The 244,480-nt window shown below is 33.2% G+C and overlaps 11 protein-coding genes and 6 long non-coding RNA genes across 24 annotated transcripts in view; 5 read left to right on the forward strand and 12 right to left on the reverse strand.

Annotated features, from left to right (window-relative positions):
- Window positions 1-39,075, reverse strand: part of snu (ABC-type transporter snustorr) — a 112,423-nt gene extending 73,348 nt beyond the window's left edge. For 2 of the 5 annotated variants that reach the window (XM_075294683.1, XM_075294667.1), the window contains exon 1: window positions 38,055-38,257. The gene's annotated coding sequence lies outside the window, so the exon portion shown is untranslated. Of the gene's footprint in view, window positions 1-37,922; window positions 38,258-38,976 lie in introns of those variants that run through there. The other 3 variants (XM_075294672.1, XM_075294677.1, XM_075294688.1) reach the window with 3 other exon arrangements.
- Window positions 39,076-58,489: 19,414 nt separating this feature from the next.
- Window positions 58,490-58,816, forward strand: LOC142219766 (uncharacterized). Its single transcript, XR_012717754.1, has 2 exons — window positions 58,490-58,577; window positions 58,640-58,816. It is a non-coding gene; the product is annotated as an uncharacterized LOC142219766 (long non-coding RNA).
- Window positions 58,817-85,591: 26,775 nt separating this feature from the next.
- LOC142236612 (cilia- and flagella-associated protein 58) lies at window positions 85,592-92,786 on the forward strand. The gene is made up of 10 exons (XM_075307838.1): window positions 85,592-85,690; window positions 85,753-85,972; window positions 86,033-86,171; window positions 86,231-86,384; window positions 86,445-86,759; window positions 86,826-86,959; window positions 87,017-87,333; window positions 87,404-88,226; window positions 91,563-91,701; window positions 91,767-92,786. Exons 1-10 carry the CDS (start codon window positions 85,592-85,594, stop codon window positions 92,037-92,039), a joined length of 2,613 nt encoding a protein of 870 aa, XP_075163953.1. The 3' UTR covers window positions 92,040-92,786.
- A 49-nt stretch (window positions 92,787-92,835) lies between these two features.
- On the reverse strand, window positions 92,836-113,762 carry ORY (Occludin-Related Y). Its single transcript, XM_075294720.1, has 11 exons — window positions 113,446-113,762; window positions 113,162-113,381; window positions 107,562-107,691; window positions 107,201-107,495; window positions 101,897-102,225; window positions 101,520-101,836; window positions 101,280-101,458; window positions 100,661-101,021; window positions 97,977-98,259; window positions 93,333-93,471; window positions 92,836-93,266 (listed from the first exon to the last, which is right to left on the reverse strand). The coding sequence occupies exons 1-11, from the start codon at window positions 113,635-113,637 to the stop codon at window positions 92,988-92,990; spliced, it is 2,724 nt and encodes a 907-aa protein (XP_075150835.1). The 5' UTR covers window positions 113,638-113,762; the 3' UTR covers window positions 92,836-92,987.
- A 1,223-nt stretch (window positions 113,763-114,985) lies between these two features.
- LOC142224929 (lateral signaling target protein 2 homolog) lies at window positions 114,986-135,699 on the reverse strand. Its single transcript, XM_075294710.1, has 5 exons — window positions 135,016-135,699; window positions 120,990-121,130; window positions 120,118-120,858; window positions 117,573-118,873; window positions 114,986-116,959 (listed from the first exon to the last, which is right to left on the reverse strand). The coding sequence occupies exons 1-5, from the start codon at window positions 135,049-135,051 to the stop codon at window positions 115,915-115,917; spliced, it is 3,264 nt and encodes a 1,087-aa protein (XP_075150825.1). The 5' UTR covers window positions 135,052-135,699; the 3' UTR covers window positions 114,986-115,914.
- A 1,566-nt stretch (window positions 135,700-137,265) lies between these two features.
- On the reverse strand, window positions 137,266-137,754 carry LOC142219767 (uncharacterized). Its single transcript, XR_012717755.1, has 2 exons — window positions 137,517-137,754; window positions 137,266-137,459 (listed from the first exon to the last, which is right to left on the reverse strand). It is a non-coding gene; the product is annotated as an uncharacterized LOC142219767 (long non-coding RNA).
- Window positions 137,755-138,286: 532 nt separating this feature from the next.
- LOC142219768 (uncharacterized) lies at window positions 138,287-139,604 on the reverse strand. Its single transcript, XR_012717756.1, has 3 exons — window positions 139,275-139,604; window positions 138,846-139,209; window positions 138,287-138,781 (listed from the first exon to the last, which is right to left on the reverse strand). It is a non-coding gene; the product is annotated as an uncharacterized LOC142219768 (long non-coding RNA).
- Window positions 139,605-142,636: 3,032 nt separating this feature from the next.
- Window positions 142,637-146,450, reverse strand: wdn (wings down). Its single transcript, XM_075294727.1, has 4 exons — window positions 145,122-146,450; window positions 144,581-144,960; window positions 143,419-144,525; window positions 142,637-143,357 (listed from the first exon to the last, which is right to left on the reverse strand). Exons 1-4 carry the CDS (start codon window positions 146,213-146,215, stop codon window positions 142,831-142,833), a joined length of 3,108 nt encoding a protein of 1,035 aa, XP_075150842.1. The 5' UTR covers window positions 146,216-146,450; the 3' UTR covers window positions 142,637-142,830.
- Window positions 146,451-147,312: 862 nt separating this feature from the next.
- LOC142219769 (uncharacterized) lies at window positions 147,313-148,416 on the reverse strand. Its single transcript, XR_012717757.1, has 3 exons — window positions 148,089-148,416; window positions 147,919-148,024; window positions 147,313-147,853 (listed from the first exon to the last, which is right to left on the reverse strand). It is a non-coding gene; the product is annotated as an uncharacterized LOC142219769 (long non-coding RNA).
- Window positions 148,417-149,753: 1,337 nt separating this feature from the next.
- Window positions 149,754-150,255, reverse strand: LOC142219770 (uncharacterized). Its single transcript, XR_012717758.1, has 2 exons — window positions 150,025-150,255; window positions 149,754-149,967 (listed from the first exon to the last, which is right to left on the reverse strand). It is a non-coding gene; the product is annotated as an uncharacterized LOC142219770 (long non-coding RNA).
- A 137-nt stretch (window positions 150,256-150,392) lies between these two features.
- Window positions 150,393-150,976, forward strand: LOC142219771 (uncharacterized). The gene is made up of 2 exons (XR_012717759.1): window positions 150,393-150,705; window positions 150,763-150,976. It is a non-coding gene; the product is annotated as an uncharacterized LOC142219771 (long non-coding RNA).
- A 1,161-nt stretch (window positions 150,977-152,137) lies between these two features.
- Window positions 152,138-158,127, forward strand: Droj2 (DnaJ heat shock protein family (Hsp40) member A4-like). Of its 2 annotated transcripts, none has more exons than XM_075294735.1 (3): window positions 152,138-152,258; window positions 154,629-155,880; window positions 156,572-158,127. In XM_075294735.1, exons 2-3 carry the CDS (start codon window positions 154,789-154,791, stop codon window positions 156,686-156,688), a joined length of 1,209 nt encoding a protein of 402 aa, XP_075150850.1. In that variant the 5' UTR covers window positions 152,138-152,258; window positions 154,629-154,788; the 3' UTR covers window positions 156,689-158,127. The 2 variants fall into 2 exon arrangements, with proteins under 2 accessions (XP_075150850.1, XP_075150855.1); XM_075294740.1 differs by having other exon boundaries at window positions 152,254-152,474.
- A 2,861-nt stretch (window positions 158,128-160,988) lies between these two features.
- LOC142224968 (protein AAR2 homolog) lies at window positions 160,989-162,519 on the forward strand. Its single transcript, XM_075294746.1, has 2 exons — window positions 160,989-161,257; window positions 161,526-162,519. Exons 1-2 carry the CDS (start codon window positions 161,035-161,037, stop codon window positions 162,431-162,433), a joined length of 1,131 nt encoding a protein of 376 aa, XP_075150861.1. The 5' UTR covers window positions 160,989-161,034; the 3' UTR covers window positions 162,434-162,519.
- Window positions 162,469-163,037, reverse strand: LOC142224974 (uncharacterized). Its single transcript, XM_075294754.1, has 2 exons — window positions 162,820-163,037; window positions 162,469-162,758 (listed from the first exon to the last, which is right to left on the reverse strand). The coding sequence occupies exons 1-2, from the start codon at window positions 162,912-162,914 to the stop codon at window positions 162,566-162,568; spliced, it is 288 nt and encodes a 95-aa protein (XP_075150869.1). The 5' UTR covers window positions 162,915-163,037; the 3' UTR covers window positions 162,469-162,565.
- Window positions 163,038-163,505: 468 nt separating this feature from the next.
- On the reverse strand, window positions 163,506-166,689 carry LOC142224953 (WD repeat-containing protein 36). Its single transcript, XM_075294730.1, has 5 exons — window positions 165,750-166,689; window positions 165,374-165,695; window positions 165,058-165,312; window positions 164,823-164,999; window positions 163,506-164,760 (listed from the first exon to the last, which is right to left on the reverse strand). Exons 1-5 carry the CDS (start codon window positions 166,578-166,580, stop codon window positions 163,565-163,567), a joined length of 2,781 nt encoding a protein of 926 aa, XP_075150845.1. The 5' UTR covers window positions 166,581-166,689; the 3' UTR covers window positions 163,506-163,564.
- Window positions 166,690-172,701: 6,012 nt separating this feature from the next.
- On the reverse strand, window positions 172,702-218,968 carry CCHa2 (neuropeptide CCHamide-2). 3 transcript variants are annotated; one of them, XM_075294779.1, is made up of 4 exons: window positions 218,853-218,968; window positions 190,576-190,663; window positions 178,746-178,993; window positions 172,702-173,121 (listed from the first exon to the last, which is right to left on the reverse strand). In XM_075294779.1, the coding sequence occupies exons 1-4, from the start codon at window positions 218,856-218,858 to the stop codon at window positions 172,999-173,001; spliced, it is 465 nt and encodes a 154-aa protein (XP_075150894.1). In that variant the 5' UTR covers window positions 218,859-218,968; the 3' UTR covers window positions 172,702-172,998. The 3 variants fall into 3 exon arrangements, with proteins under 3 accessions (XP_075150894.1, XP_075150900.1, XP_075150898.1); XM_075294785.1 differs by lacking the exon at window positions 218,853-218,968 and adding an exon at window positions 215,472-215,688; XM_075294783.1 differs by lacking the exon at window positions 218,853-218,968 and adding an exon at window positions 195,960-196,436.
- A 4,596-nt stretch (window positions 218,969-223,564) lies between these two features.
- GILT1 (Gamma-interferon-inducible lysosomal thiol reductase 1) lies at window positions 223,565-238,233 on the reverse strand. Its single transcript, XM_075294814.1, has 5 exons — window positions 238,122-238,233; window positions 237,944-238,033; window positions 224,524-224,658; window positions 224,073-224,432; window positions 223,565-224,002 (listed from the first exon to the last, which is right to left on the reverse strand). The coding sequence occupies exons 2-5, from the start codon at window positions 238,001-238,003 to the stop codon at window positions 223,823-223,825; spliced, it is 735 nt and encodes a 244-aa protein (XP_075150929.1). The 5' UTR covers window positions 238,004-238,033; window positions 238,122-238,233; the 3' UTR covers window positions 223,565-223,822.
- Window positions 238,234-244,480: the final 6,247 nt, after the last annotated feature.

Genomic DNA, 244,480 nt, shown 5'->3' on the forward strand with positions numbered 1-244,480 from the left:
CGATGTTCGTTGGTCTACAATTTGAAAAGATTTTTTTCGTGTATGTTTGTTTAAAGAATTAGTCAATTACAAATGCAAAACTAAGGTAAGGTTTTTGCAAGATTTCTTTGCAATAAATTTTCTTAAAATTAGATCACACTCTCGATGTATCTCTTACCCCTTCAATTTCTTATTCTGTAAACATTTCAATAAATCGTATACCCAAAAAAGTAAAATCACCATGAAAAAATATAGGTTTATTTTAGAAAATTTTAACTAAAATTATAAAACATTGCAACATGAAAATTTAATTTTCTGTTGTTCAAAAAAATTTCATATGTTCAAGGAAAAACAAGTGAGGAAAGTCTAAAGTCGGGCGGGGTCGACTATATTATACCCTGCACCACTTTGTAGATCTCAATTTTCGATACCATATCACATCCGTCAAATGTTTTGGGGGCTATATATAAAGGTTTGTCCCAGATACATACATTTACATATCACTCGATCTGGAGAGAATTTGATAGACTTGTACAAAATCTATAGACTCAAAATTTAAGTCGGCTAATGCACTAGGGTGGAACACAATGTTAGTAAAAAAATATGGGAAACATTTAAATCTGAAGCAATTTTAAGGAAACTTCGCAAAAGTTTATTTATGATTTATCGCTCGATATATATGTATTAGAAGTTTAGGAAAATCAGAGTCATTTTTACAATTTTTCGACTAAACAGTGGCGATTTTACAAGGAAAATGTTGGTATTTTGACCATTTTTGTCGAAATCAGAAAAACATATATATGGGAGCTATATCTAAATCTGAACCGATTTCAACCAAATTTGGCACGCATTGCAACAATGCATTCTACTCCCTGTGCAAAATTTCAACTAAATCGGAGCAAAAAATTGGCCTCTGTGGTCATATGAGTGTAAATCGGGTGAAAGCTATATATGGGAGATATATCTAAATCTGAACCGATTTCAACCAAATTTGGCACGCATAGCTACAATGCTAATTCTACTCCCTGTGCAAAATTTCAACTAAATCGGAGTTAAAAATTGGCCTCTGTGGTCATATGAGTGTAAATCGGGCAAAAGCTATATATGGGAGCTATATCTAACTCTGAACCGATTTCAATAAAATTTTGTATACTTGACTACACTACAAATTGTACTCCTAGTGCAAAATTTCAACCAAATTCGGGTAAAACTCTGGCTTCTGGGACCGTATTAGTCCATATCGGGCGAAAGATATATATGGGAGCTATATCTAAGTCTGAACCGATTTCAATAAAATTTGGCACACTTGACTATAGTACTAAGTATTCTTCTTGTGCAAATTTTTAAGCAAATTAGGGTAAAACTCTGGCTTCTGGGGCCAAATAAGTCCATATCGGGCGAAATATATATATGGGAGCTATATGTAAATCTGAACCGATTTCTTCCAAAATCAATAGGTATCTATTCTGAGCCAAAACACATACTTGTGCCAAATTTGAAGTCGATTGGACTAAAACTGCGACCTAGACTTTGATTACAAAAATGTGTTCACGGACAGACGGACATGGCTATATCGACTCAGGAGCCCACCCTGAGCATTTTTGCCAAAGACACCATGTGTCTATTTCGTCTCCTTCTGGGTGTTGCAAACATATGCACTAACTTATAATACCCTGTTCCACAGTGTGGCGCTGGGTATAAATAGGTTTACAAATTGTTATAATGTCTTTAATGATGTACAAAATTCAAGACAAGTACAATTTTATTAAAATTTATTCATTTGAAATACTTATGAACTCAAATTTAAGTAAACTTCTCCCATTTTAGAAAAATATGAACTATTTTATTTTTAGCAAGAGTGTTCACTATATTTGAGTACATTTTTGTTTTTTCTTATTTTTAGTTTTATAATTGCAGCATGTTACAAATACTTTTTGCAATTGATAATTTTTGTCAAACTGAAGAAAATTTATTAAAAATAATAATTGTTTTTATGTTGTTTTAGGAAATTTTCTTATGTTCAAGGAAAACAATGGATTTAAAAATTGTTAAAATATCTTTAGCGATGTACGAAGTTCAGGACAGGAACAAATTTGGTACAATTTATTCATTTGAGATACTTATGAATTCAATTTAAGCAAACTTCTACCATTTTAGGAAAGTATGAACTATTTTGGTTTTTAATAATATTTTAATTGTATAAAACTTTTTTTCTTATTTTTAGTCATTAAATCATTAAAGTAAAAATTATTCAAATAAGGAACATTTGCTCACAAAGGGCAAAATTTATCTAAAACCAACTAATCTTCATGAGCTAAAATAAAACTTAGTTGGTATTTGCGTCCCCTTTTTTGATGGTACAAGTCCAGCAAAATGTAAAGCTTTTCGGCTTTTACATTGCAATGGTAAACATCATTGTAGATAAGGTGAACTATGACTATTTACAATATTGTGAAAACATTTCGTTTCGATTATTGATTGTAGTGCACGGACAATTTTATTAGTATTGAAACATAGACCAGAAATATTAAAAACTGTGAACATTCAATATGGAGGTTTGGATGAATAGCTGCAGTGAAGATGATTTCTAATAATTTAATTTTTAAGTCACCCTATAGCTGAATATTCATTTATTGAGACATTTGTATCTATTATTTTTTGTTTTGCAGTAACGCCAAAAGAAAGTTTCACATATCTACATCTTCGTTCCTCAGAAAAGAAAACTCTTCTTTTGCGATACCCGATTGCCACAAATAAAGTACTTCAATTCTCCACTTCTTTTGCTCAGAATCATTACCAAAATAATTAGTGTAAAGTCAAAATCTTTGAAACCGGTTATGCTGTATTTTCAGTGTACATTTTTCAGATAGTTTTTGTTCATATTTCTACTGCGAATGCATACTCTGGGTTCAATATTATTGATAAGTACAATGATAATGCAAATATATTGGAAGACACAAAAAAACAGCAATAAACAATAGCAAAAACAACATTACTTGCAAATTTCTATTGAACAATAATTTTCTGATTTAGTTAATGTTAAAACGAGAAACAATACCCCACAAATCCAGACAAAAAAAATGAAATTAAAAAAATACCCTGAATAACATGTAAGATCTAAAAAAATTCCTAAGTAAAACCAAAATTGAAAACTAACGAAAAACAAATTCAGTAGATGCAAATACAAAACCAACCGCAATGATATTACAACTAAAAATAATAATACTAATAATAATAATAACAATAATGGTTCTTGTAACATTGTTTAAAATAGCCAAACAAGCAATATATCGCCGATGTTGTAATCATCCTCATAGTTCATGCACACGAAATACTCGCCATCTCCAGCACGAACAATCAGACACACATACATAAGCCCCAACAGGTTGATTTAGCTTCGTTTGTAGTGGCAAGCAGCTGATGCAGTTAAATTGCATCAATCCCATCATTAGCCGCTGCAACATGCAACTTCAGCGATTTAACTCTCTTAGATACTCACTCACACATTTAAAACGAAAATGAGATGGTTTGCCAATCTCCGTTCGCTCTTCTTGAAAGAAGTTGTAATACCGGTTACACTTTTGTTTGGGCCTTGCAAATAAAAAGAAACCACAAAACAAATCTCCAAGTCTCTATGCCATAAACACTTCATGGCAAAGAAAACAAAAACATCATCAGAAATACTCAGACAGGTCTAGTCTAGGTGCAGTGAGGTTCGACGAGGCTATTGGATAAACATTACAGCATACAACAAAGAGTTGCATGATGAGCGAGCAACTGGTTTGATAGTTAATGCCGGTCTTAAAAATTGCACATTGGGTAGAATTGATCTAAATGAGGCAATTATATATCATTGAGTGAATTCTAATTAAAAACATGATAATAAACAACAAATGTTACCATTCGAACCTATCATTTTAAAGAACATATTTGACAAAAAAAATTATTTAGAAATCAAGGCATAAGTACTTTATACCTCATTCATATAACACTTCCAAAAATCATTAGCATTTGCCTTATAAAAAATTGACTTCAAATCCACTTCTAGTAGATTTCGAGCCTAATGTGAATAAGCTTTATTTTTAAAACTGCAATTCATGTACAAAAAATTAATTTAAGATTTTTTCCATTCTTTCTTTAATTTTCTTGGGGGGTGCGAAGAGACGGGTTTGTCAACTGCGATAGCTTATAGTGTCAGCCTGGTACAATAGATATCCAGCCCATCGTAATATCACATATGGTGAACTTATCTACATTATTATCAATGAGAGTTGTGCAATTTAATGTTACACTCATTTATAATGGCCGATTACCACTAGAAGGGAAGGTTAGCTTAGGCATAGTGACAGCCAGTTATTTGAGGCTCACACACCAAAAAAATTCCGAAAAATTTAATTTATTTTTATTGCAACAAAAAATATTTATTTTTAGTTAAATGTTAGTTATTACGTACGATTCCCAAATATAGTAGGTATGGTTAAAATGGTCATGATTTGGCACCAATGATATTGTTCTTTTAGTTCATTTATTCTCCTACGCCAGGGCATAAAATTTTTCTTTAGAATTAATCAATCAATTTTCTAAATGGTTTATTTGGAATAAATCAATGTTTGTTCTTTTAGATAAATATACTCGTATATAAAAGAAATGGTATGTTTACATTCAATGTATACATTAGAGGTGTGCACGTGAGTAATAATACTCACGCACGATATTTTTTGGTAGGACTCACGCACACTCACGAAAAGAAAATTTGTTCTCACGCACGAAAACGTCGCGACTCACGAAAATTACCGTGACTCACGAAAATATCGTGACTCACGAATAATTTTATGATTAATTTACCTTACCGAAGTGTCTGAAAACATGAGCATTATTAAAATCGAGAGTGTTATTAAACTCTTAACACCTTAGGTGTCACTAAAATTGTAATTGAATTTAACTCTTAAGCGTTTTATGTTGGTGAGCAGGAATATTTTCGTGAGTGTAATTCATTACTCACGTACACTCACGAAGATATTATTTTCGTGACTCACGCTCACGCACGATATTTTGGTTTGTTAATCACGCTCATTCACACTCACGCTGTTGTCAGGAGCGTGACTCACGACTCACGCACGAATCACGAAAATTTTCGTGAGTCACGACAATTTCGTGTCTCGTGCACACCTTTAGTATACATACCATTCAAATCAATTTTATGCGAAAAATAAAAAAACCTAACCAACCAAGTCAACTTTAGCTTGTCATATACATCTGTATACAATACAAACTTTTAGTCCAAATGTTTCCACCCCCAATATGGTCTTACCTTAAAAACTCAAAAAAAGAAAAACTTTTTTCAACATAAAAACATACAATTGAATTTGCTTTGTTGCAATTCCTCAGTATATCATTTTCCCCACACTAACCTATTCATTCATGGATTTGTATTTGGTCAGTAAGTCAGACTATGACATACAGTCCCAGAAACAATGATGGAAATTCAATATTGTTGACGATGTTCGTTACTTTTGTTTTCCCATGCTTCAAGACATGGTAAAATGGCATGTATTCTCATACATAATCCAACAACAACATATATTTTGTATAAAATGTATACAAATACTCAGACACACTAATACAACTCGAATTATATGGAAGTCCAAACAAAATGTAATTGCAAAGCCAGCAAACATCTACAGCAGCGTAAATGGAGCCCATATGGCAGGCGCTGCTGCAACATATGCAATTTGGGGAATTATGTCATCGGAAAGGAAAATCCATCCATTCACACAACACACCAATACATACACATGCACCCCACATAAAAAGTATAAACATAAATATGCACTCACTACAGATTCACTGATGGACTCTCATAGAGAGAGCGAGTCTCACCTCATTTCGTCTTAACACCCATGAGTCTCCACAAAGTTGAACATTGAGGTAGGAAATGGGCACAAACACGCGAGTCATAAGACTTAAAGAAAAATAAAAGCGAAAAGAATGGAAAAACCAGAATTCACAAGAAAATGAGAAAACAAAATAAAAGAAAAAGTGGTATAAAGCCATGTAGTATGTGACCAAGTGTAGGTGAATGTTTACAAACAAAACTAATTTACAGGGATTCGAAAAATATTTATCTACCAGAAACAAATGTATACTGGTGTGTAAACTTTTGTATTATTTTTTTACAACGTTTTTTTTCGGCCATGAGAAACCTCGAGGGAAATTCTTGTGATAAATAAATTAAAAGGCAAGTATTATGTATTCGAAGGGCAGTAAATGAAGGACATTCACCGAATAAAGCGTTTAAATTATGGAATGGAATCAGGGTGTGTATTTATCCTAATCAAATTACACACAAGAAATATAATCCTCATATTATAAAGGGGATTGGTAACGGACTGACGAGGTCATTGACCGGTATTACAAAGGACATTTTAACAACGATATTTGGTAGGGTATAGATAATTAAGTAATTTAATTATCTAAGTAAGTAATTTAATTATCTATCATATTCAAATTTTTAAAAATTTTATAATCCATTCTGTGTGTATGTGAATTCATTGTTTCTCATGGCAGAAATAATTAACCAATATGGGCTTGAAGCACGGTTGCTACAGTTGGTAGAATTCTACCAAAATTTGTAGATTTTTTTCTGTTTGGTAGATTGGTAGAATTCTTGATGGTTTGGTAGATTTTGCAAAATATTCCTCTTCAACTAAGATGTATTTTTACAAAATTTTCTTTAGAAATAACAAAATGTTGTATAGAAATAAAATTTTGACAAAATTTTACATAAAAATAAAATTTTTAAAATTTTTTCTATAGAAATAAGATTTTAACAAAATTTGTAACAGAAATAAAATTTTGAGAAAAATTTCTATAGAAATAAAATTTAAAAAAAAAATAAAATTTTGAGAAAATTTTCTATAGAAATAAAATTTTGTCAAAATAGTCTATAGAAATAAAATTTTGACAAAATTTTCAATAGAAATAAAATTTTGACAAAATTTTCTATAGAAATAAAATTTTGGCGAGACAAAATTTTGACCAAATTTTCAAAAAAAAATTGACTAAAAAAATTTAACTAAATAGTCTATAGAAATAAAATCTTGACCAAATTTTTTATAGAAAAAAAATTTTGACAAAATTGTCTATAGAAAGAAAATATTGGCAAAATTTTCTATAGAAGTACAATTTTGAAAAAAAAAAAATCGATTAGTTTTGGCAGGAGTGGTAACCATGGCTGCAATTCAAAATACAAAATTATACAGCCTATAACACACTGCGGTCAATGCGGATCCGATAAGTCTTTAGTTTTACCACCAAAGAAGGAAGAATACTCGATTTAAAAAGAGAAAACTCCTCAGAAATTCCTTATTTTATAGAATCTTTGGCTTTGAAGTAAAACCAAAGCCAAAGTGGAAAAAGATAAGGCACAGGTTTTCAGGAAATCACAAATTATGATCCACATCGACAACCTAAAGATGGGTAAAATGGTCTCAGGGTTGCAAAATTCCGAGAGTAGATGTTGAATTGGAGGATAATTGTCCCCTAAGAAAAGAAAACTTTTCTCTAACCTCACTCCACGCTCAAAATAATGGAAGTGGACTTCTCCAACCAGACTTCCTGGTGTTCCACAGTATTTTTTAATCGAATTACCCTTATATTATTTTCCATACAGTCTACCTTCGATATCCATTCCTTACCTATATATTCTCAATAAAATTAATCATACGCCATGGTCATCATGGTCCACCCTACAATGGATTTTTATTCCCGATGTTCCACAGTATTTTTGGACTTAATAGGCTATGAACTGCTTCGCTTTTTTGGCGATATTTTTTAATCGAATCACACTTTTATTCTTTTCCATACAGTCTACCTTCGATATCCATTCCTTACTCATATATTTTCAATGAAATTATTCATACGCCATATGGTCCACCCTACAATGGATTCTCATACAAATCTTTCCCACAAAAACATTTACCATAAAAATTTAATTACACATCATTCATATTTCATTCACCCATTTCAGCCAACATTTAAAGACCACACTTCAATGTAATTCAACTTAACTTCCGATTAAATAATTTTCCAAACTCGTGAACAAAAAATAAACATCACATTGAAGAGTAAAACCAAAAAAAAAAAAAAAAAAAAAAAAAATAAACAAACTTTCAGCCGGTTTTGGGAGAAGTGGTAAATTTTTGGTGGTGATGCATTTTATACCACATAAAATGAATAGGCTTCTCCAACCAAACAAAAAATAACAACAAATGCAAACGCTTCAAAACTATAAATTGGAGCATGCCTGCTGTTGTCATGTATACTTGATATGTCCAAAAACCAAAATCAGTTCATGTAGCCTGTGCAAAAAATTTGCTTTTTAAAGCATTGCGGTTAAGTCGCCATACAGCGTAAACTCGACAGATATTTATCTCAGGCGAACTGATACCCAACGAACGAGCATCAAATAAACTACTAACACATATATCGCGGAACAGTAAGAAATTTTGATCGTCAGTCACATCTTAACACAGCGGTAACAGTCGCTGCAACGACAGTAGACACTAGCAAATAATGCGTTTTGCAATCGTTTAATATACCAGTTTACGAAATTTGTAGACATTTTTATAGCACAGAGATGGACAGACGGACAAATAGTTAGACGAAGTGACGGCCAAATAGCGTCTAAGCATTTGAAAACAGCTAGCTGGTCAAGCGTCTTAGCGCTAGCAGCTATGACTACTTTAGTATATGCACATTTAAAATCAGCAAAGAGACTTTATTCATATACTTTAAATCTATTTCTATTACTCTGAGTAGGTTTACTTATACTATTGTGATGACAAAGGGTGGACCAAGCGCAATGCTCAACACTATTTGTGAATAGAATATTCGCGTCTATTTAATTTTCAATTTTTAGGAAAAATACACAGATTTTGGAAAAGTGCGATGCAAATGGTTCAGTTATGCTCCAACTTTGTTCACCCATTTGTAAAATACGCTTCAGAAAATTAAAAACACGGTTCAGCAAAATAAAATTACTAAAGTCAAGAAAACTTTCTCAATTCCATAAACTAACACTCAAAAAAAGTTTACTTGGGTCCAAAGATTTTGACCTTCCCTTAAGGATTTTGGTATTGATTCCGAGCCGAGATCCGACTTCTTTAAAATAAAGATATTTTTTGCGACCTATTTAGCTTTAAATCTAGAATCAATATAATAAAAATTAGGACACAGTTCTCATTTATCAAATGTTCATTAACCTCTCTCGGTATATTAACAAAGCCATTCACGTATAAACAAATGCCATTTGAAAAACCCAAATTATAACTGATAATTCAAAATAAAAAAACGTTTTCTTAATTTCCAAAAGAAAACTTTAAACCATAGATGCTACATCCTCAAAATAAGTTTTAGACTATATTCGAAGCGTTTTTATCTTAAATCTAAAGATTCAATATTTCAGTTTACTTTAAGGACGATTTTTTTTTAAATCAAAAATGTGTTTATTTACTCTAAGGAAAATTTGCCTTAGTTCAAAGACATACGACTTTAGCGGAGGGACGCAAATTTCCAAAATTAGTGTCCTAAATTTAAAACAAAAAAAATGTTGAAGCAAAGATTATAAACCTTATTTTTATTATAAATATATACAACTAAAATGTCCTTATTTTAAAGACATTTGTTCTTGATATTTTGTAAATTACGCATCCTAAAATTTAGGTTGCGTAATATTTAATATCACGTAAATATTTTGTTCAGTGTAGGATTCACTTTTTTTGAGTGTGTGTCCTAGGTATCATTTAAGGAATTTTCATTCTCCTTTTGCGATATGCTCATGTACAAATAAGTGTCAAATAAAAAATCCAAATTAAAACAGCTACTTCAAAGTCAAAAAATAATTTCTTAATTTCGAAGAAAAAACTTTTAAACCAAAGATGCAAAATCCTCAAATCAATCCAAAGATTCTATATTTCAGTCAATTTAAAGATTATTTCTTTAAATCAAAAAAGTTATTCTCTACTTAAAGGACAATATTCCTTACTTCAAAGCAAAGATTATGAACATTCTTTTAAATAAAATTTGATTATTTTAAATAAATTTGTCCTTAATATTGTGTAAATTTGCTGTCTTAGAATATAGGTTACATAATCTTCCATATTAGGATAGTCACCGTGGTGCAATGGTTAGCATACTTGCCTTGCATACACAAGGTCGTGGGTTCGATTCCCGCTTCGACCGAACACCAAAAAGTTTTTCAGCGGTGGATTATCCCACCTCAGTAATGCTAGTGACATTTCTGAGGGTTTCAAAACTTCTCTAAGTGGTTTCACTGCAATTTGGAACACCGTTCGGACTCGGCTATAAAAAGGAGGTCCCTTGTCATTGAGCTTAACATGGAATCGGGCAGCACTCAGTGATAAGAGAGAAGCTCACCAAAAAGTTTTTCAGCGGTGGATTCTCCCACCTCAGTAATGCTGGTGATATTTCTGAGGGTTTCAAAACTTCTCTAAGTGGTTTCACTGCAATATGGAACGCCGTTCGGACTCGGCTATAAAAAGGAGGTCCCTTGTCATTGAGCTTAACATGGAATCGGGCAGCACTCAGTGATAAGAGATACACCAATGTGGTATCACAATGGACTGAATAGTCTAAGTGAGCCTGATACATCGGGCTGTCACCTAACCTAACCTAACCGGGGAATTTTTTTTTTCGGTGTAGGCATTCCTGACTGTCATTGTTGTACAGTGGTTTATGGTAAAAACAAAATGATTTCCATAAAAATGAAATACAATAATCAACTGTTAAGAAAAACACATTTCAAGAAATATCGCCAATTTATTATAATTATTGAAGCGTACAAAGTTCGTTTTTTCAATATCGCACGGCAATATTTCCTACAATTTACAAGTAAATATCACATTTACGTTAAAATGTGAAATTATATATACGCTCTAGGTAATTAGAAGGTAAACTTGTATATTTATTTAGCCATTTAAAACATTTTACTAGGCTAGGAAATGTCACCATTGATTTTTATGAGGAAATATGTTTTTGTTATGGAAAACTACGGTAAAGTAAAATTCTCAAGGATTAATTAAATGTATGTTAGTATGTATTAAGCTGGAGCTAGGGACATTGAAATCATTTGTTATACACACAGGTAAATCACCTATTAATTACATACAGGAATTGTTTGCTATAGTTTGTAATTACAACATCCATACTAGGTGATTGAAATGTTTGTGGAATTTCAAGTATGCCGGAAAAAAACAAAAAACAAGAAAACAAAAATGAAACAGCAACAATAACAATTTGATGCTTTATGAAAGAGTTTAGTCCTTTATATTACGAACTGTGAAAAAACTCGTTTCAATCCCAAGGTTTTGTTCTTAGTTTAAAGATGTTGAAATTTAAAACAGAATTGTGTCTTAGAAGTAATCTCTTCAATTCTCCGCTGCTTTGGCTCGGAATCTATACTAAACTCATTAGTGTAAAGACAAAATCTTTGGAATTGGGTATGCTTTTTTTAAGTGCTTTTTATCGGTGAAAATTTGAAACTACGAAAGGTCTCAGAAACAAAAAGTCACCAAAGTTTGCTTCAAGCATCTCAACCACTGTAAAACCTTAACATGGTTGCAATGGAAACCATTAGAAAATAAAAGTTAATGCATAAACGATCTTACTTGCAGAACAAGTGTGGCAAGTAAGCAAGAAGGCATCAAGTAAGTGTACGCCATAAGAAAATGTTAGATAATACTATGTGCGCATATAAATATAATTAAAACATAGCAAAATACAATATATTTATACTGAAACCTGTCTATGATTCTTTAACAGAAGGAAAGTAAGAGAACCTGTTTAGTTTGAAAGCCAAATTTCAAGATTAAATTATTGACTATATTTCAAACACGATGAAAAGGTGTATATGCGAAGGCGATTTGAAGATAATTTGAAAATGTTTCTCTTTAGTAATATGTTAAAAATTTTCGAATTGAATATAAAAAGCTTCAAATATAAGCCAACACCCAAAAAAACTGAACCCTCTATTTCACTAAAGCCAATTTAACTGTAGTTTACACGCAAAGAAAAAAAAAGTTTGAAAAACGTGTACCGAAAACGATTTTCTTTTGTTAGAGTTTTTTGAATGGCTTCGAAAATTTTAAACTTTTATCACAAAAAAAAAAATAATTTGTTACAAAATTGTTATTATTTTTTTTCAATAAAAAAAAATATTTTTGAACCAACAACACAGTCCATTTCGTTTATATCAAGTACTGTTCTTTTCTGACTTTAAGTCAGAAAGAATTATCATGTTTGGAGAAACATTCCTTCTAACTTTAAGTCAGAAAAGAACAGTTAACAGTTCATAGTAAAAATTTAATATAGTAGTACGTAATGTTGAACATCTTTTTGGAATCTTCCGAACATATCTGGAATATATGGAAAAAAACAAAAAACACTTTTTGGTGTTCGGTCGCAGCAGGGATCGAACCCACGACCCTTGGCATGCAAGGCGGACGTGTTTAATTTATGTTTCTGTTTGTTTAATCGGCTCGTGGGCGCCGCAAGCTATGCTATATAAATTTAATTATATGGATAATTGTCTATTGATGACAATACCAGCTACGTAGCTCAGTGGATAGTGTGTTGGCTTACAAATTGCATGGTCCGCGGTTCGATTCTCCGTCCAGGCGAAAGGTAAAATGTAAAAAATTTATAAAATCGAATAATTTCTTCTACATTGTTTGTATTATAGAAAAAGGTGCTAAGAACTAAAAAAAAACCTCGCGGAAGTGAGAAAGACGTGAGGGAAAATGCAATTAGCTAGAAGAGATTGTTTTTTGTTTTTTGAGTTAGTCTTTATGAAATTGTTTTTACCTCCTGGAAAAGAATAAACGTTTATCACAAAAAGTATATACTTTTCTTCAAAATAAACTTCTTACAGCGAAAAGCAAATGAGAAACGAACTTTGTTTGTCTAAAATTTCGTTTATTTTTTTGCGTTATTATAGTTGGAGAAAGTTTCCTTTACTAAAATTTTTTTGCATACGTTAGATAAATGAACTAAATAACGGGAAAAAATTATACACAAATGAAGCATAAAGATTTACTAAATTCGTACTTCTCACAAAATAGTTCATTATATCTTTAAATTTGTAAATTTTATTACAAATGTGCCCATCATGAACTTTGTATGTCACTACAGACATTCTTGCAATTTTGAACTCCATTTTTTTCCTTCACACTACAAAATTTTCTTTAACAATTGAAAGAAATTAATTATGTCTAATAAATTTTGTTAAATTTGTCGAAAAATATTTACTTATATTTGTGATATCGGCGTGATGCCAGCGTTTGTAATACTGTTTAGCTAAGATTTTCTAAAAATAATCTAAATTTACTAAAATTAACCAAAATATTTCTTCCTGGTGGGTTCACTGTTTTTTTTTTTCAGTGAGGGCTTATGTTAGGTTAGGTTAAAGTGGCAGCCCGATTAAATTTCAGGCTCACTTAGACTATTCAGTCCATTGTGATACCACATTTAACTAAAAGTACCTATTACATATGGGAACTTCTAGTCTTAACCACTGAACCTTCTCTATTATTTACTTTTGTGGAACCAACCAGATTGCTCCAAAAACTTTAACAAACTGCTTAAGTTAACGTTTTCCAGGTCCGCCAGTAATCTAAAGCTATATGCTCCTAAAATTCGCTTACGCCTTACACAAAAAGCAGGACACTCACACAAGAGGTGTTTAATTGATTCCTTTTCCTCCACATCATGGCAGCTTATACAATAGTCATTAAACTTCGCACCTATAGTTTTTGCAAATTCCCCTATCAGGCAGCGACCCGTTATAGCAGATATCAGGAGTGCTATCTGACGCCTTGAGAACACTAGCATATCTAGTGTGCGGTTTAAGTTTAAATGGGGCCATATTTGCTTGGTGTCGTTACAACCCTTGCAATTCTCCCATCGAATATTGGCCATCATAACAGCCTTCTCACGCAGTAAGAGCTTGCAGGTGGCTAGAGGCATACCAACAGATTCTAGTTCCCCTGGAATATGTAAGGTAGTTCCTAGCCTTGCTAATACATCTGCTTCGCAGTTCCCCGGTATGTTCCTATGGCCAGGCACCCATATTAGGTGAATATTGTACTGCTCAGCCATCTCGTTGAGAGATTTGCGGCAGTCTATGGCCGTTTTCGAGTTAGGGAACACAGAGTCCAAGGATTTTATTGCAGGTTGACAGTCTGAGTATATATTAATGCCAATATTTGTTGGAACATTACTTCTCAGCCAATTCACGACCTCTCTTATTGCCAATATTTCAGCCTGAAAAACACTACAGTGATTAGGTAATCTTTTCGCTATTCGAATTTCCAGTTCTTTAGAATATACTCCGAACCCCACTTGTCCATTCAATTTGGAGCCATCAGTATAGAAATCTATATATCTTTTATTCCCCGGGATCTGTGTACACCACGCCTCACTGTTGGGAATTAGAGTTTTAAACTTTTTGTCGAAAAGTGGTTTTGCCAGGGTGTAATCCAATACGTTAGGCACATCTGGCGTTACTTAAAGGATATTACACTTAAACTGACACTAAATTTAACTTAGTTTTATTAAAAAAATATATAAACATTTTCCACAGTCCAATGAAATTTTTCTTTATGTCTCAAACACTTTTTTACTAACGTGGGTTAAAGTTCAATGACCGTACACATAAGTTCAATATGAACTAAAGCAAAAGAAAATGTTCGTACGATTCCCAAATATATATAGTAAGATTGAAATACAATATGGTTAAGTACACCAGGTAAGAGAGAAGTTCACCAATGTGGTATCACAATGGACTGAATAGTCTACGTGAGCCTGAAATATCAGGCTGCCACTATACCTATACCTAAGCTAAGTACACCAGATCATTAAACTTTCCTTGTTTTAACGAGGCCTAGTGGACATCTCATAATGGGGAATATAATTTAGTTCAATTGTAAACTATTTGCTATAAAACAGTTTATATTTTTTTCTGTGTAGATCTTTGATTTACATTTTTTAATTGAGAAATATATTTTTAAATTTGCATTTATGTGTACGAAAATTGTTTGTTAATATGTCAGAAAAAGAATGAAAATTCGATAACGAGATTTGCATAGATTTAAGGCTAGATTTCTTCCTAAAAAAACTTTGCTTAAAAGAAGCCTTACACGCAAAAAAATAATTCTTTCCTCCCAAACGAAGTTTTAGACAAACAAAAATCGTTTCTCATTTCATTCATTTGGAAGAAAAGTATATACTTTTTGTGATAAACGTTTATTCTTTTCCATGATGTAAAAACAATTTCATAAAGACTAACTCAAAAAACAATCTTTTCTGCCTAAATGCATTTTCCCTCACATCTTTCTCACTTCCACGAGGATTTTTAGTTCTTAGCACCTTTTTCTGTAATACAAACAATGTGGAAGAAATTATTCGATTTTATATATATTTTTTTAATTTCATCTTTCGCCTGGATGGAGAATCGAACCGTGGACCATGCAGTTTGTAAGCCAGCACACTATCCACAGGGCTACGTAGCTGTTATTGGCATCAATCGTTATAAGTTATATTTATATAGCATAGTTTGCGGCGCCCACGAGCCGATAAAACAAATTTTATTTAACAGAAACATACATTTAGTTGGGCACCATGGAGCAGTAATTGGTACATCCGCCTTGCATACCAAGGGTCGTGGGTTCGATCCGTGCTTCGACCGAACACCAAAAAGTTTTTTTTTTGTTTTTTTTTAGGTATATTCCACCGAAAAGGTGTTCAACATTACATACTACTATATTAAATTTTTACTATGAAACTGTAAAATGTGTCTTATAAAAGACTTAAGTAAGAAAAGAACAGTGTTTGATACAAATGAAATGGACTGTGTTGTTGGTTCAAAAATATTTTTTTTATTGAAAAACTAAAATTTTTGCAACAAACGATTTTTTTGGTGATAAAACCTTAAAATTTTCGAAGAAATTCAAAAAGCTCTAACAAAAGAAAAATGTTTGCGTCTATCGTTGCCTCGGAAACAATACCAAAATCCTTAGAGGACGATCAAAATTTTTTAACTTGTATTTGAGTGGGTCGAATACAGAATGATAAGGGTGTTCCATTTAACATTTTCAACCATAGATTTCTCTAAAAATTTACTGACATGCTTTCATGGAAAACAAAACATATATAAATATTTTTTTTATTTATTAATAAATAAAATGATGAGTCATTTCCTTTGCCGCAAAAACTCAAAATGTTGTATAATGTCGCATATCGCTTACTAAGATTGGTTGGCCAAAGCGAAAAGCATTAATGATAGGTAGAAAAACGATCCAGCCATCACATCATAAAGCTCAAATGTACTTAACTCTTCATTAGATCCTCCCGATCTAGGGAAGAGAAAACGAAATCAAATGTTAAGTCATATGGTATCTTATAAAGCTCTCGTCTGGGCAATTATTATTAAAGTACTTGCAAACAAATATGGAAAAATTGAATATTTCATATTCCAAGCAAACACATTTTTCATTCATTATTCAATTCAATTTTGATTAATTTCAATTTCGATTCCATTCGAAAGGCATTGTAATAACACAAACAATGAATGAAATACAGTAGCAAAAAATTAATTCGAATTGTAATTCAAATTGTCAAGCATAAATAATGTAAATCTTGGATAAGAAATAAAAAATGGAATTATTTATTCCAATTGATTGTAATCAATGTCTGAAATGGAAATATTAAATTTTACTCATAAAAAGCAATCATTAATTGAGTTCAAAGTTGGTTCTATGTTAATCGTGGACTAAGTCGGATATGGATATCCGTGAAATATATGATAAATGTTAATTACCTCGTAATTGATTATCGGAAAATTACTAAAATCACGACTATAACAGGTTTTCGCAAGAAATATGAAAATGTATTAATGTCGGCAAAAAATATTCTTAGATTAATCATTTCATGATAAAATAAAATAAATAGACGCTCAACTCTAATTTTTCGAAATATTAAATTCCACACAATTTCAAAAAATAGTGGCGAATATTTATTTATGCTCATTGAAATTCCTCTCTGCTTTCGGTGATGCTATAAAACTTGTTCTAATCGTTATTGAGATAGCGGTTTTAAAACAAAATGCAGTTTTAATATTCTTTTGCGTAAACAAATATAACTAAACTCCTAACCTACTAATACAAAAATGCGGCCTTAACATTCAGCATTTCAATTTATAAGCTATAAAAAAAATAAATAACATATGAATACTTTTGAAGAACAATATTTTAAAGCTAAAGGTTATCACTGCGTGCTTTTAAAATTAGTTTCAAATTAGTTAAGAAAATTCTGAAATTATTTTCATATTATAGTTTTAATTAAACAAAACAGGAACTTATACATAAACTGAAAGAATAGCTTTATTTTCTAAGGAACGAAATTTCAGACAAGTGCGCTGAAAAAAATAGTCAAAGATTTCATGTCTTTAAAATACGAATGCAAATTTTGCTTAGCATAGAAGACGCATTTCTCTAATATAAAGTTTTTTCCTTGTCCAAAAGTCGATAAACTTTTCAATGAAGTCGTATTGTCCTTATAATTAAGTGATTTGACTTAAAACTGGGTATCATAACATGAGGTAAGTTCAACTTGACTTTAATAATTCAGAAAAATACTTTAAAATTAATGAAATTGTCCTTAAATTTGTTGCCTTTTTGCATCTTGACTACAAAGCAAAAAAATCGTTCAAAAATAGGACATTTTTTTCAACACTTTATTTTAAAGACGTTTTTTACTTGAAACATAGCATAAATTCTACTGGAAGTCGAGTCTGGATTTGGAAAATAAAGTTGTACTACATACGATTGTATCATAACAGCAATTTAACGATTCACTAAAAACACAACTCAGAGCTTAAGGTTGAAACTACAAATAAATAAAATGTTATTATTATTACATATTTTGTTTTTAAAATAAGACATGTACTCATCGCCCTACAAAAATAATTTTATTTTCAAAATTTTATCTCAGACAAAGGGTCCATTTGTAGTACATCACTTCAGAGGTCTTAAAAAAGACGAAATTTCAGGTAAGTCTATTAACCATTTCAGCCATTAAGAAGCAGAAGAAATTAAATGGGATGAGACCATTCGGTCTTTACCTCTATACTTATTATATTGTCATGCTATGATAAAAAATATTGTTAAATTTTTATTTATCATTTAATTTTAATAAAGATCGAGTTCATTAAACGATATACGAAACAAAAACTGGATATACAAGAAGATTCATTGGATTTATTTTTTGAATAATACGTAAAATGTCTTTAATTTCAGAAAATACCAGAAAAAGCATATAAGCAAGAAATGTTAAAAATTATAAAAATGCAAATTATAAAAATTAAAACAAAAGACAATTCGATCAAGTTACATTATACATTTTTTAAATCCTTCATCATACAATGAGTATATAATAACACCTCAATCGTTAAATATGGCCCATGTGACTTTAATTACTTTGGTGTTTCCCAGCCAAAAATGCGAGGAACATGCAAATCTTCTTTCGGGAAAAAATCTCTATTTTTACGATTTGTGAATTTTTGTATCAAATAATATCATAGCGCTTACATCGCTACACTGAAAAAAATATTGTCGTGAGGTCAAAATTTCATGTCTTTAAAATACGAATGCAAATTTAGCTTAGCATAGAAGACGCACTTCTCTAATATAAAGTTTTTTTCCTTGTCCAAAAGTAGATAAACTTTTCAATGAAGTCGTATTATCCTTATAATTAAGTGATGTCACTTAAAAATGGGTATCATAACATGAAAGAAAAAATGTTTGGGCTAAGGTCAACTTGAATTTAATAATTCAGAAAAATTCTTTAAATTTAATGAAATTGTCTTTAAATAGTCTTTAAATTTGTTGTCTTTTTGTTACAAACCACAAGATTGTTCAAATATAGGACATGTTTTTCAAAACTTTATTTGAATGAAGTTTTTACCTTGAAACATAGAATAATTTCTACTGGAAGTCGAGTCTTAATTTGGAAAATAAAGTTGTCGTTAACTCGTTTTTAAAGAGCTTTGATAGCATATGAAGAAAAAAAGCTGAGAAAGCGAAAAATTAAAATTTGCTTCCTAGAAGCAAGTACACGAAACCCAAAATTAAAAGAGAATTGTGTCTTAAAAGTATCCTTATTTGTATTCTCGGCTTATTTGGCTCGGAATCAATACCAACATTTTTAAAGTAAAAACAAAATCTTGTTTTTTCAGTGTAGGAGGAGAGATAGACTTTTGAAACAGTCAAATCACAGAAATATTTCTTCTATGTAGCAAACCTATCTAATTTTTTTGTTGATCAAAACCATGGTCAACAATTTTGGCTTGCCCCATAATAAAAACATCTTAAGATTTTTGTCAAGTGTGCCAAAATATTTATTTTTGTCCCAGCACATGCAAAGCAAAACACGATTGGAAAATGTGTAGCGCACACGTTGTTCTTTTGTTACAGTTTTTTGAATTCCTTCCAAAAAAAAATTTGCAAAATATTTATTTTTGTAAAATAAAAAAATACTTTTTATCCGAAAGTCACAGTCCATTTTTATACCCTGCGCCACACTGTGGAACAGGGTATTATAAGTTAGCGCATATGTTTGTAGCACCCAGAAGGAGACGAGATAGGCACATGGTGTCTTTGGCAATAATGCTCAGGGTGGGTCCCTGAGTCGATATAACCATGTCCGTCTGTCCGTCTGTCCGTCCGTCCGTCTGTCTGTGAACACATTTTTGTGATCAAAGTCTAGGTCGCAATTTAAGTCCAATCGCCTTCAAATTTGGCACATGTTCGTAATTTGGGTCAGAATAGAACCCTATTGATTTTGGAAGAAATCGGTTCAGATTTAGATATAGCTCCAGTATATATCTTTCGCCCGATATGCACTAATATGGACCCAGAAGCCAGAGTTTTATACCGATTTGCTTGAAATTTTGTACAAACATAACACTTTGTCGTATAGTCAAGTGTGCAAAATTTGATTGAAATCGGTTCAGATTTAGATATAGCTCCAATATATATCTTTCGCCCGATATGGACTTATATGGCCCCAGAAGCCAGATTTTTGGCCGAATTTGGTTGAAATTTTGCACTAGGAGTACAATTAGTAGTATAGTCAAGTGTGCAAAATTTGATTGAAATCGGTTCAGATTTAGATATAGCTCCCATATATATCTATCGCCCGATATGGACTAATATGGTCCTAAAAGCCAGAGTTTTTGCACAGGGAGTAGATTTAGCATTGCAGCTATGCGTGCCAAATTTGGTTGAAATCGATTCAGATTTAGATATAGCTCTCATATATCTTTCGCCCGATATGCACTTATATGGACCCAGAAGCCAGAGTTTTATCCCGATTAGCTTGAAATTTTGCACAAGGAGTACAAATTGGTAGTATAGTCATGTGTGCCAAATTTGATTGAAATCGGTTCAAATTTAGATATAGCTTCCATGTATATTTTTCGCCCGATATGAACTTATATGCCCCAGAAGCCAGAGTTTTGGCCCAATTTGGTTGAAATTTTGCACTAGGAGTACAATTAGTAATATAGTCGTGTGTGCCAAATTTGATTGAAATCGGTTCAGATTTAGATATTGCTCCCATATATATGTTTTTCTGATTTCGACAAAAATGGTAAAAATACCAACATTTTCCTTGTTAAATCGCCACTGCTTAGTCGAAATGTTGTAAAAATGACTCTAATTTTCCTAAACTTCTAATACATATATATCGAGCAATAAATCATAAATAAACTTTTGCGAAGTTTCCTTAAAATTGCTTCAGATTTAAATGTTTCCCATATTTTTTTACTAAAATTGTGTTCCGCCCTAGTGCATTAGCCAACTTAAATTTTGAGTCTATAGATTTTGTAAAAGTCTATCAAATTCTGTCCAAATCGAGTGATATTTAAATGTATGTATTTGGGACAAACCTTTATATATAGCACCCAACACATTTGACAGATGTGATATGGTATCGAAAATTTAGATCTACAAAGTGGTGCAGGGTATAATATAGTTGGCCCGCCCGACTTTAGACTTTCCTTACTTGTTTTATATTAATCCCAGTTATTTTCTGATCTTTGTCTTAAATAAGACACATTTAGAGGTTTAGTTAGTTTACATTTTTTTTTTTTTTTTGTAAAATTACATTATTTCCACTCCCAAAAGTTGTATTTGGAATATAGAAAAATTTGTGGTTTGTTTTATTTAAATAAAGTTTCTTTGCATCGGCTTGTGTGGGCCCAACAATATCTAAATGTCCCAGTATTGCAGTGTGTTTGCGGTTCGGTTCTCCGTTTAAACGAAAGGAAAAATTTTAAACATTTTTAAAATCGAATAATTTCTTCTATTTGTATTGGAGAAAGGGCTAAGAACTAAATATACCACGTGGAAGTGAGAAAGATGTGAATGAAGATGCAAGATGCAGAAAAGTCTTTATAAAATTGTTTCCCCATCCTTTAAGAAAAGTCTATACATTTGTTCCAAACATACATACAAATGGTAAACGATGGTTGCTCATCTCAAATTTCTTTTGAGAGGAAAGAATTATATGTTTGCGTGATTTTTTTATGTACTATTGGCAAAATATCTAATAATAAAATAAATAATTCCGAATTCGCATATGTTAAAATGAAATTAAAATTTACAACATTACAGATAATAATAAAACTCTATATACATTTTCCTAGAATTCGAAAAGTTTCCACTTTGATTTTGCCTAAAACCACAACAATCTTATAACGACGATAAATCACAGGCGGAGCGAAATCTACAACATAAGCAAAGTATCTTTTCTGGTATTGGACATAAAAAATTTCTGTTAATTAAAAAAACTGTGTCTATAATAAAAACGACAACCTCTTAGTTTAATACAATGTTGTAAATTCTATAGATGATAAATACACTGGAAATAACTTCACAAAATTAATCATATGAAAATATAGTTTGATGGTAGTCATAATATTTTAAATTGTATAAAGAACTTAAAGGAATTTAATGGTCGTATACAATATCTGTTATTGAGTAACCTTAAAATGTGAAATCTGGGTTAGCTTTATCTAAAATATCATTGTAATGATTATTTAGAAGGGAGTTTTTTTATCAATCCAGCACAAAAAAAATTTTCTAATTTCATCTTATCCCATAAAGTCTTCCTATGAATATAGTTCACTTTATCTTTCTGTGTAGACCAGTGCGAGTAGTCTACAATGAATTTCAATAATTGCCTTTAACGAAATGATTTAGATTGAAATGGTCGACCAATAGATTGAACTATAATTATACTGGTTTTGTAAGGTGAACAAAGGAAATGCTTATGAATCTGAAGTGTACATGGTTATCCATTCTAATAATGGAAAATTTGCAATGGTTCAATAAGACTAAAACTATGTATAGATATTTCTTGAAATTTTCAAAACAAAAAATAGATATTGAAATTTCAAGAAATTGTATGCATACAATATAAAATAAGTACATTGAAAAAATATTGACTTAAAATTAAGGATTATACAAACTATATTTTAGAACCCGGAAATGCTAATGAATCTGAAGTGTACATGGTTATCCATTCTAATAATGGAAAATTTGCAATGGTTCAATAAGACTAAAACTATGTATAGATATTTCTTGAAATTTTCAACAAAAAAAATAGATATTGAAATTTGAAGAAATTGTATGCATACAATATAAAATAAGTACATTGAAAAAATATTGATTTAAAACTAACCATTATACAAACTATATTTTAGAACCCGCAATTTACATAATGTTAACGCCAAATTTCTTTAAAATAATGCAATTTCAATTAGTGGAAATTTTCTAATCTTTGTTTCGAAAATATTTTTCTTTAAACTTAGGACACGCATCTATTAAATTTGTGTCCCTCTGTTAAACTTGTATGCCTTTCAAGTAAGACACATTTTACATAAAGTAAAGAACAACATTTTTGATATAAGGAAATAATTTTTGAATTAAATGGGATATTAACTTATTGAATTAAGGACAAAAATGCTTCTCCAAAAGAAAATTACATTCCATAAATGAGATATTTATCCTAATTTTAATTTTTAGAGATTACAAAGCAATACAGCTCCCTCAAATGGTTTTTATTTTAAAGAAACCACACTCAAAAAACAAACAGTGAACCCACCAGGTAGGAGAATTATTGTTAATTTTAGAAAATTTTAACTAAATTGTATTACAAACGCGGATGTCACACGGATTTCACAAAAATAAGTAAATACTTTTCGACAAATTCAAGAAAATTGATTAGATATAATTACTACTTTTTACTTACTTAAGGAAATTTAGAAGTTTGAAGGAAAAAGTTGGAGTTCAAAATTGCAAAAATTTCTTTAGTACCATACAAACAAGGCCGTATTCAGGGGGGGATGAGGGGTATCAAACCCCCCCGAAATGAATGAATATTTTTATATAAATAAATATATATTTTTAGCTGCATAGAAAAATCTTATCGAAGATGTTGAAGAAAAGCTGGAGGTTTTATTTTGAAAAAACGCTTACCTATAATACTAGTTGAAAAGCCCGTCAAACGACGGTCGTAAAAACAAATTGTTTTTGTTCTGGCACCACAAATTTCATTTTTGGAAAATGCATTTCTGCTTTTTATGTGTGTTTGTTGTTCTTTTTGTGAACATGACTTGCTATGTTTGGCCATAGATAGCAACAACAACGAAACAGCCAAACACACATGTGTAAATGAAATGGCGCAAAACCTGCGAAAAGAACCTGCATAATTCAGCGATGGAAGCAATAAAGAGATATTTCCAAACGTGCATATTCTTTTAAAAATGTTGGTCACTTTGCCAGTTACTCAGGGATGGAAAATACAATTTTTAAGAAAGTACAAAAAAGGTATTTTTTGAGCGGAAAGGTACTTTTTACTAAATTTCAACAAAAATTTCACTGGAAGATTATTGTCAAGAGACAGAATTTTAAAGAAAATAAAAGTTTGACAAAATTTTCTATATAAATAAAATTTTGCAAAAATTTTGTATAGAAATAAAATTTTGGAAAAAAATTCTATAGAAAAAAAATTTGCAAAATTGTTTCTATAGAAATTAAATTTTTCAAAAATTTCCTATAGAAATAAAATTTTTACAAAATTTTCAATTGAAATAAAATTTTGACAAAATTTTCTATAAAAATAAAATTTCTTCAGCGATTGGCTACAAAATTGATAATCGCTTTTGTTAAAGTATACAAACATTGGTTTGTATATAGGTATTGTCCCTCCCATATCGTCCGATACTCTCGATCTTATATCAATCGATTTTAGGAAATGTATCAATATTATGCCCATTAAGTAACAAATATTTTAAATATTTGAATAAATCATTCCGAAAACTATGGGATCGTATACAAATTCAAAAGTGTTCTTTATGGCTCCATCCAAAATCTCTCCTTTCTCAGTGTATTAAACTCTTGATTTTAATTGTAATCCATTAAACAAACAATTAAGAAGAAAACATTAAACAAAAGTACTGTATAATTACTATTACATTTCTTAAACAACAACAAGGGAAATACCTCCATGTGTGGTTTCATATTCCAGAAACCATAAGAAGCCCTTTTGAAATCAACATTAGCAAATTGAAAGCATTATTAAGTCGTTATAACCTTTTTTCAACGAAAACCCAAAACTCTGTTGCCTTAGAATGTTACTAGCATTACATTATTCAATATAATTATTAATGTAACTCTATGTTTGTATGTGTGCGTATATTTTTGTAAACATGCCAATTATAGCAATTGTCAAGGGAAATTATAGTTAAAATATGGCAATCAAGTAACTAACCTTTAACCTTGATATCCATAGATATTTAAGTAAAACTACGACAACGAGAATTTTGTTTACAATTTCCTCAAAATGCAAAACTATTAAATTACTTTACACAAACAATTCTTCTCTCAAAGAACCACGAAAACAAAACTCTGATTTCAGTATAAACTTAAACTCACATAGAATTGTTTACTTTTCGACTTTGAAGCTTTCTTCATTCAGAACTTGGAGACAAAATCACGTTTCTTAACGAAAAACAAAAATAATGAAAAATGCCGGCAAACAAAAAATAAAGACGGTATACAAAAATTTTGAAAACAAATTGCAGACTTGTCAAAAAAATTGCAGACTGCTCATAGACCGTTGATATACATACATTGACTTCACAAAACTACTCAACTTGTTGATGATAGTAAGTAGTTACTTAAATTTTATATGATAAGAGTTTTATTTCTGTCATCGTATGCGATGACAAATCTATGAGATGGAAAAAGATAATACAAACAAAAGCATAAGAGAAGTATCTAATATCAGGATTATTCCACTACTCGTACGTCAACTCATCTACACCAAATTCTTACTGTTTTAAACGGGGCTCAGAATTTATCAGAATCTCGCTTAATAATAAAAAAAATATACCTAATAATAAACTAATGTCGTCACGTATGTATAACAACTTGACTTAACAGTTTATTGATTTCCTAAACAGGAAGATATCTGAAAGAACAATCAATAAAGATAGTAAAACTTCTAAAGCCAAAGGTTATTGACCAAAATGCTAAGATTATTTTTCTAAACTGGTTGGACATAATTAAAAACCAAAATATATGTTTTTTTTTTTAAACTTTGCATTAAATATTTCACATAAATTGACCAAGAGCTTAGGTAGGAAACTTTTTAAAAATTTAAATGGAACATAAACACGACGATAATATTTCATAATAGTTTCGACCAGTTTTGTTTTCTTAGACTGGCATACATTCACGAATCTATAATAAAATCACGTGTATGAAATCGATTAAAATTTTCAAACACAATGATTTAGAAGACAAACTGTTTTCACTGTAGCACAAAACGATACAAAGATTTGGTTTGGTTTATTATATATATAAAACATTTTCCTCAATCACGAAATGAATTTAAACAAATACTTTTTAATTGAAAAAGCTTTAATAATGAAGATGATAACATACGTTAATTTATATTTATTATTTTTTTTTGATCAATTTTCTTATTAGGAATATATTATACCTTTATGATACTTTCTTAACTATACGGACGAATCGTATAACATCTAAATCAAATCCGTTGTTCAAAAATTAAGGGATATAACTTACATGAGGTGGAAATGCTTAAAAACATCTATTTTGAGGGATGAATTCCTCATAATCAGGAGTATTACGAATTCCATGATTGATAAGTCAAAAATTCGCTATTCATTTAAGCTCTATTGTATAGTCAAGCGCAAAGTGTAAACTGATAAAAAGATATAGGTAATGGTAGATTCACCAATATTCCGGACTGTACAATCAATGTTTATGAATTCATTGAATTCTTCATTAAAACACCAACGACAGACATTAATGTTGCTTTTTACAATGACAGTCCAAAGACTTACATGGATTTGCGTTTAATTTGTGGGAGTATCTGCTGTTTTACAAACTTTTGCGAATGTAAAGTCTGACGAGATAGATCCAAGACTTCTGAAAATACTGCTGCCGTACATAATAACTTTAACACTATTGAAACTTCCAGGTCTTTCTCTAAGGGTTGGAAGCATGTTAAAGTGATTCCTTTTGTGAAGTTGTCCAATAACAATTCTGTTGTATAATCTCCAAGATTTTTGAGGAGTTTTTGCATAAACAGATGACGGATGGCACATTTAACGCAATTTTCTTAGATATCGGCAAGAGAGTCATGTTTTCGCCCTGGACATGGCTGCCTCACTGGCCTAACAGACGTGCGTGAGGATTTCAGGACTGAAGTAGACAGTGATAAGATTGGGTTTTTGTTTCATTCGATACCGTCAATCACTCCTTATAATGTCTGGGTTACACCGATAGCCTTTGTATCTAGTTATTTAATGTATATGTAAATATATACAAATAAAACAAATAATTAATGCTGCTGACATTTCTGTGTATTATCATCGTAATATGAAACACCGTTTGGACTCGGAATATGCCAAAATTCAGTCATAAGAGTTCACCACTGTGGTATCACAATGGACTGAGTAGTCTAAGTGAACCTCAAATTGAACCCGGCTAAACTCGGAATAAGCCAAGAGAAAAGTTCACCACTGTGGTATCACAATGGACTGGTATTCTAAGTGAGCCTCAAATAACGGGCTGTCACTATACCTAACCTAATCTAAATTAATGTGAGTGGTTTTTATCCTTAAATCATATTTCAACTGCTAGCATAGTGTTATAAATTTTGCGTCGGTTCGGTTCTCATAGTGAGCAATATGGACTATACGAGTGAAATATCACGAGTGGTTTTTATTTTTATTAGAAAAAAATATGATCAAAAGTTTTTTAATTAAAGTGAGAACTACATTTAAAAAATATAATTAAATTAAATTTTTAATTAAAACAAAAATCAATCAGAAAAATTAATTGAATCAATTAACATTTCTCTTGGACTAATTAATTTTTTAATCGTTACTTGACATTTCATTAATTAAGGCATCGGGTACAAAGTAACTCAGTAAATAATTAAGCTCATATCCTCGAACTCGATTATTTACTGATTTAAACTGGACAATAAAAAAATAATTTCAACAAGTCGGCGTTATATTACTCTTTTAGGGAAATAGTTTCGGAACCATGTTATACCTCGAAGAGGTGATCACATTTAGCCTCCAAAAAGCTTGTAATTTAAGTAGCAACGATTAAAGGCCTCGAAAATATAATTAGTTCTGCTATTGATGACATAGGACTTGAATTTCTCGATTTGACTGTCAATATTAGTCAAATTCGATAAACAGCTTCTCATTAATATTAAATTAAATATTATAGATTTTATATTACTCTTACTAACAAAAACTCCTATTGCAAAGAATTGGAGGAAAATATTTCGGTGCAAGCTTACTAGAAATAGATACTTCGTCGTAAGCATGCAAACTCTTCAAAAATAATAGCTTTATCATAAATACGCCCAAAAAGTCTTGCTCTTATTTCAATTTATAGATCTCTTATAAATTAAAAAAAAAAAAAATAATTTAAATTTTTGAAGAAAACTCCATTTATATGACCCTGAGGAATTCATATGACCCTGAGGAATTCAAAAATATTTAATAAGAAAAAAAATTATTTTAAAAATATGGGTCTCGGCAGGATTCGAACGGGGTCGGAAATGTGATGTGTTTCGTAGTTGGCGACTGGTAACATTGGTAATGCTGAGAGTAGTACGATTTAAATTACTGGTAATGAGAAAAAGAATGACTTTTTGTCTATTATTTTTCGATTCCCGGTAATGCTGCAAGTAGTAAGTTTTTTACTACCGGTAATGCTGGAGTTATCACTAGTGGTTAACCAGTTTTTACAGGGAATTATTAAGTGTTGACAGATTCTATTAATGGCTTAATTACATGAGCCATATTACATGGTGATGATCACTTATACAACCTTTAAAATACTCAGAAATATCACCCCACCATTACAAAGAGGAAATGAATCACCATTAGGGCAGATAAAACAATTGCGTTATTGTCTATCTACCGCACAGCTACTTATATATCTTGTACCTATATTATTTTCAAAATTACTATTATTCTAAAAACAAATCACTCTTACTCTTAAATAAAATTGAATATTCCATAACCCAGCAAAGAAAGCGTCGCCAAAAAAGTAATGAAAATGTTCTTTTTGGATCCGGAAGTGGTGCAAAATTGACGCAGAAGCAATGATCCGTCATTTCATTTCAACAGCCGTTTCAACAGCCGTTGCACTGAATTTGTATCACTTCTTTAGGTGTGATCCGAATTCAATGTTTTGGATGTAAATTAAAAATGTCTGTGAATGTCAAATAAATCATTTTTATAATTTTTTATAATTTTTAATGGATTCTAACGCTTGTCTGAAACGTTTGACTTCAAATATTTTCAAAAATTCACAATTTTTTCATTTTTTCGAAAAAAAAATTAATTAATTTGTACCATTTTAAGAATTCTTACTCTGATTTGAACCTATTTGAAACAAAAAAGTTAACATTACCCATTAAAAATATGAAAAAAGCAAATTATAAAAAATTGAATTAAAAGAACTTCCTGTGTAGTTTAAATAAAGAACATCATTGGGAGTACATCTTCTGGAAGTGCTTTTAAAGTTGTTCCTGTGGAAGAACTTCCAAATTTTTTTGCTGGGAATAATTAATGCATCTTCATGAGTAGTTCTAATCATAAAAATCATTATCATTTTGTTGACTTCAATAACATTACATTTTTCTTATATCTATAATAGGCTAACTCGACTTCATATTGTTTTGAAGAACCTTTCCGTTTTTGTTAATTCCATAGGCTCTAAGGAATCATGCAGATAAAAATAACATAATGTAATGACTAGAAAACAAATCCAAGTTTCTAAGTCGAATTACAAGCAAATTTTATACAAATAAAAACTTAGGTAGTATTCCAAAAACAACTTTGAATTTCGACTTAGACTACTATAATTTGAAGGTAATCACTTGTTTGACTCAAACCAGCACATTAACTTGATTTCTAGAAATCATAAACACTTATTCCAAACTGGTAATTGACATTTGGCCCACCTTCATCATTATTTTATTGTAAGATTGTTTTAGACGCTAAAATTGTCTGTTGCTATTTACTGTCTTAATTAACCATTGGCCATTGGACTTTGTATTCATCAGCAGATCACACAGAAAAATACAATTTTTTTTTTCTCTGAAAGCGTCAGAACTCGGAAAGGAAATATTTTCTGCCAAGTTAAAGGCTACCAATAATTAAATGGATTAGAAAATAGTTAAATACATACGGAATTAATTAATATAGATAGATAATTAAGATGTGAATCGAATGGGAAGGTAGAGTTAAGAAAAGAATTACGAGCTGGATCAAAAGACTCTGAACTTGCCGTTATTAATTGCCGGTACGATTAATATTGATTGAAGAACATTTCTGTTTTAATCATAAGTCAATATTAGAATTATGGCTAAAGGTTAACAAATACTTATATCTCTGTGTATTGTTTAAGTTAAGTGTAATTACGCTTAATAGTACTTTCGCCTGAGTTACATAAGTAATTAGTCATTGATATTTTTTTGCACTCATTAGAAATCCATAAAAATTAAAATTCATTATAAAATTGTAATAATTGTTGGTGATTACAAAATTTTTACAGATGTTTTTATTATTGGTATTTGAAATGTGTAAAAGTTCCAAGTTTAATAAAATTAAAATCTTTATTTTTGAAATTTATTACCGGAACCGAACTTCAAAACAAGATTACTTGTAACTCAGGCTATTATTCTTCATTATTTATTGATTCGGAATAAATTTTTGTAATTAAAATTGGATTTTTTGAATTTTTTACATACAATTTAATAAAATATTCATATTTTATAAATAAAAATAATGCTTGTATTACGGTTGTTCATTTTATGAAGATATAAAATGCATATTTGCGTATAATCTATCAAATATATATGTTCTAATATTGGGCCAATAATCTACATACAGATCGACTCAAAATCCTCCTTTTAAATCCCTTTACCAGGTATGAAGTGTTCGTCAAGATACAAATGTCTCGATAGGGAACATTTGTAGTGAACGAGTCATTATTTTTTTTTTTGTGTTTGTTTGCTATGATATCTGTGAAAAATATTTAGTATACATAAATTCATTGAACAGACACCATCATATTTTTTCATCGTGTTAAAAATGTCGAATTTTGTACCAGAAAGTGATGATTTGCGGAAAGTGATGAAGCGTTTTTTTTTCATTTGAATCAAAGTGCTGCAAAGTCGCATCGGATGCTTTTCGAGGCATATGGTGATCATGCTCTATCAGAAGCAACATGCAAAAGATGGTTTCAATTGTTCAAAAATAATGATTTTGATGTGAGAAATGAGGAACGTGGAACTTGGAACTTGGAAGACTACCAAAAAAGTTTGAAGATGCCGAATTGCACACGATTTAGACGAAGAGTCAAAATCAAATGAGATCAATATTAAATGTTGCACAACAAACAATTTCTGATCGTTTAAAAGCTGTGGGAAAAATCCAAAAGTGTGGAAAATGGGTGCCACGTGAAAAAAAAACGCTCATTTCATACCGGTATACTTGGTATTAACTCTACCTTCCCATTCGATTCACATCTTAATTATCTTCGTACACTTTTCCACATTATTTGTATATTCTAATTCAGAAAATTTTTAAGGTACACTTAATCTGCCCGCCATATATCAGCGGCTCAGATCACTTGTTATCCGTTCGTCTGTCTGTTATCTACAATCTACAAGTTGTTACTGGGTATTTTTACGGTGCAATAGCGATTGCCAATCTGAATAAAATCGGATCAACTTTGGATATAGTGTTACATATTTACTTATCCAACGAATTCCACAAATATGGTCATATTATTCTCATTTCACAATCGATCTAATTTGAATTTAGCACAAGGTAATCCTACACGGATGAAAAAGACTGTTTTTCATATGTTTGGCTATAAACATTATATGTTTGGAACACAAATTTTTAAACACAATATTTTTGAGTGCAAGCATATAATGTTCATAAACAAGCATAATATGTTTGGGACATATATGTTAATATGTTAGAACATATTATGTTTGGGACATAAAATGTTTGTAAATATAATATGCTTGGATGCAAACATATATTAATTTAGAAATAGCCTATAAACATATATGTGTTTAGTAGCTTGGAGCGCTATTTAACAGGGAGCGATATTGAATTAAGTTGGTGGTTGTTGCTTGTTATTACAAAATTAACATTTTATTTTCCCTTGGGCAATTGATCAGCTACTTCTTTGATCCTTACAAACTGTGTGGTCCGCTGTTCGAATCCCCGTCCGGCAAAAGGTAAAATTAAAATAAAAAAAATCATAAAATTGAATAATTTCTTCTACAATGTTTGTATTACAGAAAAAGTTGCTAAGAACTAAAAAATCTCGTGGAAGTGAGAAAGATGTGGGGGAATATACAATTAGGCAGAAACAAAATTTTGAGCATTCAGGTCGAAAACCTATGTTGTTAGCACCTAAATTACCTGTTTATTTTCATAATTCGTTATGATTGTAAATATATAAATAAATAAATAAAATTTTGAGCACAATATTGTTTGGGAGAATTTTTTTTAAGAATATAATATTTTTGGGTGCAAAATGCTTCCAAACATATTATATGTTCACATAATAACATATTATTTTTTGGAAGACAACATTATTGAATTTGGATGCAAAAATACAAAATGTTTGGAACTTAGACCACCCAAACATATATTGTTTAGACCAATATGCTTTCAAACATATTATATATTGGAAGAGATCAAACATATAAATGTTTGGGCAATACCCAAAAATGTATATGCTTAAAGCAAAATATGTTTGGGAGTATATGTTACAGAAGCGATTTTTTGTGTGGGTGTATATATGACCCGATTTTCCCAAACATAATTATATTACTCTAATATAATTGCCGAGTTTTATCAAATTTTGTACAAAATAATCATCTGCACTGAAAAATCAGTGAACCCACCAGAAAGAAAACATTTGGTTAATTTTAGAAAATTTTGAATATTTATAGAAAATTTTTACCAAACAGTATTACAAATGCTGGCATCACGCCGATATCACAAAATTAATTAAATATTTTTCGACAAATTCAAGAAAATTTATTAGATATAATTAATTTTTTTCACTTTTTAAGGAAAATTTTGTAGTTTGAAGAAAAAAATTGGAGTTCAAAATTGCAAGAACGTCTTTAGTTCATGATGGACGCATTTGTAGTAAAAGTAACAAAATTAAAGAAATAATGAACTATTATTTTTTTTTAGTTAATTTAACTAATGTACGCAAAAAATTAGAGTAAAGGAAACTTTCTCCGAACATAATAACTCAATTAACTAAAATAAAGTTAAATTGGCTTTAGTGAAATGGAGAGTTCACTTTTTTTGAGTGTGCGTTATCCCTTTGTTGGTTTGATTTCTTGACCCTCCTGGGGGCAATTATCGACTTGAAAATTGGTATATTTGTTAGAAGTATTTCCACATTTTTGCCAGGGTATATTCGTAACAAGAAGTTTTCCCTGGGGAATACCGAGACAGCTAGTTTCTTGGTGGCAAATGGAATAGTGTTGTCATTGCTTATCAAAATTTTTTTTTTTCATTACTTGTCATGTAATATTGACATCAAAAAGCACTCGGAAACAAGAAAAGAGGAAAAGTTTGGCGACAAGGTCGTCACGGAAAAATGTTTCGCCTACCGTTAAGGTTATGTTTACACACTAAGAGAGGTTTTATCTCGCTACCTCTTAAAAAACATCCTCGAGTACTATATCTTGCTGTTGGTTCAACAAATTTCATTACACTATAGAAATTTTCAAACTAATCACGAAAAGTCAATATTGCTCCTGTTACAATAAGAAAGTATGGCTTCACATTCTTATTTCCGTAAAGGGTGGTTAAATTGTAAGGGCCGATGTTGAATGTGAACCACACCTAAACGTCAAGTTTTTTTTCCGAATTTTATTTGACATTTCTCTATTTCAGACTTACTCAATTTGAACCATGGACGTCGTGAATGGGCAGAATGGTTCCAAGAAATGGCAACAGTGGATGATCAATTTTCGAAGAAAATCATCTTCAGTGATGAGACACATTTTCACTTCAGTGGATTCGTCAATAAACAGAATTGCCGCATTTGGGCGAATGAGAATCCAAGAGTGATTGTCGAAAAACCAATGCACCCACAAAGAGTGACTGTTTGGTGCGGTTTATGGGCTGGCGGCATCATCGGGCCGTATTTTTTCCAAAATGAGGCCGGTCAGGCAGTTACTGTGAATGGTGTTCGCTATCGTGAGATGGTAACGAACTTTTTATGGCCCGAATTGGAAGATATGGATGTGGACGATATGTGGTTTCAGCAGGACGGTGCCACTTGCCACACAGCTAACGAAACAATTGCTCTTTTGCGCAACAAATTCAATGGCGGTATTATCTCACGTAACGGCGATATCAATTGGCCGCCAAGATCATGTGATTTGACACCGTTGGACTTTTTTCTTTGGGGTTATTTGAAAGAAAAGGTGTACGTCGATAAGCCATCAACAATTCAAGAGCTAAAGGATGAGATAATTCGGCACATTAACGACATAGGACCTCCATTATGCCTCAGCGTCATCGAAAATTTGGACCATCGGATGAAGGTGTGCCACCGAGGTCGCGGCGCCCATTTGGCCGATATTTTGTTTCATACATAATTGAGTAATACCAATATATCATAATAAAATAAAATTACAATAATTTCCTAAATCGGCCCTTGAAATTTTAACCATGGCATATATACAAATTAGAAAAATTTCACTAATGTAAGTTGCAAAAGAAGAGCGAAACAATTCTTGACAAAATGTGTGATGTAAGGAATTTTTTTTGGAATTATTATGTTTTTTTTTTTTTGCCAAATTATTAATATCAAATTTGATTTTGTAAAACTGGTATGATAACCTATTTGCTCTAAAGAAGATAATTTTCACTGAAATAATGCAACAATTTCTCAGGCCTTACAAATGCCATGAAAAACTATAATTATTTGAAATTTAAAACGATTTTAAATGATTACATTAAATATTTAGACAAAAAAAATAATCACTTCCGAGTTTTACTGTCGCAAGAGGCATAGCAGTCACGCTATCCGCATGAGCAAGGCAAGCTACATACATCAGTTAAATACGATTAATAATTGTAGTCATCGTTATTTAGTACGATAAAAATTGTTTGAAAATATTGTTTGTTGTATTACATTTTAAAATTCTTGAACATTATCAAGATGATTTAAATAAATCCATGATAAACATTAAGCTTTTTGTTAAGAATAGTTTTACAAGGTGAGGATACGTGTAATATTTTCTATGATTGATCTTTAACTACAGTGGCGATAAGTACACAGTATCAATGGAATTTTTTGAGAATACGTTTATAAGAATTTGAAAACTTTCAAACACTTAAGGTCATTTTCATGTAGCTCTGTTAGGCTTTAACTGTCTGTTAACAGAAAGAAAAATGGAAATATATTTTCTCTGGTTAACTTTAACTGAAAAAATTTCAGCAGTTACGTTTCTAACTGGCATATGAAATATATATGCAAGATTACAGATATGTACATAGCACGGTTTAGAAGTTAATAGGGGTTAATAATTTACTCAGATTTTTTTACATTTAGCTATGGAGAAAATCATTCAGTTTAAAATATATTAATTTACTTCATTTTTATTTAACAAGAGTTAAACTTATAGTTTTGTATCGTATTCATATAGGTTTCAGCCAACATCAAACTCTACCATAATTATTATTTTCTTAATGCAGAAGGCGATATCGTTTTCTCGCATATTTAACTATACTTAAAAGCACATAACCTCTTTGAATAAATCAACTTAATTTGAAGTGAGAAGTGGGTAGGTGAGACATGTCCACCTTTTTAGGCATAATAAAGCTTTATAAAGCGGTCCATATTAATTTTTTATGGACACAACTGAACAGAGTTATGTGGGATAGAAAATAAATCAAAAGGGCAATATTTCCCATCTACCAGAACTCACTTCTTAATTTAGATGAACCAAATGACTTGAAATTTTCAATGAAGGTATTAGAAACTTCTGAACTGAAAATTGGATATCTCATCTTGAAACATTTTTCGGTTGAGCGATGTATCACCCTTTTCATACCCTTCAGCTTATAGTTCATTGACCCTGGACCCCATAATATATATAGTGAGCAACTTAGAATTGCTTCTCTTGGGGAGTGTCTGTCTGTCTCAACCCTCTATTTTTATTCGTAAGATACAAGTCATAGTTCTAAGCTGATTTTAAATGAATTTTGAAATGCAGTTTTTTACAACAAGGGTAAAATCTATTGAATGTAGTAAAATCGTATTATTGTTAAATATGACTTACATACAAATTTTTGCATGAATTTATTAAAATTTCTTGTTAAAATTTGGGACCGTAATTCTTTGTATTTACTACAATATGTAATTTTTGTCGATTCAGATTTACATAGTTGGGGCAGAGAGAGATATCCCAAAAAAATATATACTTCCTTCTTCAATTTGACCAAATGTATTCCCCATTCATTAAGCGATTTTATCAAAGCTTTGCTCTGGATAACTCGAAAAAGTACCCTTTAAATCTCGAAATTCCAAACACCGGGCCACATTTAAATCTTGTTCCACACAAATGTAGGGCTCGATTTTTATTAGCTTTCTCCTGGAAAGACTCCACAGTCAAACGTGTTGCCAATTTCCCGTTAAAAAGGTTACATTATGCTCTTGAAACATGTTTGGAATAATCATATTTCTTCTTCGCATGCAACTAGAAAGGTTATGAAGCCTGTGTTTTGGATAGTTTTCATTGGTGAAAGGAAAGGAAGGAGTAGCATTTCTTCTCAAGATCTATTTTTCTGCTCTTAGTTCTCAAAAGAAAACTGGCTTCCCGTAACCTATTTTCAAGCAAGGGACTAGGTTAGGTCAGGTTAAAGTGGCAGCCCGATTAAGATTCAGGCTCACTTAGACTATTCAGTCCATAGCAAGGGACTATCAAACTGTTACCGAAAAGATTAAGGGTCGCTATAATCAGTGTATCACCCTTGAAGCGTGTTATGAAAAACTATTAAATTTGGCCAGAGAAAATATTGTGGATATTAGGCCATTACCTTTTCAATTGACCTTAAATATCGGTCTAGCAAATTTAAACGGTACCTAAATTTAAACTTTGTTTACTAACTTTTGCAAATATCTCTAGATTAAAACGAAATATCTTCAAATACCACGTAACTATTGAACACACATTGCTGAGAGGGCAGGAAAGATTGTCAAAGTTTGATTAATACTGATTCACAATTAACCAAAATTCTAATCTAAAGAGGCTAAAACAATGTCCCAAAGTTCACAACCAAAGTATACACTTGTAATACAGATATTTTCAAATATTTTTTTTTTACTTTTTTTAATTTACTAATATTACTTTTTTTCTATTGTATATTTTTTAAAACATATATTTCTTTGTTTTTTTTTCAATAATTAGCAAATTAATATGCCGATCGGAAAACAATAGAATGACATTTCGCTAAAAAAAATATATATATAAACAAATGAATTATATTTTCCTACCTGTCTATATATTTTATTTTCAAACAATAGCCTATAAAAATTATATAATTATAATTTGATATATTGCAAAACCTTGTGTGGTATAATCAGTTGTGGTTTGGTAATTTGAAAAATATCGGTAAAGAAAAAACAAACATAATTTAAGGGAGATTACTTACATTTTTCTCAAGTTTTTGAAATATTTTAAAAAAAAAGTTTTTAATTTCGCCAAATATTTTAAGATTACTGTAATTAACACAAATTTATTCGGTCAAACTCCGCTTGTAGAAAAAAAAAATAAATCCCCAAAGATGGATTTTTTCTACACTCGAAGAGTTTGTTGATTGTTTGGATTTTTTCGGCTTCAACTTTTCATCGATAGAGTATTTTGTATGGCTTATTTTTATATTGCCTTTATTTCTATGGTGGTTTAATTTTTTTCTTCAATTAAATTTTTGCTTTGCGTTTTTGTTTTCGTTTCTTTAATTTTCGATTTTTATGTAATAAAATTTTTGGAACAATGTTTATTTTTTAGAGATTTATTTTGATGTGTTTTTGGTTTTCTTTGGCAAACATTAAATTGAATTATCCCATTAATGAGTTGTTCATTGATTTTGATGATTTTTCTTTGCTTCTTAAAACAAAAGACTTAAGACACAAGCACTTGCTATTACGTTTGCGTCAATGATTGATTTTGTCACCCACCACCAAAAGTAGGCACACAAACGCACGAGCGTATTCACCAATGCACACACATTCACTTGGGTTAGTTTAAATGATTTTGCTATCTCATATGCGTTTCGTTTTAAAGTTTCTGCACTACTCATTTAAACTTACTTTGAAATCTCAAGAATTTTTATTTTTTCACACTTTGATTTTTGTTGGATGTTCTGAACGCTTGCTTTACGCTAAAATCAAGTGTTTCAGTACAACGACGAATTGGTACTAAATCTTAACGTTTTTTGTTAAGCCAAACAAAACGTTGGCGGCGACACTTTTCGACGTTAACGTCGTCATCGACAACTTAAGCTTATTTCAGCTAACAAACTGTCATCAGACCAATGTCTCAGATTCGCTCTGACGATCAAACTCTTCAAGAGATGATGCTCTCACAGTCCGCTTAACGCTCAAGCACACACACACGCGCATATACGAGCTTCGATACACTCTGAAATAACACTCGCGCACACTCCAAGACCAGCTAGATATTGTCGGTCTGTTTGTTTTCTGGTATTAAAAGTTGATTTCTTAATGTTTTGGGTCGGTAGTACTCACAAAAAAAATATAGTTTGTCTGTTGGATTTATATACACATATAGTTTTGTGAAGTTTCTTTTGACGTTGCTAAATTCGCACTTTACACTCACTGATTTGCTATGGAGGGGGAGAGCAAGAAGTATCACAGTCTACTTCGACGAAGAGCGTACGAAGGGAAAAGGGGTTGATCTATGAACAAATAGCCAAGCCAACAAGTATTGCAATCCCATATGTGAAATACCAAAAACAAAGTCAGTCAGTCAGTCAGTGTTTGTCCAAGAGTGTTTCTGAACGTGTTTGCTCAATTATTTAATAGAAGTATTAGAGGTGAAGAGTCCAATGGTGGGCGCTGCGCAAGGGGAGCGAATTTTGCGGTAATAGTTTAACTAAAAGATTGTCATTGTTGACGTTTTTCCTGTATTTTAGACACCTTACTACCGCTTTCTTCGAGTCTCTGTAGGCCGTTCAAAAAAAGCACAACAAAATTAAAATAAAGCACTCACAAAACCGAATCAAAGCGATACGTCGTAGCTTTATTTTGTTTGGGGGGGTTTTTACTGCGACGGCTATAATAAGGCACAACGTTAACGCTATGTGGCTTAAACTCAACTGAATAAGTCAAAGCAAACCAGCCAAAGCTTTGGGCAACAGACATCACTTATTCTTCTTCATCGTCGACGTCAACGTCGTAGACGTAGCATAGTAACAATTGACAAAAACAAAACAGCTAACATTGGCCACCATCACTCTACTCGAGACATCGATGTTCTCAGCTCGAACCATTCACCTCATCACCTCTGACGTTCAACCATTCTCTTACCAACAAAATGCATTCGGTCATCTAAATAACCAACCCAACGCAAAAAACAAGAACCATCAAAGAAAAAACTGAACGGCCTCCAAAATGCATTGGTTATTTTGCAAATGCATTCACAAAACACATCCACACACATGTATACACAATTTTCGTAAAATCCTTAACTTACAACGAAACCAAGACACAGGTTATTACGATGCTCTTTTGATTTCCTTGGAAATATTTTTCTTGACATTCCCATAAAACCGCAATTAAGAATAAGGTAAACAGTCCGATAGACAATTTGACCAGACAACCAAGCAGCCACTCACTCTCGTTTTCCTTTGAGCTCAAAAATGCCTTTACATGCAACCACCACCACCATTACAACCAGGGTTGGAATGTAAAAGTCAAAACAGAATGTAATCACAAATGGGCTCTCTCGTATGGCTTATTCGTTTTAACCATATTTTCCTAGAGCAAAAGCTTTTTTGGCTCTCTCATCTCTGCCGAGTGCTGTAATAGTGTCTTCCTTGTGTTAGACTTACGAAAGCTTTTTTTGGCAACACAAAAAAGATGACAACAAAAGAAACTCACCACTGCTAACCCTCAATAACTGTGATGGAACATTTGGTACATTTAGGTACGCTCAATAGTTGTAGCAGTGCTCTGTTTTTTATGATTTTATATAATTCAAGAATTTCTTAGACGATCTTCGATAAAACGGGAAGCTTTTAGTAAAACACACCAAAAGACAGCAAAAATTGGTAAAATAAAAACAAAAATTAGTCAAAACTCTACAGACACTTTGTACTGTATACTGGATTTTATCGTATTGAGTTTTTACTTGTTTTGTTTTCTTGCTTTTGTATCGTAAACCTGGACTATTTTATCAGCTGGCAGAAAAAGTGTAGCACTGGAAGGTTAAATGTATCCATCCACCATCCACACAGATAAAAATAAGTTTGAGAACCAATAACTTTTGTTGGAAAACCAATAATAAAATTTGTTAATTTTCCTGCAACAAACTAATTTGTAATTTTAATAACCATTATTACAAAAAAGTTGTTACCAATCGTTACCATCAGAAGGCAACAAATAATTTGTGTTCTCAATAACATAATTTGTAAGTAATTTGTTGAGCATCCAACAGTGCAAAATATTTGTTGTTGAACGTTACGTTACAATGGACTGAATAGTCTAAGTGAGCCTGAATCTTAATCGGGCTGCCACTTTAACCTTACGTTTAATCCTCAACAAATATTTTTGAATTTGAACGAAAAAATTTGTATGTGGTTTGTTGGAGTCTATCAATGACCTGCAACAAATTTATTGGTGTATTGACAAAAAATTAAATTGAAATTAAAATTGACAGAATTATGCTATGAATTGCACCAAAATTGCAAATATGCCGGAAACATTTTGGAGATATTTTGTTAAGTACACACAGAGAAGGAATATGATCAAAATGTTATTTTTGGACCGGGAAGATGTAACATTTTTGTGTCCTATACTCAGTTTTGTAAATGTATGACGATTTTAAATTTAAGTAGTCCAGGGTCTAGCAAATATTTTGACAACTATTTGCCCAGTGCTATATATTCTAGTTAATTAGAATTGTAATAACTGTAATCCCGATATTAATATGGTTTTATTAATTATCTCATACAACAAACACATTTAAGAAACTACCAAATTGAAAAATGTAAATTTTTTACAGACATTTATACATGCTTTTCTGTATTCTCTGATGAGTGTGCTCTTTGCTTGCTATCATACACATGCATGTGCTCATACTTATTTTATTCTAACGGTATTCTTCGCATACTTCTTTTAGCTTTCGTACATATTCTCAGCGATGTGCGCGTAACCAGTCTTGTATTTTTGTTTCTGTATTCATATCGATAGCATTCAACTATTTTCGCAACAAAACTATTTGTTGAAAATTCATAATATTTCTATTATTTCCTCTGTCAAGCATCTACAAACACATTTCAACAACAAATGCCTCATATTCAATAGACAAATTTGTTGAGCATCAGCAGATTTTACATACAAATAAAGTTGTTAATATTTATTTGCAGTTATTTTTTTGTGTGCACGTATATACAGAATCAAGGAAGATTAGAAGAATATTTTGAAATATTAAATACGAACAATAGAATAGAATTGTTCGTAATTTTCGGAATACTAAAATGGTACGAAATTTAATAATTTTAATCAAAGAAGGTACTTCTAATAGAACTTTTCAAATACCATTCAGAAAAAATTTTAATTTGGAATAAATATTTTTGAGAATGTTCTTGAGATGTACAAAGAGACAAAAGATAGGAAATTTGGATTTTCGCACATTTTCGCATTTATTCCATTGCACAGGAAACAAATGACACATTTGGGGAATTTTGGCTTAGAATCGAATATAAAATTTACCAAATTATAAAATGTAGTCGAATCTTTCAGGAAACACCGGTCATTTTATTTTTTTTTTTTTTTTTAACATAGAACTAAAATCGCACTCACTTTAAAGGTGAGTACTAAGTTCGAGTTTAGCCGCTAAAATCAAAAATAAATCAGTAAAAAAGTATAAAATTAAAAGTCTTTGATGCCAATTTTAATATAACTTGATGGGGAATAGCCCAAAGTAACCTTTTATTAAGTTTTTTTCCTTCAAAATGGATTAGTAAAGAAAAGTAATCGTGAAAAAAATGACGGTTTTAGCGGCTAAAGGTGGGTACAATGTTCGGTTTTCTAGTTGAAAATCACTTTATTTTCGCGATTATTTTTCCTTAAATAATCGAAATTATAAATGAAAACAAAGTTATTCCTGTAAAGTCTTGTCGAAATCTAGAGAAACAAGAAACATCGTATCAACTGAGTTAATTTATCTGCTTTATATTGAACTTTTTTAATGAAGTAACCACGAAAATTTCAACGCGAAAAGCGAACATAGTACATACATTAATCTCGAACTTAATACCCACCTTTACTGAAAACTCTTTATGCCCTGAACCACTCTGTTGAGAAGATGTAGACATGTCCGTCTGTCTGTGAGCACATATTTGTAATCAAATTCTAGGTCGCAGTTTATTGGTACAGGTATGTATTTTGGCTCAGAATTTAGATATACATGCAAAGAAAAAAAAAAACGTTTGGAAAACGTTTTTCTTTTGTTAGAGTTTTTTGATTTTTTTCGAAAATTTTAAACTTTTATCACCAAAAAAATTCGTGTGTCACAAAATTTTTGTTTTTTCAGTAAAAAAAAATTAACCAACAACACAGTCTATTTCGTTTATATCAAGCAATGTTCTTTTCTGACTTTAAGTCGTTAATAAAACACATTTTACAGTTTCGTAGCAAAAGTTTAATATGGTTGTATGTAATGTTGATTTTGAATAAAACACAAACTATTTAGGAAATTATTGTAATTTTATTTTATTATGATATATTGGTAGTACTCAATTATGTATGGAACAAAATATCGGCCAAATGGGCGCCGCGACCTCGGTGGCACAACTTCATCCGATGGTCCAAATTTTCGATGACGCTGAGGCATAATGGAGGTTCTATGCCGTTAATGTGCCGAATTATCTCATCCTTTAGCTCTTGAATTGTTGCTGTCTTATCGACGTACACCTTTTCTTTCAAATAAACCCAAAGAAAAAAGTCCAACGGTGTCAAATCACATGATCTTGGCGGCCAATTGACATCGCCATTACGTGAGATAACACGGCCATTGAATTTGTTGCGCAAAAGAGCCATTGTTTCGTTAGCTGTGTGGAAAGTGGCACCGTCCTCCTGAAACCACATATCGTCCACATCCATTTCTTCCAATTCAGGCCATAATTTGATAAATCGATAGCGAACACCATGCATAGTAACGGCCTGACCGGCCTCATTTTGGAAAAAATACGGTCCGATGATGCCGCCACCCCATAAACCGCACCAAACAGTCACTCTTTGTGGGTGCATTGGTTTTTCGACAATCACTCTTGGATTCCCATTCGCCCAAATGCGGCAATTCTGTTTATTGACGAATCCACTGAGGTGAAAATGTGCCTCATCACTGAAGATGATTTTCTTCGAAAATTGATCATCCACTGTTGCCATTTCTTGGAACCATTTAATACGATGTTGGATTGTGTATATCTCCATGGTTCAAATTGAGTAAGTCTGAAATAGAGAAATGTCAAATAAAATTCGGTAAAAAAAAAACTTGGCGTTTATATGTGGTTCACATTCAACATTGTTTGTATTACAGAAAAAGGGACTAAGAACTAAAAAACCTCGTGGAAGTGTGAGGGAAAATGCAATTAGCTAGAAAAGATTGCTTTTTTGAGATAGTCTTTATGAAATTGTTTTTACATCCTGGAAAAGAATAAACGGTTATCACAAAAAGTATATACTTTTCTTCCAAATAAACTTCCTTACAGCGAAAAGCAAATGGGAAACGAACTTTGTTTGTCTAAAATTTTGTTTGTGAGGAAAGAATTATTTTTTGCGTGTAGACATAGATTAATAAGCTTCCAGTTTCTATAAATATCGCCTGATTTGGCCATATATTGTCTAAAACCCCATAGGGCCGACTATATCATAAGAGTTACATGTAAGTCTAAATATGATCGGATAGTACATACAAATTTGAATAAGAGTAGTATGGCCAAATTTTGGAAAATCGAGCGATGTATATATATGGGAGCTATATCTAAATCTGTACCGATTTCGATGATATTTTCCAGGTTTAATTGAAACCACAGAAGGTGACCTTGTGCTAAATGTGAGTAAGATCAGTTAAGAAATCTGGTCTCTATGGTCAAACATAAGGTTATTAATTTTTATTATTCAAAACCGGCCGATACATATATATGGGAGCTATATCTACATCTGAACCGATTTCGATGAAATTTTGCACACACAGCTTGTACTATACAGGACTGGATCTAGCCAACTTTGAGTAAGGTCAGTTAATAAATAATGGTTCTATGTCCAAATTTGGGAAAATTGGTCTATACATTTATATGGGAGCTATATCTAAACCTGAACCGATTTCGATGAAATTTAGCACATATGGTTATTGCTATAGAAGATTACATTTAACCAACTTTGAGTACTATCGGTTGCTAAATAAGGGTTTTATAGCCAAATTTAGAAAAACCGGGCGGTACATATATACGGTAGCTATAGCTAAATCTGAACCAATTTCGATGACTTTTTGCACATATTGTTTGTACTATAAAAGATTATAGTAAGCCAACTTTGAGTAAGTTCGGTTGATAAATAAGGGTTTTATGGCCAAATTTGGGAACATCGGGCGATACATATATATGAGAGCTATATCTAAATCTGAACCAATTTGGATGAAATTTTGCAGACTAGAAGGGTGATGGAAAAGATTACTTTTTGCCAAATTTGGTGACGATCTGTTTGTAAAACAGCGCAACGTGACCCCATTTGTCGAAATCGGGCGATACATATATATGGTAGGTATATCTAAATTTGATCCGTTGTTTTTTTTTTTTTTTTAAATTCAATAACGTTCGTCCTTGTGCCCAAAAAACACCCTGTACCAAATTTCATCAAAATCGGTTAATAATTGCGACCAGAATCCTGTGAACAACAAATACATGGACAGATGGACGGACGGACGTACAGATGGGCGGATGGACGTGCAGACGGACGGACACCAAGCGCTAGATCGACTAAGGAGGTGATTCTAAGTCGATCGGTATATATTTTATGTCTAAAATCAATATTTCTGGTAGGCACATTTTTTGGCAGATCGAAGTTATTATACCCTGACCACTATGTGGTTTAGGGTATAAAAAGTTTAAAGATAATCCTTGAATCTCTTATCATAAATTTGCGTTTATTTGCTCTAAAAGAAAGGAGATTTTCGTTTGTCTAAAACTTCGTTTTTTGTTTTCTTTGGGTAACTTATACCTCTAATGTATACACTGAAAAAATAGTAAACACACCAGGAAAGAAAATGTTAGTTAATTTTAGAAAAATTTAATTAACCGTATTAGCAACGCAGATGTCACGCAGATTTCACAAAAATAAGGAAGTAATTTTCGACGAATTCTAAAAAAAATCTAAAAAAGTTATACAAATTTATTGTTATTCGTTTTGTTGTTTATTGTTGGTTTACTTTTCAATCATTATTGTTGTTTTTGATTTCAGCTTTAAACCACAAGTTTATTATTTTTTTTATTAAAGAACATTCCGTAGATTGAAAGAAAAATTGGAGTTCAAAATTGCAAAAATATCTTTAGTGCGATACGAAGTTCAAGATGGGCACATTATTGGTAGAATTTACAAATTTTAAGGAATTCTGAACTAGTTTATCTTTGTACTTCATTTGTGTATAATTTTTTATATTTTTTTTTTTTTGCACTTTAGACTTTTGTTATTTTTTTTTTGTATTGGAAAATAATTGAAATCTATAGTTTAGTTTAAATTCATATAATGCAAAAAAATATAAACTAAAATTGGAATAGTTTAGATATAACTAAAATTGTTTATTAGCACAAAGACAATTTTCATTAAATATTTCCTTATTTAACAAATAATTTATAATAACATAGAATTATATTAAATTTATTAAAATGTCTGTTTTTACCTTTAATGACATATTTCCTTGATGTTACAAAGTTTTTCAACTGCAGTAATTACAGCAATATCGATACAATAGCAGATATTATTACACTCAATAGTTCACGAATATTCGCTCAGTTGTTTTATGCAGAGTACGGAAATATATGACCTTGAATAGGCTTTTTAAGCCAATAAAACAAACCTCCATATCAATCAAATACACAAAATAATAAGAAAATAATTTTTATTATTAAATGTAAAAACAATAAATTATTAATATATACTTAGTTTTTAATTTAAACCACATTTCAATTGGCCATGTCTGTTATGCCCAAAATTATAGAGAATGGAATGGAATCGTCGAAAACAAACAAACAAACAAAAAAGTATTCAAAAATTCCAGAGCAATACAAATACAATCACCAATTAATACACTAAAACACTAAACTCCATAACAATTAATCGATTACTGGACGTTGTCATCCCCCTACATTAGCACCTGCTCAGCCCTACTGCCATCACATCCACCGAACTAATGATGAAGAGGCATAAAAGCAATTGTTAATGACATCAAAAAATCAATAACCTCCGATGCCACCATAATAACTACAATGATTGCACAAATATTCGCCAGAGAATTATTAAAAATTGACCCTCGGCCATCGGCCGTCACAAACGCACCATCGAGTCCGAAGATAACAATGGACATTAAGACCGCAAAAATCGACATCACTGTCGACATTTGATTGACCATCATTCGATACAAAAACATACTTCTTTAATTGAATTCTGGCCAAAATATATACAAGCGTAAATTTGTCCGTGCACATGCGCCTATTGAAAACATTTATAATTTCAGCACACTGGAAGCAATTACAAGAAAGACTAACCTTTTGGCAAAATATTTATTTGTTGTGCTTCAAATTCAGTAGGGAGCTATTTAGGAATTCAAAAAACGCATGCCTTTCATTTAGGAAGATTCGTATTCTTTTCATACGAGCAATATGGGATGTGCAACCGAAAAATGTGAACCCAAAATGAAAGAAAATGACAAATTTTAACTAAATAATTTTCTAATTGCAACATGTTACAAATAATTTAATACTTTTTGTCAAATTGAAGAAAATTTATTACAAATAAAAAGTATATACGGCCGTAAGTTCGGCCAGGCCGAATCTTATGTACCCTCCACCATGGATTGCTTAGAAACTTCTACGAAAGACTGTCATCCACAATGTAATTACTTGGATTGGATTACTTACGATGACAAGGTATCTTAAAACTTCTTAACATCGTTTTCTAAATTGTGAGTTAGTCCATACGTGATATATATTAGACAAAAAAGGTATATATAGGGAAGTCCACAAATAATTACGAATCGATATGGACTTTTGCACGGTACTTAGAGATCCAGAATTGAAATATGGGGGTCGCTTATATGGGTCCTATATACAATCATGAACTTGATATGGACCAATTTTGTGTGATTGGTGATCGATTTATCTGAGGGCTATATATAACTATAGACCGATATGGACCTAGTTAGGCATGGTTGTTAACGCACAATGTACCAAATTTCAACTTACTCGTATGAAATTTGTTCCTCCAAGGGGCTCCAAAACCAAATCTCGGGATCGGTTTATATTGGGGAAGTATATAATTATGGACTGATATGAATAGCCCGATGTATCAGGCGTTCGGTCGAAGCAGGAATCGAACCCACGACCTTGTGTATGCAAGGCGGGCATGCCAACCATTGCACTACGGTGGCTCCCTACAATTTTAGTACAATTTACTCATTTGAGAGACTTCCCAGCAAAAAATTGAGCACTATTTCAGCAGAATTGCTTACAAAACAACCGAATCAGCGCTGATTTCTGTGGGCGATGTCCCGATTTAGAGCAGCTTCTACATAGCGCTGATATAATTGCTCATTTTAATAGAAATATTGCTCAGAAGTGATATATAATCTTGAGTATAGCATTGTTGGCGTGAAGGGAAACAGCACTACCTTTCATGCATCTATACTGCATGAATTGGTTGCAATAACGTAAACGAATGATCATAAACTAGTTTGATTACTTGTTTACGTTATTGCTACCGATTCATGGAGTGTAGATGCACTGCCTACTTTATTGTATATCAAAAAGCACAATTAAACTCTTACTGCTGAAGTATTTTTTGCTGGGTTTAAACTCCATTTAAGCTAACTTCTCCCATTTTATAAAAATATGAACTTTTAATTTTTTTCATCGCAAAAGCAATTTTCTATATTTACACTGAAAATAAAACAGTGAACCTATCAGGGAGAAAAAATTTGGTTAATTTTCGAAAATTTTGATTTTTAGAAAAATTTAACTAAATAGTATTACAAACGCTGGCATCACGCCGATATCACAAAAATAAGTAAATATTTTTTCACAAATTTAAGAAAAATTTTTGGGTTTAATTAATTTTTTTCATTTGTTTAATAAATTATTTTAGTTTAAAGGAAAATAAATTGGAATTCAAAATTGCAAGATTATATTTACGGCCTTACGAAGTTCAGGATGAAATCATTTCTAGTAAAATTTACAAATTTAAAGAAGTAATGAACTATTTTGTGAGAAGTACGAATTTAGTAAATCTTTATGCTTCATTTGTATAACATTTTTTCCAGTTTTTTAGTTTATTTAAATAACGTGCGCAAAAAATTATTAGAGTAAAGGAAACTTTCTCCAAAAATAATAATTCCATGAACTAAAATAAAGTTAAATTGATTTTAGTGATATATAGGGTACATTTTTTTTTTCGAGTGTATTTGGTTTATCCGGAGGAGGAAGGAAGTACTCTCAGGTTTAATATAGAAGTATTTATTGCCTATTTATTGACTTTTCGACTTTTTTACAAAAAAATCTAATTTCGAATTTTTTATCCCTTGTTGGCTGCGATTAATGAAAATTTTTAGTTAACATTTAATGATATTTTTGGATTTTTAACTACGATTTACGAAATTCTTTCTCCAGCAATAAACTAAAAGTAAAGAAAAATCAAAGGCCGCCAAATCATATTAACTACATTGTTTCCTCTCAGCTTTCATTTTTTTTTCATCTTACACTCAAAAAAAAGTTTACTTGGATCCAAAGATTTTGACCTTCCCTTAAGGATTTTGGTATTGATTCCGAGCCAAAGATGCGGCTTCTTTAAAATAAAAACATCTTTGACGGACCTCCCTGGCCTTAAATCTAGGATAAATAAAGTTAAAATTATATACAGATTTCATTCATCGAATTTTTATCCTCTTTTTACGATATATTAATAGTGGTATTTATGTACAAACAAATTCCAATTTAAAATCCAAATTATGACAGGTACTTCAATATATATATGCGATATATTAATAATGGTATTTATGTACAAATTCCAATTTAAAATCCAAATTATGACAGGTACTTCAAAGTAAAAACAGTTTTCTTAATGTTAAAAAAACTTTAAACCAAAGATGCAAATCCTTACAATAAGTCTTAGCCTATATCTGAAGCGATTTTATCTTAAATTTAAAAAATGCAATATGTCTGTTGAGTTAAAGACGATATCTTTAAATTAAAAATGTTTTTCTTTATATTAAGGAAAATTAGCCTTACTTCAAAGATCTACAACTTCAGCAGAGAGACGGAAAATTTCAAGACTTGTGTCCTAAATGAAATGAACAAAATTTTAAAGCAAGGATTATAAACTTTCATTTAATTAAAATGTTTTTATTATTTTAAATAATTTTGTCCTTAACTTAAGTTTCATAATCTTCCATATTAGGTCAATATTTTTTTCAGAGTACTATTTTGCGAATTGCGACCATCTATGCACAACGGGAGCTCAACAAACGTTTAAAGATTTCGACCTTCCCTTAAAGATTTGGCTTTGATTCCGAACCAAAGATGCTGCTTCCTTAAAATAAAAAATCTAAGGCGCTATTTAGATTTAAATCTAGACTCTATAAAATAAAAATGAGTATAAAGATATCATTACTCAAAATTTCATTCTCTTTTTGCAAATTTTCAATAAACTACCCACATAAAAATTATTGTCCAAATCCAAATTACAACATATTCTTTCAGGTAAAAATGTTTTCTTAAATTCGGAAGAAAACTTTAAACCAACTATGCAAAATTTGCAAACTCCTCAAAACAGTATTAAAGGGAGATACGGTCAAAATTTGGTCAATATAAACTTGACGTATTTCTTTCAATTTTGCATTTAAAAAACCTGAACACCCCTCATTTTGAAGGTGTGTGTGTGTAGAATGTTGCTCCTATTTTGATTTTGGAATTCACTCTTCAGTTGTCAAAATGCCGTCCAAGCAAGAAGAGCAGCGCATCAAAATTTTGCTCGCGCATCGCGAAAATCCGAGCTACTCGCACGTAAAAGTGGCAAAATCGCTAAAAGTTGCTAAATCAACCGTTACAAATGTAATTAAAGTGTTTGGGGAACGTTTGTTGACAGCCAGGAAGTCTGGATCGGTGGGAAATCGAAAACCGGAAGCCGCTGAGACGACAAAGAGAGTTGCCGGTAGTTTCAAGCGAAACCCCAACCTCTCTCTCCGAGATGCCGCAAATAAGCTGGGTGTATCGTCTACAACCGTGCATCGAGCCAAAAAACGAGCCGGACTATCGACTTACAAGAAGGTAGTGACTCCAAATCGCGATGATAAACAAAATACGAAAGCGCGATCCCGTCGCGCACGACGATGCTGACGAAGTTTGACTGCGTGGTAATGGACGACGAAACCTACGTCAAAGCCGACTACAAGCAGCTTCCGGGACAGGAGTTTTATACGGCAAAAGGAAGGGGAAAGGTAGCAGATATTTTCAAGCACATAAAACTGTCAAAGTTCGCAAAGAAATATCTGGTTTGGCAAGCCATCTGTACCTGTGGCTTGAAAAGCAGGATTCTCATAGCTTCCGGGACTGTCAACCAAGAAATTTACGTGAAAGAGTGTTTGAATAAACGTCTGCTGCCTTTCCTGAAGAAACACGGTTGTTCCGTACTGTTTTGGCCGGATTTGGCATCTTGCCATTACGGTAAAAAGGTCATGGAGTGGTACGCCGCCAACAACGTGCAGGTGGTTCCCAAGGACAAGAACCCTCCCAACACGCCAGAGCTCCGCCCAATTGAGAAATACTGGGCTATTGTCAAGCGGAACCTAAAGAAGACCAAAAAAACTGCTAAGAACGAGCAGCAGTTCAAGGCAAACTGGCTTTCTGCGGCGAAGAAGGTGGACAAGGTGGCTGTACAAAATCTGATGGCAGGTGTCAAGCGTGAGCCCCGGCAATTCGGATTTGGAAAAACGTAACCTAACTGAATATTTTTCCTGAATTTTATACTAATTGAACTTGAAAAAGAAATTTAATTTGATTTTTTAAATAAACGATTTCACCGATTTACACGCGTTTTCCCTTGACCAAATTTTGACCGTATCACCCTTTAGGGTATAGTTGAAGGTTTTATATCATTAATTCAAAGATTAAATACTCCAGTTAATTTTTTAAGATTATTTATTTAAATCAAAAATGTTCTTCATTACTTTAGGAAACATTTTCCTTAATTAACGTTAACGGAGGGACCCAAATTTTATAGATTCGTGTCCTAAATTTAAAGAAAAACATTTTTAAAACAAAGATTATGATTTTTTTTAATGAAATTTGTCCCTAGGTTAGGTTAGGTGGCAGCCCGATGTATCAGGCTCAATTAGACTATTCAGTCCATTGTGATACCACATTGGTGAACTTCTCTCTTATCACTCAGTGCTGCGCGATTCCATGTTAAGCTCTATGACAAGGGACCACCTTTTTATAGCCGAATCCGAACGGCGTTCCACATTGCAGTGAAACCACTTAGAGAAGCTTTGAAACCCTCAGAAATGTCACCAGCATTACTGAGGTGGGATAATCCACCGCTGAAAAACTTTTTGGTGTTCGGTCGAAGCAGGAATCGAACCCACGACCTTGTGTATGCAAGGCGTGCATGCTAACCACTGCATCACGGTGGCTCCCTAAAAATTGAATCAATGTTTTTTCAGTGTACTCAGCAGGCTTCAGCTACATCTTAACCCAATGTGCAGCTTTAATATTTATTTGGAAAAAATCGAAATCAAAACAAAAGTGTAAATACCGTAAAAAAATCAGCACACCAGAAACATGTATAAAACTTGTATTTGAGGTTTGGTACGATATCGATGCACTGCACAGTGGTCATGAGTAATGTCGATATATGTTTGTGTGTGTGTGTGCGTATGCATTAATAAGAGTGACTTACAAGTCAATTTACGCACCTTGCGCGCATTCTTCGAAACTTTATCCAAACTCTACTTACAGCCATCATGGTCAAAAGGTGTTTTCGGTGCTATTTTCAGAGTCTCATAAATATTTTTGTTTGTTGTGTTGTCTTGTATTTCTTTGGTTCTCTTTCTGTTTGCATGGCTATCATGTAAAGATTTCGTCAGAGTCAAGACATTGAAAATTATTTTCAAGTTCACTCACTCACCAGCGATTTAGGCAAATAGGCCGCATATGAACTTGTGCGCATTGGCAAAAGAAGCACAGTTGGCCGAATAATCAGCAACAGATCGATTCATTGGTGCAATGTCTATTTTTTGGTCAATGAATTTCGTTTTTTTTTTTTAATTTTCTATGAAATCAATGAGTGATGGAATAATGGGATACACAAGAAAACAAAACTTGCATGTTTTACAAAGACCCTTTCTTGTATGAAATCTATGTCATTAGATCGAACAAAGACCAGAAGGCAGTTTTGAGGGTTCCCACCACCTCTGCAGTTTTGTTTTTTTTTTTATTACCAAGACTTTTATTTCAAAAGGTGTGAATTTGCTTAAGAGAAATGCTATGCAACAACCCAAAACCATGTAAACCAATTCATTCGCTCATTAAGGCCAATAAATAAATCGGTATAATATTTGTTCAAATTACGAGTACCCGCTTCAGTGTGTTGTTAATTTATTAACTGCTTTCAGGGTTATGGGAAAGGTGTCAAATAGCCATATGAGATTAACCTACTTGGGACCCATTCATTCAATACCCAATGGAATTTTGGAATGGGTAACCCCTTTCACCCTTGTGGAGGCTTGGTTTGAAGTGAGAAGACTTTTTTAATATTAAAAAATATAATTTAATTTTACTCCGTATATATATCTTGAGTAGGTTAAAATTCGAAAATAAAATAAATAAATTTTTAGGTTCACAAAGCGAAACAAAAAATAGGTACGATTTGCACACGAGTTGAAACCAATCTACCAAATTGTACCAAATTTAAAATTTCTAATTTGCAATTTTTTATCAAATTTTGGAGGTTGGTATGGGGAAAGATGTTTTTCTTAAAAAAATTATAATATTTTGCCAAATAACAGCTGCAAACACCGCTCAGAATCATCAACACATTGTTGTTTTTGGTCAAATGTGAGCTCACGCGGCACCCATTTTGCACAGAGCCTCCACATATCCAAAAATTAAGTAATAATCTTTAAAGCCTCTGCTATCTCGATAAACTTCATTTTACGGTCATTCAAAATCATTTTGTAGATTTTTTTGAAGTTTTCGTCGGTAACCACCTCTTTCGGGCGTCCACTGCGTTCACCAACCTCCGTGCTCATTTCACCACGCTTGAATTTTGCATACCAATCAATTAGTGTTGATTTCCCTGGGGCAGAGTCCGGAAACTCATTATCAATCCAAGTTTTTGCTTCCACCGTATTTTTCCCTTCAGAAAACAGAATTTTATCAAAACACGAAATTCCTTTTTTTTCATTTTTTTCACAATAACAAAAGTTGCTTCACAAAAGACGCTCTATCTCACAAACTAATTGACTTACAGACGTCAAATTTTGACACGAATCATTTGAAGGTTGGTACTATATAAAAATAATATGTATTTAATAGCAGCGACGCCATCTATGTGTCAGACAGGGGACTTATCAGCCAACCTGTTATATGATTTAGTTTTATCGGTCCATTTGGTAAGGCCTCCATATACACCGATTTCACTTATTGAAACTGAATGCAAAATTTTCAGATTTTACTTCTCGTAATCATATAAATAATTGGGATGAAAATCTACAGATTTTAGATTTCAAATCAAGGCGTTATTTCATAATTTTCTTGTACACTTACAAAAGATGTTTATGATTCCTCTAAAACTCAAACAAAAAATGGTTCTTATAAATTCAGAATCTGATTTAGTCTTCATAGGTAAAATCTTAACATTTATCTGTGGGAAGCGTACTGGTTGAACTGATCTGCTTGGGAAAATATTTGTCGTCAAACCCCCCTGAAATTTTTAAAGGAAACTATTATATTTGATTCATGGTGGCGGGTATTTAAGATTCGGCCCGGCCGAACTTACTACTGTGTATACTTGTTTTGTAAATTTTGATACATTAATTTTTCTCCAAAGGACATTTAAACAGTATAAAAGTATGCACAAAAATGTTTTGTAGTATGTAAACTATTTAATCTACAGTCCCGAAGTGTGAATTTCAAGAAATGATTTTCGATGAAATGGATATAAATTTATTGTTAATATAAGTTCATTTAATTCGTATATATTTTTTTCTTGTGAAAAATTGGGCCATTTTTTTTTAATTTCACACTCTATTGCGAGTGACACATTTTATGTCACTTTCTTATTTCTTCTATGATATTTATTTCTATACCATTTCAATTAAAAATTAATTGCATCCATTCATTTTGTGATTGAATCAATGACAAGAGATCATATTTTTATTGCCAAGTCCAAAAGACTTTTCATATTATGGTAAAACCATTTCAACACGCTTTGAAACACTCAGAAATGTCACCTCCATTACTGAGAGGGGATAGGTTGGCACTGTATTAATTGAGCGATAATTAATCATGAATTGATCCAGTATTCATTTGATTCGATTGAATTAAATACTTATTGTTAAGAAATAGTTTTCATAAAACTACTTACAATGATATTTAGCTTTTACTTCCCTGACGTTATAATCTTAGATGCCACATGTACGTGGGTTGAACGAATTGTCATAATACCAATAATAATCCAAAGATCAAGTCCAAAACGTTTCACCAATCTGTTTGGAATTTAATCAAACACAAATTCGCAAATTATCATTTAATTATGCCCAACAACGTTCAGTCATAGGTACTTAGGAAATACACACAACACCGGCCACGAAAGCCAGCACCAGATACTAATTATCCCATTTCAATGGACCGCAACATATCGTTATAACAACAATTTTCTAATATCATAGGGACCAAGGTCCAATAACATTTAACTTTTTAGTTACTAAGAACTAAATTTTAGAAAGAAAAAAAAATTCCCTCAAATAGTTTGTTTTTATCGAATTATCTACGTAGGAATCTGAACTTTGGCACGATTCTAAAATTAATTCCAGACATCAAATAAATCCAAATGTAATTTGCTCCATCAAATATGAGTGGGGCCATTGCTGTTTGATCTTTCTTTCCACCTTTTTTAGTTGTGACGGAATTGGAATTGACTTGAACTTGTTGCCATATCAAATGGATCAAGGCTTATCAGTGGTATTTTGCTGTGTGTACCTTGTGAATCAAGGTACGTGTCACACACGTACACTCACACTTGGTAAATTAAATTATACTTCTGCCAATTAAGGTAAATGTTTGGAATGATAGAAAATTATACTTTAGTGTAGTTTATTTGTTTACTTATTAAATTTTTAGTAAATATAAACATTAGCTACTTAGGCATTCAGTTAACCCTTTCACTACCGAAATAAACCTAATGTTAAAAACTTTTATTTTTCTTCTGTTTTTACTTGTACTAACAGCAAGTAGAATAAAAATTGTCATTTTGAAAACCTACCTCAATTACTTTAAAGCTATTTGAGTTTGTTCTGAAAACTTGATTCTCGAATTGTGACTAAATGGCCTCACGAAAACAAGCGCTATTTGGCCTATAATATCTTTCGAAGTGTGGGGAAAAAATACAAAAAAGAACCCGAAAAAGTATCAGCTATAGTTTTTGTATAAATGTTCATTTTCTAGAAACATATAGTAGACTAATTGTCTCAAATTTTCGTATTTTTCGTTTATTGTTAAAGAAGTTTATAAAAATGTATTTTAGACCTCACCAATATGGACAATATTTATAGCTTATTTAGATTAAAGCCTCTACTATAAAAAAAGAGAAATAAATCGAAACTAAGTGGAAAACTAGAATTTGGTGTCTTTTCCGAATGTCCTTCTAAGTGGACATCGGTAGTGAAAGGGTTAAGTTTAATTCAAATTAATTCAATGATATAAAAAATACAACTTTTAAGTTGGAAATAATAAAAATGCATATAAAATAATAGTTGTTTTATTTTATCATCATTATTTTCTCATTTATGCATATACACACAAATAAATGGAAAATATGTATCACAAACGTTGTTCTCTTGCAATAAAAAATTATTTTTATTCCAAAATTCGTTATGTCATAAATAAGACACATTTTGAGGTTTCTTAGTAACAATTTATGATATGTCAAACATCCTTTCGAAAAAATTTCTAAAATTATTAAATAAAAATTATTTCCGTTTCCAAAAAGTTGTATTTGTGTACATCGTTTGCAAAAAAGGTTTTCATTAAATAAAGTTTCTTTTCATTAGCATGTGTGTGCCCAACAATGTATATAACTAGAACTGCTTGACTGTGTGGGTTGCTTGAGTGTTGATATGATAACGACAATGGAGATGACAATAACAGCTACGAGTATATGACCCATTTGATAGCGGATAGTTATAAACTGGATGGTCTGCTGGTCGATCCTCCGTGCGAATGAAAGGTATTTATTTTTATTATTATTTTTATAACATACATCTGAGAAATTTTTCTTGTTTGAATTGTTTTCGGAAATTCACCACGTTCATTCAAGTACAGAAATTCAATCGCTCTCTCAAGACAACAATGTTTTACTTTGATGTGTGTCCCTTTTTCCTTTCACTTCCACGAGAAGTTTACAGACCTTTATCTAATTTTTTTAAACAACGGCTTTATTTTCAAATAAACTCTGACAGAAATGTTTTTGGTGCATTGTGATTAATTTAATGAGCTATGTAATGCATTTTAAAACACTTACGACACAAATAATGTGTAAATTTTCGAAGGTTTCACTTATTTGATTTTAGCAAATATTAACTCCAATCAAATATAACGCAATTGCTCAGAACATCTGAACTCCATCATGAATAATTTTATTTATAAACTCGACGCAAGTGCTTTGTAAACAATACAGTAAGCTGCCAATAAAATTAATAATACATAATTAAGTTTATAACACATCGTCTCAACTACCCTGTAACCTTTTTAAATATCAATTAATTCAATATACAACACCCTCTATCCACTCAGAGACTCTGGTCGTAAAAATATTTACATGTTTCTGTGCACTCGCAGTCGTCGTATAACTACAAAATCTTATGGTTGAATAGTATAAAGAATTATTACATAATATTTATGTTTGTATATTTACCTTCACCTAAAATATTTAGCAATATCACTGTTGAATCATCTCCAATTACGAATTACAAAGAATAAAGAAATGCTATTGAAATTATTTTGTTGTTGAAGTTAAAACAGCATTTGGACTTCGATCATCAATCTATACACATAGATGAAGTGTTCGCTCTGTTATCCAAAAAATGTGATAAATAAAATAGTGGTAATGAATAACAAAATTACAATTTTAATTTCATTATTTAATTTGGAACTCTTCTCGTGTGTAGCATCTATTCTGGCTACTCCCATTAACCCTTTGACTACTGATGTCCACTGAGGATCATATTCGAAAACGACGCCAAACTCTACTTTTGCACTTAGTTTCGATTAATTTCTGGATGTTATTTCAAAGTAACATCTACACCCAGAAAAAAGTGCCTTCGAAACTAAAGGAAAAATTTTTCATCAATATAGTTTATCCATTTTATTTCCATTAAGGTAAATTTTTGTGAGAAATAATAAAATTTACTCGTTTCAGTAAAAAAATCCTAAACTGTAAGCAGATAGGAATAGTTCATTAACTAGAATAAGGCATGGAATTTTACTCATACTATTTTCTTCGCTGGGTATAAGAATTTACTACTGAACAAGAAAATTTTATTCACCGATAACAAAGCATTCGTAAAAATAAACAAAAACCGAACTAAAACCAAGTTTCCTCAAAATTAGTAAAATTTCTTATAAAATGATAATTGCGACTTCCTTTACAATAGAAAGTTGTTCATACATACGAACAACACTTGGCATAGAAAAATATTTTAGTTCATTCGTACTAAGAAGTATGCAATCCTTTCAAAACTTAAGGAAACACACTTGTTAGAATATAGGAAATTTCCTATATTTCTATGTCTACCTGTAATCGATACCTGTCATCGTAATCGATGTGTTTGCGCGTGGGTGCAATCGATATGTTTGCACGTGGGTTGTTTTTTTAGTTGGAATCGCGTTGTTGTGGTATACGGAGAGATTGTTAAAAAATAATATCGTAAAATAATATAATAAATAACAAATAAAATATATAAAATATTTATTATTTTAAATTAGTGAGAAAAATTTTCGTTTTTTGAAAATAAATCTATCAATCGTGATGGTGTATAAAGAAAGAAAACACCAGCAGAGTAACAACCCTTTCATTTGTCTTCATTTTGGAATCTTCAATTATCAGGTAATATTCAGTGACGCTAACCTTTTGTAACAAAAATGGTTTATGATTTTTTATATTTATAGGTATTGAAATTGTAAGGCAGCAACTTATTAAAAGTGAAAAGTACAAGAAGAAGAAAAAGTGCGTTTTACAGTTGATAATATCACATGGAAATTGGAAATAGTGGAATAATAAACTAATATTTTAAGGAGATTCGATGCTGTTGATTCTTAATAAATATATTCAATATATTAATAAAACATGTCTTTTATTGAAGATAAAATTGCTTATATAAATAAATAAAATTGTATTTAAAAACGAAGGTAAGCAGTTCTAATTATAAAGTAAAAGTTTTATCACAAATGTGTAAGATTTGTCCAAATGAATGAAAAAATTTTAATAAAATCATTCCATATATGAATTCAAATCAGTTAAATTTTTCATTCTGTAGTATAGTGTTAACTAATATAGGGAATGCATTATACTTAATTTCTACGAAAATCACATCGTTCAAACAAATAAAAATGTCTTTGGCGCTATACGAAGTTCAACTTTCTTCACAATGAGTTCATTTTAACTTAAAGAAGGGGTCACTTTTTTCTGGGTGTAAATAAGCTATAAATATTTTCCATATTGGTGAACACTAAAATGCATTTTTATAAACTTCTTTAACAATAAACGAAAAATACTACATTTTGAGTCCATTTTTCTACTGTACTATGTCTTTAGTAAATGGTTATTCATTGAATTTCATTAGAAATGATGGTACGTTTCAAGTAAAAAACGTCTTTAAAATAAAGTTTTGGAAAACATGTCCTATTTTTGAACGATTGTTTGTTTTGTAGTCAAGATGCAAAAAACAACAAAATTTAAGGAAAATTTAATTAATTTTAAAGAATTTTTAAGAATTATTAAAGTCAAATTAACCTTAGCCCAAACATTTTTGCTTTCATGTTATGATACCCATTTTTAAGTAAAATCACTTAACTATAAGGAAAATACGACTTCATTAAAAAGTTCATCGCCTTTTGGACAAGGAAAAAAACTTTATACTAGAGAAATGCGTCTTCTATGCTAAGCAAAATTTGCATTCGTATTTTAAAGACATGAAATCTTTGACCTCACAAAAATATTTTTTTCAGTGTACAGAAACTATTGCTGATATTTTTCCGGATTCTTTATTGTATTTTTTCTCACACTTCGGAAGATATTATAGACCAAATAGCGCTTAAATTCGTAAGGCTATTTGATGACAATTCAAGAATCAAGTTTACAGAACAAGCTCATATAGCTCTTGAAGTAATTGTGGTAGGTCCTCAAAATTACAATTTTGTTCTACATGATGTTAGTACAAGTAAAAACAGAAGAAAACCAAGTGAGTAAAGTAGAAAGTCGGGCGGGGCCGACTATATCATACCCTAAACCAACCCTATTGAATTAGTAAACATAAGCATTTGTGGGGTATCATTGGTATAGGTTTTGGAGATTTCCATATTTAGGAACATAGAGGGGGGTACATGTTTATGGGAGTCTTGTCACAATCTGAGCAGAAATGTCTGATATTAGGAGTTATAGTTTATTTTTCAGCTAAAGGGTTAGTATGCCACTAATATTGAGTCCATTATTAACAATGAGGAAATCGGCCAATTAGTTGGTGGTAATAAATCCAAATTTGTAAAAATCGGGCAATATTATTATGTAAGAGCTACATGCAAGTCTAAATACGATCAGCTAGTACATCAAAATTTGAAATTTGAATAACATTGGTTAATAAATAAGAGTATTAAGGCCAAATATAGCAAAATCGAGCGATGCATATATATGGGACCTACACGCAAAGAAAACAAAACGTTTGGAAAACGTGTACCGAAAACGTTTTTCTTTTGTTAGAGGGTTTTGAATTGCTTCGAAAATTTTAAACTTTTTTCACCAAAAAAATTCGTGTGTGACAAAATTTGTATATTTTCAATAAAAAAAAATATTTTTGATTCAACAACACAGTCCATTTCGTTTATATCAAACACTGTTCTTTTCTGACTTTAAGTCTTTAATAAGACACATTTTACAGTTCATATTAAAAATTTTATATTGTAGTATGTAATGTTGAACATCTTTTCGGAATCTCCCGACCATATCTGGTATATATGTAAAAACAACAAAAAAACGTTTTGGTGTTCGGTCGAAGCAGGGATCGAAGAACTAAAAAACCTCGTGGAAGTGAGAAAGATGTGAGAGAAAATGCAATTAGCCAGAAAATTTTTTTTTTGAGTTAGGCTTTATGAAATTATTTTTACATCCTGGAAAAGAATAAACGTTTATCAAAAAAGTATATACTTTTCTTCCAAATACACTTCCTTTCAACGAAAAGCAAATGAGAAACGAACTTTGTTTGTCTAAAATTTCGTTTGGGAGGAAAGAATTATTTTTTGCGTGTATTTGGGACCTATATCTAAATCTGAACCAATTTGTATAATATTTTGCAGGTATGATTGATACCACAGAAGGTCACTTTGTGTAAAATTTGAGTACGATCAGTTAATAAATGAGGCCCCTATGGTCAAAAATAAGGTTATTAGGGGCAAATTTTTCAAAATCGCGCGAAACATATATATGGGAGCTATATCCAAATTTGAACCGATTTCGATGAAATTTTGCACATACAGTTAGTGCTATAGAAGATTACATTTAGCCAACCTTGGTTACGATCGGTTGATAAATAAGGGTTTTACGGCCAAATTATGCAAAATCGGGCGATACATATATATGGGAGCTATATCTAAATCTGAACCGATTTCGATGAAATTTCGCACATACAGTTAGAGCTATAGAAGATTACATTTAGCTAACTTTGAGTACGATCGGTTGGTAAATAAGGGTTTTACGGCCAAATTTGACCAAATCGGACGATACATATATATGGGAGCTATATCTAAATCTGAACCGATTTCAATGAAATTGCGCACATACAGTTAGAGGTATAGAAGATTATATTTAGCCAACTTTGAGTACTATCGGTTGATAAATAAGGGTTTTACGGCCAAATTTTTCAAAATCGGGCGATACATATATATGGGAGCTATATCTAAATCTGAACCGATTTCGATGATTTTTAGCACATATTGTCAGTACCATAAAATATTAGAATAAGCCAAGTTTGAGTAAGATCGCTTAATAAATAAGGTTTTTTATGGCCACATTTGGTAAAATCGGGCTATATATATGGGAGCTATATATAAATCTGAACCGATTTCGATGAAATTTTGCAGACTTAAAGGGTGATGAAAAAGTTTAGTTTGTGCAATATTATTATGTAAGAGCTACATGCAAGTCTAAATACGATCAGCTAGTACATCAAAATTTGAAATTTGAATAACATTGGTTAATAAATAAGAGTATTAAGGCCAAATATAGCAAAATCGAGCGATGTATATATATGGGACCTACACGCAAAGAAAACAAAACGTTTTGAAAACATGTACCGAAAACGTTTTTCTTCTGTTAGAGGTTTTTGAATTGCTTCGAAAATTTTAAACTTTTATCACCAAAAAAATTTGTGTGTGATAAAATTTGTATATTTTCAATAAAAAAAATATTTTTGATTCAACAACACAGTCCATTTCGTTTATATCAAGCACTGTTCTTTTCTGACTTTAAGTCTTTAATAAGACACATTTTACAGTTCATATTAAAAATTTTATATTGTATTATGTAATGTTGAACATCTTTTCGGAATCTCCCGACCATATCTGGTATATATGTAAAAAAAACAAAAAAACGTTTTGGTGTTCGGTCGAAGAACTAAAAAACCTCGTGGAAGTGAGAAAGATGTGAGAGAAAATGCAATTAGCCAGATTTTTTTTTTTTTTTTGAGTTAGGCTTTATGAAATTATTTTTACATCCTGGAAAAGAATAAACGTTTATCAAAAAAGTATATACTTTTCTTCCAAATACACTTCCTTTCAACGAAAAGCAAATGAGAAACGAACTTTGTTTGTCTAAAATTTCGTTTGGGAGGAAAGAATTATTTTTTTGCGTGTATATAAGACCTATATCTAAATCTGAACCAATTTGTATAATATTTTGCAGGTATGATTGATACCACAGAAGGTCACTTTGTGTAAAATTTGAGTACGATCAGTTAATAAATGAGGCCCCTATGGTCAAAAATAAGGTTATTAGGGGCAAATTTTTCAAAATCGCGCGATACATATATATGGGAGCTATATCCAAATTTGAACCGATTTCGATGAAATTTTGCACATACAGTTAGTGCTATAGAAGATTACATTTAGCCAACCTTGGTTACGATCGGTTGATAAATAAGGGGTTTCCGGCCAAATTATGCAAAATCGGGCGATACATATATATGGGAGCTATATCTAAATCTGAACCGATTTCGATGAAATTTCGCACATACAGTTAGAGCTATAGAAGATTACATTTAGCTAACTTTGAGTACGATCGGTTGGTAAATAAGGGTTTTACGGCCAAATTTGACCAAATCGGACGATACATATATATGGGAGCTATATCTAAATCTGAACCGATTTCAATGAAATTGCGCACATACAGTTAGAGGTATAGAAGATTATATTTAGCCAACTTTGAGTACTATCGGTTGATAAATAAGGGTTTTACGGCCAAATTTTTCAAAATCGGGCGATACATATATATGGGAGCTATATCTAAATCTGAACCGATTTCGATGATTTTTAGCACATATTGTCAGTAACATAAAATATTAGAATAAGCCAAGTTTGAGTAAGATCGCTTAATAAATAAGGTTTTTTATGGCCACATTTGGTAAAATCGGGCTATATATATATGGGAGCTATATATAAATCTGAACCGATTTCGATGAAATTTTGCAGACTTAAAGGGTGATGAAAAAGTTTAGTTTGTGCAAAAATTAGTAACGATCGGTTTTTAAAAACAGCGCAACGTGGCTCCATTTGTCGAAATCGGGCGATACATATATATGGGAGCTATATCTAAATTTGATCCGATTTCTCCCAAATTCAATAGCGTTTGTCCTTGAGTCCAAAAAACACGTTGACCGGAATCCTGTGAACAACAAATACATGGACAGATGGACGGACACCAATCGACTCAGGAGGTGATTCTGAGTCGATCGCTATATATTTTATGGGGTCTAAAATCAATATTTGTGGTAGGCACATTTTTTGGTCGATCAAAGTTATTATACCCTGACCACTATGTGGTTTAGGGTATAATTAACGTTTTTAATGTTAGTTTTATTTCGGTAGTGAAAGGGTTAAAAACTGATTATAACAAAATTAAAAAAAAAAGAAGTATATACTGCCGTAAGTTCGGCCAGGCCGAAGCTTATGTACCCTCCACCATGGATTGCGTAGAAACTTCTACTGAAGAGTATCATCCACAATCGAATTACTTGGGTTGCGGTAACACTTGCCGATGGCAAGGTATCTTAAAACATCCTAACACCGTATTAAACTAAAAAAGGCCGATTAAATACGTATATAATTAAGTTTAAAGTTTCTATAGAAATAAAATTTTGACAACATTTTCTATAGAAGTAAAATTTGGAAAAATTTTGATGAAATTTGGTTCTCTTAGAGGCTCCGCAAGCCAAATCGGGGGATCGGTTTATATGGGGTCTATATGTAATTATGGACCGATATGGACCAATTTTTGCATGGTTATTAGAGACCATATACTAACACCATGTACCAAATTTCAGCCGGATAGGATGAAATTTGCTTCTCTTAGAGCAATCGCAAGCCAAATTTGGGGGTCCGTTTATATGGGGGCTATACGTAAAAGTGGACCGATATGGCCAATTTGCAATACCATCCGACCTACATCAATAACAATTACTTGTACCAAGTTTCAAGGCGATAGGTTGTTTCGTTCGGAAGTTAGCGTGATTTTAACAGACGGACGGACGGACGGACGGACATGCTCAGATCGACTCAGAATTTCACCACGACCCAGAATAAATATATATACTTTATGGGGTCTTAGAGCAATATTTCGATGTGTTACAAACGGAATGACAAAGTTAATATACCCCCATCCTATGGTGGAGGGTATAAAAAACAAATTCAATGACGCCAAACAAAAACATCTGGCCTAATACAACCTACTTTACATTTGCAATTTGCAAATTGTTATACTAATTAATATCTCTTAAACTACTAGTTGTTATAATTGCTTTAATATATTCTTCACTGCGAGAAATATTTTCATCTAATAATCAATCCAAATTGAATAGATATAGGATGGATGTCCTCCATTTCAACAGCCGTTTCATTGAATTTGCATTGCTTCTTCAGTTGTGATTCGAATTCAGTGTTTTGGATGAGAATTAAAAAAGTTTGTGATAGTTTGCCAAATAAATAATTTGTAATGATATTTAATTCTAACGCTTGTCTGAAACGATTGATCTCAAATACTTTCAAAAATTCGCATTTAGAATATTTTTCGAAAAAAAAAAATAATAATATTTCCCATTTCATTTATTCTTAATCTGAAAACTGGCAGGGAGTTGATTTGTCAAATTCAATTAAATTTTGGTAGAATTTATAATTACTCGATTAAAGCGAAAAACTGTGTCATATTCGGACGGATAAAACATACAGTCCTATTATCTTGTTTGTTATGATTAATATATTATTATTAAATTTCATTTCAATATGGGAGCTCTACGAGTGAGGGCACTATATTAATTTGATTCAATCGATTTTAAATACCTCTTAAACATTATTAATGTATCTATGATTTATGCACAATCTATCAATCAACTTATTGAGCATAATTTACTTGAATTGACGTGGAAGTAATCTGACGCCCTACATTGCCCTCGAGCTTACCAAAAATGCAATGTCGCCACGTCCGTTGTAACGCAAATAAAAGAGTCCCGATTTTTTTTAGTTCGACAACAAACATCTCTTCCGAAGCGAACATAGCACATGGTTGACCTTCATTTGTTTTATTTAAATATATTATTTTACTTTTGACTTCTTTCTATATGGAGTGCTGACTTTGGCTAAGAGTCCAGACATTTGTCTTTTGTCTTGGCGTTTGTCGGTTTCGTTTGCTTTTGTTTTAGATTCGGTCACAAATACGACTAGTATTGAATTTTTTTTTTTGGTTTGACTTGATTCAGTTCGATGGTGGGCGCTGACGCAACTGAATGGATAAGTAATGCTACTCCCTGCCTGCTTGCCTGCGTTCAACTAAATTTGGTTATAAGTTTGACTAGTTTTGGGCAAGCCAATAAACTAAGCAAATAGACCGACGGACAATTCCACACTAAACCCGTAAAGACAAACGCATCTAGTTGGCCATTTACATATTCAGCTACTTTTTTGTTTTGATTTACCCTAAAAACCAAATCGCTCCCTAACTATTCTCTGGCGACTTTTAACAAATGGAGTATTTGTGTTATGACAAAATTTGGCCTAAAAAGAGTTTGGTTGTCGTTTGGCAATATCACCTCATCTATACTATTCATTCAGGTCCGTGGCTAATGGCCTATACAATGGTTATGGTTAGATGGTCGGGATGGATTGAGAGATAGATCGCACCAACCGAAGCAATGCAAGACACATTTCCGCCGACTTGTTTTCCCAACAATTGCGGCTATGGATAAATTGCCATTGTTGTTGGGGCCTTTGGGAGTTGTCAAGCGTAAATCTATGGTCGCCCGTATCACCAAAACTCTTTTTGGATATGCAAATCTGTTGCCCAAGAAAGTCAAAGTGGTGAGAAATATTTGAAATTGGATTGTTTTTCTATGTCTTCTCAATTCCATAATCTTAAAAGACTGAGAAAAATCATCTCACCAACGTAAAGAGAATACCCTAAGAGAAAGCGTTTACGCGTGATTATCTTGTAAATGATAATATTTATATTAGATCGACTGAAAAAAAACTACAGAGTCCCAAATTTAAATATACATATGAAATATATAAATTTTCAAAACATTTTAAAAACTGCATTTTATCTAAAAATACAGAACTGGTTTCATGAATCTACCACTTACTTGTTTTGTCACCTATCTGGTCGGTGCGATAGATCAATTGAAATATTACGAAATTAAAAAAAAACGTAGAAAAACATCTGGGCGAGGGACTTAGTCACCCCACTACGATCCAACTTATTTTTAAAACATACCTTAATAATTAAAGTTATTTTTATTATCTCTACATCAAGAAATGCTGACCATGAATGGCGAGAGTTAAGGTACCAAATTAGCATCTTATGGTCTTCATATAAAAATGCGTTATTTAAACTAAATCGATAATGATCCGCGTATATAACATATTTAGTAACTACGATCACATCATCTCATTTACTCCATAGAACAATGTACAATTAGGTAAACGTGTTGATTTGAAATTCTATTTATTTTGAAAACAAAGCATTCAGGTCCAATCATTTATTATATTTACCATCGATATTTTAGGTTGTTTTTCATCAACAAATCTTAGTTAGTTTTTTCATAGAAATGCAATTTGATTCCTCTGTCAAACAAAATAAGAATTAATAAAATGATACAAATTAATTAAAAATTTTCAAAAAAAATTGCTAAATGCATTCTAGAAAAATTGCGAATTTTTGAAAATATTTGAGGACAAACGTTTCAGACAAGCGTTAGAATGCATTAAAAATCATAAAATATTATAGAAATTATTTATTTGGCCAAATTTAGCAATTTTTTATAATTCACATGCAAACCTCCGAATTCGGACCACACCTAAAGAACTGATGCCAATTCAGTACAACTGCTGTTGAAATGGTGGACATCCGTCCTATGTCAAGCCCATCCCAGCAAAAAAAGCTTCTCCAAAAAAGTAATGAAAATGTTCTTTTTGGATCCGGAAGTGGTGCAAAATTGACGCAGAAGCGATGAATTCAACATGGGCTTGTCATAGGACGGAAGTCCTCCATTTCAACAGCCGTTGCACTGATTTCGATCACCTCTTTAGGTGTGATCCGAATTCAATGTTTTGGATATAAATTAAAAAATTCTGTGATATTTTGTCAAATAAATAATTTTTATAATTTTTAGTGGATTCTAACGCTTGTCGGAAACGTTTGACCTCAAATATTGTCAAAAATTCACATTTTTTTCGACAAAGTTTAAATGATTTGTACCATTTTATGAATTCTTAATCTGTTTTTAAGCTATTTGAAACAAAAAAAGTCAAAATTACCCATGAAAAGTATGAAAAAAAAAACAAGTTATAAAAAATTGAATTAAAAGAACTTCCTGGGTAGTTAAATAAAGAACATCATGGGGAGTGCATCTTCTGGAAGTGCTTTTAAAGTTGTGCCTTTGGAAGAACTTCCAAATTTTTTTGCTGGGATGTTAAATTCATCGCTTCTGCGCCAATTTGGCACTACTTCTGGATTCAAAAAGATCATTTCACTACATTTTTGGCGACGTTTTTTTACTGGAATGTTCGTCAAAAATATTCCATGTTATCCATCTAAAAATAACATTTTAATCATATTTCCTCTCTGTTTATATCGATGAACTTTCTTCTGTGTACTACAGAGGACTCATTTTTGAACAAGAGTCTGCATCCTCCATACAATAACCCATTATTTCAGAGCAGTGTTGGACTCCGAGGCAGCCTTGCATCCTAACTAAAACAATGGCATCTATCAAGTATGTTGAATTATTGGCCTCAATCGACGCTGAATTGAAGGAAAAACATCCCACTAGGGAAAGAACATGATAACATTGCGGTACACGCCAGCAAAAAAGCGTCGTCAAAAATGTAGTGAAAATTTTCTTTTTGGATCCGAAAGTGGTGCATAATTAGCGCAGAAGCGAAGAATTTAACATGGACTTGTCATAGGACGGATGTCCACCATTTCAACAGCTGTTGCATTGAATACGCATCACTTCTTAATGTATGATCCGAATTCACTGTTTTAGATGTGAATTAAAAACTTCTGTGATATAAAAAATAATTTGTAAAATTGTTTATGATTTTAAATGCATTCTAACGCTTGTCTGGAACGATTGACCTCAAATATTTTCAAAAATTCGCAAATTTTCTAGAATGCATTTAGTATTTTTTCGACACAATTTAAATAATTTGTACCATTTTATTAATTCTTAATCTGTTTTAACCTATTTAGGTTAGGTTAGGTGGCAGCCCGATATATCAGGCTCACTTAGACTATTCACTTCATTGTGATATCACAGTGGCGATTCTATGTTAAACTCAATGACAAGGGGCCTACTTTTTATAGCCGAGTGCGAACGACGTTCCACATTGCAGTGAAACCACTTACAGAAGCTTCGAAACACTCAAAAATGTCACCAGCATTACACCCAGAGAACATGTTTCATGAACAAAATGTTATTTTTGGATGGTAACTCTGTAACATTGCATGTTCGCTGCAACCATGTTATTTTCTCGGAAATTATATATCTGTTTTCGGAAAGCATGTTAAGAAAACAAAATTTTTGCGACAAACATGTTACATGGTCACCATCCAAATATAACATATTGCTCTTGAAATATGTTTGAGGTGATCATATTCCTTCTCTGGGTGTACTGAGGTGGGATAATCCACCGCTAAAAAACTTTTTGGTGTTCGGTCGAAGCCGAAATCGAACCTACCATTGGACCACGTAGGCTCCCATTTAAACAAAACAAAAATTAAAATTACCTTTTACAAACATGAAAAAAGTACTTCCTGAGTAATTGAAATAACATAACATATTTTTGAGGACATTTTTGGAAGTGCTTTCAAAATTGTTCCCTTAGAAGTACACACAATTTTTTTCTGGAACGCTTGGATGTATTCGGTATCCCTACTGAATTGGTCCCGTGCAACTTCATCTTGTTTCCAATCTTAAAGAAGCATTCGCCTCATTCGAGCAAATGTTCACAGAAAATTTTAATTTTTTATGGAAAGAATGCGAAAATTGAGTTAAATGTATTCAATTTCTTGAGATTTGCATAATACGTAAAATAACGATAATTTACTGAATTTTTTTTTTAATTTTTACCTACCATTTACCACATTTTTCCATCTCATAAAAGCAAACATTAACTAATTAACTAAATGTATACGGTCATTGAAATTTATACTCACGTTTACTTCACAATATTTTTGAGACTTACATGGAATAAAGAAAATTTCACACGTCAGGGGAAAATTTCTTTAAAAATATTGATGTTTGCATCAGTTTAACAATGCATTTTTTCTGTGTAGTTTCAAACAGGTTGGATCATTGCTAAGCCAAGTGTATTAAATTAAAATGATACCTTACGTTATTTTAATTTCTTCATTTTCAAATATTGCAATAATAAACCATAACATATCCAACCAATTTGGATATGTTACGCCTACAACTCTGAAACATTTTCTCAAAATAGACAGGCTCCTAAAACTAATTTTGTTTTAATTTTTTAATTTCAAATACGGAAGTCTATAATCTTCAATATGCATATTCACCGTATCACTGATGTGGTCATTAAAACGAAACTATTCAGAGATTTATGGATAACTAGATGGTTGTTCTTATATCATCATAAGCAGTACATATAATGTCTATGACGTTGTTAAACTACGAGTTTTCTATATTAAATTTCCATTAACAATCTTTGGAAAATATTTTTTTCTCTAAAATAGGAATGTGTCATTTGACGTTTCTACAGAAAATCGATGGCATATTAGCGGATGTGTAACGAGTGACATCGAAGCTGGTATAGATTTTATAATCCAACCTTAGTGGACTTACAAATGCATATGAATACATTAAAGTTTTTGAAGATGAAATATTAACGTGGGTAAAACTTCATTGGCAAGGTGAGCCCCACGTCGTCTAATGAAAATGAACCCCAATAACTATATGTGATACAACAACACGAAATTTTGATAATGTTTGGGGTCGTATTTCATTATTTTTTGGGCTGCATAATGAAAATGAACCCTAAAATTGACCAATGACCAAATATAAGCATGTCCGTCTGTCTGTCTGTTGTAATCACGCTACAGCCTTCAATAATGGCGCTATCGTCCTGAAATTTGGCACAGATTCGTTTTTTACATGTAGGCAGGTCAAGTTCGAAGGTGGGCTATATCGGTCTAAGTTTTGATATAGGCCCCATATAAACAGATTTCCCGGTTTGGGGTCTTGGTCTTATAAAAACTGTAGTTTTTATCCAATTTGCCTGAAATTGAAAATCTAGAGGTACTTGAGGACCATAAAAAGGTGTGCTGAAAATGGTGCCCATCGGTCCATGTTTTGGTATAGCCCCCATATAGACCGATCTCCCGATTTTACTTCTTGGGCGCCTAGAAACTGTATTTACTATCCAATTTGCCTGAAATTGGAAATCTAGAGGTATTTTGGGACCCCAAATATATGTGCCGAAATTGAGGTGTATCGGTCCATTTTTTGGTGTAACCCCCATACACTCATAGAAAAAATCATGCACGGCGTGCTCATTTCAAAACGATTCATTCATGAAATTGAATCAACACACATGTGGTGTCAAACTGAGAACATGCGGTGTCATTCTGACAACGATAAAATGACACCATGCGTTGCCAAAACAACAACCAGCGTTCATGATCTGAAAACGTTATGGTTACGACTTTATAAACAAAATTAAAAAAGATTTCCGCTAGCGTGACTCGAACCTGTGTTTTCTGCACCATACGCGTTAACAGTCGCCTTAGCACATTGCACCACCGAGGAATTGCCATAATAACGTCTAACGATTATTTTAAGACTTTTTCATAGCCAAAGAAAAACGAATGCCGTCATGAAATCGTTAACGCCCGTGGACAAAATTGTGAACATCCCGTTTTGATTTTCTGTGAACGTTTCCGTTTCATTTTGTCACCGTCCGTTCACGACTATGGAACGTAATTTTTTCTATTAGTGTACAGACCGATCACTCGATTTTACTTCTTGGGCGTCTAGAGACTATATTTTCTAGCCGATTTGCTTGAAATTGAAAATCTAGAGGTATTTTAACATCATAAAAAGGTGTGTGGCAAATGGTGCCTATTGGTCCATATTTTGGTATAGACCGATCTCCCGACTTTATTTCTTGGGCTTCTAGAATCCATAGTTTTTATCCAATTTGCAGGAAATTTGAAATCTAGACGTATTTTGGGACCATAAAGAGGTGGTGAGTATTTGTCCATGGTTTGGTATAGACCCCATATAGACCTAACTCCCTAATTTATTTCTAGAACTTTTGGAATCCGGCTGACCACAAATAGGTCAGCCGAATATGGTGTGTGTCGACCCATGTTCTAGTATAGCCTCCACATAGACCGATCTCCAGATTTATCTCCTTGGCCTTCTAGAAACCGTAATTTTTATCCGATTTGCACAAAATGTAAATATACTGGAATGTTAGACCCTCAAAAATCGGTATCGCATTTATTTTTACCGTTCCATTGGCACGGCATCGATGCAGACCGGTTTAACTTCTTGAGGGTACACCCAAAGAAAAAATATTTTCCTCCGGAATGAAATTTTAGAGAAACGAAATTCCCCTTTCGTATAAAGTATTTTCGTTTAGAGCAAACTAATCCGAATTTTTGATAAGCGACTCAAAATGTGTGTCAAAAGAAAACTTTGCTTGTCTAAAATTTCGTTCCTGAGAAAAGAAAACATTTCTTTCAGGGTATAGCAGGCGCACTGATCATGAAAATTGCTTGAAACTGAAAGTAAAATTTTCAGATTTTAGCCATCGTATTCATTTAAATAATGGCGAAAAAATCTACAGATTTAAGATTTCAAATTAAGGCGTTATTTCATCATATACACGATATGTTTATGATGTCTCTACACGCAAAGAAAAAAAACGTTTGGAAAACGTGTACCGAAAACGTTTTTCTTTTGTTAGTGTTTTTTGAATTGCTTCGAAAATTTTAAACTTTTATCACCAAAAAAATTCGTTTGTTACAAAGTTTTTATTTTTTCAATAAAAAAAGTTATTTTTGAAACAACAACAGAGTCCATTTCGTTTATATCAAACACTGTTCTTTTCTGACTTTTGGTCTTTAATAAAACACATTTTACTGTTCAAAATTTAATATAGTACAATGTAATGTTGAACATTTTTTTCGGAATCTTCCGAACATATGTAGAATGTATGTAACAAAAAAAAAAAACTTTGGTCGAAGCAGGGATCGAACCCACGACCCTTGGCATGAGAGTCAGACGTAGCAACCACTGCTCCACGGTGCCAAACTAAATGTTTGTTTCTGTTAAATAAACTTTGTTTATTCGGTTCGTGGGCGCCGCAAGCTATGCTATATAAATATAACTTATATGGATAATTATCTATTGATGACCATATCAGGTACATAGCTCAGTGGTTAGTGTGTTGGCTTACAAAGTGCATGGTCCACGGTTCGATTCTCCGTCCAGGCGAAAGATAAAAAAAATTTAATTTAATTTATAAATTCGTATAATTTCTTCTACATTGTTGGTATTACAGGAAAAGGTGTTAAGAACTAAAAAAAACTCGTGGATGTGAGAAAGATGTGAGGGAAAATGCAATTAGCAAGAATTTTTTTTTAGTTAGTCTATATGAAATTGTTGTTACATCCTGGAAAAGAATAAATGTTTATCACAAAAAGTATATACTTTTCTTCCAAATACACTTCCTTACAGCGAAAAGCAAATAAGAAACGAACTTTGTTTGTCTAAAATTTCGTTTGGGAGGAAAGAATTATTTTTTTGCGTGTAAAACTCAAACAAAATTGGTTCTCATAAATCCAGAATCTAATCTGGTCTTCATAGATAGAGTCTTAAAATTTTTTCTTCGGGAAGCGTACTGGTTGAATTGATTTGCTTGGGAGAAGATTTGTCATCAAACCCCTTAAATATTATCAAGTAACCCGCTAGAGTTTTCAAAGTATACTATTCATGGTGGTGGGTATTTAAGATTCGGCCCGGTCGAACTTACTGTTAATTGTAAAACTTGTTTGAAGTTTAAAGCTTCAAAACTTACTTAAAATGGTTTCGAAATCAAACTAATCTGAGTTTGTTTAGGTTTTCTCGTTTTATTATGATAAGTGCAAATATAGTAATCTAAACCAGGGATCCGGAGCGGTCCATTTTTTTCGCTCCGCTCCGCTCCCGCTCCGGAGAAAAAAAAACCGCTCCGCTCCTCGCTCCGCTCCGAGAAAAAAAAAATCGCTCCACGCTCCGCTCCGCTCCTCTTCGAGAAAATTATAGTACAAAAATTGTATTATTTGTTCAATTGAGTTTTATTTTATTTAGAAAAATCGGGCGGTACATATATGGGAGCTATAGCTAAATCTGAACCGATTTCGATGATTTTTTGCACATATAGTTAGTGCCAACTTTGAGTAAGATCGGTTGATAAATAAGGGTTTTATGACCTAATTTGACAAAATCGGGCGATACATATATATGGGACCTATATCTAAATCTGAACCGATTTCGATGAAATTTTCAGACTTAAAGGGTGATACAGAAGATTATTTTGTGCTAAATTTGACGACGATCGGTTAGTAAAAAAAGTGCAACGTGACCCCATTTGTCGAAATCGGGCAATACATATATATGGGAGCTATATCTAAATTTGATCCGATTTCTTCCAAATTCAATAACGTTCGTCCTTGTGCCCAAAAAAACTCCCTGTACCAAATTTCATCAAAATCGGTTAATAATTGCGACCGAAATCCTGTGAACAACAAATACATGGACAGACGGACGGACGCCAAGCACTAGATCGACTCAGGAGGTGATTCTGAGTCGATCGGTATATATTTTATGGGGTCTAAAATCAATATTTCTTGTAGGCACATTTTTTGGCAGATCAAACTTGTTATACCCTAACCACTATGTGGTTTAGGGTATAATGACTTTAAAACAATGTGTTGAAATATTTTATTAATTTTGAAGATTTTTTCAGAAATATTAAATCCATTTTGACTTCATTAAAGGAAGCATTCTAGGAAGCATATGTTAATTTTTCATTTTTTTAGATTTTTTCGTCAGTTGTTATCAAAATCGTTTAAAAACGAGTTAACGAGTTATTTTTTTTTCCATATTAAGACTCGACTTCCAGTAGAAATTATGCTATGTTTCAAGTAAAAAGCGTCTTTAAAATAAAGTGTTGAAAAACATGTCTTATTTTTTAACGATTTTTTGCTTTGTAGGCAAGATGCAAAAAGGAAACAAATTTAAAGACAAATTTATTAATTTTAAAGAATTTTTCTTAATTATTAAAGTCACGTTGACCTTACCTCAAAAATTTTATCTTTCATGTTATGATACACATTTTTAAGTAAAATCACTTAATTATAAGGACATTACAACTTCATTCAAAAGTTTATTGCCTTTTGGACAAGAAAACAAGTATATAAAGCACTAAGTTCGGCCGGGCCGAACCTTAAATACCCACCCCCATGAACCAAATATTAGGGTTTCCTTTGAAATTTTAGGAGGGCGTGAGGACTTGAGGACACTTCCCGAAGATAAATTTAAAGATTTCACCTATGAGGACTATATCAGATTCTGGATTTATAAGAACCATTTTTGTTTGAGTTTTAGAGGAATCATTAACATCTTTTGTAAGTGTGCAAGAAAATTATAAAATAGCGTCTTGATTTGAAATCTTAAATATGTAGAAGTAAAATCTGGAAATTTTACATTGAGTTTCAAGCAGTTCAAGTGAAGTCGGTCTATATGGAGGCATTACCAAATGGACCGAGCCTAAAATACCTGAATATTTACAATTTCAGGCAAATCAGATAAAAATTACGGTTTCTAGAAACCCAAGGAGTTAAATCGGGAGATCATTCTTATGGGGGATATACTAAAACATGGACCGCTACTCACCGTTTTCGGCACACCTCTTTATGACCCGAAAATACCTCTAGATTTCCAATTTCAGGCAAATAGGATAAAAACTTCGGATTCTAGAAGCCCAAGAAATAAAATCGGGAAATCGGTCTATATGGGGGCTATACCAAAATATGGACCGATACTCACCATTTTCAGCACACCTCTTTATGGTCCGAAAATACCCCTAGATTTCCAATTTCAGACAAATTGGATAAAAAATACGCTTTCTATAAGCCCAAGGCCCCAAATCGGGAGGTCGTTTTATATGGGGACCATACCAAAACATGGACCGATACTCAAATTTTTGGCACACGTATTTGTGGTCCTACAATACCTCTAGATTTCCAATTTCAGGTAAATTGAATAAAAACTGCGGTTTCTATAAGCCCAAGAAGTAAATTCGGGAGATCGGTCTATATGGGGGCTATACCAAAATATGGACCGATACTTACAATTTTTGGCACACGTATTTGTGGTCCTACAATACCTCTAGATTTCCAATTTCAGGTAAATTGAATAAAAACTGCGGTTTCTATAAGCCCAAGAAGTAAAATCGGGAGTTCGGTCTATATGGGGGCTATACCAAAATATGGACCGATACTCACCATTTTCAGCACACCTCTTTATGGTCCGAAAATACCCCTAGATTTCCAATTTCAGACAAATTGGATAAAAATACGCTTTCTATAAGCCCAAGACCCCAAATCGGGAGGTCGTTTTATATGGGGGCCATACCAAAACATGGACCGATACTCAAATTTTTGGCACACGTATTTGTGGTCCTACAATACCTCTAGATTTCCAATTTCAGGTAAATTGAATAAAAACTGCGGTTTCTATAAGCCCAAGAAGTAAAATCGGGAGATCGGTCTATATGGGGGCTATACCAAAACATGGACCGATACTCACACTTTTTGGCACACCTCTTTACGGTCATAAAATACCTCCAGATTTCAAATTTCAGGCAAATTGGATAAAAAATACGATTTATATAAGCCCAAGACCCCAAATCGGGAGGTCGGTTTATATGGGGACTATATCAAAACCTGGGCCGATATAACCCATCTTCGAACTTGACCCGCATGCAGACAAAAGATGAGGTTGTGCAAAATTTCAGCACGATTGCTTCATTATTGAAGACTGTAGCGTGATTACAACAGACAGACAGACAGACGGACAGACAGACGGACATCGTTATATCGTCTTAGAATTTCTCCCTGATCAAGAATATATATACTTTATATAGTCGGAAATCGATATTTCGATGTGTTACAAACGGAATGACAAACTTATTATACCCCTGTCACCATTCTATGGTGATGGGTATAAAAAACTTTATTTTAGAGAAATGCGTCTTCCATGTTAAGCAAAATTTGCATTCTTATTCTAAGGACATGGAATCTTTGACTTCACGACAATATTTTTTGTAGTAGAAAACTAAAAAATTAAATATAAATAAGATCGTTTAATTGCATTTATTTGACGTTCATTACAAACATCTTTGTAGTAATACGGAATGAAATTGATCGAAAGTACTGTTGTTACTTTTACAACACATACAAGATATATATTTTGACATTTGCCGTTTTTGAAAACAATTACTAAAAAACACGTTGTGTTTTCCCCAATGTACGTACGTACAAAAATACATATCGTACATTTTAAACGCTTACTCACACTACGCTAAGTACTAGCTAAATTTGAAATTACCTACACAGTGTAATTTCAAAGTTACACATTTCATTCAAGTAATATTTTATTCGGAGCGGAGCGGTTTTTCATTTGGAAACCGCTCCGCTCCCGCTCCGCTCCGGATTTTAGAAATGCCGCTCCCGCTCCGCTCCCGCTCCGGCAAAAAAAGGGCTTGCTCCGCTCCGCTCCGGATCCCTGATCTAAACTGAATAATTTAGTATTACATCGTGGACTATATAACGACAACAAGGACATTTATACACATATTGATGCCATTCTATTACATCCGCCTGTAACATTCATAGCATACGATTATGTGTTTGCAAGGTAAAAAATCTATATTGAGTCTATTGTCTTGACAAAAAACGCAGCTTTTGTTACATTCGTTGGGCCTTATATGCTCTTCATCAACACTTACCTCTGCACTTGGTTCTGTTTTCACAACTGTCTTTTCGAAGATCGCATTTTCGAAAAGAATTGTTTTGGGTATGGTGTCACTTACACGTAGGTCAAAGACAATTCTTTCAATAAATTTTATTGCAGTAAAATTCGCATTGTCAAGGAGATTATTCATAATAATTGCTTATTTGCTACAACGTGTTTTTTTCTTCCTCACCGTTACTCCGCTGTAGTACAATATTTCACTTCTATACGAGACTTTTGTTAGTGGGAAGAAATGAAAGCAAAAGATATTTTTCAAAAAAAGAAAATCGCGCGACTTTTTGAGAAAATACCATTATTCCTTTTTATGATTATTAATATGAGATTAAAATGTGTTATAATATTTTTGTACCATACTGTAAACTGATGTACATATGGCATGACCAGCCAGGTAAGTATGCGCAAGCAAACATGAAACGAATTCGTAGTCGTCATCGTCGTTGTCGTAATAGAGGGGGAAGAGAAAAGTTCAATCAACTTACATTGTCTCACAATCGGACCAGCTAAAATGGCGTTTAATTTTCTCAATATCCAGCACAGTTTGTTGGGGTCTGACCAATGTTGATGAAGTGGGATCAGACAATGACATCGATGCAGATGAGGGTAATATGACAGATGCTATAAACACTTTTGGAGGAGCCATTCTTTGACAAAGGTGTTTTTTCAAGTGGTTTCTTTCTTATTTCTTTTTAATTTTGTATTGTTGTTGTTATGGTTTCGTATTAATTTTCCTTTATTCTTTTTATATCTGTTTTCATTCACCAAATTACGCTGAGTAATTAATCAAACACGCATGCTCTGAACAACATTTTTCTCTAATGCCATGATATTTTTTTTTCTAAATAGAAAGATTGAAATTTATAAATTACATTAAATTCCAAACCATTCGAAACTGCAAGATGGTCAAAACTTCAAGATGATATTTGAATCACTTTTCTAATTTCTAGAGAAAAACTTTTAAGCCCATTTCTTTTATAAGGAATCAAATCAAAACCGATATGTCTAATATTTACTTTTGTTTGGATAATTTTTTTTATTATTTGGGCAAACGAACGGACAACAAACGACAAACCGTGAAATAGAAAACGAAACTGAAAGTGTTGATCGTCATAATGATGGTCTATAGCGGCAATAGTGGTGGCCAAGTGAAATGTAAACTGTTACTCGAAATGCAACAACATCAAAGACAATGGCAACAACAACACCAACAACAATCGGCACATGAGGTAGCAACAATTACTACATTACGAGTATCTGCTTATGTTGTGTGAATTATATAGCATGAACGTGAATACAAACATAATACATCCACTAATACTAAGGTATTTCTAATAAAAGAAGGAAGAGAGAAGGCATAGCATACAACTTATTTGGGGAAATGCAAAAACAACCAACCGACTGTACGAGTACTAACAACATGTGTAACTGAATGCACTCTCTATCCGCACATACATAACTGCCAAAAATTTAACTGCTCCATTCGTTTCTTTGGCCAAAGAGAAATAAAGAGAAATTGATTTTATTAGGGTTGGGCGATCAAGTTTATGTTTCGATGGGAAAAATGTTTCGCAATAACAATCTTCGGAAAGAAAGATTTAGCCATGAATTTAGACCAAGAATTTTATATAAAGTTGTCAATTGGGTGAAAACTACATATTCTAAACCTTATGGAACAATTCTTTCAATAAATTCTCTTTATTATTGACATAATACAGGGTACACCCAGAGAAAGGGTTGGTTCGAATTCGAGCAGGATAACAGAAAGATAGTTGAGATACATTATTTTCAGTTGTGTGGATCGTATGTTTGTTATTTCTTTCGTTTGGTGGTTGATATAACCAATAAACTATCAATGCAATCAAATGCTAAATATTACTAACGACCAAATATTTGTTTCATTAAAAACAAATTTCATTGTGTTCCGCTCTGTTGTGTTGATTGATTTCTTTTCCCAAAGTGTCAGCAAAACTAACAGAAAGTCTGTACAGCAGATAATTGGGTTGTGTTAACAGATTTAAAAATTCATTGTTGCTGCAAACAATATTTGGATATATCAACTTCAATACTTCAATGTGAGTAAAATACTTAAAAAAAGTAAATGGAATATTCAATGTCAATAAATCGATATTTTGAAAATGAACATTTCAGTTTAAATATGTATACTATATAGGAATAAAATCTGAATACTGTTAATCCATCCATCGCCAAAACGAAATAAAAAGAAGTAAGTTAATTGTTTCGACTGCTCCTTGATCTCAGGAGCAGGAGCGATCCCTTTGGCCAAAAATAAAAAATCAAAGTTAGAAATTTTTCAAAAAGTGTGGCATCATTGTTTCTTATGCAAACAAGGTTTTACAATGTGTATTTGTTTTTGTTTTATTCCATCTGTACTCTTTAAGAACGGCGCCAAAAGAGAGATCAAGTAAGCAGTTGGTTTTTGAAGTGTGAAAAAGTATAAAATTAAGTGCACTTTTAAATAAATAAAACAAAAGAAAGCAAAATTATATCGAAATAAATTGAAATGAATATTGAACTACATGGTATTAGCTATATTTTAAAATAAAAAATGTATAAAAATTGTTTTAAATTTGTTATAAAATCAATTTTTGTCAGTCCAATTGTTTCGTGTTCGTTCGTTCTTATATGTAAAGTTTATGTAGAGTTTTAGTTGTGTTCCCCCCTGAAGTCTCCAATGGGATTTTTTGTGGTTTATTAGTTAATATTTCAAGATTCCAAATTGATAAAAATCAGCTGCTTTCTTTTGCCCCCCTTTGTTTTATCTACCTAATACCGAAGTGGTCTTGTTTCTTTATATCCAAATATGAATTTTTGTGTGGTGTTTGTTAACACTAGTTTACACTGAAAATGTACATTTGATGACTTTTCTTGTGTATTTTGACCTGCTGAATTTGAAAATGAAGGTTAAACAATTTTTTTATGAAACCGTTTTTGAGATATCCCGTTATTTTTAGTTTTTCTGACTTTTTTCGCTAAACAAATCATACCTCGAGCTAGAAATGTCCGATTATATCGTTGTTTGTACTTGAATGCAAGGTATTGAGATGTCGAACAAACGTGTATAATAAGATCTATGATAAGTTAAGTGGTTCAAAATATATCGATGAAAATAGGACGAATTTTCAAAACTATCTTGTTTTACAACTTCATGAAAATCGGATAAAAACTACTGCCCTTGGAGTAAAATCGCCAGATCGGTCTATATGTGGGCTATACCAACACATGGGCTGATTCACCTCATTTCCGTTACATCTATTTGTGATCTTAAAATAATTCTAGATTTTAAATTTAGGCAAATCGGATAGAAAGTACGTTTTCTAGAAGCCCAAAAAATAAAATCGGAAGATCGCTATATATAGGGGCTATACCAATACATGAATCTATAACCATCATTTTCTTCACACCTATTTGTGGTCCTAAAATATTTCTAGATTTCCAATTTCAGGGAAATCGGATAGAAACTATGGTTCCTAGAAGCTCAAGAAGTAAAATTAGGAGATCGGTCTATATGGGGGCTATACCAAAACATGGACCGATACACACCATTTTTAGCACACCTACTTTTGGTCCTAATATACCTTTAGATTTAAATTTTCAGCCAAATCGGATAGAAAATACAGTTTCTAGAAGCCCAAGAAGTAAAATCGGGAGATCGGTCTATATGGGGGGCTATACCAAAACGTCATCAATCAATCCTATTTTATCATTAAATAGTCCTGACATACTTATAAAGCCGTGACCGAAGTTTCACGATGATACGTATATTAGAAGTATTTTTGGCCGCTAACTCCATATAGCACCGACCACTGTGCAGTGGATCTATGTTTCGTCAGCCTTAGAGGTCTTTTCAAATGTTTCTTGCACTATCACACCAGTCCGTCAATCTTAGGTAATGGATTTGCCTAAATGTATACGCAATGGTAGCCGTTTCAGGACATCTGCACGTTACCCATCAAACACCATTGGGATCTACGTGGAAACAACATTGAACAACAAGATCTGGGCGGTAGTTACAGGAGGAAAAGTGCTTTTCTATTACTTTCCCATACACACCGGTGCACAGCCAGCGCCATACCAGTACATTACGATTTGAAGGGAACAACAAAATCGGATTGTCTTACAAAAATGTTTATGTCCAAATTTGTATTATTTATATCTTTATATTATTAAACCATACAATTATTAATAATAAATAATGATTTTTTGTATAATTTTGCATGCTATTCATGGTTCAAATAGGGACCGATTGCAATATTATTGGTTGTCCTGATAATTCAAAAGGCACGTACTTCAGACAATAGTTGGTTGTCATAACAAACAAATACAATTATGTATATAGGTTGTGATTGCCAATCTTACTGTCATTTGGTTGAGGCAACAAATTCTATCGGTAAGATTCCGATAGTAGATGAAACCAAATAAATGAGTTGGCAAAAAATTGGTTGTCACAACAAATTTATTTTCTGTGTGTAGCTTATATGTAATGCAACAGATTAAATCGCTATATTTTACAAAAAAAAAAAAAAACAAAATTCGGAAATATCATAAAATTTTAGAATCGGTTTAGACTTCTTCGAATTGACTACTTATGCTTCGAATTATGACCTTCAACGGGAGGCATTCCCGTCTTAAGATGGTAGATGGTTGAAATATCCGGATCCAACAGATTAGGTGCAGGGACCTGATGGAATGTCTTTGGTCTGTGACTTCATGTTCTATCAAAGTCAAAGTGTTAAACGATTACTTAAATTTCCAAATTCAGACTCGCCTTCACGTATAAATTATGTTATATTTCAAGTAAAAAAGTCTTTCAAATAAAGTGTTGAAAAACATATCCTATTTTTGAACGCCTTTTGTTTTTTTTCACAAACTGCACCCAGAGAAGGAATATGATCACCTCAAACATGTTTTAAGAGCAAAACGCTATTTTTCGATTGCGAATATGTAATAGGTCTCTCGCACCCATGATATTTTCTCGGAAACTTCGGTAAGCATGTTATGTTTGGCGACAAAAAACAACATTTTTGCGACAAACGTGCTACATGGTCACCGTCCAAAAATAACATTTTGCTCTTGAAACATGTTTGAGGTGATCGTATTCCTTCTCTGCTTGTGCTCAATTTATAATGATTCTCATCGGAGAAAACCAAATCGATAACTGGTAACTTTCGAAGCAACTCGTTTGATCTTCACAGTCCAACATCTTTCTTGTGCAAAACAAACACAACAAAAATCAAACCACAATTATTCCGCACGAACGTTTATTCATGCAGAAAAACATTTTTTGTTTTTTGTGGAAAATGTACTAGAATTATTTTAAAAGTTGTTCTTAACCAACTAGTACCGTCACTTTATCAAGTTCAATCTGGCACTGTCGACGAGATTTCCACCGATAAACTCTTCTAAATAAAACACTAGTGTGACCTTGTATCAAGTACTGCTAATGCTTTAAGGTGAGTATTAAAGGGAGATACGATCAAAATTTTGTCAATATAAACTTGACGTATTTCTTTCAATGTTGCATTTAAAAAAACTTAACACCCCTCATTTTGAAGGTGTGTGTGTGTGTAGAATGTTGCTCCCATTTTGATTTTGGAATTCACTCTTCAGTTGTCAAAATGCCGTCCAAGCAAGAAGAGCAGCGTATCAAAATTTGCTCACGCATCGCGAGAAATACTGGGCTATTGTCAAGCGGAACCTAAAGAAGACCAAAACAAGTATATACAGCAGTAAGTTCGGCCGGGCCGAATCTTAAATACCCACCACCATGAACCAAATATTAAGGTTTCCCTTGAAATTTCAGGAGGGCTTGAGGACTTGAGGACACTCCCCGAAGATAAATTTAAAGATTTCACCTATGAGGACTATATCAGATTCTGGATTTATAAGATTTTGTAAGTGTGCAAGAAAATTATAAAATAACGTCTTGATTTGAAATCTTAAATCTGTAGATTTTCACCCGAGAAGTAAAATCTGGAAATTTTACATTGAGTTTCAAGCAATTTTCATGATCAGTGCGCCTTCTACACCCTCAAGAAGTGAAGTCGGTCTATATGGAGGCATTACCAAATGAACCGATAAAAACTTAATCCGATACACGTTTTTGTGAACCTAAAATAACAGAATATTTAAAATTTCAGGCAAATCAGATAAAAACTACGGTTTCTAGAAACCCAAGGAGGGAGATCGTTCTTATGGGGGCTATACCAAAATATGGACCGATACTCACCGTTTTCGGCACACCTCTTTATGGTCCTAAAATACCTCTAGATTTCCAATTTCAGGAAAATTGGATAAAAACTACGGTTTCTATAAGACGAAGACCCCAAATCGGGAGGTCGGTTTATGTGGAGGCCATACCAAAACATGGACCGATGCTCACCATTTTTGATACACCTCTTTACGGTTCTAAATTACCTCTCGATTACCAATTTCAGGTAAATTGAATAAAACTGCGGTTTCTACAAGCCCAAGAAGTAAAATCGGGAGATCGGTCTATATGGGGGCTATACCAAATTATGGTCCGATACTCACAACTTTTGGCACACGTATTTGTGGTCCTACAATACCTCTAGATTTCCAATTTCAGGTAAATTGAATAAAAACTGTGGTTTCCATTAGCCCAAGAAGTAAAATCGGGAGATCGGTCTATATGGGGGCTATACCAAAACATGGACCGATACTCACTATTTTTGGCACACCTCTTTATGGTCATAAAATACCTCTAGATTTCACATTTCAGCCAAATTGGATAAAAACTACGATTTCTATAAGACCAAGACCCCAAATCGGGAGGTCGGTTTAGCCGATATAGCCCATCTTCGAACTTGACCTGCCTGCAGACAATAGACGAGTTTGTGCAAATTTTCAGCACGATTGCTTCATTATTGAAGACTGTAGCGTGATTACAACAGACAGACGGACATCGTTATATCGTCTTATAATTTCCCCCTGATCAAGAATATATATACTTTATATAGTCGGAAATCAATATTTCGATGTGTTACAAACGGAATGACAAACTTATTATACCCCCGTCACCATTCTATGGTGGTGGGTATAAAAAACTGCTAAGGACGAGCAGCAGTTCAAGGCAAACTGGCTTTCTGCGGCGAAGAAGGTGGACAAGGTGGCTGTACAAAATCTGATGGCAGGTGTCAAGCGTGAGGCCCGGCAATTCGGATTTGGAAAAGTGAAAGCCTAACTGAATATTTTTCCTGAATTTTATACTAATTGAACTTGAAAAAGAAATTTAATTTGATTTTTTAAATAAACGATTTCACCGATTTACACGCGTTTTCTCTTGACCAAATTTTGACCGTATCACCCTTTATGTTCGAGTTTAGCCGCTAAAATCGTTTCACGATAACTTTTCTTTAATAATACATTTTAAAGAATATAAACTTTGTCAAAAGTTTCTTAGTTTCTTCTTAAAATTTGACACAAAAAGGTATAATTTCATACAGTTTTCACTGTATGTTTTTAGCGGCTTAATGCCCACATTTAACAGCAAATTCATTCCACGCCCTCCTAATATGCAACATCCCCTGATAGTAATATTAAGTGAGAATTTCGTTATAGTTATATGATATTAAATTAAATTGTTAACTTATTTATTTATAGATCCGAAAACCTGCATCCTAACCAATGCCCGGTTTGAATATCCTTATTATGGAACATTGCCAACTGACATAACAGTAACTTTGATGTAGTACTTACTTGCGCTCTAATATTCAACATGTATTCTCTCTCGCTCTGCTGAAACAACTACAATAATAATAAACTCACCACCCGTTTGGTCTCGGTTAGTTATTTCGTTTATTGGTTGCTTTGGCAAATTGTATTTAACTTGACAACAAAATTGTCTAATGCCATATAAAAATCAACAAAGAAAACATTTCCTTAATCACTAAACTACTTAACATTAAGATTGTCTTAGAAATCATAAAATTAAAAAAATAAATAATTATAATAATAAAGTTTAATATAAAATAAGAAATAAATATTTCAAATAGTCTGAACTATGGGAAGTGAAAAGGGCTCAGGTTCTGAAGATGAGCCTCTGGTACCCGATGAAATAGATGACCAATTCTATAAGGATTTGTTAAGTAAAATCCCAGAGGTATTTATATTTAACATATAGTTTTTTGAAATTATGGAATTATAAAAATACTCTCCATTTAGGTCACCAAAGCCCTACGACAAAAAGATACCCAAAATAATGCGGATAATGTGCAACGTCTTTTGATTTGCAGTAATCGTTACAAATGTAATTTACTTTTGGAACAAACCAAATGTAATGACTTGGAAGATGAGGTAGCCCGCCTCAATGGTCAGTTGGAAGATGCACGCAAAATTTCTGAATTGGATCAAGAAACTATAGCACAATTGCGAGAAGTCATAGGTAAGAAAAATTAGAGATTCTGCTGACACCCAATAATTTATACATCGATTGGTATTCTAGAAAGTGCATGGAGACAAAAAGATGCTGCAATTCTTCGGGAACAAACGGCACAAGATGAATTAACCAAGCTCAAGGAAATCAATGAAGATCAAGCGGAGACTATTAAAAATTTAAGCGATTCTAGATCAAATTTAAAACAGTAAGAACAAATGTAATAAGTGCAAAGAAAATGAACTAATAATCGCATTTACATTCCAGTCGAAGAGATGACAATAGGGAAAAGGAAAATCTCAAAAATGAAATCAAAGAGCTCAACAAACGTCTGCAAATGCAACGTAATTATACCACTGAGCTGGAGACAATGAATCATACTTTGGAGGAGAAAAATAAAAATCTCATTAAGGTTTTAGATGTAAGTAGAAGATAAGTTTAGGAATGCATTCCCTTCAACAAATTTATTACATACTTCTAGGAAACGTCTACAGAAGCGTTTAATAGTAAGAAACGAATTGATGCCTTGACCAAAGATTTGAATCAAATGAAGACTGATGAATTGAAGTATACAGAACAAATAGCTGCCTCCAAATTGCAATTGGAAAAACTTACAAAGATGAAAGTTCGTCAGAATCTTCAAATATTATCGCTAAAAACAAATTTGGAACATTTGAATACCCAACATAATTCAACCTGTAATAAGTTGGCCAAAATTACAGTTGACTTGGAATATGCCATCCAAGAGAGGGACAAAAACAAACGGGATTTGGCTCAAAAATCCAATCTACTTAAGGTTAATTTTCAATAATTTCATTCAAAATCTCTGTTTAACCTTCTAGTGGAATTGTATTGTTTTCAGCTAAGAGAAGACGAAATAATTAAATGGAGACAGGAAAATTCTAAACTTTCCAAACTCCAGGATAATGCATCTCGTAAATATTGTACCTTGGGAGAATCCCGGAAGGAAATTGAAGAAGAGAACATAAGGTTGAAGTAAGTTGACATATGAAGATATTTTGTTCGCTTACCGTTTCGATTTCTCTTCTGTAGAACGCAATTCAATACTCAAGATAAAGAGTTTGAGGCTATGCGAAGAGTAGTCCAACAATTGGAAAGAAACAATAATAATCTCACAAAAGAAAGAGATACTCTGAAGAGAGATCTGTTGGCTGAATTAAAAACTTCAAATGAGGCTCAAGAAGCTGTACAAGAGACACAACATGAAATACGGGCACTTAAAGACTCTCTTCTATTGCAAGAGAGAAAACACAAAAAGCTTTTAGATGACATTGCTCATTTAAACACTGAGAAATCCAAGAAAATGGATGACCTTCAAAATCTCATAGATAAAATTGATACTCTACAAAGTAAGTACAATGGAATTTAATTAAAAAACAAAAAATATATATTTTATTATATACACTCTTTCTTTCTTAGATAAAATTCATTTAAAAGAATCCTATGAACTTGAATTGAAACGTACAGTTAGTGATGGTGAAGCTCAGTTTTCTAAGCTCAAAGCTCAATATGAAGCTCTGGTTAATGAGAACAATTCAAATTTACGAAATATACAAAATCTAAACGAAGAAAAAAATAAGTTAAGAAAAAATATAGAAAATCTACAAAATACCATAGAGGCTTTAAAGACTAAAGTCGCCTATCGGGATGGAGAGATTGGGAAACTACAATTGCAAGTCGACAAAATGGAAAAAGAAAGACGAATGCTTAAAAATGATTTGCGTTCATCACAACTCAATCATCAGCATACCAGATCTGAACTCTTCGAAAAGAAAAAGGAGAATGATAAATTTTTAAAATCTCAACAGGAAGAAATGAGAAAATTAACACGACTCCAAAGAGACTTGGACAATATGATCGATGAAAAGAATTCCGTATGTGCAGCTCTCAATCGCAAAGAAGAACAATGCAATGATCTGAAAACAGAATTAGAAAACCTACAACGTACCCATGATCTCCTCCAAGCTGAATATTCTCAAAATTGTGATGATATGAAATTAATGCGTACCGAAATAAAGAATCTTCTCACTGAACGTAATGTTCTGCGTAAAGATCGCGAGAGTGCAGCAAATTTAAGACAAGAATTATTGCAAATGCACAGAGTTCTTAACCAGCAAAGAGTTAAGGCCCGTGCTCTTCAAGAGGAAATGATGACACCCATGAATATTCATCGTTGGAGAAATCTCAAGGGCAAGGATCCACACAAATGTGATTTAATCGAGAAGATACAATTTTTGAGAAAGTTTGTATTAATAGTATACAATAGTTACCCCAAACATGCTTGTTCGACAAATATCTCCAAATCTTCTCAGAAAGGCGAAAGTGTTCTTCAGTTTTCCCTTTTTATACCCTGCGACACTCTGTGGAACAGTGCATATGTTTGCAACACTCAGAAGGAGACAATATTGCTCAAGGCCGGCCCCTGAGTCGATATAGTCATGTCCGTCTGTCCGTTCGTCCGTACGTCTGTCTGTGAACACATTTTTGTGATCAAACTCTAGGTCGCAATTTTAGTCCAATCGACTTTAAATTTGGCACAAGTATTTATTTTGGGTCAGAATAGTACCCTATTGATTTTGGTTTAGTTTTAGATATAGCTCCCATATATATCTTTCGCCCGATATATACTAATATAGCCTCAGAAGCCAGAATTTAAGCCTGAGTTGCTTTAAATTTTGCACAAGGAGTACATTTAATAGTGTTGTAAAGTGTGCCGAATTTGGTTGAAATCGGTCGAGATTTAGATATAGATCCTATATATATCTTTCGCCCGATATACGCTTATATGGTCCCAGAAGCCAGAGTTTTACACCGATGTTCTTTAAATTTTGTACAGGGGGTAGAATTGACGTTATCGATGGTTAGGTTAACCTAACCTTACCTAACGTTATCGATACACATGCCAATTTTGGTTGAAATCGGTTCAGATTTAGATATAGCGCCCATATATATGTTTTTCTGATTCTGTCGCTACTGCTAAGCCGAAAACTTGCAATTAACTTCAATTTTCTTATACTTCTAATAAATACCTATTGACCGATAAATCATGAATACACTTTTGCAAAGTTGTCTAAAAATTGATTCAGATTTAAATGTTTCCCATATTTAACATACTAACATTTTGTTCCACTTCAGGGTAGAGGTGTGCACGTGACACGAAATTGTCGTGAATCACGAAAAATTTCGTGACTCACGCTGATGGCAACGGCGTGAGTGTGCGTGATTAACAAACCAAAAGTCGTGCGTGAGCGTGAGTCACGAAAATAATTTTTTCGTGAGTGTGCGTGAGTAACGAATTTCGGAAAAATACGCTCACGAAAAAAAACATGCCCACGGACATAAAACACTTATGAGATGAATTCATTTATAATTTTAGTGACACCTGGGATATTAAGAGTTTAATAACGCTCTCGATTTTAATCATGCTCATGTTTTCAAACACGTCGCTAAAGTAAATTAGTCATAAAATTATTCGTGAGTCACTACATTTTTCGTGAGTAACGATATTTGTCGTGAGTCACGGTATTTTTCGTGAGTCATGACATTTCGTGCATGAGTACAGATTTTCTTTTCGTGAGTGTGAGTGTGCGTGGGCGTTTTTTCGTGAGTGTGAGTGTGCGTGGGCGTGAGTCCTACCAAACAATATCGTGCGTGAGTGTGCGTAAGATTTTTCCGTCGTGAGTGTGCGCGAGCGTGAGTAAAATATTACTCACGTGCACACCTCTACTTCAGGGCATTAGCCGACTTAAATTTCAAGTCTATAAATTTTTGTAGAACTCTAACAAATGTTGTCCAGATCGGCTCAGATTTAAATATATGTATATTGGAACATAACTCTTTATATATAGCACCCAACACATTGGACGGATTTGATATGCTATCGAAAATATGGATCTACAAATGGTGCAAGGTATAATATAGTCGGCCCCGCCCGACTTTAGACTTTCCTTACTTGTTTATTTTACGTTAGTCCTAATAATTTAAGCAAACAGTACGAGTATTGAACTTTACTTGCCCCTAAGGAAATACAAACTCATTATTAGTTACCTTATAACATGATTTGGGTTTCATCGTCAAATTAGTTAACGTGTTAGGTATCTGCTAACCAGAGTCCAGATCGAGGAACTTTTCGACTATAATGCGATGAATCCAGGATTATTTGAGGTATGACATAGTACGCGTGCAGGAGACGTGTATTATATGCCTATACCGATATAAATTCGGTATAAGTAGGAACTTGAGCAGGGCGTCTTCAATTTTCGGATCGTAGGTGGTTTGAATCCACTATGACCTGGTATGTGAACAGGTCTAAATTAGTAGCTGCTTAAATCACTACTCCTGCTATAGTGTAAATCCTTTTCAAACCTGTCTGGTAAGCTGATTGATCTATAAGTGATTAGGAGGGTGGTCCAGAGGTACTGAGGAGATACCCTGACCCAGTTTTCCTATTAATATTCCGACGTCAGTTCATAACTACTGCCAAATTGTTATAAGTACGAAGTCTTCAATCAGTATGAAATAGTGTTTTTATTTATCAGAAAATAAAATATTTATAAGCAATTTTCCAGATTTAACTACATATGTTTTGATTAATTGGCGACTACATTTCAGACGAACCGTCCCTATCGGAGGCGCCTTCTACTGGACAAAAGTAGTCAGAGGCAGCATGCTGTTCGTCTGTTGAACTCACAGTGGCAACAAAGTTTCTTTGTGTGTATCCCATGCTGCCGGTAAAGGATTCAAGCATCGGCCTATACGATTCATTCCTATACGAACATTTTCCTGGGTTCAGTAGCTAGTTTACTCTAACAATTGGGTATAACTTATAAATTCAGGCATAAATTGAATGTTTCAACAAATCCGCAGTCGGGGATCGCAGCCTAAGATACTTTAGTACTGTTAATGACTTGGGCTGAAGTAAATTTTGGCGTATCGTTGGCTAGGATTGGATTGCTCGAACTATTCCTCATGATATATACCATAAATTTAAGGTTTAAACACTTCCAAAAATGCATATCCCTTGCGTTAGGCTACAAAAATTAGACAATTTCATCCCTTTTATCTGCAGCTTTTGCTGAGAAGCAGGTTGGAATCTCCTGGTGAATTGAGCGTAATCTATGTTAATGATGTTCCCCAAAAATTCCGCGACATGATAATGACAGGGAAACGGAAGTACGTTGACGAAACTATTCTGTGGTCTCTCAGCATACACTGAAAAAAATATTGTCGTGAGGTCAAAGATATCATGTCCTTAAAATACGAATGAAAATTTTCTTAGCATAGAAGACGCATTTCTCTAATATAAAGTTTTTTCCTTGTCCAAATTTAAAAGAGAAGTGTGTCTTAAAAGTATCCTTACTTATATTCTCCGCTTTTTTGGCTAGGAATCAATACCAAAATTTTTAAAATAAAGACAAAATCTTTGGAACCGGGCATGCTTTTTTCAGTCTACCCATTTAGTTTTCTTTTACTCATATGCAATCAAATTTGATTATAAAACCATTATTCATTATTCCGCCGATAAGAACAAATATGGTCATATTACTTTAATTTACTAACCGATCTTATATAATTACAGACAACTCTTACACTACAACGTGACCAACATGGAACAAGAAAGAGCCTTAAAAGAATCACAGAGACTATATAGTACCCTAAAGGAATTCATTGTGAAGCTACCTAGTATTAAAATAAAAGAAGAATTGAACGAAGTGAAGGTATGTTAATCGCTTCTCAACTCGAAAAATCCAACCTATGCGAATATTTCCGTTTTCTTCCTCAGTCTGCTCTCTCATTGAAAAATCGCAAACTTAAGGCCCTCAAAGCGGAAATCTCTACTAAAGTTATTGAGGAAAAATCACATATCGTTGAGCTGGAGGAATTGAAGAATGAACTTACAAAAGTTAAAAATCAACTGCTAAACGAAAGAAAATCCAAAGAGAAATTACTTCAGGAAAGACAGAATCTAATGCAAATGCAAATGCAATGTATGTCCGCACCACCGCATTTGCAAACGAATTTTACACCGTCCTTAAAGCATCCCAATGGCATTTGATAGGATAATGCGATATCCTTATTGTAAAGCTGGGTATTTCAACAAACCACAGAAATGGAATATATTGTGATCACAAAGAGTATCGAGTTAAAATGAGAATACGTCTTAAAAGGAAACTAAACAAGTACTTCAAATATTTTCTTTTAAATGATCAATAATGACAACCTTTAGACCATATACAAGCAGAGTTTGATGAGTTTAAGAAGTAACAGGGGATGCAACATGGATCCACTAGTACACACCAAAGGCCACGAAAGAGTGAACTGCATTTGGCGAGCATGTTTCGAAGCGTATCCTGTCGTAGGGGTAGCACCAAACAGTATTATTGGGCTCATTCTACTCTAAAATTAGGAAACCAAGACGGTCCCACTTGCGGAAGATGAAAGTACTCTCTCACCATGATAACGTATCGGCTCATATGTTACCTCTCGCCTCCTGATGATTAAATTGGACCAATTGAGCTGGTCCATCCAACGTATTCTCCTAATTAGGAGTATATTTCCCAACATAAAAAGTAGCTACATGGCATAAATATCAGTCGAATGATGTATTCATCAACGCCACCGAAACCTCCAGAAAACTTTCACTGCCAGGCTTGGCCAAAAGAATCGAGTTAAAAGGAGAATACATCTAAAAAATAATAAAATGAATCTAGCTCTAAACATCTAGTTTAAATTCTTACAATACAATGATCGGAAAAATTTGTTGTTTTTACCCTCATCATGTTTTTTAAGTAGTGAAAATAACGTTTCCTCCCTGTTATAATATTTATATATCATCTTTGTATATTGCACAGTTATATAAACAAATTCAATTTATTTAATAGATCAAAAATAAGCCTTTAAAAAATTCTTCTTTTCCTCATTTTCAGATGTATAATTTTGATTAAAAATATACAAATATACAGAGATACGCCAAATAAATATTTTTCATAAATTCTATATTATTTTAGATATTTTCTTTTTCCACCGATATGTTGGTGTCGTTATTTTGGGAGCTGTCTGTATGGGAAAATGGGCAATCGTTGTAATTTTCTTGACTGATATTATCCACAGTACTTGAAAGCGAATTAATAGTATCTTCGGTACTGCACATATCTGCTTTGGTGAACTTCAAAGTGTTTTTCAATTCTTCAATAATGCAATCACGTGCTTTCAATTCAACGGCGTCAATGTTCAATTCAGCACTAAGAGCTTTTAGCTTTTGCATCTGACGGTTATTTATGCGCTGTAAATAGGACAAAGATTAAAGACTTTGAAAATGGGAGAAGTTATTTATCAATTCTGGGCATACTTGAGTTTCCACAAGTTTCTGTTTTACTTTTGTAGTTGGCAAATTTTCCAAAATTCTCTTAAGAGATTCACAAACACGTTTAGATTCTTCCAATTCCTGGCGTAGGTTGATTTTTTCAGTTTCTTGTTTTAGAGTACGCCTATCAATTGAAATATATTATTTTTTTAATTGTCCTCTTTTTATTTAATATAACAATAAAATATATTTATCCAATGATTTTTTAAATTGAAACGATTTAAGGAAATATTGATTCAAGATGAATTAAATTTAAAATATTGTGATAGCCCTAAGCGCGCCCACATAGAAGGTAAGTTAGGTTTATATCAGAATCCGCTTCTTTCATACTCATAAAAAGTAAATTGTTTTATAGCAACAATGAACTAACATACCTTTTTCATACAAAGCGGTTCTCTAGGTTAGATTTGATTATTGTGGAATGTGACATTCAGACTAGAGGTGGGAACGTGACAGGGTTCCTATACGGGAAAAAATTCCCGGGAATATTTTTGCCAATAAGCCCGGGAAATTTTCATCGGCAACTTTCGGGAGTTTTTGTTTTAAGGCCGGTACTCTGTTCGGTTTTCGCGTTGAAACTCCATACAAAACCAAAAAATTCGAAAAACTAGCGAAATGTTTTCCATTGAAAAATTGACATTTATAGCATGGCGCCATTTGCAATGTGAATTAAGAAATAATTTATTTATTAAAACTATTTGTGTGGGTTTATAACGCAAACACGAATCATATTTTTGGATCAAAGGAGTAGCAGATCAATTGCCCAAGGGAAAATAAAATGTTCATTTTAGCTCCGTTCGAGAACCCGATCATTTTTGATAATTATTACAAATTTTTACTGGAAGTCGTTCGTTTAGACCAAAACGCCAGCAAAAGAGAGCCGGAGAGAGACTACATTTGACAGTTATGAGATAGAGAAATTGCAAGTTTTTGCTAGAGATTTTTTTCCCAGTAAAATCTTGCAAACCATAGCATACGTTGCCAGCTGCACCCTCACAAAAAATCGCTTCTGTAACATATACTCCCAAACATATTTTGCTTCAAGCATATACATTTTTGGGTATTGCCCAAACATTTATATGTTTGATCTCTACCAATATATAATATGTTTGAAAGCATATTGGTCTAAACAATACATGTTTGGGTAGTCTAAGTTCCAAACATTTTGTATTTTTGCATCCAAATTCAATAATGTTGTCTTCCAAAAAACAATATGTTATTATGTGACCATATAATATGTTTGGAAGCATTTTGCACCCAAAAATATTATATGCTTAAAAAAAATTCTCCCAAACAATATTGTGCTCAAAATTTTATTTATTTATTTATATATTTACAATCATAATGAATTATGAAAATAAACAGGTAATATAGGTGCTAACAACATAGGTTTTCGACCTGAATGCTCAAAATTTTGTTTCTGTCCAATTGTATATTCCCCGACATCTTTCTCACTTCCACGAGATTTTTTAGTTCTTAGCAATTTTAATTAGCAATTTTAATTTTACCTTTTGCCGGACGGGGATTCGAACAGCGGACCACACAGTTTGTAAGGATCAAAGAAGTAGCTGATCAATTGCCCAAGGAAAAATAAAATGTTAATTTTGTAATAACAAGCAACAACCACCAACTTAATTCAATATCGCTCCCTGTTAAATAGCGCTCCAAGCTACTAAACACATATATGTTTATAGGCTATTTCTAAATTAATATATGTTTGCATCCAAGCATATTATATTTACAAACATTTTATGTCCCAAACATAATATGTTCTAACATATTAACATATATGTCCCAAACATGTTATGCTAGTTTATGAACATTATATGCTTGCACTTAAAAATATTGTGTTCAAAAATTTGTGTTCCAAACATATAATGTTTATAGCCAAATATATGAAAACAGTCTTTTTCATCCGTGTGGTTATTGATAACAAAAAAAAAGTACCAATACAATGTACACGTTCGGCAACTACGATTGGAAGTTAAATATACAGGATTCGTTTTTTGTTTTCAATGTTTTAGCAGCTGAAATTTTCAATGTGCAAATAGTTACTGGATACCGTTCGTGTACTTTTCAGCAAATTTAAGCAAAGAGTGTAAAATACACTCTTACTCTCTTGCTAGTTTTTACTGGATATTTTTTACTGGAAAAGTACGCGAACAGACCTTTTGTAATAGCAAGCAGCAACCACAAACTTAATTCAATATCGCTTCCTGTATCGTTATCCAATATTGTTAATTCAAAGCGCTCCCTGTTACCTAAATAAACACCGCTTTCTATGTGAGAAATAATGGTTTCTATAAAATTTTTTCGCAAGAATGAAAATAGTACCGGCCTTTAAACATTAGGGATATTCTTTTATTGGTAACTCCGTTCATTACAAAAAATGCAACACAGCTGACTGCCTTTTATTATTGTGTGTTTCCTTCCAACATTTTGTGAATTTGACGGCCCTTCTGAGAATCCCCATCACGTTGAAAACAGTCGTATACATCATCGTATACGACATCCAAAACTCGTCGGAAAAGCGCCGTCACTATTGAGAAGTTGTACCACGCCAAATTACTACAAAAAAGTTTCGCACGAGTGCAATTATTAGGTGACTTTTTTGATAAATTTAGAACGACGACAATAGGAGCCCCTTCAAACTATTAGAAAAAGTGTATTTTGAGATAGTTGTAAAAGAATCATTGTGGTCAAGTAAAACACGACTGTTTAGATGTTTATTCATTTCATTAAACATTTATAAATTCTTAGAAATATATAATTTATACGACTATCACATCACATTTAACATAATTTTTTCATTAATAAAAGAATGATGTTGAGTTACATGTAGCAAGTTACATGTTGCAGCGTCTATCAGCCAGTGTTTTTATTCTCGATTGAAGCAGCGTGTCTGGAAGAATATCTGAAAAACTATCACTTTACTCTATTTGGAAATTCGCAAATTGTTCACCAATATACCTTTCACAATTTTAAGCATAGTAACAATGTTTTCAGCACTTCATTTTCGTTTTTATTTAAATAAGTTATAACAAGCTAGTTACGCTTGGCGTTTCACAAAATATAAAATGGCTCTTCTAACAATAGTGATGGCAAAACACTTTCATGTACGTTTTGTACTTTTTGATATGCTTCCCCCATCACAGTTGGCGATTTTTGTAGTGTAATTTTGGAGTCTGTGATAGCGATGAGGATGAAATGGAACTTTGAAATGGGTATAATTGTAAACGTTTTTCTCTTCATAACAAGTGGATAGGTGTTCTTTTATTAAATAAATTATTGATTTTCAAAAATAAATGTAAATATTAATAATCGTTCAAAATAATATATATTTTTAACAAGCGATAAGTTTTCGATTGCCATTGATAGTGTACAATCTCCAGCTTGGAAGTACTTCACCACGAAAAATAATTTTGCGCAATGTTCCCTGTGCCCTAAGTCACTGCCGTATACAGGTGGAGTACGAGTCATTTGGAAAATGTTCATAAAGTCAAGCCGGATGTTGGTGATGTGATTTCTTCAAATAAGAGCAAACCTGATTTAAGTATAAAACAATTTTTACAACCAAAGCAGTCCATGGAAGAGTTATTTAGTTTCTCGAATGGCTGCTTTTGACGGAATCACAATTAATGCAATTACTGAAACCAGTTTTATAAGAGAATATCTACAAAAAAGTTTTTTCTTATGTATAAAAGAAGAGACTTTATTTTTATTACTTCAAATGTTTTGTTTTTTTTTTTTATTTATAAACCTTAAAAAGATAATTTGGTAAATTTTTAGAAAATCCCGGGAATCAGGCAAAAAACAATTTTTGTCCCGCGAATGTAAAAAGTTCGGGAATTTAGGAACCCTAGAGCGTGAACAAAATTCAAAGCAACATACGTGAAGGGGACTAAAACCAAATATCACGTGAGTGAAAAAAAATATGTTCGTGACTTACAGTGTCCATTGTCGTGAGTCACTGGGAATTGTCGTGAATCGTGTTTGAGTCTTTAGACGTTGTTCGTGTGTGAGCGTAATTTCGTAAGACTTTCGTGAATATCCGTGCGCGTTAATTCCTACCACACATATCATACATGAATGTGCGATAGTAAAAATAATCCGCTATTCATAGGCGTAAGTGAAATTTCACTTGTTAGGTTAGGTTAGGTTAGGTGGCAGCCCGATGTATCAGGCTCACTTAGACTATTCAGTCCATTGTGATACCACATTGGTGAACTTCTCTCTTATCACTGAGTGCTGCCCGATTCCATGTTAAGCTCAATGACAAGGGACCTCCTTTTTATAGCCGAGTCCGAACGGCGTTCCGCATTGCAGTGAAACCACTTAGAGAAGTTTTGAAACCCTCAGAAATGTCACTTGTGGGCATAAATCTAATTCGGACTATCAACTATGATACCACGTGATGAACTTCTATTTTATAATTGACTGCTGCCCGATACTATGTTTAAATAATTCAATAACAATGGAACTTCATCTTGAATAAAGAGCGACCTACTTCCAGTAGGACCATCTGAGTGAACAACTTCAAACACTCAGATATATCAAAAAAAGTACTAATATATGGTGTAAAATTTTAACTAATAACTTTTTGGAAATATTTTTCTTTGGTCTACATACTTTTGCAACATCTGAACTTTAGTTAATAGTTGATATTTTGCCGGATCTTCACCCTTTAAAATCCGCCAACGATGAACGGCAGTAGGTGTTTTCGCATCCTCCGTTAGAGCACGAACTCGTATACGTTCCTGGTTCAAAGAACGCTGTAAACGAATAATTTCCTCGCGCATATCCGCTGTACTCTTAATACTTCTAGAAAGACATTCCCTTTCAGTTTGTAAATTAGTTATTTCCATCTTCAAAAGTCGTATATCCTCAACACGTTGATTATATTGTGTTTGACCTGAAAAACAATATTCCATTAATGGTGACTTGAAGTTTAGGAGCGGCGATTCTTATATATTCTCCCCCATCCTTTATAATGGGAAACTCTTCTTGTGATTTAACACGACTGCCACCTATGGGGCTTCGTGATATCTAAGATCTAAGCCAACAGCACATTGCCCATTCAAGGCTTCAAAGATCTAATTTGTGAGGCTATCGAAGATTCGCTTATGCAAAATTTCATGAAAATATGAATTGGTAGTTTTTCACCTTCATGGTAAATGATTTTTGAAGGGGCAAACCTACAAATCGAATTATATTGGCGCTACATCTTAAATTTGTCCGTTATATCCCAAACCAAAATGGATTACGATTTTATGATTTTGGACTCGAAAATTACGATTTTCAAATTAAAGACTTTAATTTAATTATTTCTTTCAAAATGTTAATATATTCGAGGGAAAAATGAATGTATAATTCTCTTAGCTCGGAATTGTTGGGACTTTCAAACTTATACAATGACTATCAAAAACCCGGGTAGGTTCGGGAACGGCTGAACCGATTAACATGGTGAAAATTGATATGGCTCAAACGAGGGGCCTCCATCTTTGCCCGACTTTTTTACGTCTAGTAAAAAAACTAAACTTCTCTGGTGTAACATAGTTGAAATTTATCAAGGATGTGGGAGGTTATGATTTTTTGATATTTAGACTTTTTGAAAATTGGACTTAAGTTGGAGGTGGCCTACTATATTTTTCGATATTTGGTCGGGGAAGGTGACGTCTTTTTTTTAAAAGAATAGAGCAAAATCTAAACTTCTCATATTTACATGAAACTTACAGTAAAAAAAGTCTAGTAAAAAAACTAAACTTCTCTGGTGTAACATAGTTGAAATTTATCAAGGATGTGGGAGGTTATGATTTTTTGATATTTAGACTTTTTGAAAATTGGACTTAAGTTGGAGGTGGCCTACTATATTTTTCGATATTTGGTCGGGGAAGGTGACGTCTTTTTTTTAAAAGAATAGAGCAAAATCTAAACTTCTCATATTTACATGAAACTTACAGGGAACGTAGTAGAAGCTGAATAAATTAATGAAGTGTATAGGATTTTTCGACAACTGGTCCTCTTTGGAATAGTGAAAAATCTAAACTTCTTCGATTTACTTGGTGCGTATAGGGGACATGGAAAGTTATGAAATGAATATCTGTTATATCAGATATCTTTCGATATCTGGTTACGGATGTTTTTGAAAATAGAAACTTTTCCGAAACTGAGATTGAACCTATGTATGCAAGCCGGCCATGTTAACCATTGCACCACGTTAGCTCCCATCGCTCACTCTGAGAGATGGCTTGAAGATGGCGAGGAGAAATTTCCCTAATATCATCTTTACAGATTCTATTTGAGGAAATTACAATACAACTTCCCATCTGATATTCACCGGACACTACCACATTAGTGGTAGTGTCTGTTATTAACTATGATAAGATCGCATAATGAAAAACTGACTAACTAGTAAGTGATCGTAAAGACCATAAAAAAGTCGTCGCAATATTTCTGACTTTGATCAAAATTCAAACATAAGACAAATATAATCGAATTCAAAATGAGATTTTTGATTTTACGATTTATTGACCATACACCCATAAAAAAAGGCGCTCTAATGCCAACTGAACTTTATTTTAGTTCATGAAGATTAGTTAATTTTAGTTAAATTTTGCACAATATGAGTAAATGTTCATTATTTGAATAATTTTTTTGCTAACTTTAATGACGTGAACTAAAAATAAGAAAAAAAGTTGTATACAAATATAGTGCACAATTTAACTACAAAATAAAATACACCTAGACCTCGCTTTGCGTCGTTTCGTTTTGCGTTGTTTCGAAGTTGTTTGCTGCTGAATTAGTACTAGTTTTCACATTTCGTCGTTAGATGTTCGAAATTGAGTTGTTATCTGTCGCCAATCTTTGCATGGTTTGCCATAGAAACTCATAATTCACTTTGCGTCGTGTTTTTTTAACGTATCTGCGACGCAAACCGAAGTCTAGGTGTAGTTCATATTTTCCTAAAATGGCAGAAGTTTGCTTAAATTAACTTTTTTAAATCCAATTTTTTCTTTCAACATATGAAATTTTCTTAAACAACAGAAAAAAATTAATTATTTTTAAAAAAATTTCTTCAGTTTGACAAAAAGTATTAACTTGTTTATAACATGTTGCAATTAGAAAACTATTTTAGTTAAAATTCTCTAAAATAAACCTACATTTTCTTCCAAGGTGGGTTCACTTTTTTGGGTGTATTTTTAACACTTTTCGCCAAAATAATAATGCGCTTAGGCACCTCACTCCCCCACCCTATGGTATAGGACAATCGAAGCAAATTTGAATTCATAAAATTATGATTTACAATAACTTACCTTGATCCAAAGCCGTTTGAGTTATACCTAATTTCTCCTTAAGCAGTACAATCTCATCATTACGTCTTACCATTTGCAACCCAATCAGATTCTTTTCTTTACGTGTCTCTTCCAATTCCTGTGATATTTTCATAAATTTCAATTCATCTTGCGAAATGATTTTCATGAGATGTTCATTTTTGATTTTCATTTCCTTCAAATCTTTACGAACACCCGCCAAAATTTTCTCTTTATTCCGCAATTCGGATTGTAAATCCTTTTTGTCTGTATTCAGGTGTTCAATGCGCAGATTTAGGGAATTGATTCTGTTTTGATTGTCGGCAATCTCATTGGTCAATTGAGTGATTTGGTGTGAAGTTTTCTAAGAGAAATATGTTCGAGTGATTATTTTTTTATTTTTAATATTTTATTATAAAACGTATTTTATTATAAAATAAATTTGTCTGTCATAACATACGGAAGGATGCAAATTTCAAAGTAAAATATCCTAAATTTAGTGAAAAATAAAAAATGTTGTTTTTTTAAGAAGTTCTTATACTGTAAAATCTTACCCTTAATTGAAAAGCAATAAATATTTATGCCTTTTTAGAGGAGTCCTTCCTTTAATTCAAAAACTTACCGTTTGCAAAAGACGGAAATTATCCCTTTCTTGGGTACATGTCTCCAGTGACCTTTGCAATATAATCTTCTCCGAATGTACCGATTCCAATTGTTTTTTCATATTAATCAAGGCAAATTGCTTTTGCTGTAGTTGCTCCGTAAGATCGACAATCTGATTGGATTTAAGTTGAATTTGCTCTGATATCCAAAGATTTAAATATTATTTGCCGCAAACTCTTTCTTTGGCTTCTACCCTTACCCTGATAGTATTCAATTTTTTCGTGTAAAGTTTCAACCTCCTGGGCCATTTCATCTCTCTCCTTTTCAGCTTTGGCTATATTAATTTTAGCCTCGTCTACCTTAACATTGAGTTTATTGATATCCAAACGTAAATTGTCGATGGTATTGTTCTGCATCATTATGGTATGACGTAAATCGGCAATTTGATTATTCAATTTAACAACATCACTCCTTAGATTATCACGCTCCCTCTGAATATTATCCTTCAGACGTCGCAAATCATCGAATTTTTGTGCTGAATTAAGAAGATCTTTTTCCAAGGAGTTGGATTGATTCCTGCAATTTATAAATTTATAAAAGTTCTTCTGTTAGCCTTGGTATATCGGTCTTGCTTACTTCAATCGTATGATATCCTCATTTAATCCATTATTGATGCGATTCATTTTGAATAGTTTCGATGATACGGAGGTATGATCCTGTTCACATTTTTTGAATTTATTTTTCAATTGATTTATAGTGTGGGCCTTGACTTTATCTTCCAACCGTAAAGCCTTCATAGTTTCATCCGATTCTCTTTGCTGCTTGTGCAAATTCTCAATTTCATCCTCATATTTGGTCAATTGTTTCAATTGTAGAGTATTATCATTTTTCAATTTTTCCAAGGCATTTTTTAAACGGTCATAATCAGCGATTTTCTTGGCCAGTGCTGTATTGGTGTCATTGAGCTAATAAAACGAAATTAATTGAAAGTAGTAAATATGTAATGAAGTTCGGAGATATCTTCGTAGGCAGCTCAGTATTTTATTTCAATCATGTATTACCCGAATTTTAGGTAATAGGGTCCCTATTAAAAATACGAAAAGAGAAGATCGTTGAAAATCCCCGCCTTAACCTATCTTTTCTTATAACAGAGTTTAATCCATGAAGTTTTATCAATGTGTACACTGGTATACCTGTTTGTTTTTTTGAACATTATATTTGTTGCGATTATATTATTTATGAGCCAATAAACGCATTTGCATTGGATTTTTTTATTTAATTATTCGTGATGGAGGGTAAGTTCATAATAGTGATTTTATTGTTGCCAAAACATCTCAACAAAAGGTTTGTAGATCGCACCATAAATCGTTATCGTTATAAATAAAATGGTAGCATCGTTATCGTTATAAATAAAATGGTAGCAGGATGAAGATTGAAGTCAAACATTTTACTTTTCAAAATTTGGAGAAGTAGAAAATTTTTTACAAATTCGGAAAATTCGACTTTTTGTAGCCGATTTCAATATTCAAAAAGATGACTTCGAGGTATTTTAAGCCCACAAAAGATATGTATTTGATTTAATTTGGTCTATGTTCTGGTATAGCCTCCATTAGAGGTGTGCGCGTGACACGAAATTTTCGTGACACGCGTGATTCACGCGTGAATCGCGTGAGTCGTGAACAAAATTTGAAGGAACTCTCGTGAATGTGCGTGAATGGGACTAAAATGAATATGTCGTGCGTGAGCGTGCGTGATAAATAAAATCGGTTCGTGAGTGTGCGTGAATAAAATTTCTGCAAAATCACGCTCACGATTTTGCAGAAATTGAAATTAATTTGGCTCTCGAACTACATTCTATTGTTGAATTTTGTTACCTTTGCTGATTTCCATTTGGAAAATATCGTGAGTCCCGTGAATCACGTGAATTTGTCGTGATTCGTGCGTGAGTGTGAGCCTTAAAAAGTAGTTCGTGCGTGAGCGTGCGTGAGTACTGGTTTTCATTTCGTGAATGTGCGTGAGTGGGATTGGCTATCACACGTATCGTGCGTGAGCGTGCGTGAATAAATATTTTGGTTCGTGAATGTGCGTGAGTGTGAGTGAAATTTCAGTCACGCGCACACCTCTAGCCTCCATGAAGACCGATCTCTCGATTTTATTTATTGAGAGATTACAAAAGAATTAGCATTTTCATCCGATTTGCAGTAGTATTGGTTTGCACCCACAATTTGATTTGTTAATTGTGGTTCATATTGATGTATATTCTGATTTAGGTCGCATATATCCCAATCTCCCTATTACAGTTCTGGCGCACATTCGAGTATAGAACACCCAAAGAAATTTGTTAGTAGGGACAGCAGAAAAGTCTGCTAAAACAGCAGAAAGTCTGCTGAAAAAGGGACAGCAGTCACTGTTTGCTGAAAAAGCAAACATTTCCTGCTATTTTTTAAGCTCGATTACACTAAAACATGTTTTATTTTGGTTAAAACAAATAAAAATATCAACTTAAGAGCTATCCTAACATCCCAGCAAAAAAATTTGGAAGTTCTTCCAAAGGCACAACTTTAAAAGCACTTCCAGAAGATGCACTTCCAATGATGTTCTTTATTTTAACTAACTAGGAAGTTCGTTTAAAGCAATTTTTTATAACATTTTTTTTTCATACTTTTAATTGGTAATTTTAAATTATTTCGTTTCAAATAGGTTAAAAACAGAGTAAGAATTCATAAAATGGTACAAATCATTTAAATTTTGTTGAAAAAAATTCTAAATCCAATCCGAAAAAATTGTGAATTTTTGAAAATATTTGAGGTTAAACGTTTCAGACAAGCGTTAGAATCCATTAAAAATTATAAAAAATTATAAAAATTATTTATTTGACAAAATATCACAGAATTTTTTAATTTACATCCAAAACGTTGAATTCGGATCACACCTAAAGAAGTGATGCAAATTCAGTGCAACGGCTGTTGAAATCGACGACTTCCGTCCTATGACAAGCCCATGTTAAATTCATCGCTTCTGCGTCAATTTTGCACCACTTCCGGATCCAAAAAGAACATTTTCATTACATTTTTGGCGACGCTTTTTTTTTGCTGGGATAATTAACACAATATTTTATGAATATCTATAGTATTTGACCAAAAACCTGAATATTTATAGAATTGAGGCATAACAGCAAACAAAATGTTTGCTGATCGTGTTTAGGAGCTTGTAAGTATATTACAGAGCAAAAATATACCAAAAACTACTTTTGGTTCTTAAATATGCTTTGGGGAAAATTTCATAACCTAAAAATTTTATAAATTGTTGTTCACTAGGCCCTGAAGTACAAAAATATAACAGCAGACATCGACTGCTGTTTTTAGGAGTCTTTTTTCTATGAGTGAAGTTAAAATTGTCCAAAAAGACTTTGGGTATTAGGTCTTTTTGGACAATTTTACACCGTAAAAGCATTTTGAAATGTTCGGCGATAACCGACGAATCAAGAACAGTGTTACCGTTGGAAATTTTGAAAAAGTCGCAAAAAATTTAGAATATTCAAAAAAAAAAGTCGCACAAAAAATCGCGTGGTGATAAAAAAAAGTCGCTTGCATTTGTGAGGTCTTTTGATTACAAAAAAAATGTTCTATGTAACAATAAAGGAACAGTCCCTTTAATATAAAGAAAAATTTTACCAACTTATTGAAATATTTTACCAACTTATTGCAAATGCAGTAAAACGTAAACTTGCAACGGAGTAAAAATGTTAAAATTAGAAGAAATACGCGAACGCCATCCAGTACCAATTTGCCATCAGTCAATTTAAAGCTTTTAAATCGATTAAAATAATAAAAATATTTATTTTATATACTACTTTCCTAATTGACTCTGTGAAATTTATTGCACGTACGATTTGTTTATGACAAACTCTTGCAAGTTTTTACTGTCAAAAAATCCCTAGCAAAAACTTGCAACTTCTCTATTTCTCAAATGTCACATTTGATCTCTCCTTCTAGACTTCTAGCAAAAATTTGTGATAAATTGGACTTCTAGCAAAAATTTGTGATAATTATCAAAAGTTATTATATTTTATTATATTAGGTTAGGTGTCGTAGGTTAGGTGTCCTTTGTGATACTATATGTGATTTCCTTCTCTCTTGTTAATGAGTGCTTCTATGGGTAGCTCAATGACAAGTGAACTCCTTTTTATAGCCGAGTTCAAACGGCGTTTCACATTGCAGTGAAGTACTTCAAAAACTTTGAAACATTCAGTACCAACCGCTGAAATGAATTTTGCTGTTTGGTCGAAGCTGCGGTTGAATCCATGACCAAGGAGGGCCATTGCACAAAGGTGGCTCCCACGTAAGGCGCACGGCTATGAACTCCCATTTATAAAAATTGCTTCAAATTGAAAGACTTCCCTTTTGTGCGACTAATGCGCTTTACAAACTATCAGTTATTCCGGACGGAATGTCGGTGTTTGCAAAGAAGGATCAATGTGTCGGATCAATACGACTTGTCGGCGATGACTAAATAATCGATAAATGTGTTATCGATCCCATAAACATGCAGCAGTACCGATTATGCCTTCGGACTTAACCCTCTAATGCCCCAATTTTTTTGCCAGCTGATTAAATTTTCAATGTTAACGACACGAAAGCTAGAAAAGTAAACAAGAAAAATTTATACGGTAAAATTCAGTATATGCTGCAAAGCCTCTTGAACAGTTTCAACTAAGTTTTCTTTTTATTTTATCCATTTTTGTTGTCTTAAGGTGTGTTTTACTAAAAGCTTCCTTATAAAATGAAGCCCGCCTGGGCATTAGAGAGTTAAGTTATAATGTGCACAATATATGGGATATGTTCGACATAAATGTCTTAATACAATGAGAATTAACACATATTTTTATAGATAGGTACTTGAAATGGTACCTAATCACGATTGCCACAATTGGTAGAATCTACCAAAAATGGTAGATTTTTTACTGTTTGGTAGATTCGAAGAATTCTTAATATTTTGTTAGATTTTGCAGAATATTCTATCCTACTAAGATATACTTAATTTTTTATAGAAATACAATTTTGAAAACATTTTCTATACAACAAATTTTCCATATGTTGCAAAATTTTCTATAAAAAACTTTTTTGATAAAATTTTCCAAAAAAAAATGTTTACAACATTTTCTATAGAAAAAAAATTTGACAAAATTTTCTATAGAAATAAGATTTTGGCAAAATTTTCTAAAGAAATAAAATTTTGACAAAATTTCCTATAAAGGTAAATTTTGAAAAAATCTATATCTATAGAAAAAAATATTGACAAAATTTTCTATAGAAAAAAATTGACAAAATTTTCTATAACAATAAGACTTTGGCAAAATTTTCTATAGAAATAATATTTTGGCAAAATTTTCTATAGAAATAATATTTTGGCAAAATTTTTTATAGAAATAAAATTTTTACAACATTTTCTATAGAAAAAAATTTTGATAAAGTTTTCTATAGAAATAAAATTTTTACAAACTTTTTCAAAAAAAATAAAATTTTGACAAAATTAGAAATAACATTTCTAGAGAAAAAAATTACAAAATTTTCTAGAGAAATAAAATTTTTACAAACATTTGAAAAGAAATAAAATTTTCTCCCGAAAATAACTTTTTCGAAAGAAATAACATTTTGACAAACATTTCTAGAGAAAAAAAGATTTTACAAAGTTTTCTAGAGAAATAAAATTTTTACAAACATTTCAAAAGAAATAAAATTTTTAGAAAATTTTCTAGCGAAATGAAATTTTGGCAAAATTTTCTATAGAAGTGAATTTTGAAAAAAAAAAATCTATAGGAATAAAATGTTGACAAAAATACTATTGACTATGTAATAAAAACTTGTCTAAATTTGAGAAATCTTTTACTATTTTATATCCATTAACAAATTTATTTAGTGTAAATATATTTGAATATACCTCTTTTGCTGTAACATCCAATTTGGCCAATGTTTTCTGATTTATCTCCTTTTGATCTTCCAAATTATTCATCAATGTACGTATTTTTGTATCCAAATTCACTTTTTCCGAGGACATAACTTTCACGCGAATACCCATTTTATTCAATGTATCCTCATGATTATGTATAATGTACTCCAAGGACTCTGAATAGTAACGTTGAATCTGCAAACGTTTCTCAAGATCAATTACTTCACCATTTATGCGATCACGTTCACGTAAAATTATATTTTTATATTTTGCCAATTGACCGAATCTATAATTTTATATATAATAATAATAATGGAAATTATTCATTTATTTAAAAAAAAATCCAATTTACTCAGCACTGTCATCTTGATTATCGCTGTGCTTACGCTCAAATGTTTCGCATTTCATAAGGATTTCTTGAAATTTCTCCTGAATTTCTTGTTCACGGGTAAGAGATGCATCTGATTCTTTCCATGCATTGGCTATAGTGAAAAAGATACATTGAGCATAGATTAAAATTAACGCAAAATTAGCAAGTACACCCGAAGGCAACAAAACAAAATTGTATATACCGCAATATTCCGATGATCGGAATCACGAATCGCAAAATGTTTGTTTGGCTATATTTTATTGGGATTATACTATCATGTAATCTACATATCCTATTATATCCCTATTTGTATATATTTATGTATTATGACATTTATTGTATTCCTTATGTTATTGACATTTAGTAATAAAGAGTTCTACTTCCGCTGTAACCGTGCGCTCTACTATAGGTTATGTTCCCAGCTTAGAAATAAAATTATAATTCATCCTAAATTATCAATCTAATCTCGACATGTCGAAGCCGGAAAGTAATACAGGAGGATTGTCTATCGAAAGACTTTTTGGGAGAGAAAATTATCCCACCTGGAAAATTGCTGCGCAGGCTTATTTGGATTTAGATAATCTTTGGACTACCACGATCGATTATGAAGTCGATGAACAGGGAAATCCAAAAAAAAGATGTGAATCCAGATCAAGACAGGAGAGCGAAAAGTAAGCTGACTTTGATAATCGACCCGGTATGTTATGTTCACATACAAAATGTAAAAACAGCAAAAGACCTTTGGAACCAGCTAGCAAAAGCATACGAAGATTCTGGACTGACTCGACGCGTAGCATTATTGCGAAAGCTGATCACAACGTCTCTTGCAAGCTGTGGATCGATGGAAGTATATGTAAAAGAAATTGTTACGACTGCACAATCTTTGAACGGTATTGGTTTCACGATAAGTGAAGAATGGGTTGGCTCATTGTTACTTGCTGGACTACCCGATGAATACCGACCAATGATTATGGCTTTGGAAAACTCAGGAATTAGCATCACTGGAGATAGCATAAAGGTAAAACTTCTGCAAGAAATACCAAGTGCATGCGAAACATCTGCATTTAAAGCTTCACAAAGAAAGTTCCAACAAGTAAACAACAAAAAAGGCCCGAAATGTCGGAAATGCCAGAAATATGGTCATATAGCAAAATATTGTCACACGAAAGTCCCAACATCTGACAGCAGTGATAGAAAATATGATGCGTACTCAGCTGTTGCTCTTTCGACGCTAAACACAACCAACAACAACGATTGGTACTTTGACTCTGGTGCTACATCACATATGACGTTCAATTCGGATTTGTTGACAAACATTAATTCAAAAACTGGAACAGTTTCAACAGCAAATAAAGGGATAATGCAAATAAAAGCGTCTGGTACATCAACAATACGTCCTGATTGTCATGACACAGACATAGAAATAAATAATGTATTGCACATTCCTGATTTGTCAACTAATTTACTCTCGGTAAGTCAAATTGTGAAGAGAGGTCATTGTGTTATATTTAGCAAAAACGGTGTTGAGGTGTTGAACCCGGAAAACAAAGTAATTTCTACAGGAAAACATATAAACGGTCTGTTTAAATTGGAGTGTAAAACCACTAATAAAGCATTTGCATGTGGGGCAACTGCAAGTTACAATTTATGGCACAGACGTATGGGTCATCTTAACCTCAAAAGTTTACAAAAACTAAAAAATGGTTTAGCAACTGGCATAGAATTTTCGAATGACAACGCGAATGATTGTAAAATTTGTCCAATGGGTAAGCAAATTAGATTGCCATTCAACAAAAATGCACATAGAGCTTCGGAGATACTCGAGGTGGTACATTGTGACGTTTGCGGCCCAATGGAAGAACATTCTCTTGGAGGAAGTCGATATTTTTTAACATTTATCGACGACAAAACACGAAAAATTTTTACTTATTTTCTTCCAACGAAAAGTGAAAGTGAAGTTGCTGCCAAATTTAAAGAATTTTTGTGTTTTGCGGAGAGGCAAAGTGGTAAACAACTAAAAACCATACGCACCGATAATGGAACGGAGTTTGTAAACAAAACCTTTCGGCGCATAGTAAAAGAGAATGGGATAAATCACCAAACAACAAATGTACATACACCTGAGCAAAATGGAGTTGCCGAACGCAACAACAGATCAATTGTTGAAAAAGCGAGATGTATGTTAGCAGATGCAAATTTGCCAAAAATATTTTGGGCAGAAGCTGCAGCATATTCGGTTTATTTACTTAACCGGTCACCATCGAAAGGCACTGGCATCACTCCTGAAGAGGCGTGGAATGGCAGGAAACCTGATCTGTCACATATAAAAGTTTTTGGAACAAATGCTATGGTCCACATACCCAATGCAAATCGTAAAAAGTGGGATGTAAAAGCAAAAGAATGTGTTTTAGTAGGCTTCGATGAGCACACAAAAGGTTACCGTTTTTATGATCCGGATAAAAACATGGTGTTCAAAAGCCGTAATGTATCATTCATTGATGAAAACATATCTACAGATACTCCTGCGAAGTTTGCGATCAAGACAAAACATAGCAAAGTCGGTCTAGATTTAAGAGAAAATGCACTAGAAGAACAAAGTCAAACTGAAATTATAAACAGAAATGAAGTGGCAGAACAACAACAAACTGAAATTACCCCAACTGATTCAACGGACGACGTAAACAAAACAAATCAACAAGTTTCTCAGCAGCAGCATACTGCAACACAGTCATTAAGACGGAGTGGAAGAAACCGAAAGAAACCCGTTAGATTATATGAATACGTCACTGGCAATGAAAGTACATCATCAGATGAGTATGAAACAGCTGTTTTGCGAAATGATGAACAACAAAATATTTTGCGAAATGATGAACAACAAAATATTTTACGAAATGATGAACAAGGAGATGGTAACTCAACATGTAGTTCTGAAGTCAACTTTATTGGATTTTCTGGATTGGCGGCGCCTCCATTGCAACCAAATAGCCGAAAATTGTTTCCCCAACAAAAGGTTAAGCACGGCGATGAGGGGCGCATATTTAAAGGCAAGTATTTTGAAATTAATTTTAAAAATAAACAAAATACTGCATCACAATTGTTTCAGACATACATGGATGATCCGGCGACGCTAGAAGAAGCATTGGCACGGCCAGATGCGAATCACTGGAAGCTGGCAATGGAAGAGGAATATCAATCTCTGATGCAAAACAATACTTGGTCAATGTCAGAATTGCCACCAAACCGCAAGGCAATCAAATGTAAATGGATTTTTCGAACCAAACGTGACGTCACTGGTAGCATTGATCGTTATAAAGCGCGATTGGTCATAAAAGGATACTCGCAGCGAAAGGGGGTGGATTATGATGAAACGTACTCGCCAGTTATACGTCATAGTTCCCTACGATACCTTTTTGCAATCGCGGCGAAACTAAATCTACAAGTTGAACAAATGGATGCCATCACAGCATTTCTACAAGGCAATATTGAAGAGGAGATCTACATGGAACAGCCACCGCTATACACGGATCATTATAATGCGTCAAAAGTATGTCGTCTAAATAAAGCATTGTATGGACTAAAACAGTCAAGCAGAGTTTGGAACAAAGAATTAAACAAGGTACTAGAAGCTAGTGGACTACAAAAGTCAAAATATGATCCATGTGTATTTTACAAACTCGAAGACAACAAACTACTTATAGTAGCTGTATATGTGGATGACATCTTACTGTTCTGTAACAATGATAAATGGCTCAAGAATATAAAAGGTCACCTTAACCGTAAATTTCACATGAAAGACCTTGGAGCCGCGAAACAAATTCTTGGAATGAGAATCACTCGTGAAGAAGGTAAAATTTCTCTTGATCAAGAACACTATATTGAGAGCATTCTTGAAAAATTTGGAATGAAGAATGCAAAACCAGTCAGCACACCTATGAATGCAAGTGAAAAATATTCAAAAGATGACTGTCCCACCACATCCGAGGAAATGAAGAAAATGGAAAATATTCCGTACCAGGAAGCTATCGGATGTCTTATGTATTTGTCTCAATGTACTAGACCAGACATTACATTCGCTGTAAATAAATTGAGTTGCTTCAACGCAAATCCTGGAACCCATCATTGGTTAGCAGTAAAACATATTTTAAGGTATTTGCGTGGCACCTCAAAATTAAAATTGAATTTCTTGAAAGATGAGAGAAGTGATATCATCGGATACTCTGACGCAGACTGGGCTGGTAGTGTTGATGATAGGAAATCTACGACAGGCTATGTCTTTATCGCTCAAGGGGGAGCCATATCCTGGTGCTCAAAACGGCAACAAACCGTAGCACTCTCATCGTGTGAAGCTGAATACATTGCTCTGTCAGCAACTGTTCAAGAAGCAATATGGTGGAGTGGTATAGAATCACATTTTTACCCGAGTCCAAAATCGATGCAAATAGCTTGCGATAATCAAAGTGCCATATCGATTGCATCAGCAAGTAGAGACCATTCCAGAACTAAACACATTGATGTTCGTCATCACTTTGTGCAAGATCAATTACAAAATGGAAAGTTTAAAGTGAACTACATAAGCACAAACGAACAGGTTGCTGATATCCTAACAAAACCGCTTGAAAAGAATAAATTGGAATTATTCAGAAAGGCAATGGGGCTTCAATAGAATATCCAGATTAAGGAGGAGTATTGGGATTATACTATCATGTAATCTACATATCCTATTATATCCCTATTTGTATATATTTATGTATTATGACATTTATTGTATTCCTTATGTTATTGACATTTAGTAATAAAGAGTTCTACTTCCGCTGTAACCGTGCGCTCTACTATATATTTTCTTAAAAAGGTATAAACTTAAAACTTTTCAATAGAGTTCTCTTTATAAGCAAACTAAATTCTTGCGATTTTGATTTCCGAATATCAGAACATGGGTGATAATCTATTTTATTTGCCTTAAAAGAAAACCTCCTTTGTGTAAAATTTCGTTTCGCAGAAAAGGAAACTGTTCTTTGATGAAATGGGAGCCATACCAAGCAAAAACTCTCATAGCTTATAATCATGGAGGTAACGTAGTACAAGGTTTTAACCTCAACTACTTACCCAGTTTTTGCTGGGTTATATTAACACTTTGACTGCCAAGGCCATTTTCAGAAAACTGGCCATTTTGATTTTTCACATTATATTACTAAAAACTCTATTTCTAGATCATTGGTATCATCAAAAATCAGAAATGATGTTTTTTAAAGGAGAAGAATGACCTACGAGTTATCTCGTAGTTGGCTTCTGGGAAAGAACTCGCTACAATACTAACACTATTATAGTACGGTTTTACTCGTAGCTACACAAAAAGTGGTAGTTTTAGCTAGTACGAGATAACTAGAAGGGAAATCGCACTACGAGTTATCACGTAGTTGGCAGTCAACGTGTTAAAATCTGGACTTATATGCTATAAAGAAGTCACATAACGATTTTTACTCATTAAAATATCGCTTCGATTTTCTAAAGAAGGAATTTAATTCCTAAAGGGATAGCTGTTGTTGGAAATAAGATATAATTTCTTTCAATTTGTGTATATTCACCCAAAGCTTCTTTCAAATATTCCATAGATTCTTCGGATGTTGCTGTCATTTCCAGAGCAAATCTTAATTTATTTTCGGCCCGTATTACTTGAGGTCTTAGCTGTGCATTTTCCTTAAGTTCTTCCACATAGCGTCGATGTAAATTGAATATTATATCTGTATATTTTTTTATTCTGGAAGCCTCAAATGTCCGTCCATGTTCCATTAACATTTGAATAGTCTAAAAATTGCAATATACAAGTACAAGGTATGATTGAACGTGAACGGAGGATCATTTGTCTCACTTTATTTGCACGATTAAAAAATTCGTCATTTAGATCTGTGACCAAATCCAATTCTCTTTCCAAAAATGATGTATCCGAGTCTTGTAATACTGGTTCCGGCTCTGGCTCCAAAACTATCTTCTTTGCACCTTTCTTCGCCTTTTTGCCTGGTGCCCCAGCCTTTGCAGAAAATATTTTGACTTTTGGAGGCATATTTTGCAAATGGATTTGGAGCTCTCGTTGTAGTATTCCTTGTATGAAATATTTTTTTATGTACAATGATACAAAATAAACGTACTTGTCACAGACTTTCAAAATTCAATTGAAAAATTCTAAATTCTTGGTTCTTTTGCATTGCATGGACTTTTTCCTCATTTGATGTAAAAAAACTATTATGTGACTTCATGAAATTTATTGATCCAATTAAATATTTATTCGATTAATTAATATGATATAAACGTTTATTTCTGATAATAAACGAATTGAATCATACAATTTGAGGCTAATCGTGTTAATGTTGTTCTCGTTTGTAAGGATATTTTTCTAAAATTTATACTAAAAATTGTATATATTCAGCGATGATTCGGTTGTTTTGTAAGTAGTTGGTACTGCCTCTCTCCCTTACAATCCTGCTGAAATAGTGCTCTATTTTTTGCTGGGGGGTTACTTGGAAATATATAAAATTCAAATGGTATGTTTCCTGAGGTTAGTTTTGAACTTTCTATATGTGGAAACTACTATGGACACTGGATGGAAAAAGTCAATTTTTGTTTGAGTTTTAGAACAATCTTTTGTATCGCTTCTAATCGCGCAAGATGACATAACTACTGTCATATGATATGAAATCAAAATTTTGGTGATTACACACATTACTTGAATGAGCTCGAGAAGCAAAATCTGGAAATTTTCCTTCTAGTTTCGAGCAATTGGATGATCAGTTTGACATACCTCTTTATAAACCTAATATATCTCTAGACTACCAATTTCAGGATAATTGGATAAAAATTGAGAATTTCTCATGAAGTCACATGGGCCCATACAGGGCATATACCAAAGAATGGACTGTTATACACCACATCCGGCACCTAAAATTCCTCAAGGTTTCCATTTTCAGCCAAATCGGATAAAAATTGTGATGTTTAGAAACTAAGAAGTCAAAACGCGACATCGGTTTATATATGGGCTATACCAATTCATGGTCCGATACACACCATATTTGGCACATATTAGTGGACCTAAAATACCTCTAGATTTCCGTGTTTAAGCAAATCGGACAAAAATTGCGTTGGCTTGAAACTCATGAAGTCAGATCGGGACCGATATACACCACTATGTGGAATTAAAATACTTCCAGATGTCCAATTTCAAAGAAATCGGATAAAAGTTACGTTTCTGTAAAAGAAGTCAAATAGGTTTATATGGGATATAAAAACGTGTACCGATATAGCCCATATTCGAAATTGAATCGCGTGCAGACAAAAACGAATCTGTGTCAAATTTCACATGTAAACACACGAAAGCTTTCTATACTCACTCCCAATTCTCAATAAAACCAACAACGTTTTATTTTCTAAATTAAATTTTTTTAATAAGTTTTACAACAAATTGAAATTTGTTATTGTCTAATTGTCTTATGTAAAAAAAGTAAAATATACACATTTATTTATGATTATTTTCAGATTTCAATCTAATATACACTAAACATTTTACTACACATTATCATATTGTGTAACTCTTACAAGTAAAAATATTAATAATAAAATTAATAGTAATAAACGGGATCAAAAACAAAGGTATTCAATTGAGTCAGAGAATATAAAAAAACAAGATAGTGAGAAAGGGATAAAAATTGCAGAGGTAAAATATAATGAAGAAGGGATTACAAAGGGTTACAAGAAGAATACAATGAGATAAAAATAATGAAATAATTAAAGGTTGTCCTAAGGAATATACACATAGCAGTGAAAAAAGATAACATATTGAAGAAATATAATAATATAACAGATATGTATAGTATTTAAAAAGCTAATCAAAAAACGTTTACACCCAAACCCAAAATGTATAGTATTTTTCATAAATATATATGAACGGGGAACAAGGAATGTGTCTGAATGACTAAAGAAAATTAATAGGTCGTTTTGTAAGAACGTAGTACATAATCGGAATACATGTTTTCTTAAATTCCAACATAGTAATAATATTTTTTCTTTTAATGTCAGAGTACTGTAATTCCTATCCATTTAATTCAAAATACTGGTCCACACGAATTGTAATGAATTTATCAACTTTGTTGTCATTCATTACTTCAAAATATTGTAAATCAAAATCTTCGAAAAGTTATTAAAACTTCCTTCGAAACCAGTATAAATCAATGCAATAATATAAAATATTCATTCCACATATTCCATTAGGAGCTCCCATATAAATCATATAAATTTAAAGCAATATTGAATACCTAAGAATATGCAAATAAAAACGAAATTTGCTCTACTAATCAATAGCTCTAGAAGTGGTGACAGGACGACGTAAGCGGGAAGGTTCGTTGTTGCTTGTTGCTTGACTAACTAACTGAGAATGATGGTGGTGGTTGTTATGTGTAGAATGGTTTTGCGGATTCGCATTTGTGTTATTTGAATTTGGTCCTAATTCGTGGACATAACAAGCACGACACACACGAACGGCTTTGGTGAGACCATATTTTGGCAGTGGGGCCGATGTGTTTGAACAAACACCACAAAAAACCCCACCACAATTTCGGCAGTGATGGCGACGTCTAAATGCAGTAAATGGAGTGTTACAGGACATACAGCGAGGTGCTTTCTGATCGGGTATCCAGGCAGGTGGTGATAATTGAACAGGTCTTGATGTTGGTGACTGTGTGGTGTCTGTATTCGATTCCGACACACGACGATTACTGCCATTTGTGAAACGCTCACATACGGGTGAATTATTTTCCGACGATGACACAGATGAAGGCGTTGTCGTACTTCCAGTTGAATTATGACGACTTCTGTACATTTGATTATGATTCTGTTGAGGCTGTTGCATGACTATGGACTGTTGATGTGGTAATATCTCTTGATTATCTAAACTACGACTACGTTCAATCTGCTGACGTTGCAAAACTATATTAGTTGCTGTCGCCGAAACTGTCGGGGATGCAGTGCTACCCGTCGAGTGTCTATAGACTCTGTTGTTGTCATTACCACCGGTATTACCATTACTACTACTGCTGTTACTACTATTACTGTTCTGACTTTGATTGTCTCCCTCTGGGTTTACTTCTTCAGCCGAATAAATACTTTGACTGGAACCAGCACTTTCTTGTATCACATCATTTTCCGAGGCCCGAAATTCGAATAGTTCGTTTTCCTTAGGCTTCTCTGGTATATCGATCTCCTCTTGAGCTGGTGACATATTGATTAGGAAAACACTTCGCAATATTTGGCGTAAATCAAATGCAAAATTTGTCTGTAATTGATCGGCCACACCGGCAATGCATACAAACAGGCGATGTAATAGGTTTTCAGTATTTCTAAAAATGAAATAAAATTAAAAATTAGAACTCCACATTAGCTAATTTTAATATCTTAATAAAAATATAATGAAGAATAAGAAGATTGAAATTGGTTGACATCAAATCTTTTGCTGTCCTTAGATTTTTTTCAGAATTGCGTCAGAAATTAAAACATTTTAAACCGAAATAACTAAAATTAATTTTTTGTACATCAACAGATTGTAAGTAATTGTTGTCTTCGACTCTGTACAGGAATACCAATTTAGTGGCTAGGCGACGAAAAACTGACAGATGTTGAAAAGCAACGGAGAAAGCGAAGACGATAATAGGAAATTGGTCAAACTTTTCTTCGAACATATCTCCAAAGCTCCATAATCGGATGGAGGCCTATTTTGCCGACCTCAGGCAGAATATATATTTAGGAACTTCAGGCAGATTATAAAATAATAAAAATAAGTTTATGTTGAAATACTAATCGGATTTTTTCCAAAACTCTAGCTTTGTTTTTACATTCTTGGTATTTATGGGATTAGACTCTTAAAAATTCACTCCGAGGTGTAGTATAAACAAATTCATTATTTTTTCCAATTAGATGGCGTTATTTTAAAAATATATATCGTAAACTACTTACTTAAACTTCATGCGTCCTCCAGATCGTATAATTGTCTTATTATCATCTAAAAGAGATGACGACGATGAAGGTGTCTCAATGTCCAATCCCAAAGAAGTTGTTGCTTTACTATTCGACATAGTATTATCTTCTTTTGCTGCATTGTTTGAACAGTCATCACATTGCAAAGATTCGTGGCGCTTATCGCCACCATGACGATGTAAACGACGGTGATGATGGTGCAAGCGATGATGTCTAGAAGACGAATGATTATGACTTTGACCAGTGTGTTTACGCGACGCACTTTGTTTATTTGATGATACTGATGATGTAGCCGTGGAGCTTTGGTGATGGTGGTGGTGGTGATGATGATGATGGTGTTTACTGCAAGTCTGCTGCAAATCGCTATAACGTCTACGACGAGAATGGCTTACACTTGACGAACGTGGGGGATTGTTCATGGAACTTTGTTGAGATAATGAGATTTCTGAGTCTTGTAAACTTATGCTAGCAATAGTTCCTGTCGTATTATTGTTGTCTTGGTTGGCTTGATCCATTTTATCTTTATCGTGTTCGTCGTGATCGTCTATATCACGTTGTTGTGCTTTGGCACTTGTTGTAGGCAGCTCGGCATCTGCGGTATCACAACACTCGTCTTGTGCGGTTAAATCACTATCACTGACGACAAAATTATCCGTTAGGGGGACCTCTTGGGGCTGTAAAAGATTACCTAATGTGGTATTTGATATTAAATATCCGGTGGCGCAGTCGGCTGATGCTAATTCTAAATTTATAATTTGGTTAACCACATTATCCAATCCATATAAATTATTTTCATCCAAATCGGAGTCATCTACATCGGCATAATGTCCTTCGTTATGACGACGCAATTCCTCTTCGATATCCTCGTCATCATCCTCATCGAGAACATCATGTTCTTTCAAAGCTATTTCTTCTTCATCTTCAATCCAACTATCTGGTGAAGTTGTACCATTTGTATCCTCTTCAGCGGTTGTAGTTGAAGCCATTGAATGCGTAGGAGATGAGGGCGTTGAAGAAATGGGTGTAGTGTAAGGTGAACATTCGTCAGATGAACTACTTGTGGACGGCGCTGGTGAAGGACTGTCAGCCCTTCTAGTGGATTTTGTCTTATATATTTTGCATAACTTTTGTTGTTGTAGTTTGGAGGTAGTATTGTTCCTATGTAGTGCAGCAGTTGAATCGTTCTTGTCCATTATATCGCTATTAGATACTTCGGAATATTTGCTCGGTTTACTATTGTTATTGTCCATTACTGTGGCATCTTTGGCTTTTAAGGTGTCCTAGGAGCAAGGAAATAATATAATTAGTTCCAGATAGATATTGGAGATGACATCAACTTTAAATATAAAATTTAAAATTGTTAAATAGAAAAACTTGAAAAAATGAAGCACACATCCGTCCCGTGAACTGATTCAATTATATACCCTCACAGATGATATAAAAATCTGGAATCTCATTTAGATTACTTTGTTGTTTCAATCAAATTTGATTTTATTTCAATTTAATAAACATTTTAATTGTACTTTCGTTTAATTAAGTTTTTCATTACTTAAATATTATTTAAAAATTAACTTCGGTGAGGTTTAGTACCAACTCGATAGTCCTTAAAGGCGTTACTTCATTAAATCAAGAAATAAATAAGTACATTTCTTAATATTTTACAACAAAAAACACATTTAATTGAATTGACTAAAGAATAATTGTAAGAAAATTATATTTTTGATAAAATTGTTCACTCCAATGCAACATTTGGAGAATCCATGTTATAAAATGACATTACAATCCACTTCAGATTTCTCGAATTCCTTGTTTTCCCTCTTGCTATGAAGACAAAAGGTAGTTAATATAATCAGAAACTTTAATAATAATATAGAAGTATTTATAATAATATTTGAAAGTGTCGTAGACATAATGACAAAGAAAGAATTGCCGGTAGACACGGTAAAGTTAACTAAGACAAACAAAGGCAAGTGTCGATCAAATTTACTCTCAAAGGGGAACATAGAATTCTATTAAATGATATCAACCATTAATTGCAATTTGAATATGAATGAATATTGTATAAATGATTAGTAAAAATATTCCTATGGTAGAATTCACAAATATGATATACATCGTTGCCTTTGAAAATCAATACGTCGATGGAAAGTCGTTGATAAATTTATATGGATATAAAAAGTTAAGAACGTACGTCGACAAAACCATCATTAGATCAACTAATTCACAACCTCTGGTCTTTATGTGAACTTTTCCAATATTATTTGGTATAAATATTAAGCTTATGTTTTTTTTTTATCCGAATGAGTAAATAAAGATGCTGTTGAGATTTATTCTGGTGAGTTCATTTTTAGAATGGACTACATTTTAGATAAAGGCCACATATCAATCGCGATTCGTCATCCATACAAGACATTATGTGGTTTTTTAACTAATTTTTAATCGATTTTATTCAAATTTGGAACTAACTTTTCAATCAATTCACTATCCACTGACAATCGTTTTATAACATTTTGATCAATATTACCTTTAAGCTGATTTCCTCGTTGGTACACAATAAACGCTCCAAATAATATAGCTCAGTTTCATTCAGATTTCTCAAATACTCTCGCACTTTGATCAATATACTGCGAAACGGTCTAAACATTTCCGATAGCTGTTCTGCTGGCATATCCATATCTAATGGCCCATCAGGATATATAACTAAACCCGAAACTATGGCCAATCGAGGTATGGAAAACATAAGGGCCGGATCAAATGCATCAACTTTTTCCTGCTCCAAAAGGCCAAGTTTCAAAGCTCGTTGCAAGGTTTCCGAGCATAAAACACATATTAGCTCTTGCATTTCGTATTCCTCTTTTGATTTCACTTGCACCATGGCACTTACATAGCGCCATTCAAATTCGGCAAATAAACGATCAAAACGTTTCAAACTTTCGTATAGCTGTTCGGTGGCGGCATCGTTTTTATCCAGATTTAAACGTTCACTATTTGGAACATTATTTCGCAAACATTGGTCACGCAACAAGTAACGTACATTGTTCAAGCTGCGAGTGACAGCCTCGGCTAAAGGGCGCATTTCCTTGCTCTCTTGTTCGCGATTCATAATAGATGAACCGGCGGCAAGACATTCGGCGCCAAACCATAATTGACCCGCCAAATTCTCCTGTAAGACCTCTTCGGGAAATTTTGCTCGGAAGGCTCGAGGATCACGTTCATCGCCAAGAAGTTCTTCAATTATAAGATTTGTTATAGCCAAAACCTTATCCTGAAATACAAAAAAGAAAACAACGACAATTAAATCGGAATCTATATCATATAGATTGTTGCAAAATTGTATTATGAAATTTTAGAATTTCTTTAGCAATTGTCGGACCTTGGGCCAATAGATAATTTTACCTGTCCTTGACGTAATCGAGAAACCAAACGTGAACATCGATCCGGTTCAGCTCTACCATCAAAACTATCCAATTCGCTAGCGACTGCAGCTAAAGCACGATCAGCATGGAAGAATCTAGCCAACAGGGATTTATCATCCGCCTTTAAAGACACAATAAAATAAAACAAAAATAAATTATTTATAATAAAATTACGTCTTTTTTTTTCAATTAACATATTAAAATTAAAATGAATGTCAATTTCAACAGTACCAGCTACAACACACTCTTATTATAGTATATCTGGCTTGTTTACTGCATAATAACGAGACAACACCAACAAAAACATGTCGATCCAAAGTTAACGTTAAAACGTCCATGATAAAAAAGTCTATCAATATTTACACAAACTCAATTAAAATTTTTCACTAACACCAAAGAGTAATATCTAGAGCAATGAACCACTAAAGGTCTGTGTCTGAAGTTGCAGGGAATGTAAGAATTCTTTAAAAGGTGATCTCAAGGAAAAATCTCAATTGAGAATTTTGATTATTCGTCGATACACACTATATGACTATATTTCGACCTTGGACCCATCAATTTTAGCATAAAGTTCACTTTTAGAAAAATTTACTTATATGTAAGAAATTTAGTTTAACTGTATAACTGAAGAAGTGTTTGAAATGTTTCTAGTTTTCATTAAATCACGTACTAGTTATACAGGTTTTGCAAATAAATGATCAACAATTGGGAAAAACAATTTATAATTAAGGTATAAATGTTAAGTTTCCACAACCACAAGGAAGAAATATGGTTGTCAGTTTCGTATACAAAGAAACAAGGATTTAATTGCAGTCATTGATAAGTATCAACCAATTTTTCAACTAATTCATAACCTCTGGTTTTTGATCGACTCTATTTATACCGAAAACTGTAAAGTGCGTATCTTAATCCTTTCACTACCGAAATAAAAGTAATGTTTAAAACTTTAATATTTCTTCTGATTTTACTTATTTTGAGGGCCTACCTCAATTACTTCAAGAGATATATGAGTTTGTTCTGAAAACTTGTTTTGTGAATTGTAACCATTTGGCCTTACGATAATAAGCGCTATTTAGCCTATAATATCTTTCGAAGTTTGGGAAAAAATACAAAAAAAAAGAATCCGGAAGAATATCACCTATTGATCTTGTATGAATGTCAATTTACTAGAGACATACATACAAGAGAAAAATAGTCTCAACATTTCGTATTTTTCGTTTTTTATTGAAGAAGTTTGTAAAAATGTATTTTAGTGCTCACCAATATGGAAAATATTTTTAGCTTATTTATATTAAAGCATCTACTTTAAAATAACATCGATAAATAAATCGAAACTAACTGGGGAAATAGAGTGTGGTGTCGTTTTCGAATGTCCTCCTAAGTGGACATCGGCAGTCAAAGCTTTATACATTCAACTTTGTGTGCTACCCCTTAATCTGTCAAATTCTTAATCTGGAAAAAAGAAACATTTTAAGGCAAACTACGGTATAATAAACTAAAGGTGTGCGCGTGACACGAAATTTTCACGTGTAAATCACGTGAGTCGTGAATAAAATCTGAATCAACTCTCGTGAATGTGCGTGAATGGGACTAAAGTAAATATGTCGTGCGTGAGCGTGCGGGAGTAATAAAATCGGTTCTTGAATGTGCGTGAAAACAACTTCTGCAAAATCACGCTCACGAAAAAAAATCAAGATTTAATTCTTACTAGTATATTAAATGAAATTGATTTAGCTGTCGAACTATATTTTATTTATAAATTTTGATACCTTTTCTCATTCCCAGTTGGCAAATGTCGTGAGTCTCGTGAATTTGTCGTGAGTCACGTGAAATGTCGTGAATCGTGCTTGAGCGTGAGTCTGTAAAAGTAGTTCGTGCGTGAGTACTGCTTTTCATTTCGTGAATGTGCGTGAGTGTGAGTGGCTACGACTTTTATCGTGCGTGAATAAGTATTTGACTTCGTGAATGTACGTGGGTGTGAGTGAAATTTCACTCACGCGCACACCTCTAATATAAACACCTATATAATCATGATATAAGAACTTTGATCTAGAATGTGAATGTGCTACCAGATCCCCAAATATATATCCTGATCTACTCAGTGTCAACTCTTGGTTCAGATTGTTCGCCTGTCTGTCATGCCCAAGCTTGTGCTTGCATTACTTATCCAATCTTTGGTACAAAGTAACCCAATATTACCTCTAAGAAGTGGACCACCACCACAAAAAATTTTCCACATTTAGTAGATTTCCCCTTATGACAGGTTTATTTTAATATGGTACTAAAGCACACGTCTCACAAAAGTTATCCACTTTTCAGAGATGTCCGTTTTACAGAGTGTTCAAGTTTCAGAGAATTCACTGTACATAGCATTCATATATACCAAGTTTATTTTCGTAGTTTGTTGAAATATAGCTGTTGAATTAAAATGTTTTAATAGTATAATTTTTACAAGAGCAGGGGCCATATCAGTTAATTTTAGATGTAACCCCAAATTATGAGTCTGTCGACTACAGTATGCATTATATAGTATAATCAATTTTATATAGTATAATCAATTGAATCAAAATCTTGGTTTTTTCTGCCTTGATTTGTACGCTTTTATTAAACTTTTTTGGTTTACCAAATTTATTATTGAAGGTAAAAAATTAAATAAAACATTTTTTTTTTTTTTTTGATTTAGCAAATGATTATTGAATTAAAAAAAATTAAATAAAAAAACTAAAGAATAAAAACTTTAATATAACAAAATACTTTGTTCGTTTTATTATGACGCTCACTGTATATCAATAATACATAATAATCATATCGTCTTAAAATTTGGCAAAAAACCTTCATTTTATTAATATCCTCAATTTTGATGGTTAACAAATTCATATGGGATATCATATGGCCCGACCGAAAAGACATTTTGTTTATACGATCGTATACGTAACACTAGTTTACAGATAATTATTTATATTCATGAGTTGAAATTCATTCTGACATAAAACCACCTAATAAAGCTGATAACCTTTGACCTGCTGCAAAAGTCTTTATGTACTTAGTATTACATTAACATTTTTATCATTTTAATAATTTTAGATTATGTAGACACCACACCTTTGATTCATATTTGGAAGTTTCTCGGATCCCATAGTGCAATAATTGTGTGAAAACAGAATTATGTCCAATTAAACTACTTATCATTAAACAATACAAAAATGCCTAGGTTTGCAAACCCAATTTTCTAAAAAGTTTTCATTGTATCTTAATTATTAATATATAACTTATGTGTAGTTTTGGCGTTAAGGGTCAAATGCTCTAACTTTCAATTTATGATTCAGATGATTCAAATCGAAACTTAATGCACAAAAGAACTGACTAAAACCCCAGTGTTTTATTGGTGGCAATGAATTCTAAATGGAATTTCATGCCACCTGGATGGGTTAACCTTGGGTGTCTCATGTATTACTACACATTTTGCAGGACTCCCTGTATAGTTGTATTGGGGAATTTTACTGACTTTCAACAAAATTAAACCGATAGTTCTCCTAATGACGTATTTATCCAATTACGAATTGCGATCACGTATATTGCCCCATTTTCAGGAAAAATCTCAAATTGTTCTAATCAATTATTGCAACAATTTGGATTTACAGTAGTAATTTTTCCAAAATCCGTCGTCGGAAACTTCTTAGCCTAGCACAAAAAGCGCGGTATAATCAGAAAAAAGTTAGGTGTTTTGGAAACTTCCATCTCTGTTATGAACACATGTTAAATTTTGTTTCGATCTGGCAAAGTCCTTAATATAGAAACAGGTGTTCAAAAACGACGCATCCGCAATTTTTTTACAATGAAAAAATTAGAAATGCGTGCTGTCATTAAATATATACATTAAAAAGGTTTATCGGGACAAGAAATTCATAATGATATGGTGAATGTGTTAGGTGAAAGTGCTCCTTCATATGCAACAGTAAAAAATTGGGTTGCTGAATTTAAAGGAGGTCGTACAAGCATTTAGGATGAACCATGTAGTGGACGTCTAAAAACAGCAACAACAACAAAAATTATAGCCAAAGTGCATGATATGGTATAAATGATCGACGAATAAAAGTGCGTGAAAATGCTAATATCATGGACATCTCAAATGATCGAGTCCATTTAATTTTGCATGAAGAATTACAGATGAAAAAGCTTTCTGCAAGATGGGTGACGCATTTGTTACAAGTCGATCAAAAATCCATAAGAATGAACATATCTCAAGCTTGTTTGGGTCGTTTTAAGCGAAATAAAATGGATTTTAAGCGTAGTTTCATAACTGTTGATGAGACATGGATCCACCACTATACTCCAGAGACAAAAGAACAATCCAAACAATGGACTGAAGCTGGAGGAAGTGCCCCAAAGAAGGCAAAAACAATTCAATCGGCTGGTAAGGTTATGACAACGGTTTTTTGGGACTTCAAAGGTATTTTATTGACTGACTATCTGCAAAAGGTTAAAACAATAAATTCACAGTACTATTGCAACCTTTTGGTTCAATTAAATGTACAAATTCGAGAAGAACGTCCTGACCTACAACACAAAAAAATAATTTTTCATCAAGACAACGCACCAGCGCACAAGAGTGTTTTAACAATGGCTAAAATCAACGAATTAAAGTACGAGTTGCTTGACCACCCACCTTATTCTCCTGATTCAGCTCCCAGTGACTTTTACTTGTTCCCAAATCTAAAAAATCCTTGCTGGCAAGAGTTTTACCTTAAATGAAGATGCAATTACAGTTGTAAACCACTATTTTGAAGACCTTGAGGAAAACTATTTTAATCAAGGGATAGAATTGCTAGAAAAGCGTTGCACTAAGTGTATTGAAGTATCAGGAGATTATATTGAAAAATAAAAATATTTTTGAAAAACTAACTATGTATTCTCTTTCATTGATATGCTAAGAAGTTTCCGAACCGCCTTCGTATATATAGATATGGTCTCGTATATTGGTCCGTTCGTCATAAGAGCTTTAAAGGTCGTCGTATCTACAGTTTTACAAGAGATAATTTTGAGTTTTGATTAGAAATATAAAGCAACTTCTCTAGTTTGCACCACAATTAAAACAAGCTCAATGAAATTTGAAATGTTTGGACTCGGTCTCATCGAGCAGTATTACTTCGGCTTCGATCAAAAAATTAACGTTCACATTAATATAAATTTGTCAATGTCTTATTATGAAGCAATACACTCATCGATTTCAATAAAAAAAAATATTTGCCAGAATGCAATATCACAATTATCTCTAGATTTGATATTGGCGGAAAGGAAAACACCTACAACAAAACAACATATAAGAATCAAGTTTCCAGAAAAGATAATTGTGTTTCAATCGAAACAAAGAGTACCAAGCAACGTAGGTGATTCATACCCACAAGGGTAAAGGTAACGGTCGTTACCATAGAAAATTATTTCTCGCGAAATATTTGCGATTATAGTTCATTTTTGGTGTATACGAAGCCTAAATTTGCATAAAATTTTTTACTAGGTTCATTAGCTCTCCATCAATTCATAAATAAATTATCTCTCATGTGAGGTCTTAAAACAAAATTTCCAAACTTATCTTTAATAAGGGAAAATGAACGAATATCTCCTATTAAATTTTCGTGATGACAAATAAATATGTATGTATGTACATATCATACAATATTTTTAGTGTTCTTGTTGTATAGTATCTTATTTCCGCTAGCCCAACTTGTAAAGAGTAGTTCATTAATCGACGATTGCGTTATTCATACATATTCACACCACCCCCTGTTTGGACAGTTAAGTTTTCTGGTTTAAGGTCGTTGTGGAAAAATAAATGACAAATGCTGACGTCATTATATCAAAAGGATACCAACGTCAACATTCTATTGAAATGCAAACACATGTTTGTATGTACTCTATGTTATTTACATTATTTCAAACATAGTTCTCATCTGTGCTCAGTAGTGCTTTCAGTACTATTAAAATATTGTACCAGGTCGTCATCATCATCATCATCATTAAGGATGAATTAATAAATGGGAATTAAAGATTTTTTGAAGATTTTGGGAACACAAGTATGTAAGAAACATCTGCTAATCATCAAATGCCACTACAAATATTTTAATAAAAACTATACTTATGTATATATAAGTGAAAGTGTCTATTCGAATATTATTTCATTATAATACTATTCCCTTCCTTCTTTTATAAAAGTCCTAATAGCTGCTCATACTTTGTTGGGATATATAAGAAGTGCTGCAAAATGCTTCCAGCCTTACTGAGAAACGATAGATAAAAAATTTTTTGGTCTTTCCTAGAAACCTTGACCATTTGTATTAAAAATATAAAACAAAAATCTTAATCCCTTAATCTCCCTATTTTTGTTTTTATTGCTTCATTTCCTTCAATTTTTGCATTTGTTTATATCAAACCATTTGGTTTAGAGTATTTCATAAATTCATTCAATGCCAGTTTAGTCTCACATATTTGAGGAGTTTAGAAAATATGTAAGTGGCTTTCCACACTTAGAAAATCAAGTGCCATATCATATCATTTTTTCAACGTTGTTCAAATTATCAAAATAGATATGCAAACCAGCCCAGCAAAGAATATTTGAGCAGTAAAATATAGTTGCGCTTTTTGGTATACAATAAAGTAGGCAGTGCATCCACACTGCATGTATCGGCGGCAATAACGTAAACGAGTAATCAAACAAGTTTATGATCATTCGTTTACGTTGTTGTAACCAATTCATGCAGTATAGATGCGCGAAAGGTAGTGCTGTTTTCCCTCATACATATAACAATATTGCTCACTTCTCAGCAATATTGTTATTGAAATGAGCAATTATATCAGCGCTATGTTAAAGCCGATATAAATCGGGACATCGCCCACAAAAATCAGCGCTGATTCGGTTGTTTTGTAAACAATTGGTACTGCCTCTCTCCCTTACGATCCAGCTGAAATAGTGCTCCATGTTTTGTGGGATTGCTCACTTCTGAGCAATATTGTTATTGAAATGAGCAATTATATCAGCGCTATGTTGAAGCTTCTATAAATCGAGACATCGCCCACAAAAATCAGCGCTGATTCTGTTGTTTTGTAAGCAGTTGGTACTGCCTCTCTCCCTTAAAATCCTGCTGAAATAGTGCTCCATTTTTTGCTGGGAGGCATTAAGTTAAAGATCATATAAAGTTAATGTACATTTCTTTTCCATCTTAAGCGACAAACATCACCACCAATTTATCATGCAATTTGATAAAAGAACAAACCTATCACACCCTTTTTCGAGAGGTTCAAGTGTAGTTCACTTTGGGTTGAATGAATTACCCGAATTTATTTTGATAATTGGTTGATAGTTTTGCTGCAAGTAGAGGATGCTGATGAGGAATGTGGTAATTCCGAAACAGCTGTACATCCAACCATCTTGCAGTCTATAGGGCTTTGCCCAAATAAATTTGACAAGCATACTTTTCCTCTGTTGATTAAGCTACACTGTAGTTTAGTCAATGCATGGCTTTAAGCTGAGATCAAAAAAACAACAATAACGATTGAAGAGAAGCCAAAAATAACAAACAAAACGAAAGAATAAAAATAATTCGTACAAATAACAAAATAATTCGACATCTCTTAAAAACGTTTTTTTGCAATCTATGTAAAGGGAATCTATGTTCATTCTAGTGGTTCCTAACGCCGCACTATACCATACTAGCATGACATATTTCGAAATTCGGAATCGCAAATCGCAATATTTTCATTTGGTCATAGTTTCTTAACCCTGAAACGTTGAAACTTAAATCTTGGTAATATAGTTTACTTTAATGAGAAGTTAAAATTAAAATTGTATTGGACTGCAAGAGTATTTCTATTTTTTCGTAACAAGAAAAGTAAATTCTTGCGATTCCGAATATCGGGACATAGGGGATGAGCATTCTACATAGCAGCCTTTCTGTTTATTGTTGCGTTTCTCATCAAACATTTATTGAAATAATGGGAACTGATTTGAAAATTCGGACTAAATTATGTATAATTTTATATTCAATACCCCTATGCAATACATACCTGTGGAGTATGAACAACAAGTGATTTCGAGGGATTGTATAGTGTTAAAAATATTGCAAATCCGAACTTAAACTTCATTCTCTATGAGGTCATTAAACATAGCATTTTTCCAAAAAAAAAAAATCAAGCAAGATTATTCAGCTCATTTTTACATTTGATGTACGGAATAAGAACTTTTGTCTGCATTTCTGTCACAACGTTCTTTTACGATAATTATAACTTACGTTATTTGCTTGAACAAGACAACAAGATTTTATATAATTGACAAAATTTTAGTACGTGTCTTTCCAACCATATTATAGACACCGATTAACTGATGAAAAGTATGATAACTCATGCATTTCTTCTCATACCAATAGAACGCGGAAACTTTTTCTGTCATACTAAAAGAAATTGTATTATAAAATATGGTTATATGGTAATCAACAATGGAACCTCTCAAACTTGGACACTCTGAATGCCGGTCACCTCCCAAAAGTGGACAATTATCGTTAGACGTTTGCTATATGAACACATTGAATTTAACCTCTCATAACTGGACACCTGTCAAAATGTGGACAAAATTTAGAAGACGGTAGGTGTACACTTCTGTGAGGTTTCACAGCCCTGCGGGAAATGGAAATGGTCCGTGATAGTTGCAATTTGCACCATCTTTCCGTAGGGTGAATATCGAAGAGGGGTTTCAAATCTATTTTATTTATTTTATTTTATTTTATTTTCATATGTAACTAGGACTTACAAAGGCCTTATACAGTTACTTAAAACAACATTTTAAAACTACTTAAAACAATTTTCTATTTGTATGCTATTGTTTTTACATATGCAAATCTGAGTTTTATAAAATTTAAATATTTCCAACGATATTGGTGGATATAAAACGTTAATAAATAAGTCCCAAAACAATCTAAGCCAAATATAATTGATTGTTAAAGAAATTGATTTCAACAACAACAAATTAAGTGCATCAAACCATACATGCAGTGAGTCATTGAATGAAATTGTCAGAATCCCTGTTATCATTGTTTTTTATTCAATCCACAGAGCAAAAATAAGTTATTTACGATCTAAAGTAATTTATGAAATTATTTATAAAACAACAAATTCATGAAGACCAATGGATATGTTTGGCGATGAATAAGAAAAGAAAGAACAGAATGAATGAATGTTAAAAGCGGATAAGTAAACATTTTGTAACATCAAATAATTAAACGGAGATCGTCGAGCTCAATTTCAATATAAATTAAAATAACGTAATACTGGTTTATACCAACTTGTTTTATGCGGATATCTCAATATAAGGAAATTAAATTCAAACTGTGAAAGCAACAAAGGACCATAAAAAAATAACAATATAAGTATAAATTCCACAACTTTTGAACTTCTATATTCATATAAATTAGAAGAGACCTAGTTTTCATTGTCTACTTCGAGCGTCGGACTACTACTTAACTACAACTGTCTTAGGGATTTACACATAACCTACTGCGTACTTTTTATAAATAAATATACGAAAATTTAATCATGGTGCAATGATTAGCCCAATCCCAGTTTTGAGCAAACACCGAAAACTTTCGACGGTGTATTATCCCTTCTCAGTAATGCTTAGAGTTTCAAAGTTTCTCCACAGTGGTTTCACCGTAATGCTAAACGCCATTGGGACTCGGCTATAAAAAGGATGTCCCTTGTCTTAGAGCTAAACATAGAAAAGGACAGCTCTCATTAATAAAAGAGAAGTTCACCACTATGGTGTCATAATGGACAGTTAATACTCTAACACACATTTTCATGAAGCTCCGTTAGTGTTCCTTTAGCTAACGAACTTTTCAACTGTACTATGGACATATCTGTCAACTTGTCAACTTGCCTACATATTCCACATGCCAGTTAGAAATTTAACTTCCGAACAATTTTCAGTTAAAGTTAACCGGAGAGAAGATATTTGCAATTTACTTTCTGTTAACTGGCAGTTAAAGCCAAACGGAGCTACAAGAAAATGGCCGTAAGTAAACTAAAATAAGGCGCTGAAAAAAAACTGAAAAAAATAAGGAGCTGAAAAAAAACAATTCATAGCGAAACTACAACCATTCAAATATCTTGCTGGAATCCTTCTCTAAGGCAATAAAACCGCCATTAACTAACAAATCTTTTTAACACAACACACCGCTGAAATGTCGAATATTAGCAATTAAGTAGGTCGTGTGAATTATTTAGCTAAAAAGGAAATTCCACAAACATGAATGATATATTCTTTGTTTGACCTTGCCAAAAATTGGTGGTTCGAAGTTATTTGAAGTATTAGCTGGAGTTGTACATTTTGTCTCCTGTAATTGTGCTACCATCGGACAAGCATGGTAATGTTACTATTGTGGAGTAGGTGTAGAGAAGCAAAAAAACGCAAAACGCAATTTAAACTGGAGATTCGTAGTTTGTCATCGCTTAACATGTCTGCGGGGACAATCAGTCAGCAGTAATGAGGCAATATGGTTTATTACAATACATTTGTTGTTGTTGTTGTAGATCTGTTACTCATTGTGGCGTTTTGTAATGTTTCATGTAGGAGTATTTGTGTGAAGCGCAGTTTTGTTTTTGGTGTCGGCCAGTGTGACGTTTCGTATCTTTGCACTTGTTTCAAACAGTAAAAAAATGAACAACAAATAAACGGAAAATTATTCACAAAAATGCAAACAAAGACGAGAGCGAAGAGAGACATGAAAAAAACAACGTATGAATGTAATAAGCAAATCACGAAGAAGTCGAAAGAAAAATGTAGAAAAATAATACAAAGCATATAAAAACACATCATGATTACCTTTTTATTGCCTTTGTTGCTGTTATTGTCAAAGTAAATAGCAAACACAGATACTCAAATCTATACTACCGCAAATAGACAACAAAGTTGAGCGAAATTCGTCGGCGCAGCGCAAAAGGAAATAGGTCAATGGCGGCTTCATTGAAATAATTTGGTACATTTCACAGTGGCCATATGGTGGTACATTAAGTTAGCATACGCACTTACATAAATATAAGAAAGACTCAGTATGTATTGATAGGTACAAGAAAATTTGAGTTCGACGATCTCGGATGTGTGAGAATTGAATTGAGTTCAGTTCCTTTATATTCGGAGAACTAGACTAAAGATTTATGTACAATTACGCAAATCTCATTGTGTGAAATGTTTTGCTTTATAAAGATACAACATTAATGAAAGCTTTTCTTTTTTATAAATTATTCTGAGGATTAAATCCGCTTTTAATTTATGTGTACTTCCAGCGATTTTTTTTATAATCTTAAGTATTGACATTCACTTGTGGAGCACAAACTTAGTACATGCCCACATAAGGTGAAAACTTTTAATAAAACTAATATGCTTTCGAAGATTTAGGAATATGCTGCCAGATAGTCCTTGAACTGGAAATAAATTTGTATATTTTACTATACTAACTCTCATTTTCATGTAGCTCCGTTAGGCTTTAACTGGCAGTTAACAGAAAGTAATTTGCAAATATCCGGAGAGAAGTTTAACTGAAATTTTTTCAGCATTAAGTTCCTAACTGGTTAATGGAATACGTAAAAAAGATTATAGATATGTCCATAGTACGGTTTAAAAGTCGTTAACGAAGCTTCATGAAAATGGTCCAAAATATTACAATGATCGTTTTTAATTCCCTACCTAATATATATATAGGTAGGGAATTAAAAACGGTTAATATATTCAACATATTTAAATGTATTTTTATTGTTTGGAAAATGTTATTTATTGGTTATTTGGTATACTAAAGTATAATTGTTCCACATTCGACAATTGTTGTTGTAATTTTCTTGGTTCGTGTTCCAAAAATTTTGAACACACAAGTTTTAAGCTGATGTGATAATCGTTAAGTTCATGCAGACTTCTCCCGACATATCAGAGATATCAACAATTTTGGTTTATCTTGATTTTATTGTTCATAATACGTCCCATAGCAATCTATTTCATACCAGTTAGCATAAGCGTAGGAAGGCCTCTGGGGAGGGGGCTTAGACCCCCCCAGAAAAAATTTAGCCCCCCCCAGAAGTTGAAAACCTATTTACGATTTTACATTTTTATAAAAATTAAACAAGTATATACAACCGCACAAAGTTCCGCTAAAGACTTTCATGCACAATCGAATTACTTGGGTTGTGGTAGCAGTTGCCGATGGCAATGTTTAAAGTCTGATATTTATGAAATAGAGCTGTGATTGAACTTATGGTTTAGTTGAATAACTAACAGCCTGTTTCTGTATGTCGAACGAGTTCAATCGATTGACTGAAATGCATAGAAACAGCTGTTTTTTGGTTATAAATTCAGCTGTTTGTTTCCATTTTAGTCGATCCACAGAGCTCATTCGACATACAGAAACAGGCTGTAAAGCTCCTTTATTATATTGTTTAGTCTGGTTTAGTCATCCTACATAAAAAATAGTAATTGGTATTAAAACTATTCTTTCATAAATTAATATCTTAATAATGCTGCAAAAAAGCGTCGCCAAAAAAGAAGTGAAAATGTTCTTTTTGGGTCCGGAAGTGGTGCAAAGTTGGCGGAGAAGCGATGAATGTAATAGGAACTCGTCATAGAACGAATGTCCACCGTTTCAACAGCCGTTGCAATAAATTTTCATCATTTCTTACGGTGTGATCCGAATTCAGAGTTTTGAATGTGAATTAAAAAATTGTGTGATATTTTCCCAAATAAATAATTTTTATTTATTCGTTTTTTGATTTTTGGTCGACCTTTTGTTAGAATTCTATAAATATTTATAAAGACCTCGAGCTTCAAGAAACATTAATGTATAATAATTTTTATATTTTTTTATGATTTTTAATGCACTCTAACGCTTGTTTGAATATTTTCAAAAATTATCGATTTTTCTATAATGGATTTAGCATTTTTGTGGCAAAATTTGAATAATTTTTACCATTTTATTTATTCTTAAGCTATGGTCACACTAGGCAAATATTTCACCAAAACGAGTGTCAAACATTTTTCTAGAACCATTTTCCAAATATCTGAATACGGTTTTTGAAAAATAATCCCACCATGATGCTATATATCCATTATGAGCTAAATATGTTTTCTGGTTCGGCTGTGGCGATGTATTCTTTTTTGATTTCTGTCAAATATTTGCCCAGTGTGACCATAGCATTATGGTCACACACTGAAAAAAACTGTAGTAAAAAACTTCCTGTGTAGTTAATATAATTAACGTCTTCGTGAGGACATTTTTGGAAGTGCTTTTAAAGTTGTGCCTTTAAAACAAATCCCAATTTTTTTGCTGGGAAAAGTGTGGAACTACTTTTAGTTGCTTTTGTATATATTATTTTGATGTCTATTTTTGTATGAAATAAAACAATAATTGAACCTATAAGTTCGCTCTATACATTTTTAGCTAGGGGGCTATAGCCCCCCTAGGAAAATTGTCTAGCTACGCTAATGCCTGTTAGTACATAGCGTTTACGCAAATCTGTAGATATTTTGATTGCAAAAGTATAAATCTTCTATTCGAAATAAATTTATGTAAAATCAAAACATTTCATTTCACCATAATCTGAGATTGATAAAATGACCGTCAAGTGTTCCTATGGGAACAACCTATGAGAATAGAATTTGATAATATATTGGCCATCTTTACGAACACAGGAAACAAATGCTTCTTTTCTATAATGCTTCTTTTCGCATCGAAAATTGACAAAACAGGTGAGGGAGAAAATTGGTAGCAATCAAAAAATTTCTCGATTTCCAAACGGCGGCGTTGTTCCCGCTAATTGTCCGCCGGCCTGATTTTCTGATAAGTTTTAAGTTTTAATACAATAAGACAAACACACACATTACCAAAAGACAAACACAAATACAAAGTTAACAACGAAAATAAAAATATAATACAACAACAACGGTAATGTTTTAAAGTCTTGAGTTTGACTGGACTTACCTTGGGCTTATTTAACCATTTAAGTAATGTTTCCATTATTGAAAGTTGGAATTGCAAACACACTCATACAAAAGAGAGAAGCAGGTTTGATTTTACGTTTTTTTTTTTTTTTTGTATCCTATTAAAACAAAAACGTGAACATCGATTCCTTTTCATCCATCACACATAAGACACGCATTGGGTATTGGGGAACACACGATAAAATATGTAAATTATTTTATTTTTGTTTTCTTGAGGACGTAATCCTTAATAATTGGGTTCATGTGATTTTTTACTACACTCAAATCGTCAACTCTGCAACTTTTTTGATTTCAATTCGACGAAAATGATTCAACAACACGGGTGCGAACGTTAACTGAAATTCTACTACACTTGTATGTTCCTCGACATCGTCGTCAAATATACGTGACCCCCTTGCAATACTGGTCCCCTTCAAGATCCAATGGCTATTTTTTCATTTTTTTCTCTGCCTTGTTATTGCGTATCACGGCAAAGGCCAGGTGGAAAAACACTCTCACTTTGTAATCCCGTTTGAATTTCAATTTGGTTTTCACAAGTTGTTCAGTTTATTATTATGAACAATTCGTTTTACTAAGTATTCCGCTTAATTTTGTAATAATGATGTCTAATAAATGGAACATACTAAATTTGGATTTAAGTTGTATTTAACACGTACTAATTTAAAAGCGCTCCTCGAAACCCCATACGAATACTAGCCCCATTTGGAGCGCGTTTCTACAAATTAATGAGTGCAAGTTACGGAGTCGAAACCACCTAATGACTAACCGCCGTTACTTCATGCCAAAGCAGTGTCGTCGATATACAACGTCGACACCATAATATAATGCCAGTTCGCGTACTCAAAATTTTGTACGTGCACTCACAAATTATTATGGTGTTTTCTTTTCTTGTAAAAAATGAATTTATTTTGCTGAATGAATGATTTTATTTTGCTGGCAACATTTTAAAAATGCGCATTCTGTACAGACAAAATGAAGGCAAAGCTCTTTTTCAGAAAAGAAAACACCATTAGTCTTGTTGGACGGACTAGGGGGACACACAGGATCATTTATCCACTCATGCACTAAATATGTGACACCCCTGCCAACATTTTTTGAATTTGATAGTTTGAAGGGGCTCTTATTGGCGTCGTTCCAAATTGATCTAAAAAGGCACCCAATGATTGTACTTTTTTGTAGTAACTTGGCGTGGTACAACTTCTCAATAGTGACGGCGCTTTTCCGAGGAGTTTTGGATATCGTATACGACTGTTTTCGACGTAGTGGGGATTCTCAGAAGCGCCCCAAATTCAAAAAATGTTGGCAGGGTTCTTATAAATATAACATTTTCCGTTTATCTCATAACAATTAACATAACCTTTATCATTACGATATTGATTTACACGTAGTAAGTTAAACGTTGCAACATCTATCAGCCGTTTGTTTATTCTCGATGGAGGCAGCGTGTCTGGGAAAAACAATCACTTTATTCTATTTGGAAAGTCGAAAATTGTTTACCATATATCTTTCAGAATTTTAAGCGTAATAACTATGTTTTCAGCACTTTATTTTCGTTTTTATTTAAATAAATTATAATAAGCTAGTTGCCCTTGGCGTTTCACAAAATATAAAATGGCTCTTCTAAAGAAAGTGATGGCAAAATAATTTCATGTATATTTTGTACTTTTTGATATGCTTCCCCCATCACAATTGGCGATTGTTGTAGTGCAATTTACGAGTTTGTGGTAGCGATGTCTGACTGGCATATGTTTTTTCGGGAAGCATTTTTTCATTGCTTAGATCTCATAAATAATATTGCTAAGCTTATGTTTAATATGTTTAAATAGTTGAATTGAGTTGGTATTCGAGGTCAGCTTTGGTCCATATCGGTCTATAATTAGAAATATCAAATTCGTAACAATACGAATTATCGGTGATGACTAAATAATCGGTAAATGTGTTATCGATCCCATAAACCCTGCCAACATTTTTTGAATTTGGGGACTCTTTTGAGAATCCCCACTACGTCGAAAACAATCATATACGACATCAAAAACTCGTCGGAAAAGCGCCGTCACTATTGAGAAGTTGTACCACGCCAAGTTACTACAAAAATGTTTCGCATGAGTGCAATTATTAGGTGCCTTTATAGATCAATTTAGAACGACGCCAATAAGGGACCCTCCAAACAATCAGAAAAAGTGCATTTTAAGATAGTTGTAAAAGAATCATTGTGGTCGAGTAAAACACGTTTGTTTAGATATTTATTAATTTGATTAAACATTTACAAATTCTTAAAAATATAACATTTATACCACTATCACATTACATTTAACATAATTTTTGGCATTAATGATGATGTTGAGTTACAAGTAGCGAGTTACATGTTGCTGCGTCTATCAACCAGTGTTTTTATTCCATGGAGGCAGCGTGTCTGTAAAATATCTGAAAAACAATCACTTTATTCCATTTGGAAAATCACCAAATTGTTCACCAATATACCTTTCACAATTTTAAGCGTATAATCTATGTTTTCAGAACTTTATTTTCGTTTTTATTTAATTAAAATATAACAAGCTGGTTGCGCTTGGCGTTTCACAAAAAAATGGCTTTTTTAACAGTAGGGATGGCAAATTACTTGCATGTACTTTTTGATGTACCTTTTCATGATGGTTGAAGTGACATTTACGAGTCTGTGGTAACGATGAGGTTGAAATGGAACTTTGAAATGCTGGCAGGGAACATGCAGCGGTATCGATTATGCCTTCGGACTTAAAACGGACCTTAAACGGTCGGATAAACACTACGACAGAGGTTCTCCTATCTGTTGTGTGTTCGTTCAAGTTTTACACTTACACTGCACGAACAAATATGATGACAACAAGAAAAAATAAGAAGAAGCATAAACAATATATGGGATATGTTCGACACGACCACTGTCATCCGCCCAATAAACACAAACGTTTGAAAAATACTAAAATGCAATAATTTTTCGAACATTTTTTCAAAGGATTAGGGTAATATTCAAGTTGAGAAATTGTTGAGAAAATCGCGTTCTCAACAAAAAACAGACATTACCCTCAACAGTAAAATTCAACACAATAGCAATCATTTCTCAATTGTAATCCTCAAATTGAAATGCATCGCTACTCAATAATTTCTCAAACAGTTTTCAATGTGAGAAAAATAAAAAACTAGCATTGTTGCGAATACTTTCAAACCACAATTTGTATGAAAGTCAATCCTAGTTCCAACTGAAAGTCAATACTAAATTTCTAGGGATTTTGTAAATTTTATTTTTTCGTTAACAAATATAATAATCTTAAAAATAACATTAATAATATATGAAAATAATAATATTATACCAATCAAAATGTAATTATCTTATTAAACGTATTAATAAATAAAACTATGAATACAACTTTAAATATCTTAAACATTTTTACATGTATAATTCCATTTCCTCCATAATGTTGGTGTCATTAATATGCTGGCAATTTGAAATATTTACTATCGAGGAACTTGCTGGCTTGTGTGTTAGAATAGATTCCAGCAAGAGGAAATCACAAAATATCAAACTGATGACGGGATGTAAATTGATGTAATGCACATTTTCATCCAGAAGTTCTTGATATAGGAATTGTTGCACTTTGTTTTAATTGGTTGCACTTTGTAAGTTTTCTGAAAACTTTTCTTTGTTGTTTCCTTCATCGGTTTTTCATCGGCCAACATCTTCCAAGAATATACCATTCAATGATTTTAGTTTTCTGCAAAACAATCGAGTTTTGTGATTTCCATTATGTTTTCATTTCACTTTTTATTTTGACTTACCAATTTGTATTTCTTCCAACTGACCAGGTACTTCGTGATTTCCTCAAGAACGTTGGTGTTACAAAATTGTTGTTATTAAAATACTGGCAATTTTCAGGAACTTGATGACCAGATAATTGGAATAAATTTCCAGCAATTTCAATTCACAAAATAACAAATTAAACCGATGATGCGATATAAATTAAACTATCGATGTGATGCGAATTATCATCCAGTAGTTGTTGATATGGAAAAGCATAAATACCAAGTTTTTTTGGTTGCACTTTGATTTATGGAAACTTTCTCTTCTCGATAAGCCACTACCATTTTTCATCGGCCAGCCTCTTAATGTGTCCAAGAATCAGCATCCAAATATTTTAGTTGTCTGCAAAGAGATTTGAGTTTAGTGACTTCCTTCAAGTTTTCATTTCGTGTTTTAGTTTTACTTACCAATTATTATAAGCAATTTCAATTGATTATTAAAAAATTTCCACATTTTTGTATTTCTTCCACGAACTTTGTTGTCCAAAGTAGTATTGAAAACCATGTGGTTTTTTCGTTGCATTTCAGGGTAGTGTTTTGTCAAAGTTTTCTCCAATTATCTTCAACACATTTTCAAAGTTTTCGTCAACATTTTGCCAAATTGGTTGTAATTCGCAAACAATTTGAAGATGAATTGAAGATGAGCTTTTTCAAGTCAAGTTGAATTTATGTTGAAAATGATATTTACCCTCAAACTGAAGAGGTGTTGCATTTGAAAAACGCTCATCCTGTGTTTATTGGGCGGATAAACTTATAGTCTGCACGGCGCATAAGGTGTGCTTATCGAAGACACACTCCATAGCAAATTGAGTTAAAATAAGAGCCACAAAGTATGCCACAAATAAAACACTATAATAATCAAACAGAGTTGCCGTTGCTAATATATTGAAGTGTCATTGTTTCGAGGGAACAACTAATGGCTAAATTATAGAAGTCTCATTATAGTCTTTGCAATGAAACAAATATGTATGAACTTAAACCCTTAATGTCATACACATTAAGAAAAAAATTGTTCCTCCAGGACGAAGTATAAAATCTCTCATAAAGTATTTTCGTTTTCAGACAAGGGATATATTCCTTTTCTCTAACCAGCTTTAGTTGCGAATATGTTTTGAGGTCAATCGAAAACGTTGTTTGTCTATAATTTCGTTCCCGACAAAAGAAATCTTTTCTTTCAGTGTAAAAGCTTCACTATATATTTCGAATATTATTCAGAAATTATAATAACGAATATTCGTTTGGGTTGCCTTTTCAACTTTTTTTCCTTTTCTCGGTACGTGGTTTTTAAATGAATTCACTATATGTAATGCTGTATTTTATTGGACACATAACTACATCATTTATTAAGGCTCTGCTCACATTCGCAAACCTAACGGGATTCAAAATAAATATTTAAAACTATAGAGGACGAAAATTTCTCTTCTACAAAAACAACAAATGCCAACTGTATAGATGTCGTTCAATGCATGCAGCTTTGGTATTACCTACGTTGCGGTCGAAGCGCTGTTTTGATAAATAGTTTATAAAGGCATCGGCAGTTATAATTTCAAATTGTCTGCCAAAAAAAAAATCAATATAATGAAGATTTATATCCCTGCCAGTATTTCAAAGTTCCATTTCATACTCATCGCTACCACAGACTCGTAATTGACACTACAACAATCGTCAACTGTGATGGGGGAAGCGTATCAAAAATAATGAAATGTACATGAAAGTATTTTGTCATCACTATTATTACAATATCGTATACGACTGTTTTCGACGTAGTGGGGATTCTCAGAAGCGGCCCCATATTCAAAAAATGTTGGCAAGGGTGTTTCATAAAATATAAAGTGGCTCTTGTAACAATAGTGATGGCAAAATACTTTCATGCGAATAGTGATGGCAAAATATTATCACAGTTGGCGATTGTTGCAGTGTCACTTACGAGTTGAGGATGAAATGGATCTTGGAATGCTGGCAGGCCATTTTATATTTTGTGAAACACCAAGCGCAACTAGCTTATTATAATTTATTTAAATAAAAAAGATAATGAAGTGCTGAAAACGTAGTTATTTTGCTTAAAATTGTGAAAGGTATAATAGTGAATAATTTTTGACTTTCCAAATGGAATAAAGTGGTAGATTTTCAGATATTTTTCCAGACATCGAGAATAAAAACACTGTCTGATGGACGCTGCAACATGTAACACACCATCAGGGCTGTTTTCTTTTTGCACTGGATGCAACATTTGTATGGGCTATCCAGAACATCTTTCCACTGGTGTTCTATCCAGAACATCTCATCAGTGCAAGTCGCGCCGATGTTGCCAGATTGTATTTGGATAAAGCGACGCTTCTTCGATTCACAATAGCAATTTATTGTGACTATTTTATCGAAAAACATGACATTCAAAGTGATACGGTGTCATAAATAATCGCAGCAGTAAATATTTATTACTAATTGAAGCATTTCATACATTAAAATTGCAAGATTTCACTTTTCTGTGATTGTTTTTAAACAGCTGATGACAGTGTTGCATATTTTTGGAGATGTCCTGGATAAACGAGTACTCTGTTTTATTTTAGTCCTTAACGGCTTAGTATATCCAGTGCTAAAAGAAAACAGCCCTATAATTATTTTATTAATGCAAAAAATTATTTTAAATGTGATGTGATAGTCGTATAAATATATATTTATAAATGTTTAATCAAATTAATAAACATCTAAACAATCGTGTTTTACTTGACCACAATGATTCTTTTACAACTATCATAAAATGCATTTTTCTGATTGTTTGAAGGGGCTCTTATTTGCGTCATTCTAAATTTATCTAAAAAGGCACCTAATAATTGCACTCATGCGATATTTTTTTGTAGTGACTTGGCCTGGTACAACTTCTCAATAGTGACGGCGCTTTTGCGAGGAGTTTCCGATATCATATACGACTGTTTTCGACGTGGTGGGGATTCTCAGAAGCGCCGTCATATTCAAAAAATGATGACAGGGATATAAAAGAACATTTGTTATTACAAAGTAGGTTCTAAACCCTATTGACGCCGATGCAAACTGTATGATATTTGAGAGAAGTGCTGACAAAAACTGCATGATATTAGAGACATTTTCCCGACTGCCACCTACTGACTCAGTTTCGCTTCACAGTTTCGTCCTCTTGTCTTTTTATTCTCTCTGGTGCAAGTTCAGAAATCAATTTTCAAATGAGTGAAAGATGGTAACCATATTCACTAAGAGGCCCCTGTTGTTCATATTCTACATCTGAAGTAAGGCATCTTTAGGAAAGTTACATCTTTGATGAAACCTTAGCGTAGACTGTAACCCTATAAAAGTGTGTTGTATAATAAATAGATGTCGCATGTGTTTAAATTTATATAACTGGTGATGCCCGGAGATTTTCTGATGTTAACAAATATTAAAATGTGCCTTGAGAGAACTGCAAAATAGTACCGATAACAGTAAGGCAACCGATCATATGGCTTAGGAAGAATGATTTTTAAACGAATTACTTTGAGATGAACTTGATCTTTTTTATTTACCACTGTTGCGCTTTCTTACAAAAAAATCTTTATACAAACTACTAAATACTAATAAAGATCTTCATATTAAAGAAAAATGTTTGCAGAAAAATATATATATTCATATTTATATAAATATGTATAACATTCGATTCTTGTTTTATATTAATGTCTAATTTCTAAACTAAACAAGACTACCACACATTCAAGAAAGAAAAAAACTGAGAGGGAAAAGGCTTTGACCGAAAGTAGCAAAACTTAAGTTTATATTAAAGTTTATTATATTAGGGAGGGAAATCGATATATGGTTTTTGTTTCCTTTACATAAAAAGATTAATTGCAGTTGTGTGAATTGAAAACAATACATAAGAGAAAGGGTAATGTTTGAGTAAGAATTACAACTAAAACTTATTTAACGAACTTAAACTATGGAAAGTTAATTAAACTTTGGATTAGGACAAATTGGGTTGAGCTGTTGTCGCTTGTTTTGGTAAGTTACGATTATTAAAAAGTGCCAGCTTCGAGTGGGAAAATAGTAGCGTATCCACTGACGGCAGGGCCTGATGTGATTTCATCAGAACCGGACCAGCATTAACTGTCAGCGGCAGATACAGTTGGTTAATAAAAGAAGATGCATTGTCATTATTGTTAATTGTGTTGTTACTATTACTTGAGGCTATGTTAGTTTTTAAATATCTGGTATTACCACTATTGGTAATTTGTATCAGTTCGGGAACACCATTTATATTAGTTGCCACAAGTTGACGAACTTGCCTTGTCGCATGGCTAGTATCTTCAACTTTCATTGTTGCAATGGATGAGTTTGTGGAAATTAATTGATTGTTCGTGATGGTAAATTGTGGCAAATAGAAGTTATTTCCGGAAAAATCCGATGACAACGTAGAAGAGCCGAATTCCATTGAGGCCGGAGAGGAAAACGGGGACGATTCCAGTGAAGATATTTTCTTTTTGACGGAATCTATAATAAAAATAAATAGAAATTAATATGCGTATTTTAACAGAAATTTTTTTAGTCATACCATATTCTTCTGTCTTCAATTCCATGTCATGATGTTCCTCTTTAATTTTGAAATGCATATTCGCCACAGACTCGGACGATATAGCATTGTCCGTCTCAGCAAAATTTGGCATTACGTTGACAGCAGCAGCTGCCGTTGTTGTTGGTTTAAACAGACCACACTCTTCCATTTCTAACGCCTGTTCCATTATTAATTCCTCGGCTGATGTTATGCTTAGGCAATGCAAATCGGGAAATGGTGCTTTAGTCTGTTGTGATTCCTGTGTTTGTCGTTGGTGTTGCACCTGCTGCACAATCATTTCAGCTTTTGGTTCTATGAATTCTTTCTTGATTATTATCGGTGGAGGGACTTGTTGAACCTGCTTTGGCATTGATTGCTTTCGCTCCCTTTTTGATTTTTCCACTTTCATACTCGCCGATGAATTATGTTGTTGTGTCGTAACAATTGGAGAGGTGGAGGTGGTGTTTGATACCATATTAGTCGTAATAACATTGATAGGTTTAGTACTAAAAACTAAAGCAAGAGGCGGAGGACCAATACCACTCGAGGTTGTCATATTTACTAATGGCGCGTTCTGTGCTGTCGAAGTCGTGACTATAAAATTAGATTTCCCTGCATCCATTTCTGCTTTTATTACAGAGTTGATAGCAACTGGTATTTTTTTCTTACGTTTGGCCGGTACCTTAGTTAGTGGTGGCGGACCATTGATATTAACCGCAGGATTAGACATTCTTGTGGTTACGGTGGTGGTGGTGCTAATAGCTGTGGAAGCTAAAGGAACGACAGACGTAATTATAGTAGGTGTGGTATTCGTGCCAGTGTCACTTGTATCCATTTTAATGAGATCAATGTTGTGATTTATACTTGAGCTCGCAGCTGTATTCTGTTGTGTTGTTTGCGTTCGGCCATTGGCTGTAGTTTTTGTATCCCCATTGGTTTTCTTTTCCTTTGGTGTACGTGTGGATTTTTTGGAGCAGTACGAAGGAATGTTTTCTAACATTTCACCAGTTTTATGGTCTACCTTATGACGACGACGAGTGTGCTTTAACCAATTGGGGAAATTTGTGAAGTCCCTGGGACAGTAATTGCATTTAAAAGGTCTCTCGCCTGTAAAAATAGAATTTAGTTAAATTTCCCTTTTCTAAGCAATGGTTGAACTTACCTGTATGAATATTCGAATGCTGCTTGAGTTTCGAGTTGGATATAAACGATTTGTCACACACAGTACAAGCGAATGGACGCTGCTCCAAATGCACCAAATTGTGAACCTTTAGACACCGTTCGGTTTTGTACATTTTACCGCATTTTTCACATCGATATGATCTAGTTTGGGCGTGATATTTCTGGTGACGTTGCAAATGACTACGCTCCTGAAAACGTTTCTGACACTCGGAGCATTCATACGGTTTGGTATTAGTATGGATACGTTGATGATGAGTTAAGTTAATTTTCTGCACAAATTTCTGACCACATATTTCACAGCCGTACTTTTTATTTTCAGTATGTATTTTACGATGCATCCACATGCTACCTAGTTTAAGGCTGAAACGGACAAATGCAATTTATACAGATTAGTAAAAGACGAATGAAAAACAATACATTTTCTTTGGTTTCCAATTTTTTCATATCTAATTTCAGACAGCAAGTGTTTTCCAATATCTAACAACAACTTATGAGGTTGTATATGACAATAAATTTCTTACCACTTTCCACAGTCGGGACACTTCTTCCAAGCATCCTTGCGGGCATCCATGGGACGATGAGTTTTCAAATGTTTCTTGAGTGAAGATTCTGCATCAAATTCGCGATCACACTCCATGCATTTATATATGATGCGGTGGTTGTTATGATTTGCCAATTCCTGGCCTCCTTGGAATGCAAGATCACAATCCAAGCAATTATATATGGGATCCACAACTATTTTAGGCGCCGATTCATTTTTACTTGTAGTACTATCCAATGCGGCTAAAGGCGGAGGTTCTGTCATACTACCATTGTTATTAATTGTCACAACTTCTTTTTTAATCGCATTAAGATTTGTAGATGCTACTCCATTTATCTTAGGCAAGTCTATTGGCGGTTTTGGAAATTGGTTTAATCTTATAATGGGGGTCAAAGAGGGAGGACCATTTACACCGCCAAATCCTCCACCATCCGATTTGGAAAATCTGAGTGGCGACTTTTCCTTGAGTTGTTGATCCAAATGCTGCGTTGGTTTGCTAGAACGTTTTAATGGCGAAAAACTAATACCACTCGATGGTTTAAGAAATGTTCCACTGAAATCCATTTGTTCTTTTTTCAATGTAATATTTATGTCACATTTTTCACTGGAAATTATAATGCTGTTGCTGCTACCACTTGGCGATGGAGGTGATCTACTGCACCCTACACTCACCGATCCTCCCCCACTAACATCTAACTGTGGTGTTTGTGCACTTTCATCTAACGCTTTCCAAAAATCAGACGATGACAAACTATTACCACCAATCATGCCCGACGGATCACTTATTGTGACACAAGCGGACAAATCGATGTCCAAGGACTCATCTTTGATGCTTGATATTGAGTCAAAATTGTTCATTCTCAACAATGAGGCAAGTATTTCGTCACTGGGTTGATGCTTGCTTGGAGTGGACGAGGACGCCGGACTCGACTGCGTCGAGTTGCTGGTGGAGTATCTTGCTGTGTTTAATGATGTTGGTGAACATTGGATCATTGTTGTTGCCGGACTGCCGCCAACACCACCCATTATTATTTTAGGCGGCAATTTACTACAAGTCTCTGCTTCTTCTTTCATATTACCAATATTTATGTCACTTATTTAGAGGTTATGCCGTCTATTCAGTATATCTCTTTATTACAATTGTAGAAAAATGTACAGAGATTGATTTCCAATGGTTTTTACGAGTTTTCATCAACTCGAAATTGTCTAATAACATTCAATGAAGATTTATCACAAATAATTTCACAAAAATACTAATACCATAACGACGCTGTTATTTTTGACACGCCATTTTTATTTTCTTTCTTCTTCTTCTTTAAAGTACACTAAATATCAGGGATGTATAATGGAGTAGTACGTATCAATTGATATCAAAGTACTACGAAATTAACAAACGATGTGCCACATGTGGGGCGTTCATATTCATAATGCATCCGGACGGAAAATGTGCGTTTTTGTAAAGAATCTTATGCGCTTTACAGACTATCAGTTATTCCGGACGACAGTGCTCGTGTCGAACATATTCCATATATTGTGCACATTATAAGTTAAGTCCGAAGGCATAATCGATACTGCTGCATGTTTATGGGATCGATAACACATTTACCGATTATTAAGTCGTCGCCGACAAGTCGTATCGATCCGACACACTATAAGATTCTTTACAAACACCGACATTCCGTCCGGAATAACTGATAGTCTGTAAAGCGCATTACAGTGCGTCCAATCGATACGAATTGTCGGCTATGACTAAATAATCTGTAAATGTGTTATCGATCCCATAAACACGCAGCAGTATCGATTATGCCTTCGGACTTAACCTATAATGTTGCCAATGTATGAATGTATCCCAATAAACACAAACGTTTGAAAAATGCTAAATTTCAACAATTTTTCAAACATTTTTTCAAAGGATTAGGGTAATATTCAAGTTGAGAAATTGTTGAGAAAATCGCGTTCTCAACAAAAAACAGACATTACCCTCAACAGTGAAATTCAACACATTAGCAATAATATCTCAAGTGTTATCCTCAAATTGAAATGCATCGCTACTCAATAATTTGTCAAACAATTTTCGATGCGAGTCAAATTCAAAATTAACATTGTTGCAAATACTTTTCAACCTAAATTTGTATGAAATCCCCACTTCAAATTGAAAGTCAAAGCCAAAATTCTATGAATTTTGTATAATTTATTCATTTTTATCAAAATAAAATATATAATAATACACTACACTACATAATACACTACAATACCAATTGATAAATAATAATCTTATTAAACATATCAACAAATAAGAACAAAAAAAGCAAACAACAAAACTTTAAATATCTTAAACATTATTAGTAAACACTTTTGCATTGATAATTCTATTTCCTTCCTTTTGGTGTCATAAAACAGCATTAAAATTTATTAACATGCGGGCAATTTGAAATTAGGAACGTACTGGACCGCGTGTTAGAATTGATTTCCAGCAGAAGGAATTCACAAAATATCCACTTTAAACTGATAATAGCATATGAATTAAACTGACGATGTGATGCACATTTTCATCCAGAAGTTGTTGATTTCAACAATTTATTGTTTTTAACAATTTTAATTGGTTGCACTTGTAATGTTTCCGGAAACTTTTTCATGTCGATAAGCCACTCATTTTTCATTGGTCAGCTTCTTAATGTTTGCAAGAATGTAGCATCCAAAGATTTTAGTTTTCTGCAAAGAGATTTAAATTTAGTGACTTCTCTAAAGTGATGATTTAATTTTTTATATTGACGTACCAATTATTATAAACTATTTGAAGCAGTTCCAGTTAATTGTCCACCATTTTTTCATCGGTCAGCTTTTTAATGTTTTCAAAAACGTAGTATCCATAATTTTAGTTTTCTGCAAAGAGATATACATTTAGTGACTTCCTTAAAGTTTTATTTCATTTATTATTGTCACTTACCTATTTTTATAAACTATTTTATTTGTCTAAAATTTTCCATTTTTTACTTCTTGCAATTGACCACGAACTTCGTTGCACAAATAAGTATTGAAAACCACATGGTTTTTTCGTTGCATTTTAGGGTAGTGTTTTGTCAAAGTTTTCTCATATTATCTTCAACACCTTTTCAAAGATTTCGTCAACATTTTGGCAAATTGGAAGTAATTCGCAAACAATTTGAAGATGTATTGAAGATGAGCTATTTCAAGTCATGTTGAATTTATGTTGAAAATTATATTTACCCTCAAACTGAAAAGTTGTTGCATTTGAAAAACGCTCAGCCTGTGTTTATTGGGATGGGATATGTTCGACACGCACGGCGCATAATGCGCTTTACAGACTATCACTTATTCCGGACGGAATATCGGTGTTTGTAAAGAATCTTACAGTGTGTCGGATCGATACGACATGTCGGCGATGACTAATTAATCGGTAAATGTGTTATCGAAATGCAGTATCAATTATGCCTTCGGACTTAACTTATAATGTGCACAATATATGGGATATGTTCGACACGAGCACTGTCGTCCGGAATAACTGATAGTCTGTAAAGCGCATAAAATGAAGTCGCCAATATCAATCCCGACACCCAGTTATGACCGACGTCACAATCGCTTGTTAATGAGATCGAGAACACATTTATCGACTATTTAGTCATCGCCGACAATTCGTATCGATTGGCCACATTATAAGATTCTTCACAAACACAGACTTTCAGTCCAGATAAGCTTATAGTCTAATGCGCTTTACAGACTATCAGTTATTCCGGACGGAATGTCGGTGTTTGTAAAGAATCTTACAGTGTGTCGGATCGATACGACTTGTCGGCGATGACTAAATAATCGGTAAATGTGTTATCGATCCCATAAACATGCAGCAGTATCGATTATGCCTTCGGACTTAACTTATAATGTGCACAATATATGGGATATGTTCGACACGAGCACTGTCGTCCGGAATAAGTGATAGTCTGAAAAGCGCATAAGACAAATTTTTCTGCGAGTTCTTTTATGCCCCGTCCAGACTATAATACTACTTTCGCACTAGACACGAAATCCTCGTAAACGAGGATTTTGGCCGAAATCCTCCTAGATCTCAGTAGATTTGCAATAGGCAAATATCAGCTGGCTCGTATACTACGTTCACACTAGACAGGAAATTCTCGTAAACGAGGACTTTGGCCGAAATCCTCCTAGATCTCAGTAGATTTGCAATAGGCAAATATCAGCTGGCTCGTAGAGGATTTCAACAAAATCTCTTTCAAAATCCTCTATACTGCCTTGTACAACTGTGGTTTTAGTACTAAAAATGCGCTTTTTGCAACCCTGCCCCTTTTTTCCTTGTAGATGAATGTGTGTGTGTGTGTACCCACCCTGCCAACATTTTTTGAATTTGGGGACTCTTTTGAGAATCCCCACTACGTCGAAAACAATCATATACGACATCAAAAACTCGTCGGAAAAGCGCCGTCACTATTGAGAAGTTGTACCACGCCAAGTTACTACAAAAATGTTTCGCATGAGTGCAATTATTAGGTGCCTTTATAGATCAATTTAGAACGACGCCAATAAGGGACCCTCCAAACAATCAGAAAAAGTGCATTTTAAGATAGTTGTAAAAGAATCATTGTGGTCGAGTAAAACACGTTTGTTTAGATATTTATTAATTTGATTAAACATTTACAAATTCTTAAAAATATAACATTTATACCACTATCACATTACATTTAACATAATTTTTGGCATTAATGATGATGTTGAGTTACAAGTAGCGAGTTACATGTTGCTGCGTCTATCAACCAGTGTTTTTATTCCATGGAGGCAGCGTGTCTGTAAAATATCTGAAAAACAATCACTTTATTCCATTTGGAAAATCACTAAATTGTTCACCAATATACCTTTCACAATTTTAAGCGTATAATCTATGTTTTCAGAATTTTATTTTCATTTTTATTTAATTAAAATATAACAAGCTGGTTGCGCTTGGCGTTTCACAAAAAAAATGGTTTTTTTAACAGTAGGGATGGCAAATTACTTGCATGTACTTTTTGATGTACCTTTTCATGATGGTTGAAGTGACATTTACGAGTCTGTGGTAACGATGAGGTTGAAATGGAACTTTGAAATGCTGGCAGGGCATACGGGTTTGTGTTTGTATTGAAATATTTACGAACAGCTGTTAAATCCTCAAATCTACGAAATCTCGTTATTTTGCCAGTCCGAACACTTGAGATTTGTAAAGAGATTTTGGTTCTAAATAGCGAGATTTCGTGTCTAGTGTGAACGTATTTTCATGCCCTTTATGCGCTTTACAGACTATCAGTTATTCCGGACGACATCCCTGCCAGCATTTCAAAGTTCCATTTCAACCTCATCGTTACCACAGACTCGTAAATGTCACTTCAACCATCATGAAAAGGTACATCAAAAAGTACATACATGTATTTTGCCATCACTACTTTTACAAAAGCCATTTTATTTTTTGTGAAACGCCAAGCGCAACCAGCTTGTTATATTTTAATTAAATTAAAACGAAAATAAAGTTCTGAAAACAGATTATACGCTTAAAATTGTGAAAGGTATATTGGTGAACAATTTGGTGATTTTCCAAATGGAATAAAGTGATTGTTTTTCAGATATTTTACAGACACGCTGCCTCCATGGAATAAAAACACTGGTTGATAGACGCAGCAACATCTAACTCGCTACTTGTAACTCAACATCATCATTAATGCCAAAAATTATGTTAAATGTAATGTGATAGTGGTATAAATTTTATATTTTTAAGAATTTGTAAATGTTTAATCAAATTAATAAATATCTAAACAAACGTGTTTTACTCGACCACAATGATTCTTTTACAACTATCTTAAAATGCACTTTTTCTGATTGTTTGGAGGGTCCCTTATTGGCGTCGTTCTAAATTGATCTATAAAGGCACCTAATAATTGCACTCATGCGAAACATTTTTGTAGTAACTTGGCGTGGTACAACTTCTCAATAGTGACGGCGCTTTTCCGACGAGTTTTTGATGTCGTATATGATTGTTTTCGACGTAGTGGGGATTCTCAAAAGAGTCCCCAAATTCAAAAAATGTTGGCAGGGATTGATCGTGTCGAACATTATACACATTATAAGTTAAGTCCGAAAGCATAATCGATACTGCTGCATGCTTATGGGATCGATAACACATTTACCGATTATTTAGTCATCGCCGACAAGTTGTATCGATCCGACACACTGTAAGATTATTTACAAACACAGACATTCCGTCCGGAAAAACTTATGTCTGAGTCACAAGTTTTCCTCAAAAACACGTCAATTTTAGAATGTTAACCCACCTAATTTGGAATATACTCCGAATAACATACCTTTTTCAAAATATATGTCAAAATATTGAAATAAGTTTCATAAAAAAAGGAATAAATAAAGGCTTTGAAGAACATGGACATGTGCAAATAATGCGATTTACAGACTATCAGTTATTCCGGACGACAGTGCTCGTGTCGAACATATGCCATATATTGTGCACAATATAAGTTAAGTCCGAAGGCATAATCGATACTGCTGCATGTTTATGGGATCGATAACACATTTACCGATTATTTAGTCATCGCCGACAAGTTGTATCGATCCGACACATCGTAAGATTCTTTACAAACACCGACATTCCGTCCGGAATAACTGATAATATGTAAAGCGCATAACTTAACAAATGTTTTCCCTTTATGCTCGCGGTAATTAATTGAACATACGTTGCATATATGATAATTTCGAGTAAATGTGAATTTCTAGTTTCCATGGTAACTGTCAAACTAAAACATCTCAACTCGGTGTGAAAGGTGAAATGTTTTGGAAAAACGAATGAGGAAAACGAGTCTGTGGGAACATAGCATTATAAAGGCAAAACATTTAGTATACCACAATAACCGTTCTATGGTGGTGAGTATAAATAAACTACTATTACTTATCAAAAAGTACATTTTTGAGTTCATTTTACTACCTTTTAAAAATTCAAGTTTTCATCCCTGGCGTATACGATTTGTGTTCGGTTCCTTCTAGAAAATTGAAGAAACGCTATCTATCACATTCGTAAAATAAATTTCCAACGCGACGGATCATATAAGTTTGTGTGAGTTTTCCTCTGTTAATTTTTTATAAAACTATTAATAATTTAGAAAGCTGCGAATATTTGAATTTACTATAACAAAAGGAATATATTGTAATCATTAAAAAAATTGTGTGAGCCAAAGAAAATTGTAATTCTTATATACATTAAAGCCAAATTAAAGAAACGCCATTTCCGCATTAATCCTATGGGGCTTTAATTTTTTTTCCAAAAAAAAAGGTAATGCGGGAATAGTCCACCTTTTCTTTGTATAACTGTTACCAAGTGACGCATTTGTGGTGAAAAGTCTGACAATTTATCTATGTATGTGTTTGATGGGTTCTTTAACTTCTCAGAATTTTTGGTAATTTCAGCACATTTTTATGTAATTGGTTTGTTGTAACAAACAGTTGGGGAATTAAAGAAAAATAATGATTGTGTTGCAAGAATTCTGTTCATCGGGTGAGAAACACCTGCCCTACGTTGTCTAATGCCCTTTGAAACCTATGTATGCATCGCTCTCGTACCCCATATGCACCTTTTTTCATATTTCCCCCCTTAGTAATCGTCTAGTAGCTTTGGAAAATATACCGTTTCTAAAATTCGCTAGTCTATTTAAATGTCTAAAATATTCTGTTTTATTATTTCTTTCCTGTAAATATACAAAGTTCGTAAGATGCTGACGGTATTTACTTAATTTTCGTTTTTTTTACTTCACCTCAGATACATGTGGAAATCGATAATTTTTTTTGCGTGTTCTCTGTTATTCTTTCCTTTTGTTAATGTTTTCATTGCTAATTTTTTCCATGTGTTGGTGCTAGCTCTCCGCTCTCTCTTACTAACCCCCAAAGTTATAGTTGTCAGCGTTGTATTTTGTGATTCGCATGATGGAGCCAGCTGCTATAGGAAAAAAGGGGATGCCATCGTCATCGCTGTGTAGTTGTTCAGTAAATAAATATAGGAAGGAAAGTGCACAATAACCGTGTGTTGTGTATTTCATTTGCTGTGCGTCACCAGTTATTGTTATTCTATAATAAAATATTCTGGAAGAATTTCGGATCTGTAAGTGGACAATATTTTGGCTGTTCGGTTTTCAAGCCGGTTACTTTTTTTATTCAATTTTAAAATATGAAATTGAACGCAATCAATGTTTCAATTCGTTTTTCATTCAAAATCGTCTTGTGGTTGCTTTTTATTTAATGTGCGATTCCGAAACGAGAAACGCTTACCATATCCATTCACAGTCCAATGTCCAATTTTTATGTATATTTATCAAAAAATATGTACTAGAAGTTTTTGTACTATTCACCTATGGAGCTTTGCTTTAAAATTTCAAAGTAAATATCCCTCGGAAGATGGATCAGCCTCAGGACCGGCACAGGTTTAGTCCCTGGTGTGTACGGAGCAGTCACAGACTTATTAATGGAATGGAAATAGCAAGAGAAAGAAAAACTTTTGGAATATGTTGAACAATAGGTCATTGCGATGATTGCAAAAATTGACACTCGCACTAAAAGCAACCTCTCATAAGTGTCCACATCCAAATGTAGACAAAATTCAGGCCACCGTGAGTATCCACTTCGTATATGTTTCACTGTTTCGATAAATTATATGAAAACTTACAATTGCGACGTAATGATAGCGACTTGTATAAATAATATCATTCATAGATTTCAATGCAGCCGATATTCTTTACATCATCCTCAAGTTTACTACGACAATCCGGCCAACCATTACGTGTGTATCCTGCAATCCATAAAAGTGTCATCCTTCTTACTATGCTCCCCAATGGAATAAACATCAACAAACGGAATTTCCAAATGCGAATAAATATAATTGCAGTGAATATCAGCTATTTTCAAATCCCTGCCAGGTCTATATTGCACCGATAAACTATAACTCTGCAAACACAACATAAAACGCTGCAATCGTGGTGGAATTTTATATAAAGGCTTATCGAATAGAGTTATCAAAGGGTTGTGATCTGTTTCCACAGCACCATAAATATACTGATGAAATTTTCTGCATCCAAATAATATAGCAAAAAGCTCCTTCTCAATCTGAGCATAATTTTTCTGAGATTCTGTTAACGAACCTGACGCATACGCTATAGGCTGATCCTCATGCAAAATTGTGGCACCAACATATTTTTTACGGAAAATTGGTAGTAAAAAATAAATCTGAGTAAACTGCAGTCAAAATTGAAAATCTAATTTTGACCGAAAATTAAAAAAAAAATAATAAAAAATTAGGTTGACCAAACAGGCCAAAGAAGTCAGGGTGACCAAAACAGGCCAAAGTAGTCAATTCGTAAAATCATTACAAATTTAATATTTATATGATATGGCAACTCCTCAAGTCAAAACTTATTTTTATTTTATATCCTCTTTACAGAACCTTTTCATCCCTTTTGTCATCATTGTGTGTACAACGAGTTAACAAGAAGAAGTAGAGAGTATAACCTAGTAAGGAATAAATCGCCACATACAGAAGTTATTTGAAAGCAGCAGACAAATTAAGATTTTTATAGCCACACATATATTTTTAAAGCATAATGGTTAAAGAAACTGGATATTATGACCTTTTGGGTGTCAAACCTAATGCCAGTCCAGATGAGTTGAAAAAGTCGTACAGAAAGTTGGCCTTGAAATACCATCCAGACAAGAACCCAAATGAGGGTGAAAAATTCAAAGCTATTTCACAGGCCTATGAAGTATTGTCTGACCCCGAGAAAAGGTCAATTTATGACGAAGGTGGTGAAGCTGCTATTAAAAAAGGTGGCGCCGATACTGGCGACTTCCGCAATCCCATGGACTTCTTCGAGAAATTCTTTGGTGGTGGTTTCAGCACGGGTCGTCGCAGGGAACGCCGCGGCAAAGATGTTGTCCATCAGATGTCAGTGCAGCTCGAGGAGCTGTACAATGGCGCAACACGCAAATTGGCCCTGCAAAAGAGTGTCATCTGTGACAAATGCGAGGGACGTGGTGGCAAAAAAGGTGCAATTGAGAAGTGTTTGCAATGTAACGGAGCCGGTTTGGAATCACGCATTCAACAAATCGGCCCCGGATTGGTCCAACACATCGAACAGGTGTGTCGCAAGTGTGCCGGTACTGGTGAAAATATTTTGGAAAAAGATCGTTGCAAGCAGTGCAATGGTCGTAAAACAATGCGTGAACGTAAAGTACTGGAAGTACATATCGAAAAAGGCATGCGAGATGGCCAAAAAATTATTTTTAACGGTGAAGGGGATCACGAACCCGAGTCCCAACCAGGAGATATCATCATTTTGCTGGATGAAAAGGAACATCATACCTTCGTACATGCAGGCACAGATTTGATGATGAAAATGCCAATTCAACTTGTTGAAGCACTGTGCGGTTTCAATCGGGTGATTCGAACTTTGGATGACCGAGATTTGGTTATAAGCTCAGCACCTGGAGAAGTTATAAAACATGAAATGACCAAGTGCATCATGGATGAAGGCATGCCTTTATACAAGAACCCTCTAGAAAAGGGACGTTTAATCATTCAGTTCGAAGTGATCTTCCCGGATTCTATTCCAGTTTCTGTTATTCCCGCTTTGGAGCAATGTTTGCCACCTAGACCAGAAGTAGCCATTCCAATTGATGCTGAGCAGGTGACGTTGGTAAGTATCTTGCTTATTCTCTTACGCCTAATTTTATAGTTTGGGGATATATAGAGCCCGTCTCCAAAATAATCTGTCTGTATATAAACAGCGAATCTTTTCCAAATAGACCTCATCATTACTATAACAGATCACTAGGTAAAAAGTAAGATATAGGATAGCTGGGCTTTTAATCGCCTTTTGTTCCGATAACACTTTTTGTACGTTTCAATTTCAAAACATTGCATTAGTTTGTAAAAAGGCACCTAATTTCTTTGTGGAAATTGTACCACAAAAACAAGTGTTGCTTTAGATTTCATATTAAATTCACTTTGTCATTGGTGGTAGTACATGAAAAATCGGAAAACTACTTTAGTATTACGGAAGTGCTTATAATTTTAACGTCCATTTTGCAAAACCTAGTCGTCATTACCCCGAAATATAAGGAATTTGGGCTGAATACGAAATTCTGCTTGCGACTAGGCACTCGCCTGGGACTATATAACAGTGTTTTATTCAATTTAGTGAATTTATCCTGATATACATGAATGATGAGATTTAACATTACATCAAAACTGTACATAATACTAGCTAGATCTGATCAGATTTTAATATTTCTCTGGTCTGCTCCGATCTTTGATATGCAACTGTTACCCGTAGTTTAAGCTTAATACGTATTAATTGAATGACCCTTTTCTCTTTTTTTCCACAGTCCGAATTTGATCCTAAACAACGCCGAGATCAACAACATCATCGCATGGCATATGATGAAGATGATCGTTACGACGAAGGTCCAGGACCTAGAGTGCAACAATGTTCCTCAAGTTAAGCATGAGAATAAGTATGATGTGGCGAAACCAGCTAAAAACAAAAAAAAAAAACAAATTACTCCAAAAACAAAAATGAGAAGATTTGAAGAGAAAAATCCACGCTAAGTAAAACACAGCAAAATGTACTGTAACTTTACACTACTTCTAACCCACAGTTAATCGTCTTATTTGAACATACAAAACAACCATCCAATGAACATTAATAATTTATTACAAATGTTATAAAATTGAAAGTGCTAAAATCATTTTATACGTATAACTTATAACACTTTGCAGGAAAATATTGTAAAGATTTCTAAAAGCTATACATCAATAGCTGTGTCATCATTCATTCAAATGTTATATTCGATCAAATTAACAACATCAAAAAATACATAATGCAAGTAGAGCAAGCTTGGAAAATTTAACTTCAATGAACATGCAAATTGGTATTAATTTCGCACGAAGACAAACCATTTATTTTTTGGACTCTTTTTAATATTTTTATCTAGGGCAACCAACAACCAGATCTTAACTTCTACTTGAATATTTATAAATGTATATTAAATGCTGTATTTATAACATTATACACATAATGCATACACAAATCATGTAATTATCATAGTAGTATCAGCAACATGAAAATAGCCGAATATTAAATTGCAACAATTATTGATTACATGGCATAGAATGCATTTTATCAATATATTGCTTCCTATTCCATACAAAAAGTCTTCTTACTTTTTATTCAATTGTTTTTCCACCCTGTTATGATAAGTTTAATTTCGCGGATACATTCTTTTTATAATGTATACCAAATCACCAAATTGATGCGTTGGAGATATACCATCAAGAATGTTTTTCCTTTATAAATATATTTAAGGATAGTAACCGATCAAAACTTCACTGGGTTTCGCAATGAAAATCGATTTGCTGTGATTTTTCCATTGTTTAGTCTTGGATATGTCAAAACTTGAAAATCTTTTCCTTTGTATCCGAACACAAATTCTTAGGTTTTGGACAAACTGAACTAAAATCCATATTATCGAATTTCATCTCCAAATCTGAAAGAACAAAAATAAACTACATAATATGAAACCGGTACTAGTAAATATCACAATTCGATCGTTTGCTTTTTTCAATAAAGAAAAAAACGGAAATTGTCTATAGCATTGACATCAATATACAGTGAAACATCTCAAACTTGGAGAGTCTTAAAAAACGGAAGCTTCATAAGAGAACACCGCCGAAATGTGGACATATTTTAGGCGAAGTGGATGTTCACTTCTTGAAGGTTTCACTGTAATTGAAATACACATATATATTTCACATTTTTGACTAGTTAATGATGAAAAATTGAAATCTAAGCAGAACATACCCAACCACAAAATAATATACAAAAAATCAACAAGAAGTTAGTTCAAACGTAAATAAATTATATTTAGAACTTAAAAAATAACTCATGTGTTTCAATTAATGTTATAGCACCTGCTACTGAAATGTGGTGAAATGATATTGCCGTGTTAAAATTTTATATTTGCAGAAGTTAAGTTTATAATCCCTATGTTCATGCATTCGTTTCATTTCAGGCGGTAATTTTAAAATAGGTTTCGTATAAGAAAAACCTGGCAATCATTGAAAAAAAGTTAAATATTAGAAGAGGAAACAGGAGGAACCCTGCCAGCATTTCATTCTCATCGCTACCACAGACTCGTAAATGTCACTACAACAATCGCCAACTATGAGGGGGAAGCATATCAAAACGTACAAATTGTACATGAAAGTATTTTGCCATCACTACTGTTAGAAGAGCCATTTTATAGTATGTGAAACGCCAAGCGCAACTAGCTTATTATAATTTATTTAAATAAAAACGAAAATAAAGTGCTAAAAACATAGTTATTATGCTTAAAATTGTGAAAGGTATATGGTGAACAACTTTCGACGTGTCAAATGGAATAAAGTGATTGTTTTTTCAGATATTTTTCCAGACACGCTGCCTCCATCGAGAATAACAAACGGCTGATAGACGCTGCAACATGTAACTTACTACGTGTAAATCAACATCATTCTTTTATTAATGAAAAAGTTATGTTAAATGTGATGAGATAAAGGGATAAATGTTGTCAAATTAATAAACATCGACACAATCGTGTTTTAGTTGACCACAATGATAATGATTCTTTTACAACTACCTTAAAATGCACCTTTTTCTGATAGTTTGAAGGGGATCTTATTGGCGTTGTTCTAAATTGATCTAAAAAGGCACCTAATTATTGCACTGATGAGAAACTTTTTTGTAGTAACTTGGCGTGGTACAACTTCTCAATAGTGACGGGGCTTTTCCGACGAGTTTTTGATGTCGTATACGATTGTTTTCGACGTGGTGGGGATTCTCAGTAGTGCCGTCAAATTAAAAAAAATGTTGGCAGGGAAGTAGTGGACACACTACAAGTAAATAAAAATCAGATAACAAGCGGTTTTACAACAGTCTTATATACGTCATCTACTATAATGGAATGTTTATTGTTAGATTTTCACCACCTATATATTTACTAGCCGATAATTTATCCTCAGGTTAATCACTAAGATGAGGAACCGGTCCTCATCTGTTCGGTATGCACTTCTAGCAAACATTTCCGTTGAAAGAGGTTCATACTGGCTTTTATCAATTGAACGACGAATCTCTTTTTAAAGCACCTCTAGCAGAAATTGCATGCCGTTAACGATGTTTCGCCATGTATTTCTTATGTAAACAATCGATAACAACGTTTCACGGAAGTTTCGTTACCAAATATAGAAATGATTTCTTATGAAATCAAATTTCATTAGACTCGTAACCATCGCGAACTGTGATGGGGAAGCATATCAAAAAGTACAAAATGTACATAAAAGTATTTTGCCATCACTACTGTTAGAAGAGCCATTTTATTTTTTGTGAAACGAGCAAGAGCTATTTTACATTATTAAACTGTGTATTAGAACAAGACAGATATAGTTCTAAGTTTACCACTAACTTATCGAAAAGTTCATATCATCAATGTAATCGAAAAGAATAAGTCTCAAATAAAAAATACTTACTTACTTACTTTTTGTGAAACGCCAAGCGCAACCAGCTTGTTATATTTTATTTAAATAAAAACGAAAATAAAGTTCTGAAAACATATATATTACGCTTAAAATTGTGAAAGGTATATGGTGAACAATTTTCGACTTTCCAAATAGAATAAAGTGATCGTTTTTCAAATATTTTTCCAGGCACGCTGTCTCCATCGAAAATAAACAAACTGTCTTATAGACGCTGCAATATGTAACTTGCTACTTAAAACTCAACATCATTCTTTTATTAATGCAAAAAATTATGTTAAATGTGATGAGATAAACCGAAAAATGTTATATTTATAAGAAATTATAAAAGTTTAATCAAATCAATAAACATCTACACAATCGTGTTTTACTTCACCACAATGATTCTTCTACAATTAAGGTGGGTATTAAGTTCGAGTTTTTTCACTAAAGTGAAAACTAAATCAGTAAGAAAAGGCATAAAATTATACATATTTGTTGCACATTTTATTATAACTTGATGGGGAATAGCCCAGAGCAAGTTTTCACAAAGTTTGTATTCCTTAAAAAGTATTATTAAAGAAAAGTAATCGTGAAAAAATGGCAATTTTAGCGGCTAAACTCGAACTTAATACTCACCTTTACATTAAAATGCACTTTTTCTGATAGTTTGCAGGGGTTCTTATTGGCGTCCTTCGAAATTGATCTAAATAGGCACCTAATAATTGCACTGATGAGAAACTTTTTCGTAGTAACTTGGCGTGGTACAACTTCTCAATAGTGACGGCGCTTTTCCGACGAGTTTTTTATGTCGTATATGATTGTTTTCGACGTAGTGGGGAGGCGCCCCCAAATTCAAAAAATGTTGGCAGGGTGGTAGCGATGAGGATGAAATGGAACTTTGAAATGATGGCAGGGGCGTTTCACAAAAAATAAAATGGCTCTTCTAGCAGTAGTGATGGTAAAATACTTTCATGTACATTTTGTACTTTTTGATATGCTTCCCCCATCACAGTTCGCGATGGTTGTGGTGACATTTACGAGTCTGTGGTAGCGATGAGGATGAAATGGAACTTTGAAATGCTGGCAGGGTACATCAAACATTTTTGGTCAACTGTTTCAGAGATGCCAATTTACTACACACTGTTACCACAAAAATGCCTTGATTTTTCCGAAATCCCTCGGAATTTTCCAATAAAAATGCATATAAATTTCATTGAGGATGTTGGCAATCATAACTGCGAACAGCTGGACATTTGCTATCAATAATAACAAATGAGCTGAACATAGACCAACAAACATGAAAACGGACAATAACGTTTCGATGCATATGGATCCTGATACGGCAAAAAATCTCTTTAATCATGGAGCCGTTCTTATCATTACTGGAGTTCCTAGGAAAACAGAATTCGGCATTGATTTGTGTTCTTATACAATTGATGAAAACTTCCGTGGCGTAAAGATGATTCCACCAGGTCCTCATCACATTTGGTGCGCAGCTACAGGGCCGTACGGTGATATAGGTGAGTTTCCCATACTGTCGAACGCATACTTTCAATCGACACGTTCCGTTTTCTAAGTCGTCATTGTTGAAACCAAATTCAATTCAATTTTGATGTTTTCTTCCTTGAAAACAATATGCTAAAGATTTGAAACACGAACTGAAGTAAAGCCTTAATACAGGCCTTAAAAGAACACAGATAAGGAAAAATAGAATAAAGTAATAATTTAAAGTGAAACTAAAATATTAATTTATTTCAACTTTATATTTTTTAATAATAATTTAAACAGCTCCCAGAGTTGGATTCGCACATTTCTTTTGCGAACAAGAAATTTTAGTAAAGGAGTGGGATGCGGACAATGAGGAGTTGAGAGACCGTCAGACAACAGACCCAGATTTGGAGAAACGAAGAATACGAGAGAATTTAAAAACTCTGGATAGGTATTTGGCGCCATATGATTTCCGATACTGGAATGACTGGCGTAAATTGACAGATACAGTCTCAAGGCAAACACTTGAGAGGTGCCAGCCATCTTTAGGTGTAATTCGCACAAATGTAGAATTACAATCGTGTCCAGATTCTGAAAGGCCTCGAGGTCCCATCAATGAAGTTCATCCTGCCATACAAGCAAAGTTGTTGAATAACGAAAACGATTTATTGCCACAATTAAAACCAGTAGAGGGTACCGCACCCAGATTTTGCAACGTTCCCGACAGAGTTCCTAAGGAATGTACACCAACTGACATTTCGAGACACTCTCTGGATTGTATTGAGGCTTGTGACATGTTATTAGGTGGGTTAGAACAACCCCAAGATCTAATAGAAGAAGTGCAGCTATCGTTTGCATTCTTCTTTGTGGGATATTCAATTGAGTCGCTAGAACATTGGCGCAAAATTCTGTTACTGCTTTCACACTCCGAAGATGCCGTAGTTAAATACAGACTTTTATTCATGAAGTATGCAGAGGTTTTGGTTTATCAATTGCCACGCCTACCCGAAGAGTTAATGGAACCAACGGAGCGCAATAGTGTTTATAAAGATATAAAATCACTATTGATTAATCTCAGTGTAAGTGGTCTACATAAAAGTGCTGAACATTTGATAAAAAAATTGAAGCATAGCATGAATTGGTCTTTCGACGGTTTATTGGACGAAAATCCTGAAGATATGCCCGTCGTGGTGGCTGATTGTGTTTAGTTTGTAAGAACCCCTTTAAATGAAACCAATTTACGTTTATGAAAGTAAGTACAGATAAAATACATTTATATTGAATATGAAAAGAACTACTATCCAATTGTTTCGTTGAGTCATGTTATTGAAATGATTTTTTTATTTATCTTTCTTTTCCTCCGGTTCTGAAGATGCAGGTGGCTCTTGATGCGAATTTTCTTCTCGATCGACATCATTTTCTGCTTCGGCAATTTCTTTATCCAAATCTAAATTATATTTGGCTGCCAACTCTTCCAACCGTTTCTGGTTATTCTTTAAGTAACCGGGTAAATAGAATATAGTCTGAACCATTCTTAAAAAAAAGGAAATTTATTTTAAAAATGTATATGAGAAGGGTGGAGTGCAAATCTAACTTTAATAATACATAACCCGAAATAGCCAAAAGTAAACAGGTTATAGAGGTCTTTAGCATGGTCCAGTAGTCCACAACGACTTGTTGGTGTTTCATCTTTCTGCAATTTCACTTTATCAGTGTATTAAAAAATCCCAAAACTATACCCTAGAAACACTTTGAAACAAACTCCTCTAGGTGATAATAATTTCAAACTGATTATTAATTGAAAGTCGTCATTTGAAAATGGTTTGTGCAGTAGTGACAAGTCAGTCTAATTGTAATTGTCGCCATGGATACAATTGCCCTCTACTAATGTGGTGGGAAAATAGATACACATATGCTTCCTCCTGCTTATATATATATGTATTTGGACACTTAGCTAGGATTGATTGCCCCAACCACCCACACATTTCGATTATGAAATCTATATAATATGTTCTAGTAATGTGATTGACAACTTGCAAGGCAATAATTATATGTTAACCTACCCAACAACCCTGGGTGACAACAAGTGGCTAAACCATTCATATAGCTATGTGCAGAACAACAACATATAGAAACAGTTTTCTTTTTATTTAGAAATTAAAAACTTACAAACGTATAGCAATATAGTTTATTGTACAAAATTTCTTAAAGACGACACCACAACCCTGGGTGACAACAAGTGGCTAAACCATTCATATAGCTATGCAGAACAACAACATATAGAAACAGTTTTCTTTTTATTTAGAAATTAAAAACTTACAAACGTATAGCAATATAGTTTATTGTACAAAATTTCTTAAAGACGACACCACACCCAAACCATACATAAGATGTTCTTCAATTTTCTGCCATGTAGTCTCCTGGACTTTCGATAACTCATCGAGAGCTTTTATTACTTGTGGAAATTCTATTAGATTAGTTCCATGCGATCGTAGAAAAGCACTTAAATAGGATTGGGCCAATTCAAAATTATTGTTCGATTCGAGCATGTGTTGCAAAGTTTTCAGAAACTGTACCATAGCTTTGATTGTTCCTCCACCGAGAGGATGTAAAGACTTTACCTCAAAATCAACCATTGAGGGACCCATTTGTTTGAGAAATGTAACTGGGCGTTCATAATCTCCGCTTATGGCTGTATCTTCAAGGATTTTGCCAAATGTAGTAAGATTGTTTAGATTTGAACTTTTCAATATTCTTGAGTCGGGGGTCTCTTCGGATTTGGCATTGGAGATATCGAATTTCATCTCCAAACCAGCGACTGTAGGTAAAAAGAAAGGAGCCTGTTTAGGTGCTTTGGGTGGTGCTTTAGGTTTGTTGCGTTTTTTAATAATTTCCAAATCTAAAAGATTTTGCCATCTGGATACGGCTACTCCAGACATGGTGATTAAACCGCTTGACAACTGCTCTGGGCTTTCATATATGAAATTAACTTCTTCGCCAACATCCTCCTCTTCATCACTGTCGCCATCATACACATCCATGTTCAACTCTTCGACAGCTTCTACTAGGTTTAGTTCATCCGCCACATTTGTTGGCAGACCAACATATGGAGCTGTTGAAGTGGGATTAATGGAACGCAAGGAAAGTTGGTTAAACAGCATTTTATTGGCCCACAAGTAAATTCCCAGATTATTTACATGGGCTGTGGCAAGGAAATCGCCCGTGGGCGACATCGTAAGGGATACACATGGTCTTTCGACTCGGAAATGGTCAATCATGTAAGAAGATGGTATGTCCCAAACTTTTATAGATGCATCCATAGATGCAGATATTAACCAACGGCTGTCTGGGCTAAATGTGATGTCATTAATTTTAGCCGAATGACCTTCAAATTTGCGTACAACAACTTTGGTATCCATATCAATCACCAATAGAACAAAGTTTTCCAGAGCCACGGCAATCATAGCACTTTCACGATGGCAACGCATAAGTGTAATACCATCCGTTAATTTTTTAACCGCAAAAGGCTTGTCAACTAGAAATGATATAACATTTATTGCGTCTATATTTTGTATGAAATATTTCGCAAAAGCTTACGTTTCTCCTTGAAATGCCAATATTTTAGAAAACCATCACTACATCCTGTTACAACCATCTGACTTAAATTGTCGCAAGCTATTCCACGTATAGCAGCCGTGTGTGCTGGTTTTCCATAGCTGGCCCTGTGAATTCCAGATTGTATGTTGAATCTTTCTACTTCTCCATTTGAATAACCTGAAGGCAAAATATTTAAATATTCACAATTCACTATTAATTGTCAAAGTTTCCTTACCAATGAGGACAAAATTGCCACAATGGCTGAGTGTAACGCATGTTGTTTCCGTTTTGAAGTCTTTTCGAAGTTTGTTAGTGAATTGTTCAGGTATTAATCTGTGTTCGCCCATACGATTTTTATGGAATGACCAGGTAGTGGTTTGTATTGTTCCACAGTGTATAGCAGCAATATTGTCCCATTCTTTTTCTCGGGTTAATTCTGTTGTGAATTCGATTATTGGTGGCATGCGATGGTTATCCTCTTCGAAACGACCTTAAAATAAACCAACGTTATTGATTTAAATTGAAATAACGTTAAAAGGTATGTGTCATACTTTTCTTTTTGGACGATTTCTTGTTGTAGCTAGCTTTTCCCATAGTTTTATTCAAAGTCTCTGATATTGTGCTAAATGTTCTAAGGGAACTATCTTCCCCCGAAGACAATATCGTATTACCCATCATCCCATGATAGCGAATACAAAGTGGGGGAGCAGTGTGACCTTCGCGGATACGCAGCATACGTGCCCCACCATCAGTCATATCGAAGATCCAGAGTTTCATTGAATTGTCGGGGGATGTTGTCAACACCAATGGCTCATTCGGTAGACATATAACAGTTGTAACCGAATCTTCGTGCGCCTGCAATTGACTGGCAATCTAAGAAGAAAATTATTTTATCTATAACTTTCGTTAATATTATTTCAATTTTACTTTTTTCTCCTCCAAATTCCAAAACGCAATATAACCATTTGTACCGGCAGTTGCCATAATAGGGGGTCCATCCGTCCTAAAAGTTATTTTTGATACTGCTCCCCAATCTTGTTTGAACTCCATGAGTATTTCATCATATTTTAAATTCAACAATATTGTGGTACCGTCTTGATGGCCAACCGCGACTACATCTATAGCTGGAGCTGGCTCAATGCATGTTACACGACTGTCATGACCATTGAATGTGTATACCAAGTGATTGTCCTTTATGTTCCAGATTTGAAGTCGACCTTGTTTAGATCCCAATACTATCTTATTAACATAGGTAGGTGGGTGTGCAATAGCTGTAATTTGAAATTCATCTTGTTTAAAGGGTATTTCCAAATATAAGTCCTCCTCCTTAATGTTCCAAACTTTTAAAATGTTCTCTTCATCAACAGCTACCAAATGTCGATTAAAAGGCAGCAATAAATGAACGTTTTTGTTGTGACCCCTGTAGATATGTCTCACATGTTTGCCAGCCCTCCATGCGTATATGCATTTATTGCTTGCGGTATAAATATGCCAGCGATCAGTAGCCATGGAAGTGATTTCATCTGGATGCTGCCCGCTAACATGTAGTAATCGGAAGTGGCTAGCTGTGTACACTTGGAATGATCTTCCAATACATGTGGTAATCAAATTATCTTTACGTCTTTGTATATAACGAACTACGGCAGGGACATGATTGCTGACATATCCCAAAGCCCGATTTCTCCGAAAAATTACACTGCTATCGCGTTGTTTCGTTCGCAACCGCTTTGCTACCTCAGCCTCACTTAAATTTGTCATTGCTATTATCTGCAATAATTCAACAGTTATTATTTTTTGAGGAAATGGGAAAATAGTTTAATGAGAAACACGCGGATCAGAATGTTTTTCTTGAAAATGTGACAGTTACAACGAAGTGTTAGTATTGCCAAGTACAAATAAAAAGACAACAGCTGATTCAATTGTTCTAAACACAATTCACATGTTATAGGAATGTAATATTTTAAAATGCTTTCACACATTAGTTGTGGTTTGCTTTCAATCAATATGCCAAACATTTGAAAAATGCTAAAATTCAAATATTTTTCAAACATTTAGTGTAATATTCAATTGTTGAGAAAATCGCGTTGTCAACAAAAAACAGACACTACGAGGGCGGTTCGGAAACTTCTTAGCCTATCAATGAAAGAGAATAGTTAGTTTTTCAAAAATATTTTTGCTTTTCAATATAATCTCCTGAAACAATACACTTAGTCCAACGTTTTTCTAGCAATTCTATCCCATGATTAAAATAGTTTTCCTCAAGATCTTCAAAATAGTGCTTTACAACTGGAATTGCATCTGCATTTGAGGTAAAACGCTTGCCAGCAAGGATTTTTTTTAGATTTGGGCCCAAGTAAAAGTCACTGGGAGCTAAGTCAGGAGAATAAGGTGGGTTGTAAAGCAACTCGTACTTTAATTCGTTGATTTTAGCCATTGTTAAACCACTCTTGTGCGCTGATGCGTTGTCTTAATGAAAACTTATTTTTTTTGTGTGGTAAGCCAGGATGTTTTTCTCGAATTTGTACATTTAATTGATCCAAAAGGTTGCAATAGTACTCTGAATTTATTGTTTTACCCTTTTGCAGATAGTCAATTAATAAAATACCTTTGAAGTCCCAAAAACCCGTTGTCATAACCTTACCAGCCGATAGAATTGTTTTTGCCTTCTTTGGGGCACTTCCTCCGTTCTTTTGTCTCTGGAGTATCCGTGCCAACATTTTTTGAAATTTGGGAGCGCTTCTGAGAATCCCTACTTCGTCAAAAACAGTCGTATACGATATATATAGAAGTTGTACTACGCCAAGTTACTACAACAATGTATAGCATGAGTGCAATTATTAGGTGCCTTTCTGGATACATTTAGAAGGACGCCAATAAGAGCCCCTTCAAACAATTAGACAAAGTGCATTTTAAGGTAGTTGTAAAAGAATCATTGTGGTCAAGTAAAACACGATTGTTTAGATGTTTATTAATTTTATTAAACATTTATAAATTCTAATAAATATAACATTTATACGACTATCACATCACATTTAACATGTTGTAGCGTCTATCAGCCAGTGCTTTTATTCCCAATGGAGGCAGCGTGTGTGGAAAAATATGTGAAAAACTATCGCTTTATTCCATTTGGAAAGTCAAAAATTGTTCACCAATATACCTTTCACAATTTTAAGCGAAATAACTATGTTTTCAGCTCTTCATTATCACTTTTATTTAAATAAATTATAAGAAGCTAGTTGTGCTTGGTATTTCACAAAATGTAAAATGGCTCTTGTAACAATAGTGATGGCAAAATACTATCACAGTTGGCGATTGTTGCAGTGTCACTTACGAGTCTGTGGTAGCGATGAGGATGGAATGGAACTTTGAAATGCTGGCAGGGATAGTGGTGGATCCATGTCTGATCAACAGTTATGAAACGACGCTTAAAATCCATTTTATTCCGCTTAAAACGATCCAAACAAGCTTGAGAAATGTTCATTCGTATACGTTTTTGATCGACTGCTAACAAATGCGGCACCCATCTTGCAGAAACCTTTTTCATCTGTAGCAAAATTAAATGGACTCGATCATTTGAGATGCCCACGATATTAGCAATTTCACGCACTTTTATTCGTCGATCATTTAATACCATATCATGCACTTTGGCTACAATTTCTGTTGTTGTTGCTGTTTTTGGACGTCCACTACGTGGTTCATCTTCAATGCTTGTACGACCACGTTTAAATTCAGCAACCCAATTTTTTACTGTTGCATATGAAGGAGCACTTTCACCTAACACATTCACCATATCATTATGAATTTCTTGTCCCGATAAACCTTTTTTATGTAAATATTTAATGACAGCACCCTTTTCTAATTTTTCCATTGTAAAGAAATTGCCGATGCGTCTTTTTTGAACACATGTTTCTATATGAAGGAGTTGCCAGATCGTAACAAACACTTCACTTTTTCTGTTTATACCGCGCTTTATGTGCTAGGCTAAGAAGTTTCCAAACTGCCCTCGTATACTGTAAATAAATACATTACTCTCAAGAGTAAAATTCAATAAAGCAGCAATAGTTTCTCCACTGCAATCCTCAAATTAAAAAGCATCGCTACCATTTGTATACAAATCAATTCCACTTGTAACATAACTGAAAGTCAATACCAAATTTCTAGGAATTATTCAAATTTTGCCGGAAAATGCTAAATCCATTTTAGAAAAATCGATAATATTTGAAAATATTCCACAGCAAGATTATTTATTTGGGAAAATATCACAAACTTTTTTAATTCACATTCACAACACTGAATTCGGATCACACCTTTAGAAGTGATGCGAATTCAGTGCAGTGGGCTGTTGGTGGACATACGTCCTATGACAAGTTCATATTACAGTCATCGCTTCTCCGCCAATTTTGCACCCTCCCCAGAGGCCTTCCTACGCTTATGATGATGAAGTGTTTTTCGTATGTATGATAAGCTTTCTATAATAAAGGAAGTCAGAATTATCATTTTATACGAAATTGTACTAAATTTGAGGAAACTTGGTTTTAGTTCGGTTTTTGTTTATTTTTACGAATGCTTTGTTATCAGTGAATAAAATTATCTTGTTCAGTTGTAAATTCTTATACCCCTCGAAGAAAACAGTATTTGTAAAATTCCATGCCTTATTCTAGTTAATGAAATATGCCTAAATGCTTTCAGTTTAGGATTTTTTTTACTGAAACAAGTAAACTTTATTGTTTCACACAAAATGAATGGAAATAAAATGGCTAAACAAAATCGATAAACTTTTTTCCTTTAGTGTTGAAGGCACTTTTTTCTGGGTGTACAAACACGGTATTAATTATGGCAATAAATATTTAGGTTTTGGACGTCACCGTGGAACTGAATGAAAAGATAGTTGAGTGGTAAGTTTCAAACTGGCCAAATGTAAGGGAAACTGATTGGAATAGGTATAGGGATACGTTCAATATGATTATACCGGTACTACCATCCGAGCTCTGGGCTGAGCAGCACAATATTCACCTAATATGGGTGCCTGGCCGTAGGAACATACCGGGGAACTGCGAAGCGGATGAGTTAGCAAGGCTAGGGACAACCTTAAATATTCCAGGGGAACTAGAAACTGTTGGTATGCCCTTAGACACCTGCAAGCTGCGTGAGAATGCTGTTACGATGGCAAACGTTCAATGGGAGAATTGCAAGGGTTGTAACGACACCAAGCAAATATGGCCCCATTTAAACTTAAAAATAACACTAGATATGCTAGTGTTCTCGAGACGTCAGATATTACTCCTGATATCTGCTATAACGGGTCGCGGCCTGATAGGCATCTTGTGTGAGTGTCCTGCATTTTGTGTAAGGCGTAAGCAATTTTTTGCAAAAACTTTTGGCACGAAGTATAATGACTATTGCATGAGCTGTCATGATGCAGAGGAAAAGGAATCAATAAAACACATGTTGTGTGAGTGTCCTGCATTTTGTGTAAGGCGTATTTAGGGGCATATAGCTTTAGATTACTGGCGGACCTGGAAAACGTTAACTTAAGCAGTCTGCTAATGTTTTTGGAACAATCTGCTTGGTTCAACAGAAGGAAATAATCGAGGTTCAGCGGTTAAAAGTACACCCTCACAAAAAATCGCTTCTGTAACATATACTCCCAAACATATTTTGCTTCAAGCATATACATTTTTGGGTATTGCCCAAACATTTATATGTTTGATCTCTTCCAATATATAATATGTTTGAAAGCATATTGGTCTAAACAATATATGTTTGGGTAGTCTAAGTTCCAAACATTTTGTATTTTTGCATCCAAATTCAATAATGTTGTCTTCCAAAAAACAATATGTTATTATGTGAATATATAATATGTTTGGAAGCATTTTGCACCCAAAAATATTATATGCTTAAAAAAAATTCTTCCAAACAATATTGTGCTCAAAATTTTATTTATTTATTTATATATTTACAATCATAATGAATTATGAAAATAAACAGGTAATATAGGTGCTAACAACATAGGTTTTCGACCTGAATGCTCAAAATTTTGTTTCTGCCTAATTGTATATTCCCTCACATCTTTCTCACTTCCACGAGATTTTTTAGTTCTTAGCACCTTTTTCTGTAATACAAACATTGTAGAAGAAATTATTAAATTTTATGATTTTTTTTATTTTAATTTTACCTTTTGCCGGACGGGGATTCGAACAGTGGACCACACAGTTTGTAAGGATCAAAGAAGTAGCTGATCAATTGCCAAGGGAAAATAAAATGTTAATTTTGTAATAACAAGCAACAACCACCAACTTAATTCAATATCGCTCCCTGTTAAATAGCGCTCCAAGCTACTAAACACATATATGTTTATAGGCTATTTCTAAATTAATATATGTTTGCATCCAAGCATATTATATTTACAAACATTTTATGTCCCAAACATAATATGTTCTAACATATTAACATATATGTCCCAAACATGTTATGCTAGCTTATGAACATTATATGCTTGCACTCAAAAATATTGTGTTTAAAAATTTGTGTTCCAAACATATAATGTTTATAGCCAAACATATGAAAAACAGTCTTTTTCATCCGTGTAGAAGTGTCCATATGTAATAGGTACTTTTAGTTAATGTGGTATCACAATGGACTGAATAGTCTAAGTGAGCCTGAAACTTGATCGGGCTGCAACTTTAACCTAACTTAATCTAACCATCCGAGCTCGATATTAAATGGATTGACAACTTTGAATGTTGATCAAAGGATACTTAGGTTGTTAGACGAGGACAAGGGTCTAGGGGTAAATCCTGCAAATACAGGACTAGTCATGTACTGCAAAGAACGCAGGATTCTCACGGTTAAGCCCATCTTAGGGGTATTGGAATTGCCTTTGCTGAGTGCGCAAAATTCCTTTGGTTAATTTGGACAGGAAGCTGGAAAATCGGTAAAAGTGGGGACTAAACCCGGAAATTTTTCATTTGCCGTACACGGCAGTGTTTAGACCTATAATGCTTCATGGTATTGTGGTCTGGTGGCCGGTCTTCAGAGGCCGACAAGTCTAAACTTCATCGAATGTCGTACCTGTGTATCTCAGGCGCATTCAATAGGACAGGAAAAGATTCCATTAATGTCATGTTTCATCTATTTCCTTTAGACATATTAGCCAAACAATCAGCTGTACGGTTGCGCAAGCTATCGCTGAGGTCGGAAAAAGACGCGATCACAATTCGGTCCTCAAAATAATGCCAGATGTGCTAAACGTAGTAGCAAAACAGCTCTCCGACAAAAAGTTTGAAACTCTAATTTCCAACAGTGAGGCGTGTTGCACACAGACCCCGGGTAATAAACGTTATATAGATTTCCACACCAATGGCTCCAAATTGGATGGACAAGGGGGTTGGGTCGGAAGTATATTCTAAAGACCTAGAACTTCGAATAGCGAAAAAATAGCGATAAAACTAATTTTTTCGCTGCAAAAACTCGGGTACATAATTTCCCCGACCATGTTATGGTGAGTGAAGTGTACTGCAGCATGGCTACTTTTCATAGTAGACTTAAGTATTTGTATTTTTTTGGAGAATAAACATTATGTTGCTATTGTTTAACAAAGCGTGGTGAAGCTTTATTTGATTTTTATATATATATTTTCTTTGTTTTTTATTACATATATACAATATATTCGTAAAGAGTTTCTAAGTTTTTTTAATAATATTTTCATATAGTCTTTTGCTTTCCTTAGTTATACACAAAAAAGTCTATATATTTATATATATTAAACATAATCACGGAAATAATTTTAATTATTTTTTTATAATTTATATTAACTGAAATTTTACCAGCCCATTTTCTGTCATATATCAAATAGTATATGTACGAAAAAAAACTTCAGTTATTTATTCTACATTTTTTCGATTATTTCACAAGCAAGTTTGTGACCATTTATATTCGTTTTTATTATTTGTTATAATGAATGTACTGAATCATAGTTGTGTGTAGTAACATTTTGCTTATTTACAATGTTGGAACCATTTGAAATAAATTTATTTTATATAGTAATAGCTTGAGCTTGGAATCGAAGGAAACATGCATGACAATATTTAGTTATTAATCTCCCTTTGGCTTGCTTATGATTTTTATTCTTCTTATATATAAACTTTAACTGGTATTTATGTTGTATTACTTGATCTTAGTAGGAGATGTGATTGTTGTTTATTGGAGGATTGTTTTCATGATTAAACATTTCTCCCGATAAGGGGTAATCCATGTCCGACAAACGTTCAGCAGATGGTCTTCTGTGGGTATTTCCGAACTGTAATGAAATTGAAAAATGTGAACATGAGTATAAGTCTAAGGATGTGATAGTTGCAAAATTATTTAAGTATTAAAATGCCTAAATAGATATTAAAACGAAAGCAGGGGGTCCCGAGTAGACTTTTCAAATTTGGAATAATGTACACACGGAGTCTAATGGGTAAAATACCCCAGAAAAAAAGCGTCGCCCAAAAATGAGTGAAAATGTTCTTTTTGGATCTGGAAGTGGTGGTGACGTAGAAGCGATAAGTTTAACATGGGCTTGTCATAGGAGGAATGTCCACCATTTCAACAGCATTTGCACTGAATTTGCATCACTTCTTAAGGTGTGATCTGAATTCAATGTTTTGGATGAGAAGTAAAAAAAAATTCTGTGATATTTTGACATATAAATAATTTATATATTTTTTGTGATTTTTAATGCATTTTAATGGTTGTCTGAAATGTTTGACCTCAAATCCTTCCAAAAATTCACAATTTTTCTAGAATGGATTAAGTATTTTTTTTTCGACAAAATTACATTTGAAACAAAAAAAGTTAAAATTACCCATTAAAAATATGAAAAAAAAACACTTATAAAAATTTTAATTTAATTAAAATAAAGAACATTTTTGGAAGTGCTTTTTTGCTGGGATATGCACTATGACCTGTTTAGGTTCTTTTGCAAAAGATTACAATTTTGTTGTGAAAATTACGCCACACATAGAGGCTGCTGTGATTGCCCTCAAAAACAGAGTTGTATTTTGTTGTTGTTGCTGAATAGAATAAATGAATGTGGACTAATTTCAATGTTTTCATCAATATTTTATGCCAATAGAACAGAGAAATCAGGAAAAAACGTAAATGATGTTTTTATATTTTATTATTTTTTTTTTTTGTGTTTTAATTCATTTACTGTGAAAAGAATATTCCAACAAATTTAAAAAAAAAATCTAAAATTTTGTTTGGGAGAAACGATTGTTGTGTACACGTACACGGAGAATATATTTGAAAAAAAAATCAAACAGTGAAATCCTTTCTAGTGATAATTTATACGAGGGTTGCCTTTTATATTTCGGGATTAGTGAACAACAAGTATATACGGCCGTAAGTTCGGCCAGGCCGAAGCTTATGTACCCTCCATCATGGATTGCGTAGAAACTTCATCTAAACACTGCCATCCAGAATCGAATTACTTAAGTTGCGGTAACGCTTGCCGATGGCAAGGTATCTTAAAACCTCCTAACACCATCTTCTAAATTGTATGTAAGTCCATACGTGGTATATATTAAATCAAAAAAGATCGATCCAATTCAGTTTGACAAAGTAGACACACAATTTTGACAAAATTTTCTACAGAAATAAAATTTTAGCAAAATTTTCTACAGAAATAAAATTTTAGCAAAATTTTCTATAGAAATAAAATTTTCACAAAATTTTCTATAGAAATAAAAATTTTGACAAAATTTTCTATAGAAAGAAAATTTTGACAAGAATTTCTACAGAAATAAAATTTTAACAAAATTTTCTATAGAAATAAACTTTTGACAAAATTTTCTATAGAAATAAAATCTTGGTAGATTATTTTTGGCTCGAGTGGCAACCGTTATTATGAACCGAATAAAATTTTAACAAAATTTTCTATAGAAATAAAATTTTGACAAAATTTTCTATAGAAATAAAATTTTTGGCTCTAGTGGCAACCATGATTATGAACCGAATAAAATTTGAACAACATTTTCTATAGAAATAAAATTTTGACAAAATTTTCTATAGAAATAAAATTTTGACAAAATTTTCTATAGAAATAAAATTTTGACAATGATGAAAATTTTATTATGAACCGAATTAAATTTTAACAAAATTTTCTATAGAAATAAAATTTTGGTAGATTATTTTTGGCTCTAGTGGCAACCATGATTATGAACCGATATGGACCAATTTTTGTGTGATTGGACCAATTTTGGTATGGTGGTTAGCGACCATATACTAACACCACGTTCCTAATTTGAACCGGATCGGATGCAATTTGCTTCTCTTTGAGGCTTCGCAAGCCAAATCTGGAGATCGGTTTATATGGGGTCTATATATAATTATGGACCGATGTGGACCAATTTTTGCATGGTTGTTAAAGACCATATACCAACATTATGTACCAAATTTCAGCCGGATCGGATTAAATTTGCTTCTCTTTGAGGCTCCGCAAGCCAAATCTGGGGATCGGTTTATATGGGGGCTATATATAATTATGGACCGATGTGGACCAATTTTTGCATGATTGTTAGAGACCATATACCAACACTATGTACAAAATTTCGGCCGGATCGGATGAAATATGCTTCTCTTAGAGGCTCCACCAGCCAAATCTGGGGATCGGTTTATATGGGGGCTATACATAATTATGGACCGATGTAAACCAATTTTTGCACGGTTGTTAGAGACCATATACCAACATTATGTACCAAATTTCAGCCGGATCGGATGAAATTTGCTTCTCTTTGAGGCTCCGATAGCCAAATCTGGGGATCGGTTTATATGGGGGCTATATATAATTATGGACCGATTTCGACAAATTTTTGCATGATTGTTAGAGACCATATACCAACACTATGTACAAAATTTCAGCCGGATCGGATGAAATATGCTTCTCTTAGAGGCTCCACAAGCCAAATCTGGGGATCGGTTTATATGGGGGCTATATATAATTATGGACCGATGTAAACCAATTTTTGCACGGTTGTTAGAGACCATATACTAACACCGTGTACCAAATTTCAGCCGGATCGGATGACATTTGCTTCTCTTTTAGGCTCCGCAAGCCAAATCTGGGGATCGGTTTATATGGGGGCTATATATAATTATGGACCGATGTGGACCAATTTTTGCATGGTTGTTAGAGACCATATACCAACACCATATACCAAATTTCAGCCGGTTCGGATGAAATATGCTTCTGTTAGAGGCTCCACAAGCCAAATCTGAGGGTCCCTTTATATGGGGGCTATACGTAAAAGTGGACCGATATGGCCCATTTTCAATACCATCCGACCTACATCGATAACAACTACTTGTGCCAAGTTTCAAGTCGATAGCTTGTTTCGTTCGGAAGTTAGCGTGATTTCAACAGACGGACGGACGGACGGACGGACGGACGGACGGACGGACGGACGGACGGACATGCTTAGATCGACTCAGAATTTCACCACGACCCAGTATATATATACTTTATGGGGTCTTAGAGCAATATTTCGATGTGTTACAAACGGAATTACAAAGTTAATATACCCCCATCCTATGATGGAGGGTATAAAAACAAATATTAATCATTGTACAGTTATGTACAGTTGCCTTTTATATTTCATAGATTCCCATATTGTCAATAATTTCAACCAGCATACTTTGCTGTACCCAAACATTGTTGGCTGTTATCTACACACAAAAAAATTTCACGAAAAATTTTCCAATTAAAATTTTAATTGAGTTTTAAAAAATATTCAATTAAAAAATTAATTGATTCAACAATTTTTTTAATTGAAACAAAAATCAATCACAAAGATAATAATATCAATTATTTTTTTAATTGGCCTTCAATTAATTTTTTAATTGATACTATCATTTCTGTGATTGAAGACATTTCAATTAAAAATTAATTGGATCAATTAATTTCGTGATTGAATCAGAAAAAATTTTTTTTGTGTGTATGTGAACAAATGCGCATGTGTATTGTCTGTAGGCAGAAGTGTTATCAGCGGTCTACCTAAATATAATAGAACCATTAGGGCTGATAACACACAGATGAGTATGCTACGCAAGCGTATAGTAATAAAATCCATGTGAAGGATTTTCCACATGAACAGATAGCAGCAAACACTTAGCTATAATTAGAATAAGAAGTATTTTACTTTCTAGTATATAAGCCATTGTAAAGTTATTAATAAATTGAGTTTCCACTAAACCATCGTGGCGAGCACATCGCTTTCTTTTATTCCTTCGCCTGCATCTTTGATGTACAAATAGGAGTCGTTGTTCAGTCATAGAAAATCAGTTTATTATTTTTCAATATATTCCCCACACTTTCGCATGCTTTGGAACCAATTGTCGAAGCACTTTTCCTACTCTGATTGAGGTATATCGGATTATGAACGTATCAATCGCTTCTTCACGTGTCTCATTTCATTTTTATACGTACGGAAATGAAAAGAAGTCATGCCGCGCCAAGTCAGGACTATTCGGCGGATGACCCATCAAATCGATATTTTGAGAGCTCAAAAATACAGTAGAACTGATGTGTAAGAGCTCGCATTGTAGTTGTCAAAAGTGATCCGCCTTCGGTGATTGGGTTTCCTGATTTCTTGAAAGACAACTGTGTACCACTCAGAATTTACTGTGGTACGATTGCAACTTTTCCCAAAACAATAGGTGATCATTTGCTTGGAAGTGCTTCGTGCGCGAGTAACTATTATTGGTTTGGACTCACACTTATACAGTCGAATGCTGTTTACTTTCGGCCGAATACACATAAATCCACGATTCATCACCTGTCACGGTGTCTTAGATTTGTTTGGAACCACCGCGATCGTATATTTTTTTGTCGGCCAAATGTTCATGCAATATTGAATGTATGTTGGTTCCACCAATCTCACGATAGGTCTCATGATGATCTTGCAATAACATATCACTTGGTTCACAGCATCAATTTATAGGTAAAAGTTTTTTAGTCGTAATATCTTTGTCAGTTATATACACGACAGTAATGTTCGAATTACTATCGTGTATATACCTGTAAATATGAGAAAGCCTTTCTATATAACATATGTGATAAGATACAGATATTATGTGAGAAGAACCATCTATTTATTTAGGTAAATGACATGCAGGAAAATCAAGATCATCAAAAATAAAATTGATAGGAAGTCTCATGTCCATACAAAAACCAACTGATATAAACTGTGTACACATGAATGTTTTTGACTCAAAAACTTTAGAAAATATACAAAAACCGGGTGATAAAAGCAACTTATAAAACAAGCTTCAGTTCATTTCAAATTCCACCAATAGCAGCAGTAATGAAAAAACGGTTAATAAAAATTTCAAAAACTGTGAAATTGAAATGTGTACATGTTTAAATTAAGTTCCCAGTATCTGGCGAAAATAGTATATTTTTAATGGTTGCTTTTCCTTAATATATAATTTTATAGAAATTAAACTTTTTGAATTGGTGCTGTGGATCATTCCCCTTTAAAGTTATATTGAAATGTTCAAAAATTTATAATTTTTGATTTCAGTTGCTAAACTAAACTACTTAGTAGCCACCTCTTTGGAAAACTACTGTGCTGCAGTCGTGAATTCAACTTCCAAAAAGGATCTTGCCTTTGCTCATCTAAGTACAAATTTGGATAGTTCCTATTTAAATTATTCACACATTACGTCAAGCTTTACGATAGTGCTGTAAGTGGGCAGATTGCAATACTAGGGTTGTCCAATCCCGTAATATGAAAGGCAACCCTCGTATTATTATTTTTGCTTTTCTACCATTAGGTTAAATAGTATCTATTTATAGTTGACTTTACAAAAACGCTAGTATGCTATCGATGTTCCTGGTGCTACTCATTGCAATTATTATTACATCAATTGATTACTTACCCAAGATTTCATAATTTTAATTAATCGGTATCTGGGATATGATTCCAGGTCACCATCTATAAGTACATTCGCCTCACTCGGATACATTTGAAACATGGAATTGGGATGGTGTTGTTGCGATGTTTGCTGCTGCAGCTGATTCAAATCATTCTGTTCTGGACCTGTTGACAACATATCGGGCATTGGGGAATTTAAAGAACGTTTGCCATGTCCTCCATAGCATGCATAACCATATGCATTACAGCCTTCTGAAAAAGGATAAAATAGGAAAACGTTTAAACACCCAAATGAACTCAAGTAGATGGAGAATACATTAAGGAAAATATCAGGAAGACAGACAAGGCAAATTTAACAATTCATCACTTAAGGCTAAAAAAAAAAAACTGGGAATATGTTTGTAAGAAGCAAAGAAAAAAAGTATGTCGATATACTTGTAGGCAACTGTCTCGTATATTGGATAAAGGATAGACTTCAATGCTTGTAAGATAGACCGTAAGCCTATTATGCTACGAACCTGCATAATTGAAATATTCGGGTAAGTCCAATTTAAATTTTAATAAGTTTGTAATTGAGGGTTATTTCACACAGTTTTAACTTTGGAATGTTTTCTTTTTGTAATGCTACCTCAATTTTTTAGACATTGAGTAGGATTTTTGACTTCGGAACAGTTGATGCCAACAAGACTTTGTTAGCATAAATAACGGAGTCTTATATTTGTTTTCGATTTTGTTTTAACAATCTTCTGACCGTTTTTGCTTTCAACTTGTTATTTCCATTGTAGATCAAGTAAGTTTAGTGTTTTAATCGTTTCATAAACCCAATGAGACTTGTTGATTACAGTTTTAACCATTTTATTGGTTTCGGGTTTCTTTTGGTTTGAGAATTCTTTAATCAACCACTTAATATACAATATTCTACTTTTTCACGCACACACACATATATATACCAGTAATGTTCATATGTTTACAGTTATTTTGAGTGGGAATATACAGTGAGCTGCAATAGTTAAGGTACTCTTGACCACATCATATTTTCATTCTCATTGGATTAATTTATTTTTGTGCACAATGGGAATAAAAAGGTATTTCTTTCATAGAAGAAGGAAAAAATTATTAGTACAGTAATCTCTCGATTTACGTCGTGATTGGTTCCCGGAATCTGACGACGTTAATCGAAACGACGTAAACCGAATTAAAAATTGCTCATATTTACTCCAAAGTCAATTTTTGTTGTATGTGCATGTACATAATAAAAAACTTCAAAAGTAAAGCAAATTTAGTAATTTCGGTAAGAATTTTAGGAAAAAAATGTTTCGATCATCGTTGATACTTATTTTACTTATGGAAGGTGTTTCTGATAAAGTGGCAAAAAAATCGACGACGTAAATCGAATGGCGACGGAAATTTAAATTTGATGGAACAAACAATTTTTCGACCTATATCGAAACAACGTAAATCGAGGGATTACTGTAATCATGGAATGGGAGCCATCGTGGTGCAATATTTAGCATGTCCGCTTTGCATACAAAGGGTAATGGGTACATCTCAGTTTCGATAGAACACCAGTCTATTCACTCATTATAAAAATGAAGTAGGTCCCATCTTATTGCGCTAAATATGGAATCGGGCAGTACTAGTGATAAGAGGGAAGTTCACCACTGTGTGTCACTTTGTACTGGTTTAAGTGAGCCTTAAATCCTAACCTAACCTAAGCATGAAATGGGAAAATTGTGTGCTGAAGGAACTGTTAGTATGGGTAGATCAAAATCTATCATTCAAAAAGTTGTTAATGTATACAAAAATTAACATTTTTAATTGAAAAAAATACAATAAATTCATTGACTGACGCTATTAAAATCGGAAGCCATTTGGATGGAAGTTTCTGCTCATACAGTTAGACAGTTCGTAAAGAAAGCAAATTCAAAGCAGTAACAGCCCTCAAGAAAACGTATGTTCGCGACTTGAACAAAAAGAAGAGCATATACTTTATTAAAGAATATAAAAACAGTTCTGGGACCATGTAATTTTCTCGGATGACATATAAAGATATACCAGAAAATTGGGGCGCTTCATGGAGGACTGCTTAATGGTAGCTTACTACTCAAAGGATATCAATTCAATTATTAGAAGCCTCTAATTAGAGGAATTCGTATTTGGTCTTTTTCTGGTATATAGGTGAATAAATAAAAAAAATAAGCAGTAAAAACTTATTTATTTCAGTCTATGGAATAACAAAATTCCTTACAGACTAGAGCTTAAAACTAAAAATATATAAGATCTAATAAATTAGCGATTTTTTCTATATTAACCATTAAATTAAATCCAAATTGTATTCATTGAATCTATTGACCTCTTTTTAAAGCTCTTCTTATAGGCTCATTACAAGAATAATTTGTTCAATGTAATGGAACGTAAAAGAACTTATTATGACGCAGTAGCCTTGGAGGCACATTCAAAGGCTATAGTTTAAGCAAATCAGAACAATCTACTAGATCATTTATAATTTTATACAGAAACATTCCTTACAGACTAGAGCTTAAAACTAAAAATATATAAGATCTAATAAATTAGCGATTTTTTCTATATTAACCATTAAATTAAATCCAAATTGTATTCATTGAATCTATTGACCTCTTTTTAAAGCTCTTCTTATAGGCTCATTACAAGAATAATTTGTTCAATGTAATGGAACGTAAAAGAACTTATTATGACGCAGTAGCCTTGGAGGCACATTCAAAGGCAAAAGTATAAGTAAATCAGAACAATCTACATTTGTGACTGAAGCATTCTTCTATTCTCAAGTATTTTAAGCGATATAAGTCTGCATTTGTCCAAATAAGATGGTTCAGCAGTAGAAAACCTTCTTTGTATCTGCACACAGAAAATAAATTGCTTGGAAATCAGTTCTACTAACGAAAATTTTAAACTCAGATTTAAATATCAGTTGTACTGATTTATTTGCTTCAATCACAAGCGTTTGTCTGTCTTTAATATCATTTGATTATAATTTCAATAGATTTTCGTTTGTAATTGCAAACAAATGGTTGTAGCAACTAATTGCCTCTCTTTTGAAAAAAATTATTTGAATTCGATAGATATGACCTACCTTAAATAAATTTCGTAGTTCTAACTGATTTGAATAATTTGGTATTCTCAGCCGAATTCCGTTTGATGAATTCTCAAATGTCATTTTTATTATTTACTATCAAAGGAAGGCATATTTTTGTAGGATTCCAATTGGCTTAAAAAAGAAAGGCATATATTGTATGTACGATAGAAATGACAATATTAGCTGTGTGGCCATAAAGACCATTTACATTTTTTTCGTGACCATTTAATTTTTTAACTTTTTTGCAGCGAAAAGAATTTTATAAAAACATAAAAAACACACGATTTTCATTTTGCGCGTCAGTCGTGTGTTGATTGTTTCTTGGAATGGACGGAGAATACGGATATACTGTGTTTTGTGTTAATTTATTTATTCACAAGTGGCACATGGTTTTATGTGAACACAAAAAAGGAAAGTGTAATTGAAAAATATACCTGTTTTTTGTTCTGCATTTTGCTATATGGATCATTTATTTTTATTTGCAGTTACATGATGTTTCCGTTTGTACATTTGATGGGCACACGATGTAAATATGGAATGATTACTTATTGTTGAAATTGAAATAAAATAGTGTGTGTAAAAATATGTGATGTTTGCTTGCACGACATTATAAATACAAACAAACAATGAATTAGTTTATAAATAAATAAAAACAAATAAATAAAGTTAATTTTGTGTTTTCTTTTCTCAAGTGGCGTCCTTTTTTCGACGATGAAAAAAGTTTTTTCATAAAGATCAAAACATTTTAGGTTGTGCCCATGTTCTTTTAACTAGAAGAAAAACATTTTGAATGAATACCATAACATTTTAAATCGTGACCATTGTCTTTTCATTCAAACAAAATTCTTTTTATCAATATAATAACATATTAGATGAGGACAATTATATTTTTCTTAGAACCATGTTCACTGATCCAACATGGTTGCAGGTTAAAATGTTACATGGTCGCCGCAAAAATAGCTCCTATCATATTATTTTGCTCTTCGAATATGATTGTGACAATCATGTTTCTTCTCTGCGTGTGGTAGTAACTGTGGACCATTTTTGATGTGATATTATATTGTGGGTAAGTTTTGGAATTAGTTTTATAAACTCGAACAGTGATACCTATACCCCGTAACTTTCTAATTTTATTTCTTAATTTCCCTACCATACGATTTTTAAGCTACACAGTCTTACACAAGTTTACATACCCCTGAGTTTTTAACCTTCTAACTAAAAATGTTTCTTGTTGTTGGTTATAAACCACTCTTAAAATTGTTTCTTAAAAATTAACAAATATTTTGTTTTTGAATATATTATACTAAAATTAAAGCATGTATATGTATAGTTTATAATATTTTATCATTTAAAGAAAATACAAATTCTGTAATCGTATGTAAACTTGTGTGAGACTGTGTAAGCAGCACTATGTACTCTGGACGCCACCTTGGGCAGAACTATTAACTCTGGTTAACCAGCGATATAGTCCTGGATTTTAAGAAGCTACATTTTTTTTCACGGTGAAAAAAATCTGGGTGTAGATACATTTTGATGCAATAAGTAGAGATTCTAGACAAAAATTTGTATCTTCTAATTACATACATTTAGCGTATTTAGATTTATTTGTACCACTATACCTATATGTAAATAAAATAAAATATAATATTTCACTGTGAAGTAATGATTTTAAATATATTTTTAATACGGCCATGAGTATTATTTAGGTTGGACAACACAACCGAATAATGAAGCTAGTCACAACCAATATCGTCGGCAGATCCAACCAACAACATATGTGGTATTAGTTGTGTCGACCGAATCAGTCGGGTGCCAAAAGGAGGTTGACAATAAATTCGATTGTCACACCAATCTGTATTCTCTGTGTGTTCAATTCTATTACAATATTTACCCACATAAGGATGTGTGTACAATATTTACCCACATAAGGATTTCAAATAATACATGCATATTCCAATCTTGACCGTGCTATTGAGGAATACACCCACTAATTTAACAGTATATGGATGGTTAAAATCTTTACAATTTCTTTTAATAAATGCCAAAAGATAATTTTATTTAGTTTGTTTAGAGAAATTACCAATGACTTTTTAATTGCTATGGGGTAGCATGACTTTTGCTGCTCACTGTATGCATTGTTTAAAAAAGTTGTAGAAAATGTACAGTTAAACTATACCACACTCTCTCTCTCTCCCTCTTTGGCTATGTATCTGTGGATGTTATTTGAGTATCTATTTTGAACTTCGCATTACCTTTAGATTACACGAAATTGTCCTTTATTGGATTAAAGATTAAAATAACGTTTTATTTCCATTGGGTGTTGGTTGTAACAAGAGTAAGCAATAATCACATAACAAACACAAATGAACTTTAAATGCAAACCTATAGAAGTCATAATTTCGTATTGAGGAAAGTTTTAAATGGTTTGTAAATTGTTGTGGGATTTGTCATTAAGTTGCTTTTCTCTAACCAATGTTTTTGGTTAAAGAGAAGTTTGGGGTGCAGTATTGTATTTCTACCATAGGATGGAGGATATAACATGTTAGTCATTACGTTTGTAACACAGTTTACAAACAGGTACAAATTTTTGTTTTGTTTTCAATAACCTGTCAAATTAATTGTCCAATCTATGGATTTATTCGGTTCTTTGTAAAAAAAAATTAAATTTAGTTCGGAGCAAAGTATTTGTCTTTGGGTGTGTTATTTACTTTGTTTTTTTTTTTTTTTAACAAGAATTAAATGTTATAATTCTTAAGGGCTTAGTAGCGCTATAAATGTGTCAGGGATCTTTTCAATGGACCAGTACTCGTATGTTGTTTGCTACTGCTTTTTCTTTGTTTTTATTTTTCAAGTGTATTTTAAGGAGGTGGTTTTACCTAAAAACCTATATTATTTTAGATTCTCGCAATGAAAATTTCGCGATTGATTTATTAAAATTATTAAATTTAAGGCAGACAATTTTACTTGTTCTGTTTCATCTATTTTTATACCCTTCACCACTACTGTGTATAATAAGTTTGTGCATTTGTATGTAACGCCAAGAAGGAGTAATCATAGACCAACCTTTTAGTATACGGATCGGCTTAGAATTAAATTCTGAGTCGATTTAGCGATGTCCGTCTGTCTGTTGATGTATTTTTGTGTTCAAAGTACAGCTCGCAGTTTTAGTCCGATTGTCTTAAAATTTTGTGTAGGGTCCTGTTTCGGCTCAAAGACGATCCCTATTGATTTTGGAAAAAATCGGTTCAGATTTAGATATAGCTGCCATATATATTTTGCACCGATCTGGTCATAATTGGCGTGTATATCAACCGATCTTCCTCAAATTCCGTACATCCGAATATTTTATGGGTCTCAAAAAACTTGCAAAATATCAGCCAAATCGGTTCAGATTTAGATATAGCTCCCATATATAGCTTTCGCCCGATTTACACTCATTTGCCTACAGAGTCCAATTTTTTGCTCCGATTTAGTTGAAATTTTGCATAGGGAGTAGAATTAGCATTGTAACTATGCATACCAAATTTGGTTGAAATCGGTTCAGATTTGGATATATCTCCCATATATAGCTTTCGCCCGATTTACACTCATATGACCACAGAGGCCAATTTTTAACTCCGATTTAGTTGAAATTTTGCACAGGGAGTAGAATTAGCATTGTAACTATGCGTGCCAAATTTGGTTGAAATCGGTTCAGATTTGGATATATCTCCCATATATAGCTTTCGCCCGATTTACACCCATGTGACCACAGAGGCCAATTTTTTGCTCCGATTTAGTTGAAATTTTGCACAGGGAGTAGAATTAGCATTGTAGCTATGCGTGCCAAATTTGGTTGAAATCGGTTCAGATTTAGATATATCTCCCATATATAGCTTTCGCCCTATTTACACTCATATGACCACAGAGGCCAATTTTTAACTCCGATTTAGTTGAAATTTTGCACAGGGAGTAGAATTAGCATTGTAGCTATGCGTGCCAAATTTGGTTGAAATCGGTTCAGATTTAGATATAGCTCCCATATATATGTTTTTCTGACTTCGACAAAAATGGTCAAAATACCAACATTTTCCTTGTAAAAACGCCACTGCTTAGTCGAAAAGTTGTAAAAATTACTCTAATTTTCCTCAACTTCTAATACATATATATCGAGCGATAAATCATAAATAAACTTTTGCGAAGTTTCCTTAAAATTGCTTCAGATTTAAATGTTTCCCATATTTTTTTATTAACATTGTGTTCCACCCTAGTGCATTAGCCGACTTAAATTTTGAGTCTATAGATTTTGCAGAAGTCTATCTAATTCGGTCCAGATCGAGTGATATTTAAATGTATGTATTTGGGACAAACCTTTATATATAGCCCCAACACATTTGACGGATGTGATATGGTATCGAAAATTTAGATCTACAAAGTGGTGCAGGGTATAATATAGTCGGCCCCGCCCGACTTTAGGCTTTCCTTACTTGTTTTAACATAAATGTGTTTGTTTTCATTAATATTTTTAATTATTTCAAAAACTTAATAACGAAAATAAACAGTTCATATGACAGTAGCGTACATGTGTATAGTCTATTGAAAGATTATAACAATTTAAAACAATTGAAATAAATTTGTAACTTTATATTCCCAATTGAAACATTTTTATGCAATTTTCCAGTGCATATTTTAATATTGAATTAAATTATGCGTGTTTGTCTTTCACTTCATCCATGTCTATAGAAGGTAAACAAAACCATATTTTCTACATCCGCATCCGTTCATTATCGATGGCGATTGTCAATAGCCCACACAATACTGTGCTGTTGCATTTACATTGGGAAGAGTTGCACTTTGCCTCGTAGTTGGCGATGCTTCAGGGTCTCCCTGTCTTTTCGTCTGTTTATCGAAGTAATAACAATAAGTTGAAATGTTTGTTATCATTTTTGTTTCAGCAGCAAAATGAATACTCGCACATCCGTTTCCCTAGGGTTTACGGGGAACTTAATAAAATTGTGAGAATAAAAATTGCTCGGCAAATGCAAAGAGAGTTGGTGGAAAATAAAAACAATGTAGAAGTCATTCTTATTCTTGTGATATATGTGAATATGTAATGTAAAGAACATGAATGTGTACGTATGTATGAAAGTCTATCTGTAACTTTAAGTGAGAGTATTGAATATTAAGGTGGGTTTAGCGAGTTTTGATTCACACTGGAATTAAATTTAGTAAATATGTGTGTGCTCAGTAAGGGTTTCTCTCCTGGCAAGTAGAAATGCATACAATTTTGAACATGATTGATTCTGATTCGGGAGTATCGAGTAACTCCATCCTTAGTTGATTTACACCAGCCTATCCATCGAAAGTGGAGGTAGTAATTCTTAATCAACCCATTCCGTGTGAGTAAAATTTCACTGAAAGAGGATTTTTTTACTGAGAAACGAAATTTTAGACAAACGAAGTATTCTTTTGACTCTAGAAAAATGTTGTCTAAAAGGAAATAAAAATATAAGGGATAATTCGGATTTACTTGCTCTTAAACAAAATACTTTATTTTTTCGTTGTGGGTATCATGTCAATTAATTTGTATACTTTACTTTGGTAATTTTGATTTGCTGAAAATGTGTCCAACAACAACTTTTTGTAAACACTGATTGACTCCGCATAACCTTTTGACCTAATTTTTATTCGAAAATAAATTTGAACCGATTTTCATAAAGTTTCGTGTGCTAATTTTTTTTTTTTTAGAAAACCATATTGCTGAATATAAAAAGAATCATACGGCCAATTTTGTGGCCAAGTGTAAAGCAAGTCGAAATTAAAATAATAAATAGACTTTAAATATTTCAATGGTCGAATTTTCGAATAAATATGGATTAATTTGACCTACTCTATTAAACTTTTCTGTCGATATTTATTTTTCATCCATTTATGCTAGTCATTGATGTGTTACATTATTCCTGATATTTGGGTTAATGAAGTTTCACTAAATTTTAAATCTTACGAAGAAAGCCTAAGGTATTTAAATATTAAATATAAGATTAGGACCTCACATAGTGGTATGCAATTGGATACTTGCTTTGTTTCGTACATATGGTATTATTAGATAACTAACGTGGGCTTAGAATATATTTGATAACATTTACTGCCAAAAACTCATAAAAATCGATATTTTTAAATATACTATATACCCAAATAAAACACAGGAAAAGATCTGCTAAAACAGCAAAAAGTCTGCTTTATAAGGGAAAGCTGTCGCTGTTTGCTGCATTAGCAAGCAGCGACGTTAGAGATTTCAATTTTACCCTACTATGTGTGTATTGTATTATAGCTCTATAATATAGAATAGGTTGGCGTATGATCGCTGTAGGTAAAAATTAACACGTATACGCCACACAGGAATATATTATAAATTGACAATATGTTTTATGGCAACCGTCCAGAAAAATTCTTGTTTTATGCTGCGCTGATACAATAGTGTTTAAATAATTTGAAAATGAAACGACATCATTAGGAATTTATACTATAGTATATTAAGGCGAAAATCATAGTTTTTCAGGATATGAAGCTTACTGAAGTGAATTGCCATATATGAAATTGAAATTGCCATAAATTAAGGTATATTCAAAGTCGTACAGAGCAAATACTGAAATATAGTTTTTCAAGTCATAACCCTATTTCTTGAATTGTTCTCTGCTACAGTTATAAAAAACTAAAACTCCCGATCCATGGGAGTTGCTTATAACCAGGGCCATAAAGTCAATATTGCTCGCCTCCGAATTTTCATCAGCCTATAAGTAAATCCCATTGTAATTCTTTGGTCGAAGTACAAAAAATGATATAAATTATCTTATATATTTACGTGTGCAAAAGAGCACTAAATTTCACACCGAGATACCTTATAAAAACACAGAATTTTTCGTTCATATGGGTCTATAAAATTAGTTAAATTAAAGAATAGATCGATCAAAAAAAAAAAAAAAAAAACACTATATTAATTTTATTTTATTTAGTCAAATCGAATGAATATGGACCTACAAGAGCATATTTTGAATATTTTATTATGGATCCCAAATTTGTATGCAAATCGTATGCAAACACGACTAACCTAACATAACTTAAACGCTCAATAACACAAATCATAAAATTGCCCGGTGTGACGCATCTTCGACAGATGGCATATACCTATTCGTCTTAAAATAATATTAAAAAAATGAAATCCATATTTCGAAATGTTGCAAACCGAATTTTATGGTGTGGGCATTAATATGGTTCGGTTCTGTCTATCTTCTAGTCTAATCTTCGAGAAAACGTCGAATAATCATTCATTGGAAGTTGCAACGCAATTACAGTCAACTGGTTTATTCCAACCACTTCGTTGTTCAATTGAAAACTTAAAGGAATCTAATTTACATAAATAATTGTTTCCTCGTGCGAAACTGGAATTGCACCCAGAACCTTTTGTATGCAAAGCGGGCGAGATAACAGTTGACCACACCTTCGTCAATTCAAAAATAAAGAAATGTTTATAAAAATTCAATTCCTACTTATTGATTTGCAACTTAAAATACACAAACTATTGTTAGAGCAGCATTAAAAATTATCTTCAACAACTGCAGAGACAACAATCTTGTTGGCAGTTGTTACTAACGTTTTGATTCGGGCGTTGTTTTTCTCACAAATTGGACTAGTCTAAGTAATTTAATATATTGAACACATCAGAATTTCAAAACTAATATTAAATAGTGTCAAAATTACTTAGATAATATTTTCTTTGCATTTCCTGGTAATGTTTTTCAATCCATTCAAAATTGTTTCGTTTCACTTAACCAAATGCATCTGTTTTTGGTCGTTCCATGCATTCAATGCATTTTCTTCAAAGATAATGTGAAAGAATTGGCTTAATGGATTGGCATTCAATGAATTCATGGCATTGCATCGAAATCAAAAATTGCTTGCTATAAAGAAAAAAACAACTTGTTTACAATCTTCATAACATCCTCCATAACTTGATATAATATTGAGGGGCGTGGAATTTTTTGCTACGGCCTTTGTTTCATCATCAGGTCAAGATGCTTGTGTTTCCATTTGATAACGTAGAGAATAATTAAAAAACAATGAACTTGTGCATTTTTAAGTAGCTACCACCCACAAAACGGTGGATGTTCTATTCAAGTTAATAAAATTTTAAAAATAAAAACTTATTAAAACAATGCTTTAAAGAAAAAGCTCTCCTCCTTGGTAGACAAAATTTATAACTTGAATCACAAAACTTATTTTTGATACTTATGCCAAGTCAAGTAATTTCAAGTAATTTAATTAGAATAAGTCAAATGGGATTATTTCAGACTACACATTTTAGGTATTTGTTTCAAAAATACTTTTTATTTAGCCTTTATATCTATGATTTTATTAAACGTTATTTGCTTTAGCTATAGGGTATTAAAGAATTTCTTAATTAAAACAAACAGTTTATTTGGACGCTCACTATACACAGCTTTCATATAAATCGACTTTCGAAACTCTCTCAACAAAAATACCAAACCGGTTCAAAATTAGATATATCTCACATGTAAATTTATCCCGAGGCCGTTTCCATCCGCATTACGCCATACGCCCCGCTACGGCCGAATTGCTTGAATTGTTCTATGAACTGTTGCCCTATTCATTGCACTCTCCTGATAAATTGTGACGCTTATTATCACAAAAGAACTTTCAAAATACATATTTTGGATCTACTTACTTTTTGCCTGGCTTTGTTGAGCAGCCAAACACATGGTACAGATGACGACCAGGAAGAAGGATATTGACAGTTTCATGTTTACACCAAACTGCAAAACAAATAAGAAAATAAAAACATATCTCAGTTAAATAGAAAATATATGTTATGTTAGTAAGTGGCTAACAATTTATGATAAGATTAATGAAAAGGTTATGAAAATAAATATCAGACATCTCTCAAAGTCAAAAAGGCTTGCCCGGTTCCAAAGATTTTAATTTTGGTATTGATCTCGAGCCAAAGAAGTGGAGAATTCAAGTAAGGATAACAGGTTGGCTGATAAGTCCCCGGTCCGACACATAGGTGGCGTCGCTAGTATTAAATGCATATTATTTTTATATGGTACCAACCTTCAAATGATTCGTGTCAAAATTTGATGTCTGTAAGTCAATTAGTTTGTGAGATAGAGCGTCTTTTGTGAAGCAACTTTTGTTATTGTGAAAAAAAAAACTGTAAAAAAAGGAATTTCGTGTTTTGATAAAATACTGTTTTGTGAAGGGGAAGCAAACACTTGGCTTGATAATGAGTTTCCGGACACTGCCCCAGGGAAATCAACAATAATTGATTGATATGCAAAATTCAAGCGTGGTGAAATGAGCACGGAGGACGGTGAACGCAGTGGACGCCCGAAAGAGGTGGTTACCGACGAAAACATCCAAAAAATCCACAAAATGATTTTGAATGACCGTAAAATGAAGTTGATCGAGATAGCAGAGGCCTTAAAGATATCAAAGGAACGCGTTGGTCATATCATTCATCAATATTTGGATATGCGGAAGCTCTGGCAAAATGGGTGCCGCGCGAGCTCACATTTGACCAAAAACAACAACGTGTTGATGATTCTGAGCAGTGTTTGCAACTGTTAACTCGTAATACACCCGAGTTTTTACGTCGATATGTGACAGTGGATGAAACATGGCTCCATCACTACACTCCTGAGTCTGAAGCGTGGAAAGACTCAAAAGTCCGGTGGCAATGTAATGGCCTCTGTTTTTTGGGATGCGCATGGAATAAATTTTTATCGATTAAGCATTTAAATGGTTCTCAAATGCCGCAAACATGTTCTATATTTAAATGATAGAATTTAAGACCATTATATGGTCGGGAAAATCCTGTACCTGACCATTCAATTTTTTTCCTTTTTTGCAGAGAGAAATGTATTGTTATAGGTTACGTATAGATATGTCTAGATCTATAACATGGCCATAAAGACCATGTACATTGTTTTCGTGACCATTTAATTTTTTTCAGCGAAAAGAATTTTATAAAAACATTGAGCAGGTACAGACGATTTTCAATTTGCGCGTCAGTCGTGTGTTGATTGTTTCTTGCAATGGACGGATAATACGGAATTACTATGTTTTGTGTTAATTTATTTACTCAGAAGTGGCACGTGGTTTTATGTGAACACAAAAAAGGAAAGTGTAATTGAACAAAATATACCTGTTTTTGTTCTGCATTTTGACACTATATGATATAATTTATTTTTATTTGCAGTTACATGATGTCTGCATTGGTACATTTGATGGGCACGAAGTTAATTTGGAATGATTACTTATTGTTGAAATTGAACCAAAATAGAATGTGTAAAAATATGTGATGTTTGCTTGCGCTACTTAGTAAATACAAATAAACAATGAATTCGTTTATAAATAAATAAAAACAAATAAATAAAGTTAATTTTGTGTTTTCTTTTCTCAAGTGGCGTCCTTTTTTCGATGACGAAAAACTGTTTTTTCATAAAGATCAAAACATTTTAGGTTGCGACCATGTTCTTTTAACTGGAAGAAAAACATTTTTGACGAATACCATAACATTTTAGATCGTGACCTTTGTCTTATAATAACATTTTAGATGATGACAATTTTATTTTTCTTAGAACCATGTTCACTGAGCCAACATGGTTGCAGGTGAAAATGTTACATGGTTGCCACAAAAATAGCTCCTATCATATTATTTTGCTCTTCGAATATGATTGTGACAATCATGTTTCTTCTCTGCGTGTAAGGATACCGATTTTTAAGTTGAATCATTTAATTATAAGGATGAAACGACTTCATTGAAAAGTTTACAGACTTTTGGACAAAAAATGTCTTCTATGCTAAGCAAAAAACGTATTCATGTTTTAAGGACAATGAACCTTTCCTTATGACAATATTTTATATGGGGCTATGTCTAAAATTTGAATTAATTTTGGACCAATTTCCAATTAATACTATTAACATATTCATAATACTATAAGATATTGTCGTGAGGCTAATGATTTCATGTTCTTGAATGTTTTGACTGTTTGCATCTTAGTACAAAAATAGGACATATCTTTTTTACTCGAAGGTTTGAACTTTTCGAAGAAATTCAAAAAAACTGTAACAAAAGAACATACCAGTTTTTCAAACTTTTTTTTCTTTGCATGTATTATTACACATCCTTAAAAAGGGTACTATAGTATCTAGGAGCAATATTTGTTTTTCTAATATAAAAAAAAAACTATTATTTATGGGATTCCAATAAATATAACATATTATTTATTATATATTTTATTTCCTATATGACAGCCTTAATGAAATACATTGAACTTTGCTTGTCAACATTTAAATGATTGTCAAAAAATGATTATGAAATTAATCTTAGTCACAAGAAATTCATTATGACAAAAACAAACTTCCAATCCTCAAGTCACAATGATTGTAGTTTGAAAAATGGTCGTGTATTATAATTTGTTTGTCTTAAATGCTTATCAAAAAGTATTAAATAAAATAATTCATTTTTGTGTCACTTGCCTTCGTACAAAGTAATCTCAACATGCACACACATGAGAGCACAATCAACCTATCTACTGCCTGGACGCTCACTCATTCATGTTTTCTGTAATGTTTTTGGCGAATACCAAAATCTTCAGAAAACTTACAAATTCAGGTCACGTATTGACTCTTTGTACTCAACGGCACCCGAATGTATAGGTAAAAAGGTAGGATGAATGTATTGACAAGATACAACAGCAGTCTCACACTGTGCAGTAAAAACACTGTACAAAAATTGTGTAAATTAAATTGTTTCGAAGTTCAAACATGTTTAAGTTTTGGATATGATGCCTGTTTTATATGTGAACTGCCGTGGTGTAAGGGTCAGCGGTGGTTTATCTCCCTGCAGTTACAGTTTTTTGAAATTAAAGTGTTAAGCCTTTAAAGCTTTTCTTTTTCAGACTTTTTGTTTTTAAATATATTTATCATTTACGATGCACATTCAAAACTGATGTTGTGCGAAGTACATTTAATGTACCTCCAAAATAACAGCCGATTTTGATGACATTAATTTCTATTTTCTAGGAAACAAGTGGCTTAATTCCGCAAATTTGACAAATTTTGGCATTTGGCATGCGAAATAATTTTGGAATATATGTTAAATTATATTAATTTCGTTGTGATGCACTTAAATTATTTACTAAGGAACAAACTTATCCTTTATTATATAATTGTATTTCTTATTATTTTTCTCCCATTTTTTTATTTATTTTTATCATTATTGGTTTGGATATGTTTATCTATATTTTTACCCAAAATTTGTATTTGGAACATCGTTTGTAAGAAATAGAAGAGCTGATGTTTATTACTATAACGATTTGTTTTTTTAACTCAAGTTCCTTTGAATATGCATGTGCGTGGTCTATAAATAGAATTGTCAAGAGCAGTTTTATATCACAATATTTTTTTCAGTGCTATGATCTCCTGACTTTGGTCTTAACAAAAAAGAAAAAAAAAAAAACAATCATAAATGTGAACGCCACTTAAGATATGCTACCTGTTATCCACAACAGAATTATTTGCACAATAATTAAGGGAAAGTTACAAACACATGATGTCCACACATGATCTTTCAGGATAACAACCATCAATGAATTAATAAATAAGACATGTCCTTTTTGTTTATGAAACACTTTGTTACAAGTATATTTCGTTTGGGTGATATTTAAGCATGTGTGGATGTGTAAATGTTTGGAAATTCTTTAACTTTTGATTTTACTTAAATAGTTTGCGGTCAATGCTAACCATATCAATTTTTGTAAACAAAATGGAACTGAGATTATAATGGATCAATTTAGAAAAGTCTGAAAAACTAAAACTTTTTCCTAAACGATGTTTTGTCACGTAATGTGGGAATGTTTTTATTATCTTCAATTAGAGCTTTTTAAGGAGATTTCTTTTATGCTGTAAAATCAAAAGCAAACATATCAAGTAGACCTTGTTCGTAAATTCTTAAAAATAAGGAAGATTTCAAACGAAACTTTATCTTTATTATAAAAAATACTATAAGATTTATTACTTGTTCAATTCGTTTGTTTTTAAAGTTATATAAATGTTACTGAGGATTGGAAGAAAATTGAGGAAACATTTTTCATTTTTTAAATTTTTATTTTTATAAACCAAGGCAGGGTACAACGAATTGTGTAGAAAAGGAATTTTACACTCATTGCTATAGTGGAATAACTCTGAAAAATGCCTGGCCGGTTCACACTATTGATTTTCATTTCATTTATTTCAATCAATAATCAAAAAGCCTAAATTAGAGAATTGCACTAAGGAAGCAATTCTATTCGTTTGTTTTTTTACCATAACATGCAAAATTCAGCCTCGAATTCAAGTATAGATTATATCATGTTTTAAGTGTTTCAAAATAAAGTCTGGAAGGTGCTCTTCTATTTTTGAATACATTTTAGCTTTATAGCATGTTGCAAAAAATGGTCGAATTTAAAGACGATTTCAATAGTATCGAAGACAAACTGCGTTTCACCTTACGGAGAAACCACTTTGAAACCCTCACAAATGTCACCAGCATTACTGAGAGGGGATAATCCACCGTTGAAAAACTGTTTTGCGTACGGAAGAAATTGGGATTGAACCCATGACCCTTTGTTTGCAAGGCGGACATGCTAACCATTGCACCTCGGTGGTTTGATTCCTATTTTTCAAAATCAATTGACCTCGGTTCAATCGAATTATATTTTATGTAAAGTCGAGTATTTGTACCCGAAGGTCAAAAAAAGTATAAATAAATATTTAAAATACAACTAGACTTTGCATTTTGGACATTTTTTTGAAAAACAAATGGCTCAATATATTTTTTTATATATTCTTCCGTAAACATCTTAAATTGTTAATTTAACACACGAGCACAATCAACACACGTATTGTGAATAGTACTCAATATATATAAAAATAATTATGGTAACAACAGTTCGATCCCTTTATCAACTTTGAACATTGTGAACTACCAGTGATTACTAATAAGTTTTTCCTCCCACGATTTTGTATGTGACAATATGTTAAAAATCATAATTTCTTAAAACTCACAGTTTTTTGTGAAACACGATTATAAGCTAGCAGGTATCCGTAAGTATGTAATTAGTCCAACACAAAGGACGCGGGCGTTCATATTTTATTCTTCATTACACTCATTTTTGAATTCAATCAATTAGTCACACTAATCATTTCTTGTAATTATGTATTTTTGATTTAATTTAATTTTTCTTAATCCATATAACTAATTAACATTTTAGATGAATGAGCCTATTTGCATTAGTGTGTTTATGTGTGTGTGTGGTTTGTTTCGCTCAAAGGAACTTTTAAAATCACAGATAGTTGTCACTTCATTTACGTTTAAGATTTAATGAAATTCAATTAAATTAAAAACTGCCATCGGATCATTAGTTTTCATAGATTTTTTCGTAATTTATATTCGTTTAAATTACAAATTTGATCTCGAGCTCAGATTAACTCGTCGCTTCGACCAAGTACGTTGTACATTTTTCGAGAGTTCCGAACTTAATGAAATTATTTCAACATCTCAAATGTTTATTATAGCCCCCAAACAAAAGTAAATTATATTTTTTAATCTTATATGAAATCTCATGTGAATTCTCTCATTTAATTCTAAAAGATAATGTGAGAGAGGAAACAAGAGTATATTTGGATGTAGCTATAGGGAAGGCACATGTTGTATTAAGATGAATTGTTTAACATGTCTTAAAAATGAGCATTCAAAGATTTTTGATGCAATATAAATTTGGCAAATTTGGGAAATATTTTCCATACATATAATAATTTATCCATGTTTTTAAAAGCCAATATCTTTGACAAAGAAGTTGGCTTAAATGGTCAAGTTCATAACTGTCAAACTATATTAATTAATATTAAGGCATATTTAACAAGGTATTTCCCACGTATCAGCTGATTATTTTTTTTTCTTTTGCTGGCAGAATTTTTTATAGCCATTGTTTGTTTGTATTCGAATATATTTTATTGATGACATAAAGGGTGATACGGTCAAAATTTGGTCAATATAAACTTGACGTATTTCTTTCAATTTTGCATTTAAAAAACCTGAACACCCCTCATTTTGAAGGTGTGTGTGTGTGTAGAATGTTGCTCCTATTTTGATTTTGGAATTCACTCTTCAGTTGTCAAAATGCCGTCCAAGCAAGAAGAGCAGCGTATCAAAATTTTGCTCGCGCATCGCGAAAATCCGAGCTACTCGCACGCAAAGCTGGTAAAATCGCTAAAAGTTGCCAAATCAACCGTTACAAATGTAATTAAAGTGTTTGGGGAACGTTTGTCGACAGCCAGGAAGTCTGGATCGGAGGGAAATCGAAAACCGGAAGCCGCTGAGACGACAAAGAGAGTTGCCGGTAGTTTCAAGTGAAACCCTAACCTCTCTCTCCGAGATGCCGCAAATAAGCTGGGTGTATGGTCTAGAACCGTGCATCGAGCCAAAAAACGAGCCGGACTATCGACTTACAAGAAGGTAGTGACTCCAAATCGCGATGATAAACAAAATACGACGGCCAAAGCGCGATCCCGGAGGCTGTACACGACGATGCTGACGAAGTTTGACTGCGTGGTAATGGACGACGAAACCTACGTCAAAGCCGACTACAAGCAGCTTCCGGGACAGGAGTTTTATACGGTAAAAGGAAGGGGAAAGGTAGCAGATATTTTCAAGCACATAAAACTGTCAAAGTTCGCAAAGAAATATCTAGTTTGGCAAGGCATCTGTACCTGTGACTTGAAAAGCAGCATTTTCATAGCTTCCGGGACTGTCAATCAAGAAATTTCCGTGAAAGAGTGTTTGAATAAACGTCTGCTGCCTTTCCTGAAGAAACACGGTTGTTCCGTACTGGTTTGGCCGAATTTGGCATCTTGCCGTTACGGTAAAAAGGCCATGGAGTGGTACGCCGCCAACAACGTACAGGTGGTTCCCAAGGACAAGAACCCCCCCAACACGCCAGAGCTCCGCCCAATAGAGAAATACTGGGCTATTGTCAAGCGGAACCTAAAGAAGGCCAAAAAAAACTGCTAAGGACGAGCAGCAGTTCAAGGCAAACTGGCTTTCTGCGGCGAAGAAGGTGGACAAGGTGGCTGTACAAAATCTGATGGCAGGTGTCAAGCGTGAGGCCCGGCAATTCGGATTTGGAAAAGCGAAAGCCTAACTGAATATTTTTCCTGAATTTTATACTAATTGAACTTGAAAAAGAAATTTAATTAGATTTTTTAAATAAACGATTTCACCGATTTACACGCGTTTTCCCTTGACCAAATTTTGACCGTATCACCCTTTACATCAATGTTAGGGGGGTTTTGGGTTTAGCTGTCAAACAACATGACAACTAAACTTCTTCAATGTATGGTTATATGTCCTTGTTCTTCTCAACTACTCGAAGCGTAAACAGTTAATCCCTTAGGAGGAAGTGGCTATCTAATTAAAGTCTTAATTGAGTTTTAAAAAATATTCAATTTAATTGATTCAAAAAAATAAAATAATTGAAACAAAAATCAATCACAAAAAATAATAATATCAATTAATTTTTAATTGGATCAATTAACTTTTTAATTGACTTTCAGTTAATTTTTAGTTGATACTATCATTTCTGTGATTGAAGAAATCTCTGATAACTCTGACAAAAATAAAAATTCGATAATAAAATATGTTATACAAACAATTTTGAAATTGAAATAAAATTGCTGTATAACGATGTCAGAAAAGTAGTCACCATGCTTAAGTTCCTTAAATTATTCCTGCGAGTCGTTACATATTTTCTCATATTTCGAAGCAAAAATTTAGAACTTTGCAATTTCCTACTGTTTGAATATGCCAATTTTTGTCGATAACCAATTTTGTTTTCTTGCCAAGCTTGACATGCTTGCCGAAATCACATACATATATAAAATCCGAGCAAATAACATGATTCTCTGCTTGGGTTATAGTGTTTATTGGACTAATGTTAACTTTTCGTAGGCTTTATCCCTGGGAGCCACCGTGGTGAAATGGTTAACCTAACCTAGGTCCTAGCCCGAACTCAAAAACCATGCAAAATATTTTCAACGGTGCCTAAACCTCACTGTAATGCTGTATAACTCACCTTTCAAAAGTCCGAGACTGCTTATCAATGAGAAAAAAATGGAATCGATTTGATAGAACGTTCACTTTGTCCCTCTTGGGACATTCGTGAAATATATGTACATAAACACTTAAAAAAAAAAAAAATTGAAATGAAAAGTCAAGCGAAAATGATTTCGTGATTTTTATTAAACAATTTTAATTAGTAGAATACATCATGTTAGCCTGATAATGAAACAGGCAATTGACGTCCAAATGCATTATATCTAATTATACAATTATTTTTCGAGCTTTATGGACAGATATAGATTAAGGAACTTGGTTAATAGAGCCATTGAAAAGAAAACGCCAGATACCAATCTATACACGCCTGGACTGTACATGTTTCGGTTCGGGCGAATGAACCTTTCCACAGCCTTTAGTATAGATCTGGCTGGGAGAGATAACTCAATTTTGGGCCCTTTATGCTAACTCCTTATGGAGAAAACATTTGGGAAATTTCCTCTTACAAATTGAATCATCTTTTCTCCCACTGTACATCATCTTTTCATATAACTTACAAGTCCCTTAATCTTATTTTTATTTCGTTTTGTTACATAGTAATGCAACAACACGAAATTTATTTTTAGAAAGCTAATTTGTTAGAATTCACCTAAGTGGTGAACAGTCGAACAATGCTTATTGTTTCTACAGTCAACTACAACATATGACAATTAACAGAAACTGGTTTCCAGGATACAACAACAATTCTAACGCGTACATTAGTCGTGTTTTTCCTAGTTTTGCGACGGGCTCATCGTTGCTTATTATATTTCATGTTAGCCTGATAATGAAACAGGCAATTGACGTCCAAATGCATTATATCTAATTATACAATTATTTTTCGAGCTTTATGGACAGATATAGATTAAGGAACTTGGTTAATAGAGCCATTGAAAAGAAAACGCCAGATACCAATCTATACACGCCTGGACTGTACATGTTTCGGTTCGGGCGAATGAACCTTTCCACAGCCTTTAGTATAGATCTGGCTGGGAGAGATAACTCAATTTTGGGCCCTTTATGCTAACTCCTTATGGAGAAAACATTTGGGAAATTTCCTCTTACAAATTGAATCATCTTTTCTCCCACTGTACATCATCTTTTCATATAACTTACAAGTCCCTTAATCTTATTTTTATTTCGTTTTGTTACATAGTAATGCAACAACACGAAATTTATTTTTAGAAAGCTAATTTGTTAGAATTCACCTAAGTGGTGAACAGTCGAACAATGCTTATTGTTTCTACAGTCAACTACAACATATGACAATTAACAGAAACTGGTTTCCAGGATACAACAACAATTCTAACGCGTACATTAGTCGTGTTTTTCCTAGTTTTGCGACGGGCTCATCGTTGCTTATTATATTTCATGTTAGCCTGATAATGAAACAGGCAATTGACGTCCAAATGCATTATATCTAATTATACAATTATTTTTCGAGCTTTATGGACAGATATAGATTAAGGAACTTGGTTAATAGAGCCATTGAAAAGAAAACGCCAGATACCAATCTATACACGCCTGGACTGTACATGTTTCGGTTCGGGCGAATGAACCTTTCCACAGCCTTTAGTATAGATCTGGCTGGGAGAGATAACTCAATTTTGGGCCCTTTATGCTAACTCCTTATGGAGAAAACATTTGGGAAATTTCCTCTTACAAATTGAATCATCTTTTCTCCCACTGTACATCATCTTTTCATATAACTTACAAGTCCCTTAATCTTATTTTTATTTCGTTTTGTTACATAGTAATGCAACAACACGAAATTTATTTTTAGAAAGCTAATTTGTTAGAATTCACCTAAGTGGTGAACAGTCGAACAATGCTTATTGTTTCTACAGTCAACTACAACATATGACAATTAACAGAAACTGGTTTCCAGGATACAACAACAATTCTAACGCGTACATTAGTCGTGTTTTTCCTAGTTTTGCGACGGGCTCATCGTTGCTTATTATATTTCATGTTAGCCTGATAATGAAACAGGCAATTGACGTCCAAATGCATTATATCTAATTATACAATTATTTTTCGAGCTTTATGGACAGATATAGATTAAGGAACTTGGTTAATAGAGCCATTGAAAAGAAAACGCCAGATACCAATCTATACACGCCTGGACTGTACATGTTTCGGTTCGGGCGAATGAACCTTTCCACAGCCTTTAGTATAGATCTGGCTGGGAGAGATAACTCAATTTTGGGCCCTTTATGCTAACTCCTTATGGAGAAAACATTTGGGAAATTTCCTCTTACAAATTGAATCATCTTTTCTCCCACTGTACATCATCTTTTCATATAACTTACAAGTCCCTTAATCTTATTTTTATTTCGTTTTGTTACATAGTAATGCAACAACACGAAATTTATTTTTAGAAAGCTAATTTGTTAGAATTCACCTAAGTGGTGAACAGTCGAACAATGCTTATTGTTTCTACAGTCAACTACAACATATGACAATTAACAGAAACTGGTTTCCAGGATACAACAACAATTCTAACGCGTACATTAGTCGTGTTTTTCCTAGTTTTGCGACGGGCTCATCGTTGCTTATTATATTTCATGTTAGCCTGATAATGAAACAGGCAATTGACGTCCAAATGCATTATATCTAATTATACAATTATTTTTCGAGCTTTATGGACAGATATAGATTAAGGAACTTGGTTAATAGAGCCATTGAAAAGAAAACGCCAGATACCAATCTATACACGCCTGGACTGTACATGTTTCGGTTCGGGCGAATGAACCTTTCCACAGCCTTTAGTATAGATCTGGCTGGGAGAGATAACTCAATTTTGGGCCCTTTATGCTAACTCCTTATGGAGAAAACATTTGGGAAATTTCCTCTTACAAATTGAATCATCTTTTCTCCCACTGTACATCATCTTTTCATATAACTTACAAGTCCCTTAATCTTATTTTTATTTCGTTTTGTTACATAGTAATGCAACAACACGAAATTTATTTTTAGAAAGCTAATTTGTTAGAATTCACCTAAGTGGTGAACAGTCGAACAATGCTTATTGTTTCTACAGTCAACTACAACATATGACAATTAACAGAAACTGGTTTCCAGGATACAACAACAATTCTAACGCGTACATTAGTCGTGTTTTTCCTAGTTTTGCGACGGGCTCATCGTTGCTTATTATATTTCATGTTAGCCTGATAATGAAACAGGCAATTGACGTCCAAATGCATTATATCTAATTATACAATTATTTTTCGAGCTTTATGGACAGATATAGATTAAGGAACTTGGTTAATAGAGCCATTGAAAAGAAAACGCCAGATACCAATCTATACACGCCTGGACTGTACATGTTTCGGTTCGGGCGAATGAACCTTTCCACAGCCTTTAGTATAGATCTGGCTGGGAGAGATAACTCAATTTTGGGCCCTTTATGCTAACTCCTTATGGAGAAAACATTTGGGAAATTTCCTCTTACAAATTGAATCATCTTTTCTCCCACTGTACATCATCTTTTCATATAACTTACAAGTCCCTTAATCTTATTTTTATTTCGTTTTGTTACATAGTAATGCAACAACACGAAATTTATTTTTAGAAAGCTAATTTGTTAGAATTCACCTAAGTGGTGAACAGTCGAACAATGCTTATTGTTTCTACAGTCAACTACAACATATGACAATTAACAGAAACTGGTTTCCAGGATACAACAACAATTCTAACGCGTACATTAGTCGTGTTTTTCCTAGTTTTGCGACGGGCTCATCGTTGCTTATTATATTTCATGTTAGCCTGATAATGAAACAGGCAATTGACGTCCAAATGCATTATATCTAATTATACAATTATTTTTCGAGCTTTATGGACAGATATAGATTAAGGAACTTGGTTAATAGAGCCATTGAAAAGAAAACGCCAGATACCAATCTATACACGCCTGGACTGTACATGTTTCGGTTCGGGCGAATGAACCTTTCCACAGCCTTTAGTATAGATCTGGCTGGGAGAGATAACTCAATTTTGGGCCCTTTATGCTAACTCCTTATGGAGAAAACATTTGGGAAATTTCCTCTTACAAATTGAATCATCTTTTCTCCCACTGTACATCATCTTTTCATATAACTTACAAGTCCCTTAATCTTATTTTTATTTCGTTTTGTTACATAGTAATGCAACAACACGAAATTTATTTTTAGAAAGCTAATTTGTTAGAATTCACCTAAGTGGTGAACAGTCGAACAATGCTTATTGTTTCTACAGTCAACTACAACATATGACAATTAACAGAAACTGGTTTCCAGGATACAACAACAATTCTAACGCGTACATTAGTCGTGTTTTTCCTAGTTTTGCGACGGGCTCATCGTTGCTTATTATATTTCATGTTAGCCTGATAATGAAACAGGCAATTGACGTCCAAATGCATTATATCTAATTATACAATTATTTTTCGAGCTTTATGGACAGATATAGATTAAGGAACTTGGTTAATAGAGCCATTGAAAAGAAAACGCCAGATACCAATCTATACACGCCTGGACTGTACATGTTTCGGTTCGGGCGAATGAACCTTTCCACAGCCTTTAGTATAGATCTGGCTGGGAGAGATAACTCAATTTTGGGCCCTTTATGCTAACTCCTTATGGAGAAAACATTTGGGAAATTTCCTCTTACAAATTGAATCATCTTTTCTCCCACTGTACATCATCTTTTCATATAACTTACAAGTCCCTTAATCTTATTTTTATTTCGTTTTGTTACATAGTAATGCAACAACACGAAATTTATTTTTAGAAAGCTAATTTGTTAGAATTCACCTAAGTGGTGAACAGTCGAACAATGCTTATTGTTTCTACAGTCAACTACAACATATGACAATTAACAGAAACTGGTTTCCAGGATACAACAACAATTCTAACGCGTACATTAGTCGTGTTTTTCCTAGTTTTGCGACGGGCTCATCGTTGCTTATTATATTTCATGTTAGCCTGATAATGAAACAGGCAATTGACGTCCAAATGCATTATATCTAATTATACAATTATTTTTCGAGCTTTATGGACAGATATAGATTAAGGAACTTGGTTAATAGAGCCATTGAAAAGAAAACGCCAGATACCAATCTATACACGCCTGGACTGTACATGTTTCGGTTCGGGCGAATGAACCTTTCCACAGCCTTTAGTATAGATCTGGCTGGGAGAGATAACTCAATTTTGGGCCCTTTATGCTAACTCCTTATGGAGAAAACATTTGGGAAATTTCCTCTTACAAATTGAATCATCTTTTCTCCCACTGTACATCATCTTTTCATATAACTTACAAGTCCCTTAATCTTATTTTTATTTCGTTTTGTTACATAGTAATGCAACAACACGAAATTTATTTTTAGAAAGCTAATTTGTTAGAATTCACCTAAGTGGTGAACAGTCGAACAATGCTTATTGTTTCTACAGTCAACTACAACATATGACAATTAACAGAAACTGGTTTCCAGGATACAACAACAATTCTAACGCGTACATTAGTCGTGTTTTTCCTAGTTTTGCGACGGGCTCATCGTTGCTTATTATATTTCATGTTAGCCTGATAATGAAACAGGCAATTGACGTCCAAATGCATTATATCTAATTATACAATTATTTTTCGAGCTTTATGGACAGATATAGATTAAGGAACTTGGTTAATAGAGCCATTGAAAAGAAAACGCCAGATACCAATCTATACACGCCTGGACTGTACATGTTTCGGTTCGGGCGAATGAACCTTTCCACAGCCTTTAGTATAGATCTGGCTGGGAGAGATAACTCAATTTTGGGCCCTTTATGCTAACTCCTTATGGAGAAAACATTTGGGAAATTTCCTCTTACAAATTGAATCATCTTTTCTCCCACTGTACATCATCTTTTCTATATCTATATCTGTCCATAAAGCTCGAAAAATAATTGTATAATTAGTTAGTAGAATACATATAAAAAGAATAATTATTAATTAAATGCTATTAAAACTACATTTGTGCATATCAACCGAGCAAATTGTGACATTTTGTATTTTAATTTTATTTCATTTATAAATAAAATCATTCACCTTTTATTCGTTTGCCTTCTTGTTTACCCTCAATATAATAATTTAATAAAAAGAATAAGGAAAAGTTCACAGTTGTCCATCAAAGTCAACAATGTTGTAAATAAGTTGTAAACATCACCATATATAGGAAAATAAAAAAAAAACTCAGTGGTCAATGGACCAGCAAGACGAGACGCCACAAAGAAAAACAATAAAATTGTGTTCTTTATTTTTCTCACCATCAATGCTATTTTAAGTAGAATATGTTTATATATAGTAATTGTTATTAATAATAATAATAATAATAGAATTTTTAACTAATAGCTCCGATTTCACTTTGGTGTTATTTAATAGTATTCAATAAATAGACAAAAAATAAAAAAAATATTATCCATGCGACATAGTATTGTAGAATATTTAGTTATGCATCAATAAGAGTGCTAATAAGTTGGGAATATATTCAACGCGAACTAAAATATTTTTATTATCCCTTTCCAGAAATATTGATATGTAATTATAAATTTTCAATGTAAAATTCAGGAAACATTGATTCTTATCTCATGCCTGTAGTACAGTTTTGACTCGTATCACTACGTGGGAATATCATTCGCAAAACAATCATGTCAAGTAGCTGCAACATCATCTATCAACACATCATCATGTAGGTCATGATGATGTATTGGTGTAATTGGAGCGAGCATAAGCTTGCGCCTATTATTCATAATCTTTGAAACGGTAAAAGAATAGAATGAATCGAAAACAAGTCAATCGGTCAAATTGTGAGATATTCTAATGTCGTTATCAGTGCAAATACAATTCTATGAAATCAATCAATCAAGCAATGGTGTAAGATTAAAATGCGAAATTGAAGGTAGTAACTTTAATGTTGTTTTTGTAAGAGTGTGTTATCTTCGTCACCCTTCGTCATCGTGCAACTTTGCGACTAGGATGGAATGTGCACCCAGTGAAGGAATATGATCACCTCAAACATGTTTCAAGATCATTGTGTTACCTCTTTCGTGAAGAACATGTAACATTTTTAGCAACCATATTATTTCCTCGGGAATTATGTATCGAAAAGAACATTTTTGTGACAAAAATATTCAATGTTGCTCGTTGAAAAATAACAGTATGCTCTTGAAACATGTTTGAGAGTGATCTTGGTGTTAATTGAATAGTTTTAGCAGGACGAAATGAATAGGTGAAGTGCGTCATTTGGTCCGAATCTGGACGTTTGGAACACTCGAAAATGTCACTATCAGTACTGGTATAATCAACTGTTCAAGACATTTTTGGTGTTTGGTCGAAACTGGGATTTAATCCATGTCCCCTATGTGTGAGGTCACTTTCCTTAAGAAAATTCGACTATGAGTTGAAAGAGGAATGGCCATCGTTTTTATCTTGACAACACATAAAAAGTCAAAAGTCGCGCCGCCAAAAGTCGAAAGTCGACTGTTGCCTTCTCCTTTCAATCCCTAGTTCCTTTGATGGCACTGGTGTTGGTTGGACTCCAAGAATAAGTTTAACCTTTTAATTGTTCTCTACCCTTTACCAGTCCATGTGAATTACATTTTGTGAGTAGAATTTGACACTGAATTGATGAAAGAAGAAAGTGTCATTCGACCTTAGAACGTATCTGCTCTATCTCTCGTTTCGCCATGGTAGGACTTTTTTAGTTTCCAAACAGAGAACGGCTGCGATCTACCGCAACCGGCCGTGTATTTAGTAAACACCAATATTTGCAATCTTAAAACACCAATTGGTTAAAAAAATTTCAACCACCAATATCCAATGCAACCGACGACTGTCGGTGTTTGTTAGTATGAGTGTTGGTCTCTCGAAAACACCGCAGTAAAGCAATCACACAAATTGGTTACCCATATCCCAGCAGTTTGGTATTCTCTTATTTGGTACTCTCTTAATTCTCTTTAGCTAATGCCAACTGCTGGTAAATGTTGAAGATTGTAAGACACTGCATACGAACATTGTTATATACTAGTGGTATTTTTATTCTCGCATTTGTATCAATGTAAAATATCGCATGGTAATTGGTGTCTTACCCACTGCCACCGACATTTTGTGGGTAAGATTGCAATACGAAAAAAGCCTCCGGTTGCAGTTCTCTGTTTCCAAATATACAAAAAGTTAGTCGATAGGTACTAATATTTGCAGAATTGGGAGGTAATTGCCGCAAAGTATACCTAGAAAAAGTAGGAAACTGTAGTAGACTATCGTGAGAAGTAAATCATTTTTTTTACCTTACATTCCTGGGCTTACCGATAAGAAAATAATAAGAAACACAATCAAAACAACATATAGTTTACATACAAACCAAATGCAGCTCTCTCCACTGTATTCTCACAACTGAAAGACCCAATAGACAAACAACAAAAACACAATGTTGTATACGAAATACCATGTATATGAATAACGAACGTAATTGTGATCTTCGCTACATCGGAACAACAAAACGAACACTGCAAACAAGAATAGGGGAGCACAGAAACGACATTGAGAAGAAAAAAGAGACGACAGCATTATCACAACATATGAGAAACACAGGACACTTGCCAGATTTTGAGAATGTGAGAATTCTTGACAGGGAAAACAACAACAGAAAGAGATACCTTTTGAAAAGCCTACGAATTCAACAGACAGGCGAAACAAAGATGAATTTAAAAGAAGATACGGCCAATATAAGCTGGAGCTACCAAGTTGCAATAAATTAAGCTGTGATATTTAGAATAAAATTGTGTCGTTAAATAAATGTATGTTACGTGTTTGAATGTTTATACAAATGTAATCAAAATCACTTGATTTTTGTGAGTTGTTTTGTTAGTATTTGTATTGTGAGAGATTGTTATTTAACTTTTAAAAATCTGTGTTTAAATAGACGAATCCCTTGAAAAAGCCACCAAATAGTGGAGAAACGTCGGGAGAATATGAAATAAAAGATATTTTTTTATTTATGTGAAAAAATTTAAAAATTGTCCGTTTTGATTCTGATTACAATCCCTAGTCCGGCTGATTTCGCTTGCAAATTGGGGCTCACCTTTAGAATTCTGCCTTCTGGTATTATAATTGTCTTCTTCAGACCTTTTTATTTTTTATATACAAGATATTGTATAACTGCTTAAAATTATATTTATAATTTAACAATAATATCTAAAATTTTATTCATCTTAGTACATGGTATCGAAGTATTTTCACTATTTTTCGCTAACAATTCCATAATATCCAAATAGACATGATTTCAAAACCAGATGTAGTTTAAGTCTTTCCATACAGTACATCAATAGCTGGGAATTGGTAACACTCAAGTCACATCAATAAATTTTACTTTACAATCATGCAAAAACAATAAACCTGATGCACTTTAATCGAAAAGCATACAGAGGGGGGTGATCCATACGTTTGTGGGCGATTGGTTATTAATGGGAGAAATAATAATAATGGAAATCCATAATATTTATACTAAGTGAATAAGATTTTTGGAATAAGGGGAATATACTTTGTCATGAAATCAAATAGCATAGAGTATACACTTAATCAAAGTCATTCTCATGAAAAATAATTTAATAAGCACCTGCTATTAGTATATAAAATTGTGAAAGAGTTAGAACAATAGCAAAGACGAGAATGCTTTGTTCCTCTTTAAATCAGTTTCTGGTAATAACCCAGCAAAAAAATTTGGAAGTTCTTCCAAAGGCACAACTTTAAAAGCACTTCCAGAAGATGCACTCCCATTGATGTTATTTATTTTAACTACCCAGGAAGTTCTTTTAATTCAATTTTTTATAGCTTGATTTGTTCATAGTTTTAATGGGTAATTTTAACTTTTTTTGTTTCAAATAGGTTAAAAACAGAGTAAGAATTCATAAAATGGTATCAATCATTTAAAAATTCAATCTGACAAAATTGTGAATTTCTGGAAATATTTGAGGTCAAACGTTTCCAACAAGCGTTAGAATGCATTAAAAATTATAAAAATTATTTATTTGACAAAATATAACAGAATTTTTTAATTTACATCCAAAACACAGAATTCAGATTACACCTAAAAAAGTGATGCAAATTCAGTGCAACGGCTATTGAAATGTAGGACTTCCGTCCTATGACAAGCCCATGTTAAATTCATCGCTTCTGCGTCAATTATGCACCACTTTCGGATCCAATAAGAACAGTTTCATTACTTTTTTGGCGACGCTTTTTTTTTTGCTGGGAAGTGGATTGTAGAACAATATACAAACTTGCGACAAACAGCGGTTTGATTCTCCCTCCGATCAAAATGTGCAGTTTTATTAAATTATAAATTGTGAAAGCAAATCCACCTTTTCAACACCCAACCCACGCATACAAAATCAAGAATGTCTATTTAAAAACCAGAAAGAAATTCACACACAATCATCACTTTGACTAAAAATTAAAAATAAGTAGTATTCATTGTACACAGGAATTGTCAAAATTGCACAAATATGGAAATACTTTCATACAGATTATGTAAAAGCTGCTACAAAAGAACGTTTCGCGCCATACATTTTGTAAAAGTTTTCAAAATACCAGCAATATTGTTGCCAATGCGATTGTCTTTGAGTCATTTATAGTTATAGCATAGGAGAAATAATAAATATAATTTTTATAAGTTCTCTTGGAACGTCCATTTGCGCAGCCTATTTAAAATCACTTACTATGGGAATGATCGATGCTTTTATTTAATTAAACGAGGGAGTATAATTTGTTTTAAAATATATATTTTATTTTTCAATAGTGGCTAATCTTCCAAATACCCCACAATCTATAAAGAATTAATTAGTATAGTTTTACTGATTATGGGTAATTACCCCGGTTAGTTCAAAATACGTCCCATCACGTAACAACATATGAACAAAACAACATTTTAAAATAGGAATGTCATTGGAATGGCAGACAATTTGACTACTTTCGTTCCATAATCACCATATTCGACTGATTTTGCTTACATGAGGAGAAAAATAAATTTTTCAGAATAGGGTCAAATCAGGAGAAGTGTGACATAGTGGGTCGAGGATATACCAAAAGATTGTGCGTCAAAAATAAAAGTAAAATTGAATACTTAAAATTCTATATCTCAAAAACGAAACAATATATTTTAAAAAAGATGGAAATTTCCTATAACAATTTACTAACTTTATTTAAAAAAAAAAACATAATATTTATTAGCACGGGAAGGGTGCATTGGTGGGAAAACATGACCACATATTTTTTTTGTTTTGTAAAAAGATACACTTATAATACAAAATAAATTGTCTGTCCTTAGTAATGGAATACACGTATTTACATACCCACATACATGTTAATGCATATGTTTGGTAAAAGAAGCTCTTGGCTATTTAAAATATTTATATTTTTTCGAATATTTCCCAAATATGCAATCATAGAGCTTCTTACGATGATAGGAATTCTAAGGACCAACAAGTGGCATGTTCATTTTTCCATATCCAATGTTGGCTCAGATTCGTTAAAGCTAACACAATGCAAATCAAAATATTGACATGAACTTCTGTGATGCTGCAGAGTTTAAATTTATTTTTGGTTTGTTGTATTTGTTGTCTTCAAAACCACAGGCAATGATGACGTATAAACGCCAACCTTATTCAAAAACTTAATTTTATTCGGGGTTTGATTTAATTACTCACAATTATGTTTAGCTTACTAGCACGAGAAAGCAAACTCATTCTATAAAATGATTGCCCTAAGTCTTTTCTCATACTGGAAAAACAGAGATGAGAAACAGGTAGATGTTTAGCCAATGAGTAAAAAAAATTTTCTTTGCCTTGCTCGTTGCTACGTGCTCATCTTTGGACATGTTTACCACAGCCTTTTAATATTTATTTCGATTATATAATTGTTTCAGAAACATATATTTTTTCCTTGTGAGAAGGGTTTTCTGGCAGGAAAAAATATGGTGGCAGGAAGCATTTAAATAGTCCTCAAATAAGACTAATATGTTCTGTCATTTAAATAAGAGAATTTATGGATGACCAAATTTGTTTTGGATTGATCAAATTTGTTTTGCCTTCTTTGCAGTAAAAGAGCAGATATTTATAGATATGTCTACACTAAAAAAAAACGTGGATCCTTCAGGAAACTAAAGCCAATTTAACTCTATTTTAGTACATTGAAATTGTTATGTTAACATTTGTAAATTTGACCACAAATAGCGCCAACTTCGTATGGCGCTAAAGGCAGTTTTGTCATTCCATTTTTTTCCTTTAAAATTTCTTTAACAAGTGAAAAAAGTTATGTATAATAAATTGTCTTTTATCTTTCGAAAAATATTTACTTTAGTTAAAATTAACTTACATTTTCCTGCTGATTGGTTCATTTCTGTTTTGAGTACATTGTACATTTTCGTGATCAATTAATTTTTCGACTTGTAAGAATTCTAATAATAATATAGTTTTCATCGATTCTGAAACCCGCCTTATATAAAAATATTTTAAAATAATGTGTAAGATATTTAATGTTATGTTATTGATATTTATAATAAGATTAACATTTGTTGATTGGCATTGTAGTGTGGGACAGCTTTATTTATATTATTATATTAAATTATTTTTTTTTTCGAAAATGAAAAATATGGTATAGACTTTCAGTTAGAAGGTGGGTTAGCTTTTATAAACATTGTTGCGAATATTTGAAATAAAAATATAAAAATATGTTTATTTTTAGTTTGCCTCACATTGAAAACTATTTGAGAAATGATTCTACCATTGAAGATGTTGTTAGTTTTTCGTTGAGAACGTGGTCTTCTCAATAATTTCCATAGTTTGAATATGAACAATCCATGTGCTTATTGGAAGGATACTGAATTATTGTGTTTGGCGTAGTTTATGTCTGTGGAATTTCTCGGAAATTTCTCAAAAATTTTTTGTACAGTTGAAGGCGCATCTTTCTGTCTTTACAGATTTTTGATATCTGCCGTAGATCGGGCAATATTTAACTTCCGTTGTGTTGTTTTCTTAGTCAGGATTCAATGAGGCAAAACGCTATAAATAGAGAGCCATTGAAAATATTAAACATTTTCCAGATGTTTTCTGCAGAAGTTTTGTTTTGGTGTATTTTCACTCTCCTGTAAAATTGGGCGTATGAAGTTTTGTCATAATTCCACTGATGTGTTCATAAGTTTTTCACCAAAGGTAGTGTAATTGAACAATATTTTTTTAATCCACATTTTTATACCCTAAACCACATAGTGGTTAGGGTATAACATAATAACTTTGATCTGTCAAAAAATGTGCCTACCATAAATATTGATTTTAGACCCCATAAAATATATACCGATCGACTCAGAATCACCTCCTGAGTCGATCTAGCGCTTGGTATCCGTCCGTCCGTCTGTCCATGAATTTATTGTTCGCAGGATTCCGGTCGCAATTACTAACCGATTATGATGAAATGTGGTACAGGGTGTTTTTTAGGCACAAGGACGAACGCTATTGAATTTTGAAGAAATCGGACCAAATTTAGGTATAGCTCCCATATATAACTTTATTTCTAACCGTAATAGTCTTATTTAGTGCCCGATCTTACTCTAATTTAGTACAAGGTAACCTTCTGTGGTATCAACCAAATCTGGAAAATATCATCAAAATTGGTTCAGATTTAGATATAGTTCCCATATATATGCATCGATCGGGAGCCACCGTGGTGCAATGGTTAGCATGCCCGCCTTGCATACACAAGGTCGTGGGTTCGATTCCTGCTACGACCGAACACCAAAAAGTTTTTCAGCGGTGGATTATCCCACCTCAGTAACGCTGGTGACATTTCTGAGGGTTTCAAAGCTTCTCTAAGTGGTTTCACTGGAATGTGGAACGCCGTTCGGACTCGGCTATAAAAAGGAGGTCCCTTGTCATTGAGCTTAACATGGAATCGGGCAGCACTCAGTGATAAGAGAGAAGTTCACCACTGTGGTATCACAATGGACTGAATAGTCTAAGTGAGCCTGATACATCGGGCTGCCACATAACCTAACCTAACCTAACCTATCGATCGATTTTCCAAAATTTGGCCATAATACTCTTATTTATTAACCAATGTTGCTCCCTATTTTCGGAAATTTGGGTTTATTACCACACTAATTTAGCAATTTCCTCTTTTTATTCCCTAAAGCGCATAGAGGTCAGGGTATAATAACTTTGATCTTCCAAAAAATGTGCCTACTCGAAATATTGATTTTAGACCCCATAAAATATATACCGATCGACTCAGAATCACCTCCTGATTCCATCAAGCGCTTGGTGTCCGTCCGTCCGTCCGTCCATGTATTTGTTGTTCTCAGGATTCCGGTCGCAATTAACCGATTTTGATGAAATTTGGTTTGTGGCGTTTTTTTGGTACAGTGACGAACGCTATTGAATTTAGAAAAAATCGGATCAACTTTAGATATAGCTCCCATATATATGTGTCGTCCGATTTCGATAAAAGGGGTCAGATTGCGTTTATATAGTAATGGACTCAATATTAGTGGCAAACTAACTCTGTAGGTTCAAAATCAACTATAGCTCCTAAAATCAGACATTTCTGTTCAGATTGTGATTAAACTCCCATTCTTAAATATGGAAATGCGGGGTTTCCCCAAACCTATACCATTGATACCCCACAAACAATGTTTACGAATTTAGTAGGGGTGGTTTAGGGTATGATATACAGTCGACTCCGCTTTACTGAAACGTTAAAAATGCAGCCATTTAATTTCAGTTATCCGAAGTTTTTGCTAAAGCGGACTACGGATAACTGAAAAAAACTTCCAGTAATGCGAACTTCGGATAACTGAAAAAGTTTCAGTAAAGCGGACTCCGTATAACTGGAAAAAAATCCACTCAATTTCAGTTAACCGAACTTATGACCAATGCTATGTACATAAAATAATAAAAACAAGGTGTTTGATTCCGTGTGTGTGCCATCTACAATTTTACCTTTCAGTTGATTTTATTTACAGAGTGATTTAAACTGTTTTGAAAGTGCCATCTTCACTTGAAATAAAGCGTTCTCAATACGGAGAAGAAAATGTACTCTCTCTCAATAGCGAGAATGTGGCATTTTCAGTAAAGCGAAGTCATACTAATGTGACGAAACTCATTTGAACACAAAAAACTTTTCAGTAATCCGATTTTTTCAATTAAGCGGAGTTTCACTAAAGCGGAGTAATTTAAATGAAATGGACAGAAAAAATGCGATCGATTTCAGTTATCCGAGGTTTTTCAGTAAAGCGCATTGCGCTAAAGCGGAGTCGACTATAGTCGGTCCCGCCCGATTAGTGGCATACTAAAATTTATAAATACAAAGTAGCATGTAATCCCCGCGCCAGATCTATACTAAGACTATTGAAATTCGAGTTAGCCGTCGATGAAACACATATATGTATAGTCAGGCTTGTGTGGATTGGTTTCTGCTATTTTCTTTACACAACTTGATAATAACAACTTCAATATTCATGTCCAATTAGCTCGTGTAAAAATTGTAATAATATGAGGACAAATTAATGTGGACAAAAAAGCCTGCAATCATATCAGGCTAATATAAAAATAGCAAAAAATTTTAATTAAAGGTGAGTACTATGTTCGTATTTTTCACCAAAACAGTAAATTAAAAGTACAGAAATCTATGAAGACGATTATATTTTTATAAAGTCTTGTGAAATAATGAATGGAAAATATCTAAGGACTTGATTGTGAACCATTTAATATTTTTAATTTATTTAATTTAAAAAATTAACCGTGAAAACAAGCTGGTTTTCAGCTTGATAACTGAACATAGTCGTAAATTTTTAGATGTTTTAAGAAATTGTGAAAATCTACTTCTATTGTTGCAAGTTATTCAAAATGCGACTTTTTGAAGTACCCAAATTTTCCACTTTTTATTAATTGTGTGATCTAAACGATTAATAGGTGTATGAAAATTCCTAATAAGATATCCGTAGCCTTGGGCACATAACATAGTTATGAACATTTTCTTCTATCATTATCAACCTCTTCTAAAAATAGTAATGAATTATGTAATTAAAAGGTGGCATAAAAGGTGACACAAAAATATAAAAAGTGTAGTATAACGACAAGACAGTGACAAAAGTAGCAAACCGGTAATCAATGTTACCGTACCCATAATTTTTAAATTAATTATTTTTGAAATGATTCTTCAGACGGTCCACAATAGATTCTTGATAGAAATTTATTTTCATAAATTCACAATTATCTCAAAATATAAATAAGCACATAGGCTTGTAATAAAAAAGTTAATCAAACTAAAAATATAATAACCAGAGATCGAGAAATCGGATCCCACATGCCATATATATATTTATTCCTATTATTTTCGCAATGTTGTACTTGAAAACTTACCGAAATCTTGAGAGCCACTTTAGTATAATTAAGAATATTAAAAATTCTTTTAGATTTCGAAATGTAAGCGTTTCACTTTGTTATTAAAAATATCACTTGTTAGTATCCAAAATCTCCAACAACTATTCTATTCTATGTTATTTCGATAGAATTTTTAAAATATAACAACTTTCCACGCACACGGTAGTATCTTTGTCTAACAACTGCCAAAATTTGAATGACTGAAGAATTGAATTTAGCGATTGGCTTTATATAAAAGCAACAATCCTGTCGGATGGTTAAAACAAATGTAAGACAAGAGTAGATAATACCAGCTGAAGGATTCTGCAAACAAAAGCTATCTTTTTAGCACCTTGTTTTGTTGTTGGTACGACAGAAATTGTTGTTGTAGTTGACGAATTACAACTTTCAATAACAACCAATCAGAAGAGAAAAGCTTTTGCGAATATGAAGCACGATGTAGATACTACATTCGCTTACACATCGTTTAACCCATAACGCCCATACACCTACACCATGTTGGTGTATGTGTGCGCTCGTGTGAAAATCAGTGGGTGCATAAACAACAAGTGTGTACGCTTAAGGAAAGGATTTATGCGTAGGTTTATATATGGCAAAATCCATGAGAGTCCTTATGCACCTGTTGGCTGATTATAGTCCCTTTGAAGCTCTCGGTTTGTTGTTGTTGGAGTTGCAGTTGTTTCTTTCTTAATATTTGGAAAATTGAAAGAGTCCAACGCAGGAAATTTGTATTTTAGAATCTTCTTTACGCTTAATTAGGATAAAATAAATGAATAATATAAATATTATTTTCTTCTGTATTTCCCATACTACGCAAAATATTGCTTAAATACTTTGCTACGTCATATTAGAATTTTAAATATCTATTTTAGAAAAACTTAGCTTATGTAACAATTTAATTTAGACCCTAACTCCGTAAGTGATTCGACATTTATATACAAAAATATTTACCTATGAATAACGGTTTAATAACGACATTAGAAAAAACTGTGATTAGAATAACTTATATGTTTAATTAATTCTAAAGAAGCTGGTGAATTTAGATTATCGGGAGCTGTAATTATTCGGATATTCTATGCGTTAATTCTATGTCGACTTCTTTATAGGCTTCGACCAAACAACAAAAAGTAATAATTCTGATAAATTATTTAAAATTAATGAAAAGTTCTTAAGTTTATTTACTTTTTGTATCTTGACTAAAACGAAAATATGCGCTACAAATAGGAGATGTTTTTAAATACTTTATTTGAAAGACGTTTTTACTTTAAACATAGTATAATTTTTACTTTAAGTTGAGTCTGAATTTGGAAATTTTAGTTGTCGTTAACACGTTTTAAGGAATCTTCAGGTCGAAAGCCTATGTTGTTACCACCTATATTTCGTGTTTATTTTCATTATTCATTATGATTGTAAATATATAAAGAAATAAATTAAGGACTCTTTTTCCACGTGAAGAATAAAGCAGAAAAAGTGAATAATTCAAATTTGTTTCATAATATCAATTACGCAAAACTCAAATTTAAAGGAGAATTGCTTCGTTGGCTCGAAATCAATGTTAAAATCATTAGTGTAAACACAATACCTTTGAAGCCGGATAGCTTTTTTCAGAGCACGATCAATCCTGACTATTTTATAAGCTGACAAAAATTTAGGACATGAGAGGGTTAAGCTATCATTCTGAAACTGTACCTCTGTCTATCAGATTCTGTTTTTCCTGCACGCTCACAAAAAATCGCTTCTGTAACATATACTCCCAAACATATTTTGCTTCAAGCATATACATTTTTGGCTATTGCCCAAACATTTATATGTTTGATCTCTTCCAATATATAATATGTTTGAAAGCATATTGGTCTAAACAATATATGTTTGGGTAGTCAATTTCCAAACATTTTGTATTTTTGCATCCAAATTCAATAATGTTGTCTTCCAAAAAACAATATGTTATTATGTGAACATATAATATGTTTGGAAGCATTTTGCACCCAAAAATATTATATGCTTAAAAAAATTCTCCCAAACAATATTGTGCTCAAAATTTTATTTATTTATTTATATATTTACAATCATAATGAATTATGAAAATAAACAGGTAATATAGGTGCTAACAACATAGGTTTTCGACCTGAATGCTCAAAATTTTGTTTCTGCCCAATTGTATATTCCCCCACATCTTTCTCACTTCCACGAGATTTTTTAGTTCTTAGCACCTTTTTCTGTAATACAAACATTGTAGAAGAAATTATTCAATTGTATGATTTTTTTATTTATTTTAATTTTACCTTTTGCCGGACGGGGATTCGAACAGCGGACCACACAGTTTGTAAGGATCAAAGAAGTAGCTGATCAATTGCCCAAGGAAAAATAAAATGTTAATTTTGTAATAACAAGCAACAACCACCAACTTAATTCAATATCGCTCCCTGTTAAATAGCGCTCCAAGCTACTAAACACATATATGTGTATAGGCTATTTCTAAATTAATATATGTTTGCATCCAAGCATATTATATTTAAAAACATTTTATGTCCCAAACATAATATGTTCTAACATATTACCATATATGTCCCAAACATGTTATGCTAGTTTATGAACATTATATGCTTGCACTCAAAAATATTATGTTTAAAAATTTGTGTTCCAAACATATAATGTTTATAGCCAAACATATGAAAAACAGTCTTTTTCATCCGTGTGTAAGCCTTGTGTGGAGAGATGGGGTACATCGAATCATGTTTAATATAGATCTCATAGTAAAGGGAACTCATAATATCTATACGTATCTCATAAAACATAGTTCTTTGACTTTCGTAGGCCTTAATAGCATTGTGCTCCGTTTACAGAGGCAACACATCGAAATCATCATCGCATTTCTTACAGTTGGAATATAATTAAAAAGTTTTACTACTCAGTGCATGAATTGTTGAAATATACTAAATTCATGCTGAGTAGTAAGAACTTGTAATTGTATTCCCGCAGTGAGAAATGCGATGATGGCAAATATGACTTGGGTCATCAAATGACCCCAACATAGTATAAGGGTTACGGTATTAATGCAACCTATTGATATACTATTACAGGCCGAGTGCATGAAAAACAACATTATTTTGTTTATCTCAAAAATTGCAAAGGTTGATCTAATAACAAAACGTAACACTTGAGTATTGATGCGTACAACATTGATTCGACATCGTCACCAAAAAAAAACTTTATGACAATCTCGATTATCGTAAAAATAAATATTTTGGTAGCTAAATGTTTGTCTCAATAAGCACATTGTTTTTCTGGTCTTTGTTAGTAACAGTGACAATGAATCAACACGAGGCAATATAATTAAATATCAATCACCACCAAACTCACCCCCATGAATTGTTATTAACCCCTTAGCGTCAGGTGTTTATCGCTTAATTTGTTCTCGAAATACAAACGATAGATAGATTACATACACAACTAAGGCACTTGTTAGTTATACCGGTGATTAGATTGAACTGACATTAATCCCTACACCGTATCGGAACTATTGTATAGTATTTGAATTTGCAAAATAATCGCAAAACTATATTTGCGAATTTTATTCAACTATATACCACTGTGTCTTGGAAGGGCCTAAAAATTCCGCTCTATGTTAGAAATATTGGTTCTATAAACCACATATACTATTATATACTGTTTCACAGACGAACTCCTCCTTAATCTATCTAATCCGGGCTGCATCTCTGTACATATCTTTTGTCCGCAATATGGGACTTGCAATTCTCGTGCAACTTTCATGTAATTGCAAATGCTTTTGAGTTAGAAAAAACATTGATTTTAATAAGAATGTAGAAAAAGTCTTTTGAAAATAGCAGTCGGTGTTAGCTGTTATATTTTTCTCTAGTGAACAACAATTCGAAAAATATTCAAGTTCTAAAATGTTACTCAAAGTATTTTCAAGTAATAAAAATAGGCCATAATTGGGGATTTTTTCATGGATCGGGACGACATTTTTGAGTTTTGGGGTATTGCGGATTTGGCGGGAAATGGGTTCGTTAACATATAATAAATCAGGTTTACATGAAATTCTTACATTATTAAAAAAGAAGTACAGCGAATCGTCAATAAAAGGAAACGTTGCTACTCTTTTTTCCATGGAATGTAAAATGGAGCATTTGGGCTAGAAGCGGACACAAGATTTTATTTTTGGGATCTAGGTGCGAATTTATAATTTAACTTAGCTGGGCTAAGACATTTTTCTACTATTGTGAAATCATTTCGGGAGGACTCAGGCTTAAATGGTCCGGACAATATATCCCATAAATATAGAAATGATGAAGATGGTTCACCTTTATATTGACCTACCACCCAATTTTATTACTTGTGTATTTAGAAGTACATTTTCATTCATAAATACATGGTGATCGAACTCCCATTATAATTCAACGAGCATTTAGGTTAAAGTGGTAGCCCGATTGATTTTCAGGCTGACTTAGACTATGAAAGACTATCACCACTCTCCTGGTTTTATGTTTCGAAATCTTGATATTGCAGCCCGCAAGCTGGTATGACAATTTTTTTTTCAATTTTTAAATTGTTATTATTATTTTATTTTTGATAAAAACATTGTAAAATATTTATTGGAGATTTTTGTGAGGAAAAATACTGGCAACACTATTTACTGCCTTACGAACAATATACTCACGAGTGTAATATTGGTTGACTTATCGCACTGTTTATTGTCATATTGCGTTAGTGTAAAGCAGTTATCTATCAATTTGATTGCATACTAGATTGTTTATAACAATTTGGGTAGTGATTTATGATAATCAATTTGCATAAATTATGATTTGTGCAACCCTCTTATATGTTGGCTTATGACTTCGTAAGAACGTTTAATTTCAATCGATGAAAATATTTAACAAAGTTACAGTTAAATAGCATACAGCGTGATCTATTTATGCAAAATGAGATAAGAATAACAGGCAAGTGCTCGTATAGTAGTTTGTGCTTTTTATAAAGTTCTTGGATAAATTGAGATTTTGAAGTTATGCGGTCGCCCGTTATTTCAGGCTCACTTGCCTATTCAGTCCATTTTGATACCACAGTGGTGAACTTCTCTCTTGTCACTGAGAGCTGCCTGATTTCATGTTTATTTCATGGACAAGGAGAAGATTTGAAACACTCAGAAATGTCACCAACATTACTGAGAAAGGAGCTAAAATTTTTTTATGTTCGGTCAAAACAGGGATTGACATTTTGTATACAAGGCCATTGCACCACGGTGGCTGCCACAGTCCTAAATATCGAATAAGAGAATGCCATCGTATTCCCAATTAGCAGGTCAGTTTAAATATATTAGAAATATATTCAGAAATAAATTTATTCGTGATGGAATTTGAGCGTATTTAGGATTGTGTTTTATTTGGCTGGAAATCCACAAGTAGCTATCGTTAGAGCCCTCCAGCATCATTGCTGATACTAGTAGTGATACTAGTAGTCTTGCACCGCTTCCAATAAGTCGACGAAAAAACGGTAACAACATCAGAAATGATGCGAAATGTGAAGGCCAGATTTGATCGAAATACATGCCGCAGTGGTAGAAAACTTACTCGTGAGCTGAACATATCGCGAGAACTAATTCAACACTTATTTAACTAAAATGGCACCGATGCAGAAAACAGTTAGATTGGGAATAGCAAAGGATTGCTTCTCTTGCTCGAAAGTGGCCAGTTACGGAATTAATAATAATTCATAAAAACATGTTGATATTATTTGATTTAAAAAATTCCATCAATTTGAAATGGTGGATCCCGCTTTGCTGACCATCCGTAGATGCTGGTATACAAAACAACCCGATGAAAATCATTGTAGTTAGAAATCAATTAAGAAAAAATTTTTACATTCTTATTAAAAGTGTGCTACTTTAGTTTCTCAGTATCTATTGTATTGAGAAAAATATTTGCTACAGACGAAATCCATTTTGTGGGAAGCCGCCAACTTTAGGAAAAAGACACAATGTTCAAAGAAACAAATGTTTAGGTATTAAACTAAATCAGAATTTTTCATTTGTGATTTGAATTTACCTACTTCAGTATGAAACTATAGATAATATCGATAGTTTTGCAGCTCTACCGCAGAGCATGAACTTTCCAACAGGACTCATCACCTTCGTACACATTAGGCGTCAACCAAAAATGGTTTAAAGAGGAGAGTCCTCGCTTCATTTTTACCGTGCAATGCCAATCAAACTCTCCGGATCTTAAACCGTTGGACTTTTACGCTTATGACATTTTAGAGATTAACATTGGCTCCAAAAAATACCAAAGAGTCGATCATTTCAAGATGGCGATTCGCCGGGAACGGGCCAATTTCGTGCAGCATGTGATGGCTTTATTGGCCGTATGAAGGCTATATTTAGTGTCAAATGTAGCCAATTCGAACAAATCTAAACTGATTGAACAATGAAATTAAAAAAATAGCACTTAACGAGTTTTTACAATTTTTCGTGATATTAATTCTTTCATGATATTAATGGAAATTTTCGTATACCTCCATTTTGAATTAACTGTGAATAATAAAAAGTAAATCAAAGATTTTTTTGTTGCTGGTTAATTTCAAAGAAAATTCCTAACAGATGTCCGGAGCATATTCAAAATGGGGTCAGGATAAAGTGGCAGCCCGATTAAGTTTCAGGCTCACTCAGACTATTCAGTCCATTGTGATCAAAATGGAGAAAACCACAATCAGTACAAAAATTTATTGGCTATCAGTATTATCCCAACTTGGTCACTATAATATCACCACATATATTTTGGGACTGTAGAATATTGAGACATTTGCGTCGAAAACAAGGAGGTCCCTTGTCATTGAGCTTAACATGGAATCGGGCAGCACTCAGTGATAAGATAGAAGTTCACCAATGTGGTATCACAATGGACTGAATAGTCTAAGTGAGCCTGATACATCGGGCTGCCACCTAACCTAACCTAACCTTGTGTCGAAAACTATGTTGGAAAATAAATGTACCATAATTTTTTTAATTTTTTGTAGGCTACACCGAGAGAATTCTCTTCGTAAAAGGAATGACAAATTTTGTTAAAACTACTAAATTTCATAAAAAGAACGAAAGGTCACTGAAGCAACTTATTAGAGAAAATTTTATATCACAAACGGAAACTTTACAAAATGTTTGTACTTTTTATGAAGAAATTGTGAAGCAGAACGTTTCGTAAAATTTTCATAAAAACGTCTTCACAAAAATCATGAAATGTGAAGAAAGGTTCGTTAATTAAACGAACTTTTTATGAAGAATATTTAATTTAGAATATTTCAAAAATAAATGAAATCTACAAACAAATGTTTCGTAAAATTAACGAAGAGAATTCTTTCAGTGTATGTAAAAATCGATTTAATGCTTCAAAAGTGACAATGGGAGAAAAACTAAAAAATTAACAAAATAACAACGTTAGCGATGTCCGCTCTTAAATCTGTGTGTTTTTAAGAGACGACTACATGCGACCCAAAATCAAAACCTACCACACTCGGATGTATACTCGTAGACTTAAATAATACGAATTGACAAATATTTACCCTCTTAATGTTATGCGCTTTACAGACTATCATATATTCCGGACGGAATGTCGGTGTTTGTAAAGAATCTGTGTCGAATCGATACGACTTGTCGGCGATGACTAAATAATCGGTAAATGTGTTATCGATCCCATAAACATGCAGCAGTATCGATTATGCCTTCGGACTTAACTTATAATATGCACAATATATGGGATATGTTCGACACTATCAGTTATTCCGGACGGAATGTCGGTGTTAGTAAAGAATCTTACAGTGTGTCGGATCGATACGACTTGTCGGCGATGACTAAATAATCGGTAAATGTGTTATCGATCCCATAAACATGCAGCAGTATCGATGATGCCTTCAGGCTTAACTTATAATGTGCACAATATATGGGATATGTTCGACACGAGCACTGTTGTCCGGAATAACTGATAGTCTGTAAAGCGCATTAACCTCATTATTGATGAAACTGTTTACTTAGCCTTTTTGAGATTTTTACCTAAATATACATATTTCGATTTATTTTCGGTTTGTTTATTTTTGTTTCTTTTTTACATGCAACACACAATTCACAAGTAAATACTTTCAATAGAACACTGAACATATTTCTGCGCAAAAATTAAAGCCTTTACTCATGCTGTAATTATAGAATGAAAAAAATCACAAATTAAAAAATAATATAAAATACTCTGTATAAAACCGTTTGGATGGAATCAGAAAAGGTTATTGTATTAAAGTTAAAGCTAAAACGACGGGTAGTGGAAAGTAAATACATTTTAGAAGAACAACTTAGTCAAAGAATAAGTCAAAAGACCCAAGATAGGAGTAGATACGGCAACCATGCTTACAGCTGAGTTACGACTGGCACAGATCTTGGGCATAGGTTGGGACACATATGAGCATAGAACGCCAACAAGGTCAGTTTGAGCTCTATCATTGACCTTACCATCGAATTGCTGAAAATAACCAAAGGAAAATCACAACATCCATTCTCTTTCACATTGATGCAAATACACGATAACTTACATGTTTGAAAACAATTGTGGGCACACTCTTCAATGGTGCCATAAAGGCATTGGTTGCTTGTCCATGCTTCATCAACAATTGACTACCCTCGGTACTGTTGGCACATTGTTGAATATTTTCCCAGGTACTGATGTGATTATCACGGGCACACTTGGCACCAGGATACACGTTATCGGGGAAATTCTTGCCGATTTTCATCATGCAATTAATGAAATCCAATGTGAGTGATTCGCGAGTGAATTCCACCTGATATGAGTTAGCCTGAATGTGTTCGATGGCACAGGCATGCACTTTGTTGCCATAACATTCATTGGGTCCATGGTGGCATGTGAACATGACATCGGAACCTTGTGTTTGAAACTGGAAGATGTGAAAGTAAAACCAATGAACAAATGTTTCCCTAATTATTCCCACACTGGGACAGAGCACTCATTCAAAATCATTTACATACCGTAGATTTACCAAATGGTACCCAGGTGATGTCAACATGTTCTCTAAATTCCCCTTTAACGGCCGGGAATATTTGTTCGGTGATAAGCTTAGCACTATCGGGACATAATGATTCGTAGTATACGGTGATGGGTACCTGTAAATAAAATAAACAAAGTTTCAAAACAATTCTGCAGAAAATTATGCTACACTCAAAACAGTAAATTCAATTTTAAATTATTTTAGTTTGTAGGAATTATTGTGGTTTTGAGAAAGTTTCCTTCACATTAATAGTTTTTAGTTATGTGATATAAATAGATTTTGTATTCCATAGAATTTTCTAACATTTTTAAATTTAACCAAAAATATGCCCATCTTGAATTTGTTCAAAAATATTGTATTCATTTTACTATATCGTCGTTTGTAATATAGTTTAGTTAAGCATTTGTAAAATTAACCTACATTTTCTTTCCTTCTAGATGCACCGTTTTTTTTTATTTTTTGAGTGTATACCATTGTATACAAAATATTTATATCTAATGGTAGACATGTCCACACAACTATTATTTAGTTTTTCAAAGACAATTGACAGTTTGATACTTTCGTTGCATTTTTTTGTACACTGTTAGAAAAATATGTTTTTCATATGTTCCGATATAAACAAAATGTGTTTCGGGCACAATTTTTAAACACAATACATTTAAGTGCAAACATGTAATGTTTCTAAACTAACACAAAATGTTTGGGACACATATGTTAATATGTTAGAATATATTATGTTTGGGGCATGAATGTTTCATAAAAATAATATGTGTGAATGTATACATATATAAATTTACAAATTTCGAGTAAACATATATATGTTGTGATACTTTATTCAGAGAGCGACAGAGAGAGAGAGAGTTAGTATAGAGAAAGAAATAGAGATGGAAACCGGGAGGGTGGAATAAAAAGATATCAACATAACACAGCGAGAATGAAATGAGAGCAATTTCTGTGAAACCGCTTGTATGTAGTTTCGGAAAACTGTTTCATGATAAGGCAAAAAATGTAATATGCTTAAGTCTAAATATTATTTAATTTGAATATTAGAATGAGTATTCGAAATAAAGAGAATAGACATTCGGAACCAAGAGAATAGACATTTGAAAAAAACAGCATATTTGTATTACAGAAAAAGATGCGAAGAACACAAAAATTTCGTGGAAGTGAAAATTATCTGAGGAAATGAGCACAATCTTCTTTGAGGAATTCTTCCAAGCATATACTATTTTTGGATTCAAAATGCTTCCAAACATATAATATGCTCACATAAAACAAACATATTAATGTTTCGGCAGTATCCAATAATATATGTGCTTCCTGCAAAATATGTTTGGAACATATGTTAGAGAAGCGATTTTTTTTGAGGGTGTAACGATTAAAGCAATTAAATTTTGTGTTTACGGAGATATTTTTATCAGTGTATCTGTGTGCTCTTTATGGAGATGTTTGATTGTTTTTCTTTTGTCCTGAATTACATATGGAAACTTGTAATCGTAATTGGCATCGTCGAATTACAGCGGCTTATAATGTCCATGCGTTACTATCAAAAGTGGAAAATCTTTGTGGCTCAACAATAGAAGCGATTTTTATCTTCACATTCAATTAGGACTTCGAAATACGTAACTTTATAAAGAGTTGATACACTCCCAAAATTGTTGTTAAGTGAAAATCTTCAAAATATTTGTTTGTATATCTGGTTAGGTTAGATAAAGTTATTTTAAACTCCCTAGACTATCCAGTCCATTGTGATGTGATAAGTGGTGAACTTCTGTCCGATTCTACCTTTAGCTCAATGACAAGGGACCTACTTCGAAATGGGTATGTAAAATATAAAGTTGTTTTTAATGATCAAATTTCAATACTAATGCTAGGTTTGATATTTTATTTACAAAATTATGTCATTACATATTAATTTTTTAATGTACATTGAAAAAATAATACCGAATTTTTATAGGTATCGCTAATTTTTTTTACTTTAAATCTTGTTGAAGTCATTTAAGAAGCGTCTAACCAAAATTTCGGGTCGCCACGCCCATTCGATTAGGCGGTAGAGAATGTTGCCTGTTGGCAACTTTGGGCAATTGTGACTACAAAATAGTTTGTTTTGTAATGATAGACGTATTACGTTTTATTGGATTTTTTGTAAGTTTTTTGTTATTTTACAGTAAATATATACGTAGGTGCGCGCGTGAGTGGAATTTCACTCACGCTCAAACACATTCACGAAGAAGTATTTGTATTCACTCACGATATGTGGGTAGGAATTCACGCTCACGCCAATTCACGAAAAGAAAAGTCATACTCGCGCACGCTCCCACATGAACTACGTTTATATGTTACCTCATGCTTTCGCATGATTCACGACAATTTTCGTACTTCACGACAAATCTCGTGATTCACAAAAATTTTCGGAACACGACAATTTTCGTGGCTCAATAAAATTCTCGTAATTCACGAAAATTCTCATGACTCACTCTATTGAAATCTTAAGCGTGATTAAATAAGTAAAGGTGATTAAAATCGGTGAGCTTGAATTTAATCGCGAACGTGAATTTGTGCGTGATTGTGACTTTTTGTGTCTCTGTTTTACCGTGATTGTGAATTTTATCGTGAACGTGAATTTTATCTTGAGCGTGGTTTGGATCGTGTGTGTGAGTTGGATCGTGAATTGAATTCTTATCGGGAGCGTGAGAGAAATTTTACTCACTCAAAATCACGAACACAATTTGATTTTTACTCACGCGCCACACATTTTTGTTTATCCCGTTCGCGCACATTCACGAGATTTCCTTTAAATTTCATTCACGGCTTCGCGTGTATCACGCGTGACTCACGAAAATGTTTTTTTTTTGTTTTGAACCCATGTAAATTTAAATGGCGGTATAAAAAACCAAAGTATTATAAAGCGCCAATATTCGTGCTAATCCACTAGTATGTTGCCAAGAAGGTCGATATCTATATCTATCCCTTTTTACGATTCCTTCCAAATTCCCCCCTGCACTGAAGATATTATTTCCTCATCATCGCCGCATTTCTCGTCACTGGGACATCCCAATCGAAGTTCAAAATTTGTTTAAAATCATTGTTTTTCAAACCTGTTTTCTCTAGGTCTTATGTCGAAAAATATGTAATTTTACTACCACAATTGCCCACAGGCAACTTTTCAATTTTAAAAAATTCGCATCTGTTGTTTTTTGCAATTCTAAGATTTGACTCCAGAAATATTTTATTTGACATGTACTTCAACAGATTTAATAAAAACTTTCAACATTTTAGTTGTAATTTTTGAAAAAAGTCACATGTATAAAAACCTCTTTTTAAATTCGCACATATTTTTTTTTTGAGGCACGTGCGTATTAATGAAAATTTTTTTGCTAATTGACAACCAAATTAGCTGATTTTTCATTCAACTTGAAGAAAACACTTGTAGCTTTCGATACCGTTACAGTTTTATGAACAAAAACAAAAACAACGCTGACAGTGAGTCACAAAACACAAAAAGTTGCCCAGAGGCAACTTTAGGGTTGAAAGGGTTAACAAAGGCAAAATTTCTTTTGTATAAAATTTTGTTCCGGAGGAAAGTATTTTTTCTTTGGGTGTACAATGCCAGTTGGGCCATTCGTCATTTGTAGAAATTTAAATGGCTAAACTCATTTCATTTACATTCGTAATGTTAATTGATTTTTCAACTGCATTGTATTTTTTCTTTGGGTGTACAATGCCAGTTGGGCCATTCGTCATTTGTAGAAATTTAAATGGCTAAACTCATTTCATTTACATTCGTAATGTTAATTGATTTTTCAACTGCATTGGCCCAATCAGCTAAATCTACAATGAAAATAAACTGAACTGAGGGCGACTTTCAAATTATCCCAACGATTATAGTCATGACATCACATTTTAAATATATGTTCATCTTCCAATAAACGTACAAGTAAATTGACAAATGTTTGTATATATCAAAGTGTATATGATTTTTCAAGTCATTTTGTTCTCTCTGCTCAGTTGAATTTGTGTGCGTAATTTTAATAAATTTTATGAACACTATCAATAATTTGCTTTTGACACGAACTTCGTATTGGACATTTAAATTAGTTTTTAATATATCCCACATACACGGCTGAACACGTTTATAACGTACCATGGTTATAACGAACTACCGGTTATAATGAATGAATGAACTTAGTAACATATTTTGAAAATGAAAAAAGTGTTTTCAAAATGAAACTTCTCTATAAACAAATGATTAAAGTTTTCATGGTAATAAATACACTCATAAAAAAAATCTGCTAAAACAGCAGTCGGTGTTTGTTATTATATTTCTGTACTTCAGGGCCTAACGAACAACAAATTATAAATATTTTTTTATTATAAAATATTCCCCAAAGGTTTAATAACCAAAAATATTTTTGTTGTATATTTTTCCACTGTAATATCCCTACGGGAAATGGATCAACCCCAGGATCGTTACAGTCCCTGGTGTGTATGAACCAGTTCCAGTACTGGTCAAAACATAGGGATGGGACAGGTCATTTTAATATTGGTTTGTCATTGGCGGGGTAATTATGCTTTAGGACTCACGTCCTGGCACTGGACCAACCCATAGACATGAACCAATATTGGACAACCTGTTAGGTTAATTTAGGAATTCTTAAATGCCCCTAAATGCGATCAGCAAACAGTTTGTTTGTTGTTATTCCTTAATTTTACAAATATTTAGATATTTGTGCAAATACTAGACATATTCTTTTTCTTCATCTTTCTTTTTCTTTTTTAATTGTGTTACGATTGTCCCTACATTGACATGATTGTTTATTTCACCCAAATTCAATTATGTTTTAGTGTAATCGAGCCTTAAAAGCCTAAAAAATTTCAGCACACTTTTTGCTGTTTCTACTAATCTCTTTGGGTGTACCGATTGGTGCAATTTAAACTTTTTTGTTTTTGAAAAATATGGGCGAAATCAAATAGTTTTTGTCAGCTAGAAAAAGGAAATCAATTTATGTTAGATGAATTGGCATGTTACATGAATAATAATTTTGGTCATTTCAGCAGAAATGACAATACATGATTTTATTCTAAAACTTGTTGATTTTATCCATACCGGGTCGTGTTTTAAAATATTCTACCTTCATAGAAAAGGGTCTGCTAAAAATAGCAGTAGTTGTCTGTTGTTAAATGTTTTTTAATATTTTACGTTTTTCGTTTGGACTTACTACATGTATAATAATTTGGTCATTTCAGCAGAAACCCGACTTTAGCGGTATATCCGCTGTTCCAAATTGAAATATTGTTTGCTAAAACAGACGATTTTTTCTGCAAAAAACACCAGTAAATGTTTGACAATTGTTGGCATTTATTTTCATACGTGTACTTCTTCATAAGGAAATTTTATGGTGTTTTCTTTTCTGAAAAAGTGCTTTGTCTTCATTTTGTCTGTACAGAGTGCGCATTTTTTAAATGTTGCCAGCATCCTAAAAAATGCTATCATTTCATCGGTGAGAAAAGAATTCAAAGGATTAAACAGGGCAATCGCAGCATACTCGTTTGTCGGCAGTGCTGAAAATGCCCGCGATTTGCCTCTATTCGTGGTACTATTTTCACAACAGAATTCGAAGTTTTTTTGCACTTTTGCCTGTTTTTTTTTTTTTTTTTTAACCTAAAAAGAACATTTTCCTAGCCAAATGTAAAAACAGTGCAAGAAAAGCCCTTAAACTAACGAGAATATTTGTTTTGTTGTTAAATTTGTTTTAAATATAACAAAATAAAAAAATTCTTTACGGGTGGCAGTATTATTGGTGTATGTGTATTTAAATAGAGAAGATATGTTCTAATTTTCTAAAAAAAACTGTAACGACAAAGTCTCGTATAGCCAACAATAAAAAATACATGCAAACTATATAGTGTTTTATTAGAAACGAATTTTTTTTCCAACATAAATAGGGATACAAATGTCGACTTTCTTCAAATTCAACTAATCATATTGAAAAAATGTCACCAAATTGTGGAAAAGTCGATATTTAAAATTTTTTAGACACAAATTAAACCTTTACAAAACCCAAAAGCAAATAGTCGACAGTTTTGAAAAAGTCGAAATGCCGACTATATGATTATGTTTACAATCCCTATTCTCGGCATGCAAGCATGAAGTAGTACAAAAATCAATAAAACACCGAAACACTAATCTGGTATGCTTTAGCTTTAATGGAGAATGGCCTTTAGAAAATATCAATTAACATGTTGCTTTAATCAGTATTTGGTCATTATTAAATGAATGTTGCATTTGACATTTGTTTCCTCTTCTCAGAATTAAATTGACTACGAAATCATGAAGTGACCGACTTGAATGTGGATGCATTCACCCATAGACCTTTTCATTTAATGAAAGGTACATGCACACTGTCGGTGATTTAAACGCAGAAAAAAATAATTTTTGATTATGGGCACAGCAACAGTTTAACGTTCAGTACACCGAAAATATTATTAAAATACAGATACAACAGTTTCCTAATATAAAATTGTTGAACATTGAATAGGGTCTCTGTACATGAAAAGAAATTTTACAGATACTTTATTTCGTAAATCTAAAAAAAAGTCATCAATATGATTTCTTTGATTCACTCATTGAAAAAAACTGCTGTTAATAGCAAATACTGGGAGCCACTGTGGTGCAATGGTTAGCATGCCCGCCTTGCATACACAAGGTCGTGGGTTCGATTCCTGCTTCCATCGAACACCAAAAAGTTTTTCATCGGTGGATTATTCCACCTCAGTAATGCTGGTGACATTTCCGAGTGTTTGAAAGCTTCTCTAAGTGGTTTCACTGCAATGTGGAACGCCGTTCGTACTCGGCTATAAAAAGGAGGTCCCTTGTCATTGAACTTAACATGGAATCGGGCAGCACTCAGTGATAAGAGAGAAGTTCACCGCTGTGTAGACTGAATAGTCTAAGGGAGCGTGATATATCGGGCTGCCACCTAACCTAACCAAACCTACGTTGAAGTCTTCTCAGATTTCATTTATACATTCTCCTAACTGGTATCTACAGCTCGCAAATTCTTTGACTTGTTAAAGGGATTTCCAAGATCACGAAAGCAAACGGGTTTTCCCCATAAACGATGCCATTTTGAGCGGATCGAAAATGGACCCTAAATCCAAATACTGAAAGCTGATTTTCAGCAGACAAAAAAACCAATGTTAAAAAAAAGATATTTTAGGACCGAACACATACTCCTGAAAAGTTAGTAGCTTACTGAACATATCTGGTGATCCCAAAAAAACTATTAATTCACTCCGGCCAATCTGATAAGAAAATTACTGTTAAAATACGACCATAACAATCGCACAGTACGCATTGGACATAAAGTTTGTTTCCTTGCCTGAAAGTCGATAAGTATTGCAATGAAGTCGTTTTGTCCTTAACATTTTGTGATTCGACTTCAAAATGGGTACCTTTACATGAAAGAAGATTTTGTTTGACTAAGGTCAACATGCACACACAAAATATCAACTAATTTTCTTATCAATACAATTAAAATTATGTTTAAATTTGAGATAACAACGTAATTTGTAAATACAATTACGATTTTAGTAATATTTTGTCAGATTAGCAACCAATTTTGTCATTAACAAAAAATTTGTTTAAAATAAAAAAATTTGTTCAACAACAATTTATTGTAAGTTTAAAAATTATACTATAATTTTGTGTGTGTGGCTTTAATAATTCGGAAAAATTCTTCAAAGTTAGGTTAGGTTAGCAATGCAAAAAAGCATTAAAAAATTGGAACTGGACAAGCTTTATTCAGTTTCATTTTGACTAAAATATTTGTTTAATTAAACGGACCATGAGGTTTTTATACACTAAGCTTTTAACTTTGATCTGAAAAGCCTAAACTCATTAAACTTCCTCTGTGATTTGTTAATGAATTAGAAATGAAGATGAACATCTTCCAGTACCAATTTATCATGAACTAAGGATGTTTGTAAAAAAGATTTAGCAAACACGTTTGCCGATTCAGCAATTAGTTCAGCAGAGAAAAAGGATTGATATTTGTTGAAACAACTACATTGACTGCTTTCCCCTTTTTAACAGACAAACTTAGCAAACTTTTCAGGTTTTATGGATAGCAAAATTTCGATTATGCAAAATCTTGAACGAACACGCAAAGAAAAAAACGTTTGGAAAACGTGTACCGAAAACGATTTTCTTTTGTTAGAGTTTTTTGAATTGCTTCGAAAAGTATACACTTTTATCACGAAAAAAGTCCTTTGTTACAACATTTTTATTTTTTCAATAAAAAAAGTTATTTTTGAACCAACAACACAGTCCATTTCGTTTATATCAAACACTGTTCTTTTCTGACTTTAGGTCTTTAATAAGACACATTTTACAGTTCGAAATTTAATGTAGTACAATGTAATGTTGAACATTTTGTCGGAATCTTCCCAACATATCTGGAATATATGTAAAAAAAAAACAAACAAAAAAACTTTGGTCGAAGCAGGGATCGAACCCACGACCCTTGGCATGCAAGTCAGACGTATCAACCACTGATCCACGGTGCCAAACTAAATGTTTGTTTCTGTTAAATAAACTTTGTTTAATCGGCTCGTGGGCGCCGCAAGCTATGCTATATAAATATAACTTATATGGGTAATTGTCTATTGATAAGAATAACGGCTACATAACTCAGTGGATAGTGTGTTGTCTTCCAAATTGCATGGTCCGCGGTTCGATTCTCAGTCCAGGCGAAAGGTAAAAAAATTTAAAAATTTATAAAATCGTATAATTTCTTCTACATTGTTTGTATTACAGAAAAAGGTGCTAAGAACTAAAAAACTTCGTGGAAGTGAGAAAGATGTGAGGGAAAATGCAATTAGCCAGAAAAAATTTTTTGAGTTAGTCTTTATGAAATTGCTTTTACATCCTGGAAAAGAGTAAACGTTTATCACAAAAAGTATATACTTTTCTTCCAAATACACTTCCTTTCAACGAAAAGCAAATGAGAAACGAACTTTGTTTGTCTAAAATTTCGTTTGGGAGGAAAGAATTATTTTTTTGCATGTAGAAGCAAAGTGTGTCTCACAGTATGTTTGGCGTAACGCCCCGATTCTAATTTTTTTGGTTTACCCACTAAACCTAAATTTGTTTTCGAAGATGTTTTTGATGTTTATTCAACAAGGTTATAAAGACGATACAAACTTCGTTTATCGCAATGTCAGTTTGTTTGCATATGCCAATAAAAAAAAAGATATATATGCACTTCAGATTTTAAACGACTATTTACACAAATTTATTCTTTAAATCAAAAATTATTTCTTTAAATCACGAATACTGTTTCTTACATTAAGCCAAATTTGCATTAGTGGAAAGATAATCTATCTTAACCGAAAAAGGTAACATTCAAATATGAGTATTTAAATTGTAGTTTCGTAAATAATGAAAATAAAATCTCTGATGATTCAGCGTGAAATTTTTTACATGAAATATAACAGTTTTCCGTGCGTAATGTATTCTTAACTTTTTGGTTTTCAGCTGTGAGATACGAATCTAGGTTTAACTTAGAAAAGACCTTATGATAAGTTTATGAAATGTTCCTGTTTTCTTTTTTATAGCATTACGTATGGAATACCTTTTTCACATTACTCCGTAGCAAAATGGAGAATGCATGACGAATATTTAAATTTAAAGTAGCAAAGCAGAAGCAGGTAGAAAAAAAAACATATTTGTTTATTTTATTTATATCTTTTTTGGATGTGTGTGTTCTTTTGTCCACCTCTAATAATGTTATTATTTATTTATTCTGTGTTTGTCCCACCATCTATATACATACTCGTAAATAACAAACAGTTTTTCAAATGCTACTTTTTTCTTCACAGTAAGACAATACTGGTTTTAAGAATTATCATTTAAAATGCAATTAAGTTTTTACAGGCTTTTTGTTTGTGATCGTGTTTGTGTTTCATACCAACTGAACTTGTGGTAAATCACCCAGCAAACAAAAATGTTGGAATACCAAGCTAAACATGTTCTTTACGTTTCATTGCAATGTGGAACGCCGTTCGGACTCGGCTATAAAAAGGAGGTCCCTTGTCATTGAGCTTAACATGGAATCGGGCAGCACTCAGTGATAGGAGAGAAGTTCACCAATGTGGTATCACAATGGACTGAATAGTCTAAGTGAGCCTGATACATCGTGCTGCCACCTAACCTATGTTCTTTACTTTTAAAATTTTGTTTTATTCTTATTTTATTTTTATACCCTTCACCACTACTGTGGTACAGGGTATAATAAGTTTGTGCATTTGTATGTAACGCCAAGAAGGAGTAATCATAGACCAACCTTTTAGTATACGGATCGGCTTAGAATTAAATTCTGAGTCGATTTAGCGATGTCCGTCTGTCCGTCTGTCTGTCTGTCTGTCTGTCTGTTGATGTATTTTTGTGTGCAAAGTAGAGCTCGCAGTTTTAGTCCGATTGTCCTAAAATTTGGTATATGGTCCTGTTTCGGCTCAAAGACGATCCCTATTGATTTTGGAAAAAATCGGTTCAGATGTAGATATAGCTGCCATATATATTTTTCACCGATCTGGTCATAATTGGCGTGTATATCAACCGATCTTCCTCAAATTCCGTACATCCGAATATTTTATGAGTCTCGAAAAACTTGCAAAATATCAGCAAAATCGGTTCAGATTTAGATATAGCTCCCATATATAGCTTTCGCCCGATTTACACTCATTTGCCCACAGAGGCCAATTTTTTGCTCCGATTTAGTTGAAATTTTGCATAGGGAGTAGAATTAACGTTGTAACTATGCGTGCCAAAATTTGGTTGAAATCGGTTCAGATTTAGATATAGCTCCCATATATATGTTTTTCTGATTTCGACAAAAATGGTCAAAATACCAACATTTTCCTTGTAAAATCGCCACTGCTTAGTCGAAAAGTTGTAAAAATGACTCCAATTTTCCTAAACTTCTAATACATATATATCGAGCGATAAATCATAAATAAACTTTTTCGAAGTTTCCTTAAAATTGCTTCAGATTTAAACGTTTCCCATATTTTTTTACTAACATTGTGTTCCACCCTAGTGCAATAGCCGACTTAATTTTTGAGTCTATAGATTTTGTAGAAGTCTATCAAATTCTTCCAGATCGAGTGATATTTAAATGTATGTATTTGGGACAAACCTTTATATATAGCCCCCAACACATTTGACGGATGTGATATGGTATCGAAAATTTAGATCTACAAAGTGGTGCAGGGTATAATATAGTCGGCCCCGCCCGACTTTAGACTTTCATTACTGGTTTTATATTCACATTTGAAGGCTTATTACACTCATACACTTTTGCCCTTGTTTGCGATAAAGTTCTGAAGTCATTTGGTGATTTAAATCGATATTTTTATTAATTGGCGGCTAAATTTGAATCGAGATGAGTCGACATATTTGGCGGCGGAGTCGACTGCCAAAAAAGGGTCGGAAATTTGAATGAAATGTAAGTTTGATTGTAACATTGGAGTACAACTAATCTAATTATCTTTCGAATAACTTCAATTTGATTTTATAATGGATACTTGCCAGCCGCCGAATGCATAAATTAATATCGGCTTGGCCGTCAAGCCGCCGCCGCCGGAGTCAAAAATTTAGTGTCAGCTGCCGCCGACAAAAATGGGTCGGCTTCATTCTCTGGTCAGGGGTTACAATACACACGTCAATTGGCCACTTGAACTGACAAAACGACTAAAATCACCACTGATCGATCTATTTTGTATCCATATCATATCTATTATGGTACCGAATTTTGAACAACATTTTAGTGTATGATAAAAGTTTAGTTAACTTCCGCAATGAATTTATGGTGTCGAATTACAATGTAACAGAAGAAAAAGAAGAAGGGGTTTGTTTAATTATTTTAAATTTAAATTCCACCTTGATACGAATGGAATGTTTGACATTTAAATAATATTCTATGCTACACCTACAATTGTCATACATTATGGCAATTAACTGCAATATTTTAGACTATTGCTATACAGTGAAAACAAAAAAGTTTATGTATATTAGAGATGTCGAATGTTATTCTTTTTTAAACTACATTGTACACTAAAAAAAATACTGGTCCGAATAGGCAAATTCAATTTAAGGACAGACAATTAATTACACAACCTTACCGACAGTTTTCTTTAAAATATATAAATTTTAATGAAAATAAGGTTTATAACCTTTGCCTTAATTTTTTTCATTAAATTAAGGACAAGAATATTTAGAAGTTAGGTCTCCTTAAAACCGTATGTCTTAAGATGAAGATGAATTTTCCTTAAAATAAAGAAATACATTTTTGAATTAACAAAAATAATCGTTCAATTAATTGAGATACTGAATATTTAGATTAAAAATAAAAAAAAAGATTCAAATATAGACTAAAACTATTTTTAGGATTTTTCATCTTTGGTTTAAAGTTATTTTTTGAAATTGAGAAAACAGAAGTATCTGTTATAATTTGGACTTTTTAAATTTGATATTTATTTGTATTATCAATTTTAATTTTAAAATCAATTTAATTTTATAGAGATTAGATTTTTGTAAAATTATCTATTTTTTTACAAAAAAATTGTCTTTTGGCTCGGAATCACTACCAAAATCTTTAATATTTTTGGATCCAAGTAAACTTTTCTTTGAGTTTGAATTGTTTAAACTAGTAAAGCTTCCTAATGCTAAATTTTTAGAAAATTTAATTTACCAAACTTTAAAAAACATTCTGCTGTTTTAGAAATTTCTCTTAGTATTTTAAAGTATTTTTTTTTGTATATGCATATAATTGATGTAATCATGTTTTGCTATTGTATTCACAACAAGGCAAGGGAAAACCGGTTATGATTTTCCCTCGTAAATGAAAAGAAAAAACTTAGTTGTATTTATGTTGTAACTAATCCAAAGGAAAATGATTTGTTCATGGCTTTGCGACATAACAAAGTGAGGGGGTCAATGATCGTGAAACCTACCTGAGGCTCAAGAAAGTTAAAATAAGGGAGGGAGAATAAAATAACACCGGTTGGCAGTTAGCTATCTCTGTATTGTAAGCACCTTTTGTTCTATTTCAAAGATGAGCCAACAGTTGGTTATTTTCCGTTCATTTCTATGTTTCAAACAAACAAAAAACGCTTTATTTCGATTCTATTGTTACTTGATGAGTTAATAACTGTTTGTTAATATTTCAAAACGTCTTACCCAGTTTATAGGCAACGTCTTTTGTCGATTGTATGAATAACAAGTACAACATACATTAATACATCCAAACATTTGTACGTGTTATTTTTTCAAAATTCACTGAGTTCACTGTGTTATTTTAAATAAATGATAACCTGAAATTCTTAAAAAAAATACTCACCTTTAATGCATTGGCCAAGGCAATGAAAGCGATAAATAATCCCAATACTTTTTGACTCATGATAATTGAAAGATTTCTACTGTTTCAACACTTTTTGGTTAGAGCAAAATTAATAAAAGAAAAGCAACACTAATTAAATAAATAGACAGACTTTTGGAAATCTTCCGATATATCTTACCACTCAATTTGATGTTTGAAACCCGACTGTTGGCTTAAACTCTTTACTTATTTATGGCTCATATAATAAGGCGAAGAGAGTGTAAGAGAGTCGTCACTTGACAACATTTGGGATGGGCTGCCTAGTGTAATAAAAACAAGTTTTCAATTCATAGATATACGAGAGAATTAAACCAATATCTCAGTCAATTAACATTTGAGAGCTCTCCTCATACTAAAAACAGTTCTCTTACATTTGTTATGGAAGAGTAATGGAAATATGAAAATTAAGTCGAGGGGACACATTGATTAATTCTTTAATATAAATAAAACTTATAAAGCTAAAAGCAATGATAGTATTATATTAAGAATATGAAATAAAAAAAAAAAATTTAATTAAATACCGTAGACGTTTAATTTGAGAAAAAAAAAATTTTCAGATCACTTAGGTCCTTGCAAGCATTTTTGGTAATTATTAATTTAAAATCTGTTTTACACATTACGATTGAGCTAAATGTGAATAAAACTAATTTAAAATAGGGAAATCGAAATTGGATACAAAATACGTTTTTACAATTCAATACTAACTAGCATGAGCAAAGGGTGGGGCAACACAGACAGCCGCCCCCTCCCCTAGACCCGAACATAAATTTATATATTTTTTCTTCTTAAAGGCCGGTATGCACCTCTAGCGAAAAGTTTCATTCCCATAAGAAATGCATTGCTATTTATGCTAACGAAATTTTCGGTAGCGTTCAATTTCGTAAGCTGGTACGCACCTCTAATGAAAATAACAGGGTTGTCAAAAGCATATTTTGGCAGCAAACATTTAATTTATTACAATCATTGTGTGCGTACAAGTTTTAAAAGGTCTGTAAATAATAAACAATTTATTTGAGGAATATTTGGAACATATATTAACAATTTTTAAAAGCGATTAGCTGATTTAAAATTTGTTGTACACAGCCCTGTTTTTTTGTTGTAGACTTAAATAAATTTTCGGTAGCAAAAATTTATTTAAGTCTACAACAAAAAAACAGGGCTGTGTACACAAATTTTAAACCAGCTAATCGTTTTTAAAAATTGTTAATATATGTTCCAAATATTCCTCAAATAAATTGTTTATTATTTACAGACCTTTTAAAACTTTTACGCACACAATGATTGTAATAAATTACATGTTTGCTGCCAAAATATGCTTTTAACAACCCTGTTATTTTCATTAGAGGTGCGTACCAGCTTGCGAAATTGAACGCTACCGAAAATTTCGTTAGCATAAATAGCAATGCATTTCTTATGGGAGTGAAATTTTTCGGTAGAGGTGCATACCGGCCTTTAATGCTAATTCAATTTATTGTGGAAAATTTTCGAAATTTAATATACACATTTTTCTTTGGTTTTCTTTTTTAAGGTGGGTACTATGTTCGGTTTTCGAGTTGAAAATCACTTTATTTTCGCGATTACTTTTCCTGAAATAATCAAAATTATAAATTAAAACCAAAATATTCCTGTAAATTCTTGCCGAAATCCAGGGGAGCAAGAAACTGCGCATCAATTGAATTAATTTATCTGCTTCATCTTGAACTGTTTTAATAAAGTAACCGCGAAAATTTCCAATCGAAAAGCGAACATAGTACTTACCTTTACTTGAAAAGGGATAAAATCGTAATGATTCAATGCAATTTCAATGTCATATTTGTGCAAATTGTCAATGTTTTATGGCTGAAATTAATGTAAACAAAATGTTTGCCGATCGCATTAGGTGGTTTTAAGAAAATTATACTCCAGAAATATACGAAAAACTATTTTTGTTGAAAATAATTGGGGTAACAAAACAAACAAAATGTAACAGAAAACACCGACTGCTGTTTTAAGCAGACTGCTTTCCATGCCTAAAATTGTAAAACTACACTCATATTTGTTTCAGTAACATTTAAATATGTAAGGGTAATCAATAATAATACATACACTTTGAATCATTCCATGGGGAATTGAAACTAATTGTATCCAATTTTTCTTATTCGTTTGTGTTTGTATGTCTCCATTGAGAATTTAAATTTTGCATCATTTCGAATTGATTCAAACGTTCTTCGAATTGAATCTTCAAAATACCTTCCGAAGAAGTGCAGATGTTGGCCACATTATAAGTTAAGTCCGACAATGCAGTCAATCCTGCTGCTTGTTAATGTGATTGATAACACATTTATCGAATATTTAGCCATCGCCGACAATTCGTATCGATTGGCCACACTGTAAGATTCTGTTCAAATACTGACATTCCGTCCGGAAAATCCTATAGTCTGGACGGCGCATAATGCGCCTAATGCGCTTTACAGACTATCAGTTATTCCGGACGGCAGTGCTCTTGTCGAACATATACCATATATTGTGCACATTATTTGTCCGAAGTCCGAAGGCATAATCGATACTGCTGCATGTTTATGGGATCGATAACACATTTACGATTATTTAATCATCGCCGGCAAGTCGCATCGGTTCGACACACTGTAAGATTCTTAACAAACACCGACATTCCGTCCGGAATAACTGATAGGAAAAGTTTATTTCCGGCATTCCAAACACTGCTTTTTGAATTGCTTAGGCATTAGTTGTTTTCGTAGCTAAAATGTTTGGTGTAGTTCTTGGGAAGAAATCGTATTCCTCTCATTTTGTCCATCGCTTCCACCAATAATATTGGTATTGTTACCATTATCTTCGTCCACAAATTCAACACCTCCAAATTGAACTTCCATGTCTTTAGCTTGAAGAGCACTTTTTCTGCTACGACGTCGACTCTGCGATTGGAGACGGAATGCCGGTGTTTGTGAAGAATCTTACAGTGTGGCTGAACGCTAAGAATTGTCGGAGGTAAGTAAAATATCGGTAAATGTGTTATCGATTCCATTAATAAGCTGCAGAATCGATTATGTCTTCGACGCATTAAGCGAGCCATCCTTTGAAGATATTCTTTTAAGCAATTCCGATCTAACAGCCTGTTTCTGCATGTCGAACGAGCTATCGATCGACTGAAATGCATAATGCCCCAATAAACACAAACGTTTGAAAAATACTAAAATGCAATAATTTTTCAAACATTTTTTCAAAGGATTAGGGTAATATTCAAGTTGAGAAATTGTTGAGAAAATCGCGTTCTCAACAAAAAACAGACATTACCCTCAACAGTGAAATTCAACACATTAGCAATAATATCTCAAGTGTTATCCTCAAATTGAAATACATCGCTACTCAAAAATTTGTCAAACAATTTTCGATGCGAGTCAAATTCAAAATTAACATCGTTGCAAATACTTTTCAACCTAAATTTGTATGAATGATATCCCCACTTCAAATTGAAAGTCAAAGCCAAAATTCTATGAATTTTCTATAATTTATTCATTTTCTTCAAAATAAAATATATTGTTACGTTTTTATATTTAGGCGTTTTTAATTACCCGACAATTAAAACACAGTTCTTTTAAATAACGACAATCTACAATTTATTTACTATGACTTCACACTTTACAATTCGTTCACACTGAAGTTATTCGTTTGACGCTTTAATTAAGACTGACTCGTTAGCAGCATGCGAGCGCTTTTATATATGACGGTGTGGCAATACGAGAACATTCTGGTAGCACTACAATATTCTGGCAACGCCAGAACATTCTTAGACAATGCTAGAAGGATCTACGACCATTAAGTTGTTCGTCTGGTGGCTGCCAAACACATACACACTCACATAGATATATGCTCGCATTACTACAACAACAATGACAATAGACAATGAGATGAAATGAGAAAGCAAAATAACAAAGCAAAGGGGTTGTTATTCTATGAGAGAGTAAGAACTAACATTTCGGTAAGCAAACAAAAGAACATAAAAGAAATTCAGGAAAATACTAGAAAATGAATAGATGATTCCAACAAGTGATAGCGAAATTTTATCGTTACAATTTTAAATTTTAAATTAACGGAAACTAATTTAAATAAACTTATATCTATAATTATCAAATTCGTAACACTGCCTCCCGCTTAAGCCTGTTCGTCCCGAACAGGCACAGAACCTGTTCCGTAAGGAGCCAATCGTTCCAGATGTACAACTTTCATCTTTGATCTAGGGCTGTCGTCCTTCTGAATCCGGTATACAACATCATTGATCTTCTTGATGACCTTGTATGGGCCTTCCCACTGTGTTTGCAGTTTAGGACACAATCCTTTCTTTCGTTGCGGGTTAAATAGCAGAACCAATTCTTCTTCTTGGAAGCCCTCAGTATTTACAGCACGATCGTATCTCGCCTTCATTCTGTTGCTGACCATTTTTATTTTGTTGCGCACTGATTCGTGAACTTCACCGAAAGTGTTTGGGATGTCGTTTCTGTTTTCTTCCATGGCGAGCTCATTAGGTTTAGCACCGAATATCAGATCACCAGGCAACTTCAACTCAGTTCCGAATAGAACATTGGCAGGTGTTCGAGAGGTGGAATCATGAATGGCAGATCTATACGACAGCAAAAACTTTGGTATATGCTCGTCCCAGTCCCTCTGGCCGTTGTCCACTACTTTTCGAAGATGTTCCTCCAGAGTGCGATTAAACCTTTCTACCATGCCATCGGATTGCGGATGTAATGGTGTAGTCCTCGTTTTCTTGATACCAAGGGATTCACACATCTCTTTGAATATGGCCGATTCAAAATTTCTTCCCTGGTCTGAGTGAATCTCGGACGGCACACCGTAGCGACATATCCAGTTTTTGTTGACAACATCCACAATCGTTTTTGCTTCTTGGTTTGGAATTGCATACACCTCCGGCCATTTGCTGAAGTAATCCATGACCACAAGGACATAACGGTTTCCAGAATCACTTACTGGGAAAGGGCCTGCCACGTCCATTGCTATTCTTTCAAACGGGGCTCCTGGTCTATATTCTTGCATAGGACCTCGACTTTTCCTTGTTGGACCTTTCGCCTTCATGCACTTCTCGCAATTGGCTACCCATTCAGCAATTGATTTCTGGCATCCAACCCAGTAGAATCGTTGCTTCACTTTCTCGGCGGTTTTGGTTATTCCCAGATGACCTCCACTGGGACCATTATGGAACTCCGCCAAAACATCTCTTATTTTGGAATCTGGAACGATGATCAAATTTCGGCTGCTCTTGCCATCTTCGCTTTCCCATTTACGTTGCAGGGATCCATTGACTAGAACTAAACTATCCCATTGAGCCCAGTATGATTTCATAAGTGGACTTTCGGCTGCGATGTCTTTCTTACTGGGCTTCTTGTTCTCTTCCTTTGCCGAAATAATTTTGTTCAAAATGGGATCTTTACGCTGTTCTGTTGGCCAGTCCACTCCAGATTCGACGTGTAACAGCCGAATATCAACAATCTCCTCCTTGTGTTCAGCCTTCGAGCAGTGCTTGCATTCTATACTGCAAGGTCGACGTGACAAAGCGTCAGCGTTACCGTGTTTTCCACCTTTTCTATGCTCGACACTGAAATCATAGCTTTGGAGCCTCTCGATCCAACGTGCCAGTTGAGCTTCCGGATTCTTGAATTGGAGCAACCATCGTAGAGCTGAGTGATCAGTCCTGAGCAAGAAGTGTTGTCCATACAAATATTTATGATAATGTTTTACACTCTCTATGACGGCTAGCAGCTCTCGTCGCGTTACACAGTAGTTCTTTTCGGGCTTGGACAACGTTCGGCTGAAATATCCGATGACCTTCTCCTTGCCGTCTATCTGTTGGGATAGCACACCTCCAATACCATGCGCGCTAGCATCTGTATCCAAAACAAATTTTTCGCCCGGAATAGGATACGCTAGAACAGGAGCTGAACATAAAAGTTCTTTTAAATGTTGGAATGAATCCTCCTGTTCGTCGCTCCACTGGAACTTCTGACCTTTTTGCGTCAATTTGTGGAGACTAGCGGCGATGCTGGCGAAGTTTGGGACGAATCGTCGGTAATATGTACATAACCCAAGGAAACTTCTTAATTCGTGGAGATTTCGGGGTCGTGGCCAATCTCTGACAGCTTGGATTTTGTCTTCATCGGTGGATATGCCCTCTGCAGTCACATGATGACCCAGGTATTTAACTTCCCGCTGGAAAAGGGAGCATTTCTTTGCGTTAAGGCGTAGACCAGCGGCTGACAATTGCTGGATAACGTCTTTCAAGTTCTTAAGGTGCTCGTCAAATGTTTTGCCCATCACTATGATGTCATCCAAGTATATCAAGCACGATTTCCAGTGCAACCCCTTCAGTACCCGCTCCATCAATCTTTCGAAGGTAGCCGGAGCGTTGCAGAGCCCGAACGGCATTACATTGAATTGCCAGAGACCGCCATTAACGCCAAAAGCCGTATTTTCCTTGTCTTTCTCGGC

Source organism: Haematobia irritans, chromosome 1 (assembly GCF_050003625.1).
Source record: "Haematobia irritans isolate KBUSLIRL chromosome 1, ASM5000362v1, whole genome shotgun sequence".
In the NCBI taxonomy this organism is placed as follows: domain Eukaryota; kingdom Metazoa; phylum Arthropoda; class Insecta; order Diptera; family Muscidae; genus Haematobia; species Haematobia irritans.

Coding starts and splice junctions, on each gene's coding strand:
- LOC142236612 (XM_075307838.1), top strand. CDS start 85,592: ATGGGAAGTGAAAAGGGCTCAGGTTCTGAAGATGAGCCTCTGGTACCC. Junction 85,691..85,752: donor TGTTAAGTAAAATCCCAGAG/GTATTTATATTT, acceptor CTCTCCATTTAG/GTCACCAAAGCCCTACGACA. Junction 86,760..86,825: donor AAAAATCCAATCTACTTAAG/GTTAATTTTCAA, acceptor TATTGTTTTCAG/CTAAGAGAAGACGAAATAAT.
- ORY (XM_075294720.1), bottom strand. CDS start 113,637: ATGCCTCCAAAAGTCAAAATATTTTCTGCAAAGGCTGGGGCACCAGGC. Junction 107,496..107,561: donor AATCAAGATGACAGTGCTGA/GTAAATTGGATT, acceptor ATAAAATTATAG/ATTCGGTCAATTGGCAAAAT. Junction 101,022..101,279: donor ATTTCCGTCTTTTGCAAACG/GTAAGTTTTTGA, acceptor TATTTCTCTTAG/AAAACTTCACACCAAATCAC.
- LOC142224929 (XM_075294710.1), bottom strand. CDS start 135,051: ATGGAAACATTACTTAAATGGTTAAATAAGCCCAAG. Junction 121,131..135,015: donor AATGGTTAAATAAGCCCAAG/GTAAGTCCAGTC, acceptor GTGTCTTTAAAG/GCGGATGATAAATCCCTGTT. Junction 118,874..120,117: donor ACGAGGAAATCAGCTTAAAG/GTAATATTGATC, acceptor CCTTGCTCCTAG/GACACCTTAAAAGCCAAAGA.
- wdn (XM_075294727.1), bottom strand. CDS start 146,215: ATGAAAGAAGAAGCAGAGACTTGTAGTAAATTGCCGCCTAAAATAATA. Junction 144,961..145,121: donor TGTCCCGACTGTGGAAAGTG/GTAAGAAATTTA, acceptor TGTCCGTTTCAG/CCTTAAACTAGGTAGCATGT. Junction 143,358..143,418: donor ATTGAAGACAGAAGAATATG/GTATGACTAAAA, acceptor TTTTTATTATAG/ATTCCGTCAAAAAGAAAATA.
- Droj2 (XM_075294735.1), top strand. CDS start 154,789: ATGGTTAAAGAAACTGGATATTATGACCTTTTGGGTGTCAAACCTAAT. Junction 155,881..156,571: donor ATGCTGAGCAGGTGACGTTG/GTAAGTATCTTG, acceptor TTTTTTCCACAG/TCCGAATTTGATCCTAAACA.
- LOC142224968 (XM_075294746.1), top strand. CDS start 161,035: ATGAAAACGGACAATAACGTTTCGATGCATATGGATCCTGATACGGCA. Junction 161,258..161,525: donor AGGGCCGTACGGTGATATAG/GTGAGTTTCCCA, acceptor TAATTTAAACAG/CTCCCAGAGTTGGATTCGCA.
- LOC142224974 (XM_075294754.1), bottom strand. CDS start 162,914: ATGAAACACCAACAAGTCGTTGTGGACTACTGGACCATGCTAAAGACC. Junction 162,759..162,819: donor TCGGGTTATGTATTATTAAA/GTTAGATTTGCA, acceptor CTTTTTTTTAAG/AATGGTTCAGACTATATTCT.
- LOC142224953 (XM_075294730.1), bottom strand. CDS start 166,580: ATGACAAATTTAAGTGAGGCTGAGGTAGCAAAGCGGTTGCGAACGAAA. Junction 165,696..165,749: donor GGAATTTGGAGGAGAAAAAA/GTAAAATTGAAA, acceptor TTTTCTTCTTAG/ATTGCCAGTCAATTGCAGGC. Junction 165,000..165,057: donor TGGCAATTTTGTCCTCATTG/GTAAGGAAACTT, acceptor TTTTGCCTTCAG/GTTATTCAAATGGAGAAGTA.
- CCHa2 (XM_075294779.1), bottom strand. Junction 178,994..190,575: donor TCAACAAAGCCAGGCAAAAA/GTAAGTAGATCC, acceptor ATCCTTTTTCAG/AAGGCTGTAATGCATATGGT. Junction 173,122..178,745: donor TTAAAATTATGAAATCTTGG/GTAAGTAATCAA, acceptor ATTTCATTACAG/TTCGGAAATACCCACAGAAG.
- GILT1 (XM_075294814.1), bottom strand. CDS start 238,003: ATGAGTCAAAAAGTATTGGGATTATTTATCGCTTTCATTGCCTTGGCC. Junction 224,659..237,943: donor CCTTGGCCAATGCATTAAAG/GTGAGTATTTTT, acceptor TTTTATTTACAG/GTACCCATCACCGTATACTA. Junction 224,003..224,072: donor CCACAATTGTTTTCAAACAT/GTAAGTTATCGT, acceptor GGTTATTTTCAG/CAATTCGATGGTAAGGTCAA.